At 41.7% G+C, this 225883-nt stretch overlaps 29 protein-coding genes across 42 annotated transcripts; 13 read left to right on the top strand and 16 right to left on the bottom strand.

The window, feature by feature from the left end:
- Nucleotides 1-30392: 30392 nt before the first annotated feature.
- Nucleotides 30393-31312, bottom strand: LOC115770441. The gene is made up of 3 exons (XM_030715715.1): nt 31223-31312; nt 31065-31169; nt 30393-30998 (listed from the first exon to the last, which is right to left on the bottom strand). The coding sequence occupies exons 1-3, from the start codon at nt 31281-31283 to the stop codon at nt 30616-30618; spliced, it is 549 nt and encodes a 182-aa protein (XP_030571575.1). The 5' UTR covers nt 31284-31312; the 3' UTR covers nt 30393-30615.
- A 1552-nt stretch (nt 31313-32864) lies between these two features.
- LOC115770214 lies at nt 32865-33612 on the top strand. 2 transcript variants are annotated; one of them, XM_030715408.1, is made up of 3 exons: nt 32865-33062; nt 33118-33201; nt 33250-33612. In XM_030715408.1, the coding sequence occupies exons 1-3, from the start codon at nt 32958-32960 to the stop codon at nt 33562-33564; spliced, it is 504 nt and encodes a 167-aa protein (XP_030571268.1). In that variant the 5' UTR covers nt 32865-32957; the 3' UTR covers nt 33565-33612. The 2 variants fall into 2 exon arrangements, with proteins under 2 accessions (XP_030571268.1, XP_030571269.1); XM_030715409.1 differs by having other exon boundaries at nt 32868-33062; nt 33265-33610.
- On the bottom strand, nt 33428-34397 carry LOC115770213. Its single transcript, XM_030715407.1, has 4 exons — nt 34186-34397; nt 34018-34121; nt 33810-33960; nt 33428-33746 (listed from the first exon to the last, which is right to left on the bottom strand). Exons 1-4 carry the CDS (start codon nt 34343-34345, stop codon nt 33628-33630), a joined length of 534 nt encoding a protein of 177 aa, XP_030571267.1. The 5' UTR covers nt 34346-34397; the 3' UTR covers nt 33428-33627.
- A 17652-nt stretch (nt 34398-52049) lies between these two features.
- Nucleotides 52050-53077, bottom strand: LOC115770383. The gene is made up of 4 exons (XM_030715631.1): nt 52940-53077; nt 52804-52887; nt 52599-52746; nt 52050-52534 (listed from the first exon to the last, which is right to left on the bottom strand). The coding sequence occupies exons 1-4, from the start codon at nt 53048-53050 to the stop codon at nt 52218-52220; spliced, it is 660 nt and encodes a 219-aa protein (XP_030571491.1). The 5' UTR covers nt 53051-53077; the 3' UTR covers nt 52050-52217.
- Nucleotides 53078-53137: 60 nt separating this feature from the next.
- Nucleotides 53138-53887, bottom strand: LOC115770384. The gene is made up of 3 exons (XM_030715632.1): nt 53747-53887; nt 53460-53691; nt 53138-53398 (listed from the first exon to the last, which is right to left on the bottom strand). The coding sequence occupies exons 1-3, from the start codon at nt 53864-53866 to the stop codon at nt 53154-53156; spliced, it is 597 nt and encodes a 198-aa protein (XP_030571492.1). The 5' UTR covers nt 53867-53887; the 3' UTR covers nt 53138-53153.
- Nucleotides 53888-55918: 2031 nt separating this feature from the next.
- Nucleotides 55919-56938, bottom strand: LOC115770385. Its single transcript, XM_030715634.1, has 5 exons — nt 56629-56938; nt 56486-56569; nt 56262-56409; nt 56076-56207; nt 55919-55998 (listed from the first exon to the last, which is right to left on the bottom strand). The coding sequence occupies exons 1-5, from the start codon at nt 56797-56799 to the stop codon at nt 55943-55945; spliced, it is 591 nt and encodes a 196-aa protein (XP_030571494.1). The 5' UTR covers nt 56800-56938; the 3' UTR covers nt 55919-55942.
- Nucleotides 56939-58459: 1521 nt separating this feature from the next.
- Nucleotides 58460-61973, top strand: LOC115770502 (chromosome transmission fidelity protein 8 homolog). The gene is made up of 3 exons (XM_030715797.1): nt 58460-58550; nt 61428-61551; nt 61619-61973. Exons 1-3 carry the CDS (start codon nt 58531-58533, stop codon nt 61922-61924), a joined length of 450 nt encoding a protein of 149 aa, XP_030571657.1. The 5' UTR covers nt 58460-58530; the 3' UTR covers nt 61925-61973.
- LOC115770500 (general transcription and DNA repair factor IIH helicase subunit XPB) lies at nt 58700-61334 on the top strand. The gene is made up of 3 exons (XM_030715794.1): nt 58700-58797; nt 58854-60685; nt 60751-61334. Exons 1-3 carry the CDS (start codon nt 58746-58748, stop codon nt 61294-61296), a joined length of 2430 nt encoding a protein of 809 aa, XP_030571654.1. The 5' UTR covers nt 58700-58745; the 3' UTR covers nt 61297-61334.
- On the bottom strand, nt 61930-65183 carry LOC115770501 (histone-lysine N-methyltransferase E(z)). Of its 2 annotated transcripts, XM_030715795.1 has the most exons (8): nt 64918-65183; nt 64149-64847; nt 63936-64096; nt 63756-63770; nt 63342-63439; nt 63101-63281; nt 62460-63026; nt 61930-62401 (listed from the first exon to the last, which is right to left on the bottom strand). In XM_030715795.1, exons 1-8 carry the CDS (start codon nt 65025-65027, stop codon nt 61992-61994), a joined length of 2241 nt encoding a protein of 746 aa, XP_030571655.1. In that variant the 5' UTR covers nt 65028-65183; the 3' UTR covers nt 61930-61991. The 2 variants fall into 2 exon arrangements, with proteins under 2 accessions (XP_030571655.1, XP_030571656.1); XM_030715796.1 differs by lacking the exon at nt 63756-63770.
- Nucleotides 65184-65251: 68 nt separating this feature from the next.
- On the top strand, nt 65252-66903 carry LOC115770504 (nuclear envelope phosphatase-regulatory subunit 1 homolog). Of its 2 annotated transcripts, none has more exons than XM_030715799.1 (3): nt 65252-65458; nt 65524-66142; nt 66246-66903. In XM_030715799.1, exons 1-2 carry the CDS (start codon nt 65365-65367, stop codon nt 65817-65819), a joined length of 390 nt encoding a protein of 129 aa, XP_030571659.1. In that variant the 5' UTR covers nt 65252-65364; the 3' UTR covers nt 65820-66142; nt 66246-66903. The 2 variants fall into 2 exon arrangements, with proteins under 2 accessions (XP_030571659.1, XP_030571658.1); XM_030715798.1 differs by having other exon boundaries at nt 65524-66160.
- Nucleotides 66904-69386: 2483 nt separating this feature from the next.
- On the bottom strand, nt 69387-87582 carry LOC115770038 (protein FAM49B). 4 transcript variants are annotated; one of them, XM_030715104.1, is made up of 5 exons: nt 87110-87582; nt 85903-86216; nt 74082-74345; nt 70594-70856; nt 69387-70525 (listed from the first exon to the last, which is right to left on the bottom strand). In XM_030715104.1, exons 2-5 carry the CDS (start codon nt 86083-86085, stop codon nt 70261-70263), a joined length of 975 nt encoding a protein of 324 aa, XP_030570964.1. In that variant the 5' UTR covers nt 86086-86216; nt 87110-87582; the 3' UTR covers nt 69387-70260. The 4 variants fall into 4 exon arrangements, with proteins under 4 accessions (XP_030570964.1, XP_030570965.1, XP_030570966.1 ...); XM_030715105.1 differs by having other exon boundaries at nt 87311-87582; XM_030715106.1 differs by having other exon boundaries at nt 87338-87582.
- On the top strand, nt 71338-72544 carry LOC115770039. Its single transcript, XM_030715109.1, has 2 exons — nt 71338-71539; nt 71622-72544. The coding sequence occupies exons 1-2, from the start codon at nt 71492-71494 to the stop codon at nt 72285-72287; spliced, it is 714 nt and encodes a 237-aa protein (XP_030570969.1). The 5' UTR covers nt 71338-71491; the 3' UTR covers nt 72288-72544.
- A 269-nt stretch (nt 87583-87851) lies between the features above and the next one.
- Nucleotides 87852-89478, top strand: LOC115770036 (ankyrin repeat and MYND domain-containing protein 2). Its single transcript, XM_030715103.1, has 4 exons — nt 87852-88118; nt 88182-88949; nt 89010-89286; nt 89351-89478. Exons 1-3 carry the CDS (start codon nt 87912-87914, stop codon nt 89238-89240), a joined length of 1206 nt encoding a protein of 401 aa, XP_030570963.1. The 5' UTR covers nt 87852-87911; the 3' UTR covers nt 89241-89286; nt 89351-89478.
- Nucleotides 89479-90990: 1512 nt separating this feature from the next.
- Nucleotides 90991-94182, bottom strand: LOC115770253 (T-box transcription factor TBX6). Of its 2 annotated transcripts, none has more exons than XM_030715467.1 (5): nt 94001-94182; nt 93307-93472; nt 92081-92348; nt 91878-92015; nt 90991-91576 (listed from the first exon to the last, which is right to left on the bottom strand). In XM_030715467.1, the coding sequence occupies exons 1-5, from the start codon at nt 94089-94091 to the stop codon at nt 91079-91081; spliced, it is 1161 nt and encodes a 386-aa protein (XP_030571327.1). In that variant the 5' UTR covers nt 94092-94182; the 3' UTR covers nt 90991-91078. The 2 variants fall into 2 exon arrangements, with proteins under 2 accessions (XP_030571327.1, XP_030571328.1); XM_030715468.1 differs by lacking the exon at nt 94001-94182 and adding an exon at nt 93549-93617.
- Nucleotides 94183-118828: 24646 nt separating this feature from the next.
- On the top strand, nt 118829-128495 carry LOC115770333 (T-box-containing protein TBX6L). The gene is made up of 5 exons (XM_030715571.1): nt 118829-118919; nt 120030-120186; nt 126732-126999; nt 127060-127197; nt 127746-128495. The coding sequence occupies exons 1-5, from the start codon at nt 118829-118831 to the stop codon at nt 128493-128495; spliced, it is 1404 nt and encodes a 467-aa protein (XP_030571431.1).
- A 3080-nt stretch (nt 128496-131575) lies between these two features.
- On the top strand, nt 131576-132789 carry LOC115770209. The gene is made up of 3 exons (XM_030715404.1): nt 131576-131830; nt 131903-132364; nt 132423-132789. The coding sequence occupies exons 1-3, from the start codon at nt 131636-131638 to the stop codon at nt 132642-132644; spliced, it is 879 nt and encodes a 292-aa protein (XP_030571264.1). The 5' UTR covers nt 131576-131635; the 3' UTR covers nt 132645-132789.
- A 2110-nt stretch (nt 132790-134899) lies between these two features.
- LOC115770317 (T-box transcription factor TBX6) lies at nt 134900-136644 on the bottom strand. The gene is made up of 5 exons (XM_030715553.1): nt 136554-136644; nt 136323-136485; nt 135907-136174; nt 135700-135837; nt 134900-135635 (listed from the first exon to the last, which is right to left on the bottom strand). The coding sequence occupies exons 1-5, from the start codon at nt 136642-136644 to the stop codon at nt 135033-135035; spliced, it is 1263 nt and encodes a 420-aa protein (XP_030571413.1). The 3' UTR covers nt 134900-135032.
- A 2542-nt stretch (nt 136645-139186) lies between these two features.
- LOC115770252 (ubiquitin-protein ligase E3B) lies at nt 139187-143359 on the bottom strand. Its single transcript, XM_030715466.1, has 7 exons — nt 142953-143359; nt 142387-142888; nt 141917-142297; nt 141238-141863; nt 141061-141179; nt 139816-140993; nt 139187-139760 (listed from the first exon to the last, which is right to left on the bottom strand). Exons 1-7 carry the CDS (start codon nt 143111-143113, stop codon nt 139476-139478), a joined length of 3252 nt encoding a protein of 1083 aa, XP_030571326.1. The 5' UTR covers nt 143114-143359; the 3' UTR covers nt 139187-139475.
- Nucleotides 143360-143748: 389 nt separating this feature from the next.
- LOC115770269 (protein Smaug) lies at nt 143749-152006 on the top strand. Of its 3 annotated transcripts, none has more exons than XM_030715487.1 (4): nt 143749-144139; nt 146660-148189; nt 148485-149473; nt 149539-152006. In XM_030715487.1, the coding sequence occupies exons 2-4, from the start codon at nt 146774-146776 to the stop codon at nt 150572-150574; spliced, it is 3441 nt and encodes a 1146-aa protein (XP_030571347.1). In that variant the 5' UTR covers nt 143749-144139; nt 146660-146773; the 3' UTR covers nt 150575-152006. The 3 variants fall into 3 exon arrangements, with proteins under 3 accessions (XP_030571347.1, XP_030571348.1, XP_030571350.1); XM_030715488.1 differs by lacking the exon at nt 143749-144139 and adding an exon at nt 144953-145193; XM_030715490.1 differs by lacking the exon at nt 143749-144139 and having other exon boundaries at nt 146643-148189.
- Nucleotides 152007-152608: 602 nt separating this feature from the next.
- On the top strand, nt 152609-153673 carry LOC115770382 (UPF0193 protein EVG1 homolog). The gene is made up of 3 exons (XM_030715630.1): nt 152609-152930; nt 152983-153354; nt 153412-153673. The coding sequence occupies exons 1-3, from the start codon at nt 152702-152704 to the stop codon at nt 153585-153587; spliced, it is 777 nt and encodes a 258-aa protein (XP_030571490.1). The 5' UTR covers nt 152609-152701; the 3' UTR covers nt 153588-153673.
- A 322-nt stretch (nt 153674-153995) lies between these two features.
- On the bottom strand, nt 153996-155828 carry LOC115770380 (protein phosphatase methylesterase 1). The gene is made up of 6 exons (XM_030715629.1): nt 155641-155828; nt 155363-155561; nt 155181-155290; nt 154794-155105; nt 154535-154735; nt 153996-154481 (listed from the first exon to the last, which is right to left on the bottom strand). The coding sequence occupies exons 1-6, from the start codon at nt 155712-155714 to the stop codon at nt 154172-154174; spliced, it is 1206 nt and encodes a 401-aa protein (XP_030571489.1). The 5' UTR covers nt 155715-155828; the 3' UTR covers nt 153996-154171.
- Nucleotides 155829-156119: 291 nt separating this feature from the next.
- Nucleotides 156120-159111, top strand: LOC115770408 (N-acetylgalactosamine kinase). 3 transcript variants are annotated; one of them, XM_030715667.1, is made up of 6 exons: nt 156120-156148; nt 157340-157523; nt 157582-157755; nt 157818-158551; nt 158608-158812; nt 158875-159111. In XM_030715667.1, the coding sequence occupies exons 1-6, from the start codon at nt 156121-156123 to the stop codon at nt 159059-159061; spliced, it is 1512 nt and encodes a 503-aa protein (XP_030571527.1). In that variant the 5' UTR covers nt 156120; the 3' UTR covers nt 159062-159111. The 3 variants fall into 3 exon arrangements, with proteins under 3 accessions (XP_030571527.1, XP_030571528.1, XP_030571529.1); XM_030715668.1 differs by lacking the exon at nt 156120-156148 and adding an exon at nt 156680-156778; XM_030715669.1 differs by lacking the exon at nt 156120-156148 and adding an exon at nt 156983-157142.
- Nucleotides 159112-160089: 978 nt separating this feature from the next.
- Nucleotides 160090-161707, bottom strand: LOC115770215. The gene is made up of 2 exons (XM_030715411.1): nt 161132-161707; nt 160090-160550 (listed from the first exon to the last, which is right to left on the bottom strand). The coding sequence occupies exon 2, from the start codon at nt 160543-160545 to the stop codon at nt 160168-160170; it is 378 nt and encodes a 125-aa protein (XP_030571271.1). The 5' UTR covers nt 160546-160550; nt 161132-161707; the 3' UTR covers nt 160090-160167.
- Nucleotides 161708-163958: 2251 nt separating this feature from the next.
- Nucleotides 163959-166040, top strand: LOC115770332. The gene is made up of 3 exons (XM_030715570.1): nt 163959-164419; nt 164880-165184; nt 165246-166040. Exons 1-3 carry the CDS (start codon nt 164191-164193, stop codon nt 166038-166040), a joined length of 1329 nt encoding a protein of 442 aa, XP_030571430.1. The 5' UTR covers nt 163959-164190.
- A 110-nt stretch (nt 166041-166150) lies between these two features.
- LOC115770439 (signal recognition particle subunit SRP68) lies at nt 166151-168522 on the bottom strand. Its single transcript, XM_030715713.1, has 4 exons — nt 168331-168522; nt 167885-168234; nt 167157-167819; nt 166151-167099 (listed from the first exon to the last, which is right to left on the bottom strand). The coding sequence occupies exons 1-4, from the start codon at nt 168428-168430 to the stop codon at nt 166392-166394; spliced, it is 1821 nt and encodes a 606-aa protein (XP_030571573.1). The 5' UTR covers nt 168431-168522; the 3' UTR covers nt 166151-166391.
- Nucleotides 168523-168789: 267 nt separating this feature from the next.
- Nucleotides 168790-171340, top strand: LOC115770437 (ATP-binding cassette sub-family E member 1). Its single transcript, XM_030715710.1, has 5 exons — nt 168790-168887; nt 169170-169383; nt 169454-170064; nt 170128-170844; nt 170906-171340. Exons 2-5 carry the CDS (start codon nt 169171-169173, stop codon nt 171195-171197), a joined length of 1833 nt encoding a protein of 610 aa, XP_030571570.1. The 5' UTR covers nt 168790-168887; nt 169170; the 3' UTR covers nt 171198-171340.
- A 187-nt stretch (nt 171341-171527) lies between these two features.
- On the bottom strand, nt 171528-175144 carry LOC115770438 (myotubularin-related protein 9). Of its 2 annotated transcripts, XM_030715712.1 has the most exons (8): nt 175027-175144; nt 174628-174975; nt 174306-174556; nt 173879-174242; nt 173329-173804; nt 172855-173267; nt 172690-172787; nt 171528-172624 (listed from the first exon to the last, which is right to left on the bottom strand). In XM_030715712.1, exons 2-8 carry the CDS (start codon nt 174775-174777, stop codon nt 172547-172549), a joined length of 1830 nt encoding a protein of 609 aa, XP_030571572.1. In that variant the 5' UTR covers nt 174778-174975; nt 175027-175144; the 3' UTR covers nt 171528-172546. The 2 variants fall into 2 exon arrangements, with proteins under 2 accessions (XP_030571572.1, XP_030571571.1); XM_030715711.1 differs by having other exon boundaries at nt 174628-175144.
- A 1034-nt stretch (nt 175145-176178) lies between these two features.
- Nucleotides 176179-194330, bottom strand: LOC115770389 (GTPase-activating protein). 2 transcript variants are annotated; one of them, XM_030715637.1, is made up of 6 exons: nt 193630-194330; nt 180844-182696; nt 180518-180780; nt 180109-180114; nt 179705-179900; nt 176179-178491 (listed from the first exon to the last, which is right to left on the bottom strand). In XM_030715637.1, the coding sequence occupies exons 1-6, from the start codon at nt 193811-193813 to the stop codon at nt 177427-177429; spliced, it is 3567 nt and encodes a 1188-aa protein (XP_030571497.1). In that variant the 5' UTR covers nt 193814-194330; the 3' UTR covers nt 176179-177426. The 2 variants fall into 2 exon arrangements, with proteins under 2 accessions (XP_030571497.1, XP_030571498.1); XM_030715638.1 differs by lacking the exon at nt 180109-180114 and having other exon boundaries at nt 193630-194329.
- Nucleotides 194331-196570: 2240 nt separating this feature from the next.
- Nucleotides 196571-209168, bottom strand: LOC115770111 (adenylyl cyclase 78C). The gene is made up of 22 exons (XM_030715228.1): nt 208716-209168; nt 208331-208652; nt 205965-206251; nt 205737-205902; nt 205447-205628; nt 205174-205375; nt 204364-204497; nt 204214-204303; nt 203984-204145; nt 202531-202667; nt 201030-201170; nt 200416-200971; nt 200228-200323; nt 200026-200165; nt 199754-199908; nt 198944-199686; nt 198785-198880; nt 198488-198668; nt 198009-198412; nt 197720-197948; nt 197510-197655; nt 196571-197449 (listed from the first exon to the last, which is right to left on the bottom strand). The coding sequence occupies exons 1-22, from the start codon at nt 209166-209168 to the stop codon at nt 197336-197338; spliced, it is 5136 nt and encodes a 1711-aa protein (XP_030571088.1). The 3' UTR covers nt 196571-197335.
- Between the last annotated feature and the right edge of the window lie 16715 nt (nt 209169-225883).

Here is a 225883-nt window from a genome sequence, read left to right as displayed (position 1 = left end):
GTTACAAGCGGTTAGTTCAGTTTGTTGGCCCCACTGTCCCAACGGCTACCCCTGCGGCTGCGACCACTATGGCCAACAGTGTGACATAATAAATTATGCTGCATAGCAATGATTAATTTGAGTTCAGCATGGCAACATGACAGCCGGCGAGGTGCGGGGCATCCAATCAAATGCATACAGAATGAGTAGTTGCAATTGGCTATCACACACACACACAACAGGCTTACACACATCCAAACACACACACGCATCTACTGCTGCTGCCCCACTTTCCATTTGGCCAAAATGAAATCAAAGTTCGCAGACTGGATATTCGTGCTGTGATTTCTTTTCTCTTTCAACAACGCCAACCCATATATCCGCATGCCTATCTGCTTATGGCTATGTCTGCGTGTGTGTAAGTATTTGAATGTCCCGCAAGCCCAATGAATTATTTCAAGCAATTATTTTCTAATTAATTATTTGACAGCCCTGCGAACTACGCGATAATTTTAACATTGGTTGTGGAGCACACAACACTCGAAATGGCTAGCATTAAATTGGCCAATGTTGCTCTCTAATTCTACGCTACGGGCGATAGGGAATGCTGCCAAATGGGTTTCGGTCTATCCACATGTTGCAGCATGTTCATATAAAAGGTACTTAAATATTACTTGTATGTATTAAGGCCATGAATGAAGTAGTGCAGATTTAGGAAGAAGGCGACATGGCAACAGACATTTCAGACGAAAAAATCTAATTATATAACGACTTTTCTTAATATATTTCTGCTTTGTGTCAATTCTCTTACGCGAAGGCAGAATTTTTTGAATGTAGAATTTACTTCATTCAGTACTGCATTTAAAGAGCAACATTTTGTAACCTTATGCAATCAGGTATTATCATTGTCGAAATTGAATATGCTGGAAATAATATTGTTAAAATTATAAAACTGTCGCCAGTCAGTTTTATGGTTATAAACGAAATCTAGTAGGAAACGTCTTAAAGACTAACACTCATTTAAATGCCATAAAGTTGAAAGTATTCCTAACAACAAGTAATCTCTAAGCACAAAGTTGAATTGATTTTGAAGCAGTCGCTTATTTGAAAGTGGGTTACTAAAATTGGGAAACACTTTAATATGTTTCAGGGACAGATTTTCCTACATGAAGCACATATACCAGCATAAAGCAGATACGCGTAAAAGTCTGCCCCAGTGGGCATGGTGTCCAAACCAATTGTAAAACCACACAAGAACCGCTGCTAACCGCGACACAAAAACTAATTACATTATTTCGAGTTGATGCAATCAGAGAGTGCGTATGCCCCCTACGGTTTACCCCAAAAGGCCATCCACGTTACGGTTCAATTGAAAGTGCGGATGGGGCCAAAAAACTGACCTCACACATAAATATACATACACGTACACACGAGCTTGGACGGGCCACATGGCAGGACATGCCACTGCATGCAAATCACTACAAAAATGCAATGGGCGGCGGATAGGGCTGTGATTGGGATTGGAGATCAGCGACAGCCACCGGAAACGGAGCAATGCGGCATTGTTGGTTGCTTTACGAGCCGCAGCCACTGCATTGCCATGTCTGGGCATCTCTCTCTCTGCATGTGAATGCTGGATTAATGCCGCCAGCTGCGTTACGCTCACTCTGGGTAAAAGCTGGTAAAAAAGTAAACATGCAACAGAGAAGATGAACCACCAATAATTCAGTGGCAACCGTTGAGCATAAAAATCGAAACAGCTGCAAGCATCGCATCGCTTGCTGCTATTTATTGTTGCTCGTATTTGTCTGTTAATTGCCATTGCAGCGCAATAAAAATGTGCAGCCCGTAACACACACGCAGTCACACACACACACACGCACACACACTTTTACCAGCTGACACACAGAGATAGAGAGAGATTTCAGACTTTCCCTGTAATTAACAATGTAGTTGTCGCGCGCATTTCAATTAAACGCATTTTAAAGCGTCTCCAATTGGGCGAAAGCAACTACAAAGGCCAAAAGCGTCTAATTAATCGAATACTATAGTTGTGTGTGTCTGTGTAAAACATCGTACCGAGCGCCTTTGCTGTGCATGCACTTTGCACTTTACTCTTTACCCCAATTGCGCTTTTAATTAAAAGTAGGGGGAAATCTGGCAGGGTTTTGGCTTTGCATTTTCGCTTTCACTTTGAAAGTTGTGCTCCAATTACCGAATGCAGCAAAAATCTCTACGCCCAATACCACAAAATCGTTTTTCCGATGCGAAGCTTAAACAAAATGTTCACTACAACATCCTCAGCCACATATCCATGCAGTCGACTAGCTGGCTTTCCAGGCAGATTGCTGACGATGCAACCGACATTGTATCAGGTTACTCTAATCCAGGAGAGACTATAACGACCCAAGGTGCTATCAGGTAAGTTTTTTCTATTTTATATATATACAGCTGTTTGTCCTAACAGACAGATTGGTCTGACCTGAATTGGTCTTAGAACAGTAGCTATGAAAGGGTTTGAGAGATGGTATCACAGGAGAAAAACTTTTTGCTTTACCCAATCGAAAAATATATACTTGTACATTCTCATATATCTTACGCAGAAAGAAGGAAGAATGAAGGATGTTATTGTTAACGCGATTCCCGTATAGTATTTATACTCTTGATTAGGACGAGTATCCCAGCGTAGCCAATTTACTTCCCTGCTATAGACCGATTGTGGCTGTGAAGTCAAGCACCTATTCGTCTGTGGCCAACATCTAAACTGCTTCTGTTTGAGCATGTTTATGTTTCCATACATTCCAATTGTTACACCCATTAAAATGCTGAAAACGTTTATATTGGTTTTGTCCGAACTTCTCAGTATAAATAGTCGATACGATCTAGCCATGTCCCTTTGTCTGTCTATCTCGTCCGTATAGGACGACTCTCCCCGCTTCAATAATATAAGCAAATAATCGATATCAAAATCCTATTATTTAGGCATATTCTCGAGCTTATAAGATCTAGAGACAACAAATTTGGTATGTCTACTCTCTCTCTCTAATAGAAAACTCAAATCCAAAATATTTCGTAAAAAAGTAAGTAAAGTATTTCGGACGAAAGTGTTTCACCTAGTGTGGAACAAGAAGCACAGCCGATACTTTTGCCTCGCAGATTGGGACTAGGGTCTCCAAAGATAGAATGTTTGTGACAGCAGCACGGTATCTCCTAGCCGAGCACTTCAGACTACAGCACTCTTCCTTTTCGATGCATTGTTTTTGTTGCTGCATGTGATGAGCATTTTAAATACAAAATAAATGCATCGCCTGTCCCAAATCTCGTTTGATTGTATAAATATTTGGATGCACATTGGACCATCAACAAATTTGCATCGGTTTTTCATTGGCTGCTGCGAATTATTTATTTTCATTGGAAACCCAGGCAACCAGGCCACAAAAATCTATGCTGCCAAATTGCCAAATTGGTGATTGTCATTTAACCATTTTGGTTTAGCTCTGAATAAAAGACACATGAATCAGTTCTAATAGACGGAAATTAATAAACAATTCCTATATTTTAAATGGCTCAGCTGTCAGCATAGCATGTGATAATATGCGGTTTCAAGCACTCAAACCAATTTGAGTTTAGATTTAAATATAGGTCGCCTACGTATTTGTACACGCAAGAATATTGGAGCTCAATTTGACAGGCTATAAGAGCTAACAATTTATTATTATTTACATTATTTGAGGTAAAATTTGTTTCGCGTTCTCAAATTTTCAGGGTGAACTTCATTTTTTTTCGGCTGCATCTCCAGTAAAAATCAAAAGCTCAATTGATTTCTACGACGTGTAATTAATTTCGTTTAAAAATCATTTTGATTGCAACAGTAATCGAATTATTTTTATATTTCTCGCAATTTCATATTTCATTAACTTCTAATCTAATTCAATTATGAAACACATTTTGGTTTTAATGGAGTGTATTCATCCATTTGTATACAAAATTCATATATACACTCAGCAGAAAGTGATGAATAATTGATGGCCAGCAATTTAATAATACTTAGCTCGAGCAAAGCCAAGCAATACCTGCTCTTATTGAAACTTATATCGATTAAGATATTTTTACATTTTTGTCGCATTTTTGCTTGACCCATGGCCATTTCCGCATCACTGCATTTGTGGTGGCTAGCGTTAGCAAATCCTTAAATATCCTGAGCTGTCAATTGCAATGCATGAGACTTTTACCCCAGCTCATGTTGCCGCCTGCCGCGTCAGACACAGCTGTTGGTTCTGACCTTAGAGGCATTTTTTAACTCAAACTGGGACGTGGTCTTACCGCCCAGCGCCAGCGTTGCGGCGTTATGCAATCCATGCCATGCAGCCATTTTTCAAAAATTCAATTGTATATACAATTCAATTTGTGTGATCAACAACGTCGACTTTGACAGGCCCCAGGGCCAGGCATAGTGCACATATCAGGCGTCAAAACTCCGAAGCGTCTCAACGTTACAAAGCATTTTGATGTTGCATTAATTTGTGGCTGGGGCTGCCGGGCAGGCGGCTAGCCATTGCGTGGCAAATGCTACTTTTGATTAGGACTGGACCGCAGAGAAATTATAGCATACTTTTATGCTGGTAGCATTCAGCGCAAGAAGATGGTCAAATAATTACGCTAATTACGCGTGTCAGCCTTATTAAAATAGAGCTGTAGCCGGGTCGCATCGTCCTGGCATGTCCTGACCACAGCTATGTGGCCATCAATCACTGAAATTGTGCGCTTTCTCGCTTGTAAATAAATCATAAAAAACCAACAACAGAGCTGGAACAACAAAAAGCTCTAAGCGTTGTCCCGACTGCCGTCGCTGGGCGTTTAGCCAAGGACCCTAGTGTTAAAGTGTGTGCGTATGTGTGTGGGTGTGGGTGTGAGTATATATGCGTAGTTGGGTGTCTTGTTTGCAATGGTGTCTGTCATTGTTGGTGGTTTTGTGGTTGCGAACAGTGGTCGGCGCTTTTAGCCATTTACCTACCTGCTCCTGCACAGGCAAACCAGCGGAAGTGGGCGTGGCCGTTGCGTGGGAAGTGTGCTCGAATGCGTCTGTTCATTTCTGGGACATGAGAGAGAATGCACGGGTTTAGAGCTCCATTCGATGTTTAAGTTTGTGTTTTTGTGTGTCTGTTTCATTATAAGCTCAACGGCACTTAGCACACAATTTAAGCGGCTTTGGATTTGCTGCTGTCGCTTTAGTTGCCATTCCTTCGCCCCGTGCCGTGCCCAATCGCTGATACATTTTCCTCTTGTTAGCCGTTAACAGGCAGCTCGTGAATGAGTTTTGGGCATTCGCCCAGAATTAAGCCCGAGTATCTGCTGGCACAGGCTAATGCCTGTAATTATTGCTATTTTAATTTCCATGCCGAGTCATTTAAAATAATTGTGACACTTTTTGTTGGCTGCGGAAATGCGAGAGACGGTTGCCAAGGGCAAACAGTCAACAAGTTGTCGATGGAAGTTACCAAAAAACAAGCCAATTGTGGATTTGGCAGCATTTTATATCAAGATGCACCATTTTCCAATGGCTAATTTCAAAATTGGCTAAAGTGTGCCAAAGTCATACAAAGTGTTACGAGTTGAATAATGATGAACTTTTAGATAATGATGCTACGATAGAGTAATTATGAAATGCTGCAGATTAAGCTATCAAAAAATGTAATTGGACTTGGAACTTTAAGACCAAATAACAGTGCAAGAAATTAAATTAACTTTTAAATCTAAACATGCCGAATTAAAAGAAATACATTTGAAGTCGTATTAAGAAGTCATATTTAATTGATTTCCTTGAAATACACCAAGCCTCAATTGTAAATTGTGCAATGCATAATTTGATTTTTCAATTAGATAAGCACACACTGCACAAGCTCCTGATTTAAACCGATTCATTGCCACCCATGCCTTGCCCCACATCGCCCATTACGCCGACAGCTTGCATTTGACATGCGTAAACGCGCTATCTGCCTAATTATATAAGCTGACTCCGTTCTGGCGATACGCCGACATAAGCGCATTATAGCGCCTCATAAAGCAAGTCAGCGAAGCTTCTGCGTGGCAGCTATGGCGTGGCGTCCAATCAGACAATTACATATTACAATTACACGGGCAGCGCTATGAGGCGAAATAAATTATGTGTTGGAGCTGGGGGAAGCCGCACTTGAAATGTAACCAAGCGACACCGCTGCACACGCCCCAACCGCACGGAAGGGATTAATTGTTGTGTGCCCACAACAAGTTTAGGAAAATCAATAGGCAGTGGAAAAAGACAAGGGTTAGAGGCGCCTTGTTAATTGGACTGTGCTACACCGAAAAGGCAGCAAATACTTTCACGCTCGTTTCAAGGCGGCTGCGAAGAAAAAGAATATTTGCCCTCACCTTGTGCCTCTGCCACGTGCTCGGCAGTCATCGATGTTGTCCTAATGGCGCCCCAGCACGCAAGCTCAGGCGGCGTGCACTGGACTGGCAAGGCCGTCAGCGAGTGTGGTGGACGGGCACTGGGGCTGGGACTTGGACTGGGACACGGCAAAAGACAAGCATCTTGAGGTCTTTACTTCACCTCCGCTTGCCGGATTAGCCGTAGACACGTCCAATGTGTGTGTTGTCTACTATTTAACTTTTTAACTCAGAGCTGGGCAGCTGGCTGCGTACTGAATTTGCGCTGGTCACTGATTTCACTGGCGGTCAAGGCTGACAATATTGTACATAGTACCTGGACGTCACTAGAGCCGAGTCCCAGTCACAGTCCAAAAGTGGCCCCCGGTAGCTGCTTGTAAATTTATGTCCATAAAAAGGCATAAAAAGGAAGCGGAAAATTTGCTGTGTAAAAAGGACGACGTTGAAAATAAAATCAACAATAAATTTTGCATGCAGCAACATTACGAAACAATAGCGAACCTTCAGTATCTCACTCTCTCTGTCGTTCTCTCCCACACGCCCTCCTTCTCTCCGCACCGACCCTGTGTGGGCGTACAAACTGCAATTGGTATTTTTATTGCGTGCTCAACACGGCGTATGCGTAATACGAGTAAAAGGCTGGATGGCAGGACAAGTAGAGACATGCGGGTTTTTATAGCCTCTTTTGACTTATGTGCCATAAAGTGCCATAAAATGAAATTAAATAAACGAAATGTAAAACTCATTTTTACATATTGATTGCAATTCCTATCAACAAATTTGACATGCCTATCGGACGCGACAAGGACATCAAAAAAGGTTGCACATTTCGTTTTCAGAAATGAACCAAATATGAAAATTATTCAGCATATAAATTTAAAATCAATTCTAATAACTAAACCTGATGGACACAATATTTTTTATAACTTTGACACTTCAAAAAACAACAATGTCGTTTATCTTTTGGCTTTCAACAAATTGTTATTGCATATTTAGTCATTCATCTTTAAATATTAAAATGGCTTAGTATACGAGCTATTTCATACTCAATTTGATTTAATTTATGTTATTAACACTTTAGGACTAAATTTTTTATAGCATATTTCAGTGGAAAATTATTAAATTTTTATCTGGATTTCCATACTTTTACAACACTGCTTGTCAAACGCAGAGGTAAATTTTCATCAAAAAAAAAAAAAAAAAAATTGTGTACCATTAAATTTATAATTTTCGTGAAAAATTAATAAGAAAAAAACAACATTGAGCCAAACAACATTGGGCATGGATGTTAGTGCATCCACGCCCTCTCAACCGAGAGAGCTGCGACCAGAATTCGCTAAAATGATGAGAATTGCTGGCGCTACACCTGCGGAAATTCGTGAAATGATATCCCTAAATACTGTAAGTGCTTCAAATACTGCAATTAAGTGCAGTAGTAGCAATTTTGCAGCAACGACATGCACATTGACGTCGACAAACTCCATCTACGCGTCTACCTACACTGTCACAACTTCAAGGTGGAGGAGTGTGCACCATCCCAAATATTAACTACAAAAGTGTAGTTGCAGGCGCATCAGAAAATAATATCAATGAACTAGGAAAGTCATCAGTGAAATCACTCAGCTGGATGACGACCAAAATAAAACGTAAGCTGCCTTCAAGCTTTCCAAAAGCAAATGGTAAAAAAGGGAGGTTAATTGCATCTCAGATATCGATGGACAGACGTCTAAAGGAGATCCCAATAAACTCAAAAAACCAATTTGCAATACTGGATAATGAAGAAAACGATGATCCTACAGAGGAGGAAATAGCCCATGCCGAGGCACTGGCAGAAGAGATGGAAGTAGAGCTGAATGCGGAAAAAGAAGCCAGAGTACCCAGATCCAGGAAGCCACCCCCCATCTTCATTGAAAATGTAAACAATGTGACCCAGATGGAGGCAGAGCTTGATACAGTCATTGGGTCAGATAGTTATACCCTCCACGTTGGAACACAAGGAAAAGTAAGAGTTCACGTTGAAAACTCGAATTCATATCGAAGCCTAGTGCAGTTTCTCAAAGAAAATAATGCACATCACTTTACATACCAACTGAAGGAAGACAAGGCCTTCAGATTTGGCTAGCACCACCCCTGAAGATAGCATTAAAGAGGAGTTTATGCGATATGGACACAATGTCCTTCGTATCCACAATCCTCGTCCTCGTAAGGCCCAACAACAGGAAAACGGTGAAGCTATTGAGGAACTAATACAAAATAATTTCTTTTTCATTGATTTGGCTCGCGAGCCTAATAATAAGGATGCGCTGAAAATCAAGCAAATAGGGCGACAAAGAGTCTTGGTTGAAATACCAAAGAAAAATTTGAATGCCATCCTGTGCCACAGATGCCAAGGATTTGGACATACAAAAAACTACTGTATGAGGCCTTATACCTGTGGAAAGTGTGCTCAAAATCATCCAACAGCTCAATGCAAAGAAACCTTGGTTGAGAATCTTTGCTGTATCAACTGCGGTGGAAACCATGAGGCTTGGCATAAGGGGTGCAATGTGTTCAAAGCTAGAACGCAAGAAAGAAGACCAAAAGTAAGTCTAGGATTTAAAAGTAATGTCAGTGGCAAAAAAGACCGTCAGCAACACATTCCAGCAACCTTAGTGCGAGGAAATATTTCGTACGCCGATACTCTGCGTACTGGGCTGGAAAAGTTCAATAGAGAGACGTCAATTAGGAACCCTACCCCCAAGCACCAAGATACCCCACCCCACAATAGTTCAAGGCTGGAGGCTGCAATAGAAGCACTCACTGTGAAAGTCGACACTCTACAAGCTATGTTTAAGGAACTTCAGGAGACGAATCAGTTCCTAAAACAAATGTGTCTGAGTCTATTGAACGCCAAAAAATGATGCACAATTCACTAAGCCTCGGATTGTGGAATGCCCGTGGTATCTCTGGGCATGTGGATGAGCTTAAGCACTTCCTAACTGAACATAATATTGACGTGATGCTAATTACAGAGACCTGGCTTCAGACCGGTGTATCCATCTTTATTCCAGGCTACAAAATTCACAAAGCGGATCATCCTAGCGATAGAGCAAGAGGAGGAGCGGCGGTGCTTATTAAGCAGGAGATCGAATATTTCCAAAATGAACCGGTAAGGATGGAGAAATTGCAAATGGCCAGCATCCAGATTGCAACTAGCAGGGGTGAATTAACCATCGCTTCGGCATATCTCCCGCCGCAACTGTCGTGGTCAGCAATGGAATTCCAGCAACTTTTTAGCGGACTAGGAAGAATGTTCCTTATAGGAGGCGATTTTAACGCCAAAAACAGATGCTGGGGTTGCTTTAGAGCTAACGCAAGAGGCACCTGCTTACTGGACGCGGTGCAAAACTCATCATCTGAAATACTAGCGACTGGGCAAGCCACTCATTTCCCGTTTGCCCAAAGTTACACGCCGAGTGCCATTGACTTCTTTATTTATAACGGACTTCACCCAGATGGCTTAAGTATAAGGCCTGAGTTTCAGCTATCCTCTGATCATATCCCACTAGTAGTTGGTTACGACTGTATTCCAAAGGGCAAAACAATTAAAGGTCGTCTGCTGCCTCCTGGAGCCAACATTGCTGCTTTTCGACGAGATCTAGAGGAAACTCTAGACCTAAACTTGGAAATACTTGCACCAGAAGACATCGAAGATGTATATGCGCTATTCCTGAACAAGGTTCACTCGGCAGCCCTCATTTCTGCGCCAGTAAGCCGATCAGAAAGCTCACGACCACAAGTGAGACTTCCGCCAGCAATCCATACACTACTGCTGATTAAGAGAAGGATTAGAAGGCAGTACTGTCGAACCGGAGATCCAATTGTGGACAGGATCTACCGTAGAGTGTCGAACCGTGTCAAAAAGCTGCTGCAGCTGAATAGACAAAGGGAAACCGACCGTTTTTTGGAAAATGTTTCTCCAGATGAATCCTCAAGTCACTCCCTATGGAGACTGACGAGAAGGCACAAACAGCAAGTGTCCCCCAAATTTCCGATCAGAAAGCCTGATGGATCTTGGGCCAGATCCCCAAAGGAACGGGCTGATGCATTTGCCGAAGACTTGGAGGATCGCTTCAAGCCTTTTAATACAAGTTCGGCAAGCATGAACAGAAGGGTTCAACTCACACTGGAAAGCCCAGGCCAGCTAAGCCTCCCAGTTGCTCCAATCACTGTCAACGAAGTATCAGACCACATAGCAGCACTTAAGACAAGAAAAGCTCCTGGCGATGATGGCATCGACAACATAACACTAAAAGCATTGCCGGTCAGAGCAGTTCTATTTTTAGTGTTAATCTTTAATGCGGTATTGAGATTGGGGCATGTTCCAAGCCAATGGAAAAAGGCGAGAATATGCATGATCTATAAGGCTGGAATGAGCCCCTCGTCCCTAGACTCATACAGGCCTATTAGTTTGTTGCCCACGATCGGAAAACTATTCGAACGTTGTCTGCTTACGAGACTGCTGTCTTTGGACAGAATTAAAGAAAAAATTCCCCCCTTTCAGTTTGGGTTCCGAAAATCTCATGGCACACCGGAACAGCTAAATAGGGTGGTGAATTTAATCCCGAGGGTTTCGAAGCCAAAGAGTACGTAGTGGCAGCGTACTTAGACATAAAACAAGCCTTCGACAGAGTCTGGCATGATGGGCTACTCTGCAAAATTAAGCCCTTACTGCCACCTCAACTATATTTAATTGTGCAGAGTTATTTGACAAACCGGTCATTTTCGGTAGTACTCGATGGAGTTGAGTCAAACATGAAGGCCATCGGGGCTGGCGTTCCTCAAGGGAGTGTGCTAGGGCCCACGCTCTACACCCTCTTTACCTACGATATGCCCACTGGCTCTACAATTGAAGTCACGGACCCCCACGACCTTACAATCGCCACTTTTGCAGATGACACAGCCATCTTGTCAAGAAACGAATGTGTCTACGAAGCTACCGACGTCCTGCAGCAATATCTCCACCAATTTGAAATGTGGGCCAAGCGCTGGAATATTGGCATTAATTTAAATAAATGCGCCAATGTGACCTATGCGCTACGGAGGGACATGTGTCCGGGAGTTTTCTTGCGCGGCCAATTGGTGACGCACTTCAACAGCCACAAATACTTAGGTGTGCACCTAGACAGACGCTTGAACTTTAACAAGCACATCACAAGTGTTTCAGTAACCCTAAAGAACAGAATAGGAAAACTAAGATGGCTTCTGAACAGTAGAAATGCGCTATCTTTGAAAAATAAAGTCACCATTTATAAATCCTGCATAGCTCCCGCCTGGCGTTATGGTATCCAGGTATATGGCATTGCTGCAAAGTCCAGTCTTTCAAAAATCAGGGTGCTCCAAGCAAAAACGCTCCGATATCTGTCTGGTGCCCCCTGGTATATGAGAACCTCCGACTTGGAAAAAGACTTAGGAGTGCCCAAAGTCGGGGACATAATAAATATACAGGCCGCAAATTATATAGCGCGACTGAGAAGTCATCCTAATCGACTGGCTAGGCGTCTTCTGAATAGGCGCAGAATTGGAGGACTCCGAACGCGGAGGAGACTACGAAGGTCTCACCCAATAGATCTCCCAGATCGATTTATATAGTTGACACTGTAAATTTGTATATAAGACTTACCAGTAGAATAAGTAGATTGTAAATATTCATACAAATTTAATTTAAGTTGTTCCAGATAATAACAGAAAAATTAAAATAAAGCTAAACTAAAAACAAAAAAAAGGATTTCCTAAAAAATTGTTTGCCATCGTAGAAGAGTTCATGGTCTGTTAATTTAAGTCGCATTTCGTATTTTTGTGCGTTCCGTGTGACAGAAGGCGGGGCGATTACGTGAGGGACATCAAAGTAACCAGGGACGCGCCTACTTTTTACGCTCGAGGCAACGCGAAGCGCTTGATGAAGAGTTGTATAGCTGCAGGGGACTTGGGGTTGAGTATGAGGCCTGGGCTTACGTCTAGTTTAACTGATGTCGCATTTGTTGATTAAGGATGCGTCTACGAGGCGTAGAGCACACACTTTTGTCATCATTAATCAACTGACGTCGGGCCTACTGACAAAGTCAAAGCTAGAGCAATGTGAGCAAATTGTCGGCACAGAGTAAATGTGAATAAAAGTCTGCTGAAGCTGCACCTGTTATATAACTGGATGGCTGTGTCTATGTCAACTGATGCTGGCTAAGAAATAGCAAAAAATCAACACTTTGACACTTGATTTTTCAGCCCAGTGCACAGCTGAGTCTAATTCAAAGTGATCCCATAACAAACAACATAGAAAAGTTTAGTTGAGGACGACCGACTAGTAAGCATCCTGTACTTCTTCTTCCCTCACCCGCGCACATTTAATAATAGCTTCTGTGATATTATTAAAATTTCAAAAGCTTAAGAAACATAATTCACGTATAAAATGTATATACATAACTGAGGGACAAATTAAAAAAATATGAAATAAACTTACCTATTTAGTATTTAATGTACTTCCAAAACTAGGTCTGAATCAAATTGGGGGAAAGGGGATCGAAGTTCGTTACGTAGATCGAGAAATATTGTCCTTTATCGGTGTTAAGAGAGAACCTTTCATAAATTTCATAAATTTGCACAACTTCCTTATTGCCATCACTACCAACATTCAACAGTCATAGGGTATAAGAACTTTGAACTTAAAATCGAACATGGCCGACAGGCAAGGCGGAAGCAACTGGCAGCTGGTAGCCGGACACTTGAATAACGCCTTCGTAATCTGCCACAAAGCATTTCAAATCAAATACAAATACAAACAACGCACAATTTGTGGAGCCGAGTGGCACAAAATGTAACAACAATTACATAAACTTAATAACTTGATAGCCAAAGATAAACTCGCAGAGCAGGAAAAAGAGCCAAAGAGCCAAAGAGCTGCCAGATGCCCAGGGGTCCTGTCGGCTTTCGACATGATGTGAAACTGCCTGGCGGGCTATTCAGTCTACAATTTCGGGACGGGCCCTTTAGGAGTTTGCTAGCATTGCTTTTGCCTTGGCCCGGCCGACCTGCACACACAATTTTATGGCCGCAAACAATTTTGCAACGTTTCGTAAACTTTTCAATGAAAATAGCCACAAGCTTCGAGGTGGGGACTCCATTAATTCAGCCCAGTTCATGCCCATGTTCCTGCTGTTGTTGCTTTTGCAAATACATTTCACTTATTACACTTTCAACTGTAAGCGAATGAGCTTCGAGACTAAAAGGCCCTCCTCAGGCTCGTTTGTTAGAACAAGAGTTCGAGTCAGTAGCAACTGAATGCTGCAAAAGTGAAAGTAACAAGCATCACTCAAATAACAAGATAAGAGCTGCAAAAGAATCTATTAGGCGTCTTGACATTTAATAAATTTATACTTCTTTAACATGCCTTCATGCCAAAACATTTAGTAAACAATTTGATATTCAGCTGTCGTAATTTATAAATTGTCACCATCAATCAAGCAACCTTGCAACATAAATTCAACTTAACGCATTACGAACTTTTTTATAAATGTGCCAACGGCCGACACGAGCGAAAATCAGTCGACATGCAAATTAACAAAAAAGTATGCTTTGAAAATTTGATTAGCATAGCTCTGTATGAGAAAGCGGCAAACAATTTTAATTCATTCGGATTCGCTGCATGGCTTATAAAGTACTGAATAATTTACTTAAAATAAATGGCACTGCTTTTTATGGGGCTATACTCCTAAAGCATACCTGATTATAGACTATTTGAATTTTAACATTAAATATGTAATTCCCTTGCAGAAGTATACACAGCTGATTTAGAACATGTTTCAATGCAAATTCATTTTTGGTCGATTGTTTCAATGATAGGCTTATGCTTTAATAACACTTTTTTAAAAAGAGTTTATGGAAATAAATATAAAAAAAATAAATAAGATTGTCTTATTCAATAGGCTCAACTAGGGGATACCCTTTAAGTAAAGCTGAATTAGAAGCTCACAAGAATTAGAAGTTCATTTACATACTCGAGTTTGAATCCCAGGCTCGTGTATGGGTGTATTATTTTCTTATCCAAGCACCATAGAAAACAGTGCTGTGAATACTACACGAGCATATAGATCATTCTACCTCTCACAAACGTTGGCAATACGTTTTTATAATTTAAGAAATTAAACTGATTAACATAGTTAGATATTGGACAAAACTCGTATTAACTTTAGCAATTTTACAAGAAACGGAAGTCGATTTACATTGAATTTTGTAACTTTTGCTTTGAAAATACTTGAGTTTATCGATGGCTAGGCAACAGAAATTTAAATAGGCTTAGGCCAGATATTACTCAAGAATTTCGTTGATATTTGCGTTCTCAACGAAAACTCATCATACAACAAAGATAAATGTGCTATTCGGAATATTATGTGTACGTTACATGTTAACCTTTATCAGACCCAACGGGAAGAGTTGACCAAAACATTTGTAAACTAATTTGCCAACTATTTGGCAGCCACAAAACTACAAGCTGCCGAAAACTGTGGCACTTCAACGCACAATTCAACAACTTGGGCCCAAGATAATCATTTCCAACAATAGCAAAGCAATGGATAGCATTGTGTTTGCGATAACATATGAGACAGTTGGTATCCTGGCAGACGAGGAAAAATAAATCCGTTTTCCCCTTCGAAAAATGAATACAGCAAAAAAAAAAAAAAGAACAACTTTTGCGTGTATGCCCTTTGTGGCCATAATTTATAGACTATCTGCCAAAATATTCCAGCTGAGCCATAAAGATTCAATTTCACAAGCAATTTATATAGCTGAGCAGGCACCCCTTTTGTAGCGGACTGCAGGGCTCGTATAAACAATTTATATATCCACAGAGAGGTGGGCGTGGCCTGGGCAAGATAGAGGGTCCAGCTGTACAAATGAGCAACATGCTCGGACCACAAGCTCTTATTTATACGCCTTAATTGCACATGGCACAGAAATCGTTCCCTAAAATTTGGATTTAGAATAAAAACCTAACTTGCATGGTAAATTTGGCACTCAATTTGCGTTTGAGAGTTGTGTGTAAATTGAATTAAAATAATTATATTATCTGCCCGACAGGCAGAGACAGGTTGTCGGACTGACAGACAGACAGACAGACAAACATTTCACGTGCAAAACTTTAATTGCTGCAGCTGCCTAGCCCGGTTTTATGCACATAACTCGTGCATAAGTTCAGCTGCCACGCCTAGCTTATTTTCCCTCCCCCACTTGGTATTAGCTGGGGAGAGGCAGTTTGAACGAGAATAAGGGGCCGAAGAGGTGGCATTAAAAAAGTTTTAATTTGTTGACTTAACCGCAGTTACAGTTACAGCGATGCTTCTGCTGCTGCTGCTGCAACTGCTGCTCCTCGTGTTGCTCCTGTCCGGTCGTAACTTTGCTTTACGCAACTTAACATGCATATCTCGTCGTTGGCAACCCCTGGGAGCTGCTCTGTTTCTCGCTTATCGTTCACTGCACACGCAGCTGCAACATTTTGCATGTTGCCCCACGCTGCACTCACCTCCTCTACGCTCGGCTCATTCGGCTATTGCATTTTTTGTTGCCTCCTCTGCTTAGCCATAAATATGCAGCTTAAAATGGCTTTCGACTGGCGGCTTTCGGATCGCGGTTTACGTAGCGTATGATTGATGCCGTTCGGTTGATGCTGCTGCCTTTTCCTGTCGTTTGACTGTTGGCCATTAAGCAACATTTTGTGAAAACAAGTAAAAATCCTGCAAACTGCTGGCCTTTCTAATGACCTAAAAGTCATATTTGCATAAAAGTCATATTACATGCACCAAGTAAATAAATTTGTTTGAGAGACATTTAAGAAGTAAGGATATTAACATAAAGTGAATTTAAACACACAATGCACGGCAATAATATAACGCTTTTTATCGTAACACATAGCTCAGGGTATCAAATAACAAAGTCTGTTATTATGCATACGCCATGTGCACCCAACACATTTACATTAAATTGATTTTATTTCAATGAATTATAATAACCGTATATGTCAAAGCTGTCGCTATCATAATTATAATACATTAAAAACAATTTTTTTAACTTTATAGTATGTATTTATATTTTATTAATGAACCGTGGTCTCTGAACGCATACGAAGTGCATATAAATTATCTGTTATTGACAGCGCCCGTCAGGGATGCAAAGCAATAAAATATATGTGAAAAATATTTGATAGACGGAACGTGAGAAATAATTGTGTGTGAAAAAAACGAAAAAACGAAACGCCAACAATTTTTACGCTCTAATCAATCTAAATTGAACTTTTTGCCCAAAGCGCTTGCCAAAAGTCGCTCACTCGTCACTTATGCTAAATTAACAAAAAAACGGAGAGGTCAAAAAAGAGCTAAACACTGTATATGCATAGATATATTGAAGGCCAGAACCGAACCTAAGTGTGGGCCTTGTACAGAGCTATGTAAATTGATACGTCACATTCTCGCTGGCAAACCAAAAATCAACAAAAGTTGCGATTGGTCGCTGGTATTTTTTTTTTCTTATGTTTTACATTTGTTTGAACCCTGCGCTATTTGCCATGAATTTTTCCTTTTATTTTTTCCCAGAGTTTCACTTTGTGCGCTACTTAGTCGCACAGACAGAAATTTGCATTGTGCTGCAGTGGCAGTGGCAGTGGCAGTTGCAGTAGCAACGTGCAGCGAGGATTTGGCTGATTCGCTTTGGGCTAAAGATAGATTGCATGTAAGCCAACATCACGTTGGTTTCTCAAACTCATTTTCGTCGAGTGCCCCCCGAGAATCGGGCTTGTATTTGCGTTTTTAATGCATTTTCTGTGAGCTCCGCTTACAATTGATATGTTCCAGGCATAAGTGCCCGTCTATGCCAGAGATAAGACCCGTTTAATTGTTAGAAATATCATGGGACTTTAATGCAGTCTCTTTGGCTGGTTGGCAGTGCGACGCGTCGCCCGAATGCGAAATAAAAGGTATCAAGCAATGCGAGCATTTTGTTGCCAGCTTCATTAGATGGGAGCCACCTTTGTTGGGGCAGCATCAATGTTGCACCAAATGAATGAATGAATGAGCAACTGAGCGAGTGATGACATGAATACACAAGAGCTTTGGCATTGTTTGGCTGGGACGACGACAATGTATTCATCACTCGTTACAAAACGTGTACTTGGTAATGCTATGGTGCAGGTGCAGTTACGTACCTACGTAGCCATGCCCACTGCCCATGTGCAGCATCACGTGCTGCCATTTGCAGCGTTGTCATTTCAAATTGGCTAATCAGTCAAAAAACCTGCTCAGGGCCCCCGAACAGTATAAATACAAAGCAGCTCTGGAACGATCCGACTCCGACAGCGATTTTTCGAATCAACGCAGCGAAGCTTTCATTCATTTAATTGTCTCATGTACCCCTCCCGTGTAGCGTATTTATAGCGTCTGGTGTGATTACACTCGTATACACGAGAGCTTTTCGCTGCTGTATCCTCTTACGTTCCCTCTTACGTCTCCCCTTATCACTCTTTTCTTCGCATAGAACTGAAACGCTGGCTCTGCTTGCAACATCCTTTAATGAGTTTTGTTTCGAAACTGAAATTCAGTTAAAATGCGATTCGAGTGCCCATGCGATTGCTGTTCTCACTTTAACCAAATGAGTTGAGTTCCTTATCAAATGCCGCAACAATGCATTCACACACACACATGCACTCGCAAACTCCGACAAAGTTAAGAGAGCTTATCTTTTATTGCCTGGCTTTCATTAGGTTTTGCCTGGTAAGTACAGATGCTAAATAGCTGCCAACACATATGTGCGTGTGTGTTTGTGTGTGCGTATGTGTGCTTACCACAAGTTTAACTAATGCTAGCTACACGTGTTGTTGTTGCAACTTCAAGTCGTCGGTACTGCCGATGGCAGTGAAACGCTGATATAATGCAGCCGCCTAGCTTCAAACTAATTAAATAGCATTATGGCATGCGCACATACTATACTACACACACACACACACACACACTTACACACGCACACACTGCACTAATTATGGCAATCAACATGCTTTCTCCGCGCTCTACTTGGCCCGTTTCGAAGATTTTCCTGTTCAATGCTTCGATAAAAGATGCCATCAATGTGCAAATTAGTCGACTGATGGCTACTCGGGCTCAGAGGCACACTGCCACGCCCAGACGCACTCGCCGACATCTGTCTGTGCGTGCGCGTGTGTGTGTGTGTGTGTGTGCGGCACGCAATCGGATTAATAAAGCGATTAGTGCTCAGTGATTAACGATATTTTATCTTTAACCATCATTATATCAGGCCAAAGCCCAGGTCCAAGGCACCGTGGCAAGCAGGTTAAAATTTAAGAGTAACATTTATTTTGAATCAAGATCTATCTATGCCCTGTTTGGCTGTTTCACGCTAGGACTATGTTTTCAATATTTTACATTTAGATACCAGAATTATGAAAATATATTCCCATGTGTTTAACCCTTTGCAAAACAATTTGGAACTTCATGCCGCTGGGGAATGTTGATTAGGTTTTGGATCAACAGCATCTAAGGTGTCTAAGGAATTGATTGACAATCCTTCAATGAAATTTAAAGCAATGTCTGAATTTTCTGACAGCTTTATGGACACAGCCAAAGCCAAGGCGAGACCCTTGGAAACTGCGTCAGGAGAGACGCTCAGCTTCGCTTGTTTAATTTAAACTTTGAGCGCAACTAGCGACAGTTTTTTAATTAAAATACCAAAAACAAAGCGGAGAATCCAACACTGCTGAATACTGCTTCCTTCGCTCCATACCAACTAAGCGCGAGATAGCGCGAAAAACTTGGCGAAAAGTTTTGAAAACACCTGAGCGGCTGACAGGGTGAGCAGGATGTGAGGGGCAAGCGTGTTAAATTATTATGAAGCACTTAGGTGGGCTACAAAACGATCCAGTTGGCTCGGCCTTAACCTGCCCCTCCAACTTCTTGCAAGGCGCTACCATTTATATTGAGATATTCGCAAATAGACAAATGAAAAACAAAGCAACAAAGATCAATAGAAAACTCAAAAGCTCTTAGGGGGCAGGTCACGCAGCAGACAGGTAAAAGAGTCACAGAGTCACAGAGTCACCTTCCCGAGCACCCCCATCCAAGGCCCACACCATTTAACCAATAGCCAATTTGTATACCCAAACTTATTTGCATAGTACACTTGAAAGCGGGAACTACAGGACTATGAGCTGGGGGGTGAGTGAAACAGCGGGGCGGCTACTTTTGTGTGCTCTCAATGAATATTTAAACACGGGCTAAAACAGGAGCTAGAGCAGTAGCAGACACAGAAGCTGCCCCTGACGCTGATGATGTCCCCTGCTCCTCTTACTGTCCACTTGGGGTAATAAAAGCAATTAATTTTTTAAAATTTGCCCAAGTGCAATTTCGCTGGTCACCGCAGCCTTCGACCTATCCGAATTGAGTTTAATTTGAGCGATAAATTGTGCGAAAATCTCAAAGTAGTCGCAACATTTTTACTTAATTACTTTTTGAGAGATCCGAAGACATTTTTCACCAGAACCGACAATTCCCTGTTTATATGAATCCATCTATGTATTTGTGTATATACAACCGTCTGACTGACTAACTGGTGATCAAAGTACAGCGCGAGCTAGAAAGTTGAAGACGTATTTTTGTAACATTCCACTAAAAATGGGGGGGAAATCGTGAGAAATAGTATATATTATTATGTAATTTCGGCTTTGGCGAAGGCCATTAAAAAAACGGGTGCGTATTGTAAGCATAACTATGTCTTATTATATTTAAAATAAAATTAAAAACTATTACAGTCGTACGCTAAAAATGAACAAAAAACGTATTTATAAATATTGTTAAACAACGAAATTTTTACTTAGGAATATCAACTAATAAGTATAAAAAGAAGTTAAGTCTTAAGTTAAATATTAATAGGAATAATAATTGCCAGTTCTGACTCTCATGAGCTATTCAGCTACCAAACGGTATTATCTGCTTCCAGCTTATTGTATAGGAATTATTGATGAAAAATGGTTGGGGATCTGATTTTATTGGCAAGCTGTTATTTGCCTTAAGCTTGACAACAATAATTCATTCAATTATCCGCCAACAGTTGGCTCTGTTCACGATTCTCTGGTCGTCTATCTCTCAGACTTATAAACGACACACCGTTCATCTTCCATGTGTATTTGCCCATATGACAAATCGCAGAACCGTCTGGAGTGGCCACAACGTGGAGACAGCAACAACGGGGCCAGGACGAGACAGCAAATGGCAATTGCAACTGCAATTGCACTTGCCACAGCAGCAGCACCGGAAGTTGACTTGAATGCGCTTCAAAATGCTGTTAAATTATTTTCAAACGTTGCAACTTGAATTCTCTTCCTCTGACCCTCACTGCAGCCAACTGAGCACTCTTCACACAATGGCGCCACTTGAGTGCTTGCAATTACCGCTAAGTGTGTGAGTGTGGAAGAAGTTCAGCTGCAGATGCAATCCATTTTTTTTTTGTTTTTGAAGGTAGAAATCCTTATGTTTAGAGAGAAAGAGTTTCATTACTAGATGGCACAAATAAATTAAAAATTGTTAGCAGCCAAAAAAGAATTAAGAACTTGACTAGATTTTTAGATTTTTTCTTATGTTCTCGATATTAATTCCAATTAAATTGGTAATAATTTTGATTTTTTACTTCGCTTCAAATACTTACAAAAAAAAATAACAATTTTATAGTACAACATTATATTAATATCACATTCTCCATCAACAGTCATATTAGGTATCATTGGTAGACAAAAGTTGTTTTTTTTTTTGCAGTTTTAATAATATAATAGCACACGCATTTAAGGATTATGATATGCAAATTAAATTGTACTAATAGTGCGCATTAATCTTTTTTCCCACTCTATATTCGTCGTTTTTTTAAACTGGATGTCATTGGCACACAAAAGCGATTACCATGCCTATTATTATACCCTGTAGTCATTCAAAAATAGTAAAGGGTATAATAAAGTATTGGAAATACTGAAGGAAAAATGTCTGACCCCATTAAGTATATTTATATGTAAACAGGACTGATAACTGAGTTTTTCTAGCCAAAAACACACACACGTAAGTCCGTTTCCTTAAAAGTATCAATTTAATGCGGTTCAGCTATGGCATATAATTAAACAAATAGTCCCGTTTATTAAGCATATCTTGTATATTAAAAGAAATAAAGAAACCAGATTTTGAGATTTTATTATTGTGAGCACAAGACGTCCTGAAAAAACAATAAGAATATTGCTCTTCTATGCGATTCTCACTCACTCAAGATAGAAAATACATTTTTAAGCTAATAAACATAATCTCTGTTTTTTATTCTTTCAGGGATCTGTTTATATAATAGTTCGTCTCCCGCTTACTGATTGATGATTAATTTACAGGTGAGTACATAATTGAAAATGCATATTTATCTCCATATATAAAACTATTTGCTCTAATTGAGCTCTAATAGATCAACGCGCAGTCCAAATAGTGGGAGCTAGGAAGCTTAAATGTTTTCTGCAGTTAGTTAGTTCTGTAGTCATATGATGAAAAAAACCAACGCTCATATGTAAAAGTGTTTGTTAGTGTATTTGAGAAATATGAACAATCAGAGCTGCATACAGGGAATCTTTTCGTCAGCATTGACTTGAAAACTCTAAATTGTTACTGTTGCCACAGATGCTATGAAATATTTGTTATTTTCAATTTGTTATAAATAAAACACACATTCAATTGGATGGCCCATGGGGCTAACATAAAGCACTAAACAATATTTGCAGGTGATTGCAAGTTCATGAGGTTAAATTTGATTTTGACTGTATTAAAATCGAAATAGATATATTTAACATTTATCAATTTAAATGTTTGCATTACAAGCACAAGTGTAAATGTGGAAAATATGAAAACACGTCTAACTATGTGAACTTTGCCCGTGAAGCAATAATGGATGGAAGCACACCTTACAATGAGGCTGATCGCTTCAAGAGTGCGATTCCACTATGCTTTATCCTGCAAATGTCTCGAGCCTGTATCCCGATTAAGGTTTCTGCGTGTAATGGTCACCTTCATTCATCTGAACTCTTTTTTTTTAATGGATGCCTTCTGCCCAGCTGCCAAGGGGTCGATCAGTTTGTATTTGTGATACACACATGTGTATATAAGAAAGTTTAACTGTTTTTAACAGGACGTCTGAGCTAGAAACAGGGTACCTCCTTGTTGTACATATTGTGCCACAAAGCCAGGACGATTTCCTCCTGGAAGAACTCTTTATTTCTGGACAAGATCGAGTGGCACTTCACAAACGAGTGACCGAAACGCTTAAACCTAGTGTCGCCGGATAAGCACTAACCACATCCACACACAGCTACGCACACACACGCCACGGTGGACTGCAGAATAAATGAGCGCCGTAACATATGCAACAGATTAGTAGGAAGCACTCGCTGTTCACGTCATTGTTTGTGTGTGCGTGTATGAATGTGTGTGAGACTCCTTTGAGCCAGTCGCCTCTGTGCACACTACCAATGACAACAGCTTCGACGCAGCGCCATAGTCATAGATTAGTGCATTACAAACACACGCACAAATGCAGGATTAAAGTGACCCTGGCCAGGCTGCTGGCCTACTAGACAAAATGGACATCATTTGCAAGCGAGCCAGAGCTGGAGGCTCTTTGCCCCAGTCCATTTACTGATGGCGCACCGAGCTTGGACTTGGGCAGGGGAATGGCTAATTCTTGCAACGATGATAAATTGTTAAAGTCTGCAGCCAGACGGCTGAAAAACTTGGCGGGTTAGACACAAAGCAGGCGACTGCTATGAAAATGCACTCATTTAATTTAATTTGCGCTTGCTTTTAATTAAAACCGTACAATGCATCATTAAAAAATAGTTTGCGCCTGCTAATTTTTAGCTGGCGATTTACATAATTCAATTAAAATTGAGTTATAAAACGGACGCACATTTCTGCTACACTTTCAAAGAGTCGGGTCTAGAGGAGACGGAAAAAGGCAGCATTGTGCTTTATTTTGACGACTCTTTGCTCACTTAGCCATGCAAATTATGCAAGAGTAGAACGAGCGGAGGCATGGCCGATTGTGGCAGTTGGCTTTGTTTGTTGAAGCAGCAAAAATAAACAAGTAACAACTAGTTAATCGAAAGAGTCCGACTAGCGGATACTCTATATATACTTTAAACTTAAAAATGGCATAAGAATCTATATATACCAAAGAACATAGACATATCGTGCAGAACAAGAGTTTTTTAATGTTAAGCCTACGTGCATGTACCAACTTTTTGAAAGTCTGTCGTCCTTATACAAATTTATATGGACGTCCAACTCAGCTTGCCGTTCGGATTAAGAATATATATGCATAATTTATGGGGGCAAACATGCTGCTTTCATGTACACAAAACTAGTATCCTCTTTGTATCTATGGGATTCAAAAGATACAGGGTATATCCCGTATATAAGCGCAAAAAAAGCAAATAACAACATTTATCAATGAGATAACGAGAGAGAGAATGAGAAAGAAGGAAGCAGAAGAAAGTGGTAGAGAAATGAATGCGAGAAGTGACAAGGGGAAAAATGAGAATTGGCATTTACTTCACAATTTAAGCCAGGATAATGACGAACCACGCAATTCATTTGAAATCCAACTTTTGTGTATATGTGTGTGACCTGTGGGTTAATAAATAAACCGAGTTGAGGAAAATTGCAAATGACAAATCAAAAGTCTAGTCAAAGGCTCTGGAGTGTTAGGACTACAAAAATAAATAATACTCGCAGTTTTCCACTTATATTTTGAACAAAATAGAATTGAACGAAATTGAACAAAATAAATATATGTGTCGTGCTTTCCACCACTGCTTTATCCATTATATAAGATAGCGAATAATCCGCTCTGCAAGGGTAAAAGACAGACAAACATACAATAAATACGTTTCTTACCTCATGGCCCTTGAATCTGTTAAAACAAATAGCTGGCCGCAAATCCAAGGCTCAAGTCCAGCCATTTAGCTAGACAGCAAACTCGTCGCAGTAGGTGTGGGTACAGAGTCAGGATAACGACTACTACTATCCTACTCTACACGGTAATGACGTGGGCTTATCTGCTGGCCCCAATCTGCACAGCTCAGCACACCCATTATCCGGGGCTGGGGCACATTCAAGCATGCGACACAATTTACACTACGTTGACAATCCAAATATAAGGGACAAGTGTAACAAGCAAGAACGCACTCAATTATTTTTATTGTCTTACACACGCTCAGCAAATTTGGCAGCATTAACAGTGTGTGGGCAGCCCACCAACACGCCCACAAGGCCAACCGCCCAGTCGCCCCGCCTTGCTGCCAGTTGCCATCCGGCAGCACATTGTTGATGCCAATCAATCAGCGAAATGGTCGGACCCAAAAACTTTTGCCAGAAAAATAAGCTTTAATGGATTTCTTGTTGCCAAACAATTGCACAAAATTTCATTACATCAACGACCAAAAAGCATCGGCGACAACAAAAAGAAAACTTAAACACAACTTTTTCGTGGCTCACAATTCAAGTTAAAATGAAAATCAAACGGAAAAGCGCATGCGAATGCGACTGCTGTGCACCACGTATGCGTATGAGTGATCCGCAATATTTAACTACTCGCTGCTAATGCTAGAATATGGCTAGGAAATGAAATCTCGTGTCAGGAAACTGTTTTTGTGTGTGTGTGTGTTTTGATGTCAGCAGCTGCAGCTGAAGTGAAAGTTGACAATGCGGCGTCAGCAGAAAATGTTCGCTTTAAGCTCACGTAGCAGTTGCCGCATATTTTGTTATTGTTGTCGTAGCTGCCACTACAAGCGAGGGCCACGCCAAACGCAAAAGGTGGCAACTCACATAAATAAAATATTGAGCCCACCACATGCAGGCAGCCCTCGAATAAATAAATTTAAATTTATGCGCGCTCGACTGTTGTTGTTGTTAAAAGTTAGTCAGCAAAAATGCCTGGTCGAAGCCTTGCAAAAAGCTACACCCTCTGATTATTTTAGTCATTGTAGAAACACGTAGTTTTCCGAGTTTTCGCATACAAATAATTGAATAATAGTTGGGCAAAATTAACAGACACACAACTACAACTCGCAAACACACACACAGCTGCTGTAGAAAAATTATTAAAGATTCTTGGATTTTTGTCTTGAGTTGCCGTCAGGTGGTTCCCTGGTGGCTCCGCGTCGCTTTGGCAGCCGTTGCTAACTAATTGTGAAATTAATGGTAAGGCTGTGTGAACTCAAACAATGGCCAAGGCAAACGGCAATCGAGTCGTAGTCAAACAACTAAAATGGAATGCTTTCATTGTCCAATGGGAATCGAAGTTTGAATCAAGTCGCGAAAGTTGCCAAATGGCAATTAGCATTGAAAGTTGAATCAACTAGGGAGCACACCACAATTCTTAGTGTACAGCCAGAAATATATTTTGTTTTTCTTTTTTAACCTGATAACTATGCTTGAATTTTAAGACAAAGCTTATTTAAACAGGCATAAGGAACTTGCGTTTAGACATAAATTGTCTAAATTTGATTAAAGTTTCAATGATAAGTAATAAATAAATACTAAGCGCAAGCCATGTAACAATTTTTTGGTGTAGATCTGCAGCCTATATCTGTGGAATATATCAAATTTTATGCAGTTGCCGTGGGTGATGCCCAGGTACATATTTCAGCCTTCAATTCATAAGCTGCTAAAGATATACAATCTTAATAGACTCTTGCTCGCTTTGAGAAGTGAAAAACAGTAAACAAAAACAACAATAAAAATAATCTTGCGCCCATTTTCCGTCTTTGGGGGAGGATCATAAGTATTCAGCTTTCAGGCCAACCTGTCAGTCCGTCAGTCAGATAATACAGTTTTATGTACCTAGATACATAATTTGGCAAGAGCAACCTATTCCAGACTTGGTTTTCTCCTTTGCAAATTTGTGCTACTTTTATTCGGTTGGCTCATTTAATATAATTTTATTTAATTCCATGTGAACACAAAGACATGTCCTTAGTTAAAATGAATTCAATGAATCGTAAATAACAAATTTGTTAAAGTTAAAACAACAACAAAGAGGCAAACATGATGACGAAGACGGAGGCAGTGTGACGTGTTTTTGTGCGAGGGTTTGTGTGTGTGTGAGAGAGAGGGTGTCCGAGGTTGTGTATTAGTATGTGTGTTTGCACTCTGCCGTTGTCCAGTTAGTAAATCCGCAGCACAAAGCGCTGGAGCCTGCAAAAACTGATTACGAATGGAAAGCAACGCAGTGCCACGATGCGAACGATGCGACATAGAACAACAGGAGCTGCGCGTAGAGGAAGTGCGCCTTATGCCATGAGCACTAATTACGCCTGGCGCACAAATATCAACGACAAGAGCAACGGCAATAGGAATAAAGCCAGAGGCAGGGGCAGAGGCTGAGGTAGAGGTAGAAACGGTAGGAATGGCAACTGTTGCGACATTAACAGCGACTCGAGCTACGGAAGCTACCACAGACTTGACTTGCCTAACAAAGCAACAATGCAGCATCAGCAACACGAACAGCTTTAAAAAACAAACTTACACACACACACACATAAACAAATGATTTAAGAATTTCTTGCTGTAATTTTGCTTTTCTTGCCAATTTCTGCGCTGTTCTATAAGCCGGAAACCATAAAAAAGCAATTCGTTATTAAAACTGCAGTGCAGAGCACTGAGGAAGTGTAAATATGCAGAAGTGTGTACATTCTTTAAAGCAATATTCCATCCGATTTCTTAACAAGCATTATCCCTTAAAGCTCTACGCCCATCCCGGCTTCAAAATCGGTAGACAGAGGCATTTGCGATCATGATCATCCTTGATAAGCATCCATCCATTTACCTTATCCGTCGGAAAAAGTATCTTCAATATTTTTGCTGATGCTTTTAAATGTTTCAAGCGAAAATAAATGTGAAAAAATCAAAGGTTCAGGCATAAAGACGTCCACTAGTTATAGTTAATAACTAATCATTTCCTTTCATACCAAATCAAGTATCAAAGATAAAAGAAATTTTGATATTACTTATCGATATTTATGTATACTTTAAGAAACTCAAAGTATCCATGGGTGAGGTATGAAAACATTGATAAAATATAAAGCGTAGAGCGTTGCCGTACAATGCATATTGATAATGCACACAACAGCCATAAGTAACTGGCGTCCTGGCAAACGTGACTGATGAAACAACCATACATGCCAACCACACACCACCACATGCAAAAAAAGCGAAGGAGCCAAACAAATGACATGCAAATAAATGAGAACAAAAGGATAAACGAATGGCTCTTCTACAGAGCCAGAACCAGTCCCTGTCCCAGATCCTTTCCCTGGCCATGGGCTGTAGCTACAAACGTGGCAATGGCAAACGAGCCGCATAATTTTTGCTGGCTGCACTTTGCGGCCAAGTCGGCCGCCAGGATGAACGACTCGGACTCCTGCTTTAATGAACTATGAAGCGGCCAAATGAATGGCATATTAATAAGATGTCGGCTTTCAGTACCATTGCAGCAATGCATTGATATCAGAGGATAAATCAAGGTAGTTGGGCCAATTTGTAAATCGGATGTGAATGCGTTTGCGTGTGCCTGTGTGCCTGTGTGTGTATTAATGTGTGCGTGTGCTCTTAAGTAGGCTACACAATGCTTTTTTCTGCTGCCCTACATATATACATAATATGTCTACAATTAAATGGCTAGACAAAAAGCATAAATAACAGATAAGCGTATACAACACGCAGAAGAATTCGTTGGACACGGCCATATGCTTGCCGCTTTTTCGTTTTTTTTCTCTCTCGCTGTCTCTCTTTCACTAACGCGTCCTGCGCTGATTAACGCTCATTTGTTAACACGAACCGAATATCCACTAATGGAATTCGCATGTTGCGACATGACTGAATATGTACACATTAGACGACTGATTTGCAATTCTTGGTGAGTACCGGTGTGTCTACCTGTGTGTGTGTGTAAGAGAACGAGTGTCATGTCCTTCACTCCGTCACCTTAAGCTTAAAGCCGAAATACCAGTTTTCTCCACAGGAATGTTCTAGAAAACAATGTCAGTCTTTTTGCACCCTTGGCAAACCAGCTAAAGGCCTTGTGCATGTGTGTATTGCACGTGTCCTGGGCCACACTGCCAAAGGACCTGGCCTGACTAAGCATATTAGCGAGCCTGCCACATGCCGAGCTGCGCTAATTGCCAGTCGCTTTGTCCTGCTCGACTTGGCAAAGCAATTTTGCGTACTCGATAATTTACTTACGGCAAAAGGATGCGGCCGTAATTATGGTGGCACTTTTTTAAATTGTTAAATAGCCATGAAACATAGTTTAAAGCAAAATTAGGCAGCTCAGTAGAAAACTGCGTATGCTTTAGAATAGCTTTGAAAATTGCATTTCCAAAGCCCTTACTCAGAATCAATAAAACAAAATACAATACCAGTCAATTACCAAACTCTTCTCAAAATACCTATTCATCAGCTGGATATTATACAAATGTGAACCCATTTTACACTTTTAAGACTTACACAATATTATTCTGCATCTAAATTTTTCATTTAAGCGAGTTTAACAAGAGAATGAATTGCAATTTTCTTAGTAAGTAAATGCAAAAGATAAGTAAATGCAAAAGATAAAGTGTATCTATTTTTTGCATAAGCTTTACAGAAACTACACAATTGACAGTCTTTATAAACTCTTGAGCATTATACTAAACATATAATATATATTTTAAGATCAAAAGCAGACACGCAAATTGAAAGCACACTATTTTCCTATTAAATATTTGTATGACGGCTGGCTCTTTGCCATGCCATTCACATATATGTATATTGGTGTGAGTGTGTGTGTGCGTGTGTGTGTGTTTTGAGCTTAGCGCTAAATTTAAAGCTATACAAAGCGTGACTTTAGTTGGCTCTGGTGTCATTTCTGGCTTAATTGAGCGTGTAACAAGTGAGTCTTGTGCTTTTAGTAACACACATACGCACCGTATGCCAATGCCATTTACTTTGAGAAAGATATGCAAACATATCCAGAAAGCAACCCGGGAAGCTGGCAGCTCTTGCCTCGGCTTGCACACATATCCTGTCACCCGTTGGATGCATTTGCCAAAAACATGTGCTTTCCGTTATATGTTTTGTCAGAGTTTATGTTGGCTGGGCAGACTTCAACCCACACATAGTACCATAGGCAACATTTGGTTGTAAGTGCAACATAGTGCCCAGCCTCATAAACGGCTAATTGCAAGCCAAAATTATGGTCCTATAATGGTGTGAATGTGTCTACTTTAAGCCCTGCAGGATTATACACTGAGTGGTTACAACAGCTCGCCAGAATCTCGAACGACTCGAGCGAATTGCTAGAGCTGATTCCATTCGTTTGGTTGCTCTTCCTTTTCATTTTTACCTGAGCAAAACGGAAATCAATCAATTTCCTGCGTAGACATTGCAATTTAGATTCTCTTTCGTTGCACCTTGTGTATTGTAAAGGAAATAAAAATAGATGCCGCATAAAGTCCAAACAGAAACAACTGAAAAAGAATCGATCTATGATAAAATGATATGTAAAAATTAAAATTACATCGTGCGGTTAATTAGTCACCGCAAAAAACAATAAATGCCAACCTAAGTAGCTTGCAAAGTGTTTCAAGTATTCCAAATGTTTACCAGACTCGTTAATAGAAATACATTTGCAAGTAAGAGTACCGAGTAAACTGATGACTAATGTGGCCTAATAAATTCACACCTGCGGATTACGACAGCAGCAATACCCAGAAACAATTAAAATTATTACTCTCAACCAATAGCCAATATTGAGTGTTCAGATTGGAAATAACCTAGGTCTGAAGAATTTTAACTGAAAATCGAGAGTTTTCACTGTCGAAAATGTATGTTAAAATTAATTAGTTATGCCTTTTATTGCTCATTTTATTTTTACAGGACTTATAAATTATTTAAACAAAAATATGTTGATCAATTGTTTACGACGGCTTGTTACGGGTTAAAGTATTGACAAAATAATTAGATGTCGTACTATTATTGAACTCGCCTTCCATTTCTCACGCGGCCAGATTATGGGTTGGGTTTTCTTATTTTCCTCTTCAGTAACGCCGCCGGCTCGATGTTGAGTTCATTTATTTCTTATACTTTCCGTGCGAACATTTTGACTGCGCCTTGTGTTACCTGAAAAAACATCGTGATTGCCACCCCTATCTTCGTGAAGTGCACTGCCAGCTTTTCTATTGCCAAAGGATCTTCCCTGGCCATCGCCAGCTGCAGTCCTTCCACCCTGTCTGTGACTATCTCTGCCTTTAGATCTTACGCGACCTTCAACACGTTTAGCATTTGTTCGACGTAGCCCATAATTTCCATTATTAACATGGTGCGGTCCTTGAAGAACACGTATAGTACTACTTCCATCAGCCGGCCGATGTGACTTCTTAGAAGCATGTCTTGCCTTTAATCCCACTTCTGTGGACTCGGATTCGCTCTTTTTTCTCACATTGCTTTCGCCTGGAAAATAGTAAGTAATCAAAACCAAACTTCTAGTATTATTCCTTTTTAATGCTGTGTGCATACCGATTGAATAAGGACCACGCAACTCTGCTTTCCCCGTCGCTTGTTTGTCCCCTAAAGCATGTTGGTGTGATTCTTCACCAGACATGGGCTCGTCATTATATTGGCCTAAATAATTGGATAATACATCACATCGATACAAAAACACACATTTTACTTGCCATTAGTAGCCAGCACAGTGCATGAAATAAGCAACAGTGAAAACAGCAACAGTAGCCCCATCACGAACGCGAGTCAAATGACTCCAAATGGGAGTGTTCAGCTCTATTTATGGCAACCGATCGATACGGTTTACCATAAAAAGATTTATGGCAAACGAATATCGCCAGCTGAGCGCTCTCTCTTGTCACAATGGAGCACTACGAACTCACCCACACAGCTGCACATGGGAGTACTTACCTTATTTTCACAGAGTACCTCCACAGCTAAATATTAAATCAGTCCAACGACAAGAAGCGAGAGTAATATGTCGAGTGTCACGAATTCTTCGTGTCGTCAAAAGAGCGATCCGTACAATGTATTTATCGCCAATAGCCCAAAAATCAGTCATCGCACGGCTGGATAGTCCGGCGCAGGTCGCCAAGTTAAAATCAATCATCATTACATGAATGCTGCTCCCAGTAAAAAAATATTGTTGCGTTCAACATTCTTCATCAGCTCAAAAGCAGAAGAAAGTGATTAAAATTAATTTGTTTTTTGGATGTTTGTGACAATTCAAGAATTTATAAAAACCCAAACGCTGGAAGCACGCATCTTACCTTCATTTCAGCCAGCCTTCTGCTTAAGTTTGGATCCTCTACACATCCATTGGTATATATATTAACTTATACGGGGTGTATAGAGCTTAATTTTAACGCAATCAAGCGTCGAACTCCACTTTCCATAGAACATCTTTAGCTCCTTGTTCATTTCCCTTGGGACTTTGTTAACGCAGCTATAAAATATTTGTTTATTTTTTTTTTCGAAATATGTTTCATGGCACATCAAAATCTTAATAAATACTAAGAAGTCATGATGAGCTGCCCATCTACGGGGCTATCAAAGCCGTTGCCCGAGTTGACAAGCTTCAAGCAGCTAGAAGGAGCTGCCTTTTGCCCGGCATTCCCAATGGATTTTGCAGTTGCTCGTGCGTGTCGACAAGAATTTCAATTTGCAAACAATAAATTTGAACAGCCAGTGGCTCCTTAGAGAGCGGAGTGAAGTGGAGTCGAGTCGTTGCCAGCCAAGATGCGGTCCAGGCTCTCTTTATTAAAGAATAAATATATTTTTATTTTTGCTTTCCTACGAGTTGCAAGTGACAGTTTGGCAGCTTGGCAAGCAGTGACAATGCCATTGATTTGAATGTGCCTTGGCACAAGAATTTGATTTGAACTAAGCCGACATTTTAATATTGGATTACCCACTGTTAGCTTTAAGCTGATTTCGTGTCTGCTTCATAAGCGCCAGACCTAGAACGGAAGTGCTGAGCAAAAAACGGAAATGAATCAATTTCCCCACGGCAGACTATAAAAAACTACAAAGCACTTGAATGCGAAACACAACGCAACTATAAAGTTTCCAATTAAAAATGGCGCCGAGTTAACAATTGCAGAAGTTCCTTATGCTTCCAGCTTTTCCTCAGAGGAGTCACGAACCTCTAAGACTTCTCTTTTGGCTGCAAGACAAATAGAAGAAATAGATGTATTATTCTGTCTGCGCATTTGAAAATAATTATGCAACCTTAAGATTTGGTTTACTTACGGCAAAGTAGTATTTCAAATTGGTTGTGATCAGCAGGCTAAATATTTGAAAACCATTTAAAAACAGTTGTAAATAATAGTCTATGCTTTATAAGCAACAGTTTATAAAACAACTGTTGTTATTTCAACGATATCAAGCCAAACTCGAAAAATTAAAATGTCGGTAATTATAAACTGCGCTGGCTACATGGCGCTTGTTTATGAGGCATCCGCCGCATTCCTTACCATGGTTCAGATGGTAAACTTATCCAAAATCATGAAGGTAAGCAAGTCTAGGCCATAACCAAGCGCTTCTCAATGCTCTTTTCGCTCATTAGTTCGATATGGTGGATGTTATGATATTGTTTGGGGGCATGTGTAAGATTTTCTGCTTCGGAGTCTTGGCAGTTGGCATCATCAGTGTAAGAAGTAAATTTTGTATATTGATGAAGTTCTTAGTTCTTAAATAGATTTTCAACAAACAGCGTCACAGATTGATGGTGAAAATCTGGTTGCTTATGGCCTATGCTCAGATACAGTGGGGAGACGTTGGAAAAATGTTTTATAATATGTACGAATATGTGTTCACCGATAAATACAAAAGCAAGCAGGAGTTTATGCAGGAGATATCTGATGCATATGCCTCACTCATTGGTCAAGTACTGGCTCGTATCGGCATCATATTGATCGTCTATAGATTCTTCAAGTCCCTGGAGTTCCCAATGAAAATAAAAATTGTCAAGGTACAGCTTGACCAGAAAGCAGCCGAATTGAAGGCCAAGTAAGTCAGCAGATGAATTAAATGTTCGAAGCAAGATTTTTATTGTTTGTAATAAGTATTTGTTAAATTAAAATAAGAAGTGTGAAAAGCGCAACAAGGGATTGCCTTTGATTTCTTGCTCCTTGGGTAACTTTGTTAAATTCCCATAAATATTGTATATAACGTAAATGAAAGAAAATTCAATTGCTAAAAAATCAGCAAAAATGGGTTAGATAAAGAACGGCATGCATGAAGGTGGATGTAACTTGCCCATTGTTAGTAATGAAATCAAAATGTTGGTCAGGGCTTCAATGGCATCGCCTGATAGCAGTTCCACGATCCAAAGACCCACAAAGACCACATCGAATATAAGTCCGCCAAAGCACCAGACCAGCCAGAACAGCAGCAGCTGCGGCTTATGCTGTGAAAGCCGCTATCAGTCGATGCCGCATTATAAACAAGTTTGAGCACTACGCACCAATATAATGCCAGTAACCATGAGCATTGAAACGACTATCCACACATTCAATAGGAGCAGATAAATCCACAGCATCCAAGGGCGTACCCTGTTGCCATAGAGCGCTGGAAATGTTTGAGGAACAGTGAGAAATCGCAGGCCACAACGGGCCTCCCTTAAACCGCGTACTTGCCACGTGCCCCTGCTGCTGTTCCTTTGTATCGTCAGCTGTTGTCCTGGCGCCGTTTCTTCGACACAGCATGTAAATAATCATCAGCTCAAAGAAGACGGCTCCAGTGATGTCCATGCAGCCAATGGCCATGCCGAAGCCGTTCAATGCGCTCACCATTTTCGCTTTACAGAGATTTGTTTAATTCCTTTTGCTTATTGTTCGCTTCTCTCTTGACAGGAAAAACTTAAAGTTTAAACTGCTGGAACTGCAAGATTTTGTGCCAGCCAGAGGAGTTTCCTATACAGCCTGACTGCGTGCAAAATGAACGCGAAAAAAGAAAATTATATTTGACATCGGGAAAGTCACACGTGTGTGTGTACGTGTGTACGTGTGTGCTTGTGTATGCTTACCCACCGCACGTATTTCATCAGCCTGGCATTATAAGTATAAATGTATATATAAAAATATGCGCGCATTTTTTGCATAAATAGACAAGAGTTCGCTGACTGCCAAGTCAGCCCCTAGACTTGCGGCAGCTTCGAGTTGTGAGTTTCTGTTTCCGTTTCCTTTCTTTTGTTTTTTGTTTTTCGCTTTTGCCACTGTGCAAATTATTTTAAAAGGATTTTGTTTTTAACATTACCAAGTGGGTGTGCGAGGTTGTAGGCTTGGGGTAAGATTTGGACATGCATTTCGACCAAAAAATCGGTGTCGAGATTTGAATGCCAGATTAATCTAGAGGGAAAACCATGAAGAAAGCGCCAAACTTCGTGAAAATCGGATTTGATTTGGCCCAGTTATGGGGGTGGTCATTTTTGACCCATGTAATCTTGGGGTAAGATTTTGACATGAATTTCGACTAAAAAATCGGTGTTCAGATTTGAATACCAGATTACTCTAGAGGGAAACCCATGAAGAAAGCGCCAAACTGCGTGAAAATCGGATGGGATTTGGCCCAGTTATGGGGGTGGTCATTTTTGACCCATGTCTATATACGAATTTTGAGGTAAGATTTGGACATGAATTTCGACCAAAAAATCGGTGTCGAGATTTGAATGCCAGATTAATCTAGAGGGAAAACCATGAAGAAAACGCCAAACTTCGTGAAAATCGGATGAGATTTGACCGAGTTATGGGGGTGGTATTTTTTGACCCATGTCTATATACGAATTTTGGGGAAAGATTTGGACATGAATTTCGACCAAAAAATCGGTGTCGAGATTTAAATGCCACATTAATCTAGAGGGAAAACCATGAAGAAAAAGCCAAACTTCGTGAAAATCGGATGAGATTTGACCGAGTTATGGGGGTGGTACTTTTTGACCCATGTCTATATACGAATTTTGGGGTAAGATTTGGACATGAATTTCGACCAAAAAATCGGTGTCGAGATTTAAATGCCACATTAATCTAGAGGGAAAACCATGAAGAAAAAGCCAAACTTCGTGAAAATCGGATGAGATTTGACCGAGTTATGGGGGTGGTATTTTTTGACCCATGTCTATATACGAATTTTGGGGTAAGATTTGGACATGAATTTCGACCAAAAAATCGGTGTCGAGATTTAAATGCCACATTAATCTAGAGGGAAAACCATGAAGAAAAAGCCAAACTTCGTAAAAATCGGATGAGATTTGACCGAGTTATGGGGGTGGTATTTTTTGACCCATGTCTACATACGAATTTTGGGGTAAGATTTGGACATGAATTTCGACCAAAAAATCGGTGTCGAGATTTAAATGCCACATTAATCTAGAGGGAAAACCATGAAGAAAAAGCCAAACTTCGTGAAAATCGGATGAGATTTGACCGAGTTATGGGGGTGGTATTTTTTGAGACATGTCTATATACGAATTTTGGGGTAAGATTTGGACATGAATTTCGACCAAAAAATCGGTGTCGAGATTTAAATGCCACATTAATCTAGAGGGAAAACCATGAAGAAAAAGCCAAACTTCGTGAAAATCGGATGAGATTTGACCGAGTTATGGGGGTGGTACTTTTTGACCCATGTCTATATACGAATTTTGGGGTAAGATTTGGACATGAATTTCGACCAAAAAATCGGTGTCGAGATTTAAATGCTACATTAATCTAGAGGGAAAACCAACCGAGTTATGGGGGTGGTATTTTTTGACCCATGTCTATATACGAATTTTGGGGAAAGATTTGGACATGAATTTCGACCAAAAAATCGGTGTCGAGATTTAAATGCCACATTAATCTAGAGGGAAAACCATGAAGAAAAAGCCAAACTTCGTGAAAATCGGATGAGATTTGACCGAGTTATGGGGGTGGTATTTTTGACCCATGTCTATATACGAATTTTGGGGTAAGATTTGGACATGAATTTCGACCAAAAAATCGGTGTCGAGATTTGAATGCCACATTAATCTAGAGGGAAAACCGTGAAGAAAAAGCCAAACTTCGTGCAAATCGGATGAGATTTGGCCGAGATATGGGGGTGGTCATTTTTGACCCATATCTATATACGAATCTTGGGGTAAGTTTTGGACATGAATTTCGACCAAAAAATCGGTGTCGAGATTTGAATGCCAGATTAATCTAGAGGGAAAACCATGAAGAAAAATCCAAACTTCGTGAAAATCGGATGAGATTTGACCGAGTTATGGGGGTGGTATTTTTTGACCCTTGTCTATATACGAATTTTGGGGTAAGATATGGACATGAATTTCGACCAAAAAATCGGTGTCGAGATTTAAATGCCACATTAATCTAGAGGGAAAACCATGAAGAAAAAGCCAAACTTCGTGCAAATCGGATGAGATTTGGCCGAGATATGGGGGTGGTCATTTTTGACCCATATCTATATACGAATCTTGGGGTAAGATTTGGACATAAATTTCGACCAAAAAATCGGTGTCGAGATTTGAATGCCAGATTAATCTAGAGGGAAAACCATGAAGAAAAATCCAAACTTCGTGAAAATCGGATGAGATTTGACCGAGCTATGGGGGTGGTATTTTTTGACCCATGTCTATATACGAATTTTGGGGTAAGATATGGACATGAATTTCGACCAAAAAATCGGTGTCGAGATTTAAATGCCACATTAATCTAGAGGGAAAACCATGAAGAAAAAGCCAAACTTCGTGAAAATCGGATGAGATTTGACCGAGTTATGGGGGTGGTATTTTTTGACCCATGTCTACATACGAATTTTGGGGTAAGATTTGGACATGAATTTCGACCAAAAAATCGGTGTCGAGATTTAAATGCCACATTAATCTAGAGGGAAAACCATGAAGAAAAAGCCAAACTTCGTGAAAATCGGATGAGATTTGACCGAGTCATGGGGGTGGTACTTTTTGACCCATGTCTATATACGAATTTTGGGGTAAGATTTGGACATGAATTTCGACCAAAAAATCGGTGTCGAGATTTAAATGCTACATTAATCTAGAGGGAAAACCATGAAGAAAACGCCAAGCTTCGTGAAAATCGGATGAGATTTGACCGAGATATGGGGGTGGTCATTTTTGACCCATATCTATACGAATCTTGGGGTAAGATTTGGACATGAATTTCGACTAAAAAATCGGTGTCGAGATTTAAATGCTACATTAATCTAGAGGGAAAACCATGAAGAAAAATCCAAACTTCGTGAAAATCGGATGAGATTTGACCGAGTTATGGGGGTGGTATTTTTTGACCCTTGTCTATATACGAATTTTGGGGTAAGATATGGACATGAATTTCGACCAAAAAATCGGTGTCGAGATTTAAATGCCACATTAATCTAGAGGGAAAACCATGAAGAAAAAGCCAAACTTCGTGCAAATCGGATGAGATTTGGCCGAGATATGGGGGTGGTCATTTTTGACCCATATCTATATACGAATCTTGGGGTAAGATTTGGACATAAATTTCGACCAAAAAATCGGTGTCGAGATTTGAATGCCAGATTAATCTAGAGGGAAAACCATGAAGAAAAATCCAAACTTCGTGAAAATCGGATGAGATTTGACCGAGTTATGGGGGTGGTATTTTTTGACCCATGTCTATATACGAATTTTGGGGTAAGATATGGACATGAATTTCGACCAAAAAATCGGTGTCGAGATTTAAATGCCACATTAATCTAGAGGGAAAACCATGAAGAAAAAGCCAAACTTCGTGAAAATCGGATGAGATTTGACCGAGTTATGGGGGTGGTATTTTTTGACCCATGTCTATATACGAATTTTGGGGTAAGATTTGGACATGAATTTCGACCAAAAAATCGGTGTCGAGATTTAAATGCCACATTAATCTAGAGGGAAAACCATGAAGAAAAAGCCAAATCTCGTGAAAATCGGATGAGATTTGACCGAGTCATGGGGGTGGTATTTTTTGACCCATGTCTATATACGAATTTTGGGGTAAGATTTGGACATGAATTTCGACCAAAAAATCGGTGTCGAGATTTAAATGCTACATTAATCTAGAGGGAAAACCATGAAGAAAACGCCAAGCTTCGTGAAAATCGGATGAGATTTGACCGAGATATGGGGGTGGTCATTTTTGACCCATATCTATATACGAATTTTGGGGTAAGATTTGGACATGAATTTCGACTAAAAAATCGGTGTCGAGATTTAAATGCTACATTAATCTAGAGGGAAAACCATGAAGAAAACGCCAAGCTTCGTGAAAATCGGATGAGATTTGACCGAGTTATGGGGGTGGTATTTTTTGACCCATGTCTATATACGAATTTTGGGGAAAGATTTGGACATGAATTTCGACCAAAAAATCGGTGTCTATATACGAATTTTGGGGTAAGATTTGGACATGAATTTCGACCAAAAAATCGGTGTCGAGATTTGAATGCCAGATTAATCTTGAGGGAAAACCATGAAGAAAACGCCAAACTTCGTGAAAATCGGATGAGATTTGACCGAGTTATGGGGGTGGTATTTTTTGACCCATGTCTATATACGAATTTTGGGGAAAGATTTGGACATGAATTTCGACCAAAAAATCGGTGTCGAGATTTAAATGCCACATTAATCTAGAGGGAAAACCATGAAGAAAAATCCAAACTTCGTGAAAATCGGATGAGATTTGGCCGAGTTATGGGGGTGGTATTTTTTGACCCATGTCTATATACGAATTTTGGGGTAAGATATGGACATGAATTTCGACCAAAAAATCGGTGTCGAGATTTAAATGCCACATTAATCTAGAGGGAAAACCATGAAGAAAAAGCCAAACTTCGTGAAAATCGGATGAGATTTGGCCGAGATATGGGGGTGGTCATTTTTGACCCATATCTATATACGAATCTTGGGGTAAAACCAAAAAATCGGTGTCGAGATTTGAATGCCAGATTAATCTAGAGGGAAAACCATGAAGAAAAATCCAAACTTCGTGAAAATCGGATGAGATTTGACCGAGTTATGGGGGTGGTATTTTTTGACCCATGTCTATATACGAATTTTGGGGTAAGATATGGACATGAATTTCGACAAAAAAATCGGTGTCGAGATTTAAATGCCACATTAATCTAGAGGGAAAACCATGAAGAAAGCGCCAAACTTCGTGAAAATCGGATGAGATTTGACCGAGTTATGGGGGTGGTATTTTTTGACCCATGTCTATATACGAATTTTGGGGTAAGATTTGGACATGAATTTCGACCAAAAAATCGGTGTCGAGATTTAAATGCTACATTAATCTAGAGGGAAAACCATGAAGAAAACGCCAAGCTTCGTGAAAATCGGATGAGATTTGACCGAGATATGGGGGTGGTCATTTTTGACCAATATCTATATACGAATCTTGGGGTAAGATTTGGACATGAATTTCGACCAAAAAATCGGTGTCGAGATTTAAATGCTACATTAATCTAGAGGGAAGACCATGAAGAAAACGCCAAGCTTCGTGAAAATCGGATGAGATTTGACCGAGTTATGGGTGTGGTATTTTTTGACCCATGTCTATATACGAATTTTGGGGAAAGATTTGGACATGAATTTCGACCAAAAAATCGGTGTCTATATACGAATTTTGGGGTAAGATTTGGACATGAATTTCGACCAAAAAATCGGTGTCGAGATTTAAATGCCACATTAATCTAGAGGGAAAACCATGAAGAAAAAGCCAAACTTCGTGAAAATCGGATGAGATTTGACCGAGTTATGGGGGTGGTACTTTTTGACCCATATCTATATACGAATCTTGGGGTAAGATTTGGACATGAATTTCGACCAAAAAATCGGTGTCGAGATTTAAATGCTACATTAATCTAGAGGGAAAACCATGAAGAAAACGCCAAGCTTCGTGAAAATCGGATGAGATTTGACCGAGTTATGGGGTTGGTATTTTTGACCCATGTCTATATACGAATTTTGGGGTAAGATTTGGACATGAATTTCGACCAAAAAATCGGTGTCGAGATTTAAATGCCACATTAATCTAGAGGGAAAACCATGAAGAAAAAGCCAAACTTCGTGAAAATCGGATGAGATTTGACCGAGTTATGGGGGTGGTATTTTTGACCCATGTCTATATACGAATTTTGGGGTAAGATTTGGACATGAATTTCGACCAAAAAATCGGTGTCGAGATTTAAATGCCACATTAATCTAGAGGGAAAACCATGAAGAAAAAGCCAAACTTCGTGAAAATCGGATGAGATTTGGCCGAGATATGGGGGTGGTCATTTTTGACCCATATCTATATACGAATCTTGGGATAAGATTTGGACATGAATTTCGACCAAAAAATCGGTGTCGAGATTTAAATGCTACATTAATCTAGAGGGAAAACCATGAAGAAAACGCCAAGCTTCGTGAAAATCGGATGAGATTTGACCGAGTTATGGGGGTGGTATTTTTGACCCATGTCTATATACGAATTTTGGGGTAAGATTTGGACATGAATTTCGACCAAAAAATCGGTGTCGAGATTTAAATGCCACATTAATCTAGAGGGAAAACCATGAAGAAAAAGCCAAACTTCGTGAAAATCGGATGAGATTTGACCGAGTTATGGGGGTGGTATTTTTGACCCATGTCTATATACGAATTTTGGGGTAAGATTTGGACATGAATTTCGACCAAAAAATCGGTGTCGAGATTTAAATGCCACATTAATCTAGAGGGAAAACCATTAAGAAAAAGCCAAACTTCGTGAAAATCGGATGAGATTTGGCCGAGATATGGGGGTGGTAATTTTTGACCCATGTCTATATACGAATCTTGGGGTAAGATATGGACATGAATTTCGACTAAAAAATCGGTGTTCAGATTTGAATGCCAGATTAATCTAGAGGGAAAACCATGAAGAAAAAGCCAAACTTCGTGAAAATCGGATGAGATTTGACCGAGTTATGGGGGTGGTAATTTTTGACCCATGTCTATACGAATCTTGGGGTAAGATATGGACATGAATTTCGACTAAAAAATCGGTGTTCAGATTTGAATGCCAGATTAATCTAGAGGGAAAACCATGAAGAAAAAGCCAAACTTCGTGAAAATCGGATGAGATTTGACCGAGTTATGGGGGTGGTAATTTTTGACCCATGTCTATATACGAATCTTGGGGTAAGATATGGACATGAATTTCGACTAAAAAATCGGTGTTCAGATTTGAATGCCAGATTAATCTAGAGGGAAAACCATGAAGAAAGCGCCAAACTTCGTGAAAATCGGATGGGATTTGGCCCAGTTATGGGGGTGGTCATTTTTGACCCATGTCTATATACGAATCTTGGGGTAAGATTTGGACATGCATTTCGACCAAAAAATCGGTGTCGAGATTTGAATGCCAGATTAATCTAGAGGGAAAACCATGAAGAAAAAGCCAAGCGAATCTTGGGGTAAAACCAAAAAATCGGTGTCGAGATTTGAATGCCAGATTAATCTAGAGGGAAAACCATGAAGAAAAATCCAAACTTCGTGAAAATCGGATGAGATTTGACCGAGTTATGGGGGTGGTATTTTTTGACCCATGTCTATATACGAATTTTGGGGTAAGATATGGACATGAATTTCGACAAAAAAATCGGTGTCGAGATTTAAATGCCACATTAATCTAGAGGGAAAACCATGAAGAAAGCGCCAAACTTCGTGAAAATCGGATGAGATTTGACCGAGTTATGGGGGTGGTATTTTTTGACCCATGTCTATATACGAATTTTGGGGTAAGATTTGGACATGAATTTCGACCAAAAAATCGGTGTCGAGATTTAAATGCTACATTAATCTAGAGGGAAAACCATGAAGAAAACGCCAAGCTTCGTGAAAATCGGATGAGATTTGACCGAGATATGGGGGTGGTCATTTTTGACCAATATCTATATACGAATCTTGGGGTAAGATTTGGACATGAATTTCGACCAAAAAATCGGTGTCGAGATTTAAATGCTACATTAATCTAGAGGGAAGACCATGAAGAAAACGCCAAGCTTCGTGAAAATCGGATGAGATTTGACCGAGTTATGGGTGTGGTATTTTTTGACCCATGTCTATATACGAATTTTGGGGAAAGATTTGGACATGAATTTCGACCAAAAAATCGGTGTCTATATACGAATTTTGGGGTAAGATTTGGACATGAATTTCGACCAAAAAATCGGTGTCGAGATTTAAATGCCACATTAATCTAGAGGGAAAACCATGAAGAAAAAGCCAAACTTCGTGAAAATCGGATGAGATTTGACCGAGTTATGGGGGTGGTACTTTTTGACCCATATCTATATACGAATCTTGGGGTAAGATTTGGACATGAATTTCGACCAAAAAATCGGTGTCGAGATTTAAATGCTACATTAATCTAGAGGGAAAACCATGAAGAAAACGCCAAGCTTCGTGAAAATCGGATGAGATTTGACCGAGTTATGGGGTTGGTATTTTTGACCCATGTCTATATACGAATTTTGGGGTAAGATTTGGACATGAATTTCGACCAAAAAATCGGTGTCGAGATTTAAATGCCACATTAATCTAGAGGGAAAACCATGAAGAAAAAGCCAAACTTCGTGAAAATCGGATGAGATTTGACCGAGTTATGGGGGTGGTATTTTTGACCCATGTCTATATACGAATTTTGGGGTAAGATTTGGACATGAATTTCGACCAAAAAATCGGTGTCGAGATTTAAATGCCACATTAATCTAGAGGGAAAACCATGAAGAAAAAGCCAAACTTCGTGAAAATCGGATGAGATTTGGCCGAGATATGGGGGTGGTCATTTTTGACCCATATCTATATACGAATCTTGGGATAAGATTTGGACATGAATTTCGACCAAAAAATCGGTGTCGAGATTTAAATGCCACATTAATCTAGAGGGAAAACCATGAAGAAAAAGCCAAACTTCGTGAAAATCGGATGAGATTTGACCGAGTTATGGGGGTGGTAATTTTTGACCCATGTCTATATACGAATCTTGGGGTAAGATATGGACATGAATTTCGACTAAAAAATCGGTGTTCAGATTTGAATGCCAGATTAATCTAGAGGGAAAACCATGAAGAAAAAGCCAAACTTCGTGAAAATCGGATGGGATTTGACCGAGTTATGGGGGTGGTAATTTTTGACCCATGTCTATATACGAATCTTGGGGTAAGATATGGACATGAATTTCGACTAAAAAATCGGTGTTCAGATTTGAATGCCAGATTAATCTAGAGGGAAAACCATGAAGAAAGCGCCAAACTTCGTGAAAATCGGATGGGATTTGGCCCAGTTATGGGGGTGGTCATTTTTGACCCATGTCTATATACGAATCTTGGGGTAAGATTTGGACATGAATTTCGACCAAAAAATCGGTGTCGAGATTTAAATGCCACATTAATCTAGAGGGAAAACCATGAAGAAAAAGCCAAACTTCGTGAAAATCGGATGAGATTTGACCGAGTTATGGGGGTGGTACTTTTTGACCCATATCTATATACGAATCTTGGGGTAAGATTTGGACATGAATTTCGACCAAAAAATCGGTGTCGAGATTTAAATGCTACATTAATCTAGAGGGAAAACCATGAAGAAAACGCCAAGCTTCGTGAAAATCGGATGAGATTTGACCGAGTTATGGGGGTGGTATTTTTGACCCATGTCTATATACGAATTTTGGGGTAAGATTTGGACATGAATTTCGACCAAAAAATCGGTGTCGAGATTTAAATGCCACATTAATCTAGAGGGAAAACCATGAAGAAAAAGCCAAACTTCGTGAAAATCGGATGAGATTTGACCGAGTTATGGGGGTGGTATTTTTGACCCATGTCTATATACGAATTTTGGGGTAAGATTTGGACATGAATTTCGACCAAAAAATCGGTGTCGAGATTTAAATGCCACATTAATCTAGAGGGAAAACCATTAAGAAAAAGCCAAACTTCGTGAAAATCGGATGAGATTTGGCCGAGATATGGGGGTGGTCATTTTTGACCCATATCTATATACGAATCTTGGGATAAGATTTGGACATGAATTTCGACCAAAAAATCGGTGTTGAGATTTAAATGCCACATTAATCTAGAGGGAAAACCATGAAGAAAAAGCCAAACTTCGTGAAAATCGGATGAGATTTGACCGAGTTATGGGGGTGGTAATTTTTGACCCATGTCTATATACGAATCTTGGGGTAAGATATGGACATGAATTTCGACTAAAAAATCGGTGTTCAGATTTGAATGCCAGATTAATCTAGAGGGAAAACCATGAAGAAAAAGCCAAACTTCGTGAAAATCGGATGAGATTTGACCGAGTTATGGGGGTGGTAATTTTTGACCCATGTCTATATACGAATCTTGGGGTAAGATATGGACATGAATTTCGACTAAAAAATCGGTGTTCAGATTTGAATGCCAGATTAATCTAGAGGGAAAACCATGAAGAAAGCGCCAAACTTCGTGAAAATCGGATGGGATTTGGCCCAGTTATGGGGGTGGTCATTTTTGACCCATGTCTATATACGAATCTTGGGGTAAGATTTGGACATGCATTTCGACCAAAAAATCGGTGTCGAGATTTGAATGCCAGATTAATCTAGAGGGAAAACCATGAAGAAAAAGCCAAACTTCGTGAAAATCGGATGAGATTTGACCGAGTTATGGGGGTGGTCATTTTGGACCCATGTCTATATACGAATCTTGGGGTAAGATTTGGACATGAATTTCGACCAAAAAATCGGTGTCGAGATTTGAATGCCACATTAATCTAGAGGGAAAACCGTGAAGAAAAAGCCAAACTTCGTGAAAATCGGATGAGATTTGGCCGAGATATGGGGGTGGTCATTTTTGACCCATATCTATATACGAATCTTGGGGTAAGTTTTGGACATGAATTTCGACCAAAAAATCGGTGTCGAGATTTGAATGCCAGATTAATCTAGAGGGAAAACCATGAAGAAAAATCCAAACTTCGTGAAAATCGGATGAGATTTGACCGAGTTATGGGGCTGGTATTTTTTGACCCATGTCTATATACGAATTTTTGGGTAAGATTTGAACTTGAATTTCGACTAAAAAATCGGTGTCGAGATTTGAATGCCACATTAATCTAGAGGGAAACCCATGAAGAAAACGCCAAACTTCGTGAAAATCGGATGAGATTTGGCCGAGTTATGGGGGTGGTAATTTTTGACCCATGTCTATATACGAATCTTGGGGTAAGATTTGGACTTGAATTTCGACTAAAAAATCGGTGTCGAGATTTGAATGCCACATTAATCTAGAGGGAAAACCATGAAGAAAACGCCAAATTTCGTGAAAATCGGATGAGATTTGGCCGAGATATGGGGGTGGTCATTTTTGACCCATGTCTATATACGAATCTTGGGGTAAGATTTGGACTTAAATTTCTACCAAAAAATCGGTGTCGAGATTTGAATGCCAGATTAATCTAGAGGGAAAACCATGAAGAAAAAGCCAAACTTCGTGAAAATCGGATGAGATTTGACCGAGTTATGGGGGTGGTCATTTTGGACCCATGTCTATATACGAATCTTAGGGTAAGATTTGGACTTGAATTTCGACTAAAAAATCGGTGTCGAGATTTGAATGCCACATTAATCTAGAGGGAAAACCATGAAGAAAAAGCCAAACTTCGTGAAAATCGGATGAGATTTGGCCGAGATATGGGGGTGGTCATTTTTGACCCATGTCTATATACGAATCTTGGGGTAAGATTTGGACTTAAATTTCTACCAAAAAATCGGTGTCGAGATTTGAATGCCAGATTAATCTAGAGGGAAAACCATGAAGAAAAAGCCAAACTTCGTGAAAATCGGATGAGATTTGGCCGAGTAATGGGGGTGGTAATTTTTGACCCATGTCTATATACGAATCTTGGGGTAAGATTTGAACTTGAATTTCGACTAAAAAATCGGTGTCGAGATTTGAATGCCACATTAATCTAGAGGGAAAACCATGAAGAAAACGCCAAACTTCGTGAAAATCGGATGAGATTTGGCCGAGTTATGGGGGTGGTAATTTTTGACCCATGTCTATATACGAATCTTGGGGTAAGATTTGGACTTGAATTTCGACTAAAAAATCGGTGTCGAGATTTGAATGCCACATTAATCTAGAGGGAAAACCATGAAGAAAACGCCAAATTTCGTGAAAATCGGATGAGATTTGACCGAGTTATGGGGGTGGTAATTTTTGACCCATGTCTATGTACGAATCTTGGGGTAAGATTTGAACTTGAATTTCGACTAAAAAAGCGGTGTCGAGATTTGAATGCCACATTAATCTAGAGGGAAAACCATGAAGAAAACGCCAAATTTCGTGAAAATCGGATGAGATTTGACCGAGTTATGGGGCTGGTAATTTTTGACCCATGTCTATGTACGAATCTTGGGGTAAGATTTTGACATGAATTTCGACTAAAAAATCGGTGTTCAGATTTGAATGCCAGATTAATCTAGAGGGAAAACCATAAAGAAAGCGCCAAACTTCGTGAAAATCGGATGGGATTTGGCCCAGTTATGGGGGTGGTCATTTTTGACCCATGTCTACATACGAATCTTGGGGTAAGATTTGGACATGCATTTCGACCAAAAAATCGGTGTCGAGATTTGAATGCCAGATTAATCTAGAGGGAAAACCATGAAGAAAAAGCCAAACTTCGTGAAAATCGGATGAGATTTGACCGAGTTATGGGGGTGGTACTTTTTGACCCATGTCTATATACGAATTTTGGGGTAAGATTTGGACATGAATTTCGACCAAAAAATCGGTGTCGAGATTTAAATGCTACATTAATCTAGAGGGAAACCATGAAGAAAACGCCAAGCTTCGTGAAAATCGGATGAGATTTGACCGAGTTATGGGGGTGGTACTTTTTGACCCATGTCTATATACGAATTTTGGGGTAAGATTTGGACATGAATTTCGACCAAAAAATCGGTGTCGAGATTTAAATGCTACATTAATCTAGAGGGAAAACCATGAAGAAAACGCCAAGCTTCGTGAAAATCGGATGAGATTTGACCGAGTTATGGGGGTGGTATTTTTTGACCCATGTCTATATACGAATTTTGGGAAAAGATTTGGACATGAATTTCGACCAAAAAATCGGTGTCGAGATTTAAATGCCACATTAATCTAGAGGGAAAACCATGAAGAAAAATCCAAACTTCGTGAAAATCGGATGAGATTTGACCGAGTTATGGGGGTGGTATTTTTGACCCATGTCTATATACGAATTTTGGGGTAAGATTTGGACATGAATTTCGACCAAAAAATCGGTGTCGAGATTTGAATGCCACATTAATCTAGAGGGAAAACCGTGAAGAAAAAGCCAAACTTCGTGAAAATCGGATGAGATTTGGCCGAGATATGGGGGTGGTCATTTTTGACCCACACAATGCCACATTAATCTAGAGGGAAAACCATGAAGAAAAAGCCAAACTTCGTGAAAATCGGATGAGATTTGGCCGAGATATGGGGGTGGTCATTTTTGACCCATATCTATATACGAATCTTGGGGTAAGATTTGGACATGAATTTCGACCAAAAAATCGGTGTCGAGATTTAAATGCCACAATAATCTAGAGGGAAAACCATGAAGAAAAAGCCAAACTTCGTGAAAATCGGATGAGATTTGACCGAGTTATGGGGGTGGTAATTTTTGACCCATGTCTATATATGGGGTAAGATTTTGACATGAATTTCGACTAAAAAATCGGTGTTCAGATTTGAATGCCAGATTAATCTAGAGGGAAAACCATGAAGAAAACGCCAAACTTCGTGAAAATCGGATGGGATTTGGCCCAGTTATGGGGGTGGTAATTTTTAACCCATGTCTATATACGAATCTTGGGGTAAGATTTGAACTTGAATTTCGACCAAAAAATCGGTGTCGAGATTTGAATGCCACATTAATCTAGAGGGAAAACCATGAAGAAAACGCCAAATTTCGTGAAAATCGGATGAGATTTGACCGAGTTATGGGGGTGGTAATTTTTGACCCATGTCTATATACGAATCTTGGGGTAAGATTTGGACATGAATTTCGACTAAAAAATCGGTGTTCAGATTTGAATGCCAGATTAATCTAGAGGGGAAACCATGAAGAAAGCGCCAAACTTCGTGAAAATCGGATGGGATTTGGCCCAGTTATAGGGGTGGTCATTTTTGACCCATGTCTATATACGAATCTTGGGGTAAGATTTGGACATGCATTTCGACCAAAAAATCGGTGTCGAGATTTGAATGCCAGATTAATCTAGAGGGAAAACCATGAAGAAAAAGCCAAACTTCGTGAAAATTGGATGAGATTTGACCGAGTTATGGGGGTGGTCATTTTGGACCCATGTCTATATACGAATCTTGGGGTAAGATTTGGACTTGAATTTCGACTAAAAAATCGGTGTCGAGATTTGAATGCCACATTAATCTAGAGGGAAAACCATGAAGAAAACGCCAAATTTCGTGAAAATCGGATGAGATTTGACCGAGTTATGGGGGTGGTAATTTTTGACCCATGTCTATATACGAATCTTGGGGTAAGATTTGGACATGAATTTCGACTAAAAAATCGGTGTTCAGATTTGAATGCCAGATTAATCTAGAGGGGAAACCATGAAGAAAGCGCCAAACTTCGTGAAAATCGGATGGGATTTGGCCCAGTTATAGGGGTGGTCATTTTTGACCCATGTCTATATACGAATCTTGGGGTAAGATTTGGACATGCATTTCGACCAAAAAATCGGTGTCGAGATTTGAATGCCAGATTAATCTAGAGGGAAAACCATGAAGAAAAAGCCAAACTTCGTGAAAATTGGATGAGATTTGACCGAGTTATGGGGGTGGTCATTTTGGACCCATGTCTATATACGAATCTTGGGGTAAGATTTGGACTTGAATTTCGACTAAAAAATCGGTGTCGAGATTTGAATGCCACATTAATCTAGAGGGAAAACCATGAAGAAAAAGCCAAACTTCGTGAAAATCGGATGAGATTTGGCCGAGATATGGGGGTGGTCATTTTTGACCCATGTCTATATACGAATCTTGGGGTAAGATTTGGACTTAAATTTCTACCAAAAAATCGGTGTCGAGATTTGAATGCCAGATTAATCTAGAGGGAAAACCATGAAGAAAAAGCCAAACTTCGTGAAAATCGGATGAGATTTGGCCGCGTTATGGGGGTGGTAATTTTTGACCCATGTCTATATACGAATCTTGGGGTAAGATTTGAACTTGAATTTCGACTAAAAAATCGGTGTCGAGATTTGAATGCCACATTAATCTAGAGGGAAAACCATGAAGAAAACGCCAAACTTCGTGAAAATCGGATGGGATTTGGCCCAGTTATAGGGGTGGTCATTTTTGACCCATGTCTATATACGAATCTTGGGGTAAGATTTGGACATGCATTTCGACCAAAAAATCGGTGTCGAGATTTGAATGCCAGATTAATCTAGAGGGAAAACCATGAAGAAAAAGCCAAACTTCGTGAAAATTGGATGAGATTTGACCGAGTTATGGGGGTGGTCATTTTGGACCCATGTCTATATACGAATCTTGGGGTAAGATTTGGACTTGAATTTCGACTAAAAAATCGGTGTCGAGATTTGAATGCCACATTAATCTAGAGGGAAAACCATGAAGAAAAAGCCAAACTTCGTGAAAATCGGATGAGATTTGGCCGAGATATGGGGGTGGTCATTTTTGACCCATGTCTATATACGAATCTTGGGGTAAGATTTGAACTTGAATTTCGACTAAAAAATCGGTGTCGAGATTTGAATGCCACATTAATCTAGAGGGAAAACCATGAAGAAAACGCCAAACTTCGTGAAAATCGGATGGGATTTGGCCCAGTTATAGGGGTGGTCATTTTTGACCCATGTCTATATACGAATCTTGGGGTAAGATTTGGACATGCATTTCGACCAAAAAATCGGTGTCGAGATTTGAATGCCAGATTAATCTAGAGGGAAAACCATGAAGAAAAAGCCAAACTTCGTGAAAATTGGATGAGATTTGACCGAGTTATGGGGGTGGTCATTTTGGACCCATGTCTATATACGAATCTTGGGGTAAGATTTGGACTTGAATTTCGACTAAAAAATCGGTGTCGAGATTTGAATGCCACATTAATCTAGAGGGAAAACCATGAAGAAAAAGCCAAACTTCGTGAAAATCGGATGAGATTTGGCCGAGATATGGGGGTGGTCATTTTTGACCCATGTCTATATACGAATCTTGGGGTAAGATTTGGACTTAAATTTCTACCAAAAAATCGGTGTCGAGATTTGAATGCCAGATTAATCTAGAGGGAAAACCATGAAGAAAAAGCCAAACTTCGTGAAAATCGGATGAGATTTGGCCGAGTTATGGGGGTGGTAATTTTTGACCCATGTCTATATACGAATCTTGGGGTAAGATTTGAACTTGAATTTCGACTAAAAAATCGGTGTCGAGATTTGAATGCCACATTAATCTAGAGGGAAAACCATGAAGAAAACGCCAAACTTCGTGAAAATCGGATGAGATTTGGCCGAGTTATGGGGGTGGTAATTTTTGACCCATGTCTATATACGAATCTTGGGGTAAGATTTGGACTTGAATTTCGACTAAAAAATCGGTGTCGAGATTTGAATGCCACATTAATCTAGAGGGAAAACCATGAAGAAAACGCCAAATTTCGTGAAAATCGGATGAGATTTGACCGAGTTATGGGGGTGGTAATTTTGGACCCATGTCTATATACGAATCTTGGGGTAAGATTTGGACATGAATTTCGACTAAAAAATCGGTGTTCAGATTTGAATGCCAGATTAATCTAGAGGGAAAACCATGAAGAAAGCGCCAAACTTCGTGAAAATCGGATGGGATTTGGCCCAGTTATGGGGGTGGTCATTTTTGACCCATGTCTATATACGAATCTTGGGGTAAGATTTGGACATGCATTTCGACCATAAAATCGGTGTCGAGATTTGAATGCCACATTAATCTAGAGGGAAAACCATGAAGAAAACGCCAAATTTCGTGAAAATCGGATGAGATTTGACCGAGTTATGGGGGTGGTAATTTTTGACCCATGTCTATGTACGAATCTTGGGGTAAGATTTTGACATGAATTTCGACTAAAAAGTCGGTGTCGAGATTTGAATGCCACATTAATCTAGAGGGAAAACCATGAAGAAAAGGCCAAACTTCGTGAAAATCGGATGGGATTTGGCCGAGATATGGGGGTGGTCATTTTTGACCCATGTCTATATACGAATCTTGTTGCGTGCGTGTTGTGTGCATATTAAATGGTATAATTTTAAAGGCGCTCGCCGGCTAGTCAAAGCCAAGGTGCTTAATGTGGTCCCTTTATATACGATATACCCCTTCGGTCGAAACAGAAATCATACCAATTTAAATTGACTTTTAAACGAATCGTTTTTATTCTGTGCATAAATAGCATTTACTGTCCACGTATGCTTTATTACCGATATTTTAATATGCATAATTTAGTGCATTATATATGAAATTTATAGAATCGTACTCTATTTTATACGCCCTCTATTTACAATGCACTTGTATTAAAAAAATATAACTCAACTCAAAACAATTTAATGGACATTCGCATGCTTTCTATCGCTGGCTGCGCCGTTCGTCTAGCTTGAAAGGCTTATAAACGGCCCGCTTTGGTCCGCAGGTGTACGGACTATTGTAGTCCCTAGTTTGCAATATGTGGCATCTGTAGGAATGGGAACTTTTGTGGGTCGACGCGGGACAAACTTGTGGCTCTGGTTTTGACTTCGGCTTTGGCTTTGGCTGGGGTGATGGTGGTGGCTGTGGCTGCTGACATTCACAAGGAGGCGTTTGCTGGGTTTGCTGGGCACAAGGATTACATTTCGCTACCACCTGATAGAACTGATAGATAATGAACGCAAAAATGGTTTCAACAACTGTAGGAAAAAGGCAGGATGAACAGAGAACTGGCAGAGCATTTCAAATATAGATGTTCCTTACATAAGCCAAGGCACAAAACCAGACTATTGCTGGCAAGGCCTATCTGGAATGTGCTCTCGCTCAGAAAAGCATAAATGATCAGACAGGTCTCCAAAAAAATGCCCCCGCATGAGAAGATAAGCCAATACCGGACCAGATCCGATTTACGCTGCAAAGGAATATATTTATAGGGTCTTGAAATGGAGAAAAGTTGATATTAACTTACCCTATAGATGCCTGTGAAAAGCAGACCAATCAATGTCAGCCAAAACAGACCAAAGCAGACCGCAAATATGGTAAGCCAGCTCAACTGTTAAGTGAAATCTATAAAATACTCGCATACTACGTCAAATGGGGCTTACATGGGTGAAGAACTTGCAGAGACTGAGCGCAGCAAAAAGAACACCGCAGAGCAGATCGAAAACGGCTATGGCATAGGCACAATATAGGAGCGAGTCTTTCTCCAGCTGCATGACGACATTTGTGAGGCTATCTGAGAATAGAGCACCAAAAATGCTTAGCCTACTTTTCAACGGATTTGACAGAAAGGCATAAGTTATATTTGTGGGAGGGTCATTAGACTTGACCCCTACGGAGCTTGCGTTGCAGCTCCTTTAAGGCAGCTTTTTCCTCTCTCTTGTACATCTTCCTAAGACGCTTGCGCTCCCTGCGCTGTGTGTCACTGCTACGGGATGTTTCTTTTTTGTTCCTAGGATTGCAACCACCTTTAAATCTGGGACTAGACAACGGTATCCACTGTTCATGCTCTATCATATCCAAATAGAATATGTAGATAATATACACAAAAGTCATTTCCACAGCTGTAATAGGACATAGCTGTATAACTTATAACTTTGAAAAGCGGTTGGAAAACGGTCTCACCCAAGCCTACAAACGGCATTAGGGTAATCCTAACGCCCTCCCAATTTATTGAGACGGCCAGTGTCAGTCCATAAAGTAGAAGAATCGCATCCAGCATAATGCCCAAGCAGGTGAAGACCAGCCAGTAGCGCACATAGTTTAACTGACGCCGGTAAATGCCCAGTAACAAAATCAAAATAATGCACATCCAAGCAATGGAAAAGATGAGCGCAGCCAGCGACGTCCAGTGACTCTATAGATTGTGGCACTTACTTGGCTGAGCCCCATACTAAAGCGACATGACTTACGTGTTGTGCATATAGCATGCCCGAGATACTCGCAAAGAGCACCGCGGAGATGAGATCCAGTACTGCAATTGTATAGCTGCAAACTACCAAATAGCCATCAGAGGAGCCGTCCATTCTCATCCAGCAAACATTTCAGCTGTAGTTGAAACGTACGGCAAAACTGTGCACTAAATCAAAGCTGTAATGATTATAAGCACGTAGTTTCAATAAGGGGGAAGGCGAGAAGGATTCCATTGCCAACCGTGCTTCTTAATCAATGCCATTTGATTGCCAAGAGCTGAGGAGTCGCAACAGTGTAGCTGAGCTATATAGACCAAAACAAAATATGCTTATATACATATCTAGCAAATATATATGTACTTTCTGAGCTGCAAGCCCCAAAAAGAGAGGTCGTTGGTTCAGTTTTCGGTTAGACCTAACTCACAGTCTTATGATTAGGTACGTTAACCCGGATTTATACATACTTGAACCCGGGTTTTGACTCAAACCTTGGTGTCATGCATTTTATATTTTGCAGAACAATTCCATTTTTGCTACATCCATGCTTTGAGAATGCGCCCTGTTTGTTATGTGAAACCAACCTTCTTCATATACAACCCGGTTGTTTACCACATAATCGTTATATATGAGCTGAGCACATCTTTGGAACAGCATATATATTATTTTACATTCAAATTGACATGTTTCATAACTTAAGCCCACTGTGCATTCGCTGCGCTGATTTGCGCCGAGTCTTCTGGCCATCATTCATTTACGGCATTTGTTTTGTCAGCTGCTGCCTCATGGCCGTTTTGAGATTAGATTTTGCCCCATTGACAACGTGACTCGTCCAAGTAAAAGTTTCCTGATGGACCGACCATGGCAAAATAAAAATAAGAAAAAAGACATCTATCAAATTCAATTATTATTTTTGTGCTGGTAGAAACGAACTGATTTTTGCATTGTGTGTAAATGCCAATCGGAATCTATTATCTTTATATAGGTATACTCGTGCATTTGCCTTTTTGCGTTGAGATGTTGGAGTTCATGCATGTGTAATATGGTTATAATGAACTTGTTCAGAGTATAAAATATATGCTGAGATTTAGTGTCTTATCCGTTTATCCTTATAAGATTCTTTTTCTAAGCTATCGCGCAGCGTTTTCGGCGTATCGACATTTGTCATTATGTTCTAGTAATTCGAAACCTCGACTTCGATTGCTTGAGTATTCAACAATTATTGTCTTGGCTCGTTTCCTATTGCACAAGAAAAGGTTATTCACTATTAAAAGCTTTTTTGCTTACATATATACTTTTTAGACTGTTGAGTCGTAGAATTTCCAGAGGTCGCCTTTTGCTGATCCGAAGGCGCCAGTTCAATCGGGCGATCATTGTTTGGGTGATCCTCATTTTTACTATCGGCAGATAACGTAACTATGTTTAAACAGTATCTGTAGACTATATAAATGCACAGCCATTCAGCAACTGAAAAAGTTTAGTTTTTTTTAAGAACCACATTATAAATAACGCTCTAGTCACCTATGCCGAGATATAGAAGAGTAAACTGTATTATTTGTGCCCATCGTACATATTCGGAGATTGAAATTGTCCACACGAAAAAGAATATGTCAACGATAATCCCAATTATCGAAAAAATCAACCAGCAAATTATTAATCGGAGACGCCGCTATAACTCATGAGAAGGCTTTCAATGATAGAAAGTTTACAAATTAGTTGTCCAGCTAACATACCTTCCAGAGGCCCACAATAAGCAGAATTACCATCAATATCCAAAATATCGATCCCGCGAAGGCAATCATTGAGTAAAGATTTACCTGCGGGTCCAGATAGCTCTAAATAGACATTATATACATCAATTTCAGTGATACAAACATTCAATACCAATAGGCTGGTAGACCGAACCAAAAAGTAAATTGACTGAGCAAAATCGAACAAGGCAATAAAATAACAAATTTGCAATAGACTTATACTAATCGGGGAATCACACTGATCGTCGATTGAGATGTTTTCCGATTGTTGATCTTCCATCTTGAAACCCTTTAATATGTTTATGTATAAAATAGAAATAAATTTTTGTTTTATATTATATATTCAAAATATATTTAATGGGCGCAGGCCATTATGCCTACTAAGATAAACTTAAGTTAACAATGTTGTAGGTTTTGACACTTAGAATCTTAAAAAGAAGAATTAGTTTTATCTCTTATTTTTCTTTTCCGGCTTCTTCTTCTTCTTTTCCTTCTTCTTGCTTTCTATAAATGGTAAATATAGTATGTTTTTTATACATATATAAATTGGGTGATAGAAGAATTATTAATGTTACTCCTACCTTTACAAGCCTTTTTATCAAGCGGCTTCCTTGATTTTTTCTTTCTCCCTCGTTCGGGCTCATCGACCAATCGACAGGGATCCATAACCAAATAGTACCTGTATACCACGTATATACAGGTGATCTCGATAACTAAAAGGAAAATTCCATAAGATATGTAAAACTGTGAAACAGAATCTCACGTACAAATTCCCACAAATATAATGGTAAACTCTTTCAAGTTATCCCAGTCGATTGTTACAGACGACACGATTCCCCAGATCAAAAATCCTATATCCGCGAGAAAGCCAATTATCGAGAAGATAAGCCAGGCTTTAACAAATACAGGACGTCTCTATATGATGTATTATTATTATTGCAGACTTTGATTATCTGAGTTAAATTTAACCATCGAAGCAATTTCTACGCACCTTCCACAGACCCACAAGAAACAGTACCACCATAAGCACCCAAAATATAGTTCCCAGTAGCGCCAATGTTGAGAACATATTGAACTGATTTTAGGACTGTCTTAAAGGCCTCATACATTTAGGCAAATATCTGACTTACTTACTCTCGTGACCAATGAAATGGTCGCTTGGAGAACAAAAAAAAGCGCATGCGCTAGATCGAATATGGCAATGGCAAGACATATTTTCCACAAATGTTCATGTAGGAAATGCGCTAGTCTTAAATTTGTTTGTCCTTTCTTCGATTTTTTCTTTTTGTTTTTACTTGCGGCCATCCTTCAGGGTCAAATAGTGGAATTTTAGTTATATTTATACAGGTGAGTGCTATCACAAAGCACACGAATCTAGTTGTCAAAAAAAAAATAAAACCTTATAAGGCAAAAGACACCGCTTATTACTTATAAGAATTGCATCATTTCATTTAGATTTTTTATAGTATTTGCTTTACAAGAAACTATTTTTGTGCATATTTTAGAAGGCTTAATGAGAAACGGGTGAATTATAAAAGATTAGTCAGATTTGTTCAATAAAATGAAAAATTGTAAAAGCCGCTGAAATTTAAATTTAACATATATACGGAATACGGAACAGTTAACTTAATGTTGACCGTCTTAGCATGATCCAACAGCTGTTTGTTCACTGATGTGGCAACGCTGGCTGTATTATTAGCTACGCTGTAATTAACAACTCTGCACTAATAATATTGTTCGGACCTCCCCTAGTGCAAAGTGAAAATGTGCGGTGAATTTATAAAAAAACGTAATTGAGAAAGTTTAAAATTGTATTTATCGCGTGAAGTATAAGACGCAAGTCGCCCATTGTTGGCGGCACCCAGAGCTATTCCAGAAGCCATATTAGAATTCATAGGTCTTTGTACACAATCTTACGGCAAAGTGAAGCTCGTGTAAATACTTTATTGAGTCCCCACATCCGGAGGTGCAGAAATTGCTAAAGGATCCGGTCATACCAAAGTGTTAACTCACACGCAGCGAGGGCGAGGACTTTATACTAAACACGATGGATGGCAAAGCTATTACACTGCCTAGGACCAAGTTGCCGGCTGGGGTTGATGAGCCAGTGGAAGATGCGGCTAGCACCTCAGCAACAGCAGCGCAGGCAGATCTTTGGTAGGTTTCCCCGTTTAATGTATAATTCATCCTGACAATGCTTTATACTAATTTTATGCTCTGATTGCTGACAGGTGAACACCATCTTAGTGTCAAAATTGGGCGATTGCAATTTGGTTTGCCTGATCCGAAAGGGCCAGAAGGCCCTTCACACACTGGCCTCCCAGGATACAATGGAGATAAGCTATGCGCGCAAGAGTCAGCGGTTCCTTCTGGGCTGGGCTATGGCTAGACATTTTAAAGGCATGGACACCGAAACTGGCCTAATATACATAGCATAGAAGAGCAGGGCTTGCTCTTGCAGTTGGTGTTGTCTACCTGCGATTTAAACTACGACGATGAGCAAGTGCCAGGCCAACCGCGTTTATCGTCCCAGCGGCGCTGGCGGCACAAACGTATGGGATCCAGCTCAATGATACCCTGTACTATTAGCATCGACGCAAGAGAGTTGTTTAGAGAATAATTGTCTGCTTACAGCTTAATTAAAGTATTTCAGTCTGATAATATTGATTTTCTTATCAGATTGGAATTCTCTTTGCAATATAATGCAAAAATATAAACGCGGCTAGAACTTAAATTTTAATATATGTATGTGACGCAAATGCAGTAGTTCATCTAATGTAACATAGCTGCACAGCTGTTTTTCACTAATGTCGGAACGTTTACATGGAGGAGCCGAACTGTAATCAACAGCACTACTCACTGTTAACTAAATGTTGACCGTCTGTAAATTAACATGGGTCAAGCAGCTGTTTTTCACTGATGTGGCAACGCTTGCATGTAGTAGCAGCCGCGCTGTAGTAAACAGCACTTCACTTGTTGTTCGTGCGGCCACCAGTACAGAGTTGATATTGTGCAGTGCATTTATAAAACAAAAATATGCCTATCATCATCAAAACGTAAGTAAAATTTTTTGAAAGTGTAGATATGGCAATACGTTTTAAAACGGTTTAAACAAAGTTACAAAGCTCATGTAGCAAAGTTGCCAGTTTTCGTCAATGTTCGCGCCTTTTTCGTTTCTGCGGTTAGCTTCCCAACACTGCAAACAGCTGTTTCATTAATGAAACAAAGTTTCACCGAAACAATATTTCACAATGGGGCCGCCAAAAAAATCAAAAAAGGACCGTGGTGCGAGCGACAAATTTGGTAAGCGCATCACCAGAGTAACCCGATTACGTGGTAAAACTGATACGACTTCACAGCTAAGAAGCGTCGCGCGGAGGATGAGGCGTTCACCCAGCTGGTGGAAGACAATGACAGCATGGACAACGCCAGTGAGTCGGACGGGGTGCCCGGCGCCGCGTCAAAGAACGCCGAAACCAATGATGAGAACATCAACACAGACGAATACGGTGCAAAAGATTATCGCAGTCAGATGCAACTGCGCCCAGATCACGCCAATCGCCCATTGTGGGTGGCACCCAATGGGCACGTGTTTCTTGAGTCCTTTTCACCGGTCTACAAGCATGCCCATGACTTTCTCATTGCCATCTCGGAGCCAGTCTGCCGGCCGGAACACATTCACGAATACAAACTGACGGCCTATAGCTTGTATGCAGCTGTGTCTGTAGGACTGCAAACACACGACATTGTGGAGTATCTGAAGCGCTTGAGCAAGACCACCATTCCAGAAGGCATATTGGAATTCATACGCCTTTGTACGCTATCGTACGGCAAAGTGAAGCTCGTGCTGAAGCATAACAAATATTTCATTGAGTCCCCACATCCAGAGGTGCTGCAGAAATTGCTTAAGGACCCGGTCATTCAAAAGTGCCGGCTCATACGCAGCGAGGGCGAGGGCTTTATACAAGGCACCATGGATGGTAAAGCTATTACACAGTTTGGCACCAAGTTACCGGCGGGTACTGATAAGCCAGGGGAAGATTCGGCTAGCACCTCAGCAGCAGCAACGGCGGGCGCCGCACCCGCAGAGGGTGCCGCTGCAACTGTTACAGTACCCGAGGACATTACTGACTTCTACGAGAAGATTGACAAGGAAGAGGAGGATGAAGACGAAGCTAATCTGAAAACGGTATCATTTGAGGTATCACAAGAAAAAATTGAGCTAATACAAAAACGCTGCATTGAAATCGAGCATCCGCTGCTGGCAGAGTATGATTTTCGCAATGATACCAACAATCCAGATATCAATATTGATCTGAAGCCAGCAGCCGTTCTGCGTCCATACCAGGAAAAGAGCCTGCGCAAAATGTTTGGCAATGGGCGAGCACGCTCGGGCGTAATTGTACTGCCGTGCGGCGCAGGTAAATCTTTGGTAGGTGTCACCGCTTGTTGTACAGTGCGTAAGCGGGCATTGGTGCTGTGCAACAGTGGCGTGTCAGTGGAACAGTGGAAACAGCAGTTTAAGATGTGGTCCACGGCAGATGACAGCATGATTTGCCGGTTTACATCGGAGGCTAAGGATAAACCCATGGGCTGTGGCATATTAGTTACCACATACTCAATGATTACACACACACAGAAGCGTTCATGGGAGGCGGAACAAACGATGCGCTGGCTGCAGGAGCAGGAATGGGGCATCATGGTGTTGGACGAGGTACACACCATTCCCGCAAAGATGTTCCGCCGTGTTCTCACCATTGTGCAGTCCCACTGCAAGCTTGGCTTAACGGCTACGCTGCTGCGTGAGGACGACAAAATTGCGGACCTTAATTTTTTAATTGGTCCCAAGCTGTACGAGGCAAACTGGCTAGAGCTCCAAAAGAAGGGCTACATAGCACGCGTGCAGTGTGCCGAGGTATGGTGTCCCATGTCACCGGAGTTCTATCGTGAATATCTAACCACCAAGACGTCTAAGAAAATGCTGCTCTATGTGATGAACCCCTCAAAGTTTCGCAGCTGCCAATTTCTAATAAAATACCATGAAAAACGTGGCGACAAGACTATTGTCTTCTCTGACAATGTGTTTGCCTTGAAACACTATGCCATCAAGATGAACAAGCCGTTCATCTATGGACCCACATCCCAGAATGAACGTATACAAATCCTACAGAATTTCAAGTTTAATGCCAAGGTATGTGAATAATGAATGCATCAGGACAAAACTGTACGCTCATTTTATAATCTGTTTGGTGATAGGTCAACACCATATTTGTGTCCAAAGTGGCCGATACCAGTTTTGATCTGCCCGAGGCGAATGTGCTCATTCAAATTTCGTCGCATGGCGGCTCACGTCGCCAAGAGGCACAGCGCTTGGGTCGCATTCTACGCGCCAAAAAGGGTGCCATTGCCGAGGAATACAATGCATTCTTTTACACGCTCGTTTCCCAGGATACAATGGAGATGAGCTATTCTCGCAAGCGTCAGCGTTTCCTTGTGAATCAGGGCTATAGCTACAAGGTTATAACACATCTTAAAGGCATGGACACCGAAACTGACCTAATGTACGGAACACAGGAAGAGCAGGGCCAGCTCTTGCAGCTGGTGTTATCTGCCTCCGATTTAGACTGCGAAGATGAAAAAGTGCCAGGCGAACCGGGCTATCGTCCCAGCGGTGCTGGTGGCACGACAAGACGTATGGGCGGCCTCAGCTCAATGTCAGGTGGTGATGATGCCATCTACTACGAGCATCGGCGCAAGAACGTCGGCAGCGTGCATCCTTTGTTTAAGAAATTCAGAGGATAATTGACTGTTTACAGCTTAATAAAAGTGTTTCATTTTAATTATATCGTGTTTCTTTAAATTCTCAACTTGGAATTCTCTATTTCTTGACTAAAAACGATCTTATAACGTCTAATTGAAATTCTTTGTTTTAGTTCTAGTGCTGGCGCTGGCGAATGGGCCATCATTGAACTGCAGGGTGATCTGGAGGTGCGCAGCAATCAAAGCATGCACGATCAGTTCATAGGTGATCTGTACTACAACAAATATGGCCAGCCTGTAGGTTAAAGTAGTTTTAAAAATAATATATGCAATGATGATTTCATCTTTTGCTGATGACTTTCAGATTCTAATCATAGGCCATCATATACTGCAAGGACGCGAGCAGAAGCTGGACAAACCGTTTGCAGTGCTGGAAAAATCAAAGACTAATGAAGGGCAGCAGCTGCTTAATATAACAAATGCAACGTTAGAAGCAAGCGCCTTGAATGCCACCGCAGGAGCCGAACGTACTCTACTGGATGATACAGTAGCACTGGAGCACAAGAGTCGTCAACGAACCGAGTATACGGTGCGTGCCATATGCACAAAGAAGCTAATTTTCAAATCGCGACCCAAACCAATTATAGCCAATGTGGCGAAAACAGTTTGAGCATGGATCAATATATATATATTTATTTAGTTGTATAAATCATTTTTGTGAAATATAAATGTAAGTATTATACGATTTCCATTTCTCGTTCGATGCCAACAAATTTGAGCTGCTCAGTTGGCCCGTATCTGTAGTCAAAGAAGAGTTCTTCTCCTGGCTGTATTGCCCGCTTAGCGAAGATTCCGATACGATGATCGCCAGTGACCATCATGACCTTGGCATAGCAATTGGGATTGATCGAATGATTGGCAAATCGAATTTTGTTGCCTTTGCGTGTGGCATCCACAACAAAGTCGTTGTTCAAATTAAACAAAAATGAACACATGTATTTGTCATACACCTTGCCACGACGATCGGCCTCGTCCTGCGAGATTATCTCGCCGCAGTACTCCGATATGAACTCATTTTTCTGTGCTCCCTCCTTAAGAAAAATGCCCCAACCGGCAATGTCCGAGGGCGCCATCAGCAAATGTTTATCTGCAGGGACCGAAGTTAAGCAAAATTGGAATGGTGACTGTAACGACAAGCTACTTACGCAATCCACGCTGCACGCAAACATTCTTGCAAGTGATTTTGGTCAGCTTAAATTGATCGGCACCGCAAGCTTGACACAAATCAGGATCGCACTCTCGTACAGCCAAATAGCAAGGGCATTGCTTGGTGTTGCACTGAGCCTTACAACGACAGCCTGGGAAACGATTCTGGCAATCGCTGCTGCAGTTGCAGAACTTCTCGCAAAAGTTCTGCGTCTGTATGCAGGAGCAATTCATGTCGCAGGGACCGGCGTGGTCGCAGGGTGTGTAATTGTACACGTGATTCGATGACGAGTCCTTCTTCAGCTGTATCTTGCGGCAATGCAGCGACCATAGGCGCTGCTTTTTCTTCTTCTTCCGCGGTGGAGTAAAGTCCTGACGCAGATCCTCAAAACTAAACTCAGCGGCCTCCTTCTGCGCAAACTCGTACACCTGGCGGCAGGTTTTCGTAAGCATATTATGTGCAATTGCACAATAATTCTTTAAATACACCTTGTGTAGCACTCTAAAGAGCGCCTGATCGGCGCCAGTCCATACGCACTGCGTGCTGGTGATGTTCATCATGCCAGCTGGATAAAAAAGATATGTTAGAGTAAGCAAACTTCGAAATGAGCATTCGATTAGCGAAATGTATTTAATTTACCCATAATAGAGTTAATCTCCGCGCTATTGACAGCTATGCCATTATCCTTGCCGTTATCGGGGTTGAAATCCTTGTTGCTAAACTGGCTATTGCTATCATTACTGTCCTCGGAGCTGGCCTCGTTGCAGGAATCGATTGGCGGCGTTTTGCTATCAGCTGCTAGCTTCTCCTTCATGCCATCCTGTTAGCAAGACAATAATATTTACTTAAATGGTGAACATCATTAAAATTTACAACTCACAATTAACATGTAACAGGAATTGCTGCAGGGCTCCACAAAGGTCTTCAATTCCGGATAGCGACGCTTTTGCAGATTTGGACCAGCGTGTCCCTGCAAACCTGTGAATCGAAAATGTAAATTTTAGCACAACTGGAATCAGGTCGTATCTAGAGGACATGACTATGAGACGCTTGGGGTTAGAGCATGAAACAGATACGTTACATAACGAAGGATGCAAAAGCCGCATGAAATGAGGCGAGAAACACCAAGAAAATTTTGATACAAGACATTTTTGCCGATTTCCACAGACATAAATTATATATATATATATAGGAAAGATTGATGATGATGTGGAGCAAGGCGACATTTGGGCCTAGGCGGCATGAGTGTGTGTGCGTGTGGTTATCGAAAACAACAACTACAACAACGACTCACCCTGTACATGGTGACCTAAATTGCAGTTATTTTTTTTTTTTACAAAATTTTAAGAGGTTGTTTAGACAAAAGAAATGTTTTGCAACAATTTTTGTTTGTTTTCCAAATAAAGAGAAAAAGCAAAACAAAAGGTTATTAAGAGCAACCCGACTGGAGGCGAAGCACAAAGATTCCACTTACGATGCAGGAAACAATCATATTTAAAGCAGCGTCGGCAGAACAATGTGTGGAACGAGTGCATAGTCCGCTCGCGTGAAACGCTCTCCGCCTTGGTGCCATCGATGTTAGGCGTGCATTCCTGTGGACGCTCGGGATCCTGATGTTCGGTAAGCTCGATGTACCTGAATGGAAGAACGTTTAACATACAATTGCAAAGCTGTAAACACAACACACTTCTCCTTTAGCTCCTGGGGAGTGCCCTTGTCCGGAAAGTTGGCGCTGATTGCCTGAAATATGATAGGTGCTGGAAACGGTAGCTTCTCCTTAACTTTCTCTACTTTGCACTTTGTGTCTGCGATAACTTCAGCAGGCGCAGCCTCCTTGTCTTCAGCAACAGGCGAAGAAGCCGCTGCCGCTGGCTCTAACGATGTCGTGGTCTCTGTTTTCTCATCTTCCTCCTTTAATTTTGGTGCGGTTGGTGTTTCCGTTTTGGCAGATGGACTCGTCACTGTTTCCTCCAACTCCTTACTATGCGAACGCATCAAGGCATGTACCAGCTCCACAAATATGGCATCATCCATGAAGGATGGATCCTTGTCGCCGTGCACCTTGCCATCGTAGTTCTTGATCAGCTCTTCTATGAACTTGCCATCCTTGTCAAGCACCTCATCACCCATATATGGAATGTTGTGCAGCACAGTCTCATCCTCGACCATAAAATTTTGCTGAGTGGGCGCCCATGTATACATTGTAGGGATGGGCGTGACGGCGTTGATCACACAAATGGGCACACGCTGCGGGCCACTGTTGGAGCCATTATAGCTGGTAACCTCAGCTCGTTTCACACAGTCAACGTGCGGTGGATCATACGGTTTTGCCTGCCACACTTTCGATTCGCAGTACAAATCCTGTACATTGTGGTTGTGCTCATCCCTGAATGAAGTAAAGCGCAAAGCAATTAAATGGACGCTAAGTGACACGTTATGCCGCAAAGCTTGTTTACCAGTTTTTAATCCACGCTTCCTTAATTTCATCAGCACGTTTGTAGCGCTTTTGCTGGCGTATCTTCATGTACTCCAACTTGACCAAGCGTTTCCATTCTTTGCTGCTCATATTTAATCAAGATATTTTTTCAGCAAATTATTTCTGGCGGACTCGGTTAGTGTTTGTTAACGTATTTGTTAGCGAAGTGTTGCGATATGATAAAATGTAGTGTTAGGAAAGAACAAAAAACAGCTGCTGGTTGTTTACCTAGCCGCATTTCAATATTACGTTTAGTATATAGTATTTATTTTTTGGGTATTAATATTTGGCATTATTTAAGATCAACCTCAACACAAAAACAAATCAAATGTGAAATCTTATCAAATTAAGGGAAAAAAATTACACAAATAAGCTGGACAATTTCAAACACATCAAATCAGCCACGAGCATCGAGGAAATTGGCGCGATGGAACCATCAGCTTGCGAAGATTTGAAGGCATTCGAACGGCGTCTTACCGAAGTGGTTTCATCGTACAGGCCATCCACGTTCCGCTGGCGCAGTAAGAACAATTCATTCCTTGTCAAACTAAGCGCATTTACGACCTAATCAAATTACCTCTAATAGTTATACTATCTGCATTATCGGTATGCACGGCTATCAGTGCCTGGTACTGGCTGAGAGATCCACGTACGACCGTTGTGCCGCTGACGGAATCGCTCTGGATACACCCCATCTTCACTGTGGCCACAGTCACATTGATAGTGCTCTTCATTTTGGGCATACAGAAGCTAGTTGTGGCGCCGTCGATAATCACGTCGCGCACACGAACGGTGCTCACAGATTTTGCCCTCGACCTGGAGCCACACACTGGAAAGTTAATATTAAAGCCTCGTCAATGTAATAACAACGGCAACACATGAAGCTGTATACGGATATTAATTTCATTTTGCCTTGCCCTGCTAATACAATGACTATGATGCATACTTCCAAGATGATAGCTTTTTCGCATCCAAAAACCTAGTTTAATTCATACATCAAACTTAATTGTTTAAGTACGCTTCATTCGGTTAAATTATATAAAAAAAGCTCCATTGTACATATACTTGTTCGAGCTCTTATTTATTTCTGCAATCAACTCAAACAAAATTCAATATATATCATTTCGGGACCCTGGAACGAAGAATCAAACAACTGACAGGTTGCAGCTTAACATAATGAAGTTAGCCAAAATTGATAATGAAAAGTATGTAAGCCCAAGCTGGTAAGTATTGCCTAATTTTGTCAAACATATTACGATATAAATTCAATAATTATTTAATGTTCACTCAAAATACTTATGGATCTAGACAGTTATCACGATTATTGCTCGCTGGAATCGTTCATTGTCTTCTGAACTTTAACAAGTGAAAATTGGGAAAGTTATGCAAATGATAAGTGCCGCTTAATGATTCGCCTACATGGGAGGTCGGTGGGGTTCAACCTTTTACGGCGCGTCTCAGTAGTGGAGTCTTCCAGAGCCCTGGCGACCGTATTGGGCAATTTGTTGGCGTTACAGTTTCTGAAAAACTTAATTTGATATCCAACCCTTTATAAGCCTCTCCGCTCTTGTCGACGCCGAAATACTAGCCCAAAGGAGAGCATATCATGCGTGTATAGGGTATAGAGATCCGGGGCAAGCCTTGCGAAACGCCAGCTATGATAGTCTACTGCCGTTTTTTTTATCTTGACTACAATGAAGCAAGAGCTGAGGATGTTGGAGTATGGTACTGGGAGATGAGATTTCAGATTGAAGAGAAGATCCTTGATCCGGACCTTATAGAATGCCTGCTCGATGCGCAACCGCCTGGAATCTGTACCTTAGAGCACGGTCGACCGCTCGATGCGGGGCCGCGTGACTTTCGAGAAGCAATCATGTGATACATAAATCCCAATTGCACATTAGCTCCGGAGCATTAATTATCTTTGCAAATTATTTACCTAATTAAAGTTACACTTGTTCAGTTAATGAAAAAACCGAGTTACTTTTGTGAGTTCGTAATTCCAGGTGTTTCGATAATAAAAACCATATATAAATACAGACCCCCGGGTACTGCAAAGTTACATAAGCCTCGCAGCCATCACCCAAACCCAATGATGAAGATTTTCTTTCTGATCGTTATCCTCCTGGGTGTTGTTTTCAGCATGTCAGCAGGCAAGATGAAATTAATCGAATAATTTTTGTAGCTCTTACCATTGAAGTAATCAAATTGTAGCTGAAACTGACTCCACTTGGATGCCGACAACCACAAGCCCAGAAGGAGCAAGGATCGTGCGCAGCGCAGCCGTTGAAGAAGTCGAACAAGAGCACGAAAAGGATGAGCCAAAAGGTTGTTGCGGCTAAACAGCACATCATTGGCATGGTGATGGTGTTGCAGGATACACAACATGCCACGTATTATCAATAAAAAAGCAATATTTTGAAAATCCATATGCATGTACTTTTAATATTCGACAGCAGGCTTACAGGTTGATTTTATGAATTCGCATATTTTATTTGAGCTTAAGGATGGGACATAAATATTTCGTACGAAAATTCGGGCTTATGGGACTTCTCAAATTTGCTTCTTATATTTTTGTATAAGAAATTCATTCTTATAAGAATAAAGTGTATTGTTGCTTCTTCTTGTAAGAGGAATATATATTCCATATTTTTAAAGCGATAAAGGATTTTCTTTACGCCCATTAACGTTGACTTAAGTTTTATGAAAATTGTAAGCAAACACGTAAAGTGTTGTATGACGCAGGGCCTCGTCTTTCCTTAGCCCCACTCTATGAGGAATGCATTCTTTGGCATAAATATTTTTTGCCGATATCAGTAAAGTTTTGTATAGACGTATATCAGATGTATGTATGTTCGTAAAAACAAGAAAGAATTTCTATACATTTTTTCCCTAATAGCAAATGTCCAATTTCACAGGTTTTCGAGAGAGATTTTAAGCCTTAAGCACATGCTCACTTAAGTCAAAAGTTAACTACAATATGAAAAAAAATAATAGCAAATCTTGATTTGAAACTGAAGAGTTTATATATCTTCCTTATCATTCAATCAATACTTTTGAAGAAGTACATATATAGGTGCCTTTATATGTACGTGAATATCCGATCTGTACATATAATCAAGGCTACAAGGAACCGTCTTAAACTCAGCATATAATATAAACTTTAAGCAAAATCTGGATGCTGGATCGGAATCATATAGTATAATATTAACACAAACTGAATAGTAAGGTTAAAACTGTATATATATATATTAACAACCAAGGCTTGCGACTTTAATGTGGAAGACTTTATTTAAGAACTGAACGTAAGGGCTGGGCCATAGCTTCAACTGGGAAAATCCACCGAACGTTTACACAATTCATTATACTTATATTGCATATTTGCAAGGGCATAAAACAAAACAAAATTTGTCAACTGTTTTGTTAATGAATGCATGTGATTAGTTGCTTATTACTAACGCCAAGTGTTTGTTGCCAAAAGGGCTTATTGGGAAATCGTTATGTGATCGCGGACAACAAGTATAAATACTTACTGTCGCCCACTGAAAACAACAGAAGTCACTTGACCGCCATCCAAGCTCAATCATGAAGATATTCTTTCTGCTTGTACTCGTCCTGGCTGTTGTTTTCAGCATGTCAGCAGGCAAGTTAAAATTCATCGAATAAGTTTGCAGTTCCAACCAGTCAACTATTCGAATTTCAGCTGAAACAGCACCTCCGGCCCATCATGGACATCCGAAGTTCGTGCGCAGCGTAGCCGTCGACCCACTCAATCAGGGTCAAAATAAGGATGATCTGAAGGCCTGTTGCGGCTAAGCAGCTTGCCAGCGATGTGGTACGGCTCCTTGGGAATGGGCAGCAAAGCGTTCTCAAAATAAAGAATATTATTTAAAAATCAATATGAACAGACTCTTAAATTGGGCCGGTCGTTTGGCTTTGCCACTGGACATCCATGTATTGTAATTTTAGGGTCTTTCCTTCAGCAAGTTATGGTACAATGATTCTCATGAGCTCTCAAATTTGTTGAATAAACAAATTTTAAATCGACATAATAATTTTTAAACATAGCACATGGTGATTCTTAGGGAACATCCTCCTCGTCCTTAAATATATTTGAATGAACTAATATTTATCACCAGGTGTCTATGGCTCCGACGTGATATACCTAGCCCCATAGGGGATGCGACAGTATTGCCAAGTTTGACGCCCTTTTATAGGTGGTTAGTGTACTCTACATACCATGCTTGACGTGGAGTTGCGTATCAACCGGGTGCCATAACCACAGACCAGCAGAGGCTTAGGATGGGCCTCAACCCTCATTGCCAATCGAAGAACGAGATCTACAGAAATAATTCATAGGCGTCATTAGATAATCAAATTAGAGTTCTATCATATTCAGCGAGGTGAGAAAGCAACTAATAATTCATTTTGCGCAATAACTATTTATTCTAGATACTCATCAACATGTGTTTATTGTTGTGGCATTAACTCCTATCGCACATAAATCGAATTATTTAGTCTGTGTTTTCAGTTTATTTTTGTTTCGCTTGCTTGATTGATTGATTTTGTTCGTTTAAATACAAGCTTTATAAATTTCTTTGTGTAAGTCTTAAAATATTATTGCGCAGCATTCTTTTATAATCATACAAAGGTTCGGTTTAATATGTTTATCAAATCTTTAGTTCAGAGTGAAAATATAAATGCATCTGCGTTCTTACTGTTTGATGGTTCAGTTTTTGTTCAGGCCATTTTAGTTGGTATGTATTGTTTTTGTTTTTGTTTTAAGTTTTATAATTAATTGTAATTTATATCATGTACAAAAAAATATGCTAAATTTTATTTAAAAATGTATTTAAATTTATAATCTCTGGTTAGTAGTTGAAATTGGAATTTAGGATATTCATTTCCATCATATTATACTTTGCGCTAATTTGTTTTGTTAATCAATTTGTAATAGGTTTGTTCATTACTTAATATTAGTGCTAGATTATGAACTAAATATTGTTTTGTTGCTGGTTGTTTTTGATATATATTTGCATGTTTACTTCACAAGGAGGCGCCAAACAAGAGAACAAAATATGATTACAAATTACAAATTAATACGACAAATATTGGAAATGCATAAATAAAACTAAATGCTGCCTCCTTTCTGCACAACATTCACACAATTTAAACATAATAATTCTATATATATATATATACTCGTAGTAGAAGCCTATTAATTACATAAATTAAAAACCGTTTAAATCTTTAAACAAAGTTAACGTTACAAATTTTACACATAAACAAAACGATTTGGCTTGCTCCACGCCGGACTCTGCCATTATGCGGCTAACATATTGCGTATGTTCTTCGGCGTGTTTTCCTCGTTTAGATGCTTCGTCGTGTAGCGCAGGGCGTTCAGCAGGGGTTCCGCCTTTATCGCCGGCTGTGCCTGCAGTAGCCGCACACAGCCCTTCACGTCCACGTGGGCACCGCGCGCAAATGCTCCCACAGGATGGACATGATCGTAGAGTATGACCAGTCCGACCATAACGCGCAGCACCAGCATTTGCGTCTCCTCCCGTTCGATCTGCTGCAGCAGTTTACTGGAAAGTCAAGTAAGTCTTTGAATAATTGTGTTTCTTGTAAATGTTATCATTTGGGAGCCACTCACGGATTCTCCAGCATTCGCAGGCACACTTTGGCCATTGTACCAAGAGTTTCTGTTGTATTTTGCACATCATCCGCATTATCATTCACAAATTTTGATGTCGCCTCGCTGAGCACCTTTAGCATGGGCGTGGCATGCGCATAGAATAATGACATACGATTCGCCAGCTCCGTGCTGACCAGCATGTTTTCCGTGGAGTCCACGCGCTGTCGACTGACAATGCGCCTGTAGTAGCTGAAGTCGTTCTGTATGGCGGGTGTTTTCATCTAAATGTTGCAATATAAAGCAAAAATGATGTAAGTCTATTGAAACTTATTTATTTATTTTTAATAGATGTGTACTGTATCAATGAAACAAAACTAATCAAATTTTCTGGGCAGAGACCATCTCGGAGTAAACCAAGGCTTGGGATGCATCGATTGTGCCTGTACAGAAATGAGCCCAAGATAACTTCTCTGCGGGAGTTCGGCCCTTGGTAAGTGTGAAGTCGATAAGCAGTGCACTGCTTGGTAGATTACATTTGCATGTAGAACAGTTTACTGCTTACGAAATCTATTTGAACTGCTTTGCTAGCCACTTTAATAGACGCTACATTTATCTCTAATTGCAGTACGTGACATCGCAATTGGTCTTAATTTTTTGTAATTTTCAGCCAGGCCCAAAACTCAGCTTTCGAGTCGGATAACGCGAATACATTTCAGAGTCTATTTAACTGTCAGGGCTGCACTGGAGTCGTGCGTGCGATATACTTCTGAGAGCTGCCGCCCCAACGGCCGACGAGTGTCTCATCATTTACCTTGAGGGAGCGCTTGAAACATGACAGCGCTTTATATATATTATATGTGAACAAAACTTAATATAAATACGTTATTAGCATAAATCGTTCTAACAGTAAGTAACAATGCGGCAAACAACACGGAACAACAGCGGCTTCAGAGGCTGTAAGTGGGTGAGTTTTGTTTTCATTTCATTTGTTGCTATTATTAAACACACAGATGATTAATTTGTTGTTATGTAACTTAATATTTTAGCTAGTTTTGTTGTTGTTAGTAGCGCCACATTCAACAGCCGCCCAATATGCGTCATCGGCCTATAACGGTCGGTTTGTTGGCTTTAATCAGCAACAGGCCCAGCAGCCTCTTTGGAGTGGCTATCCGGACGCACCACTGACCTATACTCGGACTTATCCTGCTGCGGTGCAGTCCGTGTGGTCCGGTGCGCCAATTGTTGTAGAGGATGGAGCGAATGGCCTGGAGCAGGAACGTCAGCAGCAGCAACGGCGGTATTTGCCCATTAATTACGACAACAATAGAGATACCTATGCCAATGTGGAGTCGGACAGGAGGAGCCGCAATTGGCTCAACAGCAACAACAACATCAATAACGTGCCGCCCACACGCGCTGCCAATCACAATTACAACAATGACCACTATTACTACACACAGCCGCAGATCCAGCCAGAACTGGAGCAACGTGAGCTGCTCGCCGTGGCTGATTCCCGACGCGGGGAGGACCAAATCGTTCGCATCGGCGGCAGTCGCTCTCTGGCCAACAACAACAACTACGAATACTATGAGCCGGCTCAGCCACTTGGACACCGCGAGTTTAAGGCGAAATATGAGAAACATTACTCGGACTACTTGCGTAAATATCCGCAAAGATTGTTGCCATTTTATAGCACATTTGTTGACAAGTGATCCGCAACTGGGTCAACAAATCGAAATAAATTCCTGTGTCAACTGAATACATCCCGAATGTGCCAAAAACTTGCAACACCATTTTCTTTCTGGGCATGTGCCAAGAATCTTTATAATTGTGACCAGTCAAAAAATTACAGTGAAAGCAAAACTAAAATACTAACTTTTATATTGTACAGAAAAATACTCTAATATTCGAATATAAACATATATGTAAAAATTTATCTACATACAGATATCTCACGTAAAAGGAAAACAATTCGAGCCGTGTTTGCTTGCGAGAGTCACCACTGTAGCTGAACAGTCGACGCTTAATCTGGTTAACGAATTCAGTCAATAACATTTGTAGCATACTTTGAGGCACACTCTAAAATGGGAAAGGGAACACCCCGGGCAACAATAGTGTGCGGACAACGCGGCAATTGCCTAGAAACGGAAGTGCCTTTTACTGTTAGTTGGCAAGGCACGTTTGCATCCTACATATAAGTATATAAAGTGCATGTGCATGTGCATGTGCATGTGTATGTGGCTGTGTATGTGCGTGTGTATTTCCGAAATGACACTTAAACACACAACGACACCGTCATCATTCTCAACATCATCATCATTATCAACTTCAGCATAAAAGTTGCACACGAGAGAGAATTGCCCTCTGTCAAACTGCACTGCCGCACAACCTCCTCCCCTCACCTCCCGCCTGTGATCCACAACAACCGCATTCGATTCGATTTCATAAAAGTTTTACAAAACGGAAACGAGCCATGGAAAAACGCGCATACACAGATTTGCCAGTGCTTCAATCGATTTCTGTTTGGTCCTCACAATAAAAGGCCCACATTTATATGTCAATGGAAGAAGGGAAAGAGACAGAGCTATCTGATCCTACGAGTTACAAGTTTGGCACACATTGAGCCATAGTGGTCAATGGTTATGTGCTTCTATAGATTAAAAAGTTCATCATGGATTTGTGCTGGTGTATGTAGCAGGCACAAGGAGGCATCCAATCGATCTAGTTATGCCAGCCTGTCTCAACTATTATACTTTTATGGATAGATTTTCAATTATATATTACGATGCCATTTTAAAGTCATGAAAATTTCAAAAAGATCGGACTTTAAGCGCCGAATTAATTCAAATAGTTGCAGCATAAAGTTCCAGACTATCTCCGCGTCGGTTATTTTTGATCAGACTATTCTTAACTTGTTTTGTTTTATTTTTTATCAGCTTAAATTATTTTCAACATGCTGTTTATTCCGAGTCTACGTCAAATGCGATCTATCTAAGGGCTTGAGAGATGTGTTCTCTTCCTCTTCACGCTGCAACAGAGTATACTTCGTTCCGCTTTGCGTGCTCACTGAAGAGCCGACAGTTGGCCAGGCCGTTTAAACGAGTGCGTGCAGCCAAATGAGGCTTCACTGTAGAGCGCAAGATATTTCATCAATGGGCAGCAGCACGCGCTCGCCTCAACTGACAGACAGCCAGTTGGACGGATGGACAGATGGACGGATGGACGGATAAACTGGCAGTCAATTAAAAATGCAACCACGCGCGCAATGAGTTGGCAGCTTGGCTTAGACTTCAACTGGCTGTTGCACCCACATAAGGAAAACGAAATGACAACAAACCAACTGGTTGTCTGGTCTGGTTGGCCTGGTCTTAAAGAAGACATAACTCTGTTGACCCACGCGCCTTGAAACAGCGCCAAGTCCAGTGAGCGTTACTCGTGCCCAAATCAGGCAAAAGTTGTAACAGACACGCACGCGAATACACACACAGACACGTGGGGCTACTCACCTTGTACTCATCGAATTTCAACACAAATTCCAGTATCTCGGCCAGCTGCTTGACCAGCGCCTGCTGTGTCTCCAGGTGCTGCGTCGGATTCAGCTTGCCGCCAACCAATTGGCCCAGCAGCTTGGGCACTATTTTGTCCAGCTCCAGGGAGTGCTCGTAGCAGCGTTTCAGCTTTATGACCAGCGGCAGCACGGCGGACCACGCTTTGCCCTGCACCTCGGGCGAGGGATCGGCGATGGCTTCGCGTATTTCTTTGTTGGCGCCCTGCAAAAGTGAACAACATTTTATTTCAATATTTCTCTTTTCATCCAATATCAGTTGCGTCCGTAAAGCTCGGTCCGTAAAATGTTCGCTTGACATGCAAACAATAGGCGAATAGGCGAATAAACGATTTTCCTCGCCTTTTATAGATTTTATTTTTTTTTTTATATTCATTCATTCGGGCATTTGTTTTATTACAACAACTGCAGAGCAGCAACAACATAGTTTGGTTTGTTGTTGCTTTTATTCTATTATTCCTACGCCACATGCAACAATGACGGCGCCGTCGCTGCCAACGCTGCGTGTTGCGGCTAGCACTGCGATTTTTATCGACGCTTTATGATCTAAATTCTGAAAAAAAAAACAAACATAAAACAAACGACTATCATAAGGCCTAACGAACGCTCGGCCATTGCATGTTTTCAAAAGTTGATTTTGCGTCCGCTTTTTATGTTTCTCCGCCGCATAACATAGGCAATCAGCAAATGGCGTTGATTATATCAATTGTTGCGTTTCAGTTTCTCTAACAATCGACACATGTATTTTCCAGTGCCGCAAACAGCACTAAATTTGCCATTTAAAATGAAAACATCGACCTGGCTAGTCGCTGGTAAATGATGCGAGTGAATGACTTTTGTGCTTACACCAAAGTTCAATATCTTTACGATTTTCAGTTGAAGTAATACATATATTGACTCCTCTGTTCTTCCTCTTCTGTCTTAAGCACTTTATGCTTTATTTCATCTCAGGTTGAGATCACAATATATAGTATATTGTTTTGGGATTTAGTCATTAACTATCAACCTGGCATGGTTCATTGACAAGGACACAACTACACTCTTAAACACTTTCCTGGTATTCGAGCCCTGATTCTTAATACTTACTTACTTACTTCACAAGTCTTCTAATTTGCCTGCACATACATATGTATATATATTTCAAGTAAGCAACTAACTCTTCGTTTTGCAACACTGCAAAGTACAAAATAGCTCAGTGGCAACCAGTATCCGAAAGTCTTAAAAGTTTTACGCGCCAACATTTAAGGCGCGCTTGATTCACCCTCAATGCCACGCCCACTAATTGAAACGTTTGCCAAGATTTCGTGTCTGACCTCTTAAAGGGAACTTGGTACACATTTTAAAGAATTTGTATAAAAGCAACCCTCAATTCACATTTACCCTACCCAATTTACAGGTGTATCCCCAGTGTGATGTTATTTTTGATTTTCGCACCTTTCGCCATTTTGTGCTGTATTGAAATGGGCTCAGGTAAGCGCACATGTTGTGTGTTTATAATTTAATTGCTGCACATATCAACAACAAGAAGCTGTGGCAGCCACCCTCAGACGCCCTCACACTATTTTGTTTATTCGTTGCAAGCCCATCGACGAGTGCTTGGGCATAATCAAAATACGACTGTGTGCATCTAAATAAACACATGAGGCCAAGTGAAGCGTGAATCTGGAGCTGGTACTTTGTAGCTGTAGCTACCTTGGTGCACGTCTTTGTGCTCCACAACATTTACACCTGTCCATGAAGGCAACAGCCATGTCCTTGGCCAGCGGCAGCGGCAGCAGCAGTTGCTGCTGCACTTGAAGTTTCACAAATGCTTAACGCGTACAAACAAGTCAACAAACAAAGAGAGAAAGAGAGAGAGAGAACGAGAGAGAGAGAGAATGGACAGAGAGGTGCGCATTCTTTTGACTTTGCCTTTGTATTGTCTCGTTTATGCCAGAGACACTCTAAGGACTTTATAGCTGGCCAACGAACGGAAACTGCGCTCCTGCTGCTGCTGTGTGGGCAGACAGATTCACAGGCTGAGATTGTGCCTTCACTGCATTCATGGGTGCATTGCTTATGTGTGTGTGCGTGTGTATATGTGTGTGGGTGTCTGATTCAGCCGCTTCGCTTATTTTTCAAGCATTTATCTCACATCGCGACATGTGCACGTCGAAAACAAAGAGCCTAGCATAGGTGGAGTTTCTGCTGCTGATGTTCCAAGGCAGCATCTTGTGTTTTGTCACAGGAAACGGTACTCCCCTCTCTCTCTCTCTCACACACACACACACTCCTTCACTCATTCAACATTTGTTGATTCATCGCCTTTTTCTGCAGCATCGCATAAAACGTTACATGCTCCAATAACAAAGCACGTGCTGTGTCTGCTTCATGCATTTTACCAAGAAATCTTCACACTTCGCCCACAACAACAACAATAAACTTGAACTTGCATGACTTTAATGCTGCTGCGGTAAAAACAGTATTCGTTTTGTAACTGTTTCTAGTTTTTTAATTAACACTTAATGAGCCCAACTTAATGCTGCTTGGCGTTCTAGCATAGAAGAGCTCAATTCATCTAACACAGACGAAAGAGAGTGAGACATAGAACTAGGGAGACGGGCGTCGCATAGTTAATTAACTTTGCGATTTGCAGCACTCTGCATAGAAGAAGTAAACGCCTTGTTAATGTTGTGAGGGCCTGCTGCCGTTTTAATTGTAAATTAAATTACACTCAACGCGGAAACAAGTGTTGGTCTTCTGCGGTAGCTTTGATGTCCGCCAGGGATGACACTCGCTGGTGTCGCTTTACGTTTGCATGCGGCCACTTAACACTTCAAAATGTATCGATTATTGCACTCGATAATTATAGTTAAGAGCCAATGACAGTGGCGTAATCGGCGCATCAAACCGTTTGCTTGACGACTGTTTATCGACAACTTGGGCTGCTCGCCTGGCAAGTGGCCGACTTTAAATTACCCTGCACTCAACTCCGCAACATATGGTGAGTTAACCCAAATGTAAAATATTATTGTCTGCATACAATGTGTAACAGAACATATTGTAGACAGCTTTCAAGATCTCTGTGACATATTTAAATTAAAAATTATTTTTCTATTTGCAGCTACTGGAAGGATGATTTCATTAAGATGGGCAGATACTTATGTACATGCCGACTGGATAGTTCCCCACAGTGTTTCTTCAGGATTCACAATGGCGATTCCGAGAGGCTTCCTTTTGCCCGCTACATTCATTTGCATAAATTCAATATACTCTTTCTTATCAGTTGTAATGGGTATAGTGTATAACAACGAAGCAGTTCAAGTGAGTGCAGTTACAGGAAAGTGTGGGCATGCAATGCAAAAATATGTATGTACATATGTATGCAATAGCTAAGCGTGCATGGAACGCATTTGTTGTCGTGCATACCGCACGTGCTGTAAGTTTTTACATGTAGGCACATATATAAATATATACATTACTAAAGCGCCGAGATCTCTTAAAATATATATTTTTATAATATGCGAAAATTAATTGGGAGAAAGCAGATATTACTTTGATACTTTATAGGTATATAAATATTGTTCATTACTTTCTAACATATAAAAGCTCAATATATATATATGTGCATATGTTGACTGACTGGGCTTTAGTCTGACTAAACTTACAGTAGTTAGCTTTGATTATCAGTAGTTACATCTGTTATTTAAGTATTTCCGCAGCAACAGTTGCCACCAACAAAACACTTTAATCGTTATTTAAATGCAGTGATAAGAGACGACTTTGCGGTTTTCCAATTATATTTCGCAAGCCACAAAGAAGGCCCACAAGAACAAGGCTAAGAAATTAATAATACGACGCTCAAGCAATAAAATTCCGACGACGATGCCAAACAAATCAATGAATTCCACGAAAAATGTAAAGGCCAACAAAATATGCTTTTTTATATAAATACCAGCCGACGATGACTATTAAAATCTCATAATTTTTATTTATCAACCAAAAAAAAGTACCAGCAAATGGGAAAGACCCATTAACATTAGCGGGTGGCAGCACCCACAGACACTCGGCCGCCATCCAGTGACATGTGTAGTCCACAATTTCCCATGGTAGACCCCTCAATCCAAAGCAATCCAAGCGCCGCTCGGTGTGACTACTTAATCATAAATATTTCATAACATACTCTCTCTCTCTCTCTTTCTATCCCTCTCTGTTTCTCTTTGTTAAATGCCTTCCGCTGACATGGGCTTCTTAATTATTCAATGGACCCACTGAACGTCGCGTTGCCGCGATATCAAATACGACAACGGGTACGAGTACAACATATGTTTGCGCATTGCAAAAGTCTCTTTGTGTTGTAGAACTGCTGACAGCAGGAGCAGCAAAAGCAACAACAAGAACAACAACAACAAAAACTATTGTCATGTGAGTCATAGAAGTTGATCGCCGAGTTCTACAAGCACATAGCGACTCGACATGTATCAAAGCGGCATTTGGCGCTTTGTTGTGGTCGAGGTAAATTGCCTTCGATTTTCACAAGAGCAAACGCGAACTATGGACAAATTCTACAGGTGATGCAGGTATTTATAAATAGTTGATGTCGTAATGAGTACAGGGAAAAATTTCATTGAAAAGTGAGATCTCGATATGGGTAGAGAGCGCACATCATACGATTATTATACGCATCATGTAAGAGTATCTAAAACAGCTGCTCAGTGAATCACAAGCATCATTCATCCAATAAGCTGATGATGATTACGATGATGGGGATGATGATAATGGGTCAGTTGGTGGGCTGACTAACTGGCCCCGCATAGTACACGGTAGGCACACATAATACACATAATGCTCATGAGGCATGAGAACAAAGGAGCTCTACGGGACCCATTGAACTGAGCAATAAACAGATGCTAATTTAAGTACAGCCCGTATGTAAAGCTCGCAAATGATGCGTAAATTTCAGTTAGCACATTTAAAAATAACGACAATGGCCTAATTTCCAGCGCGTTTTTCAAGGGCTTTGGGCCATTAAAGCGAAAAAAAAGGAAAACGAAACAAAAAAAGCTATAATGCCGCCAGTTGGATGTCACGAGCGTCGTAATTTATCAAGATAATCGAAATAAGCAGCCAGGCAAGTGCAACAGCAACAACAATGCCATAATGATAAGATAAACAAGCCCATTATCAGTGGCGTGAGCAGGAGTTTCTCGCTGCTAAAGAGAAGTGTACGATATGCCAAATGATTGCATTGAATTATCGACCTTTGCCATTTATCGAACATCGAAACAAGTGATAATCATATTGTCGTATTAGATCAGCCGTTTAGCCTCTTGTTAAGTTACAAATGAAATTGGGTCAACGTACAGACAATATTGTACAATAAATATTCGCACAAAGCAATAAAATGTAGCCCTCAAATTAATTTAGATAACAAACATGAGTACAATGTCAGTTTGCCCAAAAGCCGACTGACCTTTGTCTAGTTTCTAAAGGTGGGAATTATCAATAGCCTTTACCAGCGAATACAATTAGAAAGAAGTACCTTTAGTTATGTTAGTTAGTTAGCCAGTTCGCTAGATCATATTAAAATAAGAAATTTTCAATTGTCAAAGCACTTTTGATTTGACCCGGCCAACAAGAAAAATACACATATTTCCAATGTTAAACAGACTGTGGATTAACACAGCGAAAATCAACAGAGAAATGTTGGCATTTTTATTGACTTTGAAGACACACACATGCACACACAAACAAAGAGAACAGAGGAAAATCCACAAAAAGAAAACGCAAGAAAAATTCCTGAGCCATTTCCCGTTTCAACTGGAGCATTCGCCTGCAGTTGCTGTCTGTTGTCACGAGAAAAACAACCTAAAAATGTCAAGGAATATTTTTAAGACGGTTCCATGGAACTTATCTTGTGTTTAATGCCTTCGGCTTCAAACTCATTTTCTAAAATATTTTTTTGGCGAAATTCATCTACTCGGAAAACTACCCCCTCCTGAAGGGAAAATGAAAACTAAATTACTCTGGTTACCTAGGCCAGAAAATAGAAGATACTGTGAAAAGAACGAAAAGCAAATATTTGAAAAGTCAAAAGTTTCAGTTTCAGTTTGCTTTAGTTTATTTATAGATCCAATACGATTTATGAATATAAATCAATCGGGTTAGTTTTAAAGGAAAGCCTGTGTCGTGCAACTCCGGGTGCTTCTGCTGTTACATACTCATGCACTGTGCTTGTTTGTATATATATATGTATATATGTGTGTGTGCTTGTGTGTGTGTAGAAATTCAGTAAAAAAGTGCAAAAGTGCAGAAAGAATTTGTGACTTGGCATTTGTACGGCACTTGCAGTTTCTAAGCTGCCGTAAGCGGCCAGACACACACACACACACACACACACACACACACACACACACACACACACAGAAAACAAGCCAGACATTTGTTAGACACACACACACATGCATTCTGTCTGAGTTAAATGGTCATTGGCATTTTTAGTGGCACTTGAAAGCCGTTAGCAAAGCAATTACAGCAAAGACGGCAAGTTCAAGGCAGGTGGGGGCGACAGCAGACGAGCCAATAAAAAGCACTTTGCCACCTAATCCAGAGCTACCTGCTACCTGCTACCTGCCACATGTTGCAAGCATTATCCACAACGGGGCCATTGTGCATGCAGCCTTCAGTCAGCACCATAATTGAGCTGCAGCAAATTCAAAAGGTTGTCGTTTTATTCAATTGAAATGAGTTAAATTCGGCTAACCCGCAAATATTGTGCCAGCCGTCTGTGGGGGCGGAGGCCAAATGATTATATGCAAAGCTTGCGCCTCAATTGCCACCTGAGCGGAGAGCATAATGAGGCATCAGCATCAGCATCAGCGTCAGCTATGCGGTCGAGTGTTTCAAGTGCTCTTCCTCTTGCTCTTCCACGAGTGGGCGGCTGAAGCGCAAAATGTAATTACAGAAAAACATGATAATAAACTAAAGAATTCTGTCCAGTCTCAGCTAATAAATACCATGTAATCAGTTTTAACTTAACTAAAAAACTTAGATTAAGAGCTTATAATATTATCAGCAAGATTATGGCTGGGATCTAAATGAATGGTAACAAATAACTTTGAAAGGTTCTGCTACTAGTCTCTAGTTTATAGACTGATATTATTTTTATATCTCATATGAACCGAGATTCAAATCAAACTAGTTCCCACAAAAAAGCCGAATTAAGATCGGAGCTGAACATTATATTCTTGGAAAACTTTTTGGCTTTATAGCTCATTTAAGGTAGGCAATATTACTGTGGCTCCAATTGTTGCATTTATCTAATATTTAAATCTTGCTAGCTCTTGATTTTAAGTAGATTCTAAATTGAAAAATATATTATTGCATGAATACAAAAAATCGAACCTAAGGGTTCGCACGTTGATCCCAACCGTCGACAATTGTTTTCTCCGTTTTTTGTATCTCTGTGTGCACACTATCTCTACAGAGAGCATCAACTACAGGGTACAATATAAAAATAAACAATAAATTATGGACCGAATTTAGCACTGCGCTTGTAAATTGTTTAAATTTGTGTTTACTTTACGGTTTATATATCTGGCGTTTCTTTTTCTCTTGTGCGCAATTAATGTGCAGCTGATGACGTCGGAAATACAAATAGGAAAATAGATATATGTACAGATAGATACACACCTATTTGGCTGTACATATGGATATGTCGTGGGTATCTAAGGTAGAAAGTGAAAATGGGTAACTAATAAATCGAATGTGTACTTTAATTTGTCGCTAATTTGGTCTACCAAGTGAAATTGTGGGCTGGTAAATATTCAATAAGGCCAGCTCCAAAGTAATTAGAGAAGCTAAAAAAAACATTTTACGATTGTGCAATAAATTCGAATGCCAAACAGCGGGGAAAGGGGGAAGGGGGATGGGGTTCACTTCATTTAACTGCTGTGAGAAATACTCGAAATGCGAAATGCAACTACGGAAATTGAATTGTCACATGTTGGTTGGCTTCACCATTTCTAGAGAGGCTTAGACATGGACAAAGGGTTCCACATGCGAGCATTATATTTTATAATACGCAAACACTCGTGTTGAGCACGCACATTAAAGCAATTACTTATATTTTGACTGACTGACTGACAGACAGACTGACTGACTGACTGACTGACTAACTGACTGACCAGCTGGCTGAATGGCTAACTGGTTAACTGACTGACTGACTGCCCCTCGCCGGAAGTGCGACGGCGCGACGCGACGCGACGCTTTTTTTCGCATTGGCCGCACATCATTTAATATTTTCGTGGAACTGGTTAAGCGGGGGCAACAGGAACTGGCAACTGGCAATGTGAATGGGAATGGGCATGGAAATGGGCATGGGTCTGGGGATTAGGCAGCCAGTCTCTAATGACTGCTCATTTTGTCATTATTGTGATTATCGCTGCCGCCTGTCGCTTTCATTCTAAAACTGACATTCAACATTTAAGTGTTCCGTTTATTCATATGCATATGAGGCTGCATTGTCAATTATATGTGGAGCAGCATTTGATATAAGGGATTGCTTTAAATGCGCAGAACGCAAGCTCTGAAAATAAGCCCAAAGCGAAGCTTGAATAGAATAGTTTATATATAGGCCAGAGCATTTGATAACAAACAAAATGATTTATATTATGTATAAGCTGTGCAGTATGAATGAGAATTGGCTGGAATATATTTCATATACCTATCAAAATCATCATCATAGAGAATAGTTGTTATTATTATTAAGACTTATTCAAAATCTGTAGCGGGTTTTGATGTCTTGTGATTCCCTTGACAGAATCTGCATGTGCTGAGTTCAGGTAGGTTCAATTCTGTCAGGTGATATATCCGATTTAGTCTGCTGGCAAAAGTATGCCATTCTCTTGGATGGAGTAACTGCTATTGTTACAATATTTGTTTGAGTCCTTTATTGCTTTCAGCTCTCTATTAGCTGTACTCTATTAAATCAAGCAAAAGGTCTATTACATATGGAGATACATACTCTCTGCCAAGCAGAAATGTCGATTCAATTGTCAGTCTTGGCCTTGTCACACGTTGCATAGGCATTTAATGTAAATATTTCGTAAGTGCTATGATAATTATTACAATAAAATACTCGCTTTGTTTCCGTTTTAGCAACTCCATCATGCCACACGCTTCGCATTCGATTGCCCAAGCAAATGATTTCTTAATGCTCGCTTGCATTTGATGACTCAATTTGCGTTTGAACTCATTGAACTCTTGATATGTATGCATATGCAAATGTATATACACATATACATGGCCATTGTCCACAGTGTTATAAAACAATTGTAACCACAGCGGCATTTCACACATTTTATGTTCTAACTCGTCACACTGTGCGCCAATCGAGTCCAGTGCCAAGGTTTTCTATTCAGCTAATCCTTGTGCAAATATATATAACTTCTTATAACTGACTGATTGAATGACTGACTGATTGATGATCATCGCACAACTCAAAGCAAACGAGCTAGGCATTTGAATTCTTTCATTTCATGTCAAGAATATGGGAATCTGAGCAGTCCTTAAACTTAATCGCTAACACAATACATACAAATACTATATATACATATATATAATGATAATTTTAAGCCGTCATTTATTGGCTATATTGCATTACCCATTACAATTAACCACATTCGAAGGGCAGACTGAAACCGAGTCATGTGTTAATTGCAATTAGTTCATCAGGTTTCAATGGCTTTTCACATCTTTTGGCATACATTTGCAGTAAATGTTATCTGTGCCGCGTTGTCGTTTCATATTCTACACGCTGTTAGATTACTTTTATGATTATTATTGTTAGAGGTGTGCGTTGTTGATGGTTATTGTGTTTGCTGTTGTTGTTGTTGTTGTCGTTGTTGCTGTTATCATTGTTGTTGTTAATATTGTTATTGTCGTTGACATCGCTTTCAATGAGCTTGCCTTTCAGTTAAGGTTGTTGTCATTGTTATTGTTATTGTAGGCCTTTATTGACAGCCGTTGTTGTTGCATTTGTTTATTACGCACAAAAGGCACATTTGTTGAGTTAGTTTGCCTGTTTTCGGCCACAATAGCTGTTTGTCAATCGCATAATATGCACTATGATAGATCCACTTACTAATTGGAAATGGGGTTTTTACAGCCGTGCTGAAAACTTTAAATGCTTTCCCGCCTATCAAGTTGGAATTGAAAATAACAAAAATATATTACAACAAGCAATGGAATTATAATTTTGTCTTGAAGATGCTTCAAGATCAAAACATTATATTGCCATTCCATATAGCCCCAACATTATATGTATATGTCCCCAGGCGTACTTTATCTGCAGCACCGCCAATTTAAACGTTATTCTTCTTTTTTGCTTTTCTTTCTTTTGACTAGCTGCAGTTTTCACTTTATTTATAGCTCAAAAACGTGAAGTTTTTCCATTTTTATTTTGCCTCAGTTTGCACCAGGCCAAAGATTTGTGTGTCAGGAATCACAGAGGGGGATTGTGGGCTTGTATAGACAGCGTACACAACCAGTTTAGTGCCTCCGTAACCAGTCCACCACCCAAGCCACTCACCCACAGTCGGCGGGCGCAAAAAGTCGCGAATGCTTCCACTAAAATTGCAATGAAAATAAATGTGCACCAAAAAAGAATTGAGCGCGTTTCAAGTAGTCCCCAGGGGCGGAAGAGGGGTGTGCTGTGAGCTTTCAAAGGCTTGAAATGGTTACGAGGTCGTCTTTGTTGTGCGTTGGTCACTTTTACCGTTGAGTGACAGTCACACACACACACACGCAGATACACACGCTTCGTACAAAGGAAATGAGCTCATTTGGTGGACATTTTCCAGTTCATTTACGTTGATTAACGCTTTGGACAGAAATTTCATTTGGCTTGGCCGAGAGCCAATTAATAATTCGCACCACGACACCAAAATCGAGCTCGAGTTCGAATTCGAGTTTAGCAAAGGTCAGCGACAACAACGAGAATTACATAAACGCTAGACTTCAAAACAAGACATGACTAATCCCAACAAAGAAAACGTGTGAAGAGAGAACTGCAAGAACATCGCGCCGAATGTTATTGAGTTACTGACGTCACAAGCATAGCAACGATATGAAGAAAGTCGATTTGACGCCGATCAAGCAACACGTGAGTCAGCCAGCAGAAGTGTGGCCAACTCTTGGCAAGCAAAGTAGAGAGAAATAAAGTAGTGACCCAGTCATTTGGGCTGAACAAGGAGGATCCGGCTTCGAAGCCAAGCCTAATATAGAAAGCAGAAACATTTTATGCGAGTGGTTGATAGTTTGTATAACTATAACTACATAAATATTAAAATAACAGGATATTTTCTGAAACAATTTAGTAAACACATTTTCAAAATAAAAATAACTCAAAAACTGACGGGTACACTGGTCAGCTACAAGTAAACAATCGTGTGAGCAAAGAGCAGAGAGTTTGTAGACAGAATAAGAGAGAGAGAGAGAGAGAGCGATCACATAACTGTAGACGCTGCTAGCAAAGGTTAAATGCTCAATTTGTTGCCTGCCCCCCGTTATATTTCGCACATTGTCATTTGATTATTGCGTGCTCGCTTCGACTTATCAGTTGAAGGGGACAACAAGAGCGCAACTAAATATTTATACGGTTCTTGGGCGAAAGAGCGCCAATTAGTTCGTCAATTCTAGTTAATCATTAGCTACTTACTACCCCAACCGGTTCGATATTTTAGCGGGGACTTTACCCTGAAACGGGTTTGTGACGCACTCACCTTATAGATTTGTATCTCCTCTAAAACGACTTCCGATTCCTTGAGCACGCGCTCAACTTCATCGTACACTTCCCGCTCCGTATCCGTGGGCGCGGCGTTCTCAAAGTCTAGGAAAACGTCGTAGGATTTGGCGGCGCAACAATTTGAATCGTCGCGTGACAACAGACTCAGCAGTTTGCCCATTTTCTTAATTAATTTATTACAAATGCGGCTTATTAAATATGATTGACTTTATTTATTATGTTTATATTTGTATTGATTTTTATGTTGTAGCACTTTTGGTTGCGTTTCACTCTTTCGTACACTTCTTCACGCTGCAACAGAAAGGAAAGAGGGGATTCATTACGCATTAAGCTTTAACAGCTGCTGCTGCATTGCTGAAGCGCTGCACCTGTTGTTGGTGCGGCCTGTTAAGGGTTTATAAATTATGGCGGCAACAGCTGCTAGGCTTACATACAGAGAGTGGACAGAGTGAACAGTTTTTTTTTTTTTAACAGAAATATAGATAGGACAGCACAAACAACGGCTCGTAACGTGAATATGTTGAACTCCAGCTAGGCAACAGCGGCGACACTGGCAATGCGGGGGGTGGATATGGACTGAGGCTGTTTGCCATGTGTCTTGCTGTACATGTGTGCGTTTGTGTGTGTGTGTGTGTGCGTGCATGTGTTTGCTCTTTTGAGAGCTGCTTGTGCGCAGGAAATGATGCGAAACTAAAACTTATCGAAATTAGTAAACAACAAGGCGCACACACACACACACACGCGCACGCACACTCGCACATGCAATCACCGCAAGGCCAATGTTCACACCAAGTGGGGAAAAAGGCAATTTTCCTCGTCACGCCAGCCACATGTAAACATTTTAGGCAGCCGCATACACCACCCCTTGTTCCCTCGTTTAAGTTAATAGCGAAAAACGGACGAAACTTTGCGCGAGTTTCTTTTATTAATAATTTGTTGAGCTGTACATATGTATGTGTATTACCGTCGACACTCTGTGGCTTTGTTTATCTGCGTCGCCTTATCTGGCTGTCACTTCTCTTTTAAATACCCTGTCGCAAATGCACAAAGGGGTAGCTGCTACAAAGAGCAGTCGGTAAATTAAGTATATAACAGTGGATTATACGACAGCTAACATCTAGTTACTTTCAATATATGCATATTGATCAATAATTAAATTTAATCAATTAGTTTACAAAGCATACTTTATATTAACTCAAAATACGGGGTATCTTTAAGTCATGCACTTCCAACTGCAGCTGTTGCTATTTTGCGCGCTTATCTGTTTTGTTATATGCACAGTTTTATTATTTGGCTGTTTTAGGGTGGATTCGTGGATTATTCCTGCATTGGAATTTCAGCAAAAACAAGAATTTCGTCGAATACAAAAAAGAGGAAAAACATACAGGCAGGAGCAATTGCGCGCTTATCACCTTTTTTGCAGAACTTTTTCGTGAACTCGCGTATCGTAGGAGCCGCAATTTTTTTAAATTCGTTTAATGGTCGCGTTTCTGCATTTGTGCTTTTAGCATTTCTGGCATTTACACAAGGCTTATGTTTAAAAAAATATAACAAACACACCAAAAACACGCCGCAACACAAACGCAACCACCACTCTCGACGGCAGCTAAAAACGTACTAATTTTGGAGTTCAGAAAACTGGCTGACCATATTGTCGAAATGAGTGTTTGACTTAAAATATGGTATGGTGATCAAACGAGCTGCAAACTTATACCAGTCACTCATATATACATTTTTACAGTCAACTCATATTTAACTACTAATACGTAGCTGTATATTTGGTATTTTTTGACAAATATGGTTAGTTAATTGAATTTTGCGCGCTCCATTTTTGCCGCACAAATTTGAACACTGTCCGAGCCTGCTAATGTTCTGTTATCGGTTCAGTGTTGAAAACTCTGGAAACGAAAATGTGATGCTTGTTTTTAGGTGTGCACACACTGGCACACACTTTTCGTTTCCCATTTTACTGACAAAAAAAAAATCATGAGCGAGGACGGCAAAAAGTCCCAACTAGACGAAGTTCAGCTTATGCTGATCGAACGTTTGTCCAAGAATGACACCAACGGCTTCAAGCAGCTGCTGGGTCAGCTAAAGGGCGGCGTTAACTTTGTGGACGACAGCGGAATGTCAATATTGGCACACGCGAGTTTTAAGGGCAACAAGGAGGCGGTGCAGTTGCTCTTGGACATGGTGAGTATAAACAAATATTGTGTGCGTAATGCAATAACTAAGAGTTAATAACTTACTCAATAGGGGGCTGATATCAATCTAAATCAACACGGCGCCGACTACACACCGTTGCACTTTGCCGCCTTGTCGGGCAACACGTACGTGTGCCGGCAACTCCTGGATGCTGGCATCAATCCGAATAGTATAAACAGCGTCTCTCGCACCGCCTCCCAAATGGCCGCCTTTGTGGGCAATCACGCCTGCGTGGAGACCATCAACAATTACGTGACGCGTTCCAGCTTGGAGTATTACACACAGCTGCATGGCCAGCAGACGGAGCCGCACATTCCGCCCGTGCTGCTCAAGGCGTTTCACACCTTTGTCACCGAAATCAATCTGCATCCCGTCAGAATAACGCTGAATGCACAGTCGCTGGGTCTGCTGCGGATTCTGCCCAATCTGCGCAAGGCTTTGGTGCTGATGTGCGAGAAGGAGATGCAAAAGTCCCACGACGTAAACGAACTGCTCGCATTTAAATTCCATTATTTGGGTTGGATTGTTGGTGAGCTGATGCGTTGCGAGGAGCAGTTCAAGGCACAGCACAAGGAAAAGGCCGAGGACGGCGGGGCCAACAAAAATGACTTTATCGAAGTGTTTGTTAAGCGCGTGCTCAAAGAGAACAAGCTGGGACAGTTGGACTATGTTGAATTTACGGTGCGCGAATGCGCTCGCGAGTTCCCCTTCCGCGAGTGCACGATCTTCCGCCAAATAGCCGCCCAGCTGGGTGCCAAGGACGCGCCGCCAGCTCTGGTCATACTGCGCAATGCCATCAACGGGATGCGCGGTTTTGTGGTGAGCGTTAAATTAATAAATATAAATTGCGATAGTTAAGTATCCTTTTGCATTTGGCAGGACGAGAACAGCTACTGCAGTTCCTGTGGCCAGGAGAAACCCGACAAAAAGTGCTCCAAGTGCAAGGCCGTGCAGTACTGCGATCGCGAGTGCCAGCGTCTGCACTGGTTTATGCACAAAAAGAGTTGTCCACGTCTATTGGCAGCCGTCTTGGCCGGAGCTAAGGAGCAATCGAAAGCGCCGATTGATACCTCCGAGCTGCAAGAGGAGCTAGCCAAATTGTCAGCATAATATCGCCTGCGCAATGATTACCTGCATTTTAAATAAATTAATTAAGGTTTGTTTAAAAGCATTGAAATCCCTGTATTCCTACGATTCTTGTTTCATTATCTTCAAATCAGCTGTTAACGTGCAGTGGCGCCATCTTGTGAGTTATTTATGCACGCAATGTTTAATATCGACGCAATAGCCAAGACTCAAACCTTCACAGGTCTCTGCTAAAATTCAAATTCCGATAACCAGTTTGCGCCTAATCTCAAATTTAATTAAATATCTCGCTCGTTTCTTGCTTTGTTTTGTTTTTTGGATCGTAAAGCCACTTTTATGGCCCTATCATATGCATATATTATATTTGGTAATAAAAAAAAACAAACGGCACACACATAAAATCGCAAACACGTATGAACGGCGACACCTTTACAAAAACAATAAAACATCATTATCGGAATTATCAATAACAACAGCTTTGACCGCAAAAACCGGATCGGGAGGGCTGCCTACGCATAAAAATTCATTAAGTATATTAAAACAAGCACAAATTAGAAACGTGAGCGAACGATTTGCATTTTAATCGCATAATCTACGAATTTTGACGCATTTTGCCACTGTTTTTAACAAGAAAACAGCAACATTAATATATGTACATATATTAATAAGTCCAACAAATTAAGGCTCAGCGTTTAAAAACCACTTCCAAAGCGCAGATGCCGACCAGAGCTACACACTTTTTTTGTATCTTTGTTTTATTTTTTTTGGGAGGGTGAAAACGTGCAAATCCCATAATTTAAATGTTTCAAAATTTAAAAAGCAAATTTATGTGACAAAAACTGAAAAGAGGGTACAAAAAAACAACTGCCAATAAGCCCAAAATTAGCTAAAGCCGCTCTAAAACAATAATGTCCCAACTTTGTGTAGCCAGTGAATTATTTGTCGCGCTGTCTTAAGTTATGCATAGATTTCTATGAATGAAATTAACAGCGAAACGAGCTGATTTTGATTTTAACTTTTCCACAGTCTAGCTAGAATTTTCAGCTAAAAACTTGTAGCTAAAAACTTAATTAAACTTATTAAGCTGGAAGCGCTTGGCGCCACCGTTTTGGCCGGCCTCCAGCATGGACCGCACGCATGCGTCGTGAATGTCGCCCGCCAGCTTATCGAACCAATTATGCAGGCCCAAAAGGCAGCCGCCGGCGGCGCACAGACAGATTTGTCGCATTTGACGCGATAACAATGCAAGGGAAATGGCCACACCACACCATTCGACTCGATCCCGATTCCATGGCTAACGGCCATAAAAGGTGCGATAAAAACGAAAATTTCACGAGCCACATGCCAGCAAGATGCACAGCAGCCGCTTCTGCGTGGCTGCGTCATCGCTGGAACGGAGGCGACGGTCGGCAAAGACCAAACGCCTTCAAAGCCGTCAAATCGCTGCTCATAATGGATGCCTTATCTGCGAGAATTGTTTTAACTACTACCGGAGTTCGTTTTAGGCCGGCTCGAACGAACATTCGTTCTCTCGGCGCTGATGGAGCACATTAATTTGCTTCAGGCCCGCCAAAGTTGCTCAGACTTGCAAAACCTGTAAAAACGGAAGCTCCGAAGGTTGTGGGGCCTGCACACGCTTCGACCTGCGTGCGTCCAGCCTCGAGTGTTTGCTGCAAAACTATCGATTCGCATTGATCGATAGATGCGATAAGAATCGATAGACCAAGAATTGATTGTAAAAGTTTGCTTTATTCGAAAGCTGTGCTTAAAATTAATTAACAAATTACAACTTATAGACTATATACTGCACACCGTGATCACAACAAAAGCTTCGAAGTGGACGACAACCAGAAAAGCTGCGCTTAATAGGCCAAAATGGCCGAGATGCTGAAACTGTTGCGTTTCGTAGAAGTCGTCGTGGGCGGTGAGCTAGCTGGCGTGCTGGGAGCAGACGATGACGCAGTCGATGTGGATGAAGTGGACACTGCTGGCTCCGCCGGAGCAGCCGCTGCTAAGCTAGCAGGCAGGGAAGCCATCGGAGGCACTGCAGCAAAGTAAGCCGCCTGCAACAAAGCTGCGCCGGGCGCGTAGCCAAGTGCATGACGGTACGGATGGGCTGTGCTCGCGGCGGCCGCATAGTATGCCGGCGACAGACTGCGCTGCGAGTCCTGCTCAAAGTCGGTGCGCTGGCGCTTGGCTTGTGGCGAATCGCAGCTGCTCACGCTGGAGCCATCATCTTCGGAGTCGGCATTCGAGTTGGAGCTGCTGTTCAGCTTGCGCTTGCAGCGCGACTGTCCGGTCTCGCGGAAGCCCTTGGCAAATGGATTGTTGTCAATCTTCAGCTTTGTAATACGATCGTTCTGCAAAACACAAGAAGTAAACAGACTTTTGGTTAGTCGACTGCTGTAATCCGAGCTGCCTGGCGTCAGCAAGTAGCCGTAATCGTAGCCGTAGCCGTAGCCGGCGGCAAGCACTTGAGCATTGTGTGAATAGACCTGGCAATCGTCGACAGTTCACGATCTTTAAATCTGTCTGTCTGTCACAGACGTTCAAGTGGTTTTTGCGCATGCGGGCGACAATTGACCCCCCGCGGCGCATTTATCTATCTGCTAGCCAGCTTCAATGGCATGCTGAAGCTGGGAGGGAGGAGAAGTTACCCACCTGATAGGCAGTTACGGCGACAAACTCCGTTTCCGGAAAGACAAACGCCTGCTGCGGCGCCCAGGGCAGTTGGGTGAGCTCGCTGCTGCGAATGATATGGAGACGTGGCTGGTACTTGTGCATGCTGGCCAGCACAATCTGTAGATGGAGAGATGGATTTCATGAGCAACTGCGGAATGGTGTCAAGGGCAAACAGCACTTACATGTCCGTTGCTGTCGAGTGTGTTGTTCGTCAGCTTGACCTTGTTGAAGAGCAGCGCCTGCGATTGCCAGTGTGCGCCCGTTGCCGGGCTATCCGGATGGAGGTACATGCGCTGCGGACTCTGCGGCTCGGCCCCGCCAGCTGGCACCCACTGCGAGCCGGAGAACTTGTAGCGGCAGTCGCCGATTGGCACCATTTCCAGGAGGACGCAGTAGCTGGCCTCCTCCTCCAGGCCGCTCAGCGAAACGCGCATCGAGGGAAACATGCGTCTGCAAGAGAACCACAAGAATATACGTTGATTAAGTGAGCACACACACAGATACAACAATGGGCACATGCATCCATGTGCACCTATAAATCAAGGTCTCTTTCTAAGCGCAAAAAAGGCGTTGCCCTGGCATTTTGATTTGTGGCCTGGCCTAACAAGTGTGTAATTATGAACAGCGGGGGGATCGGGATGGCGTTGCATCGATTTAAAACGTAACGAAAACAAATCTCAAAATCCAAAAACCTGACTCAAAACAATGCAATGCGAGTTTCTTATGATTAATTGCTGGGAGCGCAGTGCATGGCGCCAAACAATTAGACAAGATCTGTCGGGCATTCAGCTTAACGGCTTCCAAATGTGGCGATACGAGCACTCAATGCAGGGCTAATGAGCCGAGAAAGTGGACACACTGCATCTCCCCCACTCCTCCGCCAGCAACTGGCCAACTCATAATTATGTTAATTTCCAGCGGGCAGTCGCTGCCGCTCGGTAGTCGCTTTCGGGCTCAAAATTCAGCTATCAGAGAATATGCATAAGACACTCGAGGGGCAACAAAGCGGCCCATTGTAGGCGAACGTGTGAAAACGCAGGTAGAGAACGGCGGACGGGCCCTTGCTCAGACAGCTTCTCGGTCTTCTGCAGCATTGTCAAAGCGGCACAATGCGCCGTTGTCGCTGAGCAGAGATTTTTATGAGCGCGCCGGCGCCAGGACGGCGGTTGCGGCCGCACTTGTTGTTGTCCGTGTGCCCGGGCAGCGATTGCGCTCCTGCTGCGTTTTGAATTATCGCTAGGCGCCACATTAGGCCACGGTTTTCGAGAGCCGGGTCATGGCAAATATTGACATAGGCCCCGCCGCTGCCGACCACATTGCACTTGACTTTTCAAGTTGTTGGAATACACGAACTCGCATCGCGTCGCTATTTGCATAGGATTTGTGGCACAGTTCTTGGGAAACTTACCTGCCGCTTTTGGTGATGATCATTTCGGTTCCAATCTGATGGAACTGCTGCCACAATTCGTTGTTCTCCAGTTTGGCCTCCACGCCCGGCAACATCGGCCGGCTGGGCATCATCATTTGCGGCTGCGGCTGAGCCATATGCAGGGGCAGCATGGCCGGAAAGGGATCTGTGGGTAAGAAGTAGATGCTATGAGCCAGTTGCTTAGAAGTTGTTTGGTTAGTTCGTTAGCTAGCTGCTTCGACCTGTTTCGAGCTGGCATGGGCTAACAATTTATTCAGCTGCTAAATTATGAATGAACCGAAATTGCAACTTCTCCAGAGCCCGACCAAGACAGTTTAATTATGTGAGGCAACTCTTTAAGCAATCTTTATGTCTTCTGCTCAATTGATATATTGTCTAGGTGAACAATTTTTAAAAAGCTGTGTAGATCTCAGTCCGGGTGAGGGTTTTCTGCATATCAGACCACAAATTGAAATTGAAATATAACTCGCATTCATATTTACAAGCTATTTATCTAGATCTTTTGTACACTAGGAATTCAAGCCCGAATCCTCATTGCTAAGTAACCCTCATGACTTAGCCAGCTCTTCTAACTAAAGATATCTTTCACCCCAAGCTTTTATATTTTCCACTTTATCTTAAGCTTTGCCGTCGGCACTTGGACACCTCGTCTGGTTATCTAACGCCCACTTACCTGGTATGCGTTGCATGATCTGTTGACGGTACAGCTCATGGGCCAATTGCTGCTGCATGCGCATATCCATTAAATCGTGCATGGACAACATTGTGAAAAGTTCGATTTAAGGAAAGTCTTAAAAATTTGGTACACTTGTATTACACTTCACTTGGTAACTGTTTTTATATTATTTCTGCGCTACGCTCGAGGTTCTGTTACGCACGACGTTTCGCAACCAACTGATCTTGAGCTGAGCGAGCCAGCCGCTTAGCTGCGCGCGCGTCGTAGCCGGTTACAGTTCCAGAGCAGAGCCCTGATCTGCGGCTACCTGCTAAACCAGTTCGCGCGACGGCGCAAGCTGATTGGTCGACGTGCCGAGCCGCCTACGCCGACGACGACGGCGACAGCGACGACGACGTCGACTTCGACTATGGCGCACTCGCTCTGGCGACGATCGTACGCCATTTTGTGTAAAAATGAGAGGGGAGAAGAACAGAGGCAGCAACAGAGTTGGACCGTGCTGGGCAGCTAGTGGCGAAGTTAACGCTTAGCACTGTTGATTTTCATCAGCCGCAGTGTTTTTCTGCGCCACTGACTTTTGCGCTCCCTCTCCCTCCGCCTCTGTCCCGCTCTGGTGCACTGTCAGTCAGACTTCAATGTGGCATACTTTGTAATTCAGAAGTGAGATTTTCCACAGCGCGCCTGTCTGCAACGGCAATGGCAATGGCAACAGACGGCTGGAAAAATGCCCGTTGCTATTTTCATTGCTGTTGCCCCGCGCCTTTGGCTTCCGTCGATTTGATCGAGAGGGTCTGGACTGGGACTGAGACGGGGACTGGATCTGTGTCTTTTGGGCATTCGTCGTTTTTCGTGGCGTGTAATTAGCCACCATTTTTGCTCTTGCTGGCATTGTCTGGCATTTTGTATTTATGTATTTTATGCAGACAGGTGAAACATAAATTTTGTTGGTTTTGTTAATTGCCCGTTTCAGAGTTTCGAAATTCCTCTGCCATATACAGCCAGTTGCTGTTTATTTGCCAGATTGCTGACCATAGTTTCCCATTTTGGGTCTGCTCGGGTTCTCAACTATTGATTAGTGCTTGTCAGCGCTAAAAATTGCTTCTAATCGCAGTTGGCGCAGTACATTTCCCGAAAACCTAATCACAAGGCACAAGTAGGCAACAGGAAGTCAGCATGAATGTGAAAATTATTGACTGTACTATGGATCATAGGTAAACGAAGTCAAATCTTACATACAGGTTAAGGATCTGCGTGTCCAGGTCAAGTTTAATTTGAAGCAAACGAGACAAAGCATCAAATAAAAGAGTATTTCATGGTCTAAGCAGATGCGATTAAGCAGGTTCTTTTTTTTGTTTCTAATACTACTTGAAATATATTCACGGGAAATATTTAGTTCAGTTAATGGGAAAAAAAATAAACTTGACGTTGACATTGAACTTGAAGGCATATTGAAATATAGATATTTTTGTACACCCAAGGCTCCTCTTTTGCAGATCCCCCATTTCAAGGCAGTGACACTTTCTTGGGAATGCCCGAATACAATTTGCACTTCTCTTCAAGCGCTACGGCCAAATCGCATTTCATTACCAAGAAATAATTTCGAGCTTGACTTCATTGCAAACGGACTAGAAAGGATTCCAGCTAAGCGCAGTGCGAATTTAGCTTGGCGCATTCACAAAATTGCCAATTTGGACACATTAGCACATTTAGTCGGCGTAGACGGCATATTTCCGGTGAACCAGTTCCCAAGCCCAAGCCCAAGCCCAATCCCAATCCCAATCCCAGACTGGTGACGTGACGTCGGGCGCCAGTGCATCGTAAAATATTTGTACAAATAGCAGCAAAACTTTATTTGACAAAAAAACAAAAGATGACGAACAAAAGATATGAAATTGTAACGCTTCACGCCTGCCTGAAGCCCAGGCCGACAAAGGGCATGGGCAACAAAAGGGCCAGACAGTAGTCGCTGGATGCTGGATGCTGGACAGCAGCTGGGGTGTTGCAGGCACTTTTATGGCTGATGCTAGTCACAGGTGGAAAGATAACCTAGTTTAGGTCAGGTGTAATTGCGTCACTAAACGGTGCAATGCGGGCAGGATCGCTGACGCGACAGCGGCGCCGCCCACAATGCGAACTGAAGATCCGAGGGTCTATTGCCATGGTGTGAACAGATTCGTGGGCCAGCAACAAAGACGAGTGCGCGGCCAAAGTGCTTGCCAATTGAAGTAATAATTTTGTATTGTTTCTGGTCGCGCGACGCGACGCGACAAGTGGCTGGCCTCGGCCACTCTCAAGCAGCGCTTGGCGCCCGCACAACAGGTCCTGCGCAGTCCTGGACCGCGCCTTTGTGCGACGCTATCTGCCGACTGTGCATCTGTCCCGGGCGGCGCGGCACAGTAGCCAGCAGAGCAGCTCGAAGACATGTGTTTGCCGTTGATAAGAGATTTGATGCAGCTACCGTTAGACAACTGCCAACTGCCAACTGGCAGGTGAGTAGGGACAGGGACTAGGGCCAAGGCAATCAGAAGCTAGGCAACAACCCACATGGGCCGTGAACAGGCCACGTCAAATGGCTGGGCTAATTAAAATATATAAAATAGCTAACGAAATGACTAGCCAAATGCGTTTATTAAAAGACCATCAACATTGTGGTTATTAGGGCCATAATCGATGGGCAGGCAGGTTGCATTTATGCTGCCCCTAAGGGCACAACAAATCAATAAATCATGGATAACCCTAATTAACCCATACACCGAGCTGGGCTCAGACTGTAGATTGTCACCTGCACGGGCAGTTTGCTGGGGAATCAAAAGATACAACAAGTTACACATAATTTATGAAAACATAAAGAAAGATCTACAGAAATGGGCATCATAAAATAATATAAATGATATAAACGACACTGTCTGCGCCTAATAAGCAGCATTGCGAGGCGTTGCCCTGCCCCGAATCCTGAGAAAAACACGCATAAAGATGCAAACTATGCGATAAGTCACCCGTCCCAGTCCCCGTCCCAGTTCCAGCCTTAGTATCTTAGGCGCCTGCAACTAAATGCCAAACGAGTTAACTCGCTGATAGAGATCTTTGGGTAAATACTAAGCTGCGGCCCAAGGTGCGTTGGGCATCATTAGGGCAACGAAAGACAAAAAGAAAAGAAAGACCACGACGATGATTTAATTTTCCAACACGCTTTCTACCACGCTAAAAAACCAAAAACAAAAAAAAAAGAATTTAGCCAAAAAAAAAAAAAATGAAGGGAAAATAAGAAAAAAGCCACACCAGCATGGGTTCGAGGCTCGAGTTTGAATGATCGATGGACTGTCGTTGAGATGATCACTTCTCGTGGCTGCCTAGCGGCTACTAGTTGAGATACTTAACGACGCGGGCTCGACCCAGTCCGGGCACAATAATTTGTTAAGATGTTTGTTTCGATCGCTCGCTCGTCGTTGGATTGATCGCTGCAACCTTTGCCCCTCCGCGCCCGGCCCTGTCTGTGATTCTTTGCATATTTATATTTCTCACGTTGTGAGGCTCCACTTTAGCTGGCTGCCCCTGGCCGAGTCCACAGCGGACGCCTGTCACAAGATCAGTAATCAATAAGTATCTGTTAGGCGCCCACAAGTGCCCAAGCCCAGCTGAGAGAGATGAGCTCTGAGGCTACTGATCGCTGTGATCATCTAGACGTCGCCACCGGGGCGCTGTTATCAGCAGCTCGGCATCTGGACATATTACATTGCTACTTAAGATACATTTTCCCGGCTGCGGTATCGATTGCAAGCGTTTCGCCATATCGATTACAACGAAGCGTCGAGACGCGACGCGCCGCACCGCGACCCGTCGCTGGCGGCGGCTTCTCTTTGCGTTGGCCTAGCGGCAATTGACCCGGGCACAGAAGTCGATCTATGTAATCGATACGAGATCGAGATCTCAATAGCAAGCGCGATCGCGATCTCCGGCAACAAATGGCAATGGCCTCGTCTCTTCCTGCTACAACATTTCGGTCGGCTTTGCAGTCTGTGATCTTTGTGTCAGGGCAGGGTGGCTGCGATTCGCCTGGCTTTGTCATTGATCAACGATTGCCATTGGCCATTTGCTGATCGTTTTGCATGGCAGTCCAGCTCGACCATGAGCCGATCTCAAATGGGGCACTCACTCATTTGGCATGCCGCTCGCAACTCCGTCGCACTAATTAAAATAAATTCTGTCAGACATTCTCGTTTAATTTTTTCGCGCACCTCCATTTGGCTCGTTGCCCATTTCATAACAGCAGCCAGCGAACAAAAAACATGTGAGAACATTCATTTTTATACAACCGAAGAGTAAATACCCTGCAAAAGAAATCACTATTTTTCCAAGTTTTAATATATACTAATTTTATTTATGTTGACTTACGCTATAATATATAAACTCAGCCCCTTTTCCTACAGCTGAGATCAAAGCTATCCCCTTTAGAGTGTTACACACGTTGTGAACTAATTATGTTGCTTTCTGCAAGGGTATAAGCAAAACACACAAACTATCAAAGTCGAAGCGAGAAAACATGCAATAAATACGTCAGGTAATACGTCAAATGCTCCAATGGAGACCGAGACGGTGGCGCAGACGGTGTCCGCTCGCTGGGGACGATTTAAAATGCACATTATTAATTAGTTGTTATAATTGCATTTAAAAATCCATTAATATTTATAGAATTCATAATAAATAATGAGGTGCAGTCGCAGTCGCAGTCGCCGTTGCGTTTCTCCCGGCCCCCAACACGGCGACAGCGAACGCCTCTAAATGTCAAAACAGTCAACGAGGAGCCACATCCACATGGACGGACCTGGCGGCACCAACAGCTCCAAGTTTGGCAATTTATGCGGCCAGCAATTTGGCGAGTTAGGATCGCCCCATGATGTGTGTGTGGCATTTGTATTTGAAACGAGTCGCCACACGAATATGCTGCTAGTTGCCTTTGACAAATAATTTGGAGTGTGTCCCCATGAATTGTATGTGAGAATTCTTCGAGTGGGGCATTCTCGTTATAGCAACTATTTTGAAACGAAGGCGAATGAAAACTACATTCTGAAGAGTTTGTTATTATATTCTATGCAAGCTTTAGTAGCACATTCGCAGATAAAACAAATTTATAAACAACTGGTTCAAGACAAGATTCTTACTCTTATGGCCAGTTGCAGGCGAGACAATTAATTGTTCCGACTGTACTAGCCAAAATAAACTATTTATTTTATTCATTTAATCACTTACAATTATTCAGTTATATAACAACCACAAAAGGTAGCTATTTCGGTTAAGGGATCGAACCTACTCTCTGCACTTCATTTCGGCTCAGGCAGCACAGGATTTGGCTCAAACTTTGTTTAGTCTATGATTTTCTAATGAAACAGTTTAAATTTAAAAGGGAATTATTTATTCATCTATGACACATAGTTAGATAAATGCAATACCAAGTTCTTTATTCTTAGAAAGTTTATTTTGATGCAAGTTTATGTTTAATATGCTTTGCTTTTGGTGTGTTTTGAAGTTCAGTTCATAGCATATAATCAATTAAATTTGTTGCTATTCACCTCATTCCACCCATGTTAGCCTTCACAAAGGATTACATGTTAGACTGTTTGTTGTCTTCACAAGAAAAAAACCATCGTAACTCCACTTCCATCAGACCCTTTCGCCATGAGCCTCCGGCTCCGATCAATGTAGATCCTGTAGCGCATTCGCTGATTCCAGCAGAGCCACAACTGAGATGTTGTTCCTTGAGTTGCCTTTGTGGCGCAGCCTTCATAAATATTTATAACTCGTCATTGAGCCCAATTTTTTATAACGCATATTAAATTGTAAATTAAAAACAAATTTTTGTGGACTTTTCTTCACTCGAAGACAGTGTTTTATTGCATTGATATTTGTATAGGCATGTATACCTACATATAAATATATATATATATATATATATATATATATATATATATATGTATATGTAGTTATATGCATGTGGTCACGCTCACAGTCCAAAACTGAACCCATAATTAAATTTTAACATTTCCACCTTTTTATAGTCTGTTCCAATCCGTTTGCTTGTCTCTGGCTGCGATCGAAGTGCAGCGAATGTCGCCTCCGTCTCGCTTTCAGAGATTCTCAGGCAGGTTCTGCGCTGTTCCCGCTGGCCACAAGCCGAGTTCCCAGTGCCCAGTGCCCGGTGCCCCGACGTCATATCAGAAAAGGGTGAAATATATCACTGGCGCCAACGTACCGCCCGCTGTGGCCCAAACGTGGTAAATTTTTTATTGCAGCCGTTTAGGCGAGCGTTTGACTGCCAAGGACATCAATCAAAAATTCTGTTGATTCCCTTCTTATTCTGGGTTCAATTTCCGTCGTCGTTTGTTTACTGCATTGACACAAAAAAGTGTGGGCTTCAGTTAATGGTCATGGGTTGCTCGAACTGAAGCTTTTGGGTTAGAGACGCGTTAATATGATAATATGCACCTCTGTCTAGTTATTGTACCTGTCTTTCTCTCTTTTATGAAATAAGCAATTAAAAACGAATTTAAGGCAGCATCATGCTGGCACTTTAATGACCCCCCCATTTAATTGGATTTCAATGTTTTGTCTTTTATGCGGCCTCAGCTCTAGCTCTCGCTTGGGATGCGCGGTGGGTCCTGTTGGGCACTGACCTGTCTCGCAAGCACAATTTAACATCTTTGATGGCACAACTATAATTAAATTAAACATTTATATTGGCAGTTTATGAATCCCAGCCAGGCGTGGGCTCAGCCAAATGCCGTGGGGTTATCATAGTTGTTTATGGTCTTATATGGGCTTGTCTATTGTCCCAAGGGGCTTGATTGAGTTATGAACCCTGAGATGCGCTGACAACAGGAAAAGGCCAGCTAGGCATATGTAAATTTTACTAAGTAGTCACATCTTGCACCAATCTCTGACACGAAACTGCACTTTGACTGCGACAAGCACACATAACGCCTACTAAAAGTGGATATGTAACTGGAACCTGAATGTATACAATTGCTGCTATTGTTTATGTGTCACATTAGTCAATCCTCAACCAGACCAGCCTATGTGCAACCGAGCAGCTCAATCAAAACCAGAGACTACTAGCCTGCATCCCGCCCACCAAATGTCGTCCCAACTAGGGGACATGTCCTCAACTCCATGCTCATATAATTGTGTGGACAGTTGGACAGTTGACGGCACCGACGACTGGCGCGACGTCTCTCAAACACGCCCCTGTCTCCAGCAGCCGAAAATCGACTGACCCTAACCCAAATGAATCAGTTTCCATAAGTGTGTGTGTGTGTGCCTCGTTACGTGTGTGTGTGTGTGTGTGCCTCGTTACGTGTGTGTGTGTGTGTGTGTGTGTGTGTGTGTGTGTGTGTGTGTGTGTGTGTGTGTGTGTGTGTGTGTGTGTGTGTGTGTGTGTGTGTGTGTGTGTGTGTGTGTGTGTGTGTGTGTGTGTGTGTGTGTGTGTGCTGCGACCTATAAACTTAACGTGATTCCTCTGACTTTTCGTTATTTTTTGTTGCAAGATCCCACAAGACGTCTCGAAATCGGGTTTAATATGTGAATGCGTTGATTGCCTCTGCTTTTTAATAAAATGATAACTTTTATTCCAGCCAAATATTTCATTTCCTTTTCGACAACGGCGACGACCACGACGACGACGACGACGACGACAGCGACAAGACCAGGCCAAAGACAGAAACGTAAAATCATCATCAAGTAAAAGGAAGATAACAAATTCTACAAAAAGACAGAAGACTTGAATACCCTGCATTTCATAATATTTGAAAATTAATATTAAAATATTATAAAATTAGAGAGAGAGGAAAACAACTCTTATTTAGTTAGACGAACTATCTAGCGAGGTTTGCTTCTTCGCGGCATTAAAAGATTCTCAGCTTTATATTAATATCTTTTAAGTTTAACTAACTATCAGTTCATGGATTAAGCTAAAGAAACGATTCTTAGTGGGCTTAATAATACAAACAAAACAAGTAATGGGTATCATCAGATAGTCACCTAACAACTATGGATACAGCTTTGGCGCATGAATAATCACCTCCAGCACAAATTGGAGACTGGTCTGAACGTATTTGCACCTCTGAATTCGGTGTGGGCACAGCACCAGCAGCAACAGCAGCAGCAGCAGCAGCAACAACAACCTGGCCGAGACCCAGACGGCGATAGCGCCAGTCGGCTGTCGGATGTCGGCTCTCGGTTGCCGCCTGCCCAGCAGCAGCCAAGTCGAGTGAAGGGCCCAAATGTAAGACCCCACGTTCGGACCCTGGCTAACTGGCTTCGCTTCAAGTTCGTAGTTCGTGCGTGTGCCGTGTTATGCCCCGCTCGCTGACCCCCCTTCCGCCCGCAGCTGTGTCTGTGTGTCTGTGTGTGGCACGGTGTGGACGGGCGGTGGCAAGATCGTTTAGCAGCGCGACGGCGCACTTCATTGCCTGCCCTGCCCAGCGCCGCATTCCAGCCAAATTTGCTCGCAACATGAAGAAATTGCTGCTTATTTGTTCGTGCTCTCGTTGCAGTTGTCGAGATTATATGAACATGTATGTGGCCAGGCGGCGGCTGCCGCGGCTGCTGCGGCTGCTGTGCCTGATGTTGATGTTGATGCTGCGCCTGGCGCCAGTTTTTGGCTGCTCAAATGTGGCATTTAATGAAATTTTCCCCCCAGCTCTTGTTTTTTCTCTCTTTCTTTATTGTTGTTGTTGTCGTTGTCGTGTTTGCTTGTTTGGCTGCACAATGGTTTTGGCAGCCCCTTAGGGTTTCAGGCTGAAGCCATCGTTTAGAGCTCTTGCAAGAGTTTTGTTGTTTTTTTTGCCTTTATACTCGTTCACATTGTGAAATGAGTATATTGGTTTTCTTGCTGTCCAATTTATCTCTACTTAGGCAGAGACCTGAATCTTGGAATATATACTCGTGTATACCTGTATAAATTTGGAATGCACCCTCCTCTAGAACTACTCTAAAGCTATCATTAGACTTTGAAAGAGTATTATGCAGTCGGTTGACTCGACTTTGAAATTCTCGCGTGCTTCAATTGTAGGAGAACATGGCGCTTGGAGCTTAAGGACTTTCAAGTGGCGCTTGTTAACATAATTTAATTAAATATTGAGTCGAGTTTTTTCTTTACGAATTTTATTCAAATCTCTAGTAATAGCATATGAAATTTATTTACAATTTACAAATTTAATGTTTTTTCTTATTTTGTTTGACTATTCGAAGCTATATGTAGCTCATGGCATGTTCGTTATGAGCCTGTCGAAAAATAAGAAGGCCGAAAATCGGTGCTGTTGGCGTTAACGAGACTTTTGACAGGTTGATTCATGCTCACGTCGCTGACTTGGCTTATTTGACCTAAAGTAGGGGTCTGTGCATATGTATATATATATTGTATGTGGCTGGCCCACCAGTCGAGGCAGTCAACTATCCAACGATCGCCTGTCCATTTGTTTGTTTTTCTTATGGCTTATGGGAGTTAACCCAAAGCAACAAAAACATTTTTATTAATGACCACCGAACGAGAGAAGCCAAAAACAACAACAACAACAACAGATGCCACACAATTGCAATGGGCGCCAAAAGGGCCACTTGGTTCAAGCCCAGACGCAGTCCCAGTCCCAGTCTCCGATCCAGACCCAGACCCAGTGCCAGTCCCCTGTCTGAGGCACATCCCCAGCCGTTTACATGGGGCTGTAGGGGGCAAGACCAGCGCCAGTTTTGAGTATGTGTTGAAATGTGGTAATTTGTCTCGCTTAGAGACTCGCCAACTCAGCTGCTGCCCACACCAAACAAACGAAGCTGATGATCAACGTTTCATTAATAAAACATTTGTTCGCCTGAAGAGTCTGAATCCGAAGCTGGCACAGACCAGCATGAAGTGGCGTCTTCTAAGCGTAGTTACCATTTCCATAATTCATAAATGCCAATGCGAACTGCCAACAACTACTGGTATTGAGTTTTTGTCAATAGTCGGAGATTAGAGACCCGTAACTTTAGCTGCTGCTGCTGCTGTTGATGCTGTTGATGTTGCTGCTGCTGCTGCTGCTGTTGCCCCCCTATTATGGCTAGACAAACAATAAATTTCACAGCTTAACGCGATCGCATAATGAGCTTGGCCGCATCCACGACTCGGTCATCCAAGTTGCAAACAAGTAAACAAACCGAGCAACAGAAACAGCAGCAGCAACAGATTCAACACTTTTTTTCCAAGCTACCCGCATTGCACGGCCAATGGATGTGTTTGCCCAGAGCTTCAGTTGCGATCCGTTGGCTGTGGTTGTCTCTGGCCCCGGCTGCCGGCTGCCGTTTCATGGAACTGAAAGCGACTTCAATAGAATTAATTTACGCCTCACGTTTGCCCCACGGTTACGTCTATTGAAATTAGTTGTTGCCGTGGTTCTCCCTCTTCAGCTGCAGCTCATCTTCCATTCCCCCCTCACCCATTGCAGCTCTTGTGGCATTTATAAAAATTATCAATATTATTGTGAGCAGTTAGATAATATTTGTGTAGCAAGGTGTTAAAATGCATTTGCATAAACACTTGAAGCGTTGTCATGCCTCATTTGGTCTTTTGCCAAACGAACGAGTCGCTGGCCGGAGAGCTGGGGCAACATTTTAAGCAGTTCGCTGATCCAAGTCAAGCTCTGTCCAGTCTAAGATACATCTGACTGAAAGCTATTTATAGTTATAAAACAAATAGATAAAGTTTCAAAAGACATATTCAATTAATATCGTACTTAACTAAATTATGAATGCTACAAAAATCTGTTCTTTATTCCTAGATCAACTTTTATATCCATATACGAACTGCTAAAAAATAAAACACAAATGGTTTCCATTTTGCGCTTTGGAAAATATGTTAGGAAAAACAAATTGTAAAACAATATGCGAAGAAACAATAGATCGATGGCAAATCCCATTACACAGCAGTAGCTCCACGCCTCAAAAGAGCAGAAAGAAGACGAGATATTGGAAGCACCCTAACTAAAAGATGTTACAACTTCACACTAAAGCATTGAGAAAGTGCGGCAGCCCAACGCCAAAGGACCCAGGACATTGGCACCAAACAGCAACCAGGAGACAACAAATAGAGCCCAGCATGAGCCCGAGCCCATGCCCAGGGGCAGCGCGGCAGAACCAAAAGGCTGCCCAATTTGGCTTAAAATTACGCTACACTGATCAAAGGCAGCTGCGCCAGATAGCGAGTCAGTAAATGGCGATGGCGATGTCGATGGCGGGATGACGAGATGACGGACTGACGGAATGATGAGATGAGACGAGATGCCAAGCGAAAGTGCAGTGACGTGTGTGTGGATGGCTCGGATGATGCTCTCCGAGGCGGTGTCTCGTCAACACAAGCGATAAGCCTCATCCATGTCTTTGGCTGGCTGCTATTGATCTCACCTGAGCGGCAGCAGTACCTGTGATCCATTTTACACGGCAGCGCTCCAGATAACACAGCCGCCTCGACCTCGGCAGAGACCACGGCCTGGCTTGTCAATTGGGCGGACAACGATATTGTTATGCTTATTACACTGGCACAGCTACCGAAATGTTGGAACATGTACCCGGTACCCTCAACCTGGTTCTGTCTCTGGCTCTGGATCTCTCTCTCTCTCCGTGCGTTGTAGGAGTATGCGGTGCACTTTGAGTTTAGTTGCCGACCGTCGGGGATTATCTCTTTATCAGCCTTAATCTCAAGTAGTTAATAAAGTGCGATGCTTTGTACTTTAACCGCTTCCATTGTTCGGCTGCTGTCTCTGTCCAGTGCCCAAAGTAGAGGACGATGCCGAGTTTCGATGAGTGTGCTTCGATGCAGATAATCGTTTGTGGTATGCCGAATAGATGTGAATATGCATTACCCGAAAAAAACAGAGCGGGCGTGATTATCATGGGTAAAAAGTGCCTGGACTGGGAAAATTTCAACTACCAGCGTCCAGTGTGTGCGAGAATTTTAATTATATTGAACAATTTTAATAGTCTTTGTCAGAGTCACTCTTTGCTAACCGAACCAGAGCCCGAACCGAACCAAAAAAAAGCTTACATAAAAATATCTCAGCCATTTAGCAGTTATCTAATCTCAATTTTTAGTTAAATATTTTATTTCAAGACTTTAATCAAAATTTGTATCTTGTATTACAAATATTTTTCATAAATCTTAAATGTCTTTGATATTTTCCAACATCCCTCATAATATATCAGATCCTTAGTTTAAGTAAATGGATGTTATCTTGCTCCTGTTTGGATCGAAAATGGGATCTTAGGCAGCTGTTTTGGGCAGCTCCATTACGAAAGTAAACAGATTGACAAACAGATGACAACATTCCTTTGATTGTCCCCCTCGTTTCAACAATGATCCAAAATTGTCAACAATGGCAAAATGATTGTTATCCTTTAACCAAACCTCTTGTGGTAAACCCAAATCCCATTTGCCACAAACAATTTAAGCGAAAATTGTTTAAGCAGCAGTAAAAATAAACCAAAAGAGACTGCGCACACATGTACGAGAGATCCAGAGCCACACAGAGGTTCGAAGGGAGCGCTGAAAGAAAGGCAAATCCTTTGAGCAAATCTTTGTGGAAAACAACAAACGGCATACTCGCAAACTCGTATCTCTTGTTGAGAAATGAAAACAAACCCAAAATGGGATCTTAAAGGCTGCGACAAACTGTAAAAACAAATTGCATTTTGTTTCAATTATACAAGGATTACATGCCCGGCGACATATGTACTTCAGCCGAGAGCCAGGTCCGCCAGTTAGTCTCAAGTGGGTTTTCGGTTTGGCTCGCCAAGCACTTGGACAATTTGCACTTGATTTTTAAGTAGGTGATTTCTATTATGCGAGACATTAGCTGTCATACAAACGCCCTATTCAAACCTAAGGGCGCACAACCGGCCGAAGCACTTGATTAGCATCTGAATACATTTGAATACTCTTCAATAGACACATACAATGAGGATGCCGCCTGTGCCTGGGCCTCAGCCTGAGCCTGTGCGTGTGCATGGCCATAAAATCTCAAGTACCTTGGCATTGTACGCGTAACGCCGGTGCCATCCGGACAACAGGTAGGATAATAAAACCGCAGACTGCAGCTTTCCATTTGCCTAGCACGGTCTCGGTCTCTTCAATGGCCTGGCCGCTGGGAAATTCGCTGGAATTTCCTAGCCACCGGCCAGTTGATGTGCCATAAAATTATGGTAGCTCATAAAATGCATTAATCGCTGCTAAATGCGCGTCATTAGTCAACACGCGGCGGCGCAGGCGCTGCACTTTTCCAGGAAGCACTCGCCGCAGGCACCACACCGCGGACGCCTCGGGCTCATCTCTTTCGCTCGCCTGCTCCCTTCCTTCCCTATCGGGCTCTAACACAGCCCAACGGAGCGACAGGCGCGTCGCGTGAAAATGGTGATTAATGCTCTTAGTACGTGGATTTAATAAGGATCGCGCGCTTGTTGAGCTGCTGCTGCTGCTGCTGCTTCTTCTACAGGTAGCCCGAAACGGAATGGAACTGCGCCTGGAAAGTCCCTAATAAATGCGATTGATAAAGGGCTAACGAGGCACGAGAGGGAGAGACAACAATTATAATTGTCCACAAATGCATACTAAGAATTTTTACCAAGCTTGTGACCTCAAGCTAGTATTATTATTCTTAGTGTTTGGTAATTGAATCTGATTTTCGAGAAACTTATTTAAAATTCGCATACTATTACAAAAAGCATTACACGTTTCTTTATTCAGTTCATATACAAAATTATCATTAATATATGCATATGTTCCACTTCCACTTTTCTTGCAAGCGAAACAATTGTCGGAATCTGTTGCATCGGATCACATCACATAACTGAACAACCGGAACAATCGGATGGGTGTGAAATTCTATAAGTATTCCCGAAGATCGTATTTTATATGCGTGTTGGCAAGGATAAAACACCTTTTTTATAGATTTTATACGTTGTGATGCATTAAAAAATGAATTAAAATTCATATTTAATTTCTTGATAAAGACTTAACCGAAGGATTATCCCTTTTACTGCTCTTCCTTCCCATTTTCTTGAATATCTGGTAAGCTTATCTGCAGTTTTGAGGGAAACGAATATAATAATTAGCAAAGAATATGTGGAATTCTGTTAAGTAGCCTCTAATTTAATTTTAATAACTTAATATATTCCAGAACTTTCTAAGAAAATTATTATAATAGCAGAAGTCAGGCCGAGTCACCAAGAGACCTAGAGTGGTGTCTACGCACTTCAAACGCGATTCCGTTCAACGCTTCAGCCACACACCAAACAAATAAAGACAGTGTGGGCAGGGGCAAGCGGGGAAGGCGGGGGTACACACACGTACAACACACAACAGCCACAAAAAAATGTGTCTACTTCATTCATAAGATTTTTTAGTGGCGCCTGGCGCCAACATTTTTCACTTGCGTGCTGCAAGCGGCGGCAGCTTGAGTGTGTGTGTATGTGTGTGTGTTTGCGAGTGTGTGTGGATGCGCTTGGCTGCGCCTCGAAGCACTTGACTTGTAGTGCCAACATTTTCATTAAGTCGAATGTGCCACGTACCTCCCAAAAAGATTTTGTTGTCGATTGTTGTTGCCCCCGGGGCGGGCAGCGGCTAAATGCACTTCGTTGATTTAGCGTATCGTTCATAATTTGTTTTTATAGTTTTGCATTAGAGCGCGGCACGGGACATGCAGCATGATAAGTCTCCGTGCCCGGGCCCCTGGCACAGCCCCTACAGCTGCAACTGGCAACTGGCAACTCGCTCTGATTGGCGCTTATCTGTAATGAGAGCGGAAACCGAAAGTGAGTGCAACTGCCACAAGGAGAAGGCGGGAGGAGGAGGAGCGCTTCAGCGTGTGCCCAGAAATGTCAACTGTGCTGCAAAGTGTGGCGCCACGTTTCCAACAACACAGACACTCGGCATAGATAAGCCAGGGCCGTCGCATAATGGAAATTTTAAGACCAGCAGCAATTGTATTTTTAGTTGGACTTGTCAAATTGGACAACCTGTTAATTTTAGTACAAATTTGGTTCGAAAATAGACCAAGAGAATGTAATGAAAATATTCCACCTGCCCACGCAAATATTTTTCGCAGCCTTTGCCTAGTCATTGTGGCTATTAACAGATCGCACATAAGAGCATGACTTTTGATTTGAGTTCTTATACCCTCTCATTTTTGCAAATCGATTAGAGAGCGTATACTAGTATTTTGCAAATGTGTGAATTATACGCACGTGAATGTGGTATTGATCAGCACGGCAGGCTAAGACATATCTATATTAAAAATAAAAATATCTATGTCCGTATATAGTGCAAAAACTAGTCAAACAATCATTTTCATATTGCCTCCCATTTCTAAAAGTTTTTTTTTTTAATTTTTGGCAAATATTTTTAAGCATATTTTTATGTATCACTTTCTGGATGCCTACCTCCAATCTTCTTTAAAATGTAACAACATATTGTTCATTTAAGATGCGCTTTAGCATATATTTAAGCTTCGAAAATCTCATTAAGATCGGAATATAATCACCGATGTTCCTTAAGAATGCATTTCCTATGCTGTAAGGCTCATGAAAGACAGAGAACGGCGTGCATGTTACTGTGTATGGATATAAGCATAAGAGGAAAAATGTTTGTTACGTCCCTCTTTGCTATGTACGGGGTATTTATCAGCCTGGTATTCCTGACTTAAGCACTTTTGTTTCTTCTTAGCTTTTGCTCGTTTTGCTTTGAGTTTGTGTTTTGAATTTGGGCTTCAAGTTTATGGGTCGCTGCGTCTCCAGAAGCGCTTCCAAGTATTGACACTTTCAATTTGAATGCAAAAGTCACGGGCTGAAATTGTCGAACGATCCGAATGCTCGCAGTCAATTCGTCTGCGGCCGCTGTTGAATATTTTGTTATTCTCGTATGTAAATGTTGTTTAACGACTCTATATGAATTCGTATGTAGCATTCGTATAGTCGTATTTATTGTGCCGCTGATTGAATATGCAAATGCATTTTCACACGTTCGACCCACCGCTCAACAAAGGCAAATAAACTGCGACTAAACTGAAAGAACAGCTCTCTTCGGGATCTGGATATCTGAATATCTGGATGCCATGTTCTGCTCTCTGTTCTGCTAAACTGCACTTTACTTGTACTTCTTGGACAAACATTGACTTAATGCTATTTGGGCGTATGTTTCTGACCTACAGCAGACGCGACTGCAGGGTTCCACCTCGAAGCGTGCAGGTGATAATGGCAGCTCCCATGCCACATTCTTCGGCGCATATAAAAAATTAATATTGCCTAATAAATCTGTCAAAAATATGGCTAACTGCACATCAACAGCAACACACAAAAGGCTGAGAAAAAATATTTTTTTAATTTATTATACAACTAATTTTATTGTGAAACCGATTTCTAAATACCCTTAAACAAAATAACGAAGAAAATATAAAAAAATAATAAAAATATAAGAACAAATATTTTTGTATACTTATAAGCAAGCTTTTACTCCGTCGAACAATTCATTTAAGAAATGTTGGTTTCTTCTAAACATTGAACTCGGTATTTTAAAATACTATTAATATTAAATAAAATAATATCAGCAACATTTTTAGTTCATTTGTTTTAAAAACGCAATGATAAATATTGAAGCATCTATTTGCTTAGCTGCTTTTCGAGAGCATTTGGAATTCTTTAGTCCGTGTATGCAAAGATTCAGGCAGCAGGGCGCGGCTGCGATAACCGGCCGGTCAGTCGGTTAGTTATTTTTTTCCCAGACGTTTACCTGTCAAATGTTGCACTCGCACACGAAAAATGATGGAGTGAAGAGTTTTAATTTTATGACGCAGCAAAGGAGCGAGAGATGCCCGGGACGGAGACAGAGACGATGATGATGGCGCCAAGAAATTAACGAAACGCGCCATAATAAACACAAAACGAGGAACGAGGAATGAGACTGCGACGGGATGGATTGGTAGGATCGTTGCTGTAGATCACAAATACACGGAACCAGCTGAGGTGCGTGTGATCCTGTTCTCTGTCTCTCGGTGGGCGTGATCTGAAGGTGAAGCTGGGAATCATGCGTGGCTAATCTATTAACTATGCAATAAGCTTGTTGCTTATCTGGCAACAGAATCGATCTTGTTAGCCGTTTTTAATTGGCTGTGAAAGGTAAGGCTTCAGCTTCAGTTCATTCAATAAAAAATAGCTTAATCTGCATAATGCAAACGACTCAACACTTTCCCACCAAAGTCCATTGACATTGGGCGACGCTCATTTAACAGACAGCAGGTACTAGGCATGCGTGCTTGGTACTCCCCGACATACATATATATATATATATATATATATAAATAAATATATATACATACTAAAAACCGATACAAGATCGTATCTCGCAATCAGTTACAACAACAAGCCTGTAAATTGCCGCAACCGCAACGCATACGAGATCGATCCATAGTTAATTATGCCCCCGAAAAAAAGGTAAAACTAAAAACAAACGAAACATTTTTACGAGCGAAATTTGTAATCATTGCCACATTCATATGCAAATGTGTTTCCTCTGTATCTGTATCTGTATCTGTATCTGTGTCCGTAGCTGAAATGTATCTCCAGCTAGTAAACATGTATCTCTAGCTAAAGGCCAGCTGCTGCTCGAACGGCAGCTACGCGTCTGTCGCTTCTGTGCTGTCTTGGCCTTTGTTACAGCGGCCCTGTTTTTGGTGTTAAAAGTACCGTATTGTTTGCCATATATAGCAGCTAAAAGTCTATGAAAATTATACAAAATAAAAAAAAAATAAAACAACATGCTGTGCGACTCCGCTCTCCAGAGCCACAGATAGCGATAAGGAAGAGCGTGTCCCAGAGGTTAATTTATTAAATGTTTCAACCGTTGTCTCTTGTCTCTTGTCTTTGTGTGCGTTGTCAACGAAAAAGCCAAACATAAATTCCCAATGCGACATCTTATAATTTCTTCTTTGACTCTGTTTAACTTAGCTGAGATCGTTTCTCGCTTCTCTTTCTCTCTCTCTCTCTCTATCTTGTACACCTGGTCGCTTTTGCCCGGTAGCTGCTCAGGTTGTGAAAAAGCTTAAATTTTAATCAAAATTAGATCTTTATCTCCTGCAATTTATTTGCTTTTTAACAAATATTTTTATGCTTTCGCTCTATCTCGTTTAACTTCTTGCCTGACTGTGTTCTCCAGTGCGTGTCTATGTGTGTGTGTGTGTGTTTTTCTTTTGGGCTAATTGTAAATATTTAAGCTTTTGACGCCTTACATGAGATTCTGAACAGTAGACTCTCGCGTTAGTTAGACAAAGACCGGTTGCACTGCTGGCACAAATTGTTCTCGCTTTGAGTAATGGCCGTGCGCCTGTTGACTTTGCGCCATATTTGTTATACCCTATAGGCAATTTAAGCACGGGGTATAATTAATAGATAAGAAACTAATATGTTAGCTGTTAAATGGAGCTTACGACTGGTGCAACCCATCCACCCATAATTCGCTATGGCATCAACGCTTTGATTGCAATATCAAGGAAGTTAAGCAACACCGCGGCTAAACCGTTTTAGAATTACAAACAAAATCTATTTACTGTATTTTTCGTTGCCTCGTGATATAATATCACGCTCCTTGAAAGCATGCAACTTACTATTAAGGAAAACTCTGGATATACAAAACGAAACTTAGCTGAAGAATTGCCCAATGCTTAGCGATTATTTTGGAAAGCAATTTACTGAGTATCTTACAGCTATGCCTCTCGAGTGGTATTATGCTATTTTTTGTCGACTTCTATATGCTCGTGAGTTTGGGGTGGTTGGTATCGGTGGCTTCTAGGCTTTTTTCGTCTTGTCTCGCCAGATTCTTGTCTAGTTTTTTAGCAGATTAAGACTGTTTGCTTTTTTATGCCAACAATAAAGATTTGGTTTAAAGCAATTATGCTACTGCTAACATAAACAGAGCCCTACATATTCCGAATAGTAAGCGTTTAGCGTAAGCCTTAACGTTGAAGTAGACGGCATAGGCCAGAATTTTAATCGAAAAAGGAATTCTAGAAAAGTAAGCGAATAACAATATACTTCCTCTCTAGACCAACAGATATTATTATATGTATATGGCTATGCATTTTCTTGAAATAATTCTTCTAAAATATTTATTTAGACATTATACAACAATCAAATTTTTGGTTGAGAATCAGATTCCAGCTAATGCAAACAGATACGGTTCGTGGAAGTAAGTGCTCCATAAAAGCGAAAGTCTTGACGCCATTAAAGCAATCAACAACAGCGTTCACTGAGGCAACAAGTGTCAACTAGTGACTAGTGCCATAAGTACACATAACAAAAAAAAACAACGAAAAACGATATAATAAAAAACGAGATATACACATGGAGCAGCGAGCTAGTCAAATAAGAGTAAAAGACGTGCTGGCTGGGCAAATGAATACAACTGCTCGTACACCCAAAGGCATTGGCCAGCACAACAAATGTCCAACACCAGTCAAGATAATGGAGAACTTGGGCAGTTGGGGCGGGAGATGGCATCGGGATGGCATCGGGATGGATGGCGTCGGCTGTGCTGTGACGTTGTGCTGTAAGAGATTAAGGCATTTCCTATTTGACGTCAAACATGTTTTTAGAAGGTTTGCTCGACGTTCCATTCTTTTATCAGGCTTCGGGCATTGTAATTGCGCACTCATGGACCAAGGAAAGAGACAAGAACAGAGAGATTGTGCGACAACAATTACCCCGCGGCTGCGGCTAGACGGTCAGCTACTCAATCAAAGCCAAAATGCCGACACAATGTCGAAAAAATAAGGTAGCCAGTGAAGCCGTCAAATTGTTACGCATAATGGATGTTTTTATCGGGCGAAATGATTTCTTGACTACTGGACTTGGACTTCGACTTGGCTAGCTCTTCAACTCGGATTCGAATTCGGATATGGATTTAGATTCAGATTCAGAGTTTGGGTCTGCTTTTCTTGCTTGGCCTGGCCCTTTGTTTGGCCTCTTTGTCGGCGAACTGTTGACTTGGCTTTGATGTCAACGCTCACAGCGCGTGGCCATTGAACTTTCAGCCAAAAAATTGCATATTAATGAATTGTTTTAATAACTAAAACAGGAATGCCAAACTCACGCTTAGCAAGCTGATTAGGCCAGCTGTTGATCACATTCATATCGACGAACGATCTTGTTGTTACACATGCCATTAACACGCACAATTCGAATCATTCAACAACTCCGGCCAAGTGCCGGCTCAATGAGCAGTGAAGGTAAACAAACAAATATATTGTCCAAAAATATAAATACACAGTTATGTAGATATATGCTATATGCAGATTCTTTGGCTCCCAGAGACTGTGAATGATGTTGAAGAATGCCAGCCAAATAGAAGCAAAAAAAAACTACTCTCCAGTAGCACTTGAATTTTGAATATATGTATAATATGTAATAACTGAAGTGTCTACACAACAGAAGCGCCTCTCAGCGCGTCGCGTCGCCAGCAACTTTAGCACTTAGCTTGAAGTCTGAAGCGCGTAAAGTCGAAACAGTCAGAGTCTGCCTCAGCCTGGGTCCCGGGCTCGGTTTGGGCCTTATTTGCTTATGATAATTTGAGAGCAAACAGCGATCGACAGTGGAGCACAGGCAATGGTTGAGGAAAGGTAAATCTTGTCTCGCCATAGGTCGTGAATGTGCAGAAAAACAAAAAGCGAAACACACGATTAAACACCTCTCAATTATATACACATATGTACACATATGCACATACATCGATGCTGTGGGGTCTCCGGGTGTGCGGGCCTGCTCGAACCATTGGAAGCTGCTAAGTGGGCTGCTATGGGCCATTGTGGTCGCCTTACCACACGAAGACCCACATGATTATGATGCCTTGGTCGCTGACTTTTTACTTCTTACCTTTAACTGTCCCCGAGCGCAGCTGGTGGCTGTGAAGTTCCTCTTTTACACTGTCCATACCCTGTTCAAAATGTATGGGAATCTTGGAAATGCGTGATATCAACTCGACTACATATTAAATAATAAGCCATATATACTTATTTTATAAGATTGCCAATGTTCAGCATGAAATCATCCTCCACCTAACGCAATGTCCTTGATTTACCTGCACTTTATCCTAGGGTATCAGTCAATCGAACCCTTTCAATTATTTATATGAAATTTTTTGTTGATTGAGTCACTTAATTTGCATACAAAAGTAGATTTACATGCCAGCCAGACAGTCGAGCATCAACAAATAATCGCCGTGCTAGTCCAAGACAACGCCGATCCGTCCTCGTCATGGCTGTGTTGCTGTAACAATGGAGTATCATCAAGTGGCAGCCGTTAATAGTCGTCGTTCGGAGGCGCTAGGGGCTTGTTTGAATAACAAAATGTCGAATGTACGAGCAGCTAAAAGTTTAAATCAATAAATTTCGCAGCGGTTCACTTAAGTCCTACAATGAAAAATAATGAAATAGGGAAAAATACGGCTGGGAATTTGTTATATTTTCCATGGAAAATTACATTGGTTTCGTGTGGTATTATGCTAATTTTAATTTGAATAGCCGTGTGAGAAAAAGGCGCGTGCTCATCGCAGTTTTGTGGTTAATTTCGCAAACGCAAATTGAACGCTTCAAAGTGCAAAGTCATGCAAGAGCAAGACTTACAAAATGAAGGAAGTTCAAGAAAATTCTTATAAATGCGCATTGTTCTCAAAGCTAGTTTAAAAAAAATTTTAAATTATACATAACATTTAAAAATATGTGGGATACGCAGGATGTGGAAAGCCAGCTTCACGAACCCAACCTAAAGACAGTTCGCTTACAACATTTGAATAACTAGAGATGTGCATAAGTCGTGTTTTTCTCCGTGGCACGATGTGTTAATTTTGTGTTCGTGCTTGTGCTCTGCCTTACCTTAAAACGCGACTCCCGTCTATCTCTAGCCCCTACAGCATTATAATCTATGAAATACTGAAATATGCTACTTTTCTGTTTGGAATTCCATTTTCGTAATACTTCAAAGTATCATGTCAAGTATCATGTCTTGCATATCTGAAAGATAAGTGTGGTATGCAGGACTAAAATGAAGTGTACTCCTGGCTGAGTCAACGGCTTGGAATGCGGCAAATAAAGTACCCGGGCTACCTGTTGGGCCAGCGATACCTCCCCCGAGACAAACGGAAGTTGGCCAAAGAGCATTAGTCAAACAGCAGGCAGATATTTTTGGGCAATACCAATTAGCTTGGTGCTGACAAATTGCACAGCTATTGACGTGCTCGTCTCATGAGCTAGCCAAACTTAGACCCAGATCCGGGCAGGCAGACAGAACGACCCGAACCCATGGCTAATTGTTTGCCCAGTGCATATGGAGAGAGAGAGGAACCGGAAGCGTGCGCGACCAAATGTGAAAACACGAGGCATAAATTAACGCAGACGCACACACACATGGGTGCATGGGTGCGTAGGCTGCCCGGAACAGGGTATACGATGCAGACGGACGGCGCACGCAATTTGGGCGAAACGCCAATGCCAACAGCCAACTGCTAATAGTAAATTAATTCCTATCGCTTATCGCCGCTGGCTGCCAAAACACAAAACAAAAAACAAAGTGTATGTGTCAGCCAGCAAAGTGCTGTGTAAATTAGCTCGCAGAACTATTTATCATGCAAACCCAAGCATTTCGCAGTAATGCAGGACAGATAACAGCCAAAGCTATAGCAATGTTTAATTACCTGAGCCAGACTAACGGAAGTGCTTCTGTTTGTCCAGAGATTGGAGCTGAAATATTTATTATGTAGCATGCAAAGATATATATCCGAAAGCGAAAGTTTTCCAGTAACAATCGCACGTTGCGTATACTTAACACAAAAGTCAAAGTTCAATTAAATATCATGCTTAATTTAATTAGTTTCAACAGATGGCGAAGCATGTTGTCTCCTAAGAAAGCATATAGTATATATATATTATATATATACTCATTTACTACTCTATACACATAGACACATAAACATATACATTAACGTCTTTTATGCAACGTTGTGGTATATAACGTATAAAATTCAAACAAAGAATTTTGGCTTTTATGTACTTAATTCCAAAAGATTATATTTATATCATTACTTGTTGAAACCTTTCTGTACGATATAAAACTTTTTTCAATTAAAATAGATAGTTTTTAATATCAAACAAACAATTAAATAAATACTTTTGAAGTTCATACAGATTATGAATTAAGTTGTTATTGAAATTGATCTATTATTTAGTTGTTTTTAATATAATTTATATATTCTCAATACGGTTAAAAGATGGCGGATTCAATTAAGAGTTTAGTCATTGACTTCACTTTAAATTTGCTTGATCGTTTATATTAATTAATTATTAATTTTATTTATTATTTCATATCATGTCCCGGACAGGCTGAATGGTTATCTATTTCCCGTTTGCCGCCTTCGCACCAATGCAATCGCTTGGCCGGCAAATTTGTAGGCGACATGCGTTTCCGCGGCTTAACAAATGTTTTGTCAAGCTCAAAAAGGCCAGAACAAGAAGATACAAAAAAACAATATACTATAATCAGGCAGCTGCATCTGCAGTGCTGAGCTCGATGCCGTGTTCGAGTTTGAGTTTCAGTCCATATCGGTGCTTGGGGTACATGCGTATGCAGCCATATCAATGCCGCCGAATGACGCAGCGTCAAAACCAAAATCAAATAAATGAACAGCAAAACGGCAGCCACAGCAGCAACAACTCTAGAGAAGACAAGAGGACCACCATGATGGCAGAGGCTACAAATGGGCAAAGCATAAATAAGTATAAGAAAAAAGATGCCAAATGAAAAAAAAGGAAAAACTAAAAAACAATTTCGATCATGATGTATAATTAAAAGGCAACACCAGCACGGCACACATGCACACGAATTCAAACACACGCACACACACACACACACCAATACGTAATACAGACAGCCCCGGCGGAGCATGTGGTTGTCCGTTTCAGCTGGAGCGGCTGCTGACTGTGCAACTTCGCACTTCAAAATTAAAAACAATTAGAAAAAGCGAGAGAGCGAGAGAGAGAGGGAGGCAGCGCCAGCAATCGATCTGTTGAAGGCGGAGCTTAAACAGCCTAAAGAACTAAAAAACACATTTGCAGCTGGTGTCAATTTCAAAATGGAGGCGCCAACAGAGAGAGCGAGCGCTCAGTGACAGACAGAGATAGCTAGCTGCACTCGCTCTTTCTGCACGTGCTCTGCAATTAGGCAACCAATCAGAGCGCAGCTAAGGGCAACCTGCAAGCGGCACGACATCTGAGCAGCTGAGCAGCTGAGCAGCGCTCACAACAGATCTCGCAGGCAATGTCGATCAATGGCTCGAACTCGTCAAGCTCGTTTTCGCTCAGCGTCGGCAGCGACATTTTGTTGAACTTGTTCAGTTGAAATGCGAACTTGGCGAGCGTAAGACGCCAGCGTCGGTATATTTTTGACAGAATCCACAATACACGATCAACTCCTCAAAATCTGATTCCCAACTAGTTGTTGTTGTCATAATCAAATTAACACCCACATGCCTATGAGACATTTGCCATAACTACGCCACTTTGCCAGCTGTGATTTGCATAATTGACGCTAATCGAGAATTCGCCTCGTGGCCCTCGTGGCACAATAGAGAACTGAGAACTCATGCTGTCAGCTTTCGTTTATGTGTTTTGTTGTTATCTGTGATTGAATTGTGCCAAAATTTAAACAAATTGTTAAAGTGTGAAATACATATATATACCTACACACATATACATAAATACTACATACATATAAATCATGATCACCATGAACGAGCTCGTCGATCTGCGAATGCAGCAGCATATCGCGCACGAGATCTACCGCCATCAGATAATGCAACGCATACCAGGTGAGTCATGCTCCGACCTTACCCCCACCTCCTAAATCCCCCCCTGCACTCGTGCCATGCATCACGCACACGCCGCGTGTTTCGCCATTTTGTAATCGCCGGCGGCACCAATCGTTGCAAAAGCTGTTAAGGATCATTAGCGTTAATGGTCGCTACTTTTGGCTTTGCCGCAATTGGCGCTTTGTTGGCTTTGTAACCAGATATCAGCGGGCATTGTCGCTATTTGCGTTTTTATGACCAGCTTCCCATAAAGCTGAGTAATGGGGGAAAATCGTTTGTCGATTTTGCATAAGCAAATGAGAGAGATCACAGCAGGGCATCTCTTCTGGTAACTGATAACAAAATGCGTTTTAGCTGTTGACGCAGCTCATAACGCAGTTGGAAAATCACTTAAAAAACTATTAACATTTTAAAATCTAGACCTGATTACATACTTTATAGATCAAGTCTGAAACGAGCTTTCAAATCAAGCATACGATCTTTTAATACTTTCATCAATCAAAACCTTGGTTTATTTAGTTAATCAATGTTATTGGTAGAAGGTATTTGTCCGTTTTGCTCACCTCAAAAAGCAAAAAGAAGTCCAATTGTCATATTACACAGACTTTTCAGAATGAGATTGATTGACGGAATAAATGAGGTCTTCTAAAATTTGCGCACGCGTATTCGTTATATTAAAATGCATGAAACTTTTGCCTTAAACTAATTGAAATATTATCTGTCGTAAGATAATTCACGCCAAAATATAATTGCTAACATATATACAAATGAAACTATCTAAATGAAACTATCTTTTCCAAAATAATTAATTTGGCTTACGACTCGAACCAAATCCCTGTTTAGCTTGTGAACTTGGTTTTCCATACGCATAATCCCAGATTTTGATTCAAACATTGGATGGTTATATTCTATTTTCAATTTTTTAATGTAACAATTCAATTTTTATTGGCTGAACATATAGCATGATATAGATTTTCTTTAGAAGTTGCTGCCTAATTTTGATCCCTTACTAAACTTGCCACCTTCCAAATATATTAATTTCTCAATTCACAGCCTACATACAGCCGTGAATTCAAGTAATCCTAATATTTATGTTCACTCTCAATGTAGATCCATTTCCACCAATGCTGCCCATTCCGATGCCACGTCACGTGATAATGCCACCCCGTGTCGCGTTGCCCGGCGTGGAGATGACTCTGCAAAATGACGAGCTCTGGAAGCAATTCCATCAGATTGGCACGGAAATGATCATCACAAAGAGCGGCAGGTAAGATGTCAAATCTAAATCAATCGTCATATAAAAATGCTCGCCAAACCAAACGCAACAAAATGTTTTTGAACATTTTTGGAAAGTAAAATTATGTCGCGCCCACAACAACTTTTGAAATGTAATGAAGCAGGGCCTTGGGTGTTAGGAACGGGCAAAGAGCAATGCATTAGCACGAATGTGAAAAACAATACCCAAAAACGCTGGGCAAAGAAAAACAACAACATGCCAATGGCATGGGCACTTAAAGCGCCGCCTCTGGCGCTGCTGGCCAGCGATGGAATCGGCTCTTAGCTCTCATCAGTCAGCACTTAGCCTCAGCTTCATTCCCGGCCTCAACGTCGTTTTCGTTGCCGTCGCCTTCGTCGTCGTCGTCGTCATCGTCATCGACGTCGGCGGCACTGTTAAATGCTCATTAGATGTAGGCGCCTGCGAAATTGTTTACAGGGACGTCGCGACAACAATTTTCACAGGCAAACAAAGCGGCGGAAGGATGCAGGATGTGAAATCTGTGGCCAGGTATATACAGGCTGTACAGGCTGCCAGCACGATTCTTGATTCGTGCAATCGGGGCTTGTAAGGAATGCCCGGACCGAATATCTCGCGCGAGGCGTAAAGCGAACAAGTTCACTGGCACTTTGCGTGTGCAGCGTTCTTCTTGTCGTGATGGAAACTGAGCATGAGCATATCAAAGCGCTAGCGCAATCGCCCAAAGATATTGTATCTTGTATCTGTGGCAGTTACGTGAGCGCTCAGCAGCGATCGGCAGTAAACTACCTAAAAGTGTCCGGCACTTGCTCAAATGTGCGTAAAGTGGCGTCATCGTAATTTATTGTAGGCCTAGTATGGACAGAGAACGCAGTGGGACGTCCTTTTGGTCGGCGTTTTTAAGAGAGATGCGTCTTGGATTGACCTGCTGCTGCCCCTAATGCCTCGGATGCCCCTGATGCTGCTGCTGCTGTGGCATAAATCTTTGCGTCAAGGATACTTTGTCGTCATCTTTGTTGCGCTCTGCGTTTTTATTGTGGCGCCTGTCTGCAGACGGCCTCAGATACACTCGCATTCGAATTTGTATTCGTATTCGTATTCGTATTCAATTTCGTATCTGTATCTGCACGTTGCGCGTTGACAATGACCACAGCCTGTCGACAACGTCGACAGATACGAGCAATTTCACACTTTTGCCGGCAAGATGCACAAGTGCCGATAAGATCGGATACGAATACAGGGGAGAAGAATTCAGAATCGCTTCTGCTGCATTAACATAAACTTTTGGGACTGCCCCATCGCCGAAAACAGTTTGGACAGACAACTCTTTCTTCTTTGAGAAAGAGAATGTAGTATGTATATGCCATGAATTATTCATAAAGTCTCCGTATTAAATAGTTTTTATGCTCATCAAAAATGTTTTATGTGAAACACAGCCAGACAATGATGGCGTCTCTGCAGCCCTTGTGCATTCAATCGATTTGAATTTTTAATGATTAGGCGCCACAGTGCCACCGTGTGCTGTGTTGTGCTGTGCTGTAGCATCCAATGCAATGCTCAACGCCAAGTGGCGCTCATAAAAACTAATTAGTTGCTTGTCCCAACGGTCCCATGACTTTGCCCAAGTCAAAAACTTCAAGATTGCATCGCATTTCGGTTCGCTTTGGGATCGCATGGGTGGCAAATGGCCAGACGATCATAAAAGATAGATAGAACAAAGCGTATTACATATAATGCATGAGTTTTTAAAAATGAAATGAGTCTGTCACGAAGCTTTTAGTGCCGACACGCTGATAGCAAAGGCCATGAGAATCGCTGGGAGAGGACCAACACGAGAAACGTAATTTAAATCTGGCTCACAGCGTAATACAGGTGAATCACTTTGAAGCGCCAGAACTGACACTTCGGGAACTATCCGCAAGAAAGGAATAAACGAAATGTTCACCTTTGAGAACAAGAAGATACCCAAAAATTGATATATTGTAATTGTTGCACACTAGATTAATACAGCTACCATTAATAAATCGAAAACAATAGTTGAAGTTCGCTTGAATGAAAATACTTAATGGGATGCAAAAGATTAGCATTGCTGTGCTTTTATATATAAGTTTTATAAGCAGATATATTATTATTTAGTACTTTAGATATTTATTGCGTAAATACACGTTCGCGGATTAACGAACTACAGGGTATAACATACACTCAATCAGTTTCAACTGCACCTGTTTGGGTGCAACCAAACTAAAATGCTCAAGATGTTTTTTTTTTCTTGACGTCTACCACAATTCCTGCACAGATCCTCGCATTTGTTAATTATGCGCAGACGCGCCAAAGATCAATATCTTAACAAATCGTTTGTCAAAAATGCACGAGCAACTCTTGGAAAGAATGAAAAAGAAACAAACAGAACAAGAAAATGAAAGAAGGCAAATTGAAAACGAAATTCTAAACCGCACGAATGTCGAAATATTTGGCCAAGCGTCGCAGTTACCCCTGCTGCGATCTAATGAAATTCAAAAACAAAAATAACAAACCAGAAAGGGAATCAAATTAAATGTAGGCAAACGAACCACAGCCGAGCTAAATTAATTAATCATCGCTCAGAGTGCACAGCCCAAAAAGGCAGTAAAAGTAAAAAATCATTGCCAACAATTAAGGTTGATCTAGTCGGGAGTCTCCGACTAGAGGATGCCCTGAATATATCCCAAAAGGATTAGACTAGGACTATTAAATATAAATAAATAATAATAAAAAACAGAAGCTGATGTGTCCTACGCGTGCGAAGATAATTGATTTGTGCATATTGAACTAATCCCGCAGATATATATAGCCTTAGATCTGCGGAATTAATAATAATACAATTATTTCGTGCACAGCTATATACTTAGTTTTAGATCAGCAGAATTATGTCTTTTCAAAACGACATAACTCTGTCGTTGACCACCGCCAAATTATGTGGAGTTATTTTCTTTACCGATTGGCATCAAGAAAACGAATATCTACATTTTGACCCAAATCGTCCAAAAAGCAAGGGGTTACATCACGTTTTTTGTCAAAATCGGGGTCGGATCGAAAATCAAAACTTTTTTCATGATTTTTTTTTTATATCTCGGCCAAAAAATGTCCGATTTAATAATTTTATACCTTTTTGAATTCGTACGGATCCCTATTATCAATTGGCATTTTAAGTAATTAAAAATCGATGGGTTAAAAAAAGTTGTTGACCAAAAAACGATTCGTTTGTAAAGTCAACCTTTTTTGATGATTTTTTTGAATGTCTCGGCCAAATAATGTCCGATTTTAGAATTTTATACCATTTATAACTCGTAAGGACCAGTACTATCGATTGGCATCAAGATATCGAATATTTACATTTTTACCCGAATCGACCAAAAAGCAAGGGGTTACATCACGTTTTTTGTCAAAATCGAGGTCGGATCGAAAATCAAAACTTTTTTCATGATTTTTTTTTTATATCTCGGCCAAAAAATGTCCGATTTAATAATTGTATACCTTATTGAATTCATACGGATCCCTATTATCAATTGGCATTCCAAGAAATTCAAAATCGATGGGTTAAAAAAAGTTGTTGACCAAAAAACGATTCGTTTGTAAAGTCAACCTGTTTTGATGATTTTTTGGCCAATTAATGTCCGATTTTAGAATTTTATACCATTTTTAACTCGTAAGGATCAGTACTATCGATTGGCATCAAAATATCGAATATCTACATTTTGACCCAAATCGACCAAAAAGCAAGGGGTTACATCACGTTTTTTGTCAAAATCGGGGTCGGATCGAAAATCAAAACTTTTTTCATGATTTTATTTTTATATCTCGGCCAAAAAATGTCCGATTTAATAATATATACAAGATATCGAATATCTACATTTTGACCCAAATCGACCAAAAAGCAAGGGGTTACATCACGTTTTTTGTCAAAATCGGGGTCGGATCGAAAATCAAAACTTTTTTCATGATTTTTTTCTTATATCTCGGCCAAAAAATGTCCGATTTAATAATTTTATACCTTTTTGAATTCGTACGGATCCCTATTATTAATTGGCATTCTAAAAAATTAAAAATCGATGGGTTAAAAAAATTTGTTGACCAAAAAACGATTCGTTTGTAAAGTCAACCTGTTTTGATGATTTTTTGGCATATCTCGGCCAAATAATGTCCGATTTTAGAATTTTATACCATTTATAACTCGTAAGGATCAGTACTATCGAATGGCATCAAGATATCGAATATCTACATTTTGACCCAAATCGACCAAAAAGCAAGGGGTTACATCACGTTTTTTGTCAAAATCGGGGTCGGATCGAAAATCAAAACTTTTTTCATGATTTTTTTTTTTTTATCTCGGCCAAAATATGTGCGATTTTATAATTTTATACCTTTTTGAATTCGTACGGATCCCTATTATCAATTGGCATTCTAAGAAATTCAAAATCGATGGGTTAAAAAAATTTGTTGACCAAAAAACGATTCGTTTGTAAAGTCAACCTTTTTGATGATTTTTTGGCATATCTCGGCCAAATAATGTCCGATTTTAGAATTTTATACCATTTATAACTCGTAAGGATCAGTACTATCGATTGGCATCAAGATATCGAATATCTACAAAGCAAGGGGTTACATCACGTTTTTTGTCAAAAACGGGGTCGGATCGAAAATCAAATCTTTTTTCATGATTTTATTTTTATATCTCGGCCAAAATATGTGCGATTTTATAATTTTATATCTTTTTGAATTCATACGGATCACTATTATCAATTGGCATTCCAAGAAATTAAAAATCGATGGGTTAAAAAATGTTGTTGACCAAAAAACGATTCGTTTGTAAAGTCAACCTTTTTTGATGATTTTTTGGCATATCTCGGCCAAATAATGTCAGATTTTAGAATTTTATACCATTTTTAACTCGTAAGGATCAGTACTATCGATTGGCATCAAGACATCGAATATCTACATTTTGACCCAAATCGACCAAAAAGCAAGGGGTTACATCACGTTTTTTGTCAAAAACGGGGTCGGATCGAAAATCAAATCTTTTTTCATGATTTTATTTTTATATCTCGGCCAAAATATGTGCGATTTTATAATTTTATACCTTTTTGAATTCGTACGGATCCCTATTATCAATTGGCATTCTAAGAAATTCAAAATCGATGGGTTAAAAAAAGTTGTTGACCAAAAAACGATTCGTTTGTAAAGTCAACCTGTTTTGATGATTTTTTGGCATATCTCGGCCAAATAATGTCAGATTTTAGAATTTTATACCATTTATAACTCGTAAGGATCAGTACTATCGATTGGCATCAAGATATCGAATATCTACATTTTGGCCCAAATCGACCAAAAAGCAAGGGGTTACATCACATTTTTTGTCAAAATCGGGGTCGGATCGAAAATCAAAACTTTTTTCATGATTTTTTTTTTTAATATCTCGGCCAAAAAATGTCCGATTTAATAATTTTATACCTTTTTGAATTCGTACGGATCCCTATTATCAATTGGCATTCTAAGAAATTCAAAATCGATGGGTTAAAAAAAGTTGTTGACCAAAAAACGATTCGTTTGTAAAGTCAACCTGTTTTGATGATTTTTTGGCATATCTCGGCCAAATAATGTCAGATTTTAGAATTTTATACCTTTTTGAATTCGTACGGATCCCTATTATCAATTGGCATTCCAAGAAATTAAAAATCGATGGGTTAAAAAAGTTGTTGACCAAAAAACGATTCGTTTGTAAAGTCAACCTGTTTTGATGATTTTTTGGCATATCTCGGCCAAATAATGTCAGATTTTAGAATTTTATACCTTTTTGAATTCGTACGGATCCCTATTATCAATTGGCATTCCAAGAAATTAAAAATCGATGGGTTAAAAAAGTTGTTGACCAAAAAACGATTCGTTTGTAAAGTCAACCTATTTTGATGATTTTTTGGCACATCTCGGCCAAATAATGTCCGATTTTAGAATTTTATACCATTTAAAAAAATCAACATACAAACTTGCTTGTTTCCTTTAACCTGTTACATACATTTGCACAAATCTCTTATACTCTTCAGGGTATATAATCGAAATAAAAATAAATTTATAAAAGCAGTATCACAGACTCTAAACATGCCGAAGCAGAGCCAGAGACGCACTCGGAGGTGAGCAAACATTGGAAGGCTGGCGCCAAGCGCGCTGGCCACCTGCTGCGCCTCTGTGGTAGGGTCTCGGTCTCTGTTCTGCGTACTGCGATCAGCGCGCTTCGGTCCTTGTTAGCACAGCATACAAAAACTAGGGTCTGGCCTTTATTTGATGTTTTCTTATTCCTTTTTTTTTGTGCGTTTTCTAGGCTAATTACATGGCCCACGAGCAACTCACAATTAAATATTTGTAACGCCCACGTTTCTAACAAGGATTCATCTTTTCCATTTCGTTTTTCTTAAATGTGGCCTCCAACTTGTTGACTTTATTTGAACTTAATCCATTTTTTGTCTCTCTCTCTCTCTCTCTCTCTCTCTCTCTCTCTCTCTCTCTCTTTCTCTCTCTAATTGCAGACGCATGTTTCCCTCGATGCGCCTGAGCGTTTCAGGCCTGGAGGACGAGACAAACTATTGCGTCCTGCTGGAAATGGTGCCCATTGGCGACTGCCGCTACAAATTCTCCGGCTCGCAATGGGTGCCAGCTGGTGGCGCCGAGCCGCAGAGTCCACAGCGCATGTACCTCCATCCGGACAGTCCAGCAACAGGCGCACACTGGCAGGCCCAGCCCATACTCTTCAACAAGGTGAAGCTGACCAACAATACGCTGGACAATAGCGGGCATGTAAGTAATTGGAGAGCCCGAACCCATAATCAATGAGCTCATTTGTGCTCCCTTTCGCAGATTGTGCTGGCCAGCATGCACAAGTATCAGCCCCGTTTGCATGTCATACGCACCGCTGATCTGGCGCAGATACCCTGGGCGCCGCAGCAGGCTTTTGTGTTTGCCGAGACGGAGTTTGTGGCAGTGACAGCGTACCAGGTAAGTTCCACGCAACAAAACCCAGTGCACAGATTTGATTTTGCCAATTCATTGAGCTGGGCACACTAATTGGTTAATTTCGGCAACGATCGCTCACGCCGTGGGTAGCCTGACCAACGTCTCAAATTAGCATGCAACGCCCTTTGTCTACGAATGCTTGTTGTTATTTTGGGAAGTTGGATAGCCACATCCTTGTGCCACTCGCTGTGTTTTTGTCTATGTCTGGGCTCATTGACAGCGACACCAGGTCGCCAGGCCGTCAGTCGTCAGTCGTCAGTCTGGCTCTAATTAGCCTGATCGCTTCCACAAGATCATCTTCACAAAGTTGTCAAGTCATGACAGAGCGACAACGACTCCAAGGCTCAAGTGTATAACTCCCGGGGCTGCGGTGTCAAGTGGCCCTGTTACTTAACGCCAGCTACTGGACGCTGGTTAAAGATTATGCGACTGCGTCTGCGTCTGTCTCTGGCAATTGTCATATTTCATACAATTTACAACTGCAAATACAACTGCTGTAACATTGACTCTTTATTTCTGTTTTTTCACAGAATGATCGCATCACGAAGCTAAAAATCGACAACAATCCGTTTGCGAAGGGCTTCCGCGAAACGGGACAATCGCGCTGCAAACGCAAAATGTCTTCATCGCCAACCGATGACGATCAAGATCTGCCCCAGACGCATTTGCAGTCCCCTGGCTCGCTTGACATGTCGCCAGGCAAATCCACATCGACAGCAGCAGAAGCAGCAGCAACAACCTCGAACAACAGCGAACAGGATGGGCCGCAAATTAAGCGCCTGAGATCAAATGGTTCCGCCTGTTCGTTATCGTCATCACTGGATGGCGCTGAGCCTGTGCCTGTGCCTGTAGCTGTGCCTGGGCCTGGGCCTGGCGCCATCTCAATGGGTTCGCCCCCCGGCGCCACCACATTCATGCAGCACTTTCAGCAGAACATGCAGACGCTGCTGCGACCCTCGCTGGTCGACCTGGCCTGCACCTACTTTGGCCGTCCCGCACATGAGTACAATGGAGCGACGCCGGCGTCGCATTTGTATCCGCCAGCGTCCATTTTGCAAGCCGCACTGCCACCACTTCCGGCGCTTACCCTGCCGCACAACATTTCCGTTCAGCAAACCGATGAATCGACAACTGATGAAGCGGAGCTAGATGTTGGCAGCGAGACGACGACAACAACGACAGCAACATCACATTCACCCCCGGAGCAGCTCCCGGCGCCCGAGGCACCCGCCAGGCGCAAAGGCTTCAGCATATCAGCCATCCTGGGCGGCGGCAGCTAGTTGCCACAGATACTCAAGACTCTGTAGCTAATGCCTTTGATATTAAATATTGTAGTATTTAAGCTGAATTTCGCCTGATTAATAAATAAGCTAGCATTAAGTTTGCGTAAATAAACGTTACTTTCTATTTGAATAGAAAACTGTTTGATCTACTGACTGATTGATTGACTGATTGATTGACTGATAAATTGACTTATTGGTGGTCAACGCACAGCGCAAGCCATAAGGGCCAGAATGTAGGGTGAACTGATATGATAGGTAATGCCTGCAAAGACAATATAAATACTAAGATGAGTAAGAGGCCCATACATTTGCATTCTAGCCTGGCTAGAATGGCTGTCCCTTTCCTCAAAGCCAGACGAACAAATGCCAAAGTCTTGATGATTTGTTCATATTGTCTTTGATGCCTGACTCTATTTACATATGCAAATCTTTTGTGCACTATTTAGCAGCAGGACTTCATTTTTCATATATTATGGTACAGTGAGATATATAAATCTGCCGTTCTAGGCGCCTTTTATATTATTACCCTACCCAATTTCCCAGCTCTTATTTAGGACAGACAAATACATCGCCCAGATACCTTTTGCTAATTGGCAGATCTAAAGGATACTTCAAAGCCATCACGCCCACACACTTTGCTGTAGGTAAATGAACATGTTGCAGCCAGTTGGCATTTTATCATTGGACCAGCATCTACCAGCAGCGAGCAGACGCAACTCAAATCACAACTTCCGCTTAACATTAATCCCAACCAATTTACAAGATAAACGCTAGAATTTCAACAACATCATCAGCCGACGAAGATGACGCCGCTGGTGCAGCATCCATTAGCCACACTGCAGCAACTGAGACTGCGACGGCGACTGCGTCAGCGACTGCGACTGGCCAGAACATAATTTGTTTGCAATTAAATAGCTCGACAAGGCATGAAATTCGGTTGCAGCCCAACGGAGGCAACAGTTGCACAGGGAGAATACTCCGGAGACCCATAATGGCTAAAGATGTTTATGAAATGGGCAGAGACTGAAACGAAGAGCGGCGGCAACAGCAGCCAAAAAACACAAAAAATACAAAAAAAAAACATACACAATTCGTTATGTAAGCTGAAGTTGCTTGTTGTTGGGTTTCCCTAGTTCATTTCGTCGGCAGAGAATGTAGCCAATGATGAAGTTTACGATGACATGCGTCACCACCCACGTCTGCAGCCAAAACGAGGACGTTGCGACGTCGCGCCGAGGGAGGCGTGTGCAGACGTAGTCTTTGGCCGGAGCAGGGCCAAGAAAAAACAAACAACAATTTCAATTTACCACAAAATCGATTTCTAAATTGTACTCGCCAGGGACTAGGAGCTGCGGACTGCGGTTTTATAGCGCACAGAACGGGTGACAGATGTCGTTCTGGCTGTCGACGGCGCTGTATTGACAGGCGCAAGGTTGTAAGTGCATTGAATGCCTCATTAAATAGCTACAAATGCGTCTGGCAGATGTCGCAGGTTGTGTGCAGCGTGTGTGCGTAATTAATGCATTTTGCTGTTGCATTTTACGGCTCAACATTTGTGTTGTTGCTTTCTGTGTTTGCCCCCTGAAATTAGATACACTTTGTCTTGCAACCAATTGTTGTTGTGTAAACACAAAATGGGGAGCAACCCGAACAATAACGCAGCCATTACCATTTCCTAACCGAACGTTAATTACTTGACAACAACAAAAACAAGTGCTAATGTATGACAAACGTTTTACGCGTGGCACCAGCTTCGTGAAAATGGCTGTCAATTCAAATTGCGCGCCACTTGACAGCAAGAACTGCAAGCCCGCCATTTGCACTGCTTGTTATTGTAGAGAGAAAAGTGGAGAGAAAGAAACAGCAAGAAAACTGTAGGCATGCTGCCTGCCCTCTCAGTTTTCTATGTTTGATTCGCTGAAAGGATTTGCAGACTGCATTATTCTCTTGCTGGAAATAAACATATTTGGAAGCCAGAAGAATGCAACAAAGCCAGACATAAGTTCTTCTCAGCGTCGTGTGTCGCCGGTGCCAAGCCATAAAACTGAAAATGCTCATAATCTATATCTCTCCCTTCTTCTTGCTCAAGCGCAGTCCTAAGCCGTGGTTTTAAACTAGAGCGCAGCCAAACCCACTTAGAATCCTACCAAGCAATTTATGCAAATGGATTCAGCTGTGGGCCCGGGTCCGAGGCCGGGGATGGAACAATTAACAAAGCGTGTAATTTTTCATTCTTAGCGTGTGAACAATGGCACAAACAATTGCCGGATAGCAAAAATCCACCCACACATGCAGGCAGGCGGCTGGCCCGACCCACGCGAACTGTGCATCATTTTTACAAATCCATGAGAACAATTAAAACTAACAACAACAATAATGGCCGCTGTCAAGTGCGTGTCCTGCACTCGATCGTTGTCCGCATTGTCAATGCCTTTTGTTTACAAGCCTATTGAGTGCAAACTACAACAGTATTTAAGTTCTCTATATAATTTGCATATTATTCCTTTGTCCGAACACTTTACCTTCTACCTGACTCGGGCGTTTGAAAACTAACCACATACATACATATACAGACGTACACATTTATGAACATATTTACAACAACATCGCTCTCCAATTAGCTTATCGATAATTCACGAGTATCGAAATATCGATAACGCAGATGAAAGTTCAGCTTTTCTCACGTGATAAAGCTGTGAATGAAATATAATGTAGTTCGATATTATAAAATATACTTATTCTGATTAAAAAAATAATTAATTTAAAAATACGGTTGCATTCCCTTCTAATGCTTCTTAAGGAAATAGCTCGGAGGATGACGTTTCACATGAATAAATCTTATAAAATCTTTATCATACATTGTCTTAGCTTATCCTTATTTATTAAGACTTCTAGATAATCAAGTTTGTGAATAAAATTTATTTGGCATATTATTTGCATAATTGTTATTTTGTTTTCTTATCATGTTGGTCTTTCTCCCTCGATCTTTCTCGATCTAATAATCGAAAGGTGACACACTGGTCAAGGTCAATTAATCATTAAAAGGGCTCCATCACATTTTTAGTCACGCACCCATCTCTACTATTTAATGCCTTCTACTTTGAAACACTTTGCTAGTGTGGACAGAAAATCACAAAATGAGTTTGAATAACAAAGTTCCAGATTTGTTTTGTGCTGAAATTGATGATGACAACGACTCTTTTCACTCCTTCGCTCAAAGCAGTATCGAACCATCTGAGTTGGGATCTCTTTCCGACATAGACGATGGCCCCGAAGATTCAAATTCAGATTCCTCTGCTGAGTTTGAGTTAAATAAAAATGCTGTCAAGATTGTAAGTGCATATCGCATCCATTTCAATCATAATATTTATCTAATCACTTTTGCACGTTTTTGCATCAAACAGAACCCAAATCTTCGTGTTGATTGCCAGACTTCTGAGGCGCTTGCCACAAGTAGCTCCAGTGCCAGCGCTTCGGTGGCAAAACCGATCCAATATGAATCACCAAAAGTGACTCCTTCGCGAACCCCAATGTGCCATCATATGGTGCCGAAGTTAGCAGGCAATTCACAGATGCCCGATATAGATCTCTTCAACATGGACGCATCTTCTTCAGTCAACCTGATAAAGAAGGATGTCCTCGATATAAGTCCCAATACGGAGGCATTGCAAAGGTTTGCCTTCACGGAAATTTGGATTGAAGAGCAGCAAAACTATCCGGAACGTAAACGTTCGCTTACACGCGAATTTACGGCTGCTTTAGATGACTACTTTCATACAAAAAATAACGATCAATTTGAAAGTATTTCGCTAGAGGAGCAACAGAAAGGCAAACTTTACAAGCAGCTCTTTGTGGCCCGAAACAAGGTAAATCCACCAAAAGTTTCCTTATTCCTTAAATATGCCATAATCCTTATTTCAACAGTCGAGTAGCGGCCAAACAGCTAGCTTCCAGACTACTCCCGAAAGCAAGCCGTACGTTTCGCCCTTTGAGGATATGCCAGTTGTGCCTGAGGAGAGTATTTTGCCTGGCCAAAAACCGCACATTGTTGTACCGGCTGGCTACGATTTAACCAATCTGTGGGAGTACAAGAATCCCAATCACTGGCATCGACGCCACACCACCTTCAATGATTATCATCCCTAGCAGCAATCTCTGCAAGCAGAGAGTTGCATATCAGTTAAGTCACGTTGAAGCTTATATACTTATTGTGTTCTAACTATTGACGCATTAATAAAATTCTGGTTTCAGAAAGTTCTGAAATAATTAAAGACTGCAAAAGGTCGGACCTTTGACAAAACTGAAGCAAGTTGGATATGCAATGATACAATTAGTCATTTTTTTATTCTTTTTTTTTTTGTCACTAACAGGTTAAAGCGTAGAGGACAACATCTGTGATTAAATAAAAATATTATTTTAAAGCTCAAGTTTCAGCCAGATCCCGTGCGATCGTGAGTGTATATTGCATCCTGCGTGGCATGAAAAGCACGGACAAGTTGCAACATAACGTCTACTGCTGGCGCCCATCTCTACTCTAAATGATTTCATTGCGCTGCCGATAAAATTGTCGCCAGCGAAATGTCCACGACTTTGATTTTGTCCGCCATAACATTAATTTCCAACGAAATTACATACACACAAGAGAGGCGAAGGCTGAGACGGAGAGAGCGCAACAACAACTGCAATCACAACAACAAACAATAAAAGCAGGAGCATATGCATAGCAAACACAAGGCCTGGGACAAAAAGTTCGCTTATCTGCCGCCGAAAGACCAGAGCCCGGAACGGCGCTCATTCGACTTTGACATGCGAACGTTTTTGAACCTGCGCCTAGCTCTGGTTTGTGGAGCACTCTGGCTGCTGCTCCTAAATGAGAATTCAATAAATTTTAGCAAATAACCCGAAGAAACGGCTACAACAACACAATAGCCGTTTGGCGTCGTTAGTCTTTTTGGCGACGTTTAACATGAATATGCAGTGTGGCTAATGTGGAGCCCATAAACACTTCCAGCGGCAACATGAATGGGACTACAAGCCCACAGCCGACAGGCAACAGATGTCCCCACCGAGAAGAAAACAGGTTGTTGCTACGTGTGCGGCGAGCATGGAGCTGTCGACGGAGCACAAAGTTGGGGAATCAGCCGCTTAACAATTGTTTCTTAACGCGATTTGAAATGAAATGCCACCGTCGAAGATTTGCAATTTAGGCAATAGCCGTGTCCCGCTCCGGCTACCGCTTGGCCAACTCTGGTGGCCACTCAAAGATGCCGCCGCATTTCCGTTGGCCAGCGCAACAAGTTGCATGTGTGAGGCTTTGACTGAAACAATTTTGCATGTAAATGGCAAACAACTACAACGTGAAAACATCAATTACATTTGCTCTTGCCTTGCAACGAACTGCTGGCCAGGATTACCTGGCGATCGTCGCGCTCAATCAGCGCACTGGCGCTGGCGCCAGCATTTAAGATGCGGCGCTCTCTGATCTGCTGATAAGCCCATGTCGTCGGCATTGTAGTTGTTGTTCGTCGACGAACCCAAGCGGAGCATATGAACGGGAGAGCGCATTGTGGGACTCTGCGAACCACGGTGAGTTCGAGTTGGAGCTGGAACTGGTTTTTATGACTAACATGCGAAAGATAGGAGACGCACTTATGCATACAAAAATGTGAGCAAAATGGAAGCACAGAAAAAATGTTTAAAAACTAAATGAAAACTCAGCTAAATCTAAATTAATGCCTCAGGTCAAGAGAGATTATGTGACTGCAGATAATAGTCTTACAAGAAAACACTCCACGCCGAAGATTTAATACATATTGCCTGGAAAGATTTATACAAAAACGTTACTTCTAACTATTTATTCCAATGCACATGGTCTTTTGATCATGGAAGGAAATACCACGATTAGTTATAATAATCTTTTGAAAAACAAAGAAGATTTTCTTTTTACCACTTAACTAAGGCAGATTCTCACATATGTTTACGAAATTTTACACTGGACTACAAAGAATATATGCATAACGATGTCTCGAGTTTACGCATTGCTAAGTTATATAAATTGATAACCCAACCTAGGCAGAGTACATAGGAAGCGTCAACCAAGTTCAGTATATTAACTTTCAGTATAAATTAAGTGAAAGCTTTCTTCTAATAATGTTGTATATTGCCCGAAACTGCATTTGAGAAAAGCTCTACAATTATATTTAGCAACGATTTCAGGTATTCCATGATGTTTTAATGCAGTCATAAGAAAATGGATAGCTGAAATTCTTCTAAAAAATCTTTATTTGCGCGCATTAAAATGCCAAAGACAATAAATCCATTACGAAATCATTTAAACAATTAAAATTGCATAATAAATACTTAGGATAAATACTGATGGTAAATACCTGGAAATCTTAATTAACTGCAAAATATCACAATTTAACTTACTGACTACGCCGCAGACGACGCTGGCAACTAAACGCTAATTAAATGTATAAGGCACTTAGGAGCAACAACTGAAATGGGAGCAGCAACTGCTGCCCCGCACGGCAGCTAAATCGAGACGCTCGTTCCTAATATGTCCAAGATGCTGAAGCTGCTGCGCTTGGGCTTTGGCAAAACGGCAGCTGCTGCGGCAGCTTTGGCAATAACAGCGATTCGGCTAATCGATTCGGGTTCCAGGTCGGGCTCAGCTGTGCTGGTCGTGGTGCCCACAACGTCTACAAAGGTATCGGTCTCTGGCTCCGCGGCTGAGTCGCAGCTGGAGGAGGCGCACGATGAGTCGGGCGATGGCGGCGAGTGCGCCCAACTTGGATAGCTGGCGATGTGTCTGGCATATTGAATGGATGCCAGGCCCGGCGGTGGCGCTGACAGAAAGAGATTGGCCTCAAGTGTATCCAGCAGATAATGGCGCGGCACTAGTAGACCAGAGGGCTGCTGGTGCGGCATGGACAGCTCATCGGTCAGACGCATGCGTTTACCCGACGGCGAAAATGTGCGTTCCATATCGCTGGCAGTTCGTGTTCCTTCTGTGCTTGCCTGAGCAGTTGCAGGAGGAGACTCGCTAAGCTTGCGCTTGCAGCGCGATTGACCCGACTCACGAAAGCCCTTGGCAAAGGGATTGTTGTCGATCTTCAGCTTCGTGATGCGATCATTCTGCAATGTGGAAAGGAAACATGAGTAACTGAGCACTTGGTCGATCGGGGCTTAGATCACACACCTGATAGGCAGTCACAGCTATAAACTCCGTTTCGGGAAAGACGTAGGCCTGCTGTGGAGCCCAGGGTATCTGCGTCAGGTCAGCGGTGCGTATGACGTGCAAACGGGGCTGATACTTGTGCATGCTGGCCAAGACAATCTATGGGAGATAAGCAGATAGTTTCTGATAAGTGACTGTGGAGCGTTTCAATTGGGAGACTACACCTACATGTCCATTGTTGTCCAGCGTATTGTTGGTAAGCTTTACTTTGCTGAAGAGCATCGCCTGTGACTGCCAGTGCTTGCCCGTCGCCGGACTATCCGGGTGCAGAAACATGCGCTGCGGACTCTGCGGCTCGGCACCGCCAGCTGGCACCCACTGTGAGCCGGAGAACTTGTAGCGGCAGTCGCCAATGGGCACCATTTCCAGCAGCACGCAATAGCTGGCCTCCTCCTCCAGGCCGCTCAGCGATACGCGCATCGAGGGAAACATGCGTCTGGATAAAGTGAGGCAATCATAATGGCGGTTACTAACATGCTATGTGATCTCATTCTATGCCTTATCGCAGCCTGCGTGCCATACTTATGAGTATGAGATAAGCTGGCTGACACAGATAGACTAAGCAAATGATGGCCCCTACATACCTTCCACTCTTTGTGATGATCATTTCGGTGCCAATGTGATGGAACTGCTGCCACAATTCATTGTTCTCCAGCTTAGCCTCCACGCCCGGCAGTGAGGGTTGCATCGGTGCTGGTGGTGCCACAAAATGTGTGCCGAAATTGGGCAATAAGCCGCACAGTGGATCTACAAGAGATGCAAGCGACGTTATAGCCGACGGCAAAGCATAGATAACACTCAATTATACTTCATACCTGGCAGGCGTTGCATAATTTGCTGGCGATAAATCTCGTGGGCGATCTGCTGCTGCATGCGCAGATCGGCAATGTTCGGCAGTGCCAACATATTTAACCTCAAGTACTCTTTGTAAATATTAAAAATGTTCAGTACGCGTCTATTGATCACGCTCAAAACGTGTTGCTTCTTCTTTTATTTAATTCTCTTAACTCTTGCTATTTCTCGCTAACGAACTGCTCGCCTCGCTGTTCAGATTGAAACTGTTGCGCTCTGTAAATCGTGCGCTAGAAATTCAATTCCAGCAGAATCCGGTCGGTTCAGTTTTCGGCTCTCTCCCGCCGCATCAGGTAGCGGCACGACCTGTTTCTCCGCTCTAACGGCTTCCAGTTAGCGCTCTCTCATCTACAGAGCTCGCATTGGTCGCTGCGCTTGCGGTCTCGCTCTCGCCGATGGGTGCGCCATTTTGAAATTCCTTTTTTTTACATTTGCTCGAGCTAAATAATGGGCGCCCGTATTATTGTTGATAGCATTGATTGCATTGGGGGCATCTCTTTGAACTATACATTTGATTATAAATAGTAATGCAAATGGAAATGGAAATGGAAATGTTTTAGATCTGGGCCAAATCATAATGGCCTATTAGCTTAAGAGAGTTTATATTGAAAGGCGTAATAGAGATTTCTTAGTTTTTAAGCCGTAAAATTATTTTAAATAGACAATGCCAAGCACAGGGCCCTTCGAAATATTTGTGTTCCTTTTTATTTTATTATATTTTTGTAAAGAAATGTTCAATGCAACTCTTCCCCGACCCCATAAAGCATAGCAGAGCTTATTATGATCTACTTACGAGCTATATCTATTAACTGTAAAATATAATATAGTTATATTATCATATAGTTGTATGGAAGAACTATGTAGCTTGCATAACTTCATGACTAAACTCAACAATTATGGGCTTGACTCTTAAAATACATTTGCAGAGCTATTTCAAATGCAAACATTATAGAAACAATCTGACTGAAATAAAGTTATTCTATAAAGTCACCTCCAAACTATATGTCTTCCAAAGTATTTAATCTTCGGCATACGGAAGTTGGCCATTCATTCATGTTTTAATAATTTAGAAACATTTGGAAACTTATTCCAGAATTATCAATAAAACTTATGCTAGGCACAAATTAAATCTTTCTCTTTTTTGTATGCTAAATTTATAAGCCAGGCCACATCCTTTTCTGTTTCATCTTGTAAATACTTACACACAAATCACACTCGACCGGTTATCTCCCATCTGGCTGAAGAGGATACGTGTATTTGGGACTTATCTTAAATCAGCATACAAGCTGCCGCTTATGGAAGCCAAAAATTGTATCGCTACCGTGGACCGAAAGCAAAGAGAGATCCGCCTGGTGATAAGTTGCCGTAATCAAATCTTAAACGGTACTTGTAGCTGGAGGGGCGCAACAATTTGTTGAGGCACATCAAACTGGCGCCAGGCGAGAGGCGACAGCCGCAAAGGCCACTTGACTGCCAGTTGCAGTCACCTTTTGCCACTTGTCCGGGTACCAGTAGGACGACAAAAATGACAACGTCGGCGTCAGTGTCGGCATAAACTCACAGGCGAGTCATAAAAACGATCACACTTTGTCCCAGGGATGCTGCGAACAATGGCCACAAAGGATGTGCATTTTATGGCCCGACCGCCGACCGTTGTCGTGTCCATGAGGCATTTTGGATATTATTGTTATGATTATTGTATGTTTGTGGGTCGGCTCTGCAATTTAGTTTTATTGTCTAGACTCGAGAGACTCGACAGAACCGCAAGGACGGACAGCTTGGAGCATAAAAGGCAAACCGGAACACCTGAGATCCTTTGCGATAGAAAAATGTCAAATAATATTCGTGAAATAAAAGATTGTAAATGGAACCCGAAACCCTTTCTTATCTGACGAAATTCACATTGAGTCATTAGTCAAATGAGTATCCGGTAATTTGACCAGCTTTGCAGAAATACTGCGCAACAATTCCGCTTATACGAAGCCCTAAGTGCACTTCCTTCCTATCTACTCATGACTCAGGCAATTAGCGTTCCTTCACAGAAGCCACAGTCCAGACGGATTTGTGTTAATAGCGCGCGCGACGCAACGGCCCAGACCTCGTCTCCGGCTCTCATTCATTGCCAGCTCCCGGAAAAACCCGGGGAAATTTCGAGCAGTCATTCACTAATTGCTGTCCTTTGGCTTCCAAATTTGTTTATTATCTTTGGCAATGCGCTTAGGCTACCATGTAAAGTCGACACACGTACATTAAGCAAACGAGCTGCGAGCTTACGTTTTGCACATGTATCAGACATTTAGATTTATTGTTGCTGTTCCTTTAGGGATTCAATATTTTACATGTAACTTATGTAATATGCGGATTTATCACACGCAAGCCACGTATTATACAATATTTCATTTTAATCTTATATTATTATAAATTTAACTATGTGGGTTTTTTTTTTAATTTTTATTTTTCATGTTAATTCAGCTTCATATTTTTGTGTGTATTTGTCGTTAGTTTATTTAAATGTTTATCACAGCTATACGTTTATGCATATACATATATAGATATATATTTTTTATAATTAATTTTGTTTTTTTTTTTCAATTTGGTTTTTAAAAATATATTTCATAAAATACACACACGCACACACTCACACACACATACATATACTTACAATTGCAAGAAACTTACAAGTATAAAAATTCAACACGAAAATGTTGATAAAAATATAAAAAGTAGGGGGTGTTAATAAGAGTACATATATAACAACATTTCTGCAAGACTTATGGGCCGAGAACAACAAAGGAAAAAATAACAACACCGAAAGCTCAATACGCCATTGATATGTAGCAGCTACATGACCAGCTCCAGTTCCAGCTCCAGCTCCAGCTACAGTTTTAGGACAACTCAAATCCTGTATTGCTGCTGACGGCATAGCGCAGCTTATCTCTGAGCGTTGACTTCTTCTGGTAGTTGGGCAACTTAAGCAGGTTGAAGCAAGTGGACGAGGTGGGAAGCCGATTAAGCGGATCCTTTTTGCGTATGGTAAAGAAGCCGCGTATAACGCTGCCTATAGTGTCCCCAGTATCTTCATCGTCGCCCACCTCCACACAGCGTATGGAAAACGGTGGCTCAAGGTGCGCAAAGCCCAACAATGGTGGTTTGGAACAGCTGGTGACAAACTATAAAAACATCATTATAAACTAGATAAATTAAAAGTGTCCTTTAGCTGCATACCTTCAGAAACAGTTTGCGTTCGTCCTCCGTGAAGTCCTTGGCCAGTATATCCCAAAGCCAGCCAACAACGCGATGTGAGTCATGGAAGCCGCCGTAATATTGTGTATGCTTACGCAAATCTTTCAGGTCCAACGGCACAGTGTCACCCGAAATAAGACGCTGTAGTTCCGGCGGCGAAAACAGTGATAACCACTCAGGATTGACAATGCTGCGAAAGCCGCGATTGAACGCCTGCGTCTGCTCGCGAATCTGTGTGTTCATATGAAAGTAGGCCATGTAGTGTATATAGACCAGTTTGTTATGATCGTTCACTACGCGCGCCTTGCCACCAGGGTGCAGTTCGTGTGTAACAATCTTGCCCATGACATCCTGATCGACAGAGAAAGTCAAGTTCAAATCGGCGACATCCTGCTTATAATGCTTGATAAATGTAAGGCTGCGGTAAAGTTCGTTGTCTAGCGAGGGCAGCTCGTCCATGCAGGAGTAGAGCGCTTGCTGAGTTTGCCCCAGCAGTTGGGAAAGAAAGAACGAAGCAAACGGCACATCCACCACAATGCCCTCGTAAACAGCCTTGCCGAGCATTCTTCCCACAAACTCAAACAATTGCAAATGATTGTCCTGTACATAAGAAATGGGCGATGGATAAAGTCGCTGATCGGAGGTGGTTTTGAATAGGTTTAGCGATGGATCAAACACTTTCTTTATGGTCTCCTCCAGAAACTCCTTGAAAACGCCATCCTGATCAATGCCCGCCTCGTGCAGTCCCTGTTGATTGATAAAGCGCACTCGTATTACACCTTTCAGCGCATGTGTGGGCTGTGCCACTAACTGACGGTAGCCATCTTCAACAATACGCTCGCGATGAATGACAATCAGCGCTGAGCGCGGTGAGGCACACGCGCTCTCCGTCAGACCCATCACAGCCTTCTCGTTTTGAACAAACTTTCGAAACAATTTGACCCGATCCTCGTGTGGTATAATATGTGGCATCTTGGCCAGCAGGAGCATTGCATTGCGCTTGGCCTTCTCCAGATCATTGATAAAAGTCGATGGCTTGACCTCCGCTATGAGCCAGTGGTTTGGGGGTGTGAAGGGACGTCGACAGTCGCGCCGATATAAACACAGCAACAGCGTATGAAGTGAAACAAACACCGGATTCTGTACAATGTTCTTGGCACCTAAAAAGTAAAAAATAATCCAGTTAGTTAAAGAAACTTTAACCAAATGCGAATGTTTCATTCATACCCAAAATGTTGTCATTGATCAGTTTGTAGAGAATATTATTGAGAAAATAGGTTAGCATAACATAGTCGTTTAATCGAAAGGGATTCTGCTCCGTATACATTTCATACTCGTCCAGAATGCTGTAAAGGTAGGTAAAACTATTAAAAAACTTAAACCTGGAATCTAAATAGAACATACGTCACATAGTGTGTCATGCAGTCACAGAACAGCATCAGCATGGCTATCTGTGGCTTTTGCACTAACGTCTCGCATCTCAACAAGTCCAGATACTCCTTCATGCCGCAGTTGGGTCCCAACGAGGTCAGCAGCAGCCAAATATCGTACAGCACATTATCATTGTAGCATATGCCAGTGAGAATGTCCAGTTTCATTTGGGAGAGTGTGTTTAAGGCCGCATAATACATGCCACAAATGCGTGACACCTGAACCACATTGCCATTGTCCAGCTTGCGCCATTGCACTTTCGCCTGCTTGCCAGCAGCACTGGCCAACAAGCCACTGCCACGTGTGGAGCTGCGCTCCAGAGCGCGACGTATTAAATTGCTGGTTGAGGGCTGCTGCGGTGAATGAAACTCAATGCGTTCGTAGTTTTCGTTGATTTCCTTCAGCAGATCCCCGAGGAGCAGCTTAATGCAGCGATGGTCCCACAACATATGAAACTGTTTTTTGATCAGTGCAACATTCTGGTTCTGTGCAGGTTCCGCACAGGGTGTGTGCCAGCCGAGAAGCTCGTGCCACTGTGTGAAGACCCCTTTGGTGGTCACCGTGTTGGGTATTAATTCCAGCAACGATGTGGTCGTCTCCTGCAAATATCACACATAAGATGAGGCAATTACCTAAATTATTTTCTACTTACAGTCAACAGCGGATAGGCCAACTTCTTCGCCTCGGCTAAATTCTCAATGTTGAACATATTTACAATGTTGCCCAAATATGCCAGAGATTTGGTGCCCGACATGCTGGCAGCGAATTCTTCGAACCATTGATAGTCCTCCGATATGTTCAAGGCTCGCTTTAGCAGCGACATGGAGCTGAATTGTTCAATGCACTGCGGCACGCTCTGATGCAAATGATAAATAAGCGCCGGCACTGAAAGTATTTCGCTGAGAAATTGTGAAAGTATGTTGCGACTGAAATCGCCATCGATAAGGGGCCGTAGGCAAAGCGTGATTATTGCAACGAGCGTCACCGGTTTGACGGACAATTCCTCGCGTGCGGTTCCTTTTAGCAAAATAATCTTAAAATTGAAATTATCAAAGATATCATTTGTATCATTCAAATCATCTACACTTTCAAAAAAAAACAGCTAAACAAATGCGAACTTACCCGCATAGTCTTATAGAATCCGTGATGAACCAAGTGTCCCTGAACGTTGCAACAGATCTTCTGCATGGCCGGCTGCAGTCGCTCAAATTGGGCGTTCCTCAGTAAGGCCCATGATTTAGGAGCAGTGAACACAATGAGTGTGTGTAAGAAGAGGGCTAGTGATATGCTATCAGCATGATTCTCCGGTTTTAGCTCTGGCAACAGCTGCATGCAATTGGTCAACAATTGTTTAATGTGTCCAATCCAGGGCAGGCTGCGCTCCTTGTGCAAGCACAGGGCCGCATACGATAATTTTGGATTATCCACTTCCATTGCTCGGTTTACATAGCGACAGATGCGCTCCAGGCGATCACGCGTGCGTCCATCGTTTTTGTCCAATTTGATTTGTGTTAGGTAGCGACGAAGCACAGGATATGCATGAACAGCGGGCAACAGATCCGTATCCTTCTCGTCCTTCTCATCGCCCCCATGACAGCCCATAAAAAGGGCATCAAAGTCGTTGCTGTGGTAATGGGAATGTGCAGTACTGAATTAAGGAGCATTTAGACGTTTGTCAGGGAACTCACATTATGCATTTCTGGTACTTGCTACGGGCTGCATATCCTTTAAGAGTCGCTTGCAACAAAATGGCAGCCTCCTCTCGTCGCTTCTCAAGGGCGCGCTCCTCTCGTGCCGCCTTCGTATACTCCAAAAAATTGTTTTTATGTGATTCCGTTTGTGCAAACATTTTTTTTACAAAAAAGTTATGTGGTTTTTGTTGTTTTTGCTCGCAGAAGCTGCAGCTTATTTGTTTTTATGATGGTATTGTTTTCGATGGGTTATATTGTTGATTGCGCGGTAAATTAACAGTTCGCAGTGTTTTGACAGCTACTTATTTTAATGTGCATTGCAATTGCATTTTGCAGTAGCACTCAATTTTCCAATAACAATTTTTCATTTTCATTAGCCCCTAGCTCGTATATTGTATGTGAACAAGTTGGGTTGAACAAAGTTTCAACAGGGTGGCAGCCTCAGACCTAAAAATATCGATGAACGATGAATCATCGCTAGAGAGGTGGAACCGGTTTTTTGAACAGCGAAATTTGGAAACTGATTCGATTTACTCAGCTCTATTGCAACTTAGCACATTGACGTATATACATATTATTTTAAAATGATATCATAAATTTTAAAATATTAACTATTTCCCAACTAGTTTTTAGAACAAAAGATACGAATTCACCATGATTAAAATTATATCATTTAACATATCGAATTTGTAGTTAGATTGCAGTTCAGTTCATGTGAACTAAATCACTCCAACCCGACTTTACTTTATTTGTCATCTCCATCTCCAGCAGCACTTTCTACGAGCGAGAACGTCGTCGCGTTTGAGTGAATTAATAATTAATTAACTATAATAATATAGTATAAATTTGAAACAAAAAAAAAGAAATGCAAGCAACTGCGAGCGGATACAGTTGTGTGCAGTTTTATTTCGTTTTATCCCAAAATGTGTTGCGTGCACGCGCAAGTATGTCGTGGTGATGCCAGAGTCAGCTAAAAAAGGCGATGTAGTATGATTTTGCAAGACTGAAATACAGAGAATAACAAAGCCAAGTCAAGGTGAAAATTATACAAAAATTAATGGATGCGCGATCCGATAGCATATTCATATCAAGTTAACGAAATATGCTCGTATTTCGGAACGATCAAAACTGTGTGAAAATAATTTCAAGGTTTGCAGCGCGAGCAAGCGAATAGAAAGCAAAAGGTAATTGAAAAATAGAACGATTTTGGCACAAGCGCAGAGCGCAGTGTATAGTCTATGGTATTGTGTTGTTGTTAACGTTTTGTCTATGACTGGGTGGGTGGGGCGCGATTTGGGGGCAGCTGGTCGTCGCAGCAGCAAAACAAAACAGCGAGCGTGTTTGTCGCGTATGTGTGGACGACAGAAGCAGTTGCCCAAAACGGAACCGAAAGTGTGCAATTGAAAAGAAGCGACATGAAAACAATTGTGCAGCGCTCTGGGTTGCGAAAGCAGGCATAAAAACAACAACAGAGCCAGAGGCACTGCGAAGAAGAAGATGAGAGCAAATGCCTGCCTGCTTTGTAATCTCATGTAATTTGCCGCAATTTTTGCTTGTGCATTCTGGCTGTTTCCGTATGTGCGCGTGTGTATGTGTGTGTGCATGTGAGAGCGCGCTTTGCTTTGGGGTCGGTAGGTCGTTTTGTAGCGCGCGACATATTGTCGCTTGCATTCCGTCACACACATAGCCGCATACATGTATGTGCAGCTGTGTGTATGTATGTATTTAATATATAGATGTGCTCTCCCCCACTGCCAACGTAGGGCAACAGTACTAATGCAAGTTCCTTCGATTCTGTAAAAAAAAAAGGCGCGCGTTCGCTTTGCTTTGCTGCTGTGCCGAGAGTTAATTTTGCAGGCTCCACCATTTTAAAAAACGCCAGCTACATTAGCTGACGCCACCAACGCCAGCGCCAATCATCGTCATTCTCTCGTCCGTCGCCGCCGCCGTCGCTGTTGCTCTGCTTCTGCTTCTGCTTCTGGGTTTGTCCGCTGCAGTTGCCATCCTCAGTGCTCCCCATAGCGTGCCCGTTGCAGCAATTATAGCTGGGTTGTGCCTGCCTGCCGCCTGGCTTCGTTTTGTTTAATCCTCATTTCTGTTTGTGTTTATTCGAGTGCAGATAATCAAATTTATATTAGGCATGCAAAATACAAAATAAAACAACAGAGCGCGAAAAGAAAAATGTTAAACGAATACGATCGCTGTTGCTGAGTTAGCAGCTATACATGAAAAACATTTGTGAGTACCCTACAATGGCAGTTGTTATTGTTGTTTAATGCCTGTTTTTCCCTCTACAAATGTATGTATGTGCCGTTTATTGAACTTTGGCGAATTGACAGTTATTATTGCTGTGTAATTTTAGGCCGGTTAATACCGTAGCTGTTTGTGTGTGGGTGCCTGTGTAACATTAACAGCAATACTAACACATAACCTCAAACATTGAAACTGTTGCCTAGTTACCGTTACATTGAAGCGCGCCATTTGTGAAGATTATTATTTTTTTTTTTTGATTTGATTTTAGCTTGAGCAGATAAAATATTGTTCAAACGTAATTGTGTGCAGCAATTAAAAAAACAAAAAAATGTGAAATCCCACCTAAAATAAAGTTGAAAAAAAGCAGCAAATTCCACTTGACCGCTCTTTAATACTGTAATTGGGTCCGTTATGTTTTAATGCTTGCTCATGTACACACATACATACAAACATATTCATATATGTATGTACATTGACACAGCTGCATTGCTGAGAGAGCTTTAAAATTGTAACAGTAGACAACAACAGCAATAAAAAAATCGAAGAAAGTCGCTAGCGAAACAACTACAACATCTACTGTAACAAGCTTTATGATACCCGTTCGAAATGAGCACAGCGTATAAAAGAAGAAAAAATAAAATAAAGCGTAACGAAATTAAATGAATAGTGTAAATCGCAAAAACCTAACCACACTTATTCAGATTCATTGCGTCCCCCGACCCTCGCCTTCGCCCTCACCCATGGCTAGACAAGCTTAAACCTAATAGGTAAATAATGATTTGAAAATGTGTAGTATTATTATTGATTTATCGCCACCGCAAAGCTCCAGGCGAAGGTGTTATGTACCAAACTCGTTATTTATTTATTTATTTTTCTGATAAGAGCCACCGAAGGTGCGGACCTATGGAACGGGCCACAATGAATGCTAATTTTTTTCCTTTTCATATTTCATCATAATTCATATTTTCGCTGTCGTATTTGTCAGGTTGCAATTTTTATTATTGTCGCAGCATTTGTAAATTTAATAAATTAGCAAAAAATTGATTTGATTAACTTTGAATGTTGTCGTCGGCGTCGGCGTCGGTGTCGGTGTCGGCTTCGGCGACATACCCGCTTGACATCTATTATCGCCCGAAATGGGAACAACAACAACAACAGTTAAAGCAGGGGAAAAATTCTTTCCGTTTGTGACGTGATTCGTGCTGATCACGCGGCTTGGTATACACAACATTGCATGACCCACAATTATTAAACTAACTCTCTAGCACTGCAAAAAATTGAAACTCACCGAAGTGCACTATGCAAATATTCCGAATGAGCTATAGGAACAAATGGAAATGGAACAATTGCAGAGTAAACAATTTCACAACTGATAAAAGCACAACAAAAGACGAGTTTCTTGTAAATTGATACTAATCCTATTTATAATTCGTTTATGTTTCTAATTGCAGAGCTGGCAACTTAACCAAAAAATAAATATATACACCACAAACTCGTAACGATTGTAATAATAAACAATAAATCCATACGAAACTATTTATTGAGTAACCTGCAGCAACAACGATATGAAGTACACAACAGGAACAGACAACGCGCTGCCCACAGGCAGCAGCAGCAGCAGCGACTCTCAGAATCCCTTAAACGAATTGCAATCAGGAGTCACTAGCACACAGCAGCAGCAGCAACAGCTGCAGGAGCAACAATCCGCAGTAACGACAAGTGCCGGCAGCTCTGCGGCCGCCACTTCGAATCCCAATCCCAATCCAAATACCGACAACCAAGCTGATACCAATGCCAACGGCGATGCCCAACAGCCTGCCACACAGGCGGCAACAAATGCTTTATTTTGCGAGCAGGTGACGACAGTGACGAATCTGTTTGAGAAGTGGAACGATTGCGAGCGCACAGTGGTCATGTATGCGCTGCTGAAGCGACTGCGCTATCCGAGCCTTAAGTTTCTACAGTATTCCATAGACAACAACCTGACACAGAATCTGGGCACATGCCAGTCGACTCTGAGCAGCGTCGTCATTGACATCAATGCAAACAATCCGGCCTACTTGCAAAACCTATTGAGTGCTTACAAAACGTGTCAGTCCAACGACTTAGTAGACGGCATGTCCTCCTCCTCATCGGATAAGGACTCAATGCACTGCTATGGCAGCGACTTTCAGATAACCAGCAGCACAAACCCAACACAGTGCGCGGACGAGCGCAAATTGTACGCACGCAAGGAAGATATACTGCACGAGGTGCTCAATATGCTGCCTTTGCTTAAGCCCGGCAACGAGGAGGCCAAGCTCAGCTACATGACGCTGATACCGCTCGCGGTAAAGGACACAGCTCAACAGCTGGTGCCCACCGAGCTGGTGCAGCAGATATTCTCGTATATGCTCATACATCCCGCCATTGGCAGCGATGATCGACGTTCGCTAAATGTGTGGTTACGGCATCTCGAGGATCACATACAGGCGAACAAGCGCAGCAGCTACTTTGTGCAACCGGAGCAGCTGCAACTGCAAATGACCACGGGCACCACTTCGGATAGCTCATCGTCGTCCTCCTCATCGCTGGGCAACCTAACGCGCAGCGTTGATTGGCAAACTATTGCGCCACCCAGCAGACACCACAGCAAGCAGCTGCCCAGGCAGCCAGGCGAATGGCGCGGCAGCGTTAGCGGCTCCTGTGGCTCGATCAATCCACTCTGTGATAATTTAAATGGTATTACACTGAACGAATTAGCATCTAGTCAGAATAGCTTAGGACTCTCCCTGGGCAGCAATTCGTCGCTGGTCAATGGCGTCGTTGCTGGCGCTGCAGCGGGTTCCATTTTGGGCATCGGTGGCAACGATGATCATGACACCTCATTCAGCAAGAACGGCACCGAAATCCTCGACTTTGAGCCGACCCATTGCGACGGTGTTGTCAATGGAAGTGCCGAGACAAGCGGCATTTGCAGCGCCAACCTTAGCCAGCAACAGGTAAGCGACAATATAAAGTTTAATTTTGCAGAGGGTATTATAAGCTGTCCCTTACATAATGTAACCTTCTAAGGGAGACGTATTTGTGTCCCAAGAGCATATACGTATATTCTTAATTAAATAGACGAGAGAAGTTGATAAAGGTTTGAAAGTGTGAATGTCTGTTTGTATACAAACTAATGTATTTAATATTCAAGTCTGATATAATAAAGAATCCGCATCGTATCTGTCAGGGTCTTCCGCTTTCCTTTACTATGATAGCGATCTCTAAATGTTTTTTTAAATATATTTGCAGACTTCTTCACAAGCGGCTTCCATTCTTCCTCAGCTATTGCAGCCGCCACCACCACCACCTCCGCCGCAACTGCCGTACGCCTCTATACTGATGGGCTATGTGGGCGATCAGTTTGGTGACGTTAATCGCTGGAGCCTGGACAGCAAAATTGCGGCGCTTAAGACGCGACGCTCAAACAGCTTGACCACACAAACGATCTCCAGCTGTTCGTCGAACTCATCGAACTCGTCTGTGATCACGGTAAACGACAACTGCTCCAATTCAACGGAGAATCTGGCGCAGTTTGCAAATAAGCCGCGCAGCTTTTCGCTGTCCATTGAGCATCATCGCGCCAACAGTACACTACCGAACAGCACCTCGGACACCCGCCTGGATGACTTTAAGCCCAGCTACATTAAATTCCAAACGCGCAATGTGGGTATGTCTGGGATTGGCCTGTGGCTGAAGTCGCTGCGTCTGCATAAGTACATCGAGCTGTTTAAGAACATGACGTACGAGGAAATGCTGCAGATTAGTGAAGACTTTTTGCAAAGTGTTGGCGTGACCAAGGGAGCCTCGCACAAGTTGGCGTTGTGCATCGAGAAGCTGAAGGAGCGCTCTCACATACTCAGCAAAGTGGAACAGGAGCTGCATACGGGTCAGATGAAGATCAGTACAGCTATTGAGGAGCTCACCAACATTGTGCTGACGCCGATGAAGCCTTTAGAATCGATTTCTGAAGAAGAGAACATTGGATTGCGTTTCCTCAAGGTTATCGATCTGGTCAGTAATGCTCTGCAACAAGATCCTTACTGTGCCCAGGATGAAGAAACATTGGGTGTGTTCATGTGGATACTGGATCGTTCTATACACAACGAGGCATTTGTAAATCATGCCAATCAATTAAAAGAGCTCAAGTTCAAATTGTCCAAGATAAAAATGTCGATGGTGCCAAAGCTGCATCATGTGAAGACAACGGGCGGCACAACAAGCAATATGAACAAACCTAGGTAAGTGGCCTACAGAAGCCTTATTTTTAATATTACTAAAATCCATATCTTTTATTTCTGGTTAGGTGGAACGGAAAGACCCGCAAGTGTGATCCCAAAAACGGTAGCAACGATCGCATCAATCATCGCAAGAACTCAAATGATATGCTGAACTTTTCGCTGAGCTGCCTGCAGCATCCGTTGCAGCATCATCAGCAACAGCAGCAGCCGCCGCCTCAACAGCAGTTTGACTACAACGGAGGTTATCAGACGCAGCAGTACAAGAGCTCCTCCTATCCTAGCTTTATGAATAACCCACAGCAGCACCAGCAGCAGCCGCCAAAGCATCATTCACAGCATGCGCAGCAGATGCAGCAAATACTGCAGCAGCACGCACAACACTTTCCAGCGTTGCCCCAACAGACACCGCCACCGCATCATCGCCGCTCACTGAATAATCTAATTGTGGTCGCCGGTGGGCCCCAGCAGCCGCAACAGCTGATCTTTAAACCAGGCCAGGGTGTGCTGACCAACAGCAGCAATGACAACCTGCAGCAACAGCAGCAGCGCAAGCCCAGCCTGAATGGTCTCACTGGATCCAATGGAGTATCCACTGTGGAGCAGCAACCGAAGAAGACGATGGCCGCTGTGGTAATGGTTAGTAGTGCAAATCAAAATGAATCCGCTCAGCAGCAGCAACAGCCGCCACAAATATTAATTAACAACAACAATAACAATAATAACAACAGTATATTGAACAACAATTTGATTAATCATCAGCAGCTGGAAGTGTTAGCAGCTGCTGCCGCCGCTGCTGCTGTCGGCAATGGCAGCTGTTTGTGTCCTGGTGATGGTAATGACAATGTAATTGCCTGTAGCGCAATCTGTAGCAATAGTGTCTGCCAGCAGCCTAACAACAACCACAACAATAATAATAATAACAACATTAATAACAACAATGTGGATCACTGCCTGTCTCAGCCGCAGCTCATCAATCTAAGCATGAACTCACTTAAGGACAGCTTTCATATGCCGCCACATGATTATAAAATGAATGACTTCAAGAGTTTGGAGCAGCTGGAGACGCTGTGTCGCCAAATGACTGAGCAGGCAATGAACTAAACTGTTGGCAGTGTATTCTTTTGGCTATATTGAAATTCAATGTTGAAATGTTACATACTTGTGTGTCTGTCTGTCTGTGCTTGTGTGCGTGTCTGTTAATGTATATTGTAACTCGATAGGATTGAGAGTGTTTTGTAATCGTTTTTAGTTATGTAAGACACTAAAAAGTTTGTTTAATATTAAGTTTATTTTCCATGTTAGCGTCTTTAAATCTGTGAGTGTGTATGTGTATTATGTTAAATGAAGCGACCGCTGTGTAACTTTGGAGCTGCTGCAACCACAGTGCAACGGCTGGCCGTTCAAAACTGGCAGGGTCTAGCTGATAACTCCCCCACTCCGAGCCACTTGGCACAGCTAGAGCACAGCCCCAGAGTCGACCCAGAGGCGCCGTTTTGCTGCCAATGTTATTAATGTTTAAGTTGAACATGTCTAAATGTAGTTCCAACTAATCGCAAACTCAATGCAGAATGCAACAAGATAATAAGACAACAAAACCAACAACAATAACAACAAACCAGCAACCAACAAAACACAACTTTCTCTCTATAGGAAAATTTGGCCAAATTTGATCAACATTTTACGCTATTCTGACGCTGCCCCCGCTCTAATTCAGACGTCGACGACGAAATTGCATACAACATATATATATATATAACAAAATATATATGTGCATGCATATGTTAATAAATGATATATTATAAACTCTGCATCGTGACCATGAGACTGACTAAGATTACTATATTCGCAACTATAAGAACTAGAAAAGCTGGAAAAATAAAACATGTTTGAAGATACACACGATACACACAACACACGCGAATCAAAAACGTTGCTTGCTGAAAGTCACATAATGAACTATATATATAAAAAAAAATATATATACACATAATTTATTTTAAATTTAAAGGAACGTAATTGCTGAAAACAAAACTTTGAACTGTAATTGTAAACACTTAAACAAATTGTCTTATATTTGAGTTGTAATGAAACGCAGAGATGAGGTTTAGGAGCATAAAGCTAACGCAACACATATTCTATTTTGTATAAGTAGTAAGAATATAAGCCAAAAAAAAAAAACAACAAAAAAAATCAAAAAACTCCCATGCATGTTATCAGACATTGTACCACATATATATATTTACAGATATATATTTTATATGTTTTGTTTCGCTTTTAGGCTTATTCAATTGTTTGTAATCATGTGCTGTATATGATAATGATGGCAATCGATTATGTTGTTTATTGTTTTGAGAATTGCTATATATAAACATATATATACATATATATGTCAAATATCGACCGCGATTGCTTTGTAACTAAGCTTAAGCTAAAATTTAAACGAGAGTGGACCGCTGTAGGCCACAGACAACTATAAGAAAATTTAAACAAATTGTTAGCTTAAATGAATATTTTGTGTGTACAAATTGAACGAAATGCATAAAAAATGCAAAAATGTGTATACATACATATATATATATGGCTGATGCTTGACAAACAAATTAAATTGGTTTTTTTTATTAAACAATTACAAGAAAAACAATACACACTCAAACACACAAACACAACAAAACTGTTCTGTTAATATTTAAAAATTGCAAAGAAATGTAAGTTATATATATATATATATATATATATATATATTAACAAAATTGATAGCCATAGAAAAGTTCAAACTAAAAAAATGGTTTAATAGGTAAAGGTTCAACTATAAACAAGAATTGTGCATAAAGTCAAGTTAATTACATAGTACATAGATCCAATCACATTAAAGTCAGATGGGATTGAGGGGGGCGTGCAAGGCGGGGCATTGCAGGCAAAGAACGAAACGAATTATCAAATGTGAGCATTCAAGAGTGTACCTACTACCAATACACATATACATACAAACATATATATTTATTTTAAATAAATTATTTCAAAAATTATGTGCTTGAGTGTATTTGTGGGTGGGTGGTCGTGTTTTCCCACAACCTGGTTGCCTAACAACGTAGGTTGCCATGCGTCTCCGGCGGAGTCTCCTGTTATTTTACGTACAATCAATTACACACACAACTGTTGAAAAGGAATCGAAATACATATAAATATATACATACTGAAATCAGATCATAGCAAAATTCGAATCGCATCATGAACAGGCATCGTTATAACAATGTGCAGCTAGATGGGCTGACTTCGGGCCTGTTGAAGCAGCAGCAGCAACACCAGCAGCAGCTGCAACAATCAGGCCAGCCGCCAGCTAATGGCAATGAGGAGCACTTGCCCCTGTGGCCGAGCGAGCGCATTGGGCCCGGTGGCAGCGGCGCCTTTCATTCGCCAAAAGTGGAGTACAGCAAGGAGACTGCCGATTTACTGAAGCGTAAGTATCGATAGTCTTTCGTACCACTTACCTTTTGCTTATTGCCTTGCAGTGCTTATGAAGGAGTCCAAGATGTCCATGGTTATGCGCAAGCAAATCGATAATAGTCTGCGCAATGGAGAGCCGCTGCCGTTGCCCAAACCGCCGCGTCCCAACACCAACAATGATCTTGACAAGGAAACCCTGGCTATACTAGAGCGTGCGCGCAATGCCAAACGAAAAAACCTGCGCCAAATTGAGGGTAGCGGTGCCTATGAGAAGACCTATTATCGCCCGAAAGTGGACAATCGCATGATCAGCGATAAGGCCAAATCCAAGCTGCAATTGACCATGGCAGGGGTTGAATTGCCTGATCCGGCTATAAAGCCGCTTCGACGTTCCCGTGAAGATCGTTTGGTCACCGAGAATGATATAATCAACGAATGTATGTCGGGTAGAGTTTGTTGGGCTTGCACTCGTGCTTAATATGTTCTTTTCGCAGTGCTGGATCAAATAAACGAGCGTGCAGATTGGCTGGCCGAGATGGAGGCGCTGGGGCAGGGTAAAAAATACCGCCCCGAGATACACGATCAGATATCGGAGCGTTTGCATCGCATCCGTGCATTGGAGACCAAAATAAAGATGAAGGCTGACGGAGGCTATCGCTTTGTGGACTAGAATGAAGTTAAAAATAAAATGTGTTAAATGTTTAACGTATAGAAATAGTGTTATACGACGAGTAAATTGAAAAAACCGTTGAGCAACCGAACTTCTTGCGTATACTTAAAACAATTGCATACTCTTATGCGCTAACAGAAATTTACATTCGTCTATTACTATTATAATCATTTTAGCGTTTTATTCAACTTATTTACTTGACATAATATAATAATGATTTTGTATTAGTTTTAATTTCATCTGGCACATATTTAATACAGACAAAAACGCACACAGCTCCAACAATTTAAGAAGCGCAACTCAAAGCAATTGGGAGGCCTCAAACTCGGGTCTCCTCACTCTTTATGCTGGTTCCATATGGAATTTGGCAAAACGAGAAAAACTACGATACTTGAAAATACGTATGGATTTGTTTAAGTAATCGAATAAATTATTGGAGTATATATTTATATATAGATATTACGTCTCGAGTATATCTTCTGTATCTATTCTCTATGTTTCTGTGTGTACATATATGTATACGCAATCTGTAATGCTCCATTTAAAAATAGACATTTTGTGCTACAATTGTACAAGGACGTCGCTTAACAGGATGGCATGTGGCAGCGAAACTCGCCTGCGGCCTCCGCGAAACGATTGCGTATCAAATAGCCGCTGATTACCTCGGCTACCTCGTGTGGACGGTCCTCGTGTACGGCGTGACCGCAGCGTGCCAACACCTGCATCTGGAAGCGTCCCTGCATCTGGCCAACGGTTAGGGTGCGATCTAGTCCATCGATGCTAGCCAGAAGTAACTGTTTGGGTAATCTCAAATTAAGGAACTTGTCGCTAAGGCCCGAAAACCAGCCGACCCAATACTTTTCCGATTTGGCCAGATCGATGCGCCAGGTATAGCTGTAAGAATTAAAAGGTTAATTGTCTTTCGTCTTAAAAATCAGAAAACTTACTTCTTAGCCGCATCAGTTGCAGCCTTGGTCGTTGTGGGTTTCTTGAAGTCGACACTTTCGGTTGCATCTTCACCGGCATTGCCCACCTCTTCATCTTCGGAAATGCTAAATGCATTGGGAAACATGCTTGTATGATGCGCCTCCTCCAGCACTTCATCCGTCAGGGGAAGATCATTCGTTGCCAATTTATTCGTTGTACAGCTAGAACGAAAATAATAATCAATAAAATAAAAGCTCTTTTCACGCTGACGTCACTCACTTGATTATTTGTCCAGGCATCGAGACTTTGGCACTGTCCACATTTCGCACCTGTCCGCTGCGTATGCACCATTCGATGGCATTTGGTATGCTCTGAAAGTATTTGGGACGCGAGCGCAGAAAGCTTTGCATACTAGCCAAAGCTTCCATTGCCGTGCCCTCGACGACATCGATGACTGTGATGCCAATCAGACTCGGCACCAACGCCATATATGCAAAATGTACAGCAATAGCACCGCCCATCGAGTGGCCAACCACATAGATTTGTGGCACCTCCTCGGGATACAGTTTCACGACCAAATCGCCAATGTCCCTAAGTACACACAGAAACGCTTAGTCGCAAACACACACACACACTTACACATAAAAGCAACAGGCTTGCACTTACTTTGAAAGAGTGTCTGCCGACAAGTCGTCCTCGTCATCCACTCTGCTGTCGCCATGTCCCCGAAGGTCGATGCACAGGCACTGACAGTGTATCATGCTTGTCACTTCCGACTTTAAGGTAAAACGGATTGTGATAGGATATTATTATCGCTCTTACACATACACAAAATATAATATACATACACAGAAATGCGCCCAGGTAAGCGCCGAATAGCCCCCACCGTGCAGTAATAACAATACGGGGCCCGGTTTCTCAGGCTGTTTAGTTTTATAGACGCGAAATGTTCGGTGCTCATCCACGGCGACATCTGCCTTCTCGGCAAAGAACTCGTTCCACATGCATGGCTTGTAGTCCCTTATACGTGACTTTTTAAAGGAATCTCTGTAATGTTTTTTTATCAATTAGATAGCGTGTCCTCCATCCTCCGCCCACATACTAAAAATACGTGGGAAAAACTTACGCTCTGCCAATCCGGCCACCCGGAATGGTGGGTGGCAGTTTCGACTTAAGTATTGTACGTTGTAAACTCGACATTGCCTGCGGATTGTCTGCGCAATAATTGCAGATGGTATATTACTTAAAATTGTAAATTTGTTTTTTTTCTTCACTACGTTTTCGTTACTGTTGAGCGCCTCAAAACTTTAACATTCACTGAAATGTTATTAACAGCAAGCATTAGTATGTTCATAAATACTTATGTTACTGATTATTAGACTGTTAAAAATTGAACAGTTAATTCGGATAATATATAAGCCCATGCAATGCGCTATGAAATATCAACGGTTTATTGAAAAAAGTTATCCTAAGTGCCGCTAAAAACTTATTTAACAGCTGCTATATGATATTCGATTATTTCTATTATGTTAACAGAGTCTAAACAGAGCCATAATTGAACAGCTGTGCCTAATATCTATCGATGGTTCAGTTGGCTGTGATTAGAATGCGCAGCAGTGGAAGCATTTTTACCTGTAAGTCTAAAAACACCTGGTCCGTCACTTGGTGAGCAATCAATACTACTTTTACATTTTCGGATCCTATTTGTTGCTTTCATGGAATAGTACTTCGATTAATATCGAGTGTGCGTAGTCCTTGCTAGAATTTATCGATCACCTGTAATATTAATCGGCGGTTTCAAGTTAAATACTGAAATTGTAATAACCAATCTTTTAAACTATTAAGCTATTAAACTTTTAAGCTATTTGTGTCGTACTGATCAACTCTGAATGTTTGCCCAAACAAAAAAATATTTATGAATTAACGCATATTAATTAGAAACCTGTTTCCAAAAGCGCATTAAATCTTGATAGCAAAGAAAGTGAAGATTTGTTGCATGGCCATAGTCACTCCGGTATGAGCATGACCTACATGGAACCCAGGCTGATAACAAACAGCTAATGTAAACTCAAGACGATGTCGAGCACTCCAGTCACAATTCACATTTTGTTGATATCTGCCTAAACAAAAACGGAAACTGAATGAGCTGAGCACTCAGTTGCCCGTTGGATGGCGTAGCGTTCGCGTCACACTAATACAGAAATCTAAAAAGGTTTTCTGCCCACTTATTTGATTTGCCCTGTGCAAGTGTTTCAAGCTATTGGGTATGTACGACATTAAGTACTGCTGGGTTTATTGAACTTTTAACGAAAGCAGAAGAAAGTATTTTTTTTTAAACACTCTTGAAAATTCCGCCAAACAAATATTTATCTTGAGCCTGGCAGTGCCCTTATAACAGCTGTTAAATTTGGATTTTCTATCTCGCTCGCTCTCTATGCGGCCCTCGGTATTTGCCGGCGCAATTTGCAAGTTAAAAGTTCGTGCACTTTGCAGTTATTCTTTCAATTAAATTAATGCAATTTGCATCAATTTAATAAACACGACAACAGTACAACACTTTCGAAGCAAATATCTCCCATGTTAGTTAATCGTTGCAAGTTTTAATCGCACCAATGACATTGTGATAAGGTGAGAGCCGGGCTGATAACAAGAATTTGCACACCTTTTCTATACACATGTAACATATGCACAAATTCTGTAGTTGTGTGTGGCTATTTTTGTTTACGTACCCGGTTTTTATAGCCTGTGTTATTGTTATTATGGCTTAACGGGGTATTGTGACACGTTAACAGCCACATAACTAGGGACTGTATTTTGCGTTGCAGGTCAGAAAATGGCAGCAAAAAGTGGAAGTGGTACAGTCGCAGCTCCCAATGTGGGTGACGAGCATGTTGCCGTGCAAAAGCTCCAGCCGGAGGCTAAGATCTATGAGCGCCTGATGAGCTTGGGCGCCTTCTACAAGCAGCAATATGGCGTTGAGCCAGAGTTTTATGTGCGCGTGCCAGGACGGTGAGCTGATGCCGACATTCACACCAACAGTTATACATATATAAATGTCCTTCGGTAGCGTCAATATTATAGGTGAACACGTGGACTACTGCGGCTATTCGGTCCTGCCCATGGCTGTTGAGCAGAGCATCATTTTGGCTGTAGGCACAAACCCAGAACAGGCACATCTGGAACTACATCATCTGGATGGGGGGAAATTCCAAAGCTTTGATTGCGATCTAAATGCCCTTGAGTAGGTTAAATGTATGTAATTCAATACATTTCCTATTAACATTTAAACTCTTCCTCTGCTAGCATCAAGCTGCCCAAGACAGGCGGTCCGGCTTGGTACAGTTACTTCTTATGTGGTATCAAGGGCATACAGGAGGATCTGGAGGAAAAGTGGCGTCCCATTGGCATGCGCATTGCACTTAGCGGCAATGTGCCCCTTGCTGCTGGCTTGTCCAGCTCTAGTGCGTTGGTTAGCGCCGCCGTGCTGGCCACTGGACACGTGCAGGGCATGCAGCTGGATCGCAAGCAGCTAGCCTCGATTTCGGCAAGCTGTGAGCAATATATTGGCACACATAGCGGCGGCATGGATCAAGCTATTGCTTATCTAGCGAAGGAGGGTTGCGCCCAGCACATTGAGTTCCATCCAAAACTTAAGGGTACTCCCGTAACGCTGCCCGCTGGCAGTTGCTTTGTGGTGGCCAATAGTCTCGTGCAGAAGCGAAAAGCAGCATCTTCCGACTACAATGAGCGCGTTGTCGAGTGCCGTTTGGCTACTCGTTGGCTGGCCAAGTCACAGAAGCTGCCTAACTGGAAGGATTTCACTAGATTCATAGATCTGGAGGAGGCCTGCAATTTAGATAATGCTGCATACGCCCAACTGATTCAACAACAGTTGAAAAGAATGCTTTATACACGCGAGGACGTTTGCGAGGCGCTGGGCATCACAGAACAGGAACTTGAAACGGATTTTCTAACGCCCAGCACGCAGCACATGCAGCAGTTCAAGCTGCGCCAACGCGCCTTGCATGTTATCCAGGGTTAGTTTCATAGCCTTTTATGCTTGCATTTAGTAATTCACCACATTTTCCTACAGAGTCTGGTCGAGTTGTCCAGTTCCGACAAATTTGTGAGCAGTTGCAGCGCCGCACAAGCAAGCAAGATATTGAGCAGCTGGGCAAGCTCATGCAGCAGTCGCATCAGAGCCTGCGCGAGCTCTATGAGTGCTCGCATCCGGACTTGGAGCGTCTCATTGCCTTATCCGTCAAACAAGGAATCAGCGCACGTGTCACGGGTGCCGGGTGAGCATACAACTAAATCTTCTACCTTCCTGTCATTAACAAAGATTCTTCAAACTTTACAGCTGGGGCGGCTGCATTGTGGCTATGTGCGATTCAGTTAAAGCAGCCGCCGATTACGTTCAGGTGCTGAAGCGTGAGTACTATGCTCAGTTGCCGGCGCATCTCTTGGAGCGCTATCAACCCAATGATTTCAATGAAGTTGTCTTCGCCACATTTCCCAGCAATGGCGCCGAACTATTTGTACTATAATTAATCACAATTGTATAACCTGTATATAATAATAGTAAATCCCTAGTAGTCTCACACATAACAAATTCTTTCTTTGTGGTCGTCTTCTTTTCAAATTACACAAACAGCGTCATGTTCAAGATGTTCTAAGGAAGCTTATAAACATTTTGCCATACAGTCGTACATACATTTTGCCATACGGTTTCAACACCACACTTTCACAACATTTCAAAAACATTTATGATATATACCTAATTGCATATAAGACATTGTTAAATTTCGCTTATTTGTTTTGGCAGCAGACTTGGCAGAAATCATTTCAGTCAATCATTTTCTATAGAAACTTACCATTTACATGATCGTGTGGTTAAAAGCAACCAGAAATAGCTAAGAGTTTAAAACAGGTTTCTACTTATATTAGTTAAGAAGGTTTGCTTAATCCAAAAAGTCTTTTATTATCAGGGGACTACCAAATGATTTCTTGTAGTTATTCCATATTAAGGTCAATGCGTACTTTTATTATATCGATAACAATTGTCAACTGAATTTTCTTAAACAAGAACTGGGTTTTCACTTGTAATTAAAATTTTGCTTAATATTTAAATGGGGTGTCTAAAGGATTAAGTATGGATACTCACCACTTTCTGCAGAATGTAAGGGAGATATTATATCATGTTGTGTCTAAAAAAGCCAAAATAGTTGTTCCCCCAAGAACTGAATTTTGTATTGTTCGTTCCTGTGGAATACATAATAGATAGTTGTTTTATGTTGATGAGCATTTTTCATCCTTGTGTCACAAGCAAAGTGAATGTAGGAGGAGCTAAGTTTGCGATTATTATATTTAAAGGAAAGCCAAATGTAATCTCTTTGATAGTTGGATATATAATTCTTATTTTCCATATGAAATCAAAATCAAACCTTGACTTTGATGACCTTCTCTGACTCTGACCTTCTTTCTGCCATAATTTATGCCTAAACCTTGACGAGCAAATATATCTGGCTTGTAAACGATCCGAAGAGCTTTTAAAAAAATGTTTGAGTATATTAAGACTTCATAATAAACATATGCAACAAATTACAAACTAGAATACAACAAGGCACTTGGGAAATGGAAGCTGGTTTCCCGTCTATCTGCGACTCAAGTAGCCCGCGTTCTTGAAGAGCTTGTAGACCTGTTCGCGTGGAATCTTTTCCGCCTCGCGATGCACAACCGCCATCTCCTTGCGCGTCAGCAGCGACTCCTTGGCCAGATTGGCAGCTATGACCGGATCGCTGTAGAAGCGGGCACTCTTGGAGAGCTCACCCGGCAGCTGCGACTCCCATTGGGCATTTTTAACCACCGACGGATGCGCATCTGCCGTGGCATATCCCACATATGGCGATGCTGGCTCATATGCGGCCTTCGCTGGCAGTCCCAAAGCCTGATGGTAGAAGAACTGCGCCCGAGCCGTGCTCAGGGCCAGCGCAAGGCAACCAAGCAAGTGAAGTAGGCGGGTGGACCACATGATCGCTGCAAGAGAGGAGAACATATTGTAGCTGACCGTTCCATGTTGGCTGGTTAATTGAAAGCTAATAAATGATACGCCCGAATTTATTTCTTTTATTTATTTATTTTTTTTTGGGTGCGTTTTTTAATCTTTAAGCAAAAACTGTCAGTTACGTGCGTCATAAATTATTTACGGAAAAATCAATTATCGCGCCAACAAGTGGTGCGACCAGACACACGACTCGGACTCAAAGTGCAGCAAAGGCATTGTTGCTGCTGCTGCCGCTGGTGTTGCACGGACTGCAGCTTTATCCATGAACTTTTCGCAATTGACGTTTTTGTTGCTGGTGATAACACTGGACAGCATGCATTGGGCACAGCTGCAGCATTTGAATTGTCAGTGTGCTCCAGTTAGGCTTAAATATTTCACAGTCTTAGTCACATTTAAACAATAAATAAATTGAAATTTTTAGTCACTTCAGAACTAAGCCAAAGTCAAGGTTGCACGCAACAGCCCACTCAGATATTATAATATCAATGCATATCTGTTTTTTGATTGTGATCTGAACGAGATCTGGAACGCCCACAATTTGTATATGGCTCACAATATTTAACACTGGACAACAACTGGGGCTGGAACTGGCAGCTGGCAGCTGGCTAACAAAGTTGAAACTGAATTTGTAACTGAATCTCAAATAACGAGCTGGCGTACTTTTATGTGTTTCACGTTGAATGCCACAAGAACGAGTTTCACTCAACTGAATTGAGACAAAAGCGCTGCGAAAACGCTCAAAGTTGTCGTCGAGCCGTGAGCGTACTTTGAAGGCGGCAGCTGGCTTCGGATATATATTTTATTATTATTATATTAATTATGAACGAAAGAGCACTGTGTAAGCTCCAGCTAGTGCGCCGACCTAGGCCTAGGCCATAGTTTGTGCAATTAAATGCGTCAGTTTTTCAGCTGTTTTCAGTTTCTCATGCTCTACAAAACGCCCGCCAAAAAAGGTCGCCAGTTGCCGGTCGCTGTTTTGGTCAAATTGCACACACATTTACAACAATCGTGCTCTACTCAAATGTGTGCCGACTAGGACATACCCTGCACCGAGAGCCGAAATTCCCTCACACACATTGATACATGGTATCTAAATTCTAGCTCTAACAAATGTGTACATATAATTAATAAATATTCTGGTTCCCGAAAACCCACTTGCCAATTTTGGGGCTTCTAGTTCTTACCACTTAGCCACGAACTATTCTTGAAAAACCTAATCATTATATTATATGTCAATTTCCTGGAATGGCTGGACAGACTCAGTTCGTCCTCCCCAATTTGCGGTCAGAGTTGTTCCCTTCAGCCTGTCACATTTGCACTTAGCCATAATACACTTTCCTAACAATTGACTACAGGGTATAAGCATTGTTTGGCTTGTGTAAACGTGAAATTTGCTTAGAATCCGAATCCGAATCCAAATCCAAGTGCGATTGCGATTGCGATTCCGAGATTTGAAAGTGTAGATTGACCCTGAAATTGAATGCTGAACTAACTCGATGTCGCAGTTTCAGACTCGCTTGGAACGCTTGGCTGAGCGTGAAGCTGCACATGTTTGACCCTAATTTGCTATGGCTGCCTGTAGTCTATGCTGGGGTTATTCAACCGCTGATGTCAGCTGATGCGGAAGCAGCTCGGGGCAGCTTGGGGCTGTGGCCGGGCGGGTATCTTGTATCTGTCCGGGTTACCTTGAACCTTGCCGTGCAGGCGGCACAGGTGCGTATCTTGATATATCTCTGCGGTAATTACATTGTTGGCTCGCCGTTTCGCTTTATTTCGGGGAGTGGTTCAACAAATTGGTGTTTATTTATTGGCCATGTCGAATTTGATATTTAATTAATTGGCATTTTGTAGCTGCATATTAAAATGGTAAAACTGAATTGGCTTGGCTGCATTGTTTGGCATGCGTGACCTCTGATTTTGTTGTATGATATATCAATAAATGTGTCTTCTATTTACATGCTATGGTAAATATTGTTTGCATTCCGATCAGTTAACTGACTTAACGAAATGTCAACGGATAAAGACACAATCAATTTGCACACTATGATATTTTTAAATAGTAGATATAAGAAGGAAGCACTCAAGTTAATGTATTAATAAACTGTTCAGTGATTAAAATACAGTCGTTTCTGTAAAGCCTTCAATTCATATTTAAATTTATGAACTAAGACAACGCTTCGAACCACACAAATAAACTTAGCTCAAATACACACAGCTTGACGCAGTGCAGTTCTGTGGCACCAAGGACGGCTTATGCAATTTCAAGTGCACGCAATTGTGGCGCAATGCAAACGACTTTGCACAATGCGGCGTATGAGCAACATCACATCCGCTTTGCCTTTGCTGATGTTAAGCATACGCACCGTGTACTCATGCTCAATGAGTGAAAGTTCGCACTGACCCTACCTTGAACATTAAAGCACTCGTAGATAAAAAAAATGCAACAGTAATAAGAGAGCAACGTGTTTACCTCCAATGTCTGCCGGTTTTTTTTAAATGCACCTGCGACTAGAGTCGAAAGAGAGAGGTTGAGAGAGAGAGAGAGAGAGAGAGAGAGAGAGCGAGAGAGAGCGGGAGCACTCAAACAAGCTTACAGTCGCCAGCTCTATTTCTCTCTGTATCGCAAATCAAATAGATGCGTCAATCCGCCGAATAATCGAATAAAAACTTAAATGAAATATTTATATTTAATATTCTAATCTTTTTGTTTACTGTGTTTCAATTTTTGGTCTTTTCTTAGAATTCTTCGACAAGCCGACGATGAATTACCCTTGCAGAAATACGACTAAGTTTTTTTATTTAAGAAAAATATTAGAATATAAAATATGAATATTTCATCAGATCAGATTCTTCTCATTATGCCTGACTGGGCGAAGAAATACATGATAGAGCATTTGAATTTGCCTGTGGTAGCAAAAGGCACACAATTAAAGAAAACGTCTCTGGGTCGCGCGACAAACGCATGATCTTCTTGTGCGCACATCCACACAACACAAACATATGTATGTATGTATGTTGTAGATCTCGGGATTTGTTGAGAAGCTATGCAGGGAGAATGAGATGCACACAAGTGCGCAAAGCAATGAGTGAGAGCGAAGCACACTCTGCACATGCATACACACATATGTTTTTGGAATTAAAAACTAACATACATATATTAAGAAAAGGCATCAGACGCAGCGACGTTTTGCTCTGAGCGTGTGTGTGTGTGTGTGTGTGTGTGTGTATGTGTTGGTGAGTCCATTCTTATTGCAATAGAAAATCGTTCTGGCGTTCTGGCTCAGTTGTCCGTTGTGCAGCGCAGCGCGCGGTTCGGCGGTCGGTTTAGTTAAACGCATTTGCACGGCTGTGCGAAAACAGCAAAAAACCCGAAACAAATTTCAATTAGTGCACAGAAAGAAACAAAAATCAATGGCATAGGCGAAAATTATTATTATACAATACAGCATATGAAACTGACCTGTGCCCAATTCCCAAATTGTGTCACTGGCGCAATGTTTCTAAAATGCTGCAGTTGCACAAACCACTAAATTAGGCGCACAGTTCGGGTTGCACGCTTAGTTTTAACTCCAATTCAGACTTCCAATCAGTTGCGAGCTGGCAGCAAGCAAAATGGCAACAACTGCTGTGACAACAAAAACAACAGGACTATCAAGTGTCGGCAACACAAACCAATATGTGGAGGACATTGAGTATTTGCGCCAACTGTTTCGAGCTAAGAATTTGGTGAATTTTAGCATTGGCCAAATCGCCTGCAGCGCGGGCAGCAGCAGCGGCGACAACTACATGTCCTTGGTGAAGCGTGTGACAATCCATGATGCGGCGGGCGATAGCCAAATGGGTATGGAAGCTGCCTAAGCTGGAGACGTAGTCAACACTGGCGAATTGCACTCAAGCTGCTTTCAGCCTATTGATTAATTTTGTTGCTCGCGTTGTTGTTGTTGCTGCACATTTAGCGGCGGCGTCAACTGACCTTGTTATACGAATTCTAAATGCAATATACATAGATATACGATATGTAATATATATTCGCTAAAGGTCAACACGCACACTCGCCCACTCATACACACTCACACACACACATGCACATAAACATGCACGGCAACTGAGCGGCTCTCTCGCGCACATACACACACACACTCACAAACATTCTGACTAAGAGCAAACAGTTTCATTCATAAATTTTACTACGCCGCGTAAACAAAAATCAGCTGTTTTGCTTGCAGGAGAGCGCGAGAGAGTTGCATGCGTTGCTCTTCTCGCCGTTTTGTTTTGTTTTTGAATTCGTTTGTTTCTTTTAGCTGCCGCTGCGTCTGCCATCTGCTCAGTCATCATCAAGCGTCAAATTGCTAGCATCTCGCGCCGTCAGCTGTACCGTTGCGGGGAGGCCTTCACAAATGAGATCAATGTTTATCAGCACGTTGTACCGTTACTCTGCCGCTACAGTCAGCAGCCGTTATTTCCGCAATGCCACATAGCCGCACTTGACGATGGAGGCCCGAGTGGCGAGCCCATCATTGTGCTGCAGGACCTCAAAGCACTGGGCTTCCGCATGAAGAATCGCCTGGCAGGTCTAGAGCTGCGACACTGCCTGCTTGTGATGAAGGTAGACGAGCTGCTACACCCCAATGATACACAACATGCACCGATGTACTGTTCATTTTTAGAAACTGGCGCAGTTGCATGCCGCTTCACTGGCCGCACAGCATTTGGAATCGGCGCATTTTGCACAGCAGTGCGCGCACATGACGGAAATTGTATACTGCCCGGATGCGGCGGAGTTCTACTCTCGCATACTGGACACATCGGTGCAGCAGGCGCTAGACAGCCTGAATGCCTCGAATGCGGATGGTAACCTATCGGCGCCCATACGCCTCATCGAGCAGCTGCAACCGAATCTGTTTGATCAGCTACACCGAAGCATAATTGCGGCGGCAGCAACTCCGTTCAGCGTGATCTGCCATGGTGACTTGTGGGTCAACAATCTAATGTTTCGTTCGCAGCCCGAGGAGGTCATCTTTTTTGATCTACAGGCCATGAGACGCACCTCGCCCGTGTTTGATATACTTCATTTTATATACACCAGCACGCGCCGGCAGCTGCGCGATGTGCACACGGATACATTGCTAGCCGCATATGCGGAAGCTCTGCGTAAGGAACTGGGCCAACAGCTGCGTCACACACCGGCGGCCAACCATCTGGTTGAACTGTGCGAAACCTTCTCGCTGCAGCGACTCAGCGAGGACTATGTGCGTCACGTGCATTACGGATTGGCCATATCCATGTGGATATTGCCAGCGGTCACCTTCGATCCCAATAACATACCCGATCTGGATGCCATAAGTGAGCTGAACTTAAATGGAAAAGAGATTAATTGTACGCAGAAGCTGACCACGGAATATCATCTGCGCATCAGGGAGTTGGCGCTGGAGTTCTACGAGCATGGTTATCTGGGCGTGTAAATAATTGTAGTATTAGTTGTATTTTCTTCTTAATAAATATGTTAATTAAGAGAATTTGGAATCTTAAATCTTTATCCTGGTCGGGATCTTTAGCAGTATAACAGGGGCAGTTGCAGCATTTGTAGCTTCCTTTATTACCAATAATTCCTCACTATTGTAACTTAAATAAATTTTGTCGATAAATGTTTGTTTTGTGTTGGCTGGTTGTTGGTTTCTATACTTAAAAAAAGGCCGGGATCTAAAAGCAAAAACAAATAATAAACGTTCAAGCTGGTTGGACGTTTTTATAAAAGCAACATCAACATGGAATTTCATTAGGGGGCTTCAAGTTGTGATCGTGCAGCTGAATTCTCACTTATTGCCACCTCCGCCCCAGCCAAGGAAGCCCTTTACAAAGCCCGTAATGGAGGCACCCTTCTTGCCGGGCGATTCAAGTTTGTCCTCCAGGGATGGCAACTCCAAGTAGTTCATAGCCAGATCGAAAAACAGCGGTTTGCAGGGTATAGGTTCCATATCGGGCGTCAACTTAAAAACATTGGGCGCCCGGGTGTGCAGCGATTGGTCCTCCTTATATTGGGAGAGGCGCTCGTACAGCGGTTTCGTTGTTTTCTGCGATTTAGTTGAAACACCGCTGGCATCCTCGCTATTGTCGTCCTCCAACACGCTGTACGCGTGTGCTGAGAACTTGCTGCCATCGATTGAGGAAACCATTTTCTTTAGCTCCGATTGCAGCTGGAATTCGGCACAGGAGCGGCCCTTGAGCGCATCGTTAGCATAGTTGGATGCGCGTTCGTATAGCGCCACAGCCTCCTTCCACTTTTTCATATCGATCAGGGTGAGCGCAATGTAATAGCAGCGGAAAGCCTTAAATGTAAGCGCCAAGTTGGCCACCTCGCTCTGATATTGAGCATCGTCTTCCATGCCGCTGATTAGCTGCATTTCGGTGACATTCTGCAAGATGATCTCGTATAGACGCGCCAAATCCTGGGGGCGCACGCGTTTACCTTCGCTTTGAGTCTGGGTTCGCTGCTGATTGGGATCAACAAAGTTCAACTTGGCCTGTGAAAATAAATCGACAGTTTAAATGGGAGCGACATTGGGGCTATAGAACCTTACCTGATCAACCAAACATAAATTGCGCTGAAGTGTACGGCTATGGCGTATGTAGCTCAAGTAGGCCAGCAAGTATTGCACACCTGAGACAGTTTGACCTGTGGTCAGGGAACGCAGCTTGGGATCCTGTTTGATCTCGTCCCGCACTGCCTGAATGGCATCCTTGCAATCCATTAATATGCGCTCAATCAGCTCAATCTTGGCATCTAATTTCGTTGTTTTGGCCAACGATTTGTCCAGCTCCTGGGCGCTAAGCAGAAACAGTCGCACCTTCTCGGGGCGCACGGTGACCTTACGACCACGCCAGTCGATCGTCTGCAGACCCTCGCTGCTCTCTGATTTCGTTTGGCTAACAAGCACATCCAGGTTCTCCAAAACACCCTGAGCACGCAGCTCAAGAATTTCATCAATGTTGCCGCCGCTGGCTCCGCCGCTAATATTGTAGGCGCAGTAGCGCAAATTGGGCGTGAACTCATTAACCTTTGCGCGATACAGCTCCTGGTCGTCATCGGGAAGCGCCTTGGCCAAGTTTTCATACACTACCTGGGCGCGTTTTAAATGCTCACCTGCCGTCTTCCACAGCTGCAGCTCAAAGTGCAGCGTGCCGTGCATCCAGGCTACATATGCCTCGCACTCGAGTTTGGTGCGTGCATCGAACGCCTCCGTCTAAAATATAAAGAGAATTTCAATTACTTTTACTCTGATATCAACAAGTAGGCACATTGACTTACATTGCATAGCTCCTGCAACTGAAGGGCATAGAAACAGGCGCGTCGCAGCTTGTTTATCAAGTGAAAGCGCTTTCGTGGCTCTGTGTTGGCTTCTTGTTTCAGCTGCATGGCGTAGGCCCAGGCCCGCTCCGCACTGATAAGCGGTATGTGTATGAAGCGCTCGTCCGCCTTTTTGCCCGTCAGCTGGGAGAGCGTTACATCGCGACGCTTAAAGTGACGCTTGTCGCCCTGGGGATACTTAAGGGCCTTGCGCAGACGACGAATGCGGCGTGTGCAGTAGCCACGATAGCGTTGATAGTCACCATGTCGGAGGCCGTGCTGTTGCTGTGCATCCTTGATCATATGCAGGACTGTAATGTTAACAAAAAGATGACGATTTTACAAATGCCCACTTTTTTAGGTTAATTGTCATCGCAGCTCCCGTGCCGTGGGGTGCTCAGACTCACTTTCGACGGTGAAGATTTTCACTGGTTCCGGCGCAGCCGTGCCACTGTCACTTTTCTCCACACTTTCTGCATTATTCGGATTGGGTTCTTCAACGACCATTATTAATTTATCAATGCCAGCAATACACCTACGTGTAAATATTCACGGATTTGTAAGAAATATACGAATGCACGACGGTCGGGTCGTCAAACGTAAACGTCATCATTGTTTTCGATTCTAGTGGTGGTACTTTATTGAATAAAAGCATCGATATATTACGAAGACAATAATATTAGTCATTTAAGCCATCTGTAAACTAATTGGCAAATAAGTTTTTTACATTTGATTTTTTGAAATAATTTCTTGATCATTTCGAATAAATGTTCATTTATTATATGCTTGTTTTAATTCGCATAATTAATAGTCATTCGCAGTTATCGATGCTTTCGTTTTCTGTTGCCTTTACCCACCACTAACAATTGGTATCGTGCACTCCCTTTGAAACTTGTTGGCTGACAACGCAAGAGCGTGCGTTGACATTCTGCCTGTTTTAAATCAATTTTAGACAAGTTTGCAGGTAAATAATAAGTGAATTAGTGCATAAACATAATAACGGCATATGGCTAGACGAGGCAAATGTCACAGTGCATTTAAATTTGTGCTGCTAGCACTTGTTTTGAGGTTATACTTTCACTGCACGCAACCCGAGCGCCCCATCTGTCGCCCTTCCCCTGCTCCACCCTCGCACTGCACTAGTTTTGTTTTGACGGCCGCTTTTGACATTTGCAACGTTGACAGTGCGCAGATCCGTATGGGAATTGGGAAATTTATAGCTCAACAATCATTTTGCTATTCACAGCATGTCGCGCAGGAAGGAGCACGAGGAGACGGACAAGCAGACGCGTATTGCCATTGTCAGCGATGACAAATGCAAACCGAAGCGCTGTCGGCAGGAGTGCAAGAAGTCCTGTCCAGTGGTGCGCATGGGCAAGCTGTGCATCGAAGTGACGCCCACATCGAAGATAGCCTCGCTGTCCGAGGAGCTTTGCATCGGTTGCGGTATCTGCGTCAAGGTAGGAGGCTCTTGCCATGTGGCCAGACGGAATTACTTGACAAACAGCTGTTAATCGAATTTCTTTACAGAAATGTCCCTTTGAGGCCATTACAATCATCAACTTGCCAAGCAATTTGGATAAGCACACAACGCATCGATATAGCAAAAACTCGTTCAAGCTGCATCGCTTGCCCATTCCTCGACCAGGAGAGGTGCTCGGTTTGGTGGGCCAAAACGGTATTGGCAAGTCGACGGCACTGAAAATTCTTGCTGGCAAGCAGAAACCGAATTTGGGAAAATATGCGAATCCGCCAGACTGGACCGAAATTCTGGCCTATTTCCGTGGCTCCGAGCTGCAGAACTACTTCACTAAGATATTGGAGGACAACCTAAAGGCGCTGGTTAAGCCGCAGTATGTCGATCAGATTCCTAAAGCGGTGCGTGGTGCTGTGGGCGAGCTTCTCGATAAAAAGGACGAACGTGACCTGCAAACGAAAATCTGTAGCATGTTGGACCTATCACACATTCGCGATCGTGAAATTTCCCAGCTGTCTGGTGGAGAACTGCAACGTTTTGCCATTGCCATGGTGTGCATACAGAACGCTGACATCTTCATGTTCGACGAACCGTCCTCGTATCTGGATGTTAAGCAGCGTCTCAACGCTGCGCTGACCATTCGCTCGTTACTGCATCCTACCAAGTACGTGTATTCTTTAGGTATTCACTACGACTTGCTATCTAATTTTCATGTTGACCTCCACAGATTCATCATTGTTGTGGAGCACGATTTATCTGTGCTGGATTACTTGTCAGATTTCATTTGCTGTCTGTATGGCGTGCCCGGCTGCTATGGTGTTGTGACTATGCCTTTCTCGGTGCGTGAAGGCATCAATATTTTCCTGGACGGTTTCGTTCCCACGGAGAATATGCGTTTCCGCACGGAGTCGCTTACTTTCAAGGTATCCGAATCGGCAACGGAGGAGGAGATCAAACGTATGAACCATTACGTTTATCCATCCATGGTGAAAACGTTAGGCAAATTCGAGTTGACCGTTGAGAAGGGTCACTTCAGTGATTCTGAGATCCTGGTATTGCTGGGCGAGAACGGTACGGGCAAGACAACGTTTATTCGCATGCTGGCTGGTAATCTGCAGCCGGACGGTGAAGTTGAGCTGCCCATGCTGAACATCTCGTATAAGCCGCAAAAGATTTCACCTAAATTCCAAAATCATGTCCGTCATTTGCTGCACGACAAGATTCGCGATGCATACGTGCATCCGCAGTTCATTGCGGACGTCATGAAGCCCATGAAAATTGAGGAGATCATGGACCAGGAGGTGCAAAACCTCTCTGGTGGTGAATTGCAACGCGTTGCTCTGGTGCTCTGTTTGGGCAAGCCCGCCGACGTCTACCTTATTGATGAGCCCTCTGCATACTTGGATTCTGAACAGCGTCTGGTCGCTGCCAAGGTGATCAAACGGTGCGTATTGCTGTTTTCATGTTATTTTCTAGGATTTCATTTAAATGATTTCATTTTTCAGATATATTTTGCATGCGAAGAAAACAGGCTTTGTGGTGGAGCACGATTTCATTATGGCCACCTACCTCGCGGATCGAGTCATTGTTATTGAGGGTCAACCCTCGGTGAAGACCACAGCCTACTCGCCGCAGTCTCTGCTCAATGGTATGAATCGATTCCTCGAACTGCTGGGCATTACTTTCCGACGAGATCCCAACAACTTTAGACCGCGCATCAATAAAAATAACTCGGTCAAGGATACGGAACAGAAGCGCTGTGGACAGTTCTTCTTCCTGGAGGATGAGGCTTCGTAATGCATCTAGTTGCGTTTTGATTGACGTCAGCTCTGATAGAGGACTCGGTTTTTTGTCGTTCGGTTTCCATGCTATCGCGTTTTTCTTTCTAAAATTGTCTTTTTATTGCATTTTTTAAACAATGAACACATCTTTCAACATTATTTTTGTTACTTTTGTGCAGAATTACAAGCAATCGAGCATATTGGGAGTTCATAAAAGTGAGTTTTTTACACACCCCGAAAATAAACTAAACACATAAAAACAAATACAATAGGAAAAACAACTTTGTATAGTGAAAATAAATTAATTTAATTTTTAGAAAACGGCAAAACACACCGAGTTTTATTTCAAAATTCTATTGCCAATAATAGCTCCGGCTGCGTTTGGTTTTGGAGCGCAACAGGTGGCCGCGCTGCACTGTGAATGGCAAATTCTTCCAGGGCTGCACAGGCAGCTTTGAAACGCGTGCCATCACTAAATATTTGCTTGAGTATTTGGCAAATGCGCATATTTATTGCACTTAGTTATTAATTAGCATAGTACACTCAGAGTACGCACAATACAAATATGTAAACATTGTAAATTACAAAAGAACTTCTATGATTTCAAATACGATCACAATTCGAAACAAACACAATATTGTATCATACTAGCTATAAACATTTATATAAATAATACATTTATAGATTTACATATATATAAGCAACGGCTTAGTATGTTTTTATATATATATATATTTACTATTCATTTATAAACGCTTTGGAAGCATTTCATGAATGCGATTCAATCAAAATGTACAAAACACCAACTTTTCGAAAAAGGCAAATTTTTGAATTGAACAATGCTAAATTTGATCTGCGGCTTAACCGGATTTTACCATCGTTAAGTACTAAAGTTAGTTAATTTGAAGACTTATTTCACTAAAATTCCATATGAGTAAATGCGTCAAAAATTGACTCAAATTGTTAAACATTTGATGATCTTATGTGCAATTTATAAGAGAGCTTTGTTAAAGTACATTGAGAGAGAGAGTGTGTGAGGAGATCGCATTTAAATTACAATGAGAGAGCCTTAGATTAAAACTTTCATTTAAATAGATTACGTGTTAATATGGACATTTAGTCAAAAATATTGGGATAGTCTGTTTCGATCCAAAATCAGATCAGTTTTTGTGTGTTTTCCTGTTCTTTTCAGCAATTTTCAGAAATGGAACTTTTTGAGACTTATTCGTTAGTGTTGAACTTTATACAAAATAAGATTGAATAATTGAATAAAAATGGCTACAGAAAGTATCAAAAATAATTGTATATGGTGTATATAAATATGGTATTAGAGAGACACAGATACATCTGCGCAATGAGGTAGACTCATGCATTATCCACCTCATTAATGTGTGCCCCGACCTCCAGACTCAGTTCCATGGCCTGTTTGCGCAGCTTGAATGCCTTACGATCAACAAATTATTTAATAGTCAATATGAATATTGATCAATACGAAATAACAGATTTACCTGGCTTCTGAGCTCCTTTTCGCGGGTAACCAATTCCTGTATTTGTGCCATGGTCGTTGCCAAATTGCGTTGATCAATCACCCAGCGTAAATATAGTTCTTTGCATAAATACGAGACATAAATGTTTACAAAACTTTACGTCATGTTATTTTACAAACAACTCACCGCTCCACAATTCCAGGCTAATGGGAGCCACAGAGGGCCAAATAACACTGGCATTTGGCTCGTACAGCGGATTAAGCAATGTCTGCAACACATCTGGTCGATTGAGGTACGACCACAGGCTGGTGGTCCTGGTGTGCACTTGGAGCTCGTGTCGCTCCCGTTCCGAGTCGCACAGAAAGGTGCCATATTGCGAGAAGTAGCTGTGCTCGAAGAGCAATATGAGCAGCTGCGTGCTGAACTCAAAGCTGCAGGGAAACTGCGTGTACAGCTGATAGATACAATCCAGAAACAGGACGAAGGTGGCGCCCGAGTTCTTGTTGCGCATCTGGTGCGGCGTGTAACAGGAATAGCGATGCCTCGATGCGAACGGATGTCCCGCCTGGATCCACTCGCGCTCTATCAAGGCTTGCAAACTGCAGAATCCACGTAATGTATAGTAAATATATGTGATTACAGTGTAAGCCCATTACTTACCCGCGCACAGTGCGACAATCTGGATTCAGAATGATTTGCACCAACGATGTAACTATCAGCGTCGAGTCCAGACCCTTGGCGCCATGCACCAGCACTGGACTGCCCTCCTGGTCCAAGCATTGGGCTACTACGCAGGAGGCATTCAACGAATTGAGCACCAGGCTTAGCCAGCCGCTATTCTCGAGACGCGATAGCCACTTGTCCGTGCTGCAGCCAATATCGTTGCATGCCTCAATCAATTTGGCAAAACTGTCCAGAATGGAGGCCGGATAACTGACATTGCCGATTGCGCGATTGACCTTCTTCCACTGAGAGTAGTGCAAGTCCGTTTCAGTGTTGGACTTGCCCTTGCCCCATGTGTCCACAATGAAGCCCTTTTTACTGCGTCCCAGTACCAGATTGAGTATGGCCTCGTCGGCCCGGCAGCGCTTGATGCCCTGTATGGACAGTGGCTGGGCGCTACGCATCAGAGTAGCCTGCGTGCGGAAAAGGAAGTAAAGTTAATTCAATTAGTCATCCTCAAACAGATGAACAATGTAATTATACTAACGCCGTTTTCATGCCTGTAGCTGAGCAATGGGAATCGTCCGCCGTCTCGAAAGGCAGCGGAGAGCGCGATTTGCTCGTCGCTAATTGCTTTAGGTACAATCAGTGTGGCGCCATATGTGGCACAGACGCCGAAGTCTTTGTTGACGTGGCTAATGCGCCACTCGCATGCGGACACGCTGCTGCCCACCAATGCAGCTGCCGCGTCCAATGCAAAGCCATTCTGCAGCGGATGAGGTATGCTGCTGCTGCTGCTGCTGCCCACAGCTGAAGTTGAGGGCGTGCAAATTGATATATTTGCAACGTTCGGCGATGAGGCACCGCCCATACTCATGCCGCTGATAAGCTGTGCGAATTCCAGCTCTGGTCTGCAATATAAATTTGTTTTAGTGGCAAATTGAATGAATTGCATATATGTATATGTAACACACCTGAACATTGTGAAGCCGTCCTCCAGTATGGAATACATGGGTCTGTAAAAGAATGGATAGTCCAGCTCTGCGTTTTGTATTGCACTGAGCGCCTCCAAGGAGGCAGCCACATTAAAAAAGTCTTTGGCATATTTGATCTCCAGCGATATAATGCGCAAATCCTTGCACTTGAGTGTAATAATGCCGCCCATGACAATGTTCTGGCCCATGCTCGGCTTCCTCTCCACGCAGTCGATGTTCTTGTGCAGCAGCTGGAAAATGCACAATGTAATTCAATTAACTCAGCTAATGGGCGCCACTTTGCGCTTCACTGGACACTTACCCATAGCTCCTGCGTGTTTTCCTGACGTGCGCTGAGCAATAAATGGTGACCCGTTATGCACAGGGTGCCCTCAACTGTTGCATTTGCTGCATTCGCATGCAGGAAGACCCCATCCAATTTGGGTGTTTTTATCAGATCAGCGAACTCCATGTCATCCAGTCGTCCGCCCCTTGACCAACATACAACGCACAAATTATGGCTGACCACCCACCGAGCGGTGATTTTGTTCACGCTAATTAACTTTTTGCATTTTGCCTGTGGTGCTGCCGCAGCGGCTGCTGTGCTGTTGTTGTTGTTGCCACTTGATTGCTTCTTCTTCCACTACCCGCCTTTTTCCTCTTTGTTGAACTGTGAACAGCAGTGTGGGCGTTGCAATATATATATAAAAGCTATGCTTACGTTACACGATTGCTGCACTTGTGGTAGCACTTGCTACACACACCATTAACATTTATTATTAGTTGTGTATTAAATTTTTTGCCAAAATAGCATTTTGTTAAGTTTTGCAAGCGATAACGGTGTGCTGCCACTCACAGGGAAACGCGGACACACCGCGAAGAAAGCACACACAGCCGTCGTCATTTTTGTGCGGGCAACGGCGCAGAAAATGTTAGCCCCAATGCGCGCGCAATTCAAATGAGAAACTATCGGCATAAAAAGCACAAATGATATCTATATAGAAATATTTATTTATACGTAAAAGTTAGTTTCAAAAGGTTTGTTTACAAAAAATAGGGAAGTTTTCCATTTTTGTCTGTTCCATGGCATTGAAACCAACCACAACACTTGTCAGTATTTGTCTTTCAGGCTTATAAGTTAGGGATTCATTTGTTTCCGTTTTTGTTTTTGTATCCTTGGGATTGTGATCGAGTGAAATTGAATTTTCAAACATAATAGAAAATATGTGTATATATATATTAATGCGAGTACGCTTGCTTTGTAGTTCTCGAAATAAAATTGTAAATTGCTTCTCTGTTAATTGTCACAATGCGAATATATATAAATACTTAACAGCTTTAACGTACAATAAATGTATTGCAAATATACGCATCAATCAACCAACACACACTTAAAGAGAGTCTAATCTATATAATTTTGTTTTCTTTTTCGTATAAGATATCACAACTGGATGCCAAAAATTGCCTAAAGCACGAGAATGAGGTAAAAAAAATTGAAATTATATCAAAAGCAGCCAGATAAAACAAAATAATAGAAACAAAACAAAAATCATTGGCGATAAGTTTATTTTGTCGCTAAAAAATATGCTTTTCGATTCTTTGTACCAACAACTTAGGCTACATATAAGTAATAAAATTATACTAAAATTAAATGAATTTCTTAGCAACAAAAAAATGTTTTCTGGTTTTAATTTTGTTTAGGTGCAATATATGTTTTTTGTATGTGTAGATGCACATTATGTAATATTAGAACAAAGAAATGCACAAAGAAATTGGAATGCATAAACAACAAAACGAAAAGTTTTCAAAGAGGAAGACATTTATGCAAATATATAAAAAAAAAAAACAAAACTAAATATGGCAATTGACAAAAAATATGTAAGTTGGTATGTATGTATGTGTATGTGTTTTGTATGTATTATTAAATATAACGATTATGCAATATTGGAAGAGCTTTGGAAACAAATCGGTGGAAGTAAGTTAATAAGCTAACAAACATAATTTTGCATTAACAATTTACTTTTTGTTTTTCATTTGTGTCTTATTAAATTGAACATGAGAAATTAAATGCATTCAATAAATATTTATGTATGTATGTAAAATGGAAGTAAATTTGTTCTTAACAACGCTTGGTTTTTGTTTTGTTTTGTTTGTTTGTTTGTGTGCCAGAGCTTTAAATACATATGTGTAAGTATACGTGTAGCTGTATGACAGTTAAATATATAACTATATGTGTATGCGTGTGTGTGTGTATATGCAAATGTACATATGCTAGCGTATAAGTGTGCAGCTTTTGTATATAACAGTAGCACTCACACTTAGCTCTTGTGTGTGTGTGTGTATCGCCTAGACGAATCTTAAATATCTAATTTACTTTAGATAGTTGCAATTTGTCTACGCCTAGCATAACTGGTTTATGTATTACATATATATATATATATATATATATATATATATATATGTATGTGTAGTGTAGAATTTAAGTATGTTTAGACCTAAGCATACTTTTAGCTATATACAACGGTTTATTTCACTACTACTCGTATGCATTCAGATAGATATATATACGTATATATATACACATATATATATCTAGATATATATATATATATTAATAGATATTTTAGAGCTTAATACAACTTACGAGGTTAGCTTTTAAAAATTCTTAGCAATTTTGGAGTTTTGTTTTTGTTTTTAAGATTTTAGCAGCTTAAATAGTTATCAGTTTTTCTTTGTTTGGGTATTTCGGGTTCACAAAATAAACGTAGAAAATTTGTGTGTCGTTTAAATACAAGAGAACAATAAATAGGCTTAAACATTTAGATTTCGCTTCTCGGTTACCCCGTAAAAATGTGTATAAAAATAGTTAATTAAAAGATCTAAGCTCTACATATTTTAAATCGTACAAAAAAAAAGTAGTTTAAAATTAGCACACGCTTCACGCATCTGTTGCTGTTGGAAGTGTTTCGAAGTACTTGTGTGTGTGTGTGTGTGAGGGGAAGTGAGTGTGTGTGTGTGTGAGTGGGAGTGTGTTTGTGGGGGGCAGTAGTAGAACAGTTATGCGCATTCACCGCGTCAGAACGATCGCTCTGGGTATGGCGAATACGCATAGTCTTGAACGCTAATAAATCGGCGGCGCCGGCTTCGGCAGCACGGCAGCTGTTGTTGCCACAGCGACAGCTGATGCGGGGTTTGCAGCGCTGCTGCTGGGTGGAGCTGCCACAACACTTGATGCCGTCGACGATGGGCTGGACGATGAGGCGTTGCTGCAGCTATTGTTGTTGTTGTTGTTATTATTATTGTGTCGCTGGTTGCGCAGCTGCTGCTGCTGATATTGCTGTTGTTGCTGCTGCTGATGCTGCTGCTGGTGCTGTTGATGCTGCTGCTGCTGCAGTTGCAGTCGCTGATTCTGGTGCTGCAAGTTGTGCATAAAGTAGGCGTTCACATTCATGTTGCTGTTGCTGCTGTTCGTGGTTGCCGGCAGAGCGCGCACATGTTGCATGTGCGGCAGCACGGGCTGCAATTGTTGTTGTTGCTGCTGCTGTTGTTGCTGCTGCTGTTGGTGATGATGCTGCAAGTTCAATTGGCCGGCGGCGCGCATCATGTGCCAGTAGTTGTCATCCCCGATTGGAGCCTGCCGACTGCCGTATTTCAGCTGCCGCGTTATGTCCTGCTTGTAGTCGCGATGATCCCTGTCGATGGCGTAGGCCTTGTCCCGCAGCTTCTCGATGGTCTTCTTGAACTCTACGAATGCCTGCGGCGACTGCTGCTGCAGGGCGCTGGCCAGCGGCACCAGCGGATTGTTTTGTTGCTGTTGTTGCTGGTGCTGTGGCAGGGGCAGGGGCAGGTGCTGATGGTAGGCGAGCGGGTCGAGCAGCGCGTCCAGCAGATTCATATTGGCCATGATGAGCGTGTGTATGCGCTGCAAATCAAGAGCCGGATCGAGCGCGGTTACCAAATCCATTTGAAAGTAGTCCATTTCCTTGGCGGAGACATTCTTGCAGCCGGGCGCATTCTCATCGGAGCGGCCGCAGCAGCTGTAGAAGCCGCTGATAAACGCTGAGGGATGAAAGTATTGCATCCGGATGGAGTTCATTAGGCAGATCTTGTGTAGTAGGTCGAACCATTCGCGCTCCTCGACGCAGTTCGTCGTTTGTACAATAAGCGGGCGGTCTTTGTGCACGATCTGCGAATGGAATGAATGAATACAAAAAGCCGTGTAAATTATTTGCGTTCTTTTCACTTTCAGCCTATAAAATAAACATTTGCCCAACAATTGCGCGCACAGTGAAACCGCCGCAAACGACGTTTCACACGGGCAAAAATCCCACGCGTGCCTCCAACGTAACCGAATTCTTTGCTTTGACGCGCGACTTCTTTAAAGGTTTTGAAATTTCCCTTTTTGTCGTCGCAAAACAGAAATGAAGCAGAATAACAATGGTTGGTTTAGTTGGAAACTACAGTTACCAGCACAGCTGGAACAGCGTTGCCAACTCATTTTCATAATAATGTTAATTATTTTTAATTGCAATCTTGTCGTTTGCATAGACGCAACGCGTCTAGATGGAAATACAATTCGTAAGTGAAAGTTTATGCTGCCCTTTTTGCAATTACAGCTAATTTTGTTTCCACTGAAAGTAGACGAGCAGCAAAGTTAAATCGCATTATCCATTGCGACGCACTTTAGGTATCGATACCTGAAACAACCTACTAACAACAGTTGCCAATTTAAATATTTTTTACCAAAACTTAAAAGAAAATTATTTGGAAAACGTAAATCACAAAAAATTTAAGATAATTGCTTAACGGGATATTTAATACCAAGACGAACATACTTTTATTTCGGAAAAGAGGAAAATTACCCTTTTGCCGCAAAAATGTCCAGTGTACCATTGAAAAGTACCTGTTTTGGTACATTTGTCATGCATGTGAAAACCGAGCAGACGCACACATACACATGCACATGCACTCAATTCATTTGCATGTGGAATGGAACGAACTGTGTGGGCTGCGTGCGCCTAATTTATTTATGAAAATGCATTTTTAAACTTGTCAATTTCCGGTATTATGTATTGACATTTAAAATGTGCGCTTGAATGGGTATATTAGCTGCGAGCAGAGATGTGACTAAGCCGTGCATATTCTGGCAAGGCATACAGAGTATGTACGAATTATTCGAATTAACAGATCTGTTAAGCTAGCATGTATGTGTATATGTATGTACCTTGTACCTGTATATGTATGAGTGTTTCCCTCCATTTTTTTTTCTATTGGAAACTAGGCGGCGTGTCTGTTCTATTTAGATTATAAATGCTTGGTATGCTGTTCCACTTACTAAACAACCACACCAGGCCAGTACCAGACTTATCGATAGATTGTGATCTTTGGTTGTAACTCACCTTGAAGCAGTTTTGCATTTTGAAGCTTTTGTCTTTCAATTGCTCGACGCTTCCGATTTCCTCAAGCGGTATATCACAGATGGGTTGTTTGCCCTTCGACTTGGCATAGCTTAGCGAGTGCGTTGTCAGGCGAAAGTAACGTTGCTTAAATTGGCGTCCAAAGCGTTTGCGGCATGTCGGATATTTGGTCATCATGCTGTGCGCCCAGTTTGGGGGGAGAGACAGAGACAGAGAGAGCAAGGGGAGAGACACACATAGCAAAGAAAGAAAGAGAACGAAAACAAATGAGCAAATGTTATGCATTTAATGCTTTTAATATTGTTTGCAATTCAAAAGTAACAAACAAACAACTAAACAAACTAACTATAAAAGAGTACCAAAATTAAAAGCAAATTTTCTCTTACCCCTCGCTAGACGTTAGTATTATATTTGTATGTGCAAATGATTTAGATGTGTGTGTGTGTGTGTGCGTGTGCGTGTGTATGTTGTGGATGTGTGATGGGAGTTTGTTGGGCGTGATGTGATGATATGGATTGTTGTTGTTGTTTTATTTGATTTTTTATTTTTATTTTTATAAAGCAGCACGCGCGTAAAAGAAGAGAAAGACAAAGAAAGTTTTGGTATTAGAATAAAATAAAGCGTAATCAACCAAATGTAGTGTATACAAAATTTGGGAGCGAGATGGCAAGTATGAAAAACTATCGATAGGCCGTTATCATGTTATCGATTTTAATCAACCGTTATCAATCGTTTTCCAAACCAACTGATAGAAGATCTGACACAATTCAAAATAGAAAAAAAAGCCCAACTTACCCCTCCTTTAGTAATACTGGTTCCAGTGGCAATCGCGGCAGCGCTTGCAGCTGCTTGCTGGGCGTCTCACAGGCATTCGGCGTGGAGATGACCTCGAGAAAGTGCTTAACTGCATCCACATGCTTCTCCGTGCAGAACTTCTTGTACAACTCGCCGGTGTACTCCTCCTTGCAGGGCTGCTGCGAGGAACGCGAACTGACCAAGTTGCCCAACGATTGTATCGTCTTAGAGATTAGCGTCAGCGTTCGATTCGTTTGGGCATCCTGCAAATGGAGAAGGATATAAATGTTAATGGATTACGTTGTTTGGGATATAACACTGCTTACCAGTCGCTCCGTGGTCAGGTCGAAGAGCTTGGGACCCAGTATGGCGGGCGCAAAGAATCGGAGGAATATGAAACCAGAGACCACCGAGTAGCGCACCTCGCGATTACGCGGAAAGTGTTTGCCCGCGCACTCGCGTAGATCGTGAAAGATCTGACATAGGACCTTGGGACAGCGCTCCGCACTCTTGGTGATAGCCTCGAAAACGCGCTCCACATAATCCTTGAGATTGTGCAGATTTGTGTCGACGGCCGAGCGATCCTTCACCTTGCTGGGATCAATTTCGCAGGGCTTCTTCTCGGCGACAATTTGCGAAAGTACCGGACGTAGCGTCTGGTGCAGATAGTGTAGACCCGACAGCCGCATGGCCTCATCCATCATCTTGGAGACGAGGGTGTTGCCACGGAAAATGGTCGTGGGATCCGTCAGATTGGAGATCTCATGATCAGCCAGCGCCTTGATAATCGGCGCAATACGTTCCGTGTGCGTAAAGAGACGTACCAGAGGCTGGGCCACCTCCGTTTTTCCCGACACCAGTTCGCCCAGGATGTAAACAGAGGATAAGGTAATGGGCCGCTGATCCACCGACTCCAGGAGTAAATTCAGCAAATCATCATAGGTGGCAAGCGGGAATACATGATCTGCCGTGTAGTTAAGATTCAGACGCAACGATCCAATTGTTGAGTCAACGCTGAGTCGCGTACCAGGTGGCGTGGCGCAGGACCGGGGCGTCGCATTCAACGAGCGGCAACTGTGGGCTGTGGTGCGCGGTTGCAGGTAATACCAGGCAGCTGGCTGCACTGCCTGCTGTTGTTGCTTGTTCAGCATGGGCAGACGCACCTCGCCCAGGAACACCTTGTCCGCCATGGCGCCGTGTGCATCATGCCAGAGCGTCACGGCAATCTCACAGAGATCAGCGCCACCCAGCGGATAAATCGCGTATGCTTTATTCGCTGACGATTCAAGCGACGCAGCGGATTTGTTGCTGTTCGTTGTGCCCGTGCTGCCCGCCTCGGAGTCAATGGAGAGATCGAAGTACATAACCTCATCGAACTCGGGATCGACAGTCTTTTTGCGCTGCTTGGTGCGTTTCGTGATGACCTGCTTGTTGCTGTAGTAGGCCGTGCAGATGACAAACGGATCGCAGGTGCCCTGCTTCTTGGCCAGATCCACACAGGCAGGCACACGAATCGCCACGCGCACATTACGAGCATGCACATTCTTCCAATTGGCCAGCTGGTCCGTGGAGGATGCGGCCAGTTGCGCCTGCTGCTGTTGCTGCTGCTGGTGATGCACATGCCCAAACAGACCTGCCGCGCGATTCTTCAGTGTCATGCCCGCCGAGTTGCCACTGGCAGCAGCTGCAGCGGTTCGCTGGATGTTGCTCAATTCGTTGTTCTCCTTGTAGTCATTCAGATGAGCACGCTGATGATGTGGATGATGCTGCAGCGCGTGCTGGACATGCTCGATGCTCTCTAGCAGCTGTGGCACCTCCTCGAAGGCCACCTGGATGTGCACCATGCCCTGCACCTCAGAGTCGGAGTCGACGGGCCGCAGCGAGAACCAATGATCCTTGTGATTGTATTTGTGCAGCTCTTCGCGCTTGATCGCTATTTTGCCAATTGGCTTGTCCTGCTTCATGTCCCGGTCCCACACATAGACGGACAGATAGCGAAAGCGACGCGGTATTTTGAACTGATATTCCTCGCCAAAAAACGGCGACAGGGTGCGTTCACTGATGGGCGTCCGGCATATCTCCTCCTGATCCAAGGCAATGGTGCAGTACACATCTCTTGTGCCCTGCGTGCTGCAGCTTGTGTTCGCCGCATTCCGACTGCTCAGGTTTTTTGCTTCACCTAAAATTAAGTAGTAATCATTAATTAGAGGAACGTAAGTGAAAATGTAACTAAATTTTTGTAAGGCAAGGCTGCAAATAACTTGAACCAGCGAGTTGGTTCGAACCGCGAACTGAATTAACTTCTTCTCTGATTCCTATGCTGCTATCGACATATATAAGTTTTGAGAAATCGTATATCGATAAGTTCACGATCGATAACTTGACCTTGATAAACGTGACACCTGCAGAACGTGCAAAATCTGATTCGCTCTTAGATGTACTTGCTTAATTATGCATACACTCAACGAACTCGATGTGCTTAAATTTATTTATTCAGCAAATCATATTTCAGCGTTTCGTCGGCTCCCTTTGATGCCGCCAAAGGGCAGACCGACACCAACGTGACTTCCTGTGCGCCGATAAATTGCATTATCGATGCGCAGCCCCACCTGGTGGCAGCCACAGCAGCAACAACAATGGCCGGCGCCTGACTAGACGGCGTGTCCCTGTTTCGAGTGTTAAAAGTTAATAATAACAGTACGCGGCTGTTGCCTTGATAAAGCAAGTTAATCAGGCAATGACCAGCGGGGAGGCAGTGGCAACGTTTGCTCAATGAAAAACAACTAAGAATTATGCACTCGACTGCACAATACCCTGCTTTTGCATTGTACAAATTAGTTGAAAAGTCTAGACTTGACGTTGTTGGCTTTAAGACAAAACTCAAGGAACAGACTTCCAATCTATTCATTTGCTTAATATCATATATTTATTTGTAGGTCAGGCCAGGCCAGGCATTAAACCAATATACTCTTCTCTTTTACTTTGCGAGCAGGGCATTCAAAATTAGCAGCAGGCAGCCGCAGTCGAGCGGAAATATAATGCGTATTCATTTGTGCATGTGTGTGCGTGCCGGGCGTCATGTAGGCATGCAAAGGCAAATGCGCAAAATATTGTGTTATGCGCGCCTCTTCTGGCTTTTTAATAGCGAGTGGAGAAGGTGGCTTTTCGGCCTTCCTATTGACACAGCTGCTTGGCTTGGGCTAGGTAAACTACTGTAATGTGTGCGTGTGTCTTTGGTAAGGCAATCAATTGGGTTACGCATGTACATACACACATACATACATATACATATATTTGCCTGCTGTTCGTGCTTGTGTATTTGTGAATAAATAACGCTGCTTTTACGCTCGGCTCGCTTTGCTGCTGTCGCCTGCCCTGCTCTCACTTTGTTGTCGTAAGAAAAATAATATTAAAAAAAAAAAAAAAAACACCCCAACAAATACGATTGATAACAAAAGACGACGAAGCCGACAACGTTGTTGTTGTTGTTGTTTGTTTTCGTCATCGCATTCCGTGTTTCTTTTTATGAATGGAAGCGGCTACGTAAAAGCTACAAGAAAAACAAGAGGCACATTTTATATGCAAAAACAGAAACGAAAGCAGCAACAACAAAATGAAACGAAATAAAATACAAATCAAATGACAAAAATCAAAAGTGCTTTGCTCTCTTTGCTCCCCCGCTTACCCCTGCTCCTTCATACTATTCATGTCGCTTGCTCGCTCGATTGCTATCCCTCTTCCTCTCACTATCACACACACTCTCTCTTTCTCTCTCTGGCTTGCTCTCCTGACCGCGACAGACAGTCAATTTCATTCATTCATGATTCATGAATTGGCATCGCGCGCTGCCGCTGTCTTTTTCACATTTTTTTTCGCAACTGTTTTTGTTGGTTGAGGGAATTCCACAGTCCACGTCCCCGCCGCCGCCCGCTTTATTTATACTAAATTCATTTATACGAGTGAAATTTTTTTCTTTTCCTTTTGCTTTATTTCTATTTCTAATATTGCGTGGCGTTAGCACATGACATATTCGATTTGGGTTTTATTCCCAATTATCTGGGGCACGGCAGGGTCTATTTGTTGCACATGGCATCGCGTTAAGCAGATAACGAATTTCTAAGGAATCTATAGCGATTCCGCAATTTAATTGCGAAATCAACCGTACGATGGAAGCTCCCTTCAAACGGTTTACGGTTCATATCATTTTACATAGGAATTGAGGGTTTGGAAAATGGTTATAAAGTCAAGCGGAAGTTAAATCGTTGAATTCCGACAGATTAGACAATTATCGCCATGTTTTTCCTGGTATTAATATTATATTTCTAAATAACGTTATCTATCTTTATTGCTTGAATTTCCGATATAGATGTGCCTGTCTTTCTGTTTATATGCTTATCTCTCAGGAGAGACTTCGCATAGGTCTCTCGGATCGAATCACTATATAATAGAGCTGAGCGGCTCAAAATAAAATGCATTACTGCTCATCTCTAGACATTTCAGCTGAGCAATATGACAAATAGGTGGGACATAGTTTTCGTATAAGACCCCTTCTAAAGAGTCGTGTCGTAGAATTCTGTACTTTCATCTTTTTGATACGCAATCGTATGCATATAATAATATATATAGATATACTTTGTGTTCCTCTTCTGCCACTTAAGCAAATGCAGCTCCTGAATTGCCCAATAAATTTGAAAATTAATGAGATAATTGAAAGTGAAATTGCGTATTGATAACAAGACTCAAAAAGTGCTCAAGTTAATGATGTCTAGTATTTGAATTTCAATCAGCTTATACGATTAGGGCGATATCTCTTTTAGCTTTTCCTCAACTTGTTCCGCTGATGGGGATGGGGATCTAATAATAGCTGCCCTTATGCGTATACCATGTGGCAACTTCTAAGGCCAGCCACACATCAAATCAGAGCACAGTGAGCCCCCCCTAAAACCGAAAAAAAAAAAACAAAAACAAAAACAACTTTGACATTTGCCCATGGAGTGTGCCAGTCAATGTCATTCAGGCAGGCACACAGAAAATTACGACACGATTCGTGCCGCAAGAGAATAAAGTGTGTCTATAGATAGATGTGGATGGATATGGATGGATGTAAGAAAAAAAGGCCCGCCCGCCTTTTAGGCCTCGTGTTTCAACAGACTCATTAAATGTTTTCAATTTCCAGGTTCCCGAAATGGCAAAGGAAAATTAAATTTAAAGACCTTGTAAGTAGATTTCATTTTTATGCCGCCAACATCTCTTCTGCGCTTTTCCTGCTTGCCTGTCCGCCCGTGTGTTTTCCATTTTCTGTTTTTCTTTTCTTTTTTTTTTTTTTGCACAATATGCAAATTGATTCAGTGCAGCATGAAACGCCCGCGAATTAATGAGGCGATTACTTCAAGAGCACTGAAGAAGAAAAAACGAAGAGAAATACTCGGGGCAGAAGAAAAATAAGTCAATGTGAGGGGGGGATCTGTGCTTCGGAGCATGCGGAGGTGGCGCAGTCTACAAAATTCTAAAAAACCAAGAAAAACAGGAAAGAACAGCTGTCTCTGGCATGCCGAAGATTAAATACCCTGACAATGCTTAAATTTCTCATATGAAAGATATTAAAAAAACAAGTCAAAAGAATAGTAGAGCAAAGAGATTAAAGTTGCCTGATATTGATAAGATTCAGATCATATATTAGATACATATTTAAGCATTCAAATACTAAGCTCGCATACTTAGGAGAAAAGAACACGTTTTGTACTCATAAAATCAGCTTATCTGTAGAGTATTCCAATATTGAAAAGATTTTTGGAAAGGGAGTCTTTCACCTTTGCACTAATTGATGCAAAATAAAAGGTATACAATCGTATAATGGCTGGGATAGAAAAGCTGTAATACCCTTTGCAAGGGAAAAAGGCAGCGAAACTTTTATGCAAAAGAAACGGAAATAGAGATAAATTCTCTCGCGTCTGTATGTTTGTTTGTGAATATATATATATATATAGATATATATATTGTTCGCGCTGCCGCGTCAGCGGATGAGAGATTTACAGACAGACCAACGACGTCGACGTGGTGATGACGATGATGATGTTGATGTCTGGGTCTCTGGCCGTTTGTCTAAACGTCAGCTTCCTGTCGAGCAAAGATTACTTGCACTTTATGCAGATTTGAGCCAAAGGTGTACGCCCTCAGATGAAGGTGTGTATCTATATGTAGCTATGTGTGTGTGTGCGTGTGTGTTGCCAACTTCTTGTTAATTCTTTGCAACTCATTTACAATATCATTGCACACTTCAGCTGCATTTATTTGCCTGGCGAACAACTTCCTTTTTCCGTTAACCACTTCCTTTTGGTCAAATTGTAGAGCACATAAAAAGGGTTGCCCCTCCAATATAATTGGGCCCAAAGGAAGTAACTGGTTAGTTAGCGAGCAATCCAGTTTACCGAATGCAATGTCATTTTCATTTGATGCACTTGCAAGTATCGAAGAAATGCGCCACATTTTAATCATTTACAGCAAAACAATCCCGCCCGACTCCTCGTCGCAGTCCGTCCACACTCTGCTCCATGACTGCGTTTGCGTCTCTTCCCATCTGTTGCGCCTCTGCCTGTTGCCGCTGTACGTGCCGATCGATTTCCGGTCTGATTACGTTTCTCATCCACATGCTCATCTTCTCGCCTGCCTGCCGGCCTGCCTGACTGCCTGTTTGTCTGTTGTTTGGCTTCTGCTCGCGTGTTTATAGCTTTTCATTAGCGTCATCCAATCGATCGTTCTTTGGCGTTGCTTTTATCAGGTACTTTGTTTCGCTTGCTACGCTTGCAGCCGGGCCCTGACAAGGCATCTTACTGCCAGCTATGGCAAACCTCTCTATCCATCCCAGGCAGACGGTAAGGGTTTGTAGAAGAGAGCGGCAAATGCTTCACAGAATTCAACCCTAACTAAAAAAGATCTCAACCTTTTTTAACTGACAAAGAAAACAATCTGGTAAGACCTTACGATCTTAAGGGTCTTAACACCATTATACTGCAGCTTAGCTTGGGCGAAACAAGATTATTACCTTGTCGCAGGCTTGTCTGTAATAGGTATTTCTGGAAATACTTTAGAACTGTTTGATATATATATTAAAAGCATGCTTGCAAATCTCATGTTTGAAAGAGATATTTTGAAACGAAAAAAACTAAAATAACAAAAGGATGAACCCACGAAATAAAAATCATGACAATAGCCTCAAGACTGCAAGATCAGTTTGCATAGAAAGAGACATCCTTTATAGGAAATGCCTCCTTCGTTACACATTCATTGTCAAATTAAAATACTTGGCAAGATCACAAGAACTCTTTAACTTAGTTAACATATTTTCAAGTTGTTCCAGTTCTAATATATACTGCCTTTTCGGCTCAAGTCAAGCATTCTTGATAGCATAGTTATGGTATATATTTCATTATTATTTTAGAAAATCATCTGCGGATACTTTGGTTCTTTTAGAGGTGTGTGTTTGTGTGTGTGTGCGAGTGTGTGTGCTGGGCCTGATAGAATTTCTTATCTTTTCTTATTCCGTATATCATTCTTGTTTTGGTTATCAATTTCATGTCTGGCCTGGGCTATTGTCAGCGCCTCAATAATCAATATACGGCAATGAGTAACCGCTTTTGTGCCTTGTCACTGCCGGTTGCCTGCCAGTTGTATCTTGTGGTTGCTGCGGTTGGTTTTATATTCGAGTACTTCAGCTGTGCTTTATTTATGCAGCAGCAGCTACAGTTGTTTGTGATGTGCGTGCTGTTTTTCTTTGAGTTTTCAGTGCAACTTTAACTAATTATAAATGTATTATTATGACAGGTCTCATGTGGCATGCCAAGTAGTGCGATGCTCATTTTTGGCGCCATTAACCTTCAATTAACCATGGCTGGCAATCCGTCAAGTCACTGACTTTGTCACCAACTTGACGACAACGACGACGACGACAACGACACACGACTCGCATCTAAAGCAGCGCGACGAGGTCTCTGGATGTGACCAAAAATAGACGCCAGTTAACTTTGGCAAACCTCTAAATTCACAATAACAACGACCAAAAGCTGCTTTGTCGCCAAGTTTGTATATTAAATATAATTACAAATAAACTTCTGTGTAAAAACGCCCACAATACAATTCGACAAGCGCTCAAACCAACAACAATTGCCGTGTGTGGGCTTACGGCTTTTATATCTTATATAACCGAGAGTTACAATAAGCAGCATACAATTTCAAATAGAAATATTCATAAGCATTACGAGTTTAACTTACTTTTAAGTCTACTCATTACATGGAACATGGAGAATATTTGTGTAACTCTTTTAACCGAAAAAAGAAGCTAATCACACACCCATTAGAATCACTCAAATAGATTGTATGTCCCCAACTGAAGATTTAATAAGCCCGCTTGACATTTCCGACACGGTTTACCTTTCGGGTCTTCAGTCCACACAAAAAACGACACTCAACTCAGGCAAGCATAAATAATTGCATAACAATTATTTATGTTAAGTTCTCTAAACGTAAGAAGGGAACAACTTGAGAGTTTTTATTACAAATTACACGAGTTAACTTCTGTTTTTTAATGTCGGAGCCATTAAAAAAATAAAGAGTAAACCCCCCAAAGAAGTGCCATCACAGCGTGAAGTTCAAAGCCTTGTGGCATCGGGTGCAGCGGGGAGCTGACAGACAATCAACCCACGGCTGACCCCAAGCAAAGTCAACACACATCAAAGTGACGCGAGGCGAGGTCAAGCGTTAAGTCATAAAAGACAGTGTCCGGCAGGGGGAGGGCAAACTCTCTGTGTACTCTGCCTGATTATTATTGCTGGGCAAGAAAGTATAAGAGAAATGTTAATCATCCGCTGCAAGCGCATCTCGAAGATGACGACGATGATGAGCTGCGTCCTCAACTCGATGACGGTGTCAACTGCTGCAGTTAATCAACGCAGCAGCCAACTGCCTCGGCAGCAGCAGCAGCAGCAACAAGTCAAACAACATTGCCACAAAAGTCCATTTGTGAGGCCGCTTCAAGGCGACCTGAATAAAAAGTATTTTAGTAACGCGCTAATTACATGCAATTGTTGTTCTTTGGAAGTACAAGTACAACAACAACAACAACAAATGCACACCTCAAATGAACAATTCCAAGAGCTTAGCTAACGTTTACCTTCCTTTTAAAATAAAGTTAACCTAAAGCAAATGCCCAATCTAAATGCCTTACGTACTGAAGAATTGCAATTAATTATTGCTGAAGTTGATATTTAAACCATTTTAAGCTAGCGCGTATTACCCGGCTATGCCCGGACAAAGCATTTTTCGAGTAATGGGAAGCACGTCGCAAATGAATTTTCAAAAAGAGCTTTGAGAATGAGATGGAATCCGATCGAATAAGAAACAACAAAGTTTCATACAACCGTTTTCCACCAATTTTCCACAGTTGCAGGTGGATTTCTCTAAATGAATGTCTGTGCTGCACATTAAGTAACTATAGAAACAGGACACACATTTTTACATAAAGAGATAATTCAATCCAAGGATAAACTTGCCTTAAGAGCCAGTTAAACAGTAGATAAACCTCCAGATAACACTTAGATTGTAATTTAAAAGCGACTTAGCACAAAGAAGAGCTCTTCAAAGGAAACGATGTCATTTTAATTGTTCTTTAGCCAAGTAACAAGCAAACGTGGCGTATAAAGAAAAATATGTATTAGAAAAATTATTAAAAAAAAAAAAAAGAAGTAAATAAAGCAACCGACAAAGACAAAAGGAACACGACAAACGACAAGGCAGACTAATTGTCAACAAAGCAGCGAAGATCAACACAGATCACAAAAAAAAGAGACTAGAATAGTCCCAGGCATTCGGACAGTCCTCAGTGGTTGGCAACCAGTTTGGGATTTGTTGGCCAGGCCCCAATAGCAAAAGCAAAAGCAACAACACAACCGGCTTTTAATTAATTGCCTTTTTAGGCAAAACTATTTCTTGTTGTACACAAACACACACACAAACTCATACACACGCAGAGCAATGTGTGCTCATTTATGCCTGTTACAAGCACATAGAACAACTGTCAGCTACTTGTTAGAGTTTTCAAGTTCAGCGGAATCGAGTGCGTGTGTGGCCCATGTCAACCCACTCGCAACCCTTTCCACCAACAACAGAAACACAACAAACTGAGTTGTCAGCCGGGCGGGCGTCGCGTCATGTAAATTGTCATCAATATTTCAGCATAAATTGCATAGCTTGTCTTGCGTCTGGGTCGGCGCTAGCATCCATTCGATGAGTCAGTCATGAGTCACGGGGGGTATGGAGTACGCCCTCTACTGGCGACAAGTTGCAACTATTTCTCAATGCGGGTAACTATTCATGGGCGGGGCCCCAAATGTTTCAGGGGCATCGGCGGCGGGGCGGGGGGTTTCGCTTCGCATGGAAAACGAAATTTAGGTTGTGCGCTAAACATTTTAATTAAGTGGAAAAGTATTACGCCAATTTCGGTCAGTGCTGTTGGTGTGTAGAAATCGCAACAGCCAACAAAATGGAAAGCTCCAACAACAAAAGCGAAACTTTGTGTAATTGAAACTGAGCACGAAGTGGAAGTATTATTATTAAGCATGCAAAGCATAATGAAGTGGAAATATGAAACTTGAGAAAAATATGCACAGACAGACCCAGACAAACGGGCACACTGCAAAAACCGAAGAATGGAATGGATAGGAGAAACGAAAGGAACGTCAAGCTTGCGCATGCAATAGGTAAATATGCTAAGGTTTTCAGAACTCATTTGTCATGACATGACTGTGCATTTCCCTATGGTGTAAAATTCTATTTATATGTGAATGAATTTTTAATTTTTTATAATTTTCTATTTTGTTAATCAGTTAACTCAAAATAAATACCCTGTAATAATAATAATGAATAAATTTCAATTTGGAATGTGGGCAGCACAAGAGGTAAGTTTGATCTGGATAAGTTTGATGCTAGGACAACAATGTTTATAAAGCTGGTTTCTTATCGTATCCGCAAAGGGTATAGAAATTGTTGCTCTACTATTTTAGTTAAATTTCTTTCGTACAAAAACGATAAAACTCAAAGACCTCATCAAAAATGTCAACCGCCACCTTTTAAAAATGCAAAAAGAATCAAAGAAACGGCACAAAAGCTGCTGAGGAAGCATAAAAACAAATGCGTGCTAAAAGACAGCTGAGTTTGTGCTGCTTACGAAAGGAAGCGGCTGGCAGGACAGAAAGCAAGATGTTCCAGCCGACAAAGAAGCGAGCGCATGCGAAAACAATTGAAGCGTGCAAAAAAAAAGCAGCAGCAATAACAACAACAGCAACGACTTGCGAAAGGGGAGCAAAGCAAACGCAAAAAGCAAAAGTTTTAACGCAAAGAACCCAAACCGAAACCGCACACACACACACGAAAGAAAGGAAATTCATGTGATGGGAAACGGAAATCAAAAGCTGCTACAGTGTTTGCTGTTGTTGTTGTTTTTGTTGCTGCTGCAGCAGCTTTGCATATAATTTATGGGCCTAAGGGCAAAGGAGAGACAGAGAAGCGTAGCAAAAGCTGCTTATGAACGACGACGCAAAGATTGAATTTGTTTGGGCGGAAAATGAAAACGCGAAGCAGGCCCTGGGTAGAGCCCCATCTGTGTTGGGGCATAAGTAATATGGAAAAGAGGTAAAAAACCAAATGTGTATCAAGATATGTTTATTTGCAGAGCGTTGGGGCCCGTGCAGGTGTGAAATGCGATCGGACGACGACGGCAGGCAAATGAGGCCATCACACACACACGCACACACTCACGCATTAATAGAAGTAACCCTTTTCGTTCGAAGTTGCTTGTGACACACGTTTTGGCTGTGGTTGTTTTTTTTTTTGTTGCTTTCATAATTCTCTTCTCACACGACGAAGAAACCAAAAGCGACAAAAAAGGCGATACAGGAAATGTAAAACCAGTCAAGTACACAAAATAACCGCAACAAAAGCTCGAGAATAAGAATCTGTCGCCTCTCTAGTCGCAGATGCTTTGTTGGTTACAGTTATGAGCAGACAGGGACCAAATGAATGAGAGGGAGCGAGAGAGAGAACGAACGTCAGGCATAGGTGCGAGGGGCGCCCATTCATGAGCATGCGGCGACGTTGACCTTTTTTGATATTGGCACACACATTAATCGATGTGAAGAAACTTTGTTGTTATCGACAGTAGGACGTGCAATAAAAACAGAAAAATCGAGGTTATCAGCATCGTACATCGCAATTCAGCTGCTCTTGATAATCATTCATAAAACATCTAATTTGCGTCTGTGTTGGTGAGACGGCATATGTATGCACGTGTGTGTGTTTGGTAGGCGGCAGCGACAGAGAAAAGTACACCGAATTCGAATTCCATTCATGAAAAAACCCACACATCGCTCAATGTGCACATGTATGTGTATGTATGCGTGTGAGTCTGTGTAAGTGTGTTGGCACATGCGCTGAAGCTGAAGCGTCGTCACTCACACACAAACATAAGCGAAATTCATTCACAAAAAGGGGCAACTGCATGCGGCAGCGGGGGCGATGCCGTAACATTCAGCCAGGCAACGGTGTCGGCTGGTCGACAAAACAGCCAGCGGAACTAGCTTCGTGTTGGCTTTGCCAGCAGCAACAACAACAATGTTAAATGTTGGTTTGTTGCTTGCTGCATCGAAAAAAAAACACGCGCGACTGTCGCAAGAGCGAGATGGCACGATGCGGCTATGGCAAGCGCGAAAACAGCACCGCACGCTGTTGCCTCACACTCACACACAATAATGCATTTTCAGCCAAAAAGTAGCATTTTATACTGTATTTTGTTAATGTTAAACATCATTTAATTGCATTTTGCTAATTACTATAATCACTAATTCATTATTTTGTTCGCTGCACGCTTTTCTTTCAAAAACGTTTTAATTTTATTTTCTGTTTCACGTTTGCTTGGGCGCCTCTTGACGACGCGCTCGCATTCCAATACACTTTTCGCATAGAAAAACTAACGTACGCGTATAAATTATTGTTAGTTGGTGCGCAGACGGGTTTCATTTAGTAGTTGGTTTTGTGTTTTCATTGATTTGCACAGGTTTACATACCAATTTTCACTTTTAATTGCTCTTCAATTCGGACTTCGCGTGTTTCAGCCATGTTGGATCCATAACTACTGCTGCTGTTGTTGTTCGCGTTGGTGTTTCTGTTGTTGCTTGCCTCGACAACAGCAACGATGTCAATAGCGTCGTCCTGCTCTTCACACATATATCGCTTCTTTTTTAACAGCATTATGTTGGTGTTGGTTCACAGTGTTGCATTTAGATAAGAATTGTAAATGAAAATAACTCGATTTCGTTCTACCGCAACCGACGGAATACAACGTATGCGTTTTGTATGAGATTTTTTTTGCTGATTTTTGTATATAAATGCTTTTAACATCACTTTATTGTTGCTTTAAGCACTTTTCGTGTATTAAAAACTTGCATACAGACCACATCACTTGTAAGTTTCTATTCAATATTGTATTAGGCCGACAACTACTACGAGTAGATGTTCAAAATGCAATGAGCTAAATAATATTCCGATTACGACTTGTGGAAGAGAGTAGTAAAATGCAACAAAATTACTCCCGCGCGCAGCGACGCACAACCGTCCGCAACGAGAAATGAAACGATAATGAGCGACGACGAATAACAGGCACACAAAAGAAGAAGAATACGACGATTCAACAAGAGAGCAAAGAGAGAGAATGCTCACAGCATAGTATGCTGTTAATACAATTGACTGACGAGTGTTGCCTTGCCATGTGCCGAACTTTCATAATTTAAGGGTTATAGATGTATCAATGATAATCCGTGCATTTAAAAAGAGTGACTATTTTTGATTTCAAAACATTTTAATTTCTTGCTACGATTTTTAACTACAAGCGCGAGAGTAACATGAGCAAAATAATCGAATACGTTTACTAACACTGGAAGCACAGTATTTATCGAACAGCTGAATAATGGCGCAAAACGCTTAAATCAAACAAAAATAAACGGCTTTTTGTGGTAAAAATATATAAATATTAAAAAAGACATGAAATATGTGTTTTATGCTATATGCATATAAAGCTTTTAGCTAGAGCGATTGTGCAACCATCTCAAATAAGATTTGTACATTAATTCATACCAGCTGAACATTTTATGAATGAAATTGAAGCTGATCAACAGGGGATGCGCCGGCAACACGCATGCAACATTGACACATATAAACACACACACATGCACACACACACACAAACTGGGACTGGTGCACACATGTTGCTTTAGCGCCAAGCGGAAGCAAAGTGAGTTCCGGGAAAGTTTCGGGCGTTTTTGTTGCACCGAGTGCGCTACAGGCGGTGAGCTACTTAATTATATTGTATTTATGTATTTGTATGAATTATATATGTAAGTAGTGAAACATTCAAGCATTTATGTATTTTGCGGCGTAATCAGAGGTTAGCCAAATTGTCACTTGACTAACTTTTTGTACCGTTCTGACATGTCCATATACCATACGTACCTACATGTAGGGTATTTTTTTTTTAGGTGGGCGTTACGGTTCAGGGGCCAAGAGACCGGCAATCTACGGCCAACTGCACAAACGACGACGCAGTGAAATTTAAATTTACACGCATTCATTCAGTTTTTTTTGTTTGTCTGCATTTGCTGCTGCTCTTCGAAGTTTAAAACCCAAACACACACACACATACATACACAATAGCTACAACAGCAACAACTAAAACAACAACAGCGGCGTCTTATCAGCAACCGCACACATTCACATTAGGCGTTGCCGGCGCCGCCAATAAGTGGAAGTGCACAAGTGGTTGTTGCATCGCATTCGTCTAGCTGCGTTGTTGTTGCTGCTATTTCCGTGTGTGTCCTGTACATGTGTTTTCTTCTTTCTCGGCACCTTTGACTACCCTTAAGTGAAAAGTATATATTTACATAACTTATAACTTATGCAATTTATAAGGCTGGAACAAATGTTCATTTGTGGTTCGGTTCACGTTCAAGGTTCGGTTCGCTAAACTGGTTCGTTCAGGCTAAGACATGCGGGTTCTTTGTCGAGATAAACCGTTATATATATGCGGTTCATGTTAAATATAATATTGAAATTTTAGCTTAACATTTTATGATTTAAATTCGATTTGCAGCCTTGATAATTGCAGAATTTGTGAAGTTAGGGTATATCCAAAATGATGAAATGATTTTTTCATTGCACTTTACCAAATTGTACATCTATCTTCTAGTAACATTCTATCCATATTGAAAACTCAGCTGAAAGTGTCTGAAATTTAAAGGTAGGGTATTACCAAGTTGTGTACTTTTCTTGTTCGTGCAAGTTGCGTGCGTCCGAATGTCATTTGCATTTTCATCATTTCGCTTAACGAAACGTAACCAACGTGGGAAGTTGGACCGTCTGCTCGTCAAGTGATCTGGCTCCAGCTGTCCACTTGCCCACGTCTGCCTTCGCCCTCCATCCGTCCAAGGTGCATTCGTCTGCATCTGTGATAAAAATAGAGTTTTGTGGTAGTTTTTCTTTTTTTCTAGTTATTGTAGCCGCATTTATTTTCGGGTTTCTTTTTATACCCTATACTCATGGGCTATGATGGTTTTGTGAAAGAGGCGATATATAAAACGATATATATAGCGAATTTCGGATAAGAAACTTTGAGCAAATTTTGAATATTATAAGAGCCAAAGAGACGGCATAAACGATCTTGAATAGTTAACTCAAGCATAAGAAGAAAGTTGGAGACCTTTTCTTAGCTGGGTGCAGGGTATCTGCCCTTTGAGCACTCCAACGTTTCTTTTTATTTAATATACCTTTTGTTATGTCGATTTAAGTGTTGCTGTTTTTGGTGGTCATTTTGTTTGGCTTCCGGTATTTTGTTAAAAAAAGCCATTTTCCCGGCTTTGACTTGTTTAATTTATCACATTTATTTCTGTAACTTGTATTTAATTACAATATGGTGCATACATCAATATTTTTGGTTATATCGTTTGTTTAAATTTGTTTTTGTTTAGTTTATTAAGTTTTGTGCTTTGGATCGCTTAGCTATACATTTTTTTTTGGCGTTTTACACATAAAATCACTAAAAATGTGGATTTTCTTTAATATATTTTAAATTTACGTATTTACAAACATTGATCTAATGAAATATGTTGAAGATATTTGTACAGCAATTTCAAAATTTGTTCATCTTGGACTTATCATCGTTAAAAATGCTTTCAATTATGCTAAAAGTATTAAGCTAAATTGAAATTTATTTAATTAATGCACATCTTAATCAAAACTACCATAAAACGAATAAGTTATTGGCAAATTGTTATTGAATTAGATCAAATTTTTTGGAAAACTGTGGAGTTTTAACTACGCATTATTTGAAAAGATCGTTGATTCTGGAACTCTACATTTATTTTTTCTGAAAATTCGCTTAGTTGAAAAATGAACGATCTCTATTTGTACATATAAATATATACTTTTGTGTATATATATATATGCTTATGAAACGACTAGAACTGTGCTGAGATGATGCAATACAATTATCGAATACATGAATATAATACAAAAATGGATTTCTGTCGACTTTCCTAGACAACAAATAAATGGATGTTTGATCTATTTGGAAGCCGGTTCCTTTAGCTAGGTTATTCATTTGAAGCACTGCTTAAAATCTTCTAAAAATAAATTCTACAGCTATTTTTGGCAACTGACTTGTCCCATGGACGATCCACATGCCGGGGGCCCGACTTAGACCCAATTGGTGCGCGTGGTAGGCTATAAAGCATCGTTGTGGCTCTTGGATATGGTTGTCTCGATCTGATCGATGCGCCGAAACGAGGGCATGTACGTGGAGCTGGCCTGTGTGACAATCGAATTGTTGGAGGAGCTCTGCAGGGATAGAGATATCTATTGGAGAGATGGAGCATAACCGATGCTGCACACATTTACCTTCTTCTGGCGATAGGAACGTGCTCGCACGCGTGTCGTATTCCGCCGCACGGGATTGATCGTGGTCGACTTCTGGGAGAGACGCACGGAGCTGAAGGTGCTGCCCCGGTGTCCACGGCGAATTTGTGGCGAGGGCGTGCCGGTGGCTGCAAGGAAGTAGATAAAGTTGACATAAGCATATTCAGATATCAATCAGCTGGGGGTGCTCACGTGTGCCTGGTATCGCGGTGCTGCGCTTGGTGGCCTGCATCATGCCAAAGACGACGGCACTGAAGGAGCCGTGGTGGGAGGTCTGTCGCTGTAGATTGGGCGTCTGGGCGAGTGGTATGCCCGCCGGCTGACGCACTGGCGAGATTAGCTGGCTGTCGGAAATGCCCTTCGGATGCACATAGAAGGTGGTCATCATGCCCTTGCCCTTCACATTGACCTCGCCTCGTTTCTGCATAACGAAAAAGTCTAAGACTTTGCCTCTCTATTCATTTCAAGCCTCAGAGCTTACCACACACGTATAGCCGCGCGAGCAGAGCAACTCCGCCGTATTGTCCGGCACCTGGACCCGCCAGTTCTCGCCCGTGGAGTCCATGCGCGAGGCCACGTTCACCGTGTTGCCCCATATATCGTAGACAGGCTTGCGAGCGCCGATCACACCGCTGACGAGGGGTCCACTGCAGATGCCAACGCGCAGCTGGAAATTGTTGAACGCATCCCCGTTGATCTCCTCCAGCTTCTTCTTCATGGCAAACGCAAACTCCACCAGGTCACAGACGCTATCCTCAGACGTTTCCCCCCGCACGCGCAAATGCTCGTGATTGAGTCCAGCGGCAGCCATATAGGTGGCACCCACGGTTTTTATTTTCTCGACGGATGCAAAGCGCGGCTCCTCTAGCAATTCATCAAAGTCGCCTGGGGCAGAGACAGAGACAAAAAGCATCATTAGCCATGCGACTCCAAGTGAGACTATTAAATCAATCAACTTACAGATAATCTCATTCAGGATGCGAATACACGCCTTGCCATTGTCGATGTCCTCCGAGTAAAAGTCCTGGAAGTTGGGTATCGAGGCGAACATAACGCCGCACAGATTGTGCATTTTGGAATAGAGCTCGTCCGTGTGCTCGTCGGACAGGTAATAGGCCGCCACGTGGTCCGGCAGAATGTTCTGTGTGCCAAGTCCAAATCAGGCGTTTAATTAATGAGCAATCATCAGGACGGGGAGTGGGTGGATGGTGAGAAAGGGGAGGGGGGGGGGGGTGGCTAAGGTAAATGAAACTGTACCTTAATTAATGTGTCATTAAGCGCACGATTCGATTTCATGTTGGTCAGTTCCCGCTCCGCTTGCTCCTTCCAAATGAAGTCCAGGCGCGAGGTGACCTGTGTGCGACAACGGGCATTATAGGGAGCTGCTTCGTTCTGATGGTACCGGCAAGTGCTTACCTCCACGAGTCTAGCATGATAGCACACCATGATTAGAAAGGTGATGAGCAGTATCAGCATTTGGACGCCCAGGGGCATGCCGTTCTTCCTCAGGTTGACCAAGCTGAAGCTCTCTTCCGTGCTGAACCGGATGAAGATCAGCGTGGTGTAGAATGCGACCATTGCCAGGGCCATGATAGCCTTAATCAGGTAGTAGAGCTTCAGGGCTGTGGCCAGGGAGACGAGGCACAGCACCCAGGTGAAGACAATATACTCGCGATGCACACAGCCCAGGTTGTCGTCCAAGCTGGACCCGAACGAGCTCCTGCTATTTCTGGTCAATGCGTAAGGTCGATGCGACTGCTCAAAGGACTCCAGCGGTGTGCTCGCATTGGAAAAGGTGAGCGCATTGGCAAGTGTTTGACGAACTAGCTCATCGGACGCATTGATGAGACTCTCATTGACCAAGGATACCAATGATATGGCCGAGGTGCCGCCACTCGCTGGGGTGCGTATCGTGAAGTTGTGCTGTATCGTTTGCGAGATGGAGACAGTCGCGTCCATGTCCAAGGCGGCGACCGAAACGTTGGAGCTGCTCGCGAACTGGAAGTCATTGGTACCATTGTAGCTGGAGGATGGGCAGAGCACCAAGCCAATTGCGCTGAGCAAGCACATGGAGACGATGACCCCACAAATGAAAAGCGTGCGGCGTCGACGCTGATGGACCAGCTTGGCGGAATTGATTTTCAGGCAGCTGGGCAGGCCTAGCCAGGTATCAGATGGCAAACATAAGCGAGGCCGGCAATTGTTGCGTGTGTGTGGGTGACTTACCTGGAAACTCCTCGGCCATTACCAGGACACAACAGAAGGTGAGCACAACAGTGCCCACAGCCAGGCATGTGATGACGGTGGTGCAGCGTGGTATAATGATGACCTGGCAGAGCACCATAAATATCCAAATGACAAATACACACAACATGTTGGAGCTGTGGGGCCAAGCAGAAGGCAGAAATCAATTAGCAACAGTTCATTAATTAACAGTCAACAGCCAGAGATTGGGTGGCATGCCACATGTACTTAAATATATATGTGTATCTACGCACCGGAACATATCCTCGCGCAGCTGACAGAATTTCTGCTCCTGGCTCTTGTCGATGAATTTCAGTGTCCAGGCATTTAAATACTCGCGTCGTATTTCCTTATTCGAATTGATTTGTATATTCTGTTCGATGAATTCGTCAATCTGAACGGAACGTTCTATTAATAGGCAAGCTCTCCGCATATCTAGTTCGCCGGGCTACCTACCTCTTCGTCCAGTGCGGTAACCGATACGCGATGATCCAGTTTGGGATCCACCAGTATGGAATCTGCACGATTTAAAGCTTCCTCCGGACTGTTCAACTGCAAATGGTAATTGAAAATGGAAATGACCTCCAAGAACGAGCGCTTTGCTTAAGCTACCGATGGTTAGGGTTCTCTTGGACCTTACTTACATTTCTGAATGGTATCTCGGGTATCCACTCGGTCGTGCTCTCGTCCTCGATGACCAGACCCTTGGCACTGATTGCCTCCGTCAGGTTTTGTATGCTGGCGCCATTGCGCGGCTTTAGCTGCTGTTCGAGTGGTGCGGACATAATGGCCGTGGGCGAGGATACGGTGGACAGGCCGGCTGGTGCACCTGCGCCACCTGCATTCGCATTGCCTGCAATGGCGGCGGCAATGCCGTTGCGCAGCCGGCGATTATCGAGGGGCACGCCCTCGACCACATTGGGCAGCGAATTGAGCGAGATGTTCTTCTTCTGCTGCTGCTGCAGCAGTTGGGACGGCTGCTGCACAGCCATGGCCACGGCACACTCCAGACTTCGTCCATCGATGCTGCCACCGTCGCCGATGCCCACAGCTGTGGTGCTGCCCATGCTGCAGTCGTTGCCGCTGCCGCTGGCCGAGATCGACTTGGGCAGCGCACTAGTTATGGGCGTGCCAACGGCGGCGGGGCCAAGGCTGCTGCTCAGATGGGCGCTGCTGCGGGTGCCAAAGCGTCGCTTGGGTCTGCGCCAGATTAACGGTGGTTAAATGCCGGCCAAGACGGACGGATTCGAAGACTTACCGCAAGGGCTCCGTTCGCTTGATAAGATAGGTGGTCACGTTCAGCTTGTTGAGATGATTATCCCGACTGCCGCCGTTGCCCGGCTCCACCTCGTAGGCATCGTTCAGGCAGTTGAGTGTCGCCTCCGAGATGTGAACACGCCTGGCAAGGGGTTGAGTGGGTAAATAGATGACAGGTCGGTTGGTTGGTTAGTTGGCGAAAATTAAATTCAAATATTTGTCCACGTTTTCTGCGTCTGAGCGTAGAGCTCGCCTTTCATAATTGGATTGCTCTACAATATGGTTTCCTGTTCCTTGCTGTCGTTAAATGTTTATATTTCTGTTTCTCTGGCTCTGGCTTTTGGCCAGGCCACAATTACATCAAAGCGTTTTGCATTAAATGGAAACTTGTTCTACTTTTCATCTTATTCGGTTCGGTTTGTGGTCGCCCTGATTCGACTCTCCGATTCCAATTCTCTACTAGATGGGTTGTTATTGCTTTTTCTGGTGTTGGTTTCTTGTGTCTAAACACGCTGAGTTTGCGAAAATGACGAGGCAATTGTTGGTAGCCAGCATTGAACATGCCCTAATTGGCCAATTAAAAATTTGGCTCACTAAGATTCGAAGCACATCACAGCCATGTTATTTGGCAGCTCGGGTTTCGCATTCAATTCTTGAATTTTTGCCAATAAATCTGAGACTGCCAGCTGGCCAAAATATTGTTTTGTGCTGATTTTAACATTCAACAATATTAAATAACAGTCAAATAGTGTCTAATCCTTTTGCGCCTCAAGGACTTTAATTTTCAGCTAGACTTTGAAGAGGAAATTTGCCTAATGCGAAATCTGTTTAAATAACTGATTTGTTTGCTATAGCATACTCTTAAGCATGTTTTTAATTATAATCAAGACTCTAGGACATGGAATAGAAGTCATATATAGGAGAGCACCGACAGCTCTAATGCCCAATGGATTTAGAAAACTCATCTATCTAGAATTGATTTTCAAGGCATATTCAAACTGACTTAGGATGGAGCTAAGAATTTAAGCTAATTCCTCGAAATTATTCGAAATTAAATAATATAAAAGTGAAAGTATAAATGAAGCCCTGCTACATAATAAATATTATTGCATGTCGAAGAAACAGATCAAACAGAACGGATGAATATATTGCATAGTTAGTTGCGTTAAGAAGCTTGGATCGATCATTGTTTTCTTATATGAAAACCATATTCCATTTAAATCTCACAAATTACGAATTTTACTATGCTTCTATTATTATTATATATCAAAAATGTAGTTATTATAGAGCCTGTCTGTCTGGAAGGGTATTTGCTCTTCTGTACTCTAGAACTTGTTTGGCTTTGACTTGTTTTGCTTACCAGTTGTTTTCGACAACAAGGATAATTACAGGACCTTGGTCATGCTGGCAATGCTGTGTGCATAATTTCGCGACTAATTAGATTGGCAGCACACAAATGTATGCAAGAGCTAGAGCTAGAGGCTGGACGTGACCGAACTTACCCAGGTATCCCACCAGATTCCATATGATTTGCAATGATAACATCATTGGACCAAACGTCAAAATGCCATTTCTTGTTGCCGAGTACTCCGCACATCACCGAGCCGCTGTGTATGCCGATGCGCATGTTGAGGTCAACCTGCGGAATTAACAGGCCCCGAATTTACAGAATATGCAAATCACGTGTTTAATTACAGCAGCAGCAGTAGCTGCACCTGAAACTGATACTGCAATTGTAGCTGCAACTGCAACTGCAATTGCAACTGCCGCATACTTTTGGGGGTCGCTGCAGTTGTCAGAGTGTCAGTGCCAGTGTCTGTTGCACTGACCGTCATTCGGAGACTGCGTCGGCCAATTGTCATTATTTAACAGCAGCTTTCACATTCATTAAATGCTCTTAAAGGTCACAAGAGTTAAGAGAAGCTGACTGCCCTACTCGCTGCGTCAAAAAAAATCTATTAAGTTTTTTTTTTTCGCACTCTTCGTACATTGTCGGGCATGAAAATTTAACACATATTTCTTGCTGTTGCTTGCATACCCTATTCAAATTGACGCCATGGGTAAAGTAGGGTATAATGAGTTTATGCAAATTTATGCAACAGCCTGAAGATAATGAAAAAAGAGAGCATAGAGCATATATGTTCTTGTTCAGTAACATTACGATAACTATACAGCGATTAAAATCGATGTTCCGCTTAAGTTTTAGTGGCAAGTCTCAAAGCTTATGCTTAAAAAAACAAATTTATTTTGAGAGGTTATCTAGACGTCTAAAGGTATAGACGTATGCTCAGTTGAAAGCTATATGTTTTCTGAAAGTTTCATAAAGATGGGACCATAAACATCAGCTCGGCGCCGTATCACAGGGCATCCATTAGTCGGACACTCTCGTCCATAGCACTCTTACATATTTTCGGAGCTGTTGCCGTTTGTGACTGCCTTTTGCTCTGCTGAGATTTGCATACAAATGAATTGTCAACACGTCCGGCAACAACCAGTGCGACACTACACGGGGCCGGGCCACAGAGGCCGACACAGCGGGCAGAGCAAAAACAATGTGCAATATTCGTAAAAATAAAGCGGCTTGCTGCAAAAAAGGAATGCCAACTAGCTGACAGCTGAAAAATTTGCGGCATTAAATTTTAAAAAAATATTTGCGGGCTTCCAAAGTTTTACAGCACCCGGCTGCATAACAGATACCTGTTATTGACTAACAGCTTTCTGTTAGACGGCAGCTGTTAATTTCAAGCTGCGCTCAAAAGTATGCATCAATATGTGTTCGTTCTGTTAACGGAAGACGAAAACTTTGCAACTTTAATTGCCCATATTAAATAATTTGAAAATTAACGTTCAATGAAAAAATTTAAAAAAAAAATCCAATTGCTCGCCTTAAGAAGTCACTCATGAAAAAATTGGCTCTTAATTGGCATCCCATTACAACAATTTCCTGTCACTTACGTGCGTATGCAGGCGGACATCCTTGATGGCCTTTATCATGTGTAGCCCAGTTTCGACGCTACACACCGCATGATCCGGTCGCGTCTTCCAATTGTCACTTTCGAACTGCGACACGCAGTAATAGCAATCACCGAGCAGCTTCACGCGCAGGCAATGATTGTCCTGTGGACCAGGAAACAATGTAAAATTCGAACCTCTCTAATGCTTCACATATGGAACAGGACACTTACCTCAGCAATGCGATCGAAACGGGCGAAAAGGTCGTTTAAGATTTTCACCAATTGCTGAGCCGATGTTTTGCTCGCCAGCTCCGTGAAGCCCTGCAGGAATTAGCTTTAATTGTTAGCCAGATCAATAAATTAGCTATATAATTTGTTTACCTTAATGTCCGCAAACAGGATGCTCACGTTGTCCATGGGATACACGTACAACTTGTTGAACTGCGTCTCAACTGTTGGATCCGTGCCCTTGTACATTTCGCTGCGTATTTGATTATTCACAATGTTGGGCAAAACTGTAATAGGTATGCAAAAGCCAAATAATTTCAAATTCGTCTTAACTAAAGTGTAAATTTAGAAGGCAACTTTTGTGGTCTTTATGCAGCCAGGGCCTGCACTCGTTAAGCAACTCACAATTACTGAGCACACCTCAAATATGAGAATCCTGGCAGCTTCCTAATGATTACCTGCAGCTATTCCCTTCCAGTTACCTGGCTCTGAGTTCAACGGAATATCATTTATTTTAAGACCCGACAGCTGCTTTTGCTTTTCTTTCTCTTGAATCTCTTCTTTTTTTTGTTATATGAGAGCCTGGTCTGTTGCTTGTTTGTGTTCATCAGGCATATAATCGAAGCTATGTTGCAAGTATTGCAAAATATTGTGCTCTTGACAGCTTTGACAATTCCTTTGGTCTTAATCTGATGGCTTTTACATATATAAAATACGCTATAAATAGCAAAAGCTCAAATGAAGCACAATAAAACATTCCCTCACTACTAGAAGAAATGTACTCGATGTTGCACGGGTTAAATAAATCATATTGAAAATAATATGCGAATGAACACAAATTAAAGAAACAAATGAAAATTCTCGCTAATAAGTTCGAAGCAAAAAGCTGATCTAGTGCTCACTTTTCAGCTAACCCTTATTTTGACATAAAGATAGTTGTCGGATATCTGCAAGTGGACTTACTTGAATCAAGCAATTTCTGAGTGCGTTGCAGCTCCTTTTCGGACTCCTTTTTGTGCTCCATTGCCTTGTGGGTCTCAATGAAGGCCAAACGCTGTCCACGATCTGTCAGATACTTCGTGTACATGCCGGCCACATTAATGGCCGTGTACAGAATGAAATTGGCAATGATTTGAAACAGAACGCAGTTGTGATCCAATGGCGTCTGAGAAGAGAAAGAGTAATAGAAATTGCAATCCAAAAAGTATAAGGTCGTGTGTGTGTGCTTTGTACTACCTCCTTGTCCTGCAATTTGTTGATTGTGATTACGGCCAGGTGGCAGCTGGCTGTGATTGTGCCGCCGACGACGCACCATTTGAGGGGCAACGGCAACATGGCGTAGGGCACAAATATGACAAACAGAATGTACCAGACCAGGTACTCACGATTCTCAAAGCCAACGCCTTCGCTGATGAATCCTGTCGCAGAGGCAATAAAACATTTATGACGGCCAAAGGATTAGGACATTTAACGGCAAGCGCATGTGACGCATGATTTATGTGCCCAAGCTCCCTTCCCCCCCTCACCTTGTATATTGAAGAGCACCCACGTGCAGACGGCCGCCCAGTGCAAATAATTGTTGGCAAAGCAGCGCCAATAGCCCAGAAAGCAAATGGCCAAGTTGGCAATCCCACAGCAAACCGACCAGGTTATCGCAGTCGCTGTGCTCGCCTCGTCCGAGCTCTGGATGGACTGTAGAGAGAATTTGGCATAGTTTTAGATTGGAATCAAACACTTGACATTAATCCGCTTACAGTCTCCAAGCGCTCCTCCCTGGGCTGCAGCATCCAAATGAGCGCCATTACAATCTTTAGCACAAAGTCCACCACATTGACGATTATGAGGGATTTCTGGCGTTGTCTGTGCGTGTAGGTCAGATAGCTTCTCTCCAGCGAGCTCTGCTTGAAGGAGTTCGTCAGCGAGGGGCAAAGTATGCCCTTGACCACGTTGCCGCTTTTAAAGGCCGAATACGTTTCATTAGTCAGCGGACGTTGGGGTCCAGCAATGCTGGCTATGGATTCACCCGATTCCAGTTCATAATCTGTCATAAGTAAGTTAAGAATATACTATTTTTACACGAGCTACATAGTCAGATATTTACCAAAGATAAATTTAATTGTCTTAGAATCCTTTACTGACCACCTGACTGCTCCGATCTAATGTACTAACTTCTACTCTGCTCTTGGCTGACGAGCTTCAAATGAATCAATACTTTATTTACCAGGCTTATTAACCAGCTCGTAAACCTGATTAAGAACTATTTTTGAAAGTTATGCGAGCTGTTTCGAATGAAATGGGAAGCTTTACAAGTCAACATATTGAATGCTTTATTATGCATTCCATATATCAGTATGGCGACATATGGAATACATTCTGAAGCACCTTCGTTTAACATACAAATATCAAGATACTTAACAAGAGGAGCATATAATGGGGCTGAAGCTGATATTTGTGGCTGACATTTCGGTTCATGACTGAGTGGATCCAGTCCATGTGGTACCACACGTCCGTGTAGACCGATGGCATACTGCCATAACCGCAGCCGAGGCCATATGAGGCGATGCCATAAATTGTTAAATTCAATAATAGCGGATCGCCGGAATCGCCCAGGCAGGGATTTTCATCGTATTTAGGATTCATATTGCCGGCGCACAACATTTCCGGTTTGAAATTTTCGATCATAGACTCACAAACATTTCTTTTTTGTAACGTGACATCGATAAACAATAAGCTGGACGCCAGAGGACCGCCCTGCAAACAATAAGATAACATGAGCTCAGCTCTTTAAGACAATCTTTGGAGTCAACCCAACTTTATACACGCGTCCCCAGCCCAGGACCCTGTAAATAAGATCAGTAGCGGGTGGTTGAGTGGGCAGATTGATAATGCCAATGTGCTTGCTCGCGGAGGGAAGGTCATAGGCCAGCTTCATAATCGCAATATTATTGGTATTGTACACGGTATAGTTTGTCGGGACATAAATATCCGAAACCGGAACATTTTGAGTGTCACCCGTGACAATCTTCAGACGGTTCGGCGCTCCAGCAATAACCATCAGCATCCGACTTCGAAACAATATCTTATGATCGCTTTTTTTGAAAATGGATTACTGCTGGATCAGTAAGTATATCTGGATGCTATATACCTACTCCATGACGCACACCGCGGCTGATATCACAAATCGGGGGGATATTATGGAGCCGCCACAGAAATGATTGTCGCCAAAGTAACTTTTCGGCGAACGCGACCTAATCGATACGACATATTTGGCCATGCTTTCGTACACTTTCCGATCAAAATTGGGTGTAGCCAGACGCTTCACTCGATTCACTCTTGACTCCTCTTTGCCGCTAAGAACCAATGCCAATATAACCAGCAGCTGCAGCAATTTGCTAATGTCTCTCTCTCTGTATCTCATCGTATGTTGTAGAAAAAATATATTTCATATTCAAGTATTGTTGACACTGACGTAGATTGAATAAGTTCGGAAAACAGCTGGGACAAGCAGTTATATATATTTACAGATGTGAAGAGAAATAAGCGAGAGAAGTGCACTTAATGCTGATCATATATTTTAAAAATAATAAAATATGTACTTTAATAATAGCAGTAAGTGTCTACAAAACGCAGCACAATCAAGGAATATCTAGATGCCGAACCGGATTTATAGATCATTCTTTTGATATTGTGAAACTAATTAATAATCTTCTGGTAAAAGAAGTACATTTTGTGCTGCTTTTTCTAATAAGGGAGCTATATGATATAGTATGCCCATATTTATGAGATTTAGTAGAAGCAGAACTTAAAAACAAATACGTTTTTCATAAAAAATCTACATTTTTCGACCGACCTCTTCTATATCTGATGTAGTCTGATCGGAATTTGGCTTAAATGTTTGCATATGTCAAGAAAGAAGAAAGGTAAAGAAAGGTAACTCAAAAAAGTTCTACGTCTGACCGATGAATGTTTTATGATATAGATTTTCGATCCATGAGGTGATAAATGCATTACTCTTTTCTCAAGGGCCTCTTTAGGGCCATGGCAATCAGCTGCCTTGCAAGGGCTGCTCGAGCTTAATTGCGGTCAGTTAAACCTGCTTAACCCTTAGTCTTTGGCTTACCAAAATGGCTGTTGCCAAATATGCTGCAGCTTTCGGTGCGTCGCTTGGGTCCATAGCCAGATTTAGCCTCCACGATGCGCACGGATTGCACACGCCGCGGCGTTGGCTTGGCCGTGCCAGCGCCCTCGGGTCGGTCAATGGCCAGGTTGACGCCGAGCATGGCCTGCTGTTTCTTGCGCAAATTGGACAGAATTGATGCTGTGGAGGCACGCAGCGAATGGGGCAGATCGCCGCTGTCGTCCATCTGGGCGCCGTCGCCGGGCAGGCGTGGTATTTTCGACATATCCAGAGTTGGGGTGCACGTCATGCTTGTGGCTGCTTCCTGCTGTTTTTGTTACAGTTTAGCTTTTAATTAGCCCTAAGTGCTGGGCACAATTCAACTTACCTCGGGCGTAGCCACTGCTTCGCTTGTTGCTGCTGCTGTTGCTATTGTTGTTGTTGTTGCAGTTAAAGTTGTTGTGGTTGTAATTGTGGCTATAGCTGCCATTGATGTGGCTGTAATCTGCTCATCATTTGTGGTCTGCGCTGCGGGATTGCTCAGACCGGGTCCGCTGTTCATGTTGTCGTCGTTCACGTCATCGTCATCGCTTTCCAGCCTTAGATCGTCTATTTGTGCCAAGGTAATCGCCCCCTTGTCGACTGCACGTCGCAGCACCACGCCCTGCTCCGGCTCAGTTTCCGGCTCCTGTAGTGCTTGGGCGCGCTGCGTTAGTTCCGGGGGCGCGGAGTGTGTTACGCTGTTGCTCTGGCGGCGCTGCTGCAGCGCCGAAGACGGCGTCGAGCTTAGCTGCCGCAGATGCACCTCATCCGAGACCAACTTGTCGTCATCGTCATCCATGTTGCGCTCCTGCTCCTGCTCCTCCTCGTCGGTTCTGCAATAAGTGAGCAGTATATATTCTGAGCTGTTGGCTTTAATAAGAAGTATATGGATGGCGGGTGCGAGCATCATCATCATCATCATTATCATCATCGTCAACATCAATGAAATTTAGCATTCAATTTACGCTTTGAAGTTGTCAACGATTTAATTTTGCTTGTGTGAGCCAAGTCTGATTGCCTTCGCTATCTCTGGGCCATTGAAAGGCGACGACACTTCTAATGAATACAAACACTTCCTACCCTCACACAAGGATTCTTCAAGTGACAATCAAGTTTGAGCCTGGCACCAAATGTAAATGGTTTCTAAGCGCCGACATTTTCGACCAGGCGTAAAGCCATTTGCCAAGCTGGCCGGTCCCCGGGGAAGGGCACAATAAACTAGAACGGATGTGTCAGTCCATAGGAAATGATTAATATAACTATGTAGTTTGTCTTGAATATGTAAAGGGCGAGGAAACTGCTTTAAAATGTCATAGAACCGAGCAAACATTTCCTTGCGTTTATGCAGACAACGAAGCTAGACACGAATAACTAAAATAATTACCTAAACATAAGTAGCATAATTAAGATAAACATGCATTATACAAATATTTTCATATTATCATAATCATAAATATCTTGTCTTGAATAGAAAATCCTGCAGGGCTAGAATGTCGGAGATGAGACACATTGTTATTAAGGCTGGGATTTTAATAAATAAACTTATTCAATATATATTCATATAATTTTGTTCTTTCACATATCGAAGCTTCAAGCAAACCAAAGACAACGACGAGTTGTGACTCGAACTGAATACATTTATATACAAAAAATGGTTTGGCTTTAGCAAGAATATATTCGAGGCAGACCCAGCTCTAAAGCCTTAAAAAATTGATTTATATTATAAAAGTTTAGAAATTAGAGAAAAAACCAAGGTCTCTATCAAAATCTGGCCTCAATGCTAGGATAAACTATGCTCACGAATCGAAACTAAAGGGAGAAAGACAATTTGAATAAAAAATAGAACCAATCAAATTTGTTCTGGATTAGCAGACCTTGTTGTCCCCATGCTGATTGAAGTATATAATTAAATAAATAACATATCACATGTAAGCCACATGGAACTGTTAAAAAATCGCTTTAAAGCTGTCTTCATTTCCAGCTTAGAAATAAAATGGAAAGATGCCTGTTTTTTCTTTAAGCATAAACAGTCGTATGACCCCAAGAACAGCTATATTTGAGTAATCCTTAAAAGGCATTAAAGGATAATGCTGTTCTTAATGCATTTCAGCCGGATAGCGCATTAAAACTTGAACATTTTTTTTATGCCGAAGCGGTCGGGCACGCGCCACGTCGTGTAGGTTACCCGCATCGGATACGTGTTTTGTATTGGTATATTTACTTCCATATTCCATATAACAGTTTATTCAAGTTAAATTCACGATGGCGCAGCGGAAACGCAAAATGGCGACGGCGACGACGACGGCGGCGACGATGATGACAGTCAACAACTAGAAAATGGCGCGATGATGTCGTTCTCATTATTCAAATTAGCATTTAGACACACACGGCTGCACACACACACACACGCGCTCGTACACACACACACACACACACACACACACGATCTCATTCATATGCGTCATGTATAGAAATCGTAGCATACTTTTGGGCAAAGTAAATGCTGTCGGGCATATTGTAGACCTAACAGAAACAAATTCCAATAAATCGCAGCAGCCAAGAGACATGTTTGTACCCACACATACATAGATAAACATATGTACATATATACCATATATATACATATATATACATAAGTACATATTTATATAAATAAAAAGAGAATTAAATTTGGAAAACACGCTGATTCGACAAATTTTATGCGCTCTTCTCTCTGGTCCAGTACATTAACATTTATTTTTCGCACTTTTAAATACAATTCAATTTTTATGTGTTGCCAACTGTCTGTCCGATTGTCCGAGTGTCCCTTGAAATTTTTCAATTTACTTTAACGAGTGCTGCGAATGAAATTTGCAACCGAGAAAAGATGTTCAGTTCCCTTTGGCGGTTGCTGCCCACCTGGCTGGAAAAGTTGGCAACAAGTTTATCAAATGGGGCTTTATGTTATCTGCCGCACATATGAAAATACACATATAATTATATTATATTTAAGTTGAATGCGGTCTATTTCTGGCTTGTTTGTTCAGTTGGCCATTGTATAGCACGTTTTTGGGCGCTATAAACTTTTCCCTATACTCGCCTATGCGTATCTAAGCATGTTTGTGTTTGTATAAGTCGCGCTGTCTGCACTTCCGTCGCCCCCTCCAGCCCCCGCCCGGTCACATTATATATTTTTGTTATCGGTTATCATTTGGCAATGTGGAAAACAAACGTTGTATAATGCGAACAAGCCGCAATTGAGGTTTGATTAATGTGTCCTCACTGAGAGATAGCTAGCGTTGAATAGATGATTGCATCATTTAAATATTGCTTGAATTTATAAGCATAAATAACATTATAAATACAAATAATATTATTCAACATGTGCATGTTGTTTTATTGTTGTGAACAATTAGCTTGAATGTTGAGAGAAGGCCAAAAATGTTGTGTCAATTTTAACACCCCTTTAATAAGTCTTAATCGATTTATGGTCTATTGTCGGTGCTGTTGCTGTTGCTTGAAGTTCGTAATTTACACACCTGTTAGCTTTAATCCCCCAGTCGCAGTATCACATGCCACACACCTGTCGAGTTGTTTTTCCTATTCATTACTTGCACATACGATTAGCACATTTTCTAAATGTGATACGAGTTTGGTTTTTCGACGAAATTTTAAAGTTGCATTGTTCTTATTTTCTCTTTTGCACAAAACCAGTTAGTTGTTACTGTCGCTGGTTGCGGATGAGTAATCCGAAAGATAAACAAAGAACACAAGCGTTTTGTTTATCAAGCGAGCCGCACTGCAGCCAGCGATGGCCAGATAAACGCCTAATATAATTATCACTTATATAAATGCGATGATAATGGCGCAACAATATTCAAAATACAAAATCGATAAAGTGCCTGGCAAGCAAGCGTATGCGATTTTTAGTGGCCCAACTTTGTTGGCCATGGTTTAATGCTGATAATAGCGTTTACTTTAAGCGCAGACTGGGCTTAACCGAATCTCATTTCACTTTTCACTTTTCGCAATTTTGGAGCCCCGTCTCATGTGACTCTCCACTTGGCTGGGACTTGCACTATGCTCTGTGGCCAGCAGAAATTGAAGTTTTGTACGGCAGACTCATAAATATATCTCTAATGTTGTGTCACAACGCGCTTTGTTATATTTTTATTTAGTTCGCGTCTTTCACATCGAACTGGCGTTTGGCAACTGAGCGCCAAATGCGACATATACTGTCTATAATATGAGTATCAAATATGAAATATGGCACTCAGCAACGATTTCCATGCTCAGTTGCCCGTTCGCTGGCCAATATTTTTGCTCATATGGTAATTGAAGTGCTCTCCGGCTAGATGATAAATACGAGTAAAAATTAATAATCGATTATTATCGGATTGAATAAACCAGGAGCGGCTTTCAACGGGAAAGAGATTAGGGCCGGGAATAAATTAATGGAGTTTCTAGAAATACAGAAGTATGAGAGGGACAGGGGCTAAAATGCGGAATTAATGTAACGAGACAGAAAAAAATCATCTTTAACTCTAAAAAGCATTTATATTTTGATCAGCTCTATCATGTGGTCAGTCGATCAATCGTTTTTTCTCCCGATATACATCAACTTTACATATAGGTGCTCCTAGAGTAGGCATCTATTATCAGTTCTTTAATATCGCTTTTGGTTCTTCCAGATGTGAAACCCCCCAACTTGGGAAAAATAGGCATAAAACTACATAAAAGTAAAAGGAGGGAAGAGTGTTTGTGAAGGCATTTCGAAGTTAGATACGGGGTATTTCCTAGTCGAGCGCTCTTGGAGATCACTCATTTACTTCAATTGTGGTTGGACGAGCGGAAGTATTAATTATCCATCTAATAATTCTTAGACTGTAATCTGTTAGAGTGTATTCATCGTCGACAAAAAATTGTATTTCTTTATAAGCCGTGAACTTAAAGTCCAAGCTTGGAGCAACTTGCTTCAGTAGGGTGGAAAGAAATTCCGTTTATAGGGACAGACAAACGGACGGTAAGTATTAAGATTATTCCACGTTTCATACTTTATTTTGTAGCACTAAAAATTTAATTTAGCTATTGTTGAACTATGTTCCTCAACAAATTTAACTTGTATTCTCTATGGTTATTTGCTTTAAGGAATTTCGGAAATATGACGCAATCAATTAGACTTTCTTCTGCCTTTAATTTCCGCTAAAATAGAACTTTGATGAGTTTCTTATCTTGTCCATATCAATTCATTTCATTAATTTTACTTGTCCACTTATCACATATATGTATCATCATCATTATTACCATGATAGACCATGGCTACCTGCTGCAATTCACCTGTCACAACACGAAAGGTAGTCAAAGGAAGTGGTCCGCAGAGTATCAGCCCCGAGCCAATCTATGTACATTGGTAAGACATTTAAAATGGGAAATGGGCGGGCTTGTCGATAAATGTGTTCGATAAGAACATTATTCAGAGCTTGCGTTGTGCGGGCATTAGCATTGTGCACCCCCTACCACCCCCTCCCACCCAGGCCATTGTCCAGCACAGCTGCTTGCTAATGCCCGTATAATATGTTAGCGCCTTGCGCCTGGGTGCAGTTTAGTTATTTTTTTGTTGCGCAGGATATTCTTGTTTCTTGTCAGCTGATTGTGTTGCTGTAGGTGTGTGTGCGTGCGTGTGTGAGTGTGTGTGTGATATGATATGAAATGTCAAGGCATGTCTGCAACGTTCGCTTTTATTTATGTAGGCAGCTGTTGGGAGGTTGGCTGCAAAGTCGCCAGCCATGAGTAGGCCAGGTCTGAAGGGGGTAAGTCCTTTTTATGAGCTTCTGTAGGCTTGTTGAATTTATGGCCATAAGCAACTTGTTAAAGCGTATTATTGGCTATGTAAAAAATGTGTAACAGTGTGTAAGCTGTGTGTGTGTGTGATTTCTATGTGCTGTGTGTTTGGTTCCTTTTTTTTTATAATTTTTGCTGCGGCTTGCGAACTTTTGAGAGGCAAAGGCAGCAGCTGCCTTAGTCTTAGCTACTCGTAAGTAGATTAAAGTCTTGTTTACACGCCGCTCTCATCTGTGGCTTATACATAAATGTATATGCTTCTGTGTGTGTGTGTCGCAATGTTGTTGTTGTATTTGAGTTTGTGCTCTTCGTTAAGTGGCAGCAATTAACACTTGACATATTTATGCTTGGTCCCGCGGCGAAGCGTTGTCCCCTCAATTGTGCATTATGCCCAGCAAGACCAAAACAACATCAACAACAACAACAACAACAACAGCAACAACAACAACAGCATTAACAACAATTAAGGCAAGGCCAAGCCAATCGATGTGGCAACAATGTCTGGCAAGCTGCTTATTTTATTTATTAAGCGTTTAAGCCTGCGGTGGGCTTGGTGCCATTTTGAGGAATGTGTCGACAACAAATTTGGAGCAAGGAGGGGGGTGGAGGTAAGCCATTGAATTGGACTTATATTAGGTTGAATGTGTGAAGCAAATATTTAAAGATAATTAGCCCAAGATGCCAAGCAACGGAAGAGACTGAGACAGAGATGAATTAAAGGTCATTCAATGGCTACAGCGAGGTTCACATATTGATGAGTATTAGACATAATAACAAAAGTATTAATTAAACAAATGTTGCGTTTAAATGATTGAGCTAACATCAAGCAGAAACTTTGAATTATACGTTGTGTTTTATAGAGATAAGGATATATATAGCCTGCTCCCATTGAAAATGTCTAAAAGGGGCATGATGTAGGTTCGCCAATGTGTAAGAGGCAGATGGGAGAATCTTTTACATCATTAAGTATTATAATATAAATTATATTTTAATATACTTAATTAGAATGTAAATTAATGTTCTGTTCTACTTTTTACTTTTAAGACAAGGTTTCTTCTATTAACTTCCTTTCTATTTTCCCGAATACTCATATTAATTCGTTAATATAAATATAAATATATAATATAAATATAAATAAATTATATAGATAATTAAAAAAGAAGCCCAGTTCAAAATATTTATAAACTACTTCTTATATTAAAAGTTCATTTAATGAGTCTCATGATAAATATATGCATTATTTTAGCAGCACTTTAATTATTTCCCGATTTCTGAATTTGTCTAATACTTATATAAAAATGCTGACCTAAGACGTTTATCCTTATTTAACATTATCAGCGGCATTTCACCGCACCATTTTGCTAAGCAATCAATTTAGTTAGTTGAGGTAAATAAGTTGATGAGTCGATGTTATTAATTTCCGGCACAAGCCCTAATGCTTTCCGCATGCCACAGGAAACGCAGCAGGTGGCAAATTCTCTAAAAAGAAATTTCTTGTCTCTGGCTGATTCATTTAGCTAAAGGCCGGCCGCAGAAACAATAAAATGGTGAAAGAGACAGGCAACTGGCGTCTTAAATAGTGCCATTGACTCGGCAGAGAGAGCTGGAAGTAATACCCTCTAAAGTGGCCAGTCTTATTGTAAGTGTGTGGGGGAGAAAGGGGAGTGTGTGTGGGCTTGGAGTGTGTGTATATCTTTTGGATTTGGGTTAATGTTGGACGTTGGTCAACATGGGTGTGCATTTGAAAGGGCGCAACAAAGCAGAAAATAGAAAAATTACTCAGCGGCACAGAAATGTGGCGCAAAAAAGAAGGGACAGTTGCAGGCGTTCCGGTTAACCCTTTCTGCCACAATTCGCACACTTTAATGGTAGAAAATTCTTTTTTGCCACCTCAAGTTTGAAGGGTTTCGATGTTAAATTTAAAAATGAACTAATAAGGGTAACCAAAATTAATTTTTTAGGCCAGCTACCGAAATGTTCGTGAAGGCGTTCTGAGGAACTCTAGAGTTTTGTACAGAAAGTATTTGGACGACAAGGACGCAATGTGGTTGGGTCCTTTTTTGGTTCGGTTACGCATTATTATGCATAAGACGAGCTGAAGTAGCCCACAAGCCGTCATCAAGCGCTTTGATGTCCTTTTCTAAGGAGAATTTCGTTAAAATCAAAGCTATTTGTTTTGGCTGCCGTTTGCTGATTTCAGTGAATACTGAAGCGGTGCAGAATGTGCTTTTGGCTTGCCTCAAACATTTTTGATGCTAAAAAGAAAAAAGGCAATAAGCCGTATAAGTGGACACTTTGCCAGCGCCAAGCAGAGTATGCAGTAGGCATTTGGCCAGCCATTCGAGAGCCATTAAAATTGATAAATTGCCCACAAATCCCACAATCGAGCAATAACAGAAGAAAAACTCAATTTACTTTTGACATTTGCAATACGAGACCAAGACTGAATTGAACAAGTAATGGTGCCCTAATCGGGAGTGCCCGACTGGCAGATACCATGAACCGCCCAGCTCCGAGCTGCTGTGCTATAGTTCGGTTGTCGGAGCCTAGAAAGAAAAGGCTGGATTGACTCGGCTGTTAATGCTGAGCGAGAAATATGTATGTGCTCAGAGATGCCTTCTTATCCATAATATCCTTCATACCCCTTTTCATTGGCTTTGATGATGATGATGAGTTCAATAGATACAGGCAGAGAGCTTCATATGGCCTAAACGATGCCGTCTTAATAATCATTGGCTGGCTAATTAGTCGCAACTTGTTTGCTGCAAGTCCTTGCGAATGCAGCTGCTTAATAACAAGTTGCCACAAAGTTTTGTGCCATTAAAAGTTACCAATATCATTTGACTTAAGCTAATGTAACCTGCCACTTTGTTCGCCTATTTGTCCCAAGTTTTGCCTGCGCCAAAATTCATTTTTATAAACTGAAACGTGACGCAGGCATACAAATTTACCCCGACCCGTAGTTGTAGCTGCATGTTAGTCCTCGTTGGGGCACTGATATACCCTGTTTATAGTGTAATTATTGCATGAAATGTGTTGTTTGCTTTCGTAAGACGAAAGGAAGATTAAAGTAAATAAAAGTACACTGCTTATTCTGCCCAAGAACCAGTTCAGCCTTATGAGACTTTTATTTTGCACCAATTTGAATATCTGCATTTGCAAATCCTTGTACACTTGCTCTACTTTTTTTGTTGACAATAATGAAAGTCATTCTAGGATATAGCAAAGTCAATCATCGGCAAATACATTAAGCTCTTTGTATTTGCCCTGCATGTTGCTTTGCAGCGTGTTGTTTACTTCGCGGAATTTGCATAGTAAAAGAAATTTGCATAAAATTAAATAGACATTTTGAGCTGTTGTCTGCCATCGTCTGTCGGCGGTCACATCTGCTCTTTAGGGTTGACATATCGAGACGCAGTTGTATGAAATGTGGTGAGTTCAATTCTAGTTAACTGCAGTTGCTTTAGTCTGAGGAGGATACCTTAGTAATCTTTTTTTTCTAATTCATTTTGATATCTTTTCTTTTTAGATTTGTATGCACCTTTGCAGCAAGCCCATACACCAACATACCAACAGGGCATATTTTCTGCACTTTAAGAGCCTTCAACTATTCTGACACAATTTTCAACTGTACTCATCTAGTCTGCCAGGGTCCTTTGTGTCAGTGTGTTATTATGCAATTAAAATTTTATAATTCGATCAGGCTGCTAGTAACTGTCCCAATAGTGGGCGGGGCAAAGGTTAAGTTATTACATGGGGCGAGACAACGCGGCGTATGCGCAACTTTGCACGCAAGCATATTTGTGGCATGTTGTGTTGCATACTTTTATTTGCGAAAAACAATTGCGGCAATGGCAAAAAAAATGAAACTTATAATTGACTGAAATTTTAGCTAGCAGCGTTTTTTTTTCTTTTAAATTTTATGCCCATTTCCCGAGCACCTTTAATACAAGCATTGAGTGCAGAGCTCGGCAATAAACAACAACAAACACAGTTAGAGCACCGCCAGTCTGTCTGCTGCCATTTATAAAACATAATTGAAATATGAGATGGACATTGTATAGCAACGCTTTGTTGTTGCTGTTGCTGCTGTTGTTATTGCTTTTGCCGCTGTCGCCACTTTTGTTGGAATTGTGAGCCTTTCACATGGCCATTGCGACAATATTTTTGCTTTGTCTACGGGCTTGTTGCTGTCGCCAGCATCTAATTGATTAATGTTAATAAGAGAACACAACATTGCGGCTCTCTATCATATTTAATTTCTTGGCAGAACGACTACAAAATGACAGCAAGCGCACTTTGTTGATCTCGCATTATGTGTGCCTGTAATGGACACTTATTTATCGTGCCCTGTGTCTGGCCATATGCCACAAATAACGCCTAAATACATTAAGTTAAAGCGCTCATTTTTGTTTTAGTCATGCAGTGAAATATTGTTGACAAAAGCTCTTAAAAGAATATTCAATAATTGCAATAAATATGTTTGTCTATTAACTAAAGTATTTACAGTATTTATATTTCATATCTCACAGAGCCCAGCTACAAAGGCTAGGCTGTTAATAATCTATGTTAAGTTTAACAGACTGTATTTGCTCTGTTGTGTACTTGTTATCTAGCTATGTTAAGAGCGCTAACAGCATGTTAAATGCATGTGCTTATTAAATATTTATATAAAAATAATTATTGCCTTACTCGCATTGATTTATCTATTTATTACATGATACCTTTGCCAAAAGATGTGCATTAAAATAATGTGTTTAAAATGCTGTTTGCACTTTAATCAATTTATCTATGGTCTAACTTTGATACAAACTAAGCCCACTACAATTTGTGTATTTATTGACCGCAGATTCAATTTAATCAAAACCAAAGCCAAGCCTAGTGAAATTGGTAGATTATTGCCACACGTTTAAAACATCTACGCACACACACGCACACACACACACACATAGACGGATACACACTCACCTAAGGCAAATACGTTCCTCTTCCTGCTCGGCATTCATCGTTTTGTACTGTTTGGCGCTCTGCCTCCGGCCTCTGTTCTTGCCACTGTTTTTTTGTGGGCTTACACTCCTTGTCAAGTGTGGGTTTCTTTTTTGTTGTGTTGTGTGCCAGTTACTGACAGCTGGCAGCAGTTGAGAGTCCTCGAGTTTGACAATATTTGCCGGGCTTTAAGGTGCTGAAAATCGTTTTAAGCTGTTGTCAATTTGCCTAATGCCGCTCAGAGCCGTCGTCGGGCGGTGGCAGATGAGGTTGTCTATTACATGGCTCGGACGGGGCCTGCAGAGATTTGCTGAGCTGTAAGCAAATTAACAGGAAATCGCATATATTTCATAATGCTTCAAAAAGAGCCTAGGCTGTCAAATAAAGTCTAGAAATACTTAAATTTCACAAAAAACCTGTCAACCGAAGGACTTTGAAGCGGAAACACTGAGAACGCCAAACACTTGCACAGTCTGTCCCATTCCCGCCACTTGGCCGAGTCATTCACATTTAACAATGCCAGTATATAATTTAATAAATAGTTGCAGTTGACAGATTTCAAGTAGCAACCCGGCCGAGTGCTGCCTGCCACTACACGTCGGCAGCAACAAGGCGCACAACCGCTCAGTGTGCAACAGCAGTAACAACCATGGAGCAACAACAAAACAACAGAAAAACAACAAAAACAATTACTCTACAAAGCAATTCTCGTATATCAACGACAACAAGCGCCAAAGCATGTGCAAGAAGTGGCAAGCAAGACGAATACATTTACACTCCACATCGAATACTAAATGCACGAACACGAACACGACCATTCGAAAGTACACGACTTTTCAATAGAACTGGACTCTCAACATAAAAAACTTAAAACCTATCGAAATCATTAAATCTTTAATCTGTTTAAATAATGCCCTGACACTCTGTTCACTAAATAAACAAGGTTCTAGTCGGGAGCTCTCGAATCTTCTTCCAACATCAAATGCATACATATATTCTATTTTAGAAGCTATGTCAAGTTTGGTGACTCTAGTTCTTATTACTTACCAAAATTGCCCAAAAAACAGGATATCGATATCGATTTTTATCGATTGCTTGGAAACGGATAAGTTATTGATTATCGGAAACAAACTCGATCTGCGCGGGAACCAGGAGCATCTACATCTAATTTCAAGTTTCTAGCTCTTATAGGTTCTGAGATCCTTGCGTTCATACATACGGACGGACGGACGGACGGACGGACGGACGGACGGGCAGACAGACGGACATGGCTAGATCGACTCAACTATTTATGCTGATCAAGAACATATATACTTTATGGGGTCGGAGTTGCTTCCTTCTGCCTGTTACATACATTTGGGTTTCGCACAAATACAATATACTCTTATACCCATTTTTAATGGGTTCAGGGTATAAAAAGCCAAGCTTCGTGAAAATCGGATGAGATTTGGCCGAGATATGGGGGTGGTAAATTTTGACCCATGTCTATATACGGATCTTGGGGTAAGATTTTGACATGAGTTTCGAGTAAAAAATCGGTGTCGAGATTTTAATGCCAGATTAATCTAGAGGGAAACCCATGAAGAAAGCGCCAAGCTTCGTGAAAATCGGATGAGATTTGACCGAGTTATGGGGGTGGTAAATTTTGACCCATGTCTATATACGAATTTTGGGGTAAGATTTGGACATGAATTTCGACCAAAAAATCGGTGTCGAGATTTGAATGCCACATTAATCTAGAGGGAAAACCGTGAAGAAAAAGCCAAACTTCGTGAAAATCGGATGAGATTTGGCCGAGATATGGGGGTGGTCATTTTTGACCCATGTCTATATACGAATCTTGGGGTAAGATTTGGACATGAATTTCGACCAAAAAATCGGTGTCGAGATTTGAATGCCAGATTAATCTAGAGGGAAAACCATGAAGAAAAAGCCAAACTTCGTGAAAATCGGATGAGATTTGACCGAGTTATGGGGGTGGTAAATTTTGACCCATGTCTATATACGAATCTTGGGGTAAGATTTGGACATGCATTTCGACTAAAAAATTGGTGTTCAGATTTGAATGCCACATTAATCTAGAGGGAAAACCATGAAGAAAAAGCCAAACTTCGTCAAAATCGGATGAGATTTGACCGAGTTATGGGGGTGGTCATTTTTGACCCATGTCTATATACGAATCTTGGGGTAAGATTTGGACTTGAATTTCGACTAAAAAATCGGTGTCGAGATTTGAATGCCACATTAATCTAGAGGGAAAGCCATGAAGAAAAAGCCAAACTTCGTGAAAATCGGATGAGATTTGGCCGAGATATGGGGGTGGTAATTTTTGACCCATGTCTACATACGTATCTTGGGGTAAGATTTGGACATAAATTTCGACTAAAAAATCGGTGTCGAGATTTGAATGCCACATTAATCTAGAGGGAAAACCATGAAGAAAAAGCCAAACTTCGTGAAAATCGGATGAGATTTGGCCGAGATATGGGGGTGGTAAATTTTGACCCATGTCTATATACGAATCTTGGGGTAAGATTTGAACATGAATTTCGACTAAAAAATCGGTGTCGAGATTTGAATGCAAGATTAATCTAGAGGGAAAACCATGAAGAAAAAGCCAAACTTCGTCAAAATCGGATGAGATTTGACCGAGTTATGGGGGTGGTAAATTTTGACCCATGTCTATATACGAATCTTGGGGTAAGATTTGGACATGAATTTCGACTAAAAAATCGGTGTCGAGATTTGAATGCAAGATTAATCTAAAGGGAAAACTATAAAGAAAAAGCCAAACTTCGTGGAAATCGGATGAGATTTGGCCGAGATATGGGGGTGGTCATTTTTGACCCATGTCTATATACGAATCTAGGGGTAAGATTTGGACTTGAATTTCGATCAAAAAATCGGTGTCGAGATTTGAATGCCACATTAATCTAGAGGGAAAACCATGAAGAAAAAGCCAAACTTCGTGGAAATCAGATGAGATTTGGCCGAGTTATGGGGGTGGTTATATTTGACCCATGTCTATATACGAATCTTGGGTAACATTTGGACATGAATTTCGACTAAATACGAATCTTGGGGTAGGATTTGGACTTGAATTTCGACTAAAAAATCGGAGTCGAGATTTGAATGCCACATTAATCTAGAGGGAAAACCATGAAGAAAAAGCCAAACTTCGTGAAAATCGGATGAGATTTGGCCGAGATATGGGGGTGGTAATTTTTGACCCATGTCTATATACGAATCTTGGGGCAAGATTTGGACATGAATTTCGACTAAAAAATCAGTGTCGAGATTTGAATGCAAGATTAATCTAAAGGGAAAACTATAAAGAAAAAGCCAAACTTCGTGGAAATCGGATTAGATTTGGCCGAGATATGGGGGTGGTCATTTTTGACCCATGTCTATATACGAATCTTGGGGTAAGATTTGGACTTGAATTTCGACCAAAAAATCGGTGTCGAGATTTGAATGCCACATTAATCTAGAGGGAAAACCATGAAGAAAAAGCCAAACTTCGTGAAAATCGGATGAGATTTGACCGAGTTATGGGGGTGGTCATATTTGACCCATGTCTATATACGAATCTTGGGGTAAGATTTGGACATGAATTTCGACTAAAAAATCGCTGTTCATATTTGAATGCCAGATTAATCTAGAGGGAAAACCATGAAGAAAAATCCAAACTTCGTAAAAATCGGATGAGATTTGGCCGAGATATGGGGGTGGTAAATTTTGACCCATGTCTATATACGAATCTTGGGGTAAGATTTGGACATGAATTTCGACTAAAAAATCGGTGTCGAGATTTGAATGCAAGATTAATCTAGAGGGGAAACCATGAAGAAAAAGCCAAACTTCGTGAAAATCGGATGAGATTTGGCCGAGATATGGGGGTGGTAATTTTTGACCCATGTCTATATACGAATCTTGGGGTAAGATTTGGACATGAATTTCGACTAAATACGAATCTTGGGGTAAGATTTGGACTTGAATTTCGACCAAACAATCGGTGTCGAGATTTGAATGCCAGATTAATCTAGAGGGAAAACCATGAAGGAAAATCCAAACCTAGATATATAGATCGATAACGAGCACAAAAAGTCACAGTTTGATTATCGTTTCCATGCTCTTTCAGTGTCAGAGTCACCTATGCAACATTAGGTTAAATACTTTTGGATTGATTTAGTTGGTAATTACACCGTGTATAGAGTATTGCACAGTCGCTTTCTAACTTAACTTTATTTACATACAACTAAATTATGTGGAAATGACTCGGTTCAGGTTCACATTAAACACGCAATCGTCGGCTGAGGGTGTATGTGTGTGTCTTGGTTGTGCACAGCAAACACTCAAAATGTCAAACGTTTTGCAACCGTATAGTCTGTTTGTTGAGGTCCCTTGTTTTGTGGAGAGTAACCAACAGTCGTCGTTGTCGGATTCCCTGCGGCAACATTTCCCGCCCGGCGGAGGCGCCGGCTGCCAAGCGACATCGACATCAGCTCAAATTCAATCAGTGCGTGCACCTTGCTGGCCACTTGGCGATGCTGTTTGTGGCTGCTACAGCCTGGCTCTGGCTGGGCTGTAGCCGGGCAACATTTGTCGACTGCATTTTGCATTGACTGCTTTTAGCAGCGACATTTACGAGTAATTGCAGGGTCATGTATTGCGCCTTGTCGCATTATTAAGTCATAAAACTCAATTTAAGGCGTTTAAACAGGATGCACTTACGCGTAATCGCATTTCTGACGGGGCTCTCTATTAGCCCAGCCGGCAAAGATTTTAAAGGACGCACACTTAGCAGTCGTAAAGGCATTTTTAAAGGCACGTCAATGATTTATCTGCATCCTGTTGCGTTTCCATCGTGCCAGGCGTTAAGTGTCGCCACGGGGCGGACGGGTTCGGTTGCCGCCTGCAATTTCCTTCACGCATTTCGCGCCGAGCAGGTTGACAATGTAACAAGTTTATGAGTGCCCGGACTGACTGGCTCTGAGCCACATCCTGGCTGGCATTTTTCCTGCGCTGGTATGCCAGCCGGGAGCTATGACTGGCAAATGTTGCATAAAGCATGATGTTTATTGAACGCCTCAAGCTGCAAAACGCAAGGTCTCAAATGTTATGCTCCAAACAAATCAGAATGTTGCAATCGGGTGCAATCGACTGCGTAATGCTCTAATCAATCAATATACTGGTTCTTTTCTCAATAGCTCAGCAATAGTTTTTATTCCAAATAGAGATAAAGAGTTGCCCGATATTTCATGCCATATAGTAACACTTTATCTGGCATGAATATGCACGAGAAGAGAGTTAAAGTTTCAAGTCCCAAAGCGAAAACACATTGTGCCAACTAAACTAAACTAAACAAAGCCAGTACTATTAGGCAAATAAATAAATTTATATTAAATCAATTTTTATTTTGGTTGCACGCACTTTTGAGCAAACATTTATAAATAATTTCTTATCAGGGTTAGCGAAACTTTAAGCAAGTGATTCACACTTTTCATTTTTTGCTTCGAATTGTTTATCGTCTCAATATAAAATTGATATATTACAAAGTTTTGCTATTTTAAGAACACAATTCCCGTAATTGAATACAAATAAGCGAAAATCAAACAATCGGTTGCAAAAAAATAGAACTAATGAACTCCAGCAAGGCCGCTCAGCTCAACACATTTCCAGATTAAGCGACAGAACTCTTAAAGAATCGGTCAAGAATATTGCTGAGCGAGAGCGGGAATAAATATCTAAGAGTTTTATTATAGGACTAAGCAAACTCTCTCCAAAATTGGAATAATTTTTAAGAGATTACAATATTTCGATTTGAAGAGAATCACATATATAGCTATGCAGCCAACCTTATTCCATATAGTTTTTATACCTTGAGATTGTCGAATGTTTAGTTTAGTATAGCTTGTACTAGATTTCGAGTATTAAACCTAATGTGTTCGTCCCACCATTCCCCCACAATTTGAAAACAAGTAATTTATAAAAGCTTTGGTATATGCCCATATTTAGAACCTGAAACAGTCACATCGGATCGGACTACAAACATCTAAACTTTTAAATAATGCAAGTCTCTGGCTTACCCAATATATCGATCCGCAGGACATTTTATTGCGTCTGCAGCCCTGGTAAGTATTGTACACTCCGCTATGCAAGGCATTTCCTCGGTAACTCCATCCTGCCTTGAAATCCAAAACACATTCGCACTGCGTGCTGCGTTTATATGTTCTGTTGTATAAAACTTAAAAAGAATTTATGACACGAGGATCACGTAGCTCAGTCGGAATAACCCTTTTTCCCTTAGCACACACACACACACACGCACATACGCAATTCCACACAGAAATCCGCATATAATACGTTTGAGTAGGAATCAGGGTGGGTCTTACAAATTGACTGTAAATACGCTTCTTGCTGTTTTGTAGCGCTGCGTAAGAGTTGTAAAATTTTGCGAGCTGCGTCAAAATGTTCGCTGGCGATTTATGTTAGCCTCATGTTGTTGTTGTTGTGGATTTTCTTTTTGTTATAGTTGTTGCCGTTCCTGTTGCTGGGTTGCTGAATTGTTTGTTTGCGCAAAACATTTTGCCATCGTGTGGCTGAAAATAATTAAGTTTTTGATTCATGTCGACGATGCCAGGAACAGACAAAGGCGCGCTAACTACTCTTGGCTAGGACACGGTCAACATGCACAAAGGAACCGGA

This window comes from Drosophila novamexicana, unplaced genomic scaffold (assembly GCF_003285875.2).
Source record: "Drosophila novamexicana strain 15010-1031.04,08,12 unplaced genomic scaffold, DnovRS2.1 tig00004555-arrow-pilon, whole genome shotgun sequence".
NCBI lineage: Eukaryota > Metazoa > Arthropoda > Insecta > Diptera > Drosophilidae > Drosophila > Drosophila novamexicana.
The sequence above is the reverse complement of the archived record's forward strand: the minus strand, read 5'-3'. Positions and strand labels throughout refer to the sequence as shown.

Bases quoted from the DNA above. Each gene is read 5' to 3' on its own strand.
- LOC115770380 (XM_030715629.1), bottom strand. From the start codon at position 155,714: ATGTCGAGTTTACAACGTACAATACTTAAGTCGAAACTGCCACCCACC. The intron at 155,562-155,640 runs GTAAGTTTTTCC...AAAACATTACAG, and splicing joins GGTGGCCGGATTGGCAGAGC to AGATTCCTTTAAAAAGTCAC. The intron at 155,106-155,180 runs GTAAGTGCAAGC...GTGTGTACTTAG, and splicing joins TCGGCAGACACTCTTTCAAA to GGACATTGGCGATTTGGTCG.
- LOC115770111 (XM_030715228.1), bottom strand. From the start codon at position 209,168: ATGGATGACGATGACGACAAGTTGGTCTCGGATGAGGTGCATCTGCGG. The intron at 206,252-208,330 runs GTAAGCCAAAGA...TACTTATGACAG, and splicing joins ATTTGGCAACAGCCATTTTG to ATTATGAACTGGAATCGGGT. The intron at 197,656-197,719 runs GTGAGCACCCCC...ACTTCCTTGCAG, and splicing joins CACCGCGATACCAGGCACAC to CCACCGGCACGCCCTCGCCA.
- LOC115770384 (XM_030715632.1), bottom strand. From the start codon at position 53,866: ATGAGAATGGACGGCTCCTCTGATGGCTATTTGGTAGTTTGCAGCTAT. The intron at 53,692-53,746 runs GTAAGTCATGTC...CACAATCTATAG, and splicing joins GCATGCTATATGCACAACAC to AGTCACTGGACGTCGCTGGC. The intron at 53,399-53,459 runs GTGAGACCGTTT...GTCCTATTACAG, and splicing joins AATGCCGTTTGTAGGCTTGG to CTGTGGAAATGACTTTTGTG.
- LOC115770333 (XM_030715571.1), top strand. From the start codon at position 118,829: ATGATCACCATGAACGAGCTCGTCGATCTGCGAATGCAGCAGCATATC. The intron at 118,920-120,029 runs GTGAGTCATGCT...CTCTCAATGTAG, and splicing joins GATAATGCAACGCATACCAG to ATCCATTTCCACCAATGCTG. The intron at 127,198-127,745 runs GTAAGTTCCACG...GTTTTTTCACAG, and splicing joins TGGCAGTGACAGCGTACCAG to AATGATCGCATCACGAAGCT.
- LOC115770441 (XM_030715715.1), bottom strand. From the start codon at position 31,283: ATGGGGCTACTGTTGCTGTTTTCACTGTTGCTTATTTCATGCACTGTG. The intron at 31,170-31,222 runs GCAAGTAAAATG...CCAATTATTTAG, and splicing joins CACTGTGCTGGCTACTAATG to GCCAATATAATGACGAGCCC. The intron at 30,999-31,064 runs GTATGCACACAG...ACTATTTTCCAG, and splicing joins GCGTGGTCCTTATTCAATCG to GCGAAAGCAATGTGAGAAAA.
- LOC115770439 (XM_030715713.1), bottom strand. From the start codon at position 168,430: ATGGTCGTTGAAGAACCCAATCCGAATAATGCAGAAAGTGTGGAGAAA. The intron at 168,235-168,330 runs GTGAGTCTGAGC...TTAACATTACAG, and splicing joins GAAAATCTTCACCGTCGAAA to TCCTGCATATGATCAAGGAT. The intron at 167,820-167,884 runs GTAAGTCAATGT...TTTATATTTTAG, and splicing joins AGTTGCAGGAGCTATGCAAT to ACGGAGGCGTTCGATGCACG.
- LOC115770209 (XM_030715404.1), top strand. From the start codon at position 131,636: ATGAGTTTGAATAACAAAGTTCCAGATTTGTTTTGTGCTGAAATTGAT. The intron at 131,831-131,902 runs GTAAGTGCATAT...TGCATCAAACAG, and splicing joins ATAAAAATGCTGTCAAGATT to AACCCAAATCTTCGTGTTGA. The intron at 132,365-132,422 runs GTAAATCCACCA...TTATTTCAACAG, and splicing joins TCTTTGTGGCCCGAAACAAG to TCGAGTAGCGGCCAAACAGC.
- LOC115770215 (XM_030715411.1), bottom strand. From the start codon at position 160,545: ATGTGGTCCACCCGCCTACTTCACTTGCTTGGTTGCCTTGCGCTGGCC.
- LOC115770389 (XM_030715637.1), bottom strand. From the start codon at position 193,813: ATGCTGTTAAAAAAGAAGCGATATATGTGTGAAGAGCAGGACGACGCT. The intron at 182,697-193,629 runs GTATGTAAACCT...ACTTAATTTTAG, and splicing joins GCAATTAAAAGTGAAAATTG to GTGAAGCAAAAAACCTGAGC. The intron at 178,492-179,704 runs GTGAGTTACAAC...TTCCATTCGCAG, and splicing joins AAATGCAAAACTGCTTCAAG to ATCGTGCACAAAGACCGCCC.
- LOC115770504 (XM_030715799.1), top strand. From the start codon at position 65,365: ATGGAACCATCAGCTTGCGAAGATTTGAAGGCATTCGAACGGCGTCTT. The intron at 65,459-65,523 runs GTAAGAACAATT...TACCTCTAATAG, and splicing joins ATCCACGTTCCGCTGGCGCA to TTATACTATCTGCATTATCG.
- LOC115770039 (XM_030715109.1), top strand. From the start codon at position 71,492: ATGCGGCAAACAACACGGAACAACAGCGGCTTCAGAGGCTGTAAGTGG. The intron at 71,540-71,621 runs GTGAGTTTTGTT...TTAATATTTTAG, and splicing joins GCTTCAGAGGCTGTAAGTGG to CTAGTTTTGTTGTTGTTAGT.
- LOC115770269 (XM_030715487.1), top strand. From the start codon at position 146,774: ATGAAGTACACAACAGGAACAGACAACGCGCTGCCCACAGGCAGCAGC. The intron at 148,190-148,484 runs GTAAGCGACAAT...ATATATTTGCAG, and splicing joins CCAACCTTAGCCAGCAACAG to ACTTCTTCACAAGCGGCTTC. The intron at 149,474-149,538 runs GTAAGTGGCCTA...ATTTCTGGTTAG, and splicing joins AGCAATATGAACAAACCTAG to GTGGAACGGAAAGACCCGCA.
- LOC115770501 (XM_030715795.1), bottom strand. From the start codon at position 65,027: ATGAGCAGCAAAGAATGGAAACGCTTGGTCAAGTTGGAGTACATGAAG. The intron at 63,282-63,341 runs GTGAGTTGTAAA...TCTTGCTAACAG, and splicing joins ATTCCTGTTACATGTTAATT to GATGGCATGAAGGAGAAGCT. The intron at 62,402-62,459 runs GTAAGTAGCTTG...CGGTCCCTGCAG, and splicing joins TTGCGTGCAGCGTGGATTGC to ATAAACATTTGCTGATGGCG.
- LOC115770252 (XM_030715466.1), bottom strand. From the start codon at position 143,113: ATGTTTGCACAAACGGAATCACATAAAAACAATTTTTTGGAGTATACG. The intron at 142,889-142,952 runs GTGAGTTCCCTG...CCATTACCACAG, and splicing joins AAGTACCAGAAATGCATAAT to CAACGACTTTGATGCCCTTT. The intron at 141,180-141,237 runs GTATGTTCTATT...CTACCTTTACAG, and splicing joins TGCATGACACACTATGTGAC to CATTCTGGACGAGTATGAAA.
- LOC115770408 (XM_030715667.1), top strand. From the start codon at position 156,121: ATGCGCAGCAGTGGAAGCATTTTTACCT. The intron at 156,149-157,339 runs GTAAGTCTAAAA...TTTGCGTTGCAG, and splicing joins CAGTGGAAGCATTTTTACCT to GTCAGAAAATGGCAGCAAAA. The intron at 157,524-157,581 runs GTGAGCTGATGC...GTCCTTCGGTAG, and splicing joins TATGTGCGCGTGCCAGGACG to CGTCAATATTATAGGTGAAC.
- LOC115770382 (XM_030715630.1), top strand. From the start codon at position 152,702: ATGAACAGGCATCGTTATAACAATGTGCAGCTAGATGGGCTGACTTCG. The intron at 152,931-152,982 runs GTAAGTATCGAT...ATTGCCTTGCAG, and splicing joins GACTGCCGATTTACTGAAGC to TGCTTATGAAGGAGTCCAAG. The intron at 153,355-153,411 runs GTATGTCGGGTA...TTCTTTTCGCAG, and splicing joins GAATGATATAATCAACGAAT to TGCTGGATCAAATAAACGAG.
- LOC115770383 (XM_030715631.1), bottom strand. From the start codon at position 53,050: ATGCAGCTGGAGAAAGACTCGCTCCTATATTGTGCCTATGCCATAGCC. The intron at 52,888-52,939 runs GTAAGCCCCATT...TTCACTTAACAG, and splicing joins TCTGCAAGTTCTTCACCCAT to TTGAGCTGGCTTACCATATT. The intron at 52,535-52,598 runs GTAAGGAACATC...TTTTTCCTACAG, and splicing joins GGTTTTGTGCCTTGGCTTAT to TTGTTGAAACCATTTTTGCG.
- LOC115770214 (XM_030715408.1), top strand. From the start codon at position 32,958: ATGTCGGTAATTATAAACTGCGCTGGCTACATGGCGCTTGTTTATGAG. The intron at 33,063-33,117 runs GTAAGCAAGTCT...TTCGCTCATTAG, and splicing joins ACTTATCCAAAATCATGAAG to TTCGATATGGTGGATGTTAT. The intron at 33,202-33,249 runs GTAAGAAGTAAA...GTTCTTAAATAG, and splicing joins TGGCAGTTGGCATCATCAGT to ATTTTCAACAAACAGCGTCA.
- LOC115770253 (XM_030715467.1), bottom strand. From the start codon at position 94,091: ATGTTGTCCATGCACGATTTAATGGATATGCGCATGCAGCAGCAATTG. The intron at 92,349-93,306 runs GTAAGTTTCCCA...GTTCTCTTGCAG, and splicing joins ATCATCACCAAAAGCGGCAG to ACGCATGTTTCCCTCGATGC. The intron at 91,577-91,877 runs GTGGGTAACTTC...TGTGTTTTGCAG, and splicing joins TCGCCGTAACTGCCTATCAG to AACGATCGTATTACAAAGCT.
- LOC115770332 (XM_030715570.1), top strand. From the start codon at position 164,191: ATGGCAACAACTGCTGTGACAACAAAAACAACAGGACTATCAAGTGTC. The intron at 164,420-164,879 runs GTATGGAAGCTG...TGTTTCTTTTAG, and splicing joins GGCGGGCGATAGCCAAATGG to CTGCCGCTGCGTCTGCCATC. The intron at 165,185-165,245 runs GTAGACGAGCTG...GTTCATTTTTAG, and splicing joins ACTGCCTGCTTGTGATGAAG to AAACTGGCGCAGTTGCATGC.
- LOC115770038 (XM_030715104.1), bottom strand. From the start codon at position 86,085: ATGGGCAAACTGCTGAGTCTGTTGTCACGCGACGATTCAAATTGTTGC. The intron at 74,346-85,902 runs GTGAGTGCGTCA...TCACTTTTGCAG, and splicing joins AGGAGATACAAATCTATAAG to GGCGCCAACAAAGAAATACG. The intron at 70,526-70,593 runs GTGAGTGGCTCC...TTGACTTTCCAG, and splicing joins CTGCGAATGCTGGAGAATCC to TAAACTGCTGCAGCAGATCG.
- LOC115770438 (XM_030715711.1), bottom strand. From the start codon at position 174,777: ATGGAGTTCGCTGATCTGATAAAAACACCCAAATTGGATGGGGTCTTC. The intron at 173,268-173,328 runs GTAAGTAATGGG...TGGATTCTGCAG, and splicing joins GATTGTCGCACTGTGCGCGG to TTTGCAAGCCTTGATAGAGC. The intron at 172,788-172,854 runs GTGAGTTGTTTG...ATTTATGCAAAG, and splicing joins TAGCCTGGAATTGTGGAGCG to AACTATATTTACGCTGGGTG.
- LOC115770385 (XM_030715634.1), bottom strand. From the start codon at position 56,799: ATGGCCGCAAGTAAAAACAAAAAGAAAAAATCGAAGAAAGGACAAACA. The intron at 56,570-56,628 runs GTAAGTAAGTCA...TCCTAAAATCAG, and splicing joins CCATTTCATTGGTCACGAGA to TTCAATATGTTCTCAACATT. The intron at 55,999-56,075 runs GTAGGAGTAACA...TACCATTTATAG, and splicing joins TGATAAAAAGGCTTGTAAAG to AAAGCAAGAAGAAGGAAAAG.
- LOC115770502 (XM_030715797.1), top strand. From the start codon at position 58,531: ATGCCTATCATCATCAAAAC. The intron at 58,551-61,427 runs GTAAGTAAAATT...TCTTTGTTTTAG, and splicing joins ATGCCTATCATCATCAAAAC to TTCTAGTGCTGGCGCTGGCG. The intron at 61,552-61,618 runs GTAGGTTAAAGT...GATGACTTTCAG, and splicing joins ACAACAAATATGGCCAGCCT to ATTCTAATCATAGGCCATCA.
- LOC115770213 (XM_030715407.1), bottom strand. From the start codon at position 34,345: ATGGTGAGCGCATTGAACGGCTTCGGCATGGCCATTGGCTGCATGGAC. The intron at 34,122-34,185 runs GTACGCGGTTTA...AAACATTTCCAG, and splicing joins GCAGCAGGGGCACGTGGCAA to CGCTCTATGGCAACAGGGTA. The intron at 33,961-34,017 runs GTGCGTAGTGCT...CGGCTTTCACAG, and splicing joins TGGTTACTGGCATTATATTG to CATAAGCCGCAGCTGCTGCT.
- LOC115770036 (XM_030715103.1), top strand. From the start codon at position 87,912: ATGAGCGAGGACGGCAAAAAGTCCCAACTAGACGAAGTTCAGCTTATG. The intron at 88,119-88,181 runs GTGAGTATAAAC...CTTACTCAATAG, and splicing joins TGCAGTTGCTCTTGGACATG to GGGGCTGATATCAATCTAAA. The intron at 88,950-89,009 runs GTGAGCGTTAAA...TGCATTTGGCAG, and splicing joins ACGGGATGCGCGGTTTTGTG to GACGAGAACAGCTACTGCAG.
- LOC115770500 (XM_030715794.1), top strand. From the start codon at position 58,746: ATGGGGCCGCCAAAAAAATCAAAAAAGGACCGTGGTGCGAGCGACAAA. The intron at 58,798-58,853 runs GTAAGCGCATCA...ACGACTTCACAG, and splicing joins TGGTGCGAGCGACAAATTTG to CTAAGAAGCGTCGCGCGGAG. The intron at 60,686-60,750 runs GTATGTGAATAA...GTTTGGTGATAG, and splicing joins ATTTCAAGTTTAATGCCAAG to GTCAACACCATATTTGTGTC.
- LOC115770437 (XM_030715710.1), top strand. From the start codon at position 169,171: ATGTCGCGCAGGAAGGAGCACGAGGAGACGGACAAGCAGACGCGTATT. The intron at 170,065-170,127 runs GTACGTGTATTC...TGACCTCCACAG, and splicing joins TCGTTACTGCATCCTACCAA to ATTCATCATTGTTGTGGAGC. The intron at 170,845-170,905 runs GTGCGTATTGCT...TTCATTTTTCAG, and splicing joins GCTGCCAAGGTGATCAAACG to ATATATTTTGCATGCGAAGA.
- LOC115770317 (XM_030715553.1), bottom strand. From the start codon at position 136,644: ATGTTGGCACTGCCGAACATTGCCGATCTGCGCATGCAGCAGCAGATC. The intron at 136,175-136,322 runs GTATGTAGGGGC...CACTTTATCCAG, and splicing joins ATCATCACAAAGAGTGGAAG to ACGCATGTTTCCCTCGATGC. The intron at 135,636-135,699 runs GTGTGTGATCTA...TCCACATTGCAG, and splicing joins TAGCTGTGACTGCCTATCAG to AATGATCGCATCACGAAGCT.